The 288358-nt window shown below is 44.3% G+C and overlaps 4 protein-coding genes across 10 annotated transcripts; 2 read left to right on the forward strand and 2 right to left on the reverse strand.

Moving 5' to 3' along the window:
- Window positions 1–69392: 69392 nt before the first annotated feature.
- On the reverse strand, window positions 69393–70044 carry RHOB (ras homolog family member B; the record flags this gene model as incomplete). The annotated part of the gene is made up of 1 exon (XM_080342483.1): window positions 69393–70044. The coding sequence occupies one exon, from the start codon at window positions 70042–70044 to the stop codon at window positions 69454–69456; it is 591 nt and encodes a 196-aa protein (XP_080198609.1). The 3' UTR covers window positions 69393–69453.
- Window positions 70045–97734: 27690 nt separating this feature from the next.
- Window positions 97735–108661, reverse strand: LOC308038925 (b(0,+)-type amino acid transporter 1-like; the record flags this gene model as incomplete). Its single annotated transcript, XM_080341872.1, has 6 exons — window positions 97735–97968; window positions 100127–100214; window positions 100640–100764; window positions 102978–103107; window positions 106202–106335; window positions 107918–108661. 6 exons carry the CDS (start codon window positions 108659–108661, stop codon window positions 97735–97737), a joined length of 1455 nt encoding a protein of 484 aa, XP_080197998.1.
- Window positions 108662–116763: 8102 nt separating this feature from the next.
- Window positions 116764–190749, forward strand: PUM2 (pumilio RNA binding family member 2). Of its 7 annotated transcripts, none has more exons than XM_080341958.1 (21): window positions 116764–116960; window positions 146025–146093; window positions 150266–150371; window positions 150677–150864; window positions 151504–151673; window positions 154923–155193; window positions 155471–155564; window positions 157419–157544; window positions 158717–158856; window positions 160622–160760; window positions 168041–168184; window positions 169208–169489; window positions 174262–174498; window positions 180884–181151; window positions 181707–181836; window positions 183536–183670; window positions 183926–184063; window positions 185483–185608; window positions 186552–186673; window positions 187900–188092; window positions 188787–190749. In XM_080341958.1, exons 2-21 carry the CDS (start codon window positions 146043–146045, stop codon window positions 188916–188918), a joined length of 3192 nt encoding a protein of 1063 aa, XP_080198084.1. In that variant the 5' UTR covers window positions 116764–116960; window positions 146025–146042; the 3' UTR covers window positions 188919–190749. The 7 variants fall into 7 exon arrangements, with proteins under 7 accessions (XP_080198084.1, XP_080198083.1, XP_080198085.1 ...); XM_080341957.1 differs by lacking the exon at window positions 116764–116960 and adding an exon at window positions 124386–124452; XM_080341959.1 differs by lacking the exon at window positions 116764–116960 and adding an exon at window positions 124386–124452 and having other exon boundaries at window positions 183536–183664.
- Window positions 190750–204150: 13401 nt separating this feature from the next.
- SDC1 (syndecan 1) lies at window positions 204151–228342 on the forward strand. Its single transcript, XM_080342768.1, has 5 exons — window positions 204151–204354; window positions 225302–225383; window positions 226436–226926; window positions 227147–227276; window positions 227825–228342. Exons 1-5 carry the CDS (start codon window positions 204298–204300, stop codon window positions 227989–227991), a joined length of 927 nt encoding a protein of 308 aa, XP_080198894.1. The 5' UTR covers window positions 204151–204297; the 3' UTR covers window positions 227992–228342.
- Window positions 228343–288358: the final 60016 nt, after the last annotated feature.

The following is a 288358-nucleotide window of genomic DNA, read 5'->3' on the forward strand; positions in this document are numbered from 1 at the left end:
CAAGTAAGGGTGTGTTTGCCTGCACAGATTTTTCAGATCCTCCCTTGACTCCATAGTGGCCCTGGCTGCTTATTGTTAAACCATTTCCAGTGTTTTATTTATCATATTCTCTTTTAAACTCATTATTTCCCAGTTAAATTTGATAATCTGTTTAAAGCAAAATGAATTTATACTTCAGAGAGCTCAGAGAAGACAGATAGAAGGAAGATGCCCTGGATGTAGAAGGAAAGGATGAGACTTTCTCCTCCTGGAGCCAACAGGACCTTTTCATGAGCACAAGTTCTGGGTAGGTCTGAGCTGGCCAGCTGCATCTTTGACCTTCAACCCTTGCATCTCACATCTGAGTAGTCTGTAAGTGCATTTATTTAAAGGCCCAAATTTGTTTTTTGAGCTTTCAGAAGTAGTTTACGTCAGTGGCTAGCATGCTTAGGTGAGTAGACCCAAAATGAGATGGAAGAACCACAATTTAGCCCACTGATGAGAACCCCAAGAAACTCCATGTTAATGGGAAATGCTGAGAACACTACTTTAGTTGGGTTTATTTCTAATATCTTCAAACACAGGTTGATCTTGGACTTCCATCCTTTTCAGAAAGTCTTGGCCAATACATTTTGTGGAGATGTATAAGGTGCAATGGGAAGACAACACCCAAAATACCAAAAACACCCATTGAACTCCCCCTTGTGCATCCCCACCATTTTAGCTCAACTACCCAAAGGCAATAGGGCTCCTGCAAAGGGGATCAAGTAGTGCCACACTAGTCACTGCAGAGTGAAATTCAAGTGCGGAAAAAATGATATCTGTAGAAGATGAAGTGATCCTCATGCTTTAATTCCATTAACTGCCCTGTTTCTCCCAGCTATCCATCAGGCAGCAAGAGAATAAAAAGGATCCTTTCCAAATGGTGAAAAGGAACATCCCTGAAGAGAAACTCCTGAAAAAGTTTGACTTAAAGTACAGCAGTTGCAGCAGCTATAAAGTGCTTCTTACTATTTAGGTTTGAATATTAATATTTTGTAGCATATCTTGATACAGAGTTTTCCCAAACATTTTCAGAGAAGACCTTGTAGTTGGAGTATAAGCAGCAAAAGGAAGAATGGTCTTTTGTTTCTGGTTTACACTTTTTTTTAAATCTTGCTATTAGTCCCATCGTCAGCTTTTGCATCATCACTAGATGGAAGACAGACTGTGCATGCACACAAATATACACACACAGAAAACAAGCAGTTGTTTTCATAACATCCCTCACCTATTCAAATCCACTCTACATCTTGTTCAAATAGACAATGTTATTATCTTTACCGTGTACCTTTCAATTACTGAGCACGTCATGAATTATGAAGCCAGTTGTGCAGCACTCTCTCCACTGATACATGGAGCTCAAACTAACAAACAACATAAATAAACAAATAAACAAATAATATTTACTTCTCTGAATTTCTATGCATGCTGATGCTATAGAGCAGAGAGGAAACTGTAAAGAGGAGAGCATGACCCTTTGGTGTGAATTTTAGTTCCCTTGACCCTCATTTTTGGCTCTTGCATGATTTCAAGATTTATTTTGTAACGTAAAGTTGGTGAATTCTGATGATGTGATTCCCTTGTAATCCTGTTCAGCAAGTCCCACATCACACTTCTCAGCTCCGTTAGAGCTTTACTAAGGTGGATATCACTGGTCAACCTGATAGGAAAAGAAACCAGTAGTTTATTTAAATATTTTTTCCATAGTCACACAAGAGATCACTGACAGCTAGGAATAACTATCCTGATTCCACACCGAACACTTCACTTACAGCCATCATGCAATGCATGACATTAACCAGCAGCCCAACATGCCCTACATGAAAGTTTCTGAGACCTTCTCTTTTGGATATCAATAGTGAGATACTACAGTCATTTTATTAATCTCCATGGGCCAAAGGTTCCTATTATGACGGTGTCAAAATCTGCAATTGCTGTCGAGGATCATTAGCTAGATGTCAAGTTTTACATGGGCATGGAATTGCTTTGGAAATGAGTAAGCTATTGTAAAGTAAAATCCATTTTCTTAAAAAACTATTTGTACAAGAAGTTGTACATCTGTGCTGGTTTGACTGAAAATGAGTTAATTTTCTGCATGCAATTAGAAACCTTTCTTTTCCACAGCTGGTATGGTCATTATTTGGACTTAGTTTGAGAACAAGAGTTAACACCCCAGGACAGAGATAATGTTTTTAATTGCTCTGGTCTGAGAGCCAAGGACGTTCTGAGCGCTCTGCCCATGGGTATGAGGCATCAAGGAAGGGGGGCATGGATGGGGCAGAGCTTGACTGACAAGCTGCTTGGTGTGGATGGAGTTTGTGAGGAATTCCCTTGAGTATCTTTTATTTTATACTATATTTTATATCTCGATTTACTAGTAGTGTATTAGTATTTTGCTATTTTATGAAACTGTGTTTATCTCAATCCAAGTTTCCCCCTTCCCTTTCAATTCGCTCCCCTATTTTAGGGGTGGGGAGGGGGTGAGTGAGAGGCTATCATGATTGTATTGCTAGTTCAGGTTAAACCACAACAACATCTCAAAATGATTGCTGATCCTTGATCAATGTCCTTTGCTGGACATTCTTGTTGTTCTTAAAGAAAGGTATTGAGAATAGCTTGCACACAGAGGACAGTGACCACTATATCTTCAGAATATAATTTATGATTACGAAGCTATGATACAGTCTTATAGCACGCCTGAGGCCAATGCAGCTACTGCACTTTCAGTTGATCTGCAAGACCAAGGACTGATCTTTCTCCCACAGCACCTAAAGGAGAGAGGGAACTTGCCATCCACTGAAGTACCAGCAGGGAGCCAACAATTTCCTGCAATTTAAGGAAGTGTCCACCATCATGGGGGCATTGCCTTTCTACTTGTTTTGCTCTGCAGGAAAAGAACAAAGATAATGTGAACTGTCCTAGAAACACGACATATTTGAGACCTACTACCAAAGTCACCTACACAGACAATGTTCAGGCGTAGCTTCATCTCCACTGTCTTATGGTGTTGCTTTTGTATTTTAAGTCTTTGTCTCTCTGAGCTCCTTCCAAACACAGTGTGAGCAGAATCCACGCAGTGGCAGATGCTCTGCTAAGACCCTGGAGTATTTGTTTGGAAAGATGTAAACACCCTTATTCACATCACCATGCTCACCTGAAGATTAGTCAGGTAGTTTAAATGCCATCCCAGTAAACTGTTGGTCAAAGAAAATGAAGCATGTGCTATTCAGAGTTAAATTAACATTGCCCAAAAGGCACCAACACCTAATGGCAGTTCAGAAATCTGTAGGAGATGTGTAATAATACAATAATAATAACAATAAAATCAGAAAATTGTAATAATTAAAAGGGCATGTAATAATTGGGCCAGGGAGGGAAGAGAAAGGAGGGAAGGAATCGACAGAGATCTGAAAATTTTTGGTGATTCCTCTGGGCTGCGTTCTCCAGTACTTTGTTAAATCACCCAAAAGAAAAACGCTTCCCTGACTAAGGACGTTTCATCACCAAGACCACATTCCCACATTCAGCAACAGCTTTTTCTCAACTTCCACTGACTTCACTTGCATCAGAAATGTCCCTGGGCTCTTACGTCAGCCTGGCTGTGGACACAGCTGTAAAATCACTCCCTTCTCTAGTCAATGTAAGGCAAAATATTTTTTTAAATAGTGCTGGCTAGGCCAATTTCATTCATAATTGAATCAGCAGTTCACTTCTAGGTTTTTTCACTGACCACCCATTCATAATTTCCAGCCACAGAGTTCAAAGAGCTGCTGGAAGGCATACTTCAAAAAATCTGCTCAAAAACCAGCACAAGGAGAATGGCCAAGCCTGAGGACCAGATTGTGACCCCCGGGGCAGACTCTGCTGTCACAGCCCATCAGCCTCCACTGGGACCCTGCAGAAGATACGGTAGGACACTCCAGCAGAGATTTCAACAGTAACTGGCACCATAGGGCATACATTTGGTGGCAATGGAAAATGCACTGGCTGAGTCAAAAAAGGCACAACCCACACTCAACCCACTGTCCTGGTGTGTCCCCTTAGAGCTGCTGATGGTCCCAGGGGAGCAGAACTATTCAGGTCCTGTGACCTACACCAGGCTGTGGCTACACACAATCCATCACGGATACAAGCTAAACCCATGTCCTCATTTTTGTTTGATTATTTGATGCAGGTGATGGAGGAAGCTGTATTTGCTTTTTTGTAGTTGTTACCATTCCACAGCTCCTGTTCTCCAGACAAGAATTGTCTGCGTGCACCAAAGCTCCCCCTTGCTCCACCGCGCAGAGCCACAGAAACAGCAGCGCACAGAGGGATTTTCCTGCTCTGCCATTCTATACTTCGCTTCACACACACTGTAGGAGTAAAGGTCTGAAAAAGATTTAAAGCTAAGAGGTTTAGAGTAATATTTTAGAACAATTATGTATCTGAAGGGTATCCTGCAGCAAAAAGTTCCCATGCACAGCAGTACAAAGAGAAGCCAGCTCCCTTCTTCAAATCACTGCAGAGTACTGGTGACAGAAGTAGAAGTGACAGCAAAAAGAGGCTGTGATTTGGAGCAAAGAACAAAGGCATCAGACATCAGTTTTAGCCCCAGCTCCCAGCAGACAGACAGTTTGACACATATCCAAGGCAGCTAGCTAAAATTTTCAGGTGAATTCCTAACTTTTCCCCCTCCATATTCTATAACTTTTTAGACTTCCCCTTCCAAGCCGACCGGTTTACTCTACTGCATGTCCCACCCCAGTTCTTCCCAATCTGAGCCAGAGCTGCATTCATATAAAGAAAAACACTTTATTCAGCGAGTTCTGTACCGCTCCTCCTTGTAACCACAGGTCTCCAAAGTCCTTAGCCATTTGCAAAGTAGTTAAGATGATCAATATCCAACTTGAAACCTCAATGAAGGACACTGAGCTTATCTCCAGTTTTACTGCAAATTGATTCCCCTGTTAACTGAACAAAGAGCTGAGAATTCGGATTACCATCACAGTTCAAATTATGACAAAAAGAGAAATACAGGGTTTTTTTGCAACAACAAAAAGTTCACAGTGAACAGGCCCTAGTCTCCTTTTTCAGTTCCAAATATTTTGATCAACTTTCCAGTCTCTCCTCCAGCCTCTATTCCAGTTCAGCTAAACATTCCATGAAGCAAAACCTTTTTTTGATGCACTAGAAATTTGTCCAGCACCCATCACTAAAGCTAGTTGGAACACAATTTGGAAAAGGAGAACATAAATCAAACCATAAATTTGTGATTTCCAAGAAAACCACACAGGAACCAGTGACAGCTACTGGTTTAGCTCCTGACCAGCAAAGTCTGAGGCCTTTTTCTCTTGAGAACTATACTGGAAAATCTGCTGATACTCTTGCCCTCAGAAGTGGATTCTGAGCTAGATAATATTTATTTTAGTTGGAAAAGTAATTGTTTTATAGCAGCTTCTCAGATGGAAAAAAAATCTCTCAAAACTGAGCAGAACCACTTAGGTAACATACTGATCAAGATAAGAAATAATTAATTATACAACTCTTCTGAAATATTATACAAACAGAGAAAAACTGTCTATCTGAAAATCCAGAAGTATGTGTCTTGGAACAAATCCAGATGTACCAAATGTCTATTTTCAAACCCGGTGACTCATGAAAAGAGAACTGCAGTGATTAGTTGCAGCAGCTTAAAGTGTTAAATAAACATAAACTAGGGCTGGATCTGTGCAAACTGACCTCCAGAGCTGAGAAGTGACCCTCAGGCTTCAGAAGGACTTCATACATGGAAGGAGGAGATCTGCTTTGGAAGAGCAGAGCCCCAGGAGTGCTCCATGATGCCATTTCCAGAGAACTCTAAGGTGGCTTTGCCTAAGTTCTCAAAAAGTGCCTTGGTGTCTTGCTGTGTGAAACCTGCTAATGTCAAAATTTTTGGCCAGTAACATGTGGAGGGGATCAGTCCCACAGAAGATAACGACCTGTGGCTGTGTGGGAACAAGCAGGATTGATGATGAAGAAGAGGCACACAAGCCCTACACACAGTGCCCTGGCTCCCATTTTGTGTGGGTGGGTTTGCTTGTAAGAGACATGAAATGCTCACTTTTTTTAATAAGCCATTTCGCCAGGGTTGTGTGGTCTGTGGTCAGGTCACACCTCATTTACGGAGCTTCACTGCCACTGCTGCACTTGGCTGGACATCTGAAGTGCCCATTGCCCCATTCCCACTCTGCCCTCAGATTTCTTCCCTTTGATGCTCTGCTCCCTTCTAGATATCTGGGCACATCTACACCCATGGGTATTACTGCCAAGCATGGACCCAAATTGCGAGACTGATATACTAAACCTTCTGTTTTCTCTTGGGTAAAGGTAAGTGTAAATTCAAGCCCCAAACCAAATGGCAACAAGTCTTCAGGGATTTGAAGTGTAGACCAGACATAAGATTCAAGGATCAGGACACGTCTATTGCTAAATGTTTTGCAGAAGACATGGATTTTATCGAATCAGAATCACATACATGCAGATGAATTCAGTGAAACAAATGGCATCGCAATTACTGCCTGCGCATTACACAGTAATTGCCAGACAAAGGATGGCAACAAAGCAGAGCCTCACATAAAATTAGATTAAAAACTTTAGCTCCTAGTGCATCATACGCACTGTTTCCATGGATCTGTAATGACCCAAGGAAAGAATTTGCGGTGGAAAGCAAAGAGGATTTCTCTGAATTTGCAGCAAGCAGTTCATTGCTGTTAAGGCTGCAAACACTCGCTGTAGACAGCTGACATCTTCTGAGTGCACATCATCCCTGAACTCTGATTTATGTTTAAAGGCTTAAGAAGGATTTATCTACAGAGCCAGCTCAATGTGCATTATGTGAAAGGGTGAAGAATAAAGCAAGAAAGCCATAAATTTCCCTTTCAGTACAAAAAGCTGGACACTGAGTAGCCACGCAGCAACCCAGAATTGCATAGAGCACATCACGCATCAGGATGAGTATTGTAATCCATGTTAAAAAGGTTTTCTAAATTCCTCATTAGCATTCCTTGATAATGGTTGGGGGTGTGGAGGAGGGCAGGTGTTTATGTATCATAAAAGAATATCCATTTTTAAGTCATCAAGTGTTTTAAATCCCTTCCTCACTCAAGCACCTAACAAGCAGAGAAAGAAGTTAGGACATGGGGAGAGAGATGCTGATGCTCCTGCTCTCCCCTCAAGCAGACTCACTGCACACACTACCTGGAGCTAATTCTCCTTTCTCCTGGCATAAAAGGGATCAGACTTCACATATAGGTTTAAATGTCCAGTGTGGCTACTGGCAACAGGAAGGTGCTGAAAGAAGTCAAGTGTTTTTTGGTTTTACTTTGGTTTTGTTTCAGGGTTTCTGTGGGTTTGGGGGTTCTTTGTTTGTTTATTTGTTTGTTTTAACTCTGAAGAATATAAACAAACCGGCAGAAATGACTGGATAAAAATCTAGGCTATATAATGCTGCCGCAATTATATTTCCTATTTAGGTTTCATCTCCTAATGATAAGTTCGTATTAAGTCAGTCTTGCCCCAGACTGTTTCCCCTGTGTTTCAGTAGTATATTAAAAAGGCATTCTGAAAACAAACCTTTGTGAATTTTACTGTAAAAAAATAAGAGTTGTCACTGATAATGGCCACATATATATAGAAGATTCAACCACTCACTTTAAGGGATGTTGTCTACTAGTAGAAAGAAAGCACACAGAAAAGCAACAAGGATATTGTACCTACAGAAACTTTAAAATTTCATTCATCCCCTGCAGGACAGAGAAGATAATGAATAAGGAAAACACAGCTGAGAGGGCAAAGCACTCTTGAAGTCCGTGCATGTGTGATGTGGGAACTCCAAACTTCAATAAAAAAGGCATTAATGCTAAAAAAATGGTACATTTCCTGGATGTGCCCTATTGTTATTCTCCCATTACTCAGGTTAAACAAGAGCACACAGGTCTATTTAAATGGAATAACAGTTCTTGTAGAACAAGGAAGAAGAAAAGTGAATTCACCTGGGAGAGAACAGAAGTAGAAGAACCAAGAAGGTACTTGTGCTAGAGCCAGGCCTAAGCCCTAAACCTGTTCTGCCTCCAACCCAGAATGAAGCACACCGAAACTCAGCTGACCTCTGAAAAATCCTCTCCAGGTACTTTTCAAACCCCTGTGCTATTGAAGACAACAATTTACAAGCCTCCTGGAAGCAAAATGTGGAAGGTCAGCAATACAGAGAAAGCCAACAGCAAAGTATTCCAACACACACCCTCAGGACAAGTTGAACATAATTACTCAGTCTCTTCAGCTCTTTTTTACACCTATTTAAAAATATATCTTTTTTTATTTGTTAGTACTGATAAACCAGAGCTCAGCAATCCACAACGTATTAGCATTGTGCTGGACCAAGCCAACTGGAAACAACAGACTGACAACTTCAAGTTAATAAAACCATAAAATCACAAATAGATAGCCTTCTCTATTGCCCATGGCCTCATTCAGCAGCAACATTAGTGTGTCTTCAGAAAATAAATAGGGCCATATAATGGCAATTATTGTCATGGGCTCATTGCAGACATGACCTCACCCTCAAGACTTGGAATCTGCCTCTGGCTGGGCTGGAGTTCCCAAGGAATTTTAATGACGGGGTGTAAGGGTCAGGCCAGGCTTGCTGCCTCTTTTGCAAAATAGAAACCCATTTTGGTGGGGCAGACTGAGGCTGGCTGCCACTTGAGGTCCACTTAGTGTCTCCAAGGAATGGTTTGGGTGTGACAGGTAGTCAGACACTCACACCCAGTGCTTAGTTACTTTAAGTGCCCTTACAGAAAACTTTAAAGGGAAAAAAATGCCTATACGCCAGCCACTAGATCTGAACAGTTGTTAATATTGTTATGGAGAAACATCTGGTTAGGGTTGACACTTGTCTTCCACATGGATCTGGAAGATCTTTTGCCAAACAACAGGACAAGGCTGTTTCGTGCTCTCAGTTTTTACCCACCTGTAGTTATGTGACTGTGTTATCTGTTGGGGATCCCCATCTTACTCAGAGTTCCTGCAAGGCTCAGCAGCACCCAGTGAACAGGAGGAAAGGGGCACAGACCTGGCAGTGACCTGGCAGCCTACACACTGTTCACACCTGCATCTCCTGTGAGACACCAAGTGTGGTGGGAAGGCTGGTCTGCTGCAATGCACAGCCATTCTCAACTCAGCGAAGAGATGTCTTTCAGCTACCCTACGGAAAGGTAACTAACTCCAGCTCTCACGTGGCACAAAATATAAGTACCCCTGGGACCCAGTTTAACTGGTGAAGTCTTCATTTTGTCAGCCTCTGGCATAACAGTCCATTAACCTCAGTGAATTACCTTGTCATTCCCGTCCATCAAAGTGTCTGGATAACTGATGAAATGAAGAGTTATTTCTCAGGTCTGTCACTATGTGTCAGCTCAACAGCTAAATCATTTATTCAATATGATTAATCCGCTATATCCCAACTGTATCGTCTGGCCTGTCAACCTGAAGAGGTGGTCCGGAAAGTTTGCAGCAACACCAGAGACAACAGCAATGGGACTGACAGGTCTCACTTGTGCATGGCAAGCCAGGGGCAGCCAGGAAGGCAAAAATGCCCTGTCCTCCCACACTGACATTGGAGCACAGTTTAAATTGAAGTCAATGAACTTCCAGAGGATGCAGAAATGGCAGGACTCACTGAAGAAGCATTTTCTACCGCCTAAGTGAACTGAGAAGATGTGTGGTGAGAAAGAGCTCTCAGGGTGAAGATAAGAGTGTTCAGATACCACAGTGAGCATTGATACCCAGAAGTTCCATTCCTCTTACCCGGTGAAATGTCTGTGATCCCCCAGATCCTCACCATCACTGTGGTTTTAGGCTTGCCACACCAGAATTATGCCTCACAACCTGCAGGGCTGCATGATCCCCAGTTACAGACAGCGCTGGTCGAATAAAGTGGGTCAGTTGTATCTGGCCTCCTGTCTGCTACCCGGCATTGTACCTCATCTCCATCCAGCACTGCAGAGCAAGGCTGGCTGGTGCCTTTCTTCCGTCACTGTCATCTAATCCTTGAACCTGGTTCATCTGCCATGAAAGAATGTGAAATGCTGCGGCATCCATCTGTCCCACACGTGCTAGTGAGGAACAGGCTGTGGACCAAGACAGACAGCACTGGTGACAGGAGAAAGCATCCAGCACAAGCTATATGTACAGGGTGATTTACACAGAAAGATAGGCAGGTTCTTGCTATTCATTCTTGAATATTTACTGGTCTTGTTTCAATTACAAGGCTCAGTGGCATGAACTTCAGATGCACAATGTTAAGGATTTTGCAAAGGTCACGGGCAGGAATTGAAAGTCAAGTTTGATACTCACGTTAAAAAATACTGCTAATAGGGAACTGCTCTGAAATCAGACCGGCATAATGTCTTTCAGACTCACTAATAATGAATATACGAGTGACTCGTAACAGTCTGCTCTGTGGAAACAAAACATAATTTGGCTGGTCATTTGCTTTTGTTCATCTTTTCTTGGGCGAACGGGAGGGGAGACAAGTCCTGTGGCAATAGCCTTGAACAGACCATCTCCGTTTTGAATCTGCGGAGATGAAATATCTCCTTTCAACAACAAAGGCTGAGCTCTGATCAAAGCCCGAGCAGCAGCACGCCCTGCAGTGGCACACACCAGATCCTCATTCCTGCAAGTGCCCCGGGGCGTGTGAGACTCCCATCAGTCAAGTAACACAAGGACGGGAGAAAGCACTGTAATTTTCCGTTCAGCCCAAAAAACCCTGCAGCCTCTTGGCTTACATTAACCTGGAATGCATCCTGCAAACAATTAGCAAGATGGCTTTCCAAGCTGATCAACACCACACGGCTCTTCTTTGATATAATTTTATTCTTCCTCCCCTCCCTCCCAAGAGTTTTTTCAGGAACTCCACACACACTCTGCTGGGAGTACAATTATAGGACATTGTGTACAGTAGAAATTCATTCAGCATGTTTCTGGAGTCCCTTGTTTATATGCAGGGGCCTCTGCGCCTGCTCTGCCTGGATGCAGTGTGCGTGCAGTTATACGAGATGCTTGGGCAAGCAATTGCCCATCATGTGTGAATAAAGGTTTGTTTTGTCAGCAAATATATATGTTGAAAATATACTAGTCCTGTATTGTAATTGTCTAAAACATCATCATGGCACGTCAGTGAGTTACAACATGCCAGAGCACAGCGATAGCCTGTTTCTAAGTAATTATTTGTTTTCTGCATTGACCCTCCCAGAAGCTCCTCTCCATCTGTACAGCAGCCATTTATGTAGGACAGGCACTGCTGCCAATGGACTGAATGGAAGAAGTATTTTCTGTACTTAAAATTCAGATAGCACAACTTATAACTACTTTTGAAAACACCAGCTCAATTATACTTTTTTGCAGGATGAGAAGGGGGTGTGAATGAGCCATTTTCAGGGTTTAGCAGTGCGCAAATGTGTCATCCTCACTCTCACTTTGCTCGCTTTCCCTTTGTTCCTCCTCTTGCACCCAAGAAGAGCAAGTCTCTTGCTGCCCTGCCCATAGGACCACGCAATGGTCAGCAGCCTACTGAGCGCTGCTGCTGAGAAATTACCTCCCAAAGGCAAGTCCCTCACAGATAATGTCTCTGAAAATGGCAGGTTTGTCTGTTCTTATCAACCAGGAGAGGGGGCTTCTGCTGCCAGGCCATTCTGGTTACGGTCACAGCATGGAAATATGGGTGTCAACTAGGGGTAGCCCCCAGACTCATAAAGCATCTCAGCAGCTCCTACTTTCCTGGTGCTGGGGGTGGTGGTGTAAGGGACAACAGTGCAATACAAGGACTCTGGGCTGGTGAGGTGGATTGGCCATTTACTGTCCCAGAAAGAAATATGTCTTCAAACCCAGGCTGAGCTATGGATGGCCTATGTGATGTTGGTCAAAGTATCTGCTTCTCTCTGCCTCTGTTCCAAGGTGGAATCAGAGTTCTAGGAGTCTGTGTAAGTCACCATAAGTGTGCAGTTTTTGGAAACTGGTACCTGTTAATGTAAATGTTTGCAAGTAAAAATTCTCTCTCGTACCTTTAAATACTTTAGGAGGATAGAGGCACCTACACTAAGTCTGTAGTTTTATTCTGTATCTTTGATCTAGAAATATATTAAGAATTTCCTTTTCTATTTTTAGCAGTTCAATTATTTTAAGAATGTAGCTTAAATCCATGCATATCTCACAATCACTTCTGAAAGTGTTAAAACAAAAAGACTATTTCATATTGGTCCCCTACCACTGAAAGCTGACCTACCAAGCAATTAATAGTACAGATTCAATCATCTAAATAGTCCTTATTCAGCAACTGGACTTAACTGCTCTGTTAAATTCCACTGAAATCCATCATATATAAATATTAAGGTGCTTTATCAACCAAGGATGTATTTACCTGCAGAGCCATGCTTCAGTGCAGAGAAGGGTGTGCACAGGCGTGGATATGTTCTTTTATTTTCTGTGATCCTGGGTTTATCTGTACGTCTGTGAATTCGCTTTGTGCGCACTGACAGCTGCCTGATAAATGCACAGTCACTGCAGAAAGAGATAAACCCTGCTGCAACAGTTTACTGATACCATCAGTGTTCAATCTCAGGCAAACGCTAAATCATGAAAATCAACAGTTCATGCAGAGATCTGAGATTATTTGGTTTCAGAAGCCAAGAAGCACTGTGACTTTGCATTGCAATACAGAAAATCATAGTCCAGCTTTCTATACGAGTATAATAGTGAGCAAGATATGTATTTGGTAAAGTATTTCTGGGAATTTGGGGGCAGAAGGAAAACTGCTTGTGGCTTTTAAAAAAATATTTCTTTATTATTATCATTATTTTATATATTTTCTCCACAAATAGATCTTTCCTGTAGCTCTTTTAGAGATGTTTGGGGGTTTTTTTGTATTCAATAAAAAAAAAACCTCATACTGGGGACACACATCAAACAGTGTATTTGCCATCTCTGACTGGAAAATAGTAATTCTCAGGTTCATATTTCCTGTGCCAGATTGATGACTATGAGCTCGAAAAAAACACTTTATGTGCATGATTTGTAATCATTGCTTAAAAGTCAGTAAACAATTCTACATTTAACTCATTCTGCCAAATATCCTTACAAAGGAAATAAGTGGCTGTAATTCAGTCACAGCAAATCCAAAGCTTATTTACAGAATCCTTGCTGTATTTCTTCTAAATTAACAGCCCCATCTGGCTATATTTTGATGTTTTTCAATGCAGAAAGTGCCAATAATAGCACAAAGTGATGAGATCAGATGCCTGTTATCTAGGAAAAGCCTGTCAATGTCAGGAATGAATATCACACAGAGAGAAGGACACATCTCACCTCAGCTACAGGGTGTGTTTAACCAGTCCAACTCCAAAGCACCTAAGCCTGCTGTTTCCTATGGCCTATATACCTTTGATGGCCTGGAGCTAGGCAATAAGAACCTCTAGGCATGGACCTGAAGGCCATCTCAACCTTGCCTAAACCAGCCAGCCAGTGGCTGCAGTAGAAAAGGGCGTTCACCACCCCAAAGTCTGCCTGATCATTAACTAATAATTAATTTTACTCCAGTCCTGAATAATTTCTGTACCCCAATGTGTGTTCATCAAGAAAAGAGGCAGCTCAGGAGGGTCTGCTCTTTTCCCATCCATTCTGCACCCTAACCCTGTGCTCTCACAGCTTTAGGGTGAATCCTTTTCTCTGCCTGGCTATCGGAGGGACAACGGGAGAAGCAAAGGAACAGTTTACCCAGATGAAGAAGGAGTGGAGCCATCAAATGCTGTTGAGCATTTCCTTCTCCTTTAAATTCTGTGGAAACAAGATCCTGATTGAGAAAAGCTGTGGCTCCTACCTAGGAACTGAGTGAATACTTCGGACAGTCTGCTTTCAGGTGGCAGTACAATTTGTAATCCTCAGGAACATAATTTTTCCTATGAGCTATATTTCTTCAGTTAGTGATGCATTATCACCTGGTGCTCTCCAAGCACCAGTTAGCACTGCATGTACACATGTGAGTGTGCTTCAAATCTATAGAGACTGTTCCAGAATATATAGTACAATTAATCAACCATCTTTTCAACAGGGGTCACGATGTTGCGCAAAGCTCATAGTTTGCTAAGTGAAACCAGAGAGCTGTTCTTTTTCCCCAGCAAGCATTCCCCTTGCAAAATCCAGAGCTATTCTATTTAAGTGTTCACAGTTTGTCAAGGCAAAAAACTCTTCTTTTTTTTTTTCTTAGTATGTGGCAACTAAAAACTAATAAACTTTTTCCTGAGAGCTGGAGAATGTACAACATTTATCCAAAGTAATAAATAGCTTCTTGGTCTCTGACTAAAAACAGCTCAGAAAAAATGCATTCAGTTTTCTAAAGCAGTCACACACATATCCACAAACCCAGCCCTGGAGGCTGCAGACAGACCTTGGCTTAGGCAGTGACTTAGGTCTTCAGATGGAAATGCTGCTTGAGACATGGAGCTGAAAGAAAAAAAAGAGGGGCAAATCCTTAAGAATGGATGGAGGGATGGACGGATGGATCAGTAGGATCTATGTATGTCAGATTCCATGTCAGTTTTTAACAGTGCATTTCACTCCATGGATGTGGAGTTTTGATGCTGCTGTGGTTTTCATTTTTCTAAGTTTGTGCTAGAAAGTGAGAAACTAGATTGTCACCATCAAGGTCTCTGGAATCCAGTACCAGGTTTTAGACCTGGAATGGAATAACTCTCATAGCTTTCTGATCTTTCATAGCATAAAAGACAAAACCAACTTTTTTATGTGAGCAGTGACCTGAGCGGCCTGACAAACCAGTACCCTGCCAAAAGGATTTGCAAGGCTTCCTTATCTCTGCCTGTAGAACGGACTCAAGTCCAAAAGGACAGCTGCAGTAGGTTTCTTTCTGCGGGCCCAGATGTGTTTCTCAGTTCAAGGAACTATCATGACACCTACCTGTCTTTACGTTAAATTTACTGGACAGTTTGCTTGTCAAGTTAATAGCCTTTGTATGACTAGGAGGACATGGAGACAGCAAAACTTTTCTTGCTTTAATCACACAATAGACTCTTTCAAGATCATTGTCAATAGCAGTCGGTTATGCCATATACATTATGCCATGTATAATTCCCTTCCTCCAAGAAGAAAACAACCATGTGGTTAGACACTAGCCCTATGTCTGGGCATGCCTAGTGGGCAGCTTAGCCTCTGCTTAAAGCTTGTGATAGGCAGGGGATAAGGTCCTTCTGATTATATCCTTGACGTCTGTCCTGGCTCTGAAGATAAGATTTGTTGTGGACTTGTTGAGTAATTCAGGTGAGCTTTGGAGTTAGTAATGTGCTAGTAAATGGTTTCTGCCTTGCAGACTTTTTCGTCCGGTCACAGAGCAAGTGAAAGGTGGAACCTATAATAAAAGACCAAACACTTTTGTTCCAAAGAACTATTCCCTACTCTTCTTTCATGTCTACATATCAGTGCTTCAGCTCTTCACTCTTACTGCACCCTTCCCACAGTGACTAAGGTAAACATTGGAGCCTCTAAAACAGCACACTCAGGTCCTATCCCAGCTGTACAACAGCGTCACACCAGATCAAATCTGACCCACTATTCTGCCTATCCCAGAAAGCCTGTTGTTTATTTCTCTTCCTTCCTAGAAGCAGAGGCTGAAAAACAACTGATTAAATTTCTGCTATTTACATAACCAGGACCTGTATGAAAATTTATTCCACTGTTTGTACCATTCAGTGCCAGCCTGAAAACTTTATGAGAAGCCCCAAGTTCAGCAGCTGTCAGCAACTGCAATCTGGGCGTGAACATGAACACAGAGAATCATGGCATGAAGTGAGTGAATTGCACGAACTCTCTATTTAATCCCTTCTGCAGCCCAGAATGCCAATTGCAGACCTGAAGGCAAATTGTGTCCTGGGCTGCATCACATGCAGCGTGTCCAGCAGGTGGAGGGAGGTGATTCTGCCTCTCTGCTCTAATCTGGTGAGACCCCACCTGCAGTTCTGTGTCCAGCTCTGGAGCCCTCAGCACAGGACACACATGGACCTGTTGGAGAGGATTCAGAGGAGGCCACAAAAATCATCAGAGGGATGGAACAGCTCTGCTGTGAGGACAGGCTGAGAGAGTTGGAGTTGTTCAGCCTGGAGAGGAGAAGGCTCTGAGGAGACCTTATTGAGGCCTTTCAGTGCTTAAAAGTGGCTTATAAGAAAGATGGGGACAGACATTTTAGCAGGGCCTGTTGTGATAGGATAAGGGGTGATGGTTTTAAACTAAAGGAGGGGAGATTCAGGCCAGACATGAGGAAGAAATTTTTTACACTGAGGGTGGTGAAGCACTGTCCCAGGTTGCCCAGAGAGGTGGTGGATGCCCCATCCCTGGAGACATTCAAGACCAGGCTGGATGGGGCTCTGAGCAACCTGATCTGGGTGAAGATGTCCCTGCTCATGGCAGGGTTTGGACTGGATGAGCTTTGAAGGTCCTTTCCAACCCAAACTATCCTATGATTGTATGATTTTATGTTACTCCCATCTCTTCAAAATCTTTTTCTAGTACATACCCAAGGCAATTTTCCAAGAGGCTTTTAAGGGCTTTGCTGTTTCACCGTTATTGCCATGAAGGTGTCACCTATCAAAGCTGTGGCTGCTCCAGCCTTTGTCAGAAATGCTGCAATTATGGCTCAGCTTGCAGCAAGCAACAAAGCCCTTGCTTGAACGACCCCTTAATGGCCTCCTCACAGGAGGAGGGATATTCAGTGCAGTTTCTCCACTGAGCTGAGGAGAATCAGCAAGAAGAGGAAGCTCTGAGTTATAAATTGTAAAGACAAGACTAAAGGTACATGACCCCAGGTCAAAGCCCAGCGTGCCCAAACACAGCAGGTCTCTCATGCGGCGCTGGGTGCAATTGCCAGCGGGTTGAAGGACCCAGCAGCAAGAGAGAGGATGATGGTGGTGACTAACATCGACTAAGTACTTGCATGGTTTTACTCTGTGCTCCCTGCACCCCTGTGCTGTCCTCTGGAGCACAGAAATGGTGTCAGTGAAACCGGCAGAGTCACCGCCCTGGGAGATGCCTGCGGGATGGAGGAAGAGAAGGGTGGCTGCAGGTCTCGTCATGTTCTTCACTCATCATAAACAAAGCGATGTACCCTGCGTGCAGCTTAACATCCTTATTGCTTCACTTCGTGCTGTGTCCTGTTAAGTATGGGTAACTCAGCGTTCCTGGGAGGACAGGGAAATAACGCTGTTGCACAGGGTCATATGGTTTTTCATGATTGAGGTGCTTCCAGACTTGTTTTGGTTTTCCTGTCTTCTTTACAAAATGAAGATTGCAAAACTCTGGTAATGTGAAATTCACTAGAGAAAGTGCCGCTAACACACAATTTACTCAGAGCTCTGCTGCTTCAGAATGTGGGAATTAACTCTAGTCAACCAGCACACAAGTCAGTCCTCCAATACTGTGTCCTCATTAATATGACAATCGTTATCTAAATAAAACATTTTAAATCATGTTGTTTTAAGATGACTTTTGGTTATTTGTGTTTTGCCATTTGTTTTTTCAGGCTTCTGAGTTTGCTCATGCCATTCATCTTAATGATGTATAAAGATTTCAAAAGTTAGGACAAAAATATTAAGCTGAGAAAGAGAGAAAGTGTTTTAAAAGAGAAGTTAGTGGTAATTAAGCTCTGTGTTCAGCTTTAAGTCATCTTTGTGTAATAATTGGAAAAGCACAACCCTTAAGAAGCAAAACAAAGTAAAACAAAGCAAAACAAAACAAAAACACTTAACTAAGACTGCCAACTCATTGCTTGTTTACAGAAATTTGGACTTTAAGCAAAACACTAAACACATGGGACTGATAATAGAAATGTGTGATAAAGCTGGAACCTGAACTACTGCATTATCCCACAGTATAGAACTGTTTGGATTGTCCTCGTCTTCAAAATCAACCTGCCTGTAAACCTCTGGACCTCACAGACAGATTCAGCTGGGGCAAGCGACAGAGCTTGCGACGTTACTACGTTCTGCCTTTTCTAAATGCGTGACAGCACGTAAATGAAAAATGGGGACATTTCCTTATCAGCTTTAAAATACTCTGAGTGTTGACTGGTTGCCATGGCAAGCAGGCATCTTTAAATAGCAAACATAAAACAGACCAGCATCACAAGAGGGAAGGTCCTGTGTGTGCAGCATATGGTGGTTTTGCCACTTCGAACCTCAGAGGTGGTCAAGCCAGTTGGGACTTTGAGTCCAGCTGCTTCCCTTTTAGTAGCTTCATTTTAGACACAAGTATCAAGGGTAAGAAAATAATTGTTTCCAAACCAGAAGACCAGAACAGAGGGTTGAATACCATGGGACAGGGGTATTGGTGGTAAAACAGCATGTCTTGCTTCCCTGATTCCTTCACACCCACCCCATACATCACAGCACTGTATCCAAACCACTGGAATAATCTAGGTTAAACATCTTTTTTGGAAGGTTGTTTGAATATGGGAGGGATGGCCAGAATGGCATCTAAAAATCTGAAAATCAGCTGCACAATCTGCACCTATTATGCCTTTCCTTGAACATACAGGGAGCTCAGGGCAAATTAGACATGTTTAGATGAGTTGCACTGTAAGCAGGTTTGAGAGCACGTCCTTCAAAAACAGGCAAAAAGTGAGACAATCACGGCCTGGATTGCAGGAAACAGAAGGGTATGAACTCATGAAAGAGAAAAGAATAAATGTTGGGAAGAAACAGCAACAACCTAGAGTCTATCAAGGACCAGCCTTATCCCAAAAATATAACTGTATAGCATGATTCAGAAAATAACACAGGTTGGAAGGGATGTTTGCAGGCCATCTCATCCAACTGCCTGCTCCAAGCTAAGCAAACCTAGAACACATCACTTGGTGTTTTGTCCAGTTGAGGTTTGAGTGTCATCAACCTCTCTGGGCAACCTGTGCCAGTGCTTGACCACCCTCAGAGTCAAAAAAAAGTTCCCTTGAAGCTAATTGGAATTTCTCATCTTCCAGCTTTTGTCTTATGCCTCTCATCATTTCACTGGGCAACTCTAAGAGGAGTCTGGTGATGCCTTCTCTATGTTCTTCCATGCGCAGTTGAGGAAAGTCACAAGATCCCGCATTATCTGAAGTCTGAACAAAGCCACCTCTTTCAGCTTCTCTGAGCCATTGAATGCACGTTCCAGCTCTGTGGTCCAGCCCCATGGTCCAGCTCCCTGACTATCTTGATGGCATTTGCTGGATTTAATCTTGTTCATCAAAGCCTTTGTGGAATGGAAAGCCCAAAACAGGACACAATACTCCCAACGCAGTCTCACAAGTGCTGAATAGATGAGAACAGGTTCACAGGATAATTCAGGTTGGAAAGTACTTGGGGAGGTTATCTTGTCCAACCTCCTGCTCAAACATGGGTCAAAACCCACCTCCTTGGTCCTGCTGCTGAGCTCTTTCTAAGGACACACTGTTGACTCATGCCCATCTCATCCACCCCTAGATATCTATAATGTAGATTTCTCTTTCTGAGCTAGGCACCAAAGGAAGCCTTTGAAAATAATGACCGAAGTAGGGGTCTGACACATTTCAGACGTCTACTCTAGCGGGAGATGAATCACACCCAGCAATGCCTGCTTCCCTCCACTGACCGTAAAGGGAGACTAGGGTGACTAGTTCTGATATAAACATCCACATCAACAGTATTTACTTTTAGCCAGAGTAATCCTGCCTCATAAATTTTACCACATCCTCAGATTTTGCTGGAAGATGTTACACATTCGCGTGCATGTGTGTGTGTAATAGTAAGTGCCTGTAGGTTTCCTTTGAATGTGAAGAGTATACAGTTAATAAGGATATAGCTACAGAAAAATGCACTGAACTGGAGGTACCTGAAAGAGCTGATTCGCACTTCAATGGCAGATATTCTAGCAAATATCAACCCTAGTGGTTTCTGAAAGTTTGCTTTAAATATGTGCATGAGATTTTATTTTTAACACTCTAAGTAGCGTGAAGATCCTTTCGTCTCTTTTTCTTCTTTTATTTTGGTAATACCAACTCCATTTTCTAAGGGGAAATATAAAATTCTGTGTTGAAACAATTAAGAGTACCAAATTCCACATGCTACCCACACTGAGATAATTCTTATTTCTGCTTTTTCTCAATGTAAGCTGCAAAAAGTAATCCGCAAATCTGATTGATTTTAGCTCCTGGTGAAAATGTCAGATAAAGTTCAACTCCTTTATAACAGAGCGACAATTCGGGAGGTCTTTAATTGTTTGTCCTGTAGACTAGGACGAGCACCATCTTTCAGTGAACATAATGGTTAAAAACTACATTAAACCTCCAATTTCTGAACAACAGCTCTCCTTTTGACCTCTCTGTAACCCTATTATTATTATTATTATGGTCTGTTATCCAACTTGAATCACAGATGAGCGTTGCACTTTTTAGATGCATGTTAAATAAGCTGCCACTTTCTTCTGACTGAAGACAGACACACCATCTATGCAGGAAAATCCAGACACATAAGGGAAAAAGCATCGCACCCCATTCCCAGAAACCAGCCAAGACAAAGCAATGAGCACATCCTTTTAATAAGTATGTTTTGAAATGTTGAGAAACCATTGATCTTATCTCAAGAGCTGACCTTAGCCTCTTTTCATGTACTTTGCAGCAGCATCCTCAGAAGTCCACCACAAGTCTTCCTATTCAAGATGATGATATCACAGCTGAGCAGCAGCCTGCATGCAGAATGGACCAAGATAAGGATCGCTGAGCAACTGACTGTGTAAATACAAAAGAGAGAAGGGGTTTATTTACATTGGTCAGTGCAAGTAGGAAAAAACAGTCTGGGAGAGAGAAAACAGGAGTCTTCTAAAGTCATTTTGAATTATGAGATTTATTAATCTTTGAAAATTGTGGCTATCCAGCTGCTTGACTCATGGGGCACAGCATACAGTATTGCGTGTAGGCGGTAGCAGAGGATGGTCTAAAGGTCTGATTCAATAAGAGGAAGTTTTCAAATCACCTGGTTGGGTCTTAGCATAGTATTGCAAAGCCTTCCTTCAGTGATGAGGTTTTCTGCAGAATTATCTCTCAGACAGGTCTCTAGAGAAGTTCCAGGAGATCCCTGGAGCAACAGCCTTCACAATGGAGATGGAAGCACAACCGGAGTCTGGCCCATCACCCTGGGAGGTTTCAGATGTGGGAACTCATGTTCTCCAGTTGCTTCTGTCTCTTCATACCTTTCTGCATTCTTGTGCTCCTCAAGTTCCAAGGCTGGCAGTCAGTTCCTCTCTTAGCTTCCTTTTTGTCTGCTAATTTAACTTTTGGCATTGCATGTAACTCTGACCACACTGGAATTTATACCAAGCCTGGGAGGATGAAGCTCCATGTTGCTGGAGAGAGAAGTCTGGGGCTCAGAAACACAGTGACATTTGTCCCAACAGCAGTACAATCCCAGCACCCCAGAGACAGGGAACAAACATTACAGACAAACAATGGAAGAACGTGAAGCAGTGTTACACTCTGACTTGAAAAAGTTAATGTCTCCAGATGTCCAGAGAGTCTTTCAAAGGATACATAGACATCAAATATACATTATGTCTAAGCTGTACATGGACCATATCTTCCAGAAACCTGACCAGTACTTTGGATTGTGCTTATCTTGCTATCTGACTGCTGAGGAGTCACTAATATTATAGAAAGAAAACTATACTGAAGCAAAAAATGCTGTCATTAAGAGCAGCAACACAGCCCAGTCTTAGCTATGTTAAATAAGTGCCTTGTATTTCGGGCAGTATCAGTAGTATGCAGCAGAGGTTCAGCACAGGAGGACCATTTTCTACTAGAGATGTGAGTGATTTAATAATAAATGCAGCCTGAGGATTCAAATTTATAGCCTGGTCTTATGGGAGCTTCTGAGCACTCAGTACCTATGAAACAAGCCAGCAGTGTCTGTGAGAGGTATTAAATGATACCTCTGGGTTGACCAGGTGCTCAGGCTGTGAGTGAAATGCTTCAGCCCAGACAGACGTCCCTCACCGAAAGCTGCAAGCTTGTCCTGAGGATTCCTCCTCCAGCAACCCACCTTCCATCCGCCGCTGAACCTGCTCACACCGCTCCTGCTCTGGGGCTTGTTGTTGCTTCCCTGCAGCCTCCCCCTCACAGTTTGGTTGGACAGCCACTAAACCTGGCCTAAATCCATTTTCAAGGTCACCACAACCACTCCATACGCTACAATGCTGCCTCTCAAAAGATGTCCCTATGCATTACTTATTTTGTTGTCTCCTTTTATACCTTTGCATGGAAGTTGTAGGAAGCATCATATGTTTGCACAACAGGGGGAGGGAAGAAGGACACTTAGCAGTAATGCAAAGATCAAGTAAGCATTTTATCACAACAAAACCCCCAGCAGTTTCTTGCCACTCTTTCACAAGTTCCCTGGCAGGAGCAAACAAACCATTAAACATCAGAGACTTCATTGCAGAAACTCAGCTCTTAAAAAAAAAGTGTTGTAAATATACCATTTGTTCTCCAGATTTCACCAACCATTTCAGTCAGAAAGCCAAGCCAAGAAAAAGAATAAGCAAAAAGCAGCAGCAGGAAACAGTTCCACACACAACCCCGAACCTTTTATGCCACCAGAGAAACTGGGACAGGCTAAATGTAACTTGAGGTGAAAGTCAGAGAAGTTGACACTAGGAAGAGGGGATGATAGGTGTTTGATTTTAAAGAGAGTCTGGGAAGCAGGACAAAAAGGTGTTTGCTTGTGTCCTTTTATTTTTTGTCAATACCTTAATCGGTCATCAGAAATTTCTGCTGTTTGGAAATGAGTAAAATTTACCTGAGTAAAGTCTGGTTTGCCCACAACTTCCCTCTCTATAAGAAATGGTCTGCTTGAGGCTTTTATCAAGAAGCTTCCCTAGCAAATCAGCTGCTTCTCCTCAAAAAAGCAGCCGCAGAGCATTGCCAGGCATGTCTGATGGCTGAGACCACACAAAGACGCTGTTTATGCCTGCAGACTTGTTTGGGAGGTGGGGTGTTTTGCTAAGGTTTGTCTGAAGGCAATAGGGAATCTTAGCACAATTTGCCTTTGCTTTACACAGGTGCTTGTGCCACGTGTGCTACAAGGAGACCAGGCACAGAAACAGAATTAGCCCATTTCCAGTTTTTCCTCCATGTAGCAGCCACGTTTGCTGTCCATGTGTCCCTCAAAGCATCCCAGGCCAGGCTTGAGCCAGCAAGGCTGCTGAGTGAGCCAAGGGGACACTTCCCCATGCGCAGAGTGATCAGAGCTGAGTAACAGGCTTCTCCACTACAGTTCTTCTTTTAGTGAAGCTTGTCTGGTGCATGCCCGATTTCCAAGCTTTCTTAAGTTGTATAGACTTGCAATTAAATTTAATTCCATAAACATATGGAAATTGCTCAGCGAACTGGCATGCACGCACACCTATCTGTATTCCAGTTTGCATAGGAATAATCAGCAGCTCTCTACTTCTCTTCCTGCTTAGAATGAACAGGTTATAATCTTCACAAATTCATTTCTTATTTAAGTTGTTGCCTGTGACCAACCACACTCTCTCCACTGGTGGCCCAGCACCTCACTCTCTTCCCAAGCACCTTACACAATGTCTTGCTTCTTTTCCTACTGATCAGATGCTATCAATGCCACTAACTTAATTAACAGAACTGAGTTTTCTGCTATGCCTGACTGTAAATGCAGTTTCCCTGACTGTTCTGCAGCACAGAGCTAGAGATTTCTCTTTCAGCAAACATTCCTGCTAGTAAATTGTTTGCCAAGATGTTTGTGTGTGAAAAGCACAAAGATGACTGTAAGTCAGGGCAAATGTGTTTAAAATTTCAAACATGTTTGTTTATTTTTCCCAATGTTTGTCTAGCTGTCTGATTTCCCTAAGAACTACATAAATTAGGTTAACTCTTACCTGCTGAAAAATTCCATGCCAAATTTTCCTAAGCAGAGCTAGAGGTGGGATTTCTGGGTCATGTCACCCCCACCCCTCCATACACACCAGAAAAATGGTCCAACAAAATAATGCCTCTAATTTTCACCTTAAACAATATGTTATGGTAATATCTATATGTATTCAATAATCTAAAATAACTTGTCAAAGAAAGTGTTCTTTCTCCAGTTCTAACCTTGAGTCATGATGTCACTCAGAGCATGAGATTTATCCAATATTTCAGTTATTAGAGTCTTCAGCACAAGTAATTTTACTTTTGGTATGCTGCTCCCATCTCTACCTTTTCAAAACCAAAATTTTCAGTGTGTGCCAGTGTAGAAGCCCCAAACAAAACAAAAACCCTCTAATTCCCTGCACACAAAAATCAAAATTAAGATAACCACCTAGCACTGGTATCTCAGAAATACACCCCCCCATTTTCCCTTGCTCTTGTCCCACACTGTGCTACCTTACCAGACTCTGTAACTTGATTCCCAGTCACAGACTATGCAGAAATACAAACGGAAACAGAACTGCGAAGAACATCCACTCCAAACCTCACGCCATGCCAATAAATGCTGGTTGGTCAGTCACGAGCTGCACGCTTGGTGAGCAGCTTTGCTGTGTCATCCCAGTAAGGTATTAAGAAGCCCATGTGCTAGGCCAGTATGATACAGTCACTGGACACAGAGCCAAGAATGGGCCATAGGGGTCTTTAAGGGTCGCAGCCAGTGGAACAAAATCATGACAGGTTTGACAAAGAGAAGGCAGGAGTTGTTTCTTGTCTCACCCTGCCTCTCTTCCTTCTCAAAGTCCACACAACAGATCAACTTTCACCATGTCCACAGGAGGCAAAGCTCCAAGATAGGATTCCCAAACACTCCATGTGCAGAACTGTAGAGCAGGAGACCTAAGCATATGCACAGAGAAGTCACATCTGCGCCCAGTACTACATTTACTGCATGAACTGTGTCTTGTACATCTAGCAATGGTGTGTGTTACATTCAACAAGACCATCCCACCTGGTGGCTTAGTAGATGCTACCAACCACAAGCCTAGTCATGCTTGCACTCCCTATTGTGTCTGTGGGTCCTCCTCAGTGATTGTGCTGGGATGCTGAGAGGGACCCAGTTCCTCCAATCAACATACACATAAGCAGATGCAATTTTTGTTCAATAACATGGACAGAACAGTGAGAACATCAAGTCCAGCACAATTTAATGCTGGAAGGTTGTAACCTCTCCAGTAACACTGTAAAGAACAAGGTGCATGCTGATTTCCACTGGTGAAAAAAGCAAGAATAAGTTAACTCAAAAATCCCCATGATTAAGTCAGGAAAGGAACTTGGAGTATACAGAGGTTCAGGATGGTAATAACCAGAAGTTGCACCTTAGCAAGATCAGGTTGGGCCCTAGGAAACTTCTTAAGCAGGACAATAATACAGTCCTGGAACAATACAGCTCTGTCATGCAGAGGGATGGTGGAGTCTTCATCCCTAGAGATGAAGTGTAAATCAGACTACCCATGGCTTTGTCTGATGCTGCCAACAGTCCAGAATTCAGCTTGAGGATGGACTAGAGACCTTCAGGGGTCCCTTACAACCACCATTCCAATGATTCTGTGAAAACACAAACTAGAATTGAGAGCTGTATACAACCACTTGACTACCTGCAGAGTCTCATCTGCTCTTATTTGACTGGAAGTTCATCCCTTGCCTACATGTTGCAGCATCATATTTAAATATTTCTCAGCCTCTCTTTCTAAAATTACTGACTGTGGTACCCACAAGCAGTCTGTTCTTTGAAGGCTCCCTTCTGTTAGGCTGAAGCACCTTCTGGTTCCCTGTGTCGATATAAGTACAACAGGGAGATAGGAAAAAGGGATGACCCCTTAGATAAGGTGAAAACGTAAAGCTGACACACTGAATGAAGTTTGTCATCAGGCGCTGCAAATGGATCTGACCTTCCCAAGTATAAGCTCTGCATTGCTACACACTGTAGCACATTTATGTCATTAACCCAGAGCTCATAAATAATGTTAGATTCATCTCTGACTACACACTAAATTTAATGCCAGAAAGGACTATCTGAACATTCTTTTCAGCTTCTGGAGTATCCCAGACTTTTACACTTAACTCAGCCACTCTCACAGAAGGACTACAAGCTTTTGCTTAAGCAACTACATCTTACAGAAAGACTTTATTCTTGAAGAAATAAAGAACCACCTACTGTGCTCCTTGACAGCCAGCACCAATGTTTTTTCACTATCTCTTAGAAAATGTGCTATGTGACTAGAACTTCTTTGACATCACCAATGCAGCTCTGGGTTCTTGTTCTATCTTCTTCTGCTAGATCATTTGGCTTCTAGATATGCAGTGTTTTTTCCTTAAGTAGGTTTACAGTACTGACCTCAATTTTTTTTTTTCTTTGTAAAACAGATACTTAACTCTTTAAAATCTTCTACCCTCTGAGCTTTTGTATACAGTTCTTGAATAATTTTTGTACTTCGATTGACTTCTCTGCACCCTCTCCAGGTACTCACATCATTTTTTAAATATGGAGAGAAGATCTGCTCCCAAATTCACTGTACCAGTCTCACCTTGTCATTGCTAGGTATAAAAGGTATAAAAATAGGATTGTCGTCTCACCAACCCACTTAAATATTCCAGTGCTTCTTATCTGAAGGCTTCAGCAACAGTGATTCTACAACTGATTCATACTAGATGCTGAAGTGAAGCAGCATCACGCCTTGTGCCAGTCACTAGGAGGTGAATAGAACTGTCACTTTCTGTGGAAAACAGAGGAGGATACACTTGTGTTGCACAAGTAACAGAAGGAGATGGGCTAATAATGCACAAGTAGTAAGTTTCTGTATTACTTTGACCTTGCTGGAACTTCCCCGAAAGATCTGATGGGGAGCAGCTGAGGGACCTGGGGCTGTTTAGCCTGGAGAAAAGGCGGCTGAGGCGAGACCTTACCACTGTCTATAACTACCTGAAAGGAGGTTGTAGCATGGAGGGGGTTGGTCTCTTCTCCCAAGTAACAAGATGGAAAGAAAAATCACAAAATGTTGGGGATTGGAAGGGACCTCCAAAGATCATCTAGTCCAATCCCCCTGCCGGAGCAGGAACACCTAGATGAGGGTACACAGGAATGCGTCCAGGTGGGTTTTGAATGTCTCCAGAGTAGGAGACTCCACAACCCCCCTGGGCAGCCTGTTCCAGTGTTCTGTCACGATCACTGAGAAGAAGTTTCTTCTCAATTTTTAGTGGAACCTCTTGTGTTCCAGTTTGAACCCATTACCCCTTGTCCTATCATTGTTTGTTACCGAGAAGAGCCTGGTTCCGTCCTCGTGACACTCACCCTTTATATATCTGTGAACATTAATGAGGTCACCTCTCAGTCTCCTTTTCTCCAAGCTAAAGAGACCCAGTTTCCTCAGCCTTTCCTCATAAGGGAGATGCTCCACTCCCCCAGCCATCTTCGTTGCCCTGCACTGGACTCTCTCCAGCAGTTCCTTGTCCTTTTGAACTGAGGGGCCCAGAACTGGACACAATATTCCAGGTGTGGTCTCACCAGGGCAGAGTAGAGGGGAAAGAGAACCTCTCTGGACCTACTAACCATCCCCCTTCTAATACACCCCAGGATGCCATTGGCCTTCCTGGCCACAAGGGCCCAGTGCTGGCTCATGGTCATCCTGCTGTCCACCAGGAACCCCAGGTCCCTTTCCCCTACTCTGCTCTCTAATAGGTCATTCCTCAACTTACACTGGAACCTGGGGTTGTTCCTGCCCAGATGCAATACTCTACACTTTCCTTTGTGTCGAGGGTTTAGATTGCGGGGTGACAATAAAACCCTGGCAGATATATTGTTAACCTCCTCTCTTCCCCCTACTTCCCCTCTTTGCCCCTCCCTCTCCTCCCTTCCCACTAAGGACAGGCGATCGGGAGGATAAGAAGGACAGAGAGAGAGAAGAGTTGGAAAAATTAAAAATGTTTTACTAATGCTACTAATAAGAATAGAGAAAATAATACAAAATATACAAAACCAACCTTGAAAGTCTCAGCAACTGCAGAGCCGGCAACCAAAGTCCTGGACTGGACTCTACAGCCAACCGGAGCTGGATTCAGTCTCTCACTAGGCCTCAGTTCGCAGGGACAACTAGCAAGGTCCTCTCCTAATATCAGCCATGAGGAAAAAGGGAAGGAAATCCTCGTGATCTCCCACTTTTATATGAAGTATTCACGTGAATGGAATGTTATACACAGTTGGTCAGTTTCTTGGTCACCGGTTTCTCATTGCCCCTCTCATGAGATGTCCATCCGTGCTTATCAATAAGTTTGCATTCCATTGCTACGTTTACCAAAACATGTATCTGGTTCTCCAGGAAAATGCAGCTAATATGAAGGCTTTAGCTGACAGGCAAAATTCACTAAAAAAAAACCCCTTGTTTTTTAACAAAACCAGGACACCTTGTTATATTTCATTAAATTTTTCCCCACCCAACTCTCCAGCCTGTCCAGGTCTCTGCATGGCAGCACAGCCTTCTGGCGTGTCAGCCACTCCTCCCAGCTTGGTGTCATCAGCAAACTTGCTGATAGTCACTCTATTCCCTCATCCAAGTCACTGATGAATATACTGAATAATACCAGCCCCAGTACCGACCTCTGAGGCACTCCACTAGATACAGGCCTCCAACTGGACTCCACCCCATTGACCACGACTCTCTGGCTTCTTCCCTTCAGCCAGTTCACAGTCTACCTCACTACCTCACGTCCAGACCGCACTCCCTCAGTTTAGCTGTAAGGATGCTGTGGGAGACTGTGCCAAATGCTTTACTGAAGTCAAGGTAGACCACATCCACCACTCTGCCATCATCTATCCACCTCATTACGTCCTCATAGAAGTCAATGAGGTTGGTCAAGCACAACTTCCCCTTGGTGAAGCCATGTTGACTGCCCCTAATGACCCTCTATCCTTGAGATGCCTTGAGATGGTACCAAGGATAACTTGTTCCATCACTTTCCCAGGGATGGAGGTGAGGCTGACCGGTCTATAATTACCTGGGTCCTCCTTCTTGCCCTTTTTGAAGACTGGAGTGACATTTGCTTTTCTCCAGTCCTCAGGCACCTCTCCCGTCTCCCAAGACTTGGCAAAGATGATGGAGAGTGGTCCAGCAATGACCTCAGCCAGCTCCCTCAGCACCTGTGGGTGCATCCCATCCGGACCCATGGATTTATGGATGTCCACATTGCCTAATTGCCCCCTAACCCAGTCCTCATCAACCAAAGAAAACTCCTCCATTGTCTTGACTTCCTCTGGGGCCTCAGTGGTACGGGGCTCCTCAGGACAGCTTCTGGTGGAGTAGAGAGAGACAAAGAAGGCATTCAGTAGCTCTGCCTTCTCTGTATCTTCTGCCACCAGGGCACTCGCCTCATTCATCAGTGGGCCTACATTACCTCTGGTGTTAGTTTTATCTGTCATGTATTTGAAAAAGCTCTTTCTGTTGTCTTTGACCCCTCTCAACAGGTTTAATTCTAAGGAGGCCTTAGCTTTCCCAGTTGCCTCCCTACACCCTCTGACAACAGCCTTATATTCTTCCCAAGTGGCCAGCCCCTCCTTCCATGATCTATAAACTCTCCTCTTCCACTTGAGCTTACCCAGCAGTTCCCTGTTTAACCACGCAAGTCTCCTGGCTCCCTTCCTTGACTTCCTACATGTCCGGATGCTCTGAGCTTGAGCCTGGTAGAAGTAGTCCCCGAACACTAACCAACTATCTTGGGCCCCTTTACCTTCAAGCAGCCTTGCCCATGGGATTTCCCCTAGCAATTGTTTGAAAAGGCCAAAGTTTGCCCTGCTGAAGTCCAGGGTTGCAATTCTGCTTGGTATTCTGTTCCTGCCACACAAGATCCTGAACTCCACCATTTCATGGTTGCTGCAACCCAGGCAACCCTCAACCTTTACTGCTTCTACCAGACCCTCCTTGTTAGTGAGGATGAGGTCCAGCAGTGCACCTCTTCTAATTGGCTCCTCCACCATTTGCATCAGAAAGTTATCATCAAGGCACTGGAGGAACCTGCTAGACTGTGGCTGGCTGAACGGTCCTTCCAGCAAACATCATGGAAGTTAAAATCCCCCACCACAACCAGGGCCTGTGACTGTGAGGCTGCTCTCAGCTGTCTGTAGAAGGCCTCATCAGCTTCCTCACCCTGATCTGGTGGCCTGTAACAGACACCCACAACAGTATTAGCCCTGCCAGCCTGCCCCTTAATTCTCACCCACAGACTCTCAACTCACTCCTCATCCGTGCCTGAACAATAGTCAATACATTGTAGTTGCTCTCTCACGTAAAGAGCAACTCCACCACCTCGCCTGGCTGGCCTGTCTTTCCTGAGAAGGACATAGCCATCCATGACCACATTTCAGTCATGTGAGCTGTCCCACCATGTCTCCACAATTGCCACCAGGTCACAATCTCCTGCACAAACACAGGTTTCTAACTCCTCCTGCTTATTCCCTATGCTGCACACATTGGTGTACAGGCATTTCAGGGAGCGAGCTGAGCACACTGATTTCACTCCAGGGGTATAGGAGGCCTCCCAGTCTTCATCAACTCTAGAGTGCTGCCCTACTGATGCAAGCCCAGCCACAACCCCATCTCCCTTCGAGTCTAGTTTACAGCTCTCCAAATGAGCCCTGCTAATTCCTGTCCCAGCATCCTTTTGCCCCTGCGAGATAAACCTTTCCCACATATCACTGTTTAGACTGGTGTCTTGTAAAACCAGCCGTTATCAAACAACCCAAAGCCCTGTCTGTAGCACCAGTCTTGCAGCCAATTGTTTATGGACTGAATTTTTCTATTCCATCCCATGTCATCACCCAAAAACAGAAGGAGGGCAGGGAAAAATCACTTGAGCCCCAGGCTCTTTTACCATTTGTCCCAAGGTCTTGAAGTCTTTCTTCATTCCCCTCAGACTGCAGGATGCAGCTTCCTTCCCATCTGTCTGGAAGATTGGCAGTGGGCAGTAGTCTGTTGGGTGCACCAGGTTGGGGAGCACCCTGGTGATGTCCCTGATCTGGGCTCCAGGAAGACTACAAACTTCCCTACAATGAGGGTCAGCTCTGCATATTGGGCCCTCTGTCCCTCTCAGAAGGGAATGACCCTTCTTTCTTTCTTATCTGAGGTGGTATTGAGGCATGAGGTCAACTGCCTGTTTCTATGTGACCTTGTAGGCAGGCCTTGCACCACATCCTCACCTACCTCTTCTTTAAGATCCAGGGCCTCGAACTTATTACGGAGGGTCACCTGGGGAAGAAAGCAGGTAGGAAAGAGGTTTGCCTGTGACGCTGAACTAGAACTCGCTTCCAACCCTCGTCATCTTTTTGGTCCCCTGCCTCTGCCAAACCGTGCCAGTGCAGGGGTTGCCTCAGGTCTTTCCTCTCTGGCCGACAGGGCAGGGGGTCCATTACCTTTTGGGGGGTATCCCCCTGGAGCCTGAGTGACACACCAGGGAGTTACTCCACCAATCCCCTTTTCACACCCCTGATGGACCCCAGCATCCCAACCTCCTCAAGTTTCACAACCATGCTGAGCAGACCTCACACCTGCTCACACCTCACACGGGTGGGATGCTGGCGTCCTCCCCCAGCAGCAGCAGCAGGCTCTGGCACTCCCTGCAGCCAGAGACCTCAACAGCCACGGTTTGGGGCAGACAGTCGGTCTGAGTTGCTGTAGTCTTTTTGAGACAAGCTCTTTTTCTGGAGGAGACAATGGTCAGCGGCCACTAGGGCACTGGTAATAGGGTCTAACAAGCAAAAAGTGACAACCTCTGCGCCCTACTACACCAGTTATCACACCCGCCGCTGAGCAGAGTGTAGCTGATTAGCCGATTAGGATATTAGGAAAAAATTCTTCATGGAAAGGGCTGTGAGGCATTGGAACAGGCTGCCCAGGGCAGTGGTGGAGTCACCATCCCTGGAGGGGTTGAAACAACACATAAATGAGGTTGTTAGGGACATGGTTTAGAAGTGGACTTGACAGTGCTAGGTTAACAGTTAGACTCAATTATCTTAAGGGTCTTCTCTATACAAAATGATTCAAATATTCAATGTTGTTTCCCAGGTCTTCTCCCTTTAGTCTGATTTGTCATCTCTCAAACCCTGGAGGTACAGAATTCACGTTAAGTGTAGTAGGAAGAGTGACACCACCACATCAGATTTGTTCCCTTGTTACTCAGCGGTTTTCAGTATGCCCTGTTATGGTTCTTCACTCCTCATGCAAAGGGGCTGAAAAGTTCAGTCACTTCTGAGAAGTGTTGACAGGATCGAATTAGAGCAAGGTATGCTCACTAAATTTGCACAGATATTCTTAATATTAAATGTGGTTTAAGACAGATGTCAAGCCCTTCAAACTGATGCCGTTTCAGGGTAATCACACTAGCACAATCCAGGCACCTTCTCCATGGTATGAGAGGGAAGATGTCCTTCCTACATTTACAAGGATCGTGCAACATCTATAATGGAAGGCTAATTTAAAGTCAAGTCTCTACTCTCCTGTGATTCTGAAATATGTTTGTGAAGTTATTCCTTGATCTCTGCAAAACTGAGCCAGAGCTGAGCAGATTTATTCATTCATCTGTTAGAGGAACTGAAGCCTTCATGCACATTTGTTTATAGATCCAACTTTGCCAAGAAGAAAGAAAAATGTATATATTTATCCATTTTCTCCTTCCTGATTTTATTTTTGCTCTAAAATTCATAAATCCTGACTGAGTTCTCTCTCACAGCCAGTACATCACTTGGACATATAATTAATAACTCTTTGGATTAACTGCTTGCGTTAATGCCACAGCTTACATGCTTATTATTTAGTGGTCCCTTGAGGATCTCTATGTTCCTCCTCAGCTATCTCATAAATTACTTGTTCATGGAGTGGAGTTGGGTGGCTTAGGGAACTGCTAATGCAACACAAAGACTTCAGATTAGGTTACTGCTTCAAAAGAGATTAAATTAGGAGTCTTTCTGGTCATTCAGGTTACCTGAAAAATACTACCATTTGGCAGGGATCAGGAAATTGTTTTGACCTGTACAGTTTTCTGCCTGAAGCCTTCTCTTTTCTCAGCTTCAGTTCTTCAGCTCTTCACTGTAAAATTATTTATTTATTTATTTATTTATTTATTTATTATGAATTTAATTCATTATTTAGTCATTTACTTCATTTAGTCATTTAGTTCATCATTTAGTTCATTTAGTTTTCCCTTCTGTCTGCCTGAGGCTGTGCTATCACCTGAAAGGCCCAAGCTGGGCACAGGCAAACTGCTACACTACATTGAGCAGTGTACAGGTTATTCTGCCTGGAGGGGGCAGGTAAGAGTCCCCTCAGGAGCTGGGCTGCCTGGCTGCTGTTGGTCTGCTCTTGTTTCCAGAAGGAGCTGGTGGGCTCTACACCGTGTTGGACAGGGACACTCTGTTAGTCCTACACTCCAAAAAACAACGTGGCAGTGACAGCAGCTGAAATTGCACAACAGCACATCCATCCCTGTCTGCATCATCCCCCCCTGGCTAACCCAGGTCACCAGTGTCTGAGTTGGTCCTGCTGTGAGCTCCTGGTTTGCATCCTTTGTCCCAGGAGTTTGTTTCCAACAGAAGCAGTTGATGCCACTAAGTTTAACACAGGCAGCGTCTCCTGGCTTCCCTGAGCTGCCAAACAGCCTCGCTGCTCTATCCAGTCAGACATCAATGGGAAGGAGAAGGACCCTGGGACACAAGGGGATGTGCACAGTCATTCCCCTTCCAACCAGGCACATCAGGCACTGCCACAGAGCGAGGGAGATACCCAGGAGCACTCAGGCCAGCTGTCTGAGAGCCCCAGCATCTCTGATGGGGACATGGGGACATGAGAATTACTCTTGATGAAGAGTTTCCCCATGGGACAAGCAGACCCCTCCCTGGAAGAGCACAGCAGCTCCAATGAGGATGTGGGGACACCTGGGCTGCCATTAGACTTGGAAGCTCCTCCAAGCAGAAGTTCCCCAAAGACACAATGCTCCTCCTATGAGGAGAAATACCTGAAGGCAGCGAGAAAGCCACTGAAGACATGCAGAACCAGCTGCTGGCTTTCCGCTGGCACAGCCCCCAGGCAACATGGGGAGCCAAATGACAGATCCAGCAGCGGAGCTCCCTGGTGACTTGAAGAGCTGTGGCCATAGGGGAGCAGAGAAGGACAAAGGAAGTGCCCAGGACACAGCTGGCTCCAGCAGTCTCTCCTCCAAGCCCAGCAAAGCCCCACGCCACAGCCTGTCTGGCAGGGAAGGCTCCCACACTTGGGCTCCGTCTGATGCTCCTGCCCTGCAGGCAGGAAGGGAAGGGACAGCAGAAGACAGCCTTCCACCCGCGGACAGGGCCAAGAGGCAGGAGGGCCAGAAGAGGGCTGCTGCCGCCCAGCAACCACAGCGGGCGCATGCATGTAGGTACGCCACAGGGGAGGTGACTGTGCTGGAGAATGGGAGACTTCTGCTGCACTGGGCTCCCACCACAGCTGCGCTGCCATGACAGCAGCCAGACACAGGAGTCCTGGGGCACAGACACCTCCTCTGCCAGGCAGCAGCTGCTGGGTGCTCAGCCTCATCCTGGTTTGCTGCCATGGTGCCTGCACCAAGCTCCCAGGGCCAGGCGAGGCCCAGTTTGCCAGCAGCAGAAAGGACAGGAGAGCTGAGGAGCCCCAAGCGAAGAGGACAACGGGGATGGCAAGCAGAGCCTCAGTGGGGGCACCAGCCTCTTTGGGTGCCCGACCGTGCTCTTCCCCAGTCAGGTGTCCAGAGGCAGAGCGCCCAGCGGGGCACGGACCCAGAGAGCAGCACATCTCTGCCAGGCCTTACGAGACAGCTGAAATTCTCTCAATAAACTTGTTTCTCTTGAAGTGAACTCACGGGAGTCTCTTCTTTTCTGATGTATTCAGTTTATGAATTACAGAGTTGTGAGACAGAAACTTCATGGAGTGTTGAATCAATGATTTCACTTTAGATTAGCCTGTGTAAAGGGGATTGAGCTTTTGATTGCCATTTTTACTTGTTTTCTTTCCTAATGAGCTCATAAAGTAAATTTTTATTCAAGTATTACATTGCCCTGTAAAATTGAGAGATTCCAACAGACTGTGACAGGACATTGGAACACCAGAGATGACACTGGACAACATGTGCTGTAGGAATGACCCGTGACAGTCAAAATGCATCTTTTTCTTTATTGCCTTTCAATTAATACCTTGCAGTCCTCTTGAAAATGCCTTTGGTCCTGTGCCATGAGCCACAGAGCAGCTCCAAAAATGCCCTTCCATGCAATGTGGAGCAGAGCCCGTCGGGGATGCCGGCAGCCAATGCCCAAGGGAGATGCCCTCATAGCCGCGGTGCCACTGCTTCTCTTCCCTCCCTGCACGGGCAAGTCAGGCAGCAGCTCTATTGGCAGCTTTTATAGAGAGGACCACGATGGCCCTTCAGGTTCCTAAGGAGAGGGACCTGGGACTGGTCTTTTGCTTCAGGCTTCCAGAGACAGCATGGGCTTCCATCTGCCTGGATGACCCCTGCACACCATGGCTGTGTTTTTGGGCTGGGGGCAGTGCAGGTCTGCAGAAGAGGAAGAGGAGGGGAGCAGGGACTCCAAGCTGACAGGAGACAGCGGTGAGAGCTGGCAGAGACAGGGAGGCAGGAGAGGCAGGGCCTGGCACCCAGGGCCTGTCCCAAAGCCACAGCAAGGGAGCAGGGCAAGCATGGGGCTGGTGGGGGCAACCCCAGCCACAGAAACTCAACACCAGCCTGGGGACAGGGACAAGCTGAGGCCGGGTGGGACTCAAGAGGACCAGCAGGCAGTTCATGGGGTGTCAGAGGGGCAGTGCAGTTCAGGACCTGGAATTTGGCCCTTTCCAGTGAGAGGCCAGAGGCTTCGTATGGCCCTGCACAGGGACAGCACTCAGGACGGGGTGGGCTGGCCATGGTCCAGATGAGCTGAGCTTGCTCCAGCTGTGCTGCTGTTGTCTAATACTCAGGTGACTGTCACCTCTCTCGGTTCAGCTCAGCTTGGAGAGGGTCACTTGCTGCCGGTGTCCCTGCATCACAAACGTTACCAGGGCTGAGTGCTGGTGACACGGCAGCTGGTGAAAGGGTGACAGCCCCGTGTCACGCCTGCATCACAAACGCCAGCCCCATACATAGGTGGGGCTGAGTGAGGCTGGGCGGCACTTTGCCTGCGACCTGCCAGGTGAAGAGAGAGACTCTTGAGCTGGGAAGGAAGAGCAAGTGGACTGCGAGTTGGGTCCGGCTGCTCCTCCTCAAGCTCTCCTTGGTTCTCTCTGGCACTCTACAGGCATGTCTGTCCAGCTCTGGGTAATGAGCTGGTTCCTCAGCCAAGAGGCCTTTGTCGCCTTCTTGGCTTTGCTGTGGTTGCTGCTGGTGCTGCTTCTCTTTGGCCTCATGCTGATCCTGGCCAAGCCCCAGGTAGGAGTCAGTGCTGGGGCTGAGTGGAGCCCTGGCCAGCATGGTGGGGGGTCAGCAGGGGCCTGAGAGCATCCCCAGGGGTGGGCTGGAGGAGCCCAGCCTGGCAGGAGAAGGCGTTTCCCAGCCGGGCCCTGGCCAGCCTGGGCCAGCAGCCTTGGGCTGGGCACAGGTCTCCCCTGGTGGGCTCTGGTTTTATGCTGGTGCCGCTGAGGTGGCGAGGAATGTTCATCTCACCCACTGCTTTCTGTGCCTGTGTAGGAAGGGAGACCGAAGAAGCACCAGCACAGAGACAACAGGGGGGATGTCAGAGGTGAGCAGACCCTGGGCAAGGGCAGGTGCCCTGCAAAGACACCCCCTGGCCCCACGAGCCCACCGCCCCATCAGGGGATGCCCCATCTGCTCACTCTGTCTCCTCTGCCTGCAGCATTTGTCCTCCTGGAGACTTCACGGCCCTCGAGGACACAGTAAGTGGAGCTGTCCCCAGAGGAGTGTGACAGCCCTCTCTGGTGTCCCCCCACCATGATAGGTCCCACTGACACTGTCCTCTGCTTGTCTGCAGCTGCTGTGTACATCCAGACATGGATCCCATATATGAAATAGCCGATCAGTTCAACAGGACAGTCGAGTACCTGACAAGATACCTGGACAAGTGAGGCCACTAAGGAGAAGATGGGGATGAGGATGGGGATGGGGATGGGGCCAGGGACATGGCTGGGGGAACTACTTGGGGAAGGTGTAGAAAAATTCATGGGCCTAAAACATAAGTGATGATGACCTTATGGAAAGATTCACCTCCATGGCGTGGAGCTGACAATCTCCCCACATTGTCCTTGGTCAGAGGGAGATTTTGTGTCCAGCAGGCAGGAACGAGGCTTCGGACACACACTGGGTGGGACCCCATATCTGTGCTGCAGCCTGCTGCCTCCTTCAGAGCAGGAGGGAGAGCCCCAGGGTGCTGGGGAGTGCTGGGCTCAGGCTTTCCCTACTGCTCCTCCTCACACAGGCTCAGCTGTGAGACACCTGACGGCAGTGAGAGCTCCTGGATTACCATCACAGACAGTGAAGTCGGTTCCTCTTCAAGGGCCTCTTCAAAGGCCTCTCTGTCCCTTTCAAGAGAAGACGCCCAAAGTTCCATCCTGACCAGCACTGCCAGTTCCTCTGCAGAGGTGCCTCTGTCCTCTTCGAGAGAAGACCCTCAGTCTTGCATCATGACGAATGAAGCCAACTCCTCTACAGAGCTCTGTCTGTCACCTTTGAGTGAAGAATCCTGGACTTCCACCGCAGCGAGCAATCTTGACTCCTTCTCACTGGCTTCTGCCCTCACTCCTGTGGATGACGCAGACATGGCTCGTGCCTCCAGTGTCCATCCTGGCCCGGGGCATCCCAGAACAAACCTTGAGGAGCAGTCTGGCCCAGAAACTTTCCCATTCTGTGAGGAAGACCTGGCCATCTGCCTTGAGGCCAGTAGTGTGCAGCAGCAACAGCAAGATCTCCAGATCCTGACGGCTGCTCCCACTTCGCCTCCAGAGGTTCCTGAGGTCTGCTCCAAGGAAATGGAGATGCCTCTCACATGCCACAAAGACCTGGACACCTTGGAGAGCCTCATCCCAGAATCCAAACTCGCGCAGGAACTGGGCCTGCCAGCCAATGTGGATGACACTCCACAGACTGTTCCAGCCTCTGCTGCTCCAAAACGTCAGCGACCAGCAAAGCAAGAGGTGATGGTGGTTCCCATTGTACAGGACCTGTTCTTCCTGAAGAAAAATATGAAGAGCAGACTAGAGTATCATATTTACAAAATGAACGTACAAAGGTACTACGGGCTGCAAAAGAGGATCCTGGAATGCGAGGAGAGCTTTGAAAAGTTCATTTTGAAATAAACGCCTCTCAGCCTTTCCCTCTCCAGCCACACTCGGGGCCCCGCCACTCCCTCTTGCATCAATGGGACACGCACGCTCAGACGTGGCAGCGATGGGAAGAAGCAGGGCCCTGGGACGCACAACCCTTCGTCTTCTGACCAGGCACAGCGGGCACTGCCGACAAGCGATGGACATTTCCTGTTCAAGAACAGCCTGTGTGTTTTGATTTCCTGAGCTCATATAGCTGATCTAAATAAAAATTTAAAAATACAAGTAAGATGTGGGGCCCCAGCAGTCTTTCTATGACCTGAGTCATTCTTACTTCATGCTATGGAGGGTTTGGAGGTGGCTGAAACAAATGATACTTGGATCTGCCAAGGAGAAGGGAAACACGAGGAAGCTTTCCAAGAGAAGTAACATATCAAGACAGAAAAGAAAGTTTACAATCCCTTTTCCCTCAAGGAGAAACCAAAGGCTGTGCACTGAAAGTCTGAACCGGTTGTAGAGGTTTCTGTCCCTCAGATCTGTCAGGACCACTGCGCACACAGGGCCTTCCTCAGTTCTGTCAGAAGGATGCAGGTTTAAAAAAATGCAGATTGAGAACTTTTAGGCTGACAGGAATCATTTGACAGGACTAGGCTAAGGTGCATGTCCACATGAAATAACATCTGCAGATCTGAGGAGGTAGGAAGCCAAAAATTCTCACCCAAGCCCTGCCAAGAGGAAGCAGAAATGGACTGGGGCAGTAACTTCAAAACACAGTTCAGTCACATCATTACAAGGGCCAACCCTGTCTGCCTGAGGCTGTGCTATCACCTGAAAGGCCCAAGCTGGGCACAGGCAAACTGCTACACTACATTGAGCAGTGTACAGGTTATTCTGCCTGGAGGGGGCAGGTAAGAGTCCCCTCAGGAGCTGGGCTGCCTGGCTGCTGTTGCAGCGTGGTGAAGCAGCTGGTCTGCTCTTGGTTCCAGAAGGAGCTTGTGGGCTCTACACCGTGTTGGACAGGGACACTCTGTTAGTCCTACACTCCAAAAAACAACGTGGCAGTGACAGCAGCTGAAATTGCACAACAGCACATCCATCCCTGTCTGCATCATCCCCCCCTGGCTAACCCAGGTCACCAGTGTCTGAGTTGGTCCTGCTGTGAGCTCCTGGTTTGCATCCTTTGTCCCAGGAGTTTGTTTCCAACAGAAGCAGTTGATGCCACTAAGTTTAACACAGGCAGCGTCTCCTGGCTTCCCTGAGCTGCCAAACAGCCTCACTGCTCTGTCTGACCCTGGCACTTCCTGGCAGGCCAGCAGAGGACAGTTGGTGACATTAGCACAATGGTCCCATTCCCGAGGGAAAACTCTGTAGGTGCTGCTCATACAGAATGATCCTACTCTCCAGAAGCCGCAGGTGCATTTCTACCTCAGCCAGACAAATCCTTCTGGGACCCTGCCCGAAGCCTTACAAATCAGCCGCTTGCTCATTTTGCCTTGAGAGCAGTTCTCAGAAGAGCGGAGCAAGGCCTGGCAAGATCTTTTGCTCAAGGGTCAGTTTCATTGCAGGGGAAGCATTTGTTCCAGTGGGGCCTGGAGGCCAGCCATGGGAGAAATATCCCACTGCAAGGGCTGGGCTGAGGGAACAGGCAGCTGCGCTGCTACTGGGCAGAGCACTTGCACAGACAAGGGCTATATTGGTAGCATTTCAGCTGTCACTACCTCTGGGTCTCTGGCAATAGAACCAGCTCTAGCAAGGAGGGCAAACAAGTCATGTCAGTCACCGGTACCTGTGGTTACATGTTCAAAGGAAGGATCTGTCATCATGTGAGGGAAAGGCAGAACAGAGTACATCTGAGGTTGCTTACAAGCAGATGATCACAAGCTAATCATATCCTGATCATTTCTTGAAGCCAGATCTCCCCATGTGCTTAGAATTGCATGGCATTCAGTGTGTGGCAAGAATTAGTTCTTACATGTGATCAAACAGCAGCACCCAATAAAATAGCCAGACCACCTGAAATGGGACATAGAAGCAGGATTAAGGATCTGACAGTCCCATAAGAGAGAACAAACTCAGTCTTCTGCTAGAGGGACTCAACTGGGAAGCTAGAGCATGCAGCCATGGTGTGGGTGTTACATCTCTCTCCAGCTCATTGAGCAAAGTAAGTCTGCTTTGCAGCTCTCCTCAAAAAAGGAGAGAAGTCTACCCTGCCCCCAGCCCTGTCCTCTCAGAGCCATCTACTTAAGCCTATAAGATACTGTGGAGAAGCTCTCTTGCATTGCATTTATACACCGCACTAGTAGCTGGGGTGGGCTCCATCTGATCAAATGTACCCAATTCAGTCATCCAGGAATCCCTCCATGGCTTGTTTAGGATTGTTCTCCTCATCCTAAAGGAGACACGTAAACTGTTTTGTTCCCTGAATTGTTCCCTGAAACACCTGTTTCTCTCCATTGACAAGAAAGGAAACCCAGGGTGGTATCTCAGATCAGGTGAAAGGAATCAGATTCATTTTCAAGCTTTTCTAGTTCCCAGAATGTGAAAGTAGCAGAGGCTCACATTTCACAGAGACCAGAATGGTCATGAGAAGTTGCAACCCAAGAAATAAATGCCTAATGAGACAGAACTTTGCCACCAATTATGATTTAGCAAAACAGTCCACCCTCTTGGCAGGGAGACACAAATGGTGCATCTCATCTCTAGAGAAAGGAGAGAGAAAAAAGCAAAGAAGGAGGAGTCATCTGCTGCGGGGCCCAAAGAGTCCATGCTAAATGAGACAGATGACTTTCAGCCTTCAGCCACCCCATGGCATGGATGAAAGAAGTCCTGATCAAGCTCTGTCATGCTGATATGAGATACTTCATGTCACCGTGTGGAAAATATAGGGGGTTCTCCTACAGCTCTTAAAACTTGGCTGTGATTGCTTGCAAAAGATGGAAGTGACTTTTCTCACAAAATCCTCCCCAGCCCCCCAGAAATGTCACTGCACCAGAAAAACACAGTTTGCTTCTACAAGAATGACATGACTGAAAAACAAACACTTCACACTAAGGCAAACCAGAAATATCCTTGGGCTGGCACACAAGGAACATGATGCCAAATGGGGACAGGATGGTGATGGATGTCATCGTGATCTGGCACCACTCTCACACATTTGTGGTTTGCTACAGAAGGATGGAACAAAAGCACAACACTTTCCCGGTGATTTAATCCCACTGTTTAGTGAACAAGGACATCGTTCGTATTCTCAGGCTTTTAAGTATTTGCAAGAAATGTCAGAAGAGCAGGCTGATAATTGTGAGAAGAGGGCTGGTTTCAAAGGATGTTAGGAACAAGCAGGGAGTCTCTCCGGAATGCAAAAAGGGGACTTGCAGAGTCTGAAACACCACACACCAACATGGGCCAAACCTCATGAACAAAGAGGCAAAAGGGAAAGAAAAGGTGTGGAGCAACATCTAAGGATAATGTAGGCAACGCCTCAGAGTGAAAAGAATATACTTTGTCATGTTTGAACCAGCATGTTTTGGTTTGTTGTGTGGAAAAGGCAAGGTGGCTACATGGGAATGAGCACAGGACTTGGGGGGGAAAGTACCTGTGGGGCAAAGCATCTATGGGGAAAAGAAAGAAGTCAAGGAGTGATGCACTTGAACCACGGATGAAATTACCTCTATCCCAAATATTGCAGGTATGCATATTGTACAGGAAACTAGGTCTGCCGGCAAGTTTATCTGAACAAGAATGGCTTTCTGTGTGGCATCCAGAGCTTTGCTTTCTGAGCCTAGGAAACCAGAGGCTAAAAAGGTTAGTTACTGCTTTCTATAAATACAGCAGGGAGGAAGGAAGGGGGAAGCAAACAGAGGAAAGGATCCATTTAACCTAAAGCACAGCATTGGCAGGAGAACAAATAGGTACAGACTGTCCACAAATATACTTAGGCTGAAAATTAGAAGGCTTCTTGCCTCTGAATTGATCAGAATCTCTTCCAAAGGCAAAAAATAACATTTCTTTGAAAACAGCATTTCAAGCTGAACTCTTTCGAAAGCTTATAAAAGAGATTTCTGTGATAGCAGGGGAGTTCACTAGCAAGCTGAAAGGTCTCTTGTTTCTAAAACAGCTCCCTAGATCCAGAATAGTTATAAGAAGGTGGTTTAAAAATATTTGTTTTGCATGCTTAACTAGAAATCATTCAGCAGGCAATTATGCAAAACTGCATTAGTCCCTTCATTGACTTCAGTTAAATCAAGCCCTGTTTGTGAATCTCCAACTCACCTATCGCTACTTCAGCTCCCTGAGGGCAAAGCAATGGGGAGCAGAGCCCCGCAGAGCTGACACAGAAATCCAACAAATGCATTTCTTCCCCAAGACCATATGTGTCAAGACAGAAACAAAAAAGATCTGGCCTCCATATGCTCTACTGTGGAGCAGCAGAGCAGTTTTGGGAGTGCCATTGGTACCTTGGTGCCTGTGCAGAGTTACTCCAGTGCAGCTGGGATGCTTCAGGCTTACACTGCACCTTATTCTGCAGTAACCTTACTGGGTGCAGAGTTCTGCTGAAGGTGCCCCCAACCTGCTAGTCAGGTGCCCCCGACTTGTGCCTGAATATCGATGCTACATCAAGGTACACACAACAAAAGCAGAGAGGGACACATAACATATGCAAATCTTGGAAGCTGCAAATGACTTTCAACAAAACCGCTACTGATCAGCTTGCAAAGTGGCAGCAGTCAGAAGGTAAAATGCCACATTTTTCTTGTGTTTGCCATGGAGTCCAAACTCTTTCCCAAGGCAGCAGCTTTGGAGGGGGATATAGCTGAGTATTTGGCACATGCACTAGTTTGGGCAGTAAGAGTTGTTAATAGCTTTTGGGGAAAAAAAAAAGTCCACTAAGTTTGCTCCTTGTTCCTTTCCAGACATTTTCACTGCCTCATCTGGGGCTTTTCATTATGATATAACATTTTGTGTGGCTCATTCTGTGTTGAGGTATTTCAGCACATTGTTCAAGACGCAGCACTTTGCCTTTAAAATAAATGCTGCGGTCTACTTCTCTGGAATTTTTCTTATAATGGTGACAGATGACTGACCAGGGCTAAGCTGATCTTCACTTTCTCAGAGCATTCACATTTCTTAGATCTGTGTAGTTTGAGACATGGTGGCATGTGGTTTGTACCTCCAGTCATGGAGAGATATCCTGTTCTTTAGTAGAAATTAGAAATACTTTTTCTTTACTTAGGGATTTCCCTCAGTTCTAAACACCACTGAAGCAATGCCAGCATCAGGGCTTACTGTATGCTGGAGCAGTTTCTCCTGCCACACAAGGTGCCACTGTCCTGATCTACACCAGCAGCCCGTCCCCAGAGAGCTGCACCTTGTGCTGAGCGCGACGCTGGAGCTTGGATGAATCTGCAGCGTGAAAATCTGCAGCAAGAGACCCACCACAAACAGAGCTGCTTTGGGGATCTTGCCAAGGGGAAGCAGTGGGCAGAGCAGTCAGAACACCACTTCTTCAAGGAAAAACAAAATCAGATTGGAACTTATTCCAGATCAGTGTTCTGAGTGTAGCCCTTACCTGGGTCCAGACTCATTTCCCTGTCTAAAGAAGCCAGACTGAGCTCTCTGAACCCACACACTGATGAAGCCTCAGTAACAAGAGACCTGGATTTACTGTAATCTCAGGCAATTCACCCGCTGTCTGCCCTAGGCCAGAGCAGTTTTGCTGAAATAAATGCAGCAGCTAGAGCAGGTTGATCCTGCAGGGCTGTGAAGGGGCCGTCAAGGGAAGGTGAGGGCCCCCAACAGCTTTTAGTCCTGGTCCTAGTAGTTTAGAAATTCATCTTGCTGGCCCTTAGGTATCCTAGAGTGCACTTCAACAGACCCTTTCTTATTTGAATCCATCTAACCTGCCTGGATTTAAAGCCTTAAATATGATGTCCTATATCCCTTTCAAAAGCAGAAAACTTTCAGTTCTACTGACTTTAGGCTAGTTACCCACAAATCTGTATTTCTTTTTACCATCAAATCAAGACAGAGAACTACTTCAGAGCAATATTAGCATTTGATAGAGCCTGAAGAATCTGAGCAGAAAGGATAAATTATCACCCTGAGTAAGAATATTCACTTTTGTAACTTTTAACAGACTTTACTGAATCAGATGCTCCAAATCTCTCTTATGTTTTACTGGAAGTTACTATTTCTTTTCCTGTAATTTCCTGATTTATTGTTATTGTCTATTTGCCTTTAGCACACCTGTCCAAAGGCTGTTTAATGTTGGAAGCACGCACAAGACTACTCCCCACTCAAATTAAGTACTTTGTGTTTTGTTTAGAAATTCTGCGCAGCAGATTTCTGCTGTTTCAGGTAGGATCATAAATGTCTCTGTGCTTATGTCTGGTGATAATTTGTTGTAACACTTAATTCACTGCTAGAAAGTGCTCAAAATAGAGCAGATGAGCTTGGTATAAAAGTCAACATACAGCAGAATCAGCAGTATAATTGTGCTGTAAGAAATAACAACTTGTTTCTATTCTAAGTTACTACATTGAGGCAAATGGATGAGCTTTCAGCTTTGGAACAGAAAGGTGTTTCTCCAGACCATGGGGATCAGTGACCCTGAGCATCGCAGGACCTAAACATATCTTGCTAATTTGTTTTTCAACAAGCACTGACTTGCAGATTATCAGAACTGCAAGGCCTGCTTGGAGCACATGAGCAGTGGCAAGCGCTTGAGTCACAAATGTACATGTGAAAATATTTAACAAAATGGCAGTTTCCTGCCATGAAATGGTGGCCAGAACGAAACCAAAGTGTGGCTCTTGCACAGGTGCTTCTTCACTGAGCCATGATAACCAGTTCACTGCACCCACAAAGGGAAAAACAGTCACAGAAACCTCTTTGGAGGCTCCAGCAAGAGTCATGCACCACCTGCCACTAGAGGAATAGGCAATATGACCCTTGACATCTGTAAATGATGCTTCAGGCTTAGTCCTTAGCTCTGCTCTCCCCACCCCAATCAAACATGCTCGGTGTGGAGAACTTCCTGCTCATTTCAGGCTCAATTTGCCTTTATCGCCGATAATCTTCACATGATCCAAAGCGCAGAAGTTAGAGCCAGTTTTCCTCTCCGCTGCCCAACCTCTACGCATTAACACAACAGCAGAGCTAATATACAGTGATTTTTTTCTGTTGTCCACCAGTCTGATTCATGAAGGGTTTCCAAAAGCTTTCATGCGAAGGCAACAAATACCCTGTCTGAGTATTTGCAACGTAACACATTGGCTTGTGAGTTCAGGTCATTAAAAAATAAAAAAAACCAAAAACACTTCTGTTTTGGGCAAGTCTCATTCTTTTCCCTGGTCCTTTCCTGCACCTGCTAAGTTTGGGCATTTGAAAATCGGCTTGGCTTAGGACAAAGAAATGCCCGCCAGGCTTTTCCAGAGGGTGCCATATACACTGTGAGAGACATTTCAGACGCACAAGAAAATCTCTGCATGGCAAACCCTGTCCAATCAGCTAGTGTTACTGTTTTCTGTGATTGCCACTAATGCTGACAGCTGAACAGAGAAATCTGGGAGCCCTCATCTGTGCCATAGATAAAGTATAGTTCTACAAAAATGTTTATTTTTCATGTATAGAAGAGGGTATGTCATGTAACTGTCCTCAAAGTTCTTTTATGATCAGCTGGTATACCAAACCTAGAAGACATTTAAAATGTGTACTGTGGCACTCTGCTTTACACCCGGTATTACTCTGTATTTCTACGAACAGCTTGGATGATGAACAAGATGGTATATTTCAAAAATTTGCTGGCAACAAGGACAACCCAGTAGATAAGTTCAGAGATCAAAAAGCTTGAAAAAAAAAGCTAGAAATGGACCAAACTCAATTAGTACATACACACCTGAAACACTTAACTTGGGAAGGATGAACCAGAGGCACAGAGACAAATGAGGAACACGCAGGTTGGCAGCAGTACAGCAAAGATGGGCTGGAGTTACAATGATCAGAAAATAAAGATGTATCAACAATATGAGGCTTTCTGTGAGACAAGAGATAATTACTCTGTTCTGGTCCATGCTGGAAAAGCCTCAATTAGATCACCGTGGCTCAATTAGAAAGAACACAGATAAACTGGGGAGACTAAAGCACAGCAGCCAGAATAATGAAAGGATTCAAAACTATGACCTACAGGCAAAGGCTGAAGGACTGGGGTTTGTTTTGTCTGATAAAGGGGAAGATTAAGGGGTTAAAAATTTGAGCTTTCCATTATGTAAAAAAGACAATACTGAGTTATTCCCCAGGTAAATGGGGAGAAAGATAAAACAAAATTTTTTTGCAGCAAGAGAAATGTAAGTAGGTTATTGTATACCTGTACAGACGCAGATCCCTTGACATAAATGGGAGATTTCAGACAGACTAGATATGCTTAATCCTATGTCAGTATTAATTATGCTTAATCCTGTTTGCAGGGAGCTGCAGTGCTGGGGCTATGCCTGTCTGGATTCATATCTGAGCCCATGCTGAGCACAGCATCCCGAGCAGACAGAATTAGTGCTGGACAACCGAGAGGGACTGGGAGCGAAAAGCTGCCACAATCTGCTCTGGACGTGTGTGTGATTCTCTGCTCAAAGCAAAGCTCAAGTGTGGCCTTACCCAAATCCTGCATCTGACGATGTGGGAAAGCGAGAACACGCCGTGCAGGAGCTGTCTTGGTGACTCACAGGAAGGTTTTTGCCTGCGCTTCTAGGGTGGGAGAGTATTTTGTTGTGGGATAGATGAGTGAAAAAAACAAGGGGAAGTCCTTTAAACCAAGGGTATTGCTGCAGCATGTAGGCAAATCTTGGTTTCGTAATACAAGTAACGATTTGAAACAAGGCCTCAAGTGTTCTTAGTAACACTGGTTTTTTTCTACAGCAAATAGTTGTTTCCAACAGTATTCTACTGTCCTGGCATAGCCAAAGCATGACACTGCTTTGAATTTCTGTCCTAATAACACCCAAGAACTTGGAGTCTGACAGGGTAAGAGCTTACTCATACCTGCAGCATCCTCCTACTGCTGCTGAAGGGAGTTAAAAGGCTTGAATCAGATCCACGTTAACAGGCAGCAGATAGAACTTCCATTTCCTCCCTGAAGTTGCATCCGAGTGTGCTGCACCCTGCTGTGGGAGTTGTCTCTGTCCTGCCTTGCCCTGTCCCATGCAACAGTGAAAGACTCAGACCAAAACCTTCCAACCAACCCCAGTGATCAGCAGCTATTTCTAGTGCAAGTAGCCTTGATCTCCAGGAGCTGTTGGCATAAGAAGGGTTTGGATGTGTGAAAAGGGATAAAGAAACAGGCCCTTAAACACTTTGTCTGAAACAACCTGGGAATTTTCCTCCATGCTGTGAGCAACCCGGCACTCAGTCATCTGAAGTAGCTGCTCTGACAGGATTTTAAGTCTCGATAATTAGGTCTTTCACACAAAAATCCAAAGCATAGCCTTTCAGTTTTAAATAGTTCTCGCCTGTATTCACCCTGCTGCCTGGGTTTTGTGCTGCTCTGCCTTGTGCCTGCGGAGGCTCTGTCATTATCCACCCACGGCAGCTGCGGAACATTAGCTGGGGCCTGAACCTCACTTTTGTTCTAGTGCAGTTTCTGACACCTCGCTCCCACTCCTGCCCTTGGGAACAACTCCCAGAGAGGGTGAATGACTTCACAGGGTTGTGAAGATGGAAATGAGAAGCTCATTCTGGCTCCAACACCTTCCTAAAAGAGTTTGCATATGCAGGTGCAGCCCCTGGAGCACCACACCCAGCAGAGACATCTCCCTATCTCTGCCTGGGGAGCCCAAAGGAAAGAGGCTTTGCAGAAGGTCTTGAGCTTTTTCCCCTATTTCCCAGCACGCACACACAAGCTGAGACCTCATTCACTCTTCCGTGTCCTCTCCCAGCCAGGGTGTGACTGCAAACAGGACAGCATAAACCTGTGGGGATGGGCAGTAGGCAAAGCAGCAGCTGGTGGCTGCAGGAGCCATTGGTGCCTTCTGCTCTGGCTTTCAGAGCTCCTTCCCTCTCCCTTACCCAAGCTTGCTCAGGTGGTCTCATCCCCGGTCCCAGCACTCTCCTCACTGCCATGGTCCACATAGCTTTCCTGGCAGCATCTCAGTCACAGAGAAGTCCCAAGACACAAATACCTGGGAAGGTGGCGATGGTGCTGCTGACCACCTCTAACCTCTTGGCATGGTGAGAGGATAGAATGGAATAGAATCATTTTGGTTGGAAGAGACCCTCAAGATCACTGAGTCCAACTGTTAACCTAACACTGGCACTAAAACACATCCCTAAGAACTTCATCTACACGTCTTTCAAACACCTCCAGGGATGGTGACTCCACCACTGCCCTGGGCAGCCTGTTCCAATACATGACAACCCTTTCTGGGAATAATTTTTTCCTAATATCCAATCTGAACCTTTCCTGATGCAACTTGAGGCCATTTCCTCTCATCCTCTCGCTTATTACTGGGAGAAGAGACCAACACCCTCAGCGACAAGGTCTCCCCTGTGGGAAACTACGGTGGGTCTGTGGATTCCCTGACGGAGGGCATGGGAACAGAAATTAGACCTGAAGATATGAAGGCCTACCCGTGAGAAAGATGGGAGTAAAGGAGTATCCGAAGATGTTAAGGATGTACCCGTGAGAGAGAAGGGAGTAGAAGAGTAACATTGATGATAGCAAAATTAACCAATGAGATGTTAGTGCTGTAACTTGTAACCAATAGTGAAAAGACACATGAACTGGTAGAATTGTATAAAAATGCACTTGTAGCAATAAATGGCATCTACTACTTTCATCTTGAAAGAACTTGGTCTATGTCGTTTGTCCGTCTCAACCGCGACACTCCCCTCAGCCTCCTTTTCTCCAGGTTAAACAGCCCCAGGTCCCTCAGCTGCTCCTCACAAGACTTGTGCTCTAAACCCTTCACCAGCGTCATTGCCGTTCTTTGAACTCTCTCTAGCACCTCAATGTCTTCCCTGTAGTGAGGGGCCCAAAACTGCACCCAGGATTCGAGATGCAGCCTCACCAGTGCCCAGTGCAGGGGAAAGATCACTGCCCTGATCCTGCTGGGCACACTATTCTCGATGCACACCAAGCAGGAGGTCTCTGGGTGGCAGCTGCCAGCCAGGAACTTGCTGTGGACAGAGGAGGCAGAGAGCTGGCAGCTGATACATAGCTCTGCATACAGAAGTAAGCTGATTTTAGAGACCTTTTAAAGACTGGAGAGAGCTAGTGATAAGGTCTAAACACAATCTGTGATTCAAAGGAGAGCTCATGTTCAAAGCAGGAGACTTGGACAACTTGAATGGCAGATAATCACGACTCTCATCCTTGACACACAAGTTGTTGATGTGTCTGTATGAGCTTCAAAGAGGGATGAGAATTTAAATGTCCTAAATACACATGAAAATGAGGATTATTCACAGAAAAGCAACATAAGGCTAACCTAATTGGCTTACTGTGCCTGCAAGTTTATTTGTCTAGTGATGGATAATTGTCAGAATATTTAGAATTATAGTTTGGAAAAGCATGAGAGATGTGAACATCAGTCTGAACTCTTTGAACCCCCTCTTTGCAAATCGAGGCTGGCAGCCTCACACAAACTGAGCTTTCCTGTTGAGTCCCCTGGCACTACAGTGTGTGCTCCCAGCTGGACGTGCCATGGGTGAAACTTCTCCCGTGTGAACGTGGTGGCCGTGCTGGCGGTCTTAGCCAGGAAGGCAAACAGAACTGCAATGTAAATGTCATCTGACCACTTCTAAACTTCAAAAGCATTTAACATTAAGCTGTGATGTTGATACGCATTAAAAAACAGCAGCAGTTGGAAGGGCAGAGCAAAGAAGTTTCCTGTGGTTGGGGTTTTTATTTCCCCAGACTGGATTTCCTGTCCAAGTACACCCAGCATCAGGAGAAAGGCACAATTATGTGGACCAGGCAGAGGAAAGTCAAATGTGATCCTTGATGAGGACTAAACAGGTAGGTGCTGTGGGTATGACTGAGCTTCAGGGCCCCTTTGTCAACCTCAGCCTGGCACTGACTGTGCTCCAAGCGGTCCCTGGCACACATGGTGCCTCTCATTGATCCCTCTGACACATAGATACTTCCTCAGACACTTCCCTGAGCATCTCCAGTGCAGTATGGACCTGCCCATAACTTACTGCTATACATAACCAAGTAGAAGAGATTGAAAAAAGCACAGTGAAGTTAGGCATATGTGTTCAAACTGTCATGTCAAAATGTAACATGACATAGATATTGGAGTTAATTATAGAAGTTTCCTTTTTTTAACTTGCCTACTTATTTTTCTGCACAAACTCACAATTCAGGTATTCTTTGCCCAAAGAAGCCTTATGTAACTTGTTAATTAACGCAGGCAGAGAAGTTATAATCCTAAATTCTGCCTGGGAGGCTGTCGTATGGCACAGGGCTCCCCTGGGATCCTAAGGGCAAGTGACTGGCTTTGGCCATGTCAGGAGCAAATGCTGCCCATCTTCCAGAGCAAAGCTCTCTTTTACAGCATCCCCATGGCAACAAGGCCACTAATCTAATATACTTGCAGCCATCTGACCCATAGAAGCAGGAAAGTCAGTTTTGTTTGAACTCAAACTTTTCTATACGAGTGCAAAATCGCTAAGGGATGCATTTTGCTGATGCACGAGACTGGCAATTTCTGTTTGAAGAGAGATTGTGCAGTTTTCTGAGTCTGTGCTGAGCGAAAGGCAACTGAGCACAAGAGCACATGCGACTCTTCAGGGCTGGTTCTTCCTTGGAACATCCACTCAGAGTCTCCTGAGAGCTCACCTGGCGTGCTGGTGGCACTAATTTGGTGGCAACAGCCAAATCTTCAAACCAGGCATCACACAATGATCTGTGGCTGATTGTAACTTGTGTTGGGAAGGGAGGTGGCTTCCCTTCCTGCAGCCTCCACCCTCATGACAAGTGCTTGGCAAAGCTCCCATCATGTGTTACCTGCCCTCACAGACAGGGCCCACATAAGCACAAATAAATCAGTGTGAATTCAGCAGCTCGGAGCTGTGTAAGGCATCTGCTGGTTCACTTGAGTGGGATATTGAATGTGTGCATTAGCAGAAAAGTGCTTTGGCTGGGAGGAGACTGCTTCAGCAGATCCAGATGGCAGAGGGTCAGCGGGTGAGGACAGCCAGCACTTCTCTAAAGTCTGCAGGGAACCTAGAGATGGGCCCAATCCCATGTAAGTGTGACCATGTGCCAATGCTGCTTTTTCTTGGAAAGACAGATCTATCCACCGTGGCAGCAGGCAAATTCATCCCTTACAGCTGTACATACAGCTAGTATTGAATTTAATGACTGTGTGGCCACCCAAAGATGGAGATTCAGCCCCAAATGTGTAAATCATAGAATAATTTGGTTGGAAGAGATCCTTAAGATCACCAAGTCCAACCATAACCTAATTCTAGCACTAAATAATGTTCTCAAGAGCCTCATCTATGCTTTTGAACATGTCCAGAGATGGTGACTCCACCACTTCCCTTGGCAGCCTGGTTCACTGCTTCAAAACCCTTTCTGTGAATAATGTTTCCTAGTAAATCTAGATGTTGCCTTGAAAACAAAGCCATAATTTCACCACCTCTTAGGGCAGGTGTGAGCTTTGCCATGGCTTGACAACACTGTCTTGTCAAGAGGGCACCTTCCTTTCACTTTTAAGGTTGACTCAGCTCTGTCTTTTTGCCTCAAGCAGCTGCTCCTCCTTGAAAGTTCATGGAGGGGAAAGCCTGGAGACCTGGATGGTCTCACCTCCAGCCTGGAAATGATGATGGTGGGAGTGCAGTGGAGCTGACAGCCCAGCAGGCAACAAAAACACTGAAAATGAGCTCCGTGGGTTTTCAGGAGCAGGCATGAAGGAAAGAACATGTTTTAGGGTGGCTGTCAGAGGGGAAAAGGCTGCTTTCATGTCACATTACTGCTGGAGAAGCCTGACTGGGTTTCACCATTGCAGCACGAAGTCAGCCACCCTGCCCAGGTGGGAGATTCATTCACCAAACTTCAAACGCTAGAGGAAGGTCATTTAGCACCTGAGCACACACATGTAAATCATCAGCCATGTCAAAGAGTCTGAAGAGTTTTAAGAGGCACCCTGGCTCCTCACACAGCCTCCTTAGTGCACCAGCAAACCCACCAGCAGTTTTTGGTAAGGGAAGTAAAGAAAGCAATGACTGGCACAGGCAAAGGGTGAATTTTTGGCTCCCAGCTTCAGCCCTGGGCCCCCACCTGGCATCGCAGCTTCCTCCTTCAGCCTGTGGAAGTGGAGAGAAAACTAAAGTGTTATCCCTGTTTTAATGATTCATTTCTTCAAGCCATACTTTGGAGGTAAGCAGACCAAAGGTAGAGTATGAAAAATGCAAGGGGTACCTTTGCAACAAGGTCCCCAGCACAAGTGTCTTTATGACTACCCACACTTGGCTTATCTGGCATTTAATTGCTAAGGTTACTCCTGTTGTGACTTCTGTGTAGCAGAAAATAAGAATGGTCTGGTGAAATAAAGGTCACAACTGGGTGGCAGATATCTCTGCCACTTAAAGGCTTGTTAGATCATAGAATAGTTTTGGTTGGAAGGGACTTACAAAGCTCATCTAGTCCAACTCCCTGCCATGAGCAGGGATATTTTCAACCAGGTTGGGTTGCTCAGAACCCCATCCAGCCTGGCCTGGGATGTCTCCAGGGATGGGGGCATCTACCACCTCTCTGGGCAACCTTGGCCGGTGTTTCACCACTCTCATTGTAAAAAATTTCTTCCTCATGTCCGGCCTGAATCTCCCCTCCTTTAGTTTTAAACCATCACCCCTTGTCCTATCACAACAGACCCTGCTTAAATGTCTGTCCCCATCTTTCTTATAAGCCCCTTTTAAGCACTGAAAGGCCTCAGTAAGGTCTCCTCAGAGCCTTCTCCTCTCCAGGCTGAACAACCCCAACTCTCTCAGCCTGTCCTCACAGCAGAGCTGTTCCATCCCTCTGATCATTTCTGTGGCTCCTCTGGCCCCTCTCCAACAGGTCCATGTCTGTCCTGTGCTGAGGGCTCCAGAGCTGGACACAGAACTCCAGGTACAGCAGGGCAGCAAAGTCCACCCCTTCTGAGGATAGATAAGGCTTTCTACACTTTCCTTTTGTCCTCTGTTATGATCAATCTACCCTAACAGGGCATCTGTATTTGTGGTATATTGTTCCTAGAAGCCCACCAAGCAACTGAATGTTGAAGCAGCATCGCACCATCACAGAGTGTGTCTAACAGGGGCATGGCAAGATGTCAGAGCAATGGCAATCCTGGGAGTCCTCACTGAGACAGCAAGGGAGTCACTTTAGTAGGCAAAGATGACACCCTGTGTGTGGAATCAGGCTGCAAGGTTGGGGCTGGTACAGCATTCAGTGGGCACTGCAGAGGCTGAGCTGTGTCGGATGGTCGTGGAGCAGAGACATCGCTGCTGCACCAGCCCCTGCAGCCCATGGTTGCCTGGTCGAGGGCAGGAGCCAACTTGACTGGGGGGCACCATCCTCTTCTGCACTCAGGCTGCGATTTTTGGGTGGTCTGGGCTCATCATCAGGCTCTGCGGCTGTTTGAGCCTCACCACAATATTCACAGCCAGACACCGCAGTCGTGTTTCCATGGCTTTCATGTTTGACATTAAGTATATATCTAAATATCTCACCTGAAGAGAGGTTTTTCTTCCTGTCTGTCTGGCTGTGTACATTAGCAAAGGAAAGCTTAACTAGGCCTTTGCTGGTCTTCATTTTTCTGTTACAATTGCCATATCACAAGTTTCATCACTAAACTGAAAACCAAGGCATTTCTTGTGGCATCGAAGCTGCAAATTGGAATGTCAAGTAAAATGAAGACTTATAGGGTTGTAATTCCCCAGGAGAAAAGAGGGGCCGCTTCTATAAAACACTTCTGTCAGCTCCTTGGAAATCTTTCCAGCAGGTTCAGCCTCTGAAGGAGGAATTTAAAAGCTAGTGATGATTAAAAGCCAGAATTGTGAAAATAGCTAGCAACCCTTGCTTAAAGGGCTGCTCTGGTCCAAGTCAATAACAGCACAGCTAATGGAAAGGCAGTAAATATTCAATATATAATTTCATCCACTGTCACAAACTCCGGGTGAAACTCCACCACAATCCCAGATATTCACTCTGATCACAGATCTGCTACTTTGCATTAGCACCTAAAGCCTCTCAGATTCACTTCCAAGGAATGTTCAGGGCCTAGTACAGTTCTAGCCAAACGCACAAAAATGGAGTTAAATCCAAAATGAAGGGCCAGATTCTGTCTTCCTTGTATCAGGTCGGGTTTCAGCACTGAATTAAGGGGTCCGAATCTGGCCCTGAGGTCCCACAGATACTGCGAGCCAAGGCAGAAGAGGCTGTGCTGGCTGTACCCACTGCTAGTTTCCTTCTCATGCGTCTCCAGTCATGCAGTGTTCCCCAAATAGAAGTTCATACCTTTTCACCTTCAGAGCTGGCCTATTTCTGCTCTCTGGTACTCAGAAATAAATCTCCTTCCTTCCTAGGAAGGAGCCACTCTATAAATACCTCCATGCAAGTTTCCTGAGTCCTAATGTTTCTTGCAGAAGAGTGGGGCTCCCTGTCCAGCAGTGACAAGCATGGCTGGGTTCTGTAATGCCTTTAATAATGTCAGTGTACTGCTACAGGACAAGGGGTAATAGTTTTAAATTAAAAGATCATAGAGACAGGCTAGACAAAAAGAAGAATTTTTTTTATAATGAGGGTGGTGGAACACTGGCCCAGGTTGCCCAGAGAGGTGGTGGATGCCCCATCCCTGGAGACATTCAAGGCCAGGCTGGATGGGGCTCTGAGCAACCTGATCTGTTTGAAGATGTCTCTGCTCATGGCAGGGCAGTTGGACAAGATGAGCTTTGTAAGTCCCTTCCAACCAAAACTATTCTATGATTTTGTGAACAGCAAGCCCAGGAGCAGAGCAGAGGGCTCCTGACACCATACAGCAATGCACTAGTAGGCCACACTTTTCCTGCCTGAAAGGAGCTTTTTAAAAACATTAGGCAATAGCAAACTGCAGGGTTTTGGCTGCCTTACAGTGCCTGCTTAGCGAGTGTAGCTGTTGCTTAAGCACAACTTCAGGCTGGCAGTTTGCAGTGCAGCATCCTGGCAGATGTTGGCAAAGCCGAATTTTGCTTTCAGGAAAAGAAAAAGACAAGGCTTGGTCTGTCACTGCCAGGGAAAGGGGAGGAGATAGAGAGACACCTGTGGGGAAGCCCTGCAGTGTCACAGAGCATCGAAGTGAGGATGATCCTGGGGTGCTGCTGGTGCTGGCTCTGACCATCTTCTGCTCCCCAGCTAAAACCTCTTGGGTTTCTTGGGCTGGAGCTTGTGGAAGGGAGGCAGCTTGTGGTGGTGGCTCTTCTTTGCCCCACAGCCACTGCCCCAGGTGCCTCTGCCTGCAGGCAGCCCTTGCTGGCAACCTCTGGTCCCCATTCAGAGCCAGGAGCTGAGCAGCAGCTGCCATGGCACCTGTTAAACTCTTGGGACACAGAACCAAGAGGTGCAGAGGGGATGGGGAGGAGGAAATGCTTTCTATATCATGTGTAATTAACTCATTCCTACAAGCATCTTGGAGTCAGGCCCTCTGCCTTGTCTCCATGCAAAAATTGGCTCTCCAAAATATAAACCCCGTGCCGTAGAAGCAGTGACACAGGCATAAGTGTGTTGTAGCTAGTCTCATATGGGAGGAAGACGAGCTGATGGGTGTATAGCAGCTCTGAACTCTGCGCTGCACTGATAGTGCTATTTCAGGGGGTTTCTAAATCACATCCTTGTCCTGAGCAGGTTTCACATGAAGCTAATCCCAGAAGTGGGTGCCAGCCAGGGCTGCCGAGGGGGATGAGGAAAAAAGTAGATGTTCAGGGTGCCTGAGGGTGTTGGGCACTTGGTTGTAATTGAGAAACATTTATAAGGAACATCAGCCCTCCAGCCTCATGGTGTGAAATACTGAGGGGGCATCCTCTGCCCAGCTTCTTTCTCCTAAGAAAAAGGTTTCTCCAAAAAAAACCCTTCTGAAGTGTCAAACCCTCCCACTGACAGCCCAATGTGAGCCGCCATGGCAGAGGCTGTGACTCACTGTCAGCATCAGAGACCCCAAAACTGGCTGCTGGATTAAATGGACTGTGTAGAAACCCCAAGTTTGGGTAATCCCAAGAAATATAAGCTTTATGACTAAAAAAGATGCTGTCAGACTGTCAAATATTTAGCTGCCAGCTGGGGTTACTAAGGAGAGAGATGGCTCTGTATGTGTGGTGTATGGCAAGGAACACCGAGGGCATGATTTAAAGAGCCTGAAAGGAAGAAAAGCAGTCAGGATGACAATACATGTAAGTATCAGGTGGACAGACACAAGTCCAACACCTTTCAGGCTGTTCACTTGATGCCACGGTGGTATCTCCTTTGCCTCACATTTTCTAGGTCTTCTAAACAGCAGGCACTTGGCCATCAAAAGGAGGGGAAGAAATACTGAGAGGGAAAAAAAATTCCTTTGTGAGTCAGCTATAAATGAACATGAGGAGAGGCAGGCGCCCCTGGAACCTCCTCGACCTCATTTACTTCTTATCTACAAGGGAGAAGATATGAAGAGGCAGAGCTGAGAGTTTCCTCAGCCGTGAGAAAATGATGCTAGTGAGGGACAAACATAGTGCAGTTATTGTCTGAGGCCAGATAAGAGCTGTGCAGAGATGCAGATGGAGGTGGCATTTCTTACCCAGTTATCAGGTGGTTTGGGATTTTGTCAGGCATGCCACGTGCTTGATGTGAAGGGAGGGCACTCTCCATATCCCCTCCATACCGGCTGCTCGCTGCAGGCCCAGCAGTGCTCGATAATCCTCCCCAGCCTGGGAAGAGTACTGCCTGCTTGGGAGGGGATGAATATTTCCCTCTGCTGAAAAAGAAAATATATAAAAATAATAATAATAAAGCTCATACAAACTGTCTCCAGGCTGATTGAACCATTGAGCAAGCTTGAAAAGCAAGCAGTGCTCTACACACACGTAATCCATGAACTCATCTAGGAAGCATCTCTTCATTACACCAGTGACTACAGCCTGAGCGGGGAGAGGACACACACCTTGGGCTTGACGGCACAGTTTTGTAAGAATAATTTGTTGATCTCGCAGTATGAAGCTGAGCTACTGAGGGTGTAGGAGGAATAAATGTTCTGCAGGCAGTCTAACTCCATCAGCGCTAATCACTAATAGGCGGTTGGAGGCTTTCACCGCTGTTTTCCCTTGTTTAAAGCAGAAAAACAAAGCTGCTTTCCATTGACTGACAGCTATGGGAAATAAAATCAGTTGTTTTGGCCACAAAAATGGGCAAAGCATGAGCATTGGCAGTGACTCAGCTCCCCCTCAGCTTCCCTACTTCTGGTTTGGGCTTGCTGTGCTGCAGACCCCTCAGTTGTCCCCCAAAACTGTGGCTGAGCCTGGTTGCCTTTCCTTGTGGTGAGGCACTGTGCTATATTTGTGTCTGTACTGTTTCCTGTGACAAAAGCTGTGTTAAATGCAGGTAAGATGGTTCTGTGCAAAGCCAAAAGAAAGGCTGGGGGCAACAATCAAAATTCATAGTCCTTTCCTGCTCGTACTTACACTGGGAATTGTGGTACATGTGCTGCTGCATCACAGGGATGATGAATTTCCCCTAGAGATGCTCAGGAGAAAAACAGAGATTGAAATATCTCCATAGGAGAGGTCCAGCTGAAAACTTTCCATCTCTCAAGGAGGGACCATCCATCAAGCCCCAGTTCTTCTAAGAACATTTACAAACAGATCAAAACAAGGTGCTTGCCAGGGCAAAGGACATTTACCTTCTCTCTGAAAAAATCAGACTCCTTTATGAAGAGTGGGCTGAGGGACAACAGTCAGGATCAGGCAGGAATGACTGGGAAGTGCACAAGCAAGACACGAATCCCAGTGACCAGCACAACCTTCTCAGCATGGAGTCTTAAATGCTTCCCAATTAAGGACTGATTTGATCCAACAGCTCCTCTCGGTTTGTACAGACAGGAAATATATGTATGCAGTAATTTAGCAATATGGCTTTCCTATTCCAGGGAAAAGCTTCATTAATTTTGGCATATTAATAAATGGGCACCACTTAGCAAGAAACAAGCTGGAGATCAGGCAAAAATGCAAGGAGGTGATGCTTTCCGATGCGAGAAGGAGAGATCAGGGAAGAAAAATATTAAAATCGGACTGACTTCCAGAGAGATTTTGATAATATGGGAAATCACAGGGGATTTGTCAATAGGGGAAAAAATCACAGGTGGAGAGAGCACACAGATACCCCGGTCAGGATCCAGCCAGGGTCTGCAGCCAGGACTGGGGCTCTCGGGTGCAGCACTGCTTGTGAATGCCCCTGCAAAGGGGCAGCACCTGGGATACCGGGGTCAGCCGTGGCAGGATGGGAAGGGGCTGCCGGGCTGAGGGGAGTCCCGGCCTCCATGTCTGCTGAATGGCCATTAGCCCGCCTGGTCTCATCCTGCCCAGGGAATGGGAGATGCAGCTTGAACACGTGGATCTCCATCCATATACTTGTGATGCTGTCAGCACTGTGTGTTGTGCAGGGAAAACGTGAGGAAAACAATATTACCTGGCAAAGCAGCAATCAAGTGAGATTTTGCTGGGTGTTTGTCTTCCATCCAGAAGACAAAAGCATCGTGCAGCGCATCTCAGTTTGTCAGCAATCTAAGCTGTATTTACACATTGGTAATGGGAAGCCACCTGGGCTCTGCTTACACCAGAAATCATAGAATTATACAATAATTTTTGTTGGAAAAGGCCCTCAAGATCATCGAGTCCAACCATAAACCTAACACTGGCACTAAACCATGTCCCTAAGAACCTCATCTACTTGTCTTTTAAACATCTCCAGGGATGGTGACTCCACCACTTCCCTGGGCAGCCTGTTCCAATGCTTGACAACCTTTTATGTGATTAAATTGTTCCCAAGATCCAATCTGAACCTTCGCTGGTACAACTTGAGGCCATTTCCTCTCATCCTATCACTTATTATTGCGAGAAGAGACCAACCCCCTCCATGCTACAACCTCCTTTCAGGCAGTTGCAGACAGTGATAAGGTCTCCCCTCAGCCTCCTTTTCTCCAGGCTGAACAGCCCCAGGTCCCTCAGCCGCTCCTCATCACACTTGTGCTCCAGACCCCTCGCCAGCTCACGTCCTTTCTCTGAGATGGACACGCTGCTCCCTGCTGTGAGGGCTCTGAGCAGCTCGGTGTGTCCCTGACCACTGACAGGGCGCTGTCAGCTGCACGGGCTGTGGAAGAGGCTCCAGCCATAGACATGAGCCTTCCTGCTTCACCCCTTCTGCAAATGCCGCCTGTTGTGACACGGAAGCACATGAGGTCCCTGGAAGAGCCGTATAGAAATAGGTGCAAGAGCATATGCTGTAGAACCACCTCAGTTTCAAATCCCAACAGTCAGTAAGGAAATGTCCTCCCAGTGCAGGACACAGCTGCAGGTCTGGAGAAACCCTGATCAGTGGACTGACCAAGCTGGGTGAAGGTCCTCTGCTCTGCACTGACACCTCAGGTCACTCATCTCCTGTCCCACGTGCGTGAGGACTGGATACTCTGGTCCTCGTTTCACCTATGAAACTCACTCATCATCCCTCAATTTAAATAATGCCCTCAGAGTTTAGCAGGATGGAAAGAGGTCACTTTTGATCATGTGGGCTTGGTGACTAGCTGCATAAGCTGTAGCGTGGTGGGTAGGACAGTCACCATGACATCAAAGCTGTCCCTCAAAGAGGAATGATACATGAACACAGGCCTACCCAGGGAATAACAGGTGAAAGACAAGCCTGACCCCCTCCCAACTTTGTGAGTGACAGCTAACCCTCGATGTACAGAACCAGTGTAATTTAGGTTGGGAGGACCTCAGGAGGGCAACTGGTCCAAGAGTGGGCTAACATTGACCTTAGTTCAGGTGAAATACTGGTGTGAGTTTCTTCTGAATTCACAGGCAGCTTCTGGTTGATCCAGCCTCTGCTGGGTGGCAAATAACACACCCAGCAAAGAAAAAAGAACAACAACATCCCTGGCTCTAACCACGGGCTGGGCTTTGCTGTTCAGTGCGATGCTCCCAAGAGACACAGCCCACCATCTCAGTATAGGAGCTTCGGGTCACAAGGAATGGAAGGGGTTAACAAACCCCTCAGCAAATGAAGCATCATTAGAAAAAGCAGGACTGCTACTTTCTAGGATCTGCAACCCTTAGCCAAAGGATTCAGCTTGCTGGGAATTGGTCCCAGAGCACCACGGTAGCCAGTACTCGGTGATGATGTGACGCCTGTCACACCGGGAGATTTTTGCTGAAAACATCTAATGATTTATTAAGAACTGCTGGTTTTTGTGGGTTGTTTGGATTTTTTTTTTAATTATTTTTATAGGATCATTTTAAAGCATAACAGGAGTTGTCTAATCCGAGTTGTTTAAAATATAAAAAAGGCTAATGAGAGATGTCGGGAAATTCTGCAGAACGGTCATGAAAGTCACAAATCCTGGAAAATTTAAATCCTGCTGATATTATGGATGAAATGCCATTAACATAGCTATTTGCATAGGATTTTGTGGACCTGCCTTTTGTCCAGAAAAATATCACCCATTTATGTTACCTCCAGTGTTGCTGAGACGCCTCGATCACCCTATTTGCAACAGCTCTCTTGCCCAGAAATACACATTACAGACGGTCTCAAATGCACCCAGGCTTTACTCTGGGTGGACAAAGACTTAAAATATTATTAGGTTGTATCTGTCCAACAACAAAAGCAGACACTGGCTGTAAGGGCAATATTATTACAATTCCATAAATACTCAAATTAATACATCATCCAACAAGTGTTCCTGGAGAGGAAAGCGATCTTTTCGCCACCTTTGCTTCAATTTGCCTCAGTTTGTTGGTAGTATGTTTGAGAAGCTGGTGTTGTTAATTTTTAAAGCGTGGCCACTGGATTGCCTTGCAAAATTAACATGTAAGAATGCATATTTTTCTTGGGTTTATTAAAACCATTCATGTACAAAATTAGCATGTTCTGACAGTGAAAGAGCTGCAAGTTCTGAGACCGGTGTGTGACTACTTTATGAAATAGCCATCTGGGAATGACTGAGAAACAATCACTTTTAATTTTAAACATTTGCTTCTAACAATAAGAGCAGCTGATGTGGCCCTCAGTCCTGAGCTCAAGCTTTGGTTGAGTAAGGACCGGCTGCAGCCTGAAACCTATCTTGTCTCGCCCTGCTTCTTTGCGTGCCAGTAATTCTAGCCCTCTGTGGCTTGTTCTGGCTGATTTTGCCCTGAAACTTGATCCTTTTTGCTATGGATCAAAGGAGCAAAATGAGAAACGAGAAACTTTTGCAGTGAAATTTCAGCCACTGCAGCTTGAGCTGCGTCTCCAGTTTAATCATCGCTGCTGCGTGCAGAGGAGCGTCCTGGTGTTTCCACTGTCTTGTCCTCATCCTGCTGGCACAGATCACTCCATGGACACTCCTGCTGGGACGGGACTGCAAAAGGGCAGTATTGCTCCTGATCGCACAGGGAATCTCACCAGTGCAACAACAGCCATACAATTACAGAATCATGGAATAGTTTGGGTTGGAAGGGACCTTCAAAGCTCATCCAGTCCAACCCCTTGCCATGAGCAGGGACATCTTCAACCAGGTCAGAGCCTTGTCCAGCTTGGCTTTGAATGTCTCTAGGGATGGGGCATTTAGCACTTCTCTGGGCAACCTGGGCCAGTGTTTTACCACCCTCATTGCAAAAAATTCCTTCCTCATGTCTGGCCTGAATCTCCCCTCTTTTAGTTTAAAACCATCACCCCTTGTCTTGTTACAACAGGCCCTCCTAAAAAGTCTGTCCCCATCTGTCTTGTCTTGTCTTGTCTTGTCTTGTCTTGTCTTGTCTTGTCTTGTCTTGTCTTGTCTTGTCTTATATTATATTATATTATATTATATTATATTATATTATATTATAATCATCTTTTAAGTACTGAAATACTGTCTCAAAATACGTAGTACCACTGCCATATGCATGTCAGTCTAAGCATCCAGGTGAAGCATCCTGTCATCCTTAGCTGCTTCCCTAGCATGAGGAAGAATCAGGAACATTCTTGGATTAAGAATGTGCAGATGTGCAGAGAAGGAACAGCTTTCTATTAAACAGCTAGGTTATGGTACAGCTAGAAAATACAGAGAAGCCTTCAGGCACCAAAGACCTTCTTCCAGTCTGAAATCTTCCCTGCTAAATGCAGGCTGAGAACTGCTGCTCTGAATTTCACACGACAGTGTTAAATCAGTGAGGCCACCCAAGAGAAGAGGCCACCGGTGTGTGGGAGCGCAGGCGAGCTGTTAGCAAGCAGCCCAAGCATTAGGCACACCTTTACTAAATTCCTAGCTGCAAGGTAATTACTACTATTTGCTTCCCTTGTTACCATTTTACCTAGTGTGTCTTTGTCATGCCAGCATCTGTTCTTGTAAATCCTTAAGAGTGTTTTGAGTGAAATGCAGAAATCACCATCAATGCAAAGTGTCCTATTTCCATCAGGAAGAACTGAGCTCCTTTCTGTCCCTAGCTGAAGGGCACCCTGTTTGGGAATGCTTTGATAAGAGAAAACGTGGGACTGACATGCATCCTCCTCCCCATCATCTCACCATGCAGACACAGGTTGGTACAAGGCTGGTTTGGCACAAGCTCCCTCCCGTCCATTCTCCTTGGTCCTCTAAATGTTGTCAGCCTTATTGTTCATCCCACCTGACTGTCAGAGAAAAATCAAAAGAAATTATGAGTACTTTTAGAGTAGTGTGAAACTTGGAGTTTCTTCCAGATGCTCATGAAGGCATTGTTGGTTTAAGTCCAAAACATACAGATTATTTTTCCCCCAGGATTAAATATATATATGTGTGTGTGTGTGTGTATGTATATATATATATGTATGTATATATTCATCTTTCAAGGTGGCTGTATAATTTCTACCACTGCCATTCAGCTACGCTTGCACGGCAGGCAGTGGTGTTCCTTGGTATCTTCAGGGATGATGAAGCTAAAAGTACAAAGCACCCATTTACTGCTGTAAGAATCTCGAATGCAGAAGGCTGGATTTTCATCTTTTTTGATTTTTACACAGATAGTGTGACTACATCTAACTATGCACATACATTGTGAAAAGCCCTGGTCTAAAACTCACCCTGCTCTCATGGGCAGAGAAAAATCAGCTGTCACCAGGAAGGGCCAGACTGCTGCCATCAAACCCCAGAGAATCCTGCAAAGCAGGACCCGATTCTGCTTGTTCTGCTGAGGTCAGAGGGAAGAGCCCCACTGAGCAAGGACTTTAGTGTCATATATATTTTTTATAAAAAAACCCACACCTACTGCACAAAAGCTCAGGAGCAGGAGAAAAGGCTTTTCCAGGGCTGTCCCCTGCCAGCCCCTCGGTCCCCACCTCCCTGGAGCCCTCGGTGGCTCCCGAGCTGCCACCACCCTTCTCTTCCTGGAGGGAAGGGGACATTATCATGCAAATGAGCCCACCAGGAAATGCACTGTGTTTCCAAATTCCTGTCTCCAGCCCTTTGAATGCAGAAGAGGATGAATGGCCTAAAAGCAATGGAATTAAGCATTTAGAGCAAAATCCCACCCACTGGTCCCCTTTACTTGGCAGCAACATTAGCATACACACAAAAACCGCACAGACTAGCAGACAAGGCAGAAATGTACTCACACATTTAATACATGTTGTAGGCACCCGTCCTGCTATGCCGTTCCAGTTCAGTATACATATCACACCAATGCCTCCAGTTTTAACCCCCTACTCCCAGATCCCACCTTTTGGTGTGTTTGGTGTTTCAATCATGTAAGAAAAGCAGCTATGCCCATAGTTGTTATTCTGCTTGCTGCTGAATTATGGATGGATAATACGCTGCTGACACATATAGGCACCTCTTAGAGGTAACCGCAAAGCCTCTCGCTTCATGGACCCTCTGGAGAACTGGAGTGAGGTTTGTCCTTCTGCATAGGGCATGAGGGTCTGGCCACAAAACTTAACCTACCTGCTGTTGCTTATCACAGACTGTAGCTTCCCGTTGTCACTGGGAGTAAACTTGAAGACAACTCTTTGCTCTCAGCATGAACTTGGAAAAATTCAGTGGGGTGGGGGAGAAGAAGGAAGAGCAACTCATTCCCTTCCTCTGGGGCACTGAAAAAATTGTTCATTCATTACATCAGGCTACTCAAATCTTAAAGACACAGAATCACATAATGATTTGGATTGAAAGGGAATTCCAAAGACCATCTAGTGCGAGCCCCTTACCACAGGCAGGGGCATCTTTCATTAGATCAAGTTGCTCAAAGCCCCATCCAACCAGTCCTTGAACACTTCCAGGGATGGGGCATCCACAGCTTCTCTGGGCAGCTGTTCCAGTGTCTCTCACGTAGTTCACACAGGTACATACACATGGTCTCCAGATCCTAGGTGTGATGATGTTGAAGCTAAAACCTTTCTCATGAACTATCTCACCCTAATCTGTCCTCTCTGGAGTTGCTTACCCAGCTGTAGCAAGTTGCTCAGATTCCCTCTCTGCCCTAAATGCTTAATTCCATTGCTTTTAGGCCATTCATCCTCTTCTGCATTCAAAGGGCTGGAGACAGGAATTTGGAAACACCTCCCTGCCCCAGCCTGATGCCAGCACCGGTGCTGGATGAGCCCCCACTGATCCAGCCCAGCCCACCAGCCCAGCAGAGAAACCTCTGCATCCCTGCAGGAGCACCTGGATGTACCCAGCCAAACATGGGACCCAACACTGCTCTTCCTGCCAACTGACCAGGACATGGAAACAGCGTGTGTAGCCTGGACACCTCCTTTGTAGCCAGGTAAAATGGCATGAAAGCTCCCAGTGGGAATAGACCTGCAGGGCTGTGAGCCAGGCTAGGGGAAGGTGAGCGGGTGGTGTTGGCAAAGCCTGTATCACACAGCTCCACCTGCAAGCCCTTCCAGAGGGAGAGGATGTCCCTTCTCTGGCAGTGGAGAGAGGTCCTCTGGAGCTGCCTGTTTCTGCCTGCTGATGGTAAAGGGACCTTGGACAATTATCTTACATGAGATACATAACTTTGAGACTGCTGAGGTGAGCTGAAATCCTTCCTTCCCTTGGACTTAGCATCTAAAGATGTCCAGAAGGAGTTCCACAAGGTTTCAGAGAGACTTCTCCAGCAATTGATCTAAAGCCTCTCTTCAAAAGCTTCCTTGAAGTAGGTGCTTATCAGCTCCCTCCATGCCACCATTTCTGCTGGCTGCCTATCTGTGAAGAAGGCTTTGAGCTGCTGACCTGGAGCATCTGTACCTTCACACACAGACCAGGTTAGCCAGACCTGCAGACGGTTCTTTAGACCTGCAGGGGCGAATGGGGCAGGCACATTAAACTGGGGCAGATGCAGTGGTGGGGTGGAGTTGGTCAGTGTGACATCCTCACACCACAGCTGGCGTGGCCTCGGCACAGCTGAGTCAAGGAGGGTGGGACAAGCCACTAAGTCGTGTCCCCCTCCACCAAAGTGGTGACGCTGACATGCAATGAGGCTCAGAGCAAAATGGCTCTGATCCCACCGTTTGACCCCGACGAGTGGACTCCCACACGGTGATCTCACTCTATCGGCTTACTCACAGCTTCACAAGTAGCAGAGAAAGGTCACGCTCAGTTAAAACTGAAATGTGTTTCCTTACAGTTTTTTCCCCCTTCGGCCAGATGCTGTAGCCCTGACTTGGGCAAAGGTCCAACTGGAAATAATGAATGTAATTACCTTCCAAGCACCTTAGTGGAAAATATTGGTATAGTTAATTATGCAGGGGTGCAATGCTAACACATTTCCCAATGTTCAAAATACAAATATTAATGCTTTCTCCTTTGGGGCTTTAGGAAGATTAGTATTGCTGCAGTGTAACAGAATTTGTAAGTTTTGCAGCTATTGCAATCAGTTTAAGGAAAAGTTTCCAATGTTGATTTTAACATCACCGGCTGGCACTGCACAGAACAGCACTGCACAGAACCGGGCTGCTGAGTGTCTGCGCAAGAATGACATCTTTAGCCGTGGCCCTTTAAACACTGGATTTTTTTCAAAAGATATTTTAGCACCAAAAAAGTGATTCTAGTATTCTCAAATTGAAGATAAACTCATCTTTTGAGTGTCAGGAAAACTGAAATCCTTGGAGACCAAGGAATCCAAAACATGGGGCCTGGGGTACCTTTTAGGAAATCCTGGCTAAACTGTCTAACTGAAAACACCACTATCTTCCATTAAGGATCATGGGCAACAACACAACAAACTCACCGCAAGGACTGAGCACATACTCTAGTATTTGAAGTCTTCAAAATGCAAACCCAGGTTTTTCCACACTATTTGTAATGGGCTTTCCAGTTGTCAGATAAGAAGCCTGCTATTTCTACGTTAATCTGTTGAAAAAGCCCCGTTGCTCTCAGTTGGAGGCTGGCAGAGCCCTCTGCGAACAAACAAGCTGCTAAATGTGTTTTGCTTGCCTTGATGTTTGTTAACATCTCTGAACAATCCAGCACACCCCAGCAGATAGGCCAGAAAAAACAAAAGCCTCGACTCCTTTCTGGCATCTCTGCAAAAGGAGTGGAGAGGATTTACAAAAATATAAAACTGTCCTGAGATTTCCCCTTATAGGTATTATGGGGAGTTTTTCAGGGGGGAAAAAAAGGGAGACTTCAGCACTTTGGGCATAGACCGTATCGTTCAGCAAAATAACATGCAATGTATTTTGCAGCAGGCTGCCTGCACCTGCCCAGGTGCTTGGTCAGTGGCCGGGAGCATCCTCAGAGCACAGCGATGGCATCTGCTGGGGACCCCGGGGAATGGTGGACAGGCCAAGACTTCTCACATTGCTATGGGAATTAACCAGGCCAGCAATCAGAAAACCCAGCCGTGTACCTTAAGAGACATTTGCAGTGCAAGGGTAGCCTCCTGCTTCTGATTCGGCAGCCTGTCCCTACCTTGAGTATTCACTTCAGACAAAGGTCATAATAAAAATAATAAATAGTAAAAACTGATTCAATCTAAATATTTTGTTTGGAAAAAAAAAAAAAGCAGCACCCTATTGCCTGTGCTGCTTTTCAGTGTTCTGCCTGTTTTGTTGCTACACAAGCCCAAACCTCACTCCAGCCACCAACAAGCAGCAGGTGAAGGAGCAGCAGGAGCCTGAGCCCAAACTCACCCTGCACGAGGCATGGAGGCTTCCTGTGCTTAGCAGCAACAAGGGTGGATTAGTCACCACCTCGAATTTTGAGTGTGCTTCCACATGCCATCTGTACAGACAAATAAAGCAAGCAGCTCCCCCAAAGGAAAATACAGCCACCCTTCCTCTGAAAGCTGCCAGACAGGTAATTCAGCCAGCGGAGCAAACACAAACAGGACCAGGCAGTGGGCAAACTGCTGGAGTTAAACACCGTCCTGGGGTATTATCGCAAGCTGAGGACAGCCTCTGTAAATCACAACACCGCTCTCACAAATGTCAGCATAGAATCTTTTAATACTTTACATAAAAAACTGCATACACAGTTCATAATTTTTTTGTAAACATCATGTACATCTCAGTTTTTTCCATGTCAGTTTATTAAAAACAAAATCAGAAACAGTCTCAGTACCACTGTTGAGGGAAGGAGAAAAGTAAACAAACATAAATGGATACATTTGTTCTCTGAACCAGAGAAACACAAGATTATTTTCACCCGGGTTTGCTACCCTGTGAAAATAAAGTTTTAAATAAATCTAGATTCTTTAAATTGCCCCTTAGTATTAATGTCTGATGTACTCACTGCATAAGGAACAGCGCTTTCACACTTTTTTTTTCCAAGGCAGAGACAGTGGTTTTATTTCATCTTGTATTGAAGTCACATTTTAAAACAAGACCCAGATGAGGTTACCAAGTAAGAATGCTTCCAATGCTAAAGCGTTGTATGCAGATGACAAGTGCATTGAGTGTTTAATTCAAAAAACCAAAAAAAATCCACCAAGTTGTGCAAAGAAATTTCTTTTTAAAATAAAACTTTTAAATAAACCCAAATCAACATACTTGCAGAAGACAACATTAAAGGAAGGAGCAGGCACCAAGATCATAATATGGCAATATCACCCCCTTCCCCCTTGCTCATCCTGCCTCATCCATGAGGAGATGTTCAGCAAGGAGGACAGAGCAGGTCAGCTTTACTTCCCAGTCTGGTGGCTTCTGCAGCTGGAGTCAGTTCAAGGCTCATGTTACCAGCAGGCATTAGTCACACAGGGAAAGTTCCTTTGCACAACACAAGTCCCAGCTGGGCACCCCCTCCCCACCTCACTTTAAATAAGCACCCCCTGCACTACTCCCCGTTTGCACAAGACAGAAAAGGTAAGATATATACAGACTTCACTTGGGATGACCCTCCTCTCCCAGTCTCAGTCTTCAGGGCACTAACTTCCACAGCAGGTCAGGCTCAGGCCGAAACATCTGCAGGAGAGGCCAGGGTGCTGCGGGCAGCCCGGGGGGTGCAGCCCCTTCCCCAGCCTGCCCGGGGGGAGGCACATGCAGGCAGGAGGCAGAAGTCCCTTCCAGCATCTCGGCTCCACCGCTCTCCTCTTGCAAAAGAGAGGAGGCTGGCTGGGACCTGGAAGCAGCAGGTGGTGGGCAAAGGGGAAGAACCAGCTGCAATGTTTGCTCAGTCCAGTCCTCAGCAGCTTTTTTGTCGTTGAGAGTTCGCAATTAACTCACAGGGGCCGGTGACAGGAGAAGGCTTCTCCTCACTTTAATCCCAAGACTCAGGGCATGCAATCCCACCCTCCCTCTGTCCCCACGGCTGAGCCAGCACAACCCCTTTTGGCCAGGGCTAAGGGAGCGCACTCCCGCCCTTAGCCCCCACCCCGATTCATCGCCAGCCCCAGCGGGGGGACAGGCAGATGCCGTGTGCGTGCATAACCCAGCTCCTCTCCGCCTGCCAAGGGGTGACCCAGGCGCTGTGCCCAGCGCCGCGCTCCAGCCGCACCCTATAGGACTTTGCAGCAGTTGATGCAGCCGTTCTGGGTGCCGTAGCGCTTCTGCAAAGCTGCCCGGGTGGCGGTCTCGAAGACCTCCCGGACACCCTCCTTGGTCTTGGCGGAGCACTCCAGGTAGTCGTAGGCCTGGATGCGGATGGCCATGGCGCGGCCGTCCTCGGTGCGCACCGGCTCCTGCTTCATGCGGGCCAGCTCGTTGCGCACATGCTCGTCGTTGCGCAGGTCTTTCTTGTTGGCCACCAGGATGATGGGGACGTTGGGGCAGAAGTGCTTAACTTCAGGCACCCACTTCTCCGGGATGTTCTCCAGCGAGTCCGGGCTGTCCACAGAGAAGCACATGAGGATCACGTCAGTGTCCGGGTAGGAGAGGGGTCGCAGTCGGTCATAGTCCTCCTGGCCGGCCGTGTCCCACAGGGCCAGCTCCACCTGTTTGCCGTCCACCTCGATGTCAGCCACGTAGTTCTCGAAGACAGTGGGCACGTAGACCTCGGGGAACTCATCCTTGCTGAAGACGATGAGGAGGCAAGTCTTACCACAGGCACCGTCCCCCACCACCACCAGCTTCTTGCGGATGGCGGCCATGGCCAGGCTCGCCAAGCTGGCCTTGCCGTGCAGCAGGACGATGGCAGCGCCCTCCTCCCCGCGGCCGCCGCCTCCCCCTTCCTCTCGCTTCTCACAGGGCACCGTGGCGAGCCGGGCCCGCGCAGGCAGGCGGGCGCGCTGTCCGCTGTCCTCTCACTGGCACCGCGCACTCCGTCCCCCGCCTCAGGGGAGCTCTACGGCCGCAGCAAGCGCCGTGGGTCCCGCCCGGCTCAGCCCTTCGCAGGGGAAGCACAAGCTCCACTCCTCCCGCCCCGCGCCGCCACTGCCGCAAGCTGCGGGCCGGCGCCGCTATTTAAAGGCGCTCGCGACTTTCTTAATATAGCCGGCCAATGGGAAAGCAAAGAGTGAGGTCATCCCCGGCGGAGAGAGCCGCGATTGGCGGAGTACTGCGGGAGGGAGGCGGGGCGCGGGGAGGCGGGGGAGCGGGGAGTGAGCGGCGCCCGCGGCGGCGGGGACAGGAGCGGGGGCTGGGGACCGGGGCTGGGGACCGGCGCTGGGGACCGGGGTTGAACAGGGCCGGGCGGGGTCATCGGGGCCGCTGGTTGTGGGGCGGCTGGAGCCGGGCTGGGCGGCGGCGGGACAGGGCCGTGAGGCGGCAGGCGGGGCTGGGAGGTGAGCGGGGCCGGTCTCCGCACCCCCAGAGGGACCCGGGGCAGGGCTCCGGGCTGCGCCGTGCAGCTGGCGAGGAGCTTTCCCCCGCAGCGCGGCTCCAGCCGCCCTCCCGGGCCCGGGGTGGCGGCTTTGCGGCCGGTCCGGTCCCGGCCGATCCGGTCCCGGCCGATCCCCGCCGTGGTCCCCGGCGCTCGGGGTGACCAGTCGTAAGACCCTGGGCCGAGACACAGGGAAAATCTCCGTGTCCCGGGCGCCGTCTGTAAATCCCAGGCAAAGCGGAACTGAGGTTATTGCAGGCGGTTAAATAAAACAAAAGCTTTCGGTGGATATTACTGGAAAAAAAAAGCAGGACTTGACCCCTTCCTTAAGCGAAAAAATTCATCGTGTTTGAGCCTCTCTCCTGCCAGGTTTTGGCCAAAAGGGAACAGAGGAATTATAAAGTGAGAGAAGTAGCAGACTTGAACTGAAATGCCCTTTTGGTCTCAATTCACAGAGATATCGGAAGTCACAGCCGTGAAAAAATAAACGCGGAAAATAAATTAGTGCAAAATACCGGAGTTTCAGACTGCTTTAAGTACCTTAAAATAAAAGCAATGCTCACGGTGGGTGCGTTGATAAACCTGTGCCTTGCGAAGCCTCTCCCTGCGAAATTACCGGGAGTGATTCGCTGTGTCGCTGTTGCAGCGATCGCTGTTTAACTGGGTGTTGTCTCAAGCTTTTTCCCTGCAAACATTTTCACCTCAGCCATGTCCTGTGGCTACTGCCTCCCAGCAGCACTGGCATTGGTGAACAGAGAAAAAACGAGTGATTTGAACAACGTTATTGTTATTAAAAACTGTATTTAAAAATATCCACTTGAAGACCACTGAGTGTATCAAATTGCCTGGCAAGTTATTATTACTTGCAGCAGACTGTTATACAACCGTGTGTCAATAGGGCAAATGGTTCACTTAAACCTAGACACTGAAATGTAATTTTCGGTTGGATTTTTGTAATTCCCACTTCTCCCTGTCAAAACAGCATGTCCCTGGATGGTGATGGATGGGTTCGTATCTTCATCTTGCATAGTTTGTAATGCAAATTTTATGTGAACTGAACGTGATAAATTCAAACTAATGTTCAAAAAAAACCCACAAAGAACCAAAACAAAACAAAAACAGGAAGAAAAAACAAAACAAAACAAAACAAAAACAAAACAAAAAAAACCCACAAACAACAACAATAAAACCCAAACAAACAAAAACCAACAAACCAAACAAACAAACAAAATAAAACGAAACAGAAGTAAAATGTAGTCATAGGCACGGTGTTCTTCAGTAGCTTTGGCCTTTTAACAGGCTAATTTTCTGACTTTCATTGCCCCTTCACATCCTGATGTCATTGCTCACAGTTTCAAATTCTTCATGAAACAACAACAAAAAAGTTATCTATGTGGAAGCCTTCTCCAAGCTATTCTGTGGAGCATGTAGACCTATTCTGATGGGCGGATAGAGTTAACTTGCTATATAAAGAAAGTCCTCTGAACAAATTCTCTGAGCTGGGTCTCTCAGCGGTGTTGGACCGGTGGTGGGTTTTTCCCTGGAGTTCAGAGCCACCTCGCGGTGGCCCCGCCGGTTTGGGCACCACCATCCCCACGGCTCCAGGAAGAGCTGCCGGTGCTTCAGAGAGGGTGGGAGGTGCTGCTCCAACACGCTTTGGAATCCCTTTTTTATTTGGCTTTTTGGTGGCGCGAAGAATCATGCCTGGATATTTGCTTTTGCTTTTTCATGAGCAAAACACTTCGTTAAATGGAAAGAAAGAATCATCTGAATGAGCGGTTGTGTTCACCATCTCATCTGTGCTGTGCCATGGATGCCGGGGAAATCTGCAGCTTATTCATTTCAAAGCGCATGGCTCTATTTTTCACCTAGGGTGCTGCTGGCAATTACCTGTGTGCCTTGGCACAGAGAAAGCAAAGTACATGGCCCACATTCACACTTGTTAAGAGTTTATAGCAGGATGGCCTCATCCAAACGCTCTACTGGTCCCAACTTCCAAATTGTGCTAAGGAAATACTCTGCACTCCAACTAACCCAAGTCAAACCCATAGCAGGGGCTCTTCTTGTGATTGAACAGATATAGTTTCATCTCCCACTTACCATCTGAGCCAGAACTGCTTAATTTTCTAGCAAAGTCTTGCACCTGTAGTCTTCCACATAGTTACGCTGAAGGCAAAGAGTCTGATGTTTCATGTCTCACCTACCCTGCACTCCAACTAACCCAAGTCAAACCCATAGCAAGGGCTCTTCTTGTGATTGAACAGATATATTTCCATCTCCCACTTACCATCTGAGCCAGAACTGCTTAATTTTCTAGCAAAGTCTTGCACCTGTAGTCTTCCACATAGTTACGCTGAAGGCAAAGAGTCTGATGTTTCATGTCTCACCTTGCAAGAAAGACTGCAGCAAAGTCTATGTAATTCCTTGACCCAGGATTCCAAATGCTTTATATTTATTTTGAAGGCTTTATATTAGAAGACTGTCCTAGGGTACACTCCACCAATGGACTCTATAGGGAACATCTAAGTCACTGTGCTTATCACAAATTATACCTAAATGTGTAATTGGCCTGGGTTTCATACTTAATGTAAATCTGTTACATGCTACCTTTCTCCTGCAGTGGATTTAATCCATAAATATCAGTGCACTGTGTGGTACTTGCCCTAAGATATCTAAGTGGAGGTGAAGAAGCCCTTAATGTATGTTATATTTTACCTCTCTTCTCTGGAGCATTATTTCTTCAGCCCATACATGAAAGCACGAAGTAAGCCAGTTTCAAGAGCAGTGGAAACCAGGAGTAGAGTTGTTCACAGGATCCTTTTCCTGCTTGAATCAATGCATCAGGGGAAATGGGAACCTGACCAGCAGTGCTGTAAATGAGCACGGTGGATAATCAGCTATGGAAGTGCTGAGGCTTCCTTCTCAGGATGGAAAACCTGGAGAGAAAATAGTGAAAATAGTCTCTGGGATGAGGTGGCTTTTTCCTCTCCTTAGGGGCTTTTGTACAGTATTCAAGCACAGTTTTGGTCTGGAAGGCACCAAGGAATGCAGCCAGCTCACATATTTGAGGATTGAATTTGAAATTTATGTTGTAATTTTTATATTTTCTGATCAAATTTGCATGCTACACTAAACTATACTTCTTCAAACAAGATGAAACTTCACTTCCAGTAACCCCTACATGTGCACTCTTGAAGCAGAGCATTAGTCCTGCTGCACCACATACATCTGTATGATTGATGAAGAAAGTATGAAGCAGGAGAAAGAAGATACCACTTCTGTGCTTGATTGCTTCTGCTGGTGGTTTTGAGATCAAAACTCAGCCTTTTGTTTTTCACTTGATTTAATCCAATTGGCATTTTTTGTTGCTGAGAAGACAATTCCAGTCACTTACTGGAGATTGTTTCCAGATTATATTCCCCCCCGCCCCCGCTCTTTTTTGTTAAACAGATTTTCTAAAGGGCACGTCTGTAACTCAGATAATTTGTGTTCAAGAACAAATCTGTGCTAGAAGTGTTAAAGCTCAGTGGGGAAGGTAATCTTTCTCCGTTTTGTCAATAAGTAGGCAAGTAAGTACATTGCCTGCTGTGGCATAATGTGCTGAGGGAGCCATATGTGCCAGTGCTGTACCCTGAGTCCTGCACGCTGACTTGTCCTGTAACACCAGCAGTAGCATCCTGCAGTCCTCACACAGGCAAAGCTCAGTGAAGGAAAGTAAGAGCTAACTAAATATGAACAGTTCACAGGTTAGTGCTAGAAAGCTCTGAGTAGACAGAATCAGAGAATCACAAAATAGTTTGGGTTGGAAGGCACCTTCAAAGATCATCCAGTCCAAGTCTCTGCCATGAGCAGGGACATCTTCAACTAGATCAGGTTGCTCAGAGCCCCATCCAGCCCGGCCTGGGATGTCTCCTGAGATGGGGCATCCACCACCTCTTTGGGCAACCTGGGACAGTGTTTCACCATCCTCATTGTAAAAAATTTCTTCCTCATCTGTAGCCTGGATCTCCCCTCCTTTAGTTTAAAACCATCACCCCTTGTCTTGTCATAATAGGCCCTGCTAAAAAGTCTGTCCCCATCTTTCTTATAGGCCCCTTCTAAGTCCTGAAAGGCCACAATAAGGTCTCCCTGGAGCCTTCTCTTCTCCAGGCTGAACAACCCCAACTCTCTCAGCCTGTCCTCACAGCAGAGCTGTTCCAGCCTCGGATCATCTTGGTGGCCTCCTCTGGCCCCTCTCCAACAGGTCCATGTCTTTCCTGTACTGAGGGCATGGGAGGAGAGGCAGAAATGCTGAGTGTTTCTCTAAGTTGCTAAGAGTTTCTGGCACATACAGGAACCAGACCACTTGTTGGATGTCACAGCAGGCCCATTGCTTTCCAATGTCCCCAAAGAAAAACAGAATTTGACTCTCGCATCCCCTTGCGATCAGTGTTCTCAGCAGAGAAGCCAGGCTGATCTACCTAGAAATTGGAATGCCAAGGCACATAAAGAGAAGGTCAAAAAGACCTGGGTATTTTCATACAGAGGTTGATGCTAAGCACAGCACATATAAAAGCACACCATCAAAAACAATAAATGCCTTCATGATCCTAAAGGGCTGTATGGGACCCACTGGCATTGCTCTTCCAAGGACTAAGTGAGGCAAGTCAGAAGCTGATGACTTTCCTTTTATCAAGCTCCTATGACAAGACTGTCAGACTCATATTGAACAGGACTCAGGAAATATGGTCTGGCAGAGTAAAATCAGACCACCACAGAAAAATAAAGTGGCCTTAGGTTTCCAGATGACTTCAAATTAAACAAGTTCCTCACCCTTAGTCTAAAATTTTTAGACCTAAAAATCCTTGTGTCTGCTGAAGAACTTTTCTGTAGTTGTATGAAATAGATGGGCTGACTACATAACTATACTAATCAGCAGTTACATATCTGCATCACTGATAATGCTTTTGGAAACAGTTCTCTCTACAGAGACCAAATTAATCCACCTTTGTTTCCCTCTCTTCTCAGGTTTTAGTGATTGCAGACACCTTGCAGTCTCTGTCTACCAGGAAAACTGAGGCAGAGAGAGGAGAAATGACTTGTCCAATGACAAGAAGATACCAGGGAATTCAGTCTTCACCTCTGGAGTTCAAGATACTATCCGTAACACTGGACAGTTCTTTGTCCTTATACTCTCCGGTTGATAGACTACATCTCACTACTTTGTGGATGATCAAACGCTGGAAAAGATTGGTCAGAGAGGCTGTTGAGACTCCATCCTTGGAGGTACTCAAAACCCAGCTGGACACTGTCCTGAGCAGCCTGCTGTAGTTGATCATGATCTCAGCAGGGCAGGATGGACGAGGTGATCCCTTCCCACCGCATCCACTCTTTGGTACTGCAATTCATTTCTCTATGATGCTTCAGAAGATCTGGGAAGGGGTGTCTTGGGGTCTGTCTGTCTGTCTGTCTGGCAGGTCTACTGCTGTTTTTCACTCTAGTACTGTCAGCACCCCACACAAAAGTAGTTTGGCACACTCAATACTGAAATGCTCACTCAAGAAGAGACTTTTGCAATAGGAAAAAGGAAATTTCTAAAGTAAACATGCTGTGATTTGTTAATGAATTGTGTAACTTCCACTTTATTACCAGTAAAGTAAGTTTCTTAAAAAAAACATTAAGTCATCAGGTTCTCTTTGTAGATTGGTTGGCTATATTAAGAAACATCAATCTATTCCTTTAAATACTGTAGTCATCATCATAGTCTTTGAAGAGTGGTGGTAAGTTCTCCTTGCAGGGGCACCAGTGACCTAAGGAAGCTGAGCTGGCAACAATATTAGAATAAACCAATCTAATACTGAACATCAAGGAAGAGAAGAAAGTAGACGCTGGAAACTACTATCCTGTAAGTCTAGCAAACTTTAATCTCATATAAGTTAACTGTGACTATATATGAAGACTGAGAACACTTTCTTAACACCTGGGTGACAGCAGAACTATGAATGAAAGCAGCATGGACTTACACAGGATAGCTATCACCATTGGTAGAATTCTACCAGAAGACCATGGCAGGAAAATGTTGTCAATAAAACTGATTTGGATAGTTGATCAGTACAGTGTTTAATACTCCATCTCACTCACGAAATTAAGTCATTCAATCTAGAAAATGAAATTTGTTATGGACTGAACACTGACCATAAACAACATCTGAGATGATAAAACAGAAATATAGAGCACTGCAGGAATATTGGTTATATCCAGACTTGGTTTATGCCTTCATTTTTTGATCTATAATAACAGTTAAGAGCAAGGTACTCACAATTTCAGAAGATTCTGATACCAGAGAAATTCAAAGGGGAAAAACATACGGAATTAAGGTAAGATAAGCATATGGAGAGAAAAAAAATATGAGTGGAAGAATTCCAAACTAACAGGATTTCCCTCCTCTTCTCCTTCTACCCTCCACAAGAAAAGAAAATAATAATCCCAGTGTGGGAATAACCCATTTTGTGCTTCATGTTGTTTTTCAAGGGATGGCTGCTCTTAGGAGAAAGGTAACCATAGTTGGAAACAACCACTGGGGTAAGATGTGCCTCCTCTTTGCGTTGGGAACAGCTTCCCAAGTCTTGCAAGCCAAGTCTGTTTGACACTTATACCACTGACACAGAAGTAGATGGGATGGAGATGGAACTAATTCTCTTTGATGTGGCAGGAAAGAATGAATTCAGTAACTGAAATCTCCGCTCAGTGTTCTACAAGGACACTGATGTTATTTTAATGTGCTTCTCTGTGGACAGGCCTGACTCACAGCAGAACATCCTTGATTTTGAGGTTCCAGAAATCAAACTGTTCTGCCCTGCTGTTCCTATTATTCTGGTGGCTACCAAGACAGAACTATAGGGTGATGAAGTTATTAAGAAGAAACTAACTTCTTCAAAAAATGAGCCAATTAACACAACAGAAGGAAAAGCTCTACCTGCCAGCATTAGGGCATATGAGGCACACCTGGAGTGTTCTTCCAAGACAAAAGGTGTTGATACAGCCCCGGAGATTATTAGTCACTGTGCATTAAATGGGAAAAGGAGGAAAAAGGGACATGACAGACACTACCAAATTTTGTAAGAGAAGTGAACATTATTTTGTTGTTGGATTCCATGATGTAGAAAGGTAAGTAGATATCAATATGTGGGTGCTACAGGAGCTGCTTTTGTGTTATAGGAGGATAGAAATTCCTTATTTCTGCAAAGTGTCACACTAGAAAAGTTGGATTGGCTTCCTTCTCCATCTCCAGCACAGGCTGAAGAGCACAATTCCAGATTCAAGCTGAGTACTGGTCTTGAGAAACAGAAATGACCAAGCTATTAATACATACAGTTCTTCCACATAATTGTTTTGGTCGAGAAGCGCACAAACTAGGACGGGAACCTAAAACAGAACTATTGGCACAAACACATGAATATGTTTTTCAGTTAATCTAATCCCAGCCTTCCCAGTTGCATGGCTCAGTGGCTGGCAGCTCTGCTGACGAGGTTTCCCAGTATGCGCTCCCTTCCACAGGCTTCCTTGCAGGATGTCCTTGGGGAAGCGAGTCAACACACACCTATCCAGCAGCGGGTTTCTGACCGGCAGAACAGGTCTGGCTTTCTCTAGGATTCATTTGGCATAAATGCATCAGGAAAGCAATGTATAGCATAGGGCACAATGAAGGCAGTGCCATCTCCACTTCTTCAGGCACAGGTAAATAAACTCAGGTAAAACAGCCTGGCTTTGGGGTAGGATAATCCAGTTCTTGATAGAATTCCTGCCTTAAAAGGAGAGAAGCGAAAAGACCAGACATCCGTTTCTAAATCTCTTTGTCCTTATGGTCTGAATGTATCTTAAACCTTCCTGTCTTTCCTTAGCACCTGCAGGCAGAAGACATGAAGTAAAGGGAATGCCAAGAACCAGGCTCTCAGCTTTGCGAGTCGTTAGCAATCTGGAAGGAGACTGAGACATGCTGTCAACCTAAGCAGAAAATCTGAGAGAGGCACAGAGATGGACCAAAACTGAAAGACTTGGAGTGCATCTCCATACTCCTCCCTTCTCTGAAGCACTGATTGCTGGCAGCCCAAGGAACTGGGTTATGGACTGACATTAAAGATGCATGTCTGGGAGCAGGCAAATAATGTGACTGCAGGACTGGGAGGCACATGTTGTAACACAGTAAGTGGACAGCAAAACATTTTAAGGTAAACTCCTTTTGATCCTGAAGTAAAGGTACAGGGCTAATTGAGCGTAACTCTGATGAACTAGAACATGGGAGTCTATCACTTTCTTTTGCAAACTTCCTCGGTGGTGGTTTCATTACACTGGCAGCTTGGTTACAGCTTCCCAGGGGAAACAAAATGAGAGTAAACACAATTTTCTGAACTGATTATGCTACCTGGAGCTGCACACGTAGCAAACTAGGTTTTCCAGGTGAGAGACCTAGTAAAATACACATGTAAGATTTTTGCTTACCCATTTTTCCCAGCAATATTTGTCTATTGATATTACTATGAGTAGAAATACTGAGGTGGGCCAAGTATTTATTATTGGAGGAGTTTCTGCTCCCCTTTTACTTCACTTTTTAGCAGCAGTGTTGAAGTCCACAATCACACTGCAGCACAATAACAAACCCTTCAAGGATGACACTTTAGGTTTCCAAAAGTACCTTTCTTCCAAGAATCTCTGAGCACTTTTCAACACGAATTACCAACTCATCTCTTGGTGACAAGTAGGTGTTATTTCCATTTTAAAAACTGAGAAACTGAAACTGCTGCATAAAGTAACTGTGAAACATCTACTTCTTGGAGCTTTCTTGACTTGTTTTCCATGCCCTTTTCTCTTTTCCCTCTTGGACCATTCTTAAACTCAGTTTCCTCTCCATTCAGTCTATAATAATCCCCTCGATACAACCTAATATTGTACCCAAAAGTGAAAACCCTTCTCTCCTGCATCTTGGACGTGTGTAAGTGTTCTCCTGATTCAGGTAATAACACACATTAATGCATTTCAAAGAGCTGTATTTATGTAGATAGTTTTAAATTGTTATTTCCATTTTATATGTGTATGTGTGGGTGGGGAGGATTAGACTGCAGATAAGTTAAAGAACAGAGGTGTCTCAGGTACCTCTGATGTGGGGTATTGAATGGGAGGAAGGCAGTTTTGCAAAGATGCTAAACACTGACTGTTCCCACTGCTTGGAAAGTTCAGACCACTTTGGCGATTCTGGGCTTACACCGCCTGGTGCTTAGTAGGACACTGGTCAGCGTGTTGACTGGTGTCTGTTTTCAATCCAAATAAACAAGTATTTTCCTCCAGAAGGGTGTTTTGTTCAAGATAAGGGTAACTGGTTTCACTGTACATATGTCTGAATTAAACTGCTGCTACACTAATCTTAGTTTCTGTTTCTTAACATTAACCTTGTTATTGTATTTATGTGAAATAAAAAGTTGGCAGTCTGTTTCCACTGTATACTCCTCTGCAACTGGAAAAGAGAAATCCGTGGGAGGTTTTTCATCCTCTTTTTGTTAAAACTGTATAAATTATCTTTTTGCCACTTTTGCCAAAAAAATCCAAATATTCTTTCTCTTTATTTGCCTCAGAGCACTTTCGCAAGAGCAGGTTGCTATGTGGCTGTTGAAGAAATCCGTTGGACAGCTGTCCCCGTTTTAGGGCATCTGGGTCCCATGAGAAAACCACAGACTGGATAACTTCCTTTTTTGTTTGTATTTTAGCATCAGCCTGTGGTTCAGAAAGCAGGGGATACAGCCCAGCAGTCAGGGTATTAGCCTAAGACATACGTGTCTGTGATTTGCTTCCCTATTCCACCACAAGCTACAGTTTGTATGACCATACAGGAGAGACTCTGCACATCTGCACTGTGGAGCAACTGGAAGGACACAGTCCCCCCCAAAACAGCATGGAGCTCAATGTCTGCTGCTTCATCCTTCCCATTGAAGATTATGTATGCCAGCTATAGAAAAATGTCAGTCATTTATATGAAAATGCTATCAGTACATACATGCCCTCAGGGCAGTCCTGTAGGGCTGATTAGTTACAATATTTGCATACAAGTTATATAATACTATTCTTACTAATGCTCAGTGACTAGGGGTCTTCTCCTGGAGCTGGGTGGCCTTCGACGAGGAGGTGTGTTTTTGTATTAAAATGATATTACAAAGAACAAACTATACTTTAGGTTGAGCGTGCCCACAAAATTTAGAATCATAGAATGGTTTGGGTTGGAAGGGACCTTCAAAGCTCATCTGGTCCAACCCCCTGCAATGAGCAGGAACATCTTCAACTAGATCAGGTTGCTCAGAGCCCCGTCCAGCCTGGCCTTGAATGTCTCCAGGGATGGGGCATCCACCACCTCTCTGGGCAACCTGGGACAGTGTTCCACCACCCTCATTTAAAAAAAATTCTTCCTCATGTCTGGCCTGAATCTCCTCTCCTTTAATTCAAAACCACCACCCCTTGTCCTGTTGTAACACGTCTTTCTAAAAAGTCTGTCCCCATTATGTGGCAATAGTCACTAGATGATCAACTGTCTGTGGTTGACTTCTCAGTTCCAGGATAGGTTTAGTTCTACAAATGGAAGTCAATTACTCCTAGACATCTCATCTGTCATTAGTATAATCCTAGCTTTCTAGTAGGCCTCATGGTCAAGTCTTTTGGCCTATCTAGCCACAGGCCTGCAGGGTTGTTGTACTCAAGCATGTGAAGAGCTTCAGATATTGGCCATGGCAGAGCGAGAAAGAATGAATGAGACTGGCATGCAGAAAGCGATGGATGGCCCTATCTTAAACCAGGAACAAAAATCAATAGCGATGAATCCATATAGAAGAAAGCTGCCAGAAGTCAATATCCAGGCTAGACTTGAGCCAGAAGAGCTCTCCTCCAATGCAAGTCTTTCTACCAGAGCAGAGAGGAGGGGAGAAAAAGAGGGATAGGGAGAGGCATGTCTCCAGGGATGGGGCATCCACCACCTCTCTGGGCAACCTGGGCCACTGTTTCACCACCCTCATTTTTAAAAAGAAGAGGGAGACAAAAGGAGAATCACAAATGATTTTATTAACCTTTTTTTTTTTTTTTTTTGCTTTTGTGACTTTAAATATTAAATAGGACTTTTTATTAAGGAAAATAAGAAGCAAAGAAAAGGAGTACTGTGAGAGAGAAGATGGAAATTAACTGAACATTCATGGGACCATATCTAAGATTAAAGACACTGTTCAGTAAAAACATGCCCGGACAGCACACAACACAGGGCTTTGGAAAGAAGGGAAGTTTGAAACTAAAAAAATCCCCATGGGTTATTTCCTTTTCATTGCCTGTTTCACAAACGGAGTGGAGAGAGGATAATTCTTCATTTTGTATTAGTTTTCTATGTAAATATATCTTTCTAGTGGACAATCTATCAGTCTACTTACTAATTCATCTGTTCACTCAAAATTATCATCAGACAGGAAGCATTCTATATTTTATGAAAATAGATTCTCTTAGGCTTTTGTCTCAGTTTTCTTCATAATATCTTGCCACTTAATCAAATTCGTTTTGTGAAATGTACTGAATCGGTTTTAAATAATTCATCATCTTAGAGTGTATCTCTGCCATCACTCAGAGAATGACAAAGCGATACAAGAGCTTGCAGTTCGTTGTTATGTTTGGATGGAAATAAGGAGCTGGATCATGGTATTCCTTCACAGCAGCTCAGAGCAGCATATGAAAAGGCAGAAGGACTGCAACTTTATTTACCAAAACTAAATTTTAGGTGTCCCTCAGGCCTTGAAAGCCTTTTTGTTCAGCTCCATCTCTGCTAGTGGACACGTCTATCATTAAAACTACCTCCACACTGCTGATGTGTTCACATCTCAATCTGCTTGGTTCCCAAACACACGCTTTATGCCAGCTACCTCCTGTGTCAGGATGAGACAGCTTTTGGGGACAACTTCCCTCAGCACGTCCCTTGGGCTGTGCCTGTTGAGCAGACAGACGGGTAGAGGAACATTCGATTCATGAATCACACCAATGACTGGTTTCTGAGCAGTTCCATGCTGTTGGGAGCAACTTTGTCACCTCAGGTATGTTTGACCCAAGCAATTTCGCAAGGTGGATGTGTCCAGGCGCTGGGAGTAGGGGTTTTATTAAATAGCTGCCTGTTCTCATCCAGCTTTGGTTGAGAGGGAATTTGCAAGCTCAAAGGGACTAAAAAGATGCATCTTCTCCCTTTCAATCCTTTTGCTCAGGCAATAGGATAGTCTTTGCAGAGGCTATCCTTGGCTTAAACCCAACTGCTAGCCCAAGGACACAGGTCATTGTCACCAAGCTGTCAAATCCAATGGCCCAGTAGAGGCAAGGCTGTTTACCCACAGGTTCATCTGGCAGCAGGGCTGAGCATGTATTCCCAGTAGGTACATGAGCACAAACACACATATTCAACACATATCTACATATATACATGGCCAGCAACACAGAAACGCTCAACACACAGAAACACAACAGCACCAAGGGCCTCATCCTGCTCTGGTCTCTGGCTGATTAAGATGAAAGCCATTTAATGGAATATATACATATACATATATATTTATATATATATTTATATTTGTACCGACACGTATACAACATGGATCCCTCTAGCCACTGTCCCAAGACATTCAACCTACCCAGTATCTGGCCCCTGGATCTCCGGTTGCCTCTTGCACAAACACACAGAACCAGGTCTCTCAGTTGACTTCCAGACCCATGATCTCCCCAGTAGGTGGCCAAGTCCTTCCAATAGCCAATGCATAGACCTCTGGTGGCCCCAGCACGGAGCCCAGGCTTATGGTTGCTTCAATACCTGCTTCCCAAAGCTTCTTATCCTATTCACCAGCTAGTCCAGCTTGACATTCACCAGTGATTCACCCAGACCCCAAACACGTGTGTACACAGAGTAGAGAGTCCCTCAGCCCCAAAAAACATCTGAAATGGAATTCGGTGAGAAGACAGGCACAGGCCATGGCCAGACAGACATCCAGATCAGCCAGCTCTTCACAAACCACTGGCCCCTTTTATCCCCTTGTCACTCAGTTTTCCCACACTTGTCCCTTCCCAAACCACACAGATCCCTCCATTTCCCCAGCCTTGGTCCCTCTTCTAAACATCCCATAGTAAGTCCTCTGCAATCTCAGGATGCTCCTCCATAACGTTTCCCACACCTCCAAGGCATTAACTTACGCCCCTCAGTCTGTAAGAGCCTTTCCCCTTAGCTCAGGGTGCTGAGTGTCCCCCTGGACCTTGCTCTGAGGCTCCTTTGGGACAACCCTGGGAGGGGCTACATCAGGGGCTCATGTCTCCCACTGGATTATTTGTGTTCCTCATCCTGCCTCTGAGCTGCTTTGTGTTGGTGGGATGAGGCTTCAGTCACACCCCCCAGCCACCATGGGAAGACACCTTTGGGTTTGCCTGCTGCTGCCCGGCCCGTCATTGACCGCTGTTTACCACCACTTACCCCTGGAAGGAGATGAAATGTGACTGTGATGAAGGCCTTTGGCAGGGTAAGTCTAAATAAATATTTATCAACAGCCAAATGTAGAAAAGAGAGCTAATAAAAATGCATCTTTTGGAAGGCTCCCTGTCCAGCAGTTTTCTGCAGGAAGGTAAATTTAAATTAATGTTGCGCTAAAGCACTGCTTTGCTATTAAAAACAATGAATGGGTCCAGGTACATTTCCAGTGACCTGCTATAAATATAGTGTGTGCTGCATTAGTAGTAAACTGCCAATAGATGATGGCGCTCTGAAACAGGATGTAGGCAGCTCAGACCTTTGCTTCTCTTCATCCCAGTCTCGTTGAAAAGGGTACACGGGTTTGCCCAACAACTGGAGCTCAAGGCCCACCATACTCGGTCCTGCCATGGCTGTCAGAGCATCACCGTGCTCCCCTTCGCTGAGCCGATGCTTCAGCCTCCAGCAGGGCCATGGAGGGAAAGCTGAGGGCTTGGGAACGAACAGCATCCAATGTCTCAAAACCAAACTTGTTATCTTCCTCTGCTTCTACCCAGAGAGCTGGGTTCCCATCACAAGACAGACTCGGCTTTATAATTAGACGGGTACAGGGAAGTCTTATGGTAATATGCATCAGACTTTTCTGACACATTTGTGTGATAATAGCCACCCCAATCAAGAGGTAGGATTGCAAACTCAGCACCATCTTGTTGTTATGTGTTTTACGGTGCCTAACATGAGGGGCTGAACCACCCCAGAGAAGATGGAGGAGCTCCCACGGCGGCAGGGTCTCATGAGGTCCCTTGCTGCTGCCTGGCCACAACCCAAATGCTTCAAAACAAGTGCAAACCATCATGTCTGGTAAACTCTGCTTAACCGGAGATCTTCCCAGATTCTCCATCTGTTGGGAAAAGAGGTTAATCCAGTGCCAGCACCACAGTCGCTTCTCTACACAGTCATACACCCCATCTCAGAGACCCCTGGGGAGAGGAGGAGCCCAGGGACAGTCCTTACTCACTGTGACTCATTGGGAAGCTGGTCCTGGTACTCAGCCTGCTGCCCTAATTCAGCTACAAATTGGTGTTAGACATAAATGTTATTTATCTCTAATTAATTATTAAGGCAGTGTGTAACAGTACTCAAGAAATATCATATTGTTATGTGTCTGGATGCAACGCAGCTCTCCCTAAATCATGCTGAAAGCTCTATTTCCCTCCTGCTATAGAGCAGATTACTTCAGCCTCAGTGCTGGTACATAAGGAGAAAATTTGTTACCCGTCTGGAAAATCAATAGGCTCCTGGCAAACTAGCTTCGGTGCTGTTAATCATCTTGATGGCACCATCTGCCTATGTACCAAAGCACAGCAGGAGAACCACCCCACCGCCTGTTAGAAGGCCCTGCCACAGGCAGCAGCACTAGGACCTGCCCTGTGGCTGCAAAGCCCCAGCACAGCCGGACTTGCCCCACTCCTGCAGCTGAAACGCCTCCAAACCCAGCTGAAGTGGCAGGATGATCAGTGGACTGCAAGTACAGAGCTTGCTGGCAAATCCGCCATGTCTCCCCCAGGACTTCTGCTCCATGGCCTCTGCCCGATGTCCAAAAAGCAGCTGAATTCCCAGAAGAAAAGCAGAGGAGTCAAAAATGCTTAAAAAGAATCCAGCCACCTGTGTCATTGCTGCGAGTGTGTGTAATTCCTCAGAGCCTCACCGGCACGTGAAGGACGTGACAAATCCCATGGCAGAGCTCACCAGCTATAGACCATCAGAGGCTGTTGCAACAGAACAAGGGGTGATGGTTTTAGACTAAAGGAGGGGACATTCAGGCCAGACATGAGGAAGAAATTTTTTACACTGCGGGTGGTGAAACACTGTCCCAGGTTGCCTAGAGAGGTGGTGGATGCCCCATCCCTGGAGACATTCAAGGCCAGGCTGGACGGGGCTCTGAGCAACCCGATCTAGTTGAAGATGTCCCTGCTCATTGCAGGGGGTTGGACTACGTGAGCTTTGAAGGTCCCTTCCAACGCAAAATATTCACTGATTCTATGATCACTTATTGCCCCCTGAGGCTCCAGTATGGGGCATCCCCAGCAAGGCAGGGTGTCCTCCCTCTTAATGGAGCTCAGTGCTTCTCCGGTAAATAAAAGCAAAAAGCCACAGGAGGACGTTCCCTGCAGGGCCAGGATGGTCTGATGAGGCTGGAGCCAAACCCAAGAGAAGGATGAAGCTGGTGACACGCTGCAGCACGAGCAAAGGAGCACTGGCCAGGCTTACAGTGGACAGAGCCGTGGCAGAAGTCCTGGCTGCTGCCTCTGGAGATGTGTTCCCCACCAGCTGCTGCATGGATGGGGAAGGGACCCTCACACCATTGCGTGCAGCTTCCCCATCCCATCTGCCAGGTCTCTGCCTTCCCCCAGCACCGCATGGGATCTGCAGAGAGCCAGGCTGGCTCCAGCAAGCTGGGGGGACACAGGCAGGAGCAAACGGCCGTGCCTGGCTTACCCCCTCTCGGTATTCACCAGTGCTTTTCTGAATCACAGACGTGGCTTTGTCTGTGGGATATCAACTATGAGATTCGAAATTAATTCAGCTTGGGAGCTTTGGATGACTCAGGCTGCTGTGAAAACACCCCAGGGCAGAAATGAGATGTAGGGCAAATTCACCCTAGGGGTACCTCTCAATGGACTTTAACTGAGGATAAATTTAATTTGCAGAACTGAAGCATACTTTATTTACCCATTCTAAGTAGTATTTTAAATTGAAATATTCAACTAGACAATCAAGAGGCTCTTAATGGGTTGCATTTATTGAGAGTTTGATTTAATTTCCTCAACCGTGGAGTCCCAGGCATATTTTTTTCCCCCCAAGTAAATTATCTGCCGAATTTCTCTGTTGTACTAATGTATGAAAATCTGAAATCATCAAATAAACAGACAAGATGGCACAGCGCTGATATTAGGTTTTCCGCAAACCACCCAGTGACCCTGTTGAAAGAAAAGCAGGATACAGTCATCATACGTGCTTTTCGGACTTTGCAAAGACAGAGCTCTTTCTCATGCACCACTGAGCTCCCAAAGATGGGTCTAAGGTATAACAGCCCTCAGGGTTCATTCAAGTCTGCTACCAAATGTCTACCTGGGAGAAAAAAAAATACATTTCGGTGGTTGGAAAAATATTGAGGCAAAGGATTTGCAACACTGAGCCACATGGGCTCCTGTCGTGGTTGAGACGGACAAGCGACATGGACCAAATTCTTTCAAGATGAAAGTAATAGATGCCATTTATTGCTACAAGTGCATTTTTATACAATTCTGCCAGTTCACGTGTCTTTTCACTATTGGTTACAAGTTACAGCACTAACATCTCATTGGTTAAACTTGCTATCATCCATGTTATTCTTCTATCCCCTTCTCTCTCACGGGTACATCTCTCCTCTCTCCGGAAACTCCTTTACTCCCATCCTTCTCAAGGGTAAATCTTAATATCTCAAGGCTGATCTCTACTCCCATATTTTCTGTCAAGGATTCCACAGACCTGCTGCAGTTTCCCACAGGCTCCTGCCTTAGCGCTCTCAGTGCAGCAATACTTCCCTGCAATCAATAAGCATTTCATCATCATTTCTGACACAGAGCAGGAAGGCTGTAAGGAGCCCAGGCTCAGTTCTTGGCTCCACTCTCTGTGTGTGCTTTGAAGCATCATTTCAGGTCAATACAGAAGGACCTCAGTGCCGTGTCTTCTTCACAACAGGCAGGCTGTGGGCTGGGGACTCCCAAGGAGGAATCACAGGATCATAAAACAGTTTGGGTTGGAAGGGACCTTCAAAGCTCATCCAGTCCAACCCCTGCCATGAGCAGGGACATCTTCACCCAGATCAGGTTGCTCAGAGCCCCGTCCAGCCTGGCCTTGATGACTGCAGGGATGGGGCATCTACCAACTCTCTGGGCAACCTGGGACAGTGTTTCACCACCCTCAGTGTAAAAAAATTTCTTCCTCGTGTCTGGCCTGAATCTCCCCTCCTTTAGTCTAAAACCATCATCCCTTTTCCTGTCATAACGTGCCCTTCTAGAAAGTCTGTCACCACCCTTCTTACAGGGTCCTTTTAAGTACTGAAAGGCTGCAATAAGGTCTCCCTGGAGCTTTCTCTTCTCCAGTCTGGACAACCCCAACTCTCTCAGCTGTTCCATCCCTCTGATCATTTTTGTGGCCTCCTCTGAATCCTCTCCAACAGATCCATGTGTGTCCTGTGCTGAGGGCTCCAGAGCTGGACACAGAACTCCAGGTAAGGTCTCCCCAGATTGGAGCAGAGGGGCAGAATCACCTCCCTGACCTGCTGGCCACGCTCCTTGTGGTGCAGCCCAGGATACAGGTGGCTTTATCAAGTCAGGTGTGGGGCCGGTGGGGGGGTCCGGAGCAGCTCAGAGTGTCTGAGAGGACCAGCCCTCCTCTCCCTGAGCATGGGGGACTGACAGGCAGCAGTCTGTGGCAGTGGAGGAGAGCAGACAGTATTTTGGCTGTACCTTCTCCCCCTGGGAAGTCTATGCTGACGGCCAGGAGCTGGCTGGAAACCAGGCAGCCAGCCGTCACGAGAGAAACCCCGACAGCAAAATCTGTGGAAAGGTCTGGGAAAATCCCTTCTGAAAGAAAAGCCTCATGTTGGAGGACACATCTGGATACCATTTGCTCTCCGCCGTCTCTGGCGATGCATCAGACTGTTTGAAAGCTTCCCCTGGCCCACTCAGCCCATGAGAGACAGGGAGCTGCTCTGGCTGCATCTTCATAGACTGAAGTCTAGGACAGGACCAGGGTCTGAAATGCACTTGGGGGAAGAAGTTCAGAGAGACCTGTGAGTCCCTCTGAGGGAGCTGCACTGGCCTTCAGGAGAAGCTCAGCAGTAAATGAAGGGCAATTTGGCCACGTCTGCCCCCAAAATGGCACTGCTGAAGCAGAGGAGTGGTTTTAAGGCTTGATGATTAAAATTATGCAGGTTTTATATCAGGTTCTATTTTCGTGCACTACTGATGGTTGTGCCTGTTCCTCCCCTGTAGTCCCCAGCCAGGGACAATGCAGCACGTGGCTGCACTGAGGGAACCAGACCAGGTGGCAGAGAGGACAACACAAACCCACAGGTCACAATCCTGCAGGGAAACAAGGGACGTGCAACATTCGCGATGCTCAGCGGAGATGCACGAACTGAGCCTGTGCAGGGTCCACTGCAGCACCAAGCACAGGGCTCTGGGGGGCCAGCAGGTGCACAGGGAGCACTCGAGGGACTGTGACATCCTCCCGCTGAGAAGTGACAGTGGCTCAGGTCACCTAAGTACATCCCCACACGCAGCACCCATCCCTAGCAGCATCCACCCTCTACCTGGGGACCTCAATAACGAACAACACGGCTATGAGGAGGAGGAAGAGAAGGGTCCAGAATGTCCACTTGGACTTCCCCAAGGGACCTCTTCAGTGTCATGGTAGAGAGCAGAAGTGAGATTTCCACCCCTGAAGCAGCAGATCACCGGGCCAGGACTGTTTGCTCCCTGTCTCATCGCTTTGGGGACCGCAGGCACTTTGGGGCACAAGTCCCATCACTGTGCCTGACTTCACACAGCAGCTCCAGCCTCAAGTGCCATATCTGGATGCTGCTTGCCAAGCATATAAGAAATCATGCTAAATACAAAAGGGCTGGGTGGGAAAATGTCTGTATTCTTTGGTTCGTCTTACGTAGAGGCAAAAGACTGCATCTCATTTGTACACCGAGTTAATCTTTCCCCTTTATTCCACTACTTCACCCTTTTTTTCCCCAAAAAATCCTTTTTCTGCTTCTATCTGGTAGCTCCAAAACCGAGCTCTCCCCAGCTAGCAGCATTGTAGGCTGTGGAGTTGTCCCTGGTTCAACAAACTTCTGGCTCTTCCATCTCTTGGTCTTTCACAGTGACCCCAAAAAGCCATCCAGGTTCACTCTCCTCCTGTGTTTCCATTTCTCCCTTCTTCTCCTGACGATTTCTTTGGGATATGCATTCACCGCCAGCAAAAATCCCTTTGTTTTTTTCACCAAACCTCAAGACAGAACCCAAGTCTAAGCCAAAGCCACCCCCACAAAATGCTGGGATAATGTGCTGCACGGTGTGGATCCTCCCATGGAAGAGATGCTCAGTGTCCTGGGGCAACAGGGGTCCTAGGGCAGTGGCTTGAGACAAGCCAGATAATGCATCATAACCCTGGGGAATTTGCTGCTCAGAGTAGCAACAAAGAAACATCATCATTACCATGTTGAAGTAACCTGCTAATATTCAAAGTGCTTTTAGCAAATTTATTAGCTATAGCCAATACCTTTCATGGCTGGCCACTACATCTGCTGGGGACATTTTCAGAGCAGACAGTCAGAGTTTTTGCCTTTTCTGCACTTTATTTCTAGGTACTCTTACAAAAGAAAGCAAGCATATTGTTTTTACACGTATTTGCTTTGCAAACTGTATGATGTGGGTTACGTATCTCCATTTCTGCATGAATCAGACATCTCTGTGGCTGCTGACATCTCATGAGTATGGACCCAGGGATTTCCTACAGGAGAGGTAGGGGAGGGAGATACGTCTTTGCAGATAAGCGGAGCTGGTGGGCTGATAACCCTGTTTTTCTTCTGCCCCAGGAGAAGTGTTCTCCCTCACTGTTCTACCTGAGGGAACGCTGGCAAAGGAAAACTGAGCTTGTTTGCCAGTCCTACCTCTTCTAAGAAAATGCTCCTGGAGGAAATTTCCATGGGTTATGCTTTGCACATGTGATGCAAAGTGCATTGAATTGCACAGTAATTGGGGATCCAGGATATAAACTGCATCCATTGAAAACACAAGAGTGTTTCTTCTGCATAGCTCAGGCACTGTCTGGTACAGGAATGCTGAGATGGTCTCTGGCAAAAGGCTTCATTTTTGAGAAGTCTTTGCATATGTACAGCACCTAGCAAAATGCAGGTCCTAATTCACAGCTACACCTTCTCTGTTATGGACCAACACATCACAAATCAATGCTTTCTTCCACCAAAGCACCGAGCTACAGAAAATTTATGTCTAATTGACCATTTGCCATTGTCCCATGTGTTTATCTGTTTGCACCCACCTTGGACAGTGAAATGAAAAAATCAGATTCACTTTGTGCTCAGATACACAACTTGAGTCTTAAGTTTTACCCTGTGGGTTTACAGCAAGCCCTGAGTTCAGTTGGGCAGGGTCTTGCATGCTCTGGGAGGCAGCTCCTGCTTTCCAACAGCTTTGATCTCAGGGCAAGACAGAGATGGGTTTTTTTAAGTGCACTATAAAAGTATCTCTGGGGTTATCCAGCTCCAGCATGAAAGCATTTCATCTGGATTTCCAACATGGCAGGGGAATGGTTATGTTTCAAATACATTCAGTTGTCATGAATCTGCCTGACTTCATGAGTACTCATGCTGATTTAAGTCTGATAAACTGTGTTCCTTTCTAATCACTACTACTTTAAGCAAAAAAGCAACAGCCCTCAGGAGAATCCCCTGTCCTGGGGCAGGGAGAGGTTGCTGCAGGGCAATAGTTTCAGCCCAAGAGAAGTCTTCTTGATGCTGTTCGGTGGGTGGCTCTGGTGGCAGCTCGATCGTGGGTGCCCAGAGTGTCACCAAAGGGACAGATGGGTGCAGGGACCAGGAGGCCACTGCTGAGGAGGGCAGGACTTGTCCCCTCTCCCCATCTCACCTCCAGCCACAGGATACCACTCTGTCTCGCACCAGAGCTGACCATGAGCAAAGCTGACTGATCTCATCCGCCTGGCCCCAAAATGAGCTTTTCTGCTCTTTCAGTGAATCGAACCGCTCTGTGGTACCTCAGAGCGGGCTCAGGGTAAGCAGGGGGCTGCAGGCTGTCTGGCTGTGGCTGCACCATGCAACAATTTCCTTGGCGTGACAGCTGATCCCTTCCTTGGCCTCTTCTGCACACCCCAGCACAGCTTTGCTGTTTGTCCTGCTTTGCTGTTTGTCCTGCTTCACCTCTGTCTGCCACAGGCGCAGGGGAGAGGCTGATGTTACTGAGCTCTTCATCAGGCGGCTGCCACTGCCATCTGCCGACACCTATCGCCTGTGCAAAGCCATCTCCATGGCCCGGAGCTGCCAGACTGGTGCCCTGAGCTCCAGCAGCTGCCTGTGGGCAGTGGACTCCTTGCCCACACCTTGGGGACAACAGCACACCGGCTTGTCTGAGATAACTAAGCTGAAGTTTCAGCCCAAGGCTGAGCAATGCCCACCCTGCCCACCTCCCTCCCCATCAGCCTCAGCTGTGTTATGGGTATCACCAGCCACCAGACCCCTGTCCTTAGCCCAAGTTCAGCTCTCCTGAAAAAAGTGCTTTGGTGTTGCCTGGGGGATCTTTTGCACTGAAAATGTGAGGAATGGAGAGACCTTATTGTGGCTTTTCAGTACTTAAAATGGACCCATAAGAAAGATAGGGATAGACTTTTTAGAAGGGCCTGTTACGACAGGACAAGGGGTGATGGTTTTAAACTAAAAGAGAGGAGATTCAGGGTACAGATGAGGAAGAAATTTTTTATAATGAGGATTGTGAAACACTGACCCAGGTTTCCAAGAGAGGTGGTGGATGCCCCATCTCTGGAGACATCCCAGGCCAGGCTGGACGGGACTCTGAGCAACCTAATCTGCTGAAGATGTCCCTGCTCATGGCAGGGGTGGCACTGGATGAGCTTTGAAGGTCCCTTCCAACCCAAACTGTTCTATGTTTTTATGATTTTTGCATGAAGTAAGCTAAGTGAGAGTGGCAAAACAGGCAGGGTGTTGCTGGGCAGGGTGGCGGCACAGCCCTTGGGGCAGGGGCCTCGGTGCTGGGGGAGGATGGGGTGAGACAACCCACTGCGGAGCTGATGAAGGCTGCAGGGGATGTTTTTTAAGCACCATTTCTTATCTCACAGTGGCTCTCTGTCCAGGGATCACCAAGGGGATGAAAAGCCACCTTACACTCCCTCACCCACAATCACTCTTGTGCCTGCTACATAGTGAGACTGATGCAAACACCCAGCAGGATCCGGCCCAAACTCTTCATCTCCCTCCAAGGAGTACAGGTCCCTGCAGGCATTGGGGATCCCAGGGATCTCAATCCGTGGGACATTTTGCAGCATCACCTGGGCACGTTCATGTGCATTCTCCACAGCCACCCTTGCTGCACTGTCTTGCTGTGCATGAGGCATGGCTCCTGTCTGCAAAGTGCCTCTGCTGCCCACATGGCCCTGATGGACTGGTGTCCATCCACAGACACAGCCCAGCTGGGGATGAATTACAGGAGCGGCCCTTCAGCCAGAATGAAACAGTGCGTATTTTCTACAGGCTCTTTGCGCTTAATACAGATTATAGGTTAAAGAGGTTGCTTAGCCTAGGGAGAAAGACTATGGGCATTATTTGAACCTCCTGCTTCCTCTTGAATAAAGCGCTTTCCTTTTATTTACAAACATGAGTGAATTAAGCTTCACAACAGCCCAGCAAGGCTTAAGTCTCATTAGCCTCCTTTTAAACAGGGTGGGTTGCAATTGGAAAGGTGAGCACAAAGAGCCCTGGAGTGAGGCCACAAGCAAGGGAGGAGGACAGTAGGACCAAATACTCCAAGAGATGCCCAGGGCAGTTCTGAATCCTTAATTCAGCAACCGGGAGCAATGGAGCTGTGTGATGTGCCAGGGCTCGTACCTTTGCTGAAAATCTGTATTCATTCTGGAGCTGTCTCTTCAGTGACAGTGACCTAATCTAGCGTGGGGAATAATGCTGCTCCAAGCAGGGAGTTAGACTAGAGCCTCCAGAGGTCAGTTCTAACCCACACTTCAACGGTCTGTGATTCCCTGAGTTGGTTGTATTCATTCCACCTCTGAAAACAGAAGTTCTACTATCCCCTCAGCGTGATGACCTGGAGAGCATGTTAGCGCTGCTGACAGGGTCCAGTGAGGTCTTGGCTGCTCCCTGTGTCCCAGGAAAGAGCAGGAGAGACTGAACACCAAACCCTCTGCTCTGGACAGGCAGTGGACTGATAAGATAAACCCAGCCAGTGCAAGCAACTGAGCTGTGTTTCTGCAATAGAGGAAAATTAAAGGTGTTATAGATTCTGCTCTGTCTCACCCAAGGGGAAATTTCTCTTCAACCACAGATGATGGCAGTAACTTGAACTTGGGCATGCGAGCAAGGCTTATCAGAAAATCACCAAAGGAGGATTTTCTGCACCCTCTCACATACTGGACCATCTTCGACTGTCCCCAGGTGTAGCCCATCTCTGATGCTTCTGAGAAAGTCAGGAAAAGACCCAGAATACCCTCAGCTTTGTTGCCCATGGTAGAACTCCCAACTGGTGGTTGCAGGCTGCCAGCTGGAGCATGGGATCCAGTTATATCCAGGGTCTTCCAGTGAAGGACAGATCTTATGATTACCTTGAGGGCAATGCTGATAGTCCAGTTTTCCACAGTGCCCATGAAGGAAGGGACTAAGCACAGGTCACAGAGATCTGGACCTTTGGAGACAGACAGGACCAACAGTGAGGGCTGTACACACAATAGCAGTCGTGGAGCTCTGCCTGCCATCACATTTGTTACCACGCTGTAGTAATGAACACGCTGCCTCTTCCTGACGCTTCTATTGCAGAGGTCTGACAAAGAGAGATTCTGATTTGCGTATGCTGGGGTTGAAATAGATAAGCAATCATTTTGAAAAATTAGTGTACACGCATATAAGCACCCACACATGCAGTTAAAACCTTCCATCCATGGAGAGACGAGCCTGACGCTGATTGTTTATGTTCATGCAGTAAAATTTCTATGGAATCGTTTTTCTTGGATGAAAAACAGAAACAAGCACATCAAGTCACTTCATTTTAATGTCCATTTTATTATCATTATCTTGCCGTTCTCTGAGCTTTCAGTATGTTATTTTGGCATTATAAATACTTGTGCACACAAACCCTATGCAACATAAATAAAAAGAATATCTTGTTACAACAATATCTATAGAAAATGAGATTGGTGCAAAATATAATACTTGCAGACTTTCAGCTCCCCTATTTCCGTACACAAACCAATAACATATAAAGGCTACTTATCCAAAGTGTTAAGACTTTTTGTGTTCATTATTATTGTTCGTATGTCACAGGTGCACAGAGAGAAAGGATGCGCTACATGATAGGATGCTTGACTGGACCTTGGGAGAAAGAGTCACATTTTCCACACATTTCCTGTGTGACTTTAAATAAGCCACTTAATCCTTTAATCTTCTCATTGTCTATAATACACTAGACCCATAATACAAAACAGTGACAATAACTCCTGTTCCACAAGAATTATGTGCAGACAATATCAACCCTGATTGTATTTAGGTACACAAGAATCGGTGACTAAAGCTGCAAATATTGTGCAAGTTTAACCTTTAAATAGCTTTTACATTCCCACTTTTTGGATATGGACTGTAGATCTTCAAAAGAGTGGAGTCCTATGTGGTAGGCTCCATAAACATGTGTAGAAAACAGAGATTGTTTTCAAAAAATATAATCAGAGAAATATTATCCTTATTTTTAGATAAGTAGCTGAGAGGCAGCTCCTTTAAGAAGCTTGCCTGACATCAGATGAAGAGCCTACAGCAGTGGTGGGAAGTTAACCCAGAGCTCCTGAGCTCGTCAGTCCTTTAAGTACACACTCTCCACTGGTTTACGGGGAGGGAAGACAAGGTGGCATCCCAAGAATTTTCCATTGTCATGGGATTCAGGAGGGCAAACTGTTCCTTGATTGGCCTTTGTTGACAACTCCAGTAAAGAGCAGCGGAAAAAAATCCTCCTAGACACAGTTTAAGCTAAGGATTTAGAAGATGAGCAACAACTAGCTGATCCCATTATCATACCTAACACTTGGAAAAGAAGACTGTTGTTGTATCTTGTAGTGGCTGGTATCACCACTCAGAGGAACAGAAGGGGTGACATTGCAGAATGGGATTGTAATCATTTCTGAGATCGATGGGAATTGGCCCGGAGGATCAAGTGACCCTATTCCAGGAAAGCAGTGTTAGGTACAGATCTGCAGAAAAAATGCTGAGAGAAAGTTAACCTGGGTAATATTTAGTACTTTGAGACACAACAAGACACTTTAGGGACTAACATCTAGACCTTTTCAGCCTATGACAGGGTACATCCCATCCAGGAACAATCTGGACAAATGGAAGGAAAGCAGCATATAATGTCTCTACTCTAGAACAAAGAAAAAAGGTTGAATCTTAGGGTAATGGGAAACAACAGCGACTACAGTGTGTTAGCTGTGGATGAAAGCACAGCCCGTTACTTTTTTGTGCTGTGCCTTTAGAGTCATGGAAATTGGTGGAAATGGCTGTGGTGGAAAGTGTACAAGAACTGAGATCTCAGCACCTTGCTGCATGCTGCTCCAAGGTTGCACAGCCCTCACAGTGAACAAATTTTCCAGAATTCCAGCCTGCACATCTGAAGCCACAGCTTGTGACTGCTGCCCTTTGTTGCCACTACCAAGAAGAACCTGGTTCTGTTGTCTTCACAGCCCCCTCTTGAACAGAAGGGACCAATACTGGACACAGTATTTCAGGCGTGTCCTCACTGGTGTTGAGTCCAAAGGGACTCAATCTACTCAGTCCTCAATCTGCTGGCCACACTTCTCCTAGCATAACCCAGTACGTGGTTTCTTTAATTTACAAGGAGAGTATCTCACAGGCACATACGCTGTAGATGATGGGGTTTTTTTTCTCACTTTGTCACAGGATGAATTATCTTTGAGGGAATTACAGGAGGGGTATTGGGTGACTGTTGGTACTTAAGTGATGTTGCCTGTGTCCTCACCACAAATGGGTGGATCCCATATGACAAGTGCATTCTCAACTGAATAAACTGGCAGAGCTTTAAAGTACTTCTCGTCTCATGTCAGAGGTTTTTCTATTGGGGCTGAAATGTGTTGGAACCATGTACTGAGACAGAGGAAGGACTGTTGTGACTGTGCACCTGGGGCTGGAAGGAGCAAGGGGAAAACAGGCTCCTAGAGCAAATTCCTGAGTGGAAAAGGGTTTTTTTTTTGTTGTGAACATGGTATGCCCATGCTTTTATTTATTTGAGAAGCTCTGCGGTCACAGTGGGCAGAACTAGGTGGAAATAATTAAAAGCATTGCTAGGAATGGCTTAGAGTCACAGCCTGACATAGGAATAATATTTCATTGTCAGCCTTTTGTTGCCTGTTGCCTTGAAATAGAAGAGCTAAGATTTTGATCAACAGCTCTTCTTGGGATGGAAAATGCAAAAGCAGCCGTTCCTTTTGAATCTGCATGTAATCTGCCAAGTCAGAGCTGAAAATGGGAAAAACATGTCCCCAAAGTTTTAAGTAAATGTGAGGAGTCATGGCTCTAGTCCCTCTCAGCTACACATTTTAGTGACACTTTCATTCTACTCATTCTCCTTTACAGCAAAATAGTTTCTAGGCCTTGAAAACCATGGTACTGGGATAAACCATGAGGGGCAGGCAGCCATACATCAAGAGGGTGTTATCTCAGTTTGCATCCCTGGTGGTCGGAGCAACTTCCAGGAACAACTGGAGATGTAAAGTGACTCTCTGTAAAAAGCGAGGGTGGTACTTGAAGTGAACCAGTGGGAAATAAAGAATGATGCCACTGAAAATGAACAGGACGATGTAGAGGATCTCAATTTGGGGCTGGTCGATGATGGGAGCTACCACCAGGTACACAGCCGCCACCAGCACGATTATAGGGATGACAATTGGGACCTGCAAATGCAAAATATCAATGTAAAGTTTAACGCAATCCTCGGTTACTGTGGGCCTGAACAACCCTGACATTTGTGAAGAAGGCTTTGTAGGTTAAACCCTGTTACCTCCTGAGGTTTTACCCAGAAATCTGAATTAATCCAGACATCCTGCTTCCCAGCCCACCTCCACTCCAAGGCTTGAACATCACTGCAAGAGCTACATCATAGAATCATTTTGGTTGGAAGAGACCCTCAGGATCATCAAGTCCAACCATAACCTAACTCTAGCACTAAACTCTGTCCTAAGAAACTCATCTATACACCTTTTAAACATCTCCCGGGGTGGTGACTCCACCGTCTTCTGCCATATCACTGCCACACATCCTTACCCCTTGGTCTTCCCCGCCATCCTAGACCTGAAGATGAAAACTGCTGGTTTTAGTGCCAGGTCTTTTCTCGCTCTCTCTACTACCTTACATCTGAAAGCTGAGCTGTAGACAAAACACACAGCAATGTGCACAAATCACAGAACTCAACCTGAACACCTTTGGGCAAAAAGGTTTATTCCTGTCTTGACAGATATGTGGACAGGCACCTCAGAGGCTGTTTCTATGAGTCTGGTCATAAAGCATTTATATTTGAAGCCAAACTCCCTCGAAGGCTAGCAAATGCACAACACAAAACGATTTCAAAACAAAACTGAACATTCTAGCTGGGATTTTTCAAATGCTACTTTTGTGCCTTTTGTCCAGCACAAGGCCACTGACATAGATCAAGGGAAATGTTGTTCATGGTTAATAGGAGAAGACGTTGGCTTCACGTGCCTTATTGGGATGCTCCATTCTGCTCCCTCCCTCCAGTTTCTAACAGTTTTGGCACAAAGATAATAAAGATATTTTCAAACCAAGGGAAATCTTACCCATAAATATAAACCTGAAACATGCATACAGATTCTGCAGAACATCAGCCATACATAGTTCGTTGACCTGGAACCTTCAGCTGCTTCTAGTTAAGAGAGAAGCCATGAAGCCAAAGGCTGCAGCAGGCTGACATCCTCAGGCAACTGGCAGGGGGAGTTTTATACAGTGTATAACACACTATTTCAGAAACACAACTTCTAGATATTAGGAAAAAATTCTGCACGGAGAGGGTTGCGAAGCAGTGGAATAGGCTGCCCAGGGCAGTGGTGGAGTCACCATGCCTGGAGGGGTTTAAAAGGTATTTATATGAGATTCTCAGTGACATGGTTTAGGTGCTAGAGTTAGGTTATGGTTGGACACGATGATCTTAAGGGTCTCTTCCAATCAAACTGATTTTGTGCTTCTTTAAAGCTCATTTAGCCAATAAGTTGGGTGAATGTCCTTATCCATCATCCTAATTTCAGGACAGAGCCATAGAAGCCAGTGACTGGAAGAGCGAACAGAGCAGTGTTCTTCTCCTCTATGCTAAGCCCCATATGACACTTGATATTGCTTCTCACAGCCTGGCAGTGTCGGCCCGTCATCTGTCTCCTGGAGAAACCCCATGAAAACCAGGATGTTCAGCTTGTCTCAGAGAAAAGTCACTGTTGTATATTCATGACCTCATGATCCTCTTGTTCTTAGGATTTCTTTCTGTAAAAACATTTCCCTCAGTCTCTGAGGAAGCACTGCAGTTCAACTCACTCCTGGCTCCAGAGGGACGAACAGGTAACTCCTGATTTCCTTCTACTCAGCTGTTTTGTGGGGAACAAACATGTCCCCTGGCCATCTCAAAGGACATGGGCCATTCTGGGTGAGTTTTCTGTCCTCTGCAAGGCTCTTACGCCTGGGCTGCCCTCGGAGGAGTGTGACTGAGCTCTGAGAGCATCAACAGGCAGATGTGTTGTTGATCAGAATCACCCTTCATTTTCCTCTTACTTCTCTAAGAGGATATGGTAGATATATTTTCCACAGTGAGGGGGCAGTGCATCATTAGCTTACCAAGACAGAGAATTCAACATTGACTTGCCTGTCTATTCACACTATCTTGCCCCTTGTTGACTTTGCTGAGTCAAAACATGAAATTAAAAAAAAGAAAGAGAACCACACTAAACCTGTAAGTACCCAACCCCACTGCTCTCTTTTTTCTCATAATGCTCTTTTTCTCATTTAGGCAATAAAGGAGAAGACATTGAGGTTTTTACGTTATTACTTCACCTTGTAAGATCTTGGCAATTCGGGTTTCTTGATTTTTAAATACAGGAGACCAGAAATGGTCATGCCATAGCAAAGCCATGCTATAAAGCTGGAAAGAAAAAAAAAAAGACAGCATGAAATTTGGGGTGAGATCATCCAGGAATGCCAGTCCTGCCTTCCAGATCCCATATCTCCATATCTCCAATTAAAAAATAAAATATTGATATGAATGTAGTAGTTCTTCCACTCATTTCCTTTCCAGCACAAATGATGAGAACTTTAGAATGATCTGAGTATCACAGATTCATTTCAACATGAGGACGAATGGCATCCAGTTAAGCATACAGTGACAGAAGCACTCCTGCACTGCAGTGATGCTGGTTCTGAAGCTCTTTCTTTCCTTTCTCTCCACTCCTCCTCTCCACAATATTGGTTAGAAAGCAATAGCCCAGGCTCAAAAAAAAGCACCCAAAAATTAAATACTTCTAAAGCAATGTCAAAAACCAGGAGCATAGAAACGCTACACATACATACCTGAAAAAGTTCACGATACTGGTGAAGCTTCCGGGTATTATCATTATTAAAGCCATAGCAGATGTGAACAGCAGGGCAGGGGAGGGCGTGAGGCATCGCACATGAGCCATGGACAGAATGTCTGGCTGAAAGCCAAAGCACAACAACAAACCATCATCTCACGTATGGGGAGATCCTCACTCATCCTCTCAGCTGCTGGTGGGAACTCTGCCTGCAGCCAGAGCCACTCTTAATTCAAAAAATAAGCATCATAATACAAAAGCAGTTCAACTCTGAAGAGTGCAAACATGGAAACCACCCCCACCCCCCCCGCCCCGCAAGGATATTTTTATTGTGTCTAACTGATTTCATATCATACGTGCACAGTTTAGGCAGACGAGATGAGGTTTTCAAACTATCAGTGTGATAGACTAAGGCTGTGTGAAATCAGAGCTTTCCTGATCATCAGCGGGACCTTGTGAATGGTCCCGCTCTGCCCTCTGTCACGTCTCTCTGGGACTCGACTTCCCTTGGGCTGTCTGGAAAATGAGACGAGGGCTACTCCTGAAACATTTATGCAACTAACCACAAAGTAAACCAGGATTTGTTCCAGAACACAGAGAGAGTTATTAGCCTCTTCATTGCTTGGTTCATTGGGAAAGTTTAATGAGAAAGGCTTTTTTTGTTTCTTTACAACCAAAATAGCATGCAAGCACTTCTGCTAGAGCTGAGGGTCTGAGAAATGGTACAAACATTCAGCCCTTATTCTGGTATGGTAAAATTCAGACCATCTGTGAACTGCTCAGCACAGAGTTTGCCACAATACAGCAGATGTTGTCATCAGTAAGAGAAGCTGTGGAACTACCCCGCTTCCCCAAAAATAATACCTACCCCAAAAATAAGCCCCAGCATGATTTTTCAGGATTTTTGAGGATGCTCAAAATATAAGCCCCACTCCACAAACAAACCCTAGTTACAGCTCATTTAAAAAGTCAATTTAAATAGTGTCCAGACATCTATACGTGTAAAAAAGTAATTAGTCTTGGAGCAAAAATTAGTATAAGACCTTGTCTTATTTTCAGGAAACAGAGTAGGAACCACCAAAACCAGTGGCCACCAGCCCAGTAACCTCCACAAACCTGGTCATTCAGATACATAAAAGATTCTCTCCCATGTAGAGGAGTGGAACTGGTGTGGACTGGTGTCCTTCACACTGAGAGCAGAAATGCCAGATGGTGTGGGCAGGAAAGACCAGAGCAGCAGAGAGGTCCAGGAGGAGCACAACATGCCCCCTCAAAACAGAGGAGGGCAAATGCAGCTCAGTTGAAGCACTGAGAGGGGGGAGAAATGTGGGTTGGTGTGGCAGTCTGTGTCTGGGCAGCTGGGGTGTCTGTACCAGCATTTGGAGTGGAGATGCAGCTTCACAGGCTTGTATGCACAGGGACCAGCAACTGGTGAGACTGGGGTCGAGGCACAGCTGTCTGCCCCCAGCTGCTGGAAGGACCCACACTGTACATATGTTTATACATATATTTCCCACTAGCAGACCGCTGATCAGCCATAGACGGGAACAACATAAGGCTCTTGATGCTGTTTGTGTTTGTGTGAGCATTCACTGTGTCTGTATGTGTAGGTCTGTGTGGCCTGCTGTCTGTATATGTATATATACATGTGTATGTGTGTATATTTATTTATGTGTGTTTGCCTACTGGGAACACTTGCTGAACTTACCAGTTGGACCAGGGAGCACAGAGCTGACCTGTGCTGACCTCCGCTGGCCTACCAGATTTGGCCCCACCTAACAAAACCAATTAAAAACCCCAGCTAGGGCAGATGTAAGGCTCGGTGTCACCTTGTATTTGTTATGAATCTTGAAGAGCAGAGATATCCTACTCTGTATCTGAACTGGGCTGCCCCATGGGAAGGCTGGAACACCCCTGAGAGCAGCCTGAGCAGTCAGCATTGCCTGCAAAGACAGCTCACCAGTGCTGGGCTACCTTCCCAGTGCTGGGCTACCTTCCCAGTGCTGGGCGACCTTCCTAGTGGGAGCAAGGGTGCCTGACAAGATGCAAGCACGGTCAGGTTTATTGGCTAATACTTCAGTATTTCAGCTGTTCCTTTCAACACTGTTCTTAACATTCAGGCTAGGTGTATCTTTCTGAAATTACCTGGTTGAAGAAGAAAATCTGGAGACAACACATACATTGCATTTGAAAAGAAACTCTTCGAGCAAGAAACAAACCACCGAAGAGCTACCACCCTGTCAGTTGAATAGACACAGTGTTTTCCTCTCTGCTTTAATGTCACAAGAAGGTAAAGTAGCTCACAAGAAGCCAGACCCGTTGTCTTCTGTCCTTACCATATGGCCTTCCCTTGCAGCAATGTAGCACACGCGGCCTCCGCTAAAGAAGGTGCCGTTCGATGAACCAAACGTAGACAGCGCCACCGCCAAGGACATGAGCCATGCCCAGCTGCCCAGGACTTTGTCCCTGAGGTGGAAAAGAGTTCACAGCAAAACATCCAGCTCACATATGTACCAAATACTCATCGTGAGACCAGACAGGTTTCTTCCCTCCATTATTCCCACTGATTTTTTTTCCAGAGGCTTTCTAATGATTTAAAGCCACCTTCCAGTTGCTTTTATTTAGTCACTGGTAACTTTGCCTTTGTCCTGCCTGATGTATATATATCTACATCCGTCTACACTGCAATGGTGGACAAAGCTCTAACAACAGGCAAAATCCCCTTTTTCATGTACAGATGCTGTGGTGCGAATCATGAAGATATTGCTATTACAGCCAATGATATTAGCTTGGAAATTGAAGAAGAGCTGTTCCCATCAGACCTGAAAAAATATCCTATGTTATAACCTCTTTTCCAATATGCATTAGAATGTAACTCTTTTGCCCCATATGCACATACTTCTGCTGCTCTGTAAATCAGGCTTAAGCCAAAGCAACTGTTTGAAATCCAGAAATTGGTGGTACAAGATGTTCAGATATTTATGGTTTGCTTTCTCCATAATAGAAGAAATAGCAAGGTTACAAACAGATTTTGAGGTAAATATCTGGAAAATAAGATAATCTTCTTACCTAAAAGTGGAGCTTGTCTTCTGGAATGAAGCAGCATGAAGAATATTAATCGACTAATAAATACCGATGTTTGTGATAATTATCACATACATGGACACACACAGACGGAAACAAATACACTGTTCATCTAATTGGCAAAATCCAAAATTCAAAAGCTTTTTGAAACACTTTCTATTTCCATTTGAATTATACAGCTTTAAGCCATATGTACTCTTTATTTTTTATGGACTATCACCTCTCCCAAATGTTCAAAAATCAAGAGTTGAGCTTTCCAACATCATGGCAGGAGCTTATCTATCACAATACTATGATAAATGTAGTTTACAAGCTTAATATCTGGGTTACTGTCTTACAAGCTTCCAGTTACTAAGCTACTTGCAATAACCAGAACTAATTTTTTTCCATTTTTCAAAATGATGGAATCTGAGCATCTCCTCTGATCGTGTGACTCCATAACCACGAGATCTCAAGGGAAAACAAAATATATCACAAAATCAATAATAAAATCTTTAGCACTTGTGTATTTTTGATTTATGAGATTGGTGCTTTGCTGTTTGGACTTTGAAAATGAGCTACAGGGGTTATCGCGAATAACTTCTTACAGCAAACTGAGACCCGCAGTTGCTGTTAAATCACTGGTATCAAAAGAACACTGGGGATTGTTTCAAGAGCTCCTTTTGTGGCTGCATCTCTCACCACTGAACCACGTGTCTCTCTGGCACTTTTCTTCTTATATGGGAAATAAATGCATTTAAATGTGATGTGTCCTCCTCTGGCTTCTTTATACACCTCCTGTCCTTCCTTAATGGCCTAAATAGCTGCATCTCTTGCTCATGAACCACAGCCCTTGCACCCTCCTGGGCCTGCGGCTATCAACCCGTCCGCCAGGCTTTGCAGTGTCCATCTTTTGGGTTGCTAGTTCATTGCTTCTTCCTGAATTGCATACTCCGGGTGAAAAGGTTAATCAGGCAGGAAAAGGAGATGTGTTAAAAGGGAGAAAGCTCAGAAATAACTTGTTAATCAGGAATGATGGAAAAGGAATGCAGGGAAAGTTCATGATGCTGCAGCTTAGTGAAGCTTTGTAACCTGTTCAAAGAAAGCATGAGACCTCTAAAATCTCCTGCTTTTAATGACATGAAAGGCTATTAGAGAACGCATCTAGCAAGAGGTCAGTCAGGACTTCACACTGGAGATCCAGTGAAATGCACCCAGAGGCAAAGCTGCTCCTGACTTTTGAGGAAGAGGATGAGCAGCACCAAAATCTCTGGACATGCTGTGTCATTATTTCTGTCAGGTGACTCATTTAGGACTGTCATGATTTCTGTGTCTTAGGAAATATTTAGATTGAGGTTGGATGACCTGGTGGAAGATCATCTGGTTAGAAGTCACTGTTCCCTACATCTATCATGACAGTCCCTTACTTCTCTTCCTAAAATCCTTGTCCTGAACAGGGGCTGTTTGATATCATCAAACACTTCAAGATGATGGAAGGTACAAATAGTTTCTGTGCAACTCTGGAAAAGCACAAGCCAACTTAGAGATACAACTACCAAAGTCTACCCAACTCGTGTATAACACTTCTCCTCAAACCATGTGCTAGAGATCAGTTTCATTTCCCGTTTTCCACTATTCTGGAAATACCTAAAGCATGGGACACCTCCCAGTCCTCATGTCTGGATAGGAACCCTCACTGCATCCTCACTGGCTGTGGGGGGATGCTCCCAGTGGGCACTTCAGTCCCTCTTTAGGACACTTTCCATGGGGAAAAACATGGACTGGTGGGGAGCCACAGGTTCCCAGTGGGAATGAATCATAGAACAGTTTGGATTGGAAGTGACCTTCAAAGGTCATCTAGTCCAAACCCTGCCATGAGCAGGGACATCTTAACCCAGATCAGGTTGCTCAGAGCCCCATCCAGCCTGGCCTTGAGTGTCTCCAGGGATGGGGTATCTACCACCTCTCTGGGCAACCTGGGACAGTGTTTCACCACCCCCATTGTAAAAAATTTCTTCCTCATGTCTGACCTGAATCTCCCTTCCTTTAGTTTAAAACCATCACCCCTTTTCCTATTGCAACAGGTCTTGCTAAAAATCTGTCTCCATCTTTCTTATAGGCTCCTTTTAAGTACCAAAAGGCTGCAATAAGGTCTCCCTCTCTTCTCCAGGCTGAACAACCCCAAGTCTCTCAGCCTTTCAATAGGAACAGGGAGTAAGGGGTGTGCTGCAGAGCACCCTGTCTTGGCAGCCTAGGTGCACCTTGGAGACTATGGGCCAGACGGGGCTGGTCAGCCTTGGGCTTTGGTGGGGGAAGGCTACACATTGCTCTGAAGATAAGAGAGTGGGGACCAGCAGCGGTTTTCTGTAACATGGCCTGACAGGTCTTCCTGGCCTGACCAATGCTGTCACTCCCACTGGGGACAGCACCTACATCTCCTGGAAGTCAGGAGGGAACTTGTGTTTCACTGCACTGTGGTGCCACCAGCAGAGCTCACCCCCAAGTGACGGCCACAGCTCCTGAAGACAGCAGTTCAGCTGGAGTCATGGCTGCCAAGTAGCTCACGTTTACCAGCAAATACAGGCAGGTAACCAAGGGAATGGCAATCATCACCGCTCTGGGAAGGGTCACCTGGAAAAGGGATGACAAGAGTGTTATGTGCAGCATATTTGTGCCTGCACTGGGCTCTTTCTGTTTGTTTTTCCTTTGCCACCACCCACATCTCTCAATCAAACTCCTCCACTTCCTAAGCTTTTCCACAGAACAAGACTTAGATCCAGATTCACATGGCAGTTTTTACACCAATCCTCCAAAGATGTCAGGCAAACAGTAAGGCTGTACATTTCAAAAGCTAGTCTTAAAAAACAAAACAAAACAAAAAAACTACAACCAAATCTTATTGAAAATATTTTGGTTCAGAGCTGCCCAAGATGTCTGCTGCGTTCTTCTTGATTACTTTAGTACTGATTTGTTACTATTGTGTTATGTCTTGTGGTGTGCTGCATCATCCCATGAACATCTCACCATCACTCAAGGAGTACCAGTGTGTGTTGCATCACATTTAATCCTCTACAGGCTAAATCAAACAGAGCAGCACAGAGAAGATTTTCTCTGGGTAGGAACTACTTTTCTTTTCCTAGTGGCAGGGTGCTATCTTGGAACACCACACATCATTTTAAGGCTCAGTAAAATCAAAAAACACTACTATATGCAACTGAAAGCTCTGGAAAAAAAGCAGCTAGTAGGGTGATCACAGAGCAACTGTGTACATCTAAAAACCTGGAATATCCATTTTTGCATTCCCCATTCCCACTGTATGACAAGATACAGCAAGTCCTTACATTGTTGCCTCCAGTCTGCAAGGGTGTGAACATCAGTGCTCATGGTCTTGTGGGAGACAGCACCATATGACCCTAAGATCTTCGCTGCCTGCCATTTAGGTTAATATTTAACTGTGTATTTTCATTTAATCTGTAAAATATTGTGTGCTGCACACTCTGCACATTCTGCACACCCTATACACTCTGTACCCACAGAGCTCTTTCTAAAAAAGGGCTGCCTGCTGCTGTAGTATCTGATCTGTGAAAAGAGGTAACATGGCACAGAGAAGGCTGGTGTGAGATGCAAGTGAGCTACCTCAGTGCCTATAGTATGGGCAGAACGATGCCTGAAAAGCAGATGTTTAAAGACAGCTGGGTCATTCCAAGTTAGATTCCCTCCCCAGTGGGCCTTGGCTTGCTCTGAAGCTCCCCCTCCAGCACTAGGAAGAGAAAAACTGGTTTTGTGATGCATACGTTATGGATCAAGTCTTTTAGGGAATACATGGTGTTAAGAAACCTTTATGGATTATAGCAGAGAGTGCTTTTCTCAATAAATCTAAGAGTCTACAGTGAGATCCTCTAAACACTAAGGCAAAACTTCATCCCCAAAGCATCTAAGTGCTGCCTAATAGCTTTTATTTTTTTCCCAGTCTGGGGGGTATTTCAGTGCTTTCTTGTAGGCAGGCTGTTATTTTGTTTAGAGATCTATTTTTATCCTTTCTGGACAAATCTGTAGGTGTCTTGCCTCAGAAGACAGAACAAACCAGGAGGAAAGCTCAGTCGCCTTTTCTCAGTGCTCTAATCTCTTGATTACCACTCTTAACACAATCATAGATAGAATCAAATGTATTAGCAGCAGGATTCAGGAAGTAAAACCCAGCTCAGTCACTCACCTCAGGCTTCTTCAGTTCCTCGGTTACATAGTTCAGGTTGTTCCAGCCATCATAGGACCAGAGTCCCTGGTAAAACGCCACTCCAACTGCCCCGATACTTGCAGTCGTGTTTTGGAATGCATTTTGAAAACTCTGAGTTTGTCCCTTGGCAAGCAGCACCAATCCACCCACCACGATCACCAGCAAAGCCAAGAGTTTGGCAGCTGTGAAAATGTTCATGATAGATGTTGCCAGCCTCACGTTGAGACAGTTGATGATCGTTAAAAGCAGGATGCAGGCAGCAGCTGCACATTTGACGACAACCTGTGGGGATGAGCATCCTGGGTAGAAGGGCGCAACGGCGTATTCAGCAAAGCTCAGACAGACAGCTGCCAAACTAGCCGGTCTCACCAGGATAACAGAGGTGTAGGCGAAAAGGAAGGCAGGAAAAGAACCAAAAACCCTCAAGATGTAAATATATTCTCCTCCAGACTCCTTAATTATGGTTCCAAGCTCAGCGTATGACAAGGCTCCAAACGTGGCCAGGAGACCACAGGCTGCCCAGATGAGCAGGCTGCTGGCGGGACTCCCCATATGATGTAGCACCCACTCAGGGGACATAAAGATCCCTGAGCCTATCATGGTGCCTGCAATTAATGACACTCCGCTAATCAGGCCCACCTCTTGCTTCAGTCTTAATTTCTCCTTCCCTTCACCCAGATCTGAGGACGTATGAGGTGAATCCACTGTCTTCCTTTTCCTCATTGTGGAAATGTCAGGAGATGTTGTTGTCAGGAGAAAATATGGAATGACACTGCGGCATTTGAATAAGGGCTATCTCAGGCTTTTAGGGTTAAGTTAATAATTATAGAAGTCGTTCTGAACACTTTCAAGAAACACAAACCTACCTTCAGTGTTTTGCGTTCTTTCACTACCCATGTTATCTCGTTAATTTATTATGGTTCAGATTCTGCCAAGACTGATTATCTTGGACTCTCATCGCAAGCAATGGAAATGGCATTCAGCTCCACCTCAGAATCACTCAATACCTTACTAGACTGTGTCCCTGATTACCCTTCCTTTAAATTATGCTTCAAAGGGCATCTGAAATAAGGATCAGGTAAGCAAAATCCCTATGCAAACCTGTACTTTATTCTTTGATTAAATGTGAATGCTCGAGCACCTGCTTTAGAGCTCAGTCATATTTTCTTTCCCCGCTATAAAGGATCAAACAAGCTTGTCGCCCAACATGCTATGGCTTTGCTCAACAAGGAACATTTCCAGTGTCTTAATCAAAGACAGAAAAATGTTCTGCTAAAAACAGTCCAGAAACTGTTTTTCTGCTCCACAGTAGGGGGCAATTCTGGCTTTTTCAAATTTTAGGAAGTGCAGGAGAGGAATAAAAAGGCTTTAATTACAGTTCAATGGCCCCTTTTTGCCAACGTACCTGAGATATGCACATTCTTACCAGACTATGATCTTCAAGAGCACTTTGTCACTGCTCATCATAGACATGTTTCAGTGCACACCCAGGAGAAATAGACGCACAAGCTTTTGGAAATGCCACTGACCCCTTCTTAGATACCTAATACACAAAATTTCAGACCTTGGGGCAGATTCTGCCATAAATCTGAATATTGTTACAGTGCACAAGGGTGTATTTTGTGTTCTGTAATACATACGAAGTATTAAGCAGAAGGGAATGTCCGTATGGATTCCTTTGAACTTAAACTTGACTGATTGCAACTGCAAAGAAGGAGAGTTTCTGTCCCTGGTGGTCTCTTGCAGACTCCTGCTGTGATAAGTACCAGACAACAGGAGTGAGACCTTCCTCAGCCCTTCATGCAAACAGCAGACCTCGAATTTTTAAAACTATCTGTCTTCCTTGACCATCTGAGCTAAAAAAAGGCATGAATATAAACAGAAAAGTATTTTTACTGTTTGTTTAAAATTTCCTTATCTTCTAAATAATTTAGCTTTCTCTTTCCTTGCCTTTTTTTTTTTTCTTAATAATCTCACTAAGCTTTGCAGTTTTCTGCAAGAAGGGTCCATGATAATGCTTGGACTCTTACCAAAACTCATGGGCCCATAAGAAAAACGACATATACAACTCATGTAATTTCTCACACTAAGACAAATAATGTTGCACAAATTTTAGCACTGGGCTGAAAGCCTTAAATTTCTTTAAAGAAGCAAAAAAGGACTGAAATCTCATTAAATAGCTGGGTTTTTTTAACAGTATAAATCTTAGTAGATGAGGAAATAAAGAGAAAAGCTGGGGGGGGTTGTAGAGAATACTAGAATACGAGCTATTCCTAATGCCAACTCACTTGTATTCAGTAGGAAATGGACGGCAGCTGGAATTCTCCTAATTTTAAAGTCACCAAGAAAAAAATCACAGCTGACCAAGCCACAGCTTTAACAAGAGCAAAATGTTACTTTACCTGTATCAAGTAGGTTTTTTAAGTCTTACTTGCAAAGATGTGAGTTTTGAGAATAAACATCTGCACCTTCTACTGCAAGGATGCAAGTTAACGCGTTCCAAGTTAATGGTTTGCGAAGTGCTTGAGAACTTCGAGGGAGGCATCTCAGTAATGCAGAGTGTTTTGTTTTGCTTCTACCAAGGGACAGTGCTCTTCTTGTCAGCTGGTTTAGCTATTTGTAGTGTATTCTTTTTTACATTGCTAATCACAGTGTTAGGCAACGCTGGAATCCTTCGGAGGTCTGAAGGTCTGGATTTTTTCTGCACTATAGATACCCCTGTGTGCATCCATACACATGTTATATGCACCAATCCTAACTGAGAATGTTTTCACAAAATACAGTTAAATCAATGCTAAAGGAAAAACTAATATCACTACAGGTAATTAAGTGTCCTTCTAGTAAGGTTATAGATATTTCCATAACTATTATCCTATTTTAATGAAGGAGCTTCTTTTCTAAAGCGTAAATGGAGGGCATGAGAGGATCTTTTCAAAGCTTTACAGTTCCTGCTCCAAGAAATTAAGAACTTTTAATCTAATGTTGTAGAAAGAATCAGAATTTCTTCAAAGTTGATCATGTAAAAAGAAATTCTGTAAGACCACTCAGATAACAAGGATTAATTAACTGTACCTCAATAGCTCCAGTCAGTTCCTAAAGGATGATCTATTTCCAATCCCAGGATCATTGTTACTCAGGTCTAACTGCTTCTACCTAAAGTAATAACGAATCAGATTAATCATGATAAGAACTTCAGGCTATTCCTGTGTAAGCTAAGACAGACTGATTACTTTAGAATTCTTTTTTCCATTGACTTGTTCTTCTTTTGACTGGTATCATAAGATATTTTAATCAAATGAGTTATCACAGTTATAATTTGTCAATACTGGCTTGGCAAAAGGGCATCTCACTGCTCTCCTTCAAAAGATATGTATGAGCAGAAGTAAAAATAAGGTGCTGCTTTCTTCTTATATCAAAGCAAAACGTTGTTGCTCAGGCTGTCATATAATAAATCCCTTGCCTGAACAACTCTCCCTTTTCATTTACCTTTGACATTGCAATGAGTGGTTGCCATCTACTGGTCTCAAAACAATAAGGCAGCTTTGTCCAGTGAAACATGGCGCACCCTGCATTTGGTTTTGATGTTTTGCATTACTGATTAAAAAGAAACCCTACAATAAGTATTAGTTCTTCAGTATTAAGGTAACACAGATAGAGAGTATATTTGAGTCGTGAATGAAAATTCTCTTTAATGTGTTTAGTGCTATTTTTATCCCAGCAATAGCTACAAGGGCTAGAGAAAGCTAATTTAAGGTAAAGGCCAATGTCAGTGGTAAGAGCTAGTCAAAACATGTGGGCAGATATTTTGCAATATTTAATTTCAGGTCCCAGGAGTGATATTTGGAACACAGTTATAGGCTTGGCTTCCCTGTTCCATGCTTGGGAGAGGGTTACAAATCTCAGAATGGGCTTTAAAAATAATCCACAGTCTGAGGGTGGACAGGTCAAAGCCATCGCCAGTAACTTTCTTCAGAGGTAGACACCAATGTTATACTTGGAAAACTGTGAAGGGATTGAGACACCTTCTCACATCTGAGCCCCCAAACAGCTTTGGGTCCCCATCCCGTGGGAGATGACCTGGACCCACCACATCCTCTCGTGGTACTGGCAGCCCCCATGCACCATGGGGACATCAGAGCTCCCTTGTCCCCAAGGGACCAGGGCCCCCGATACACCTGGGAACAAAGACCTCTGGCGGGGACTATAAAAATGTCAAGGTAAGACCCACCACCACCACCAACATGAAACCCCACACCAAAACACAGAACAACCTAACGAAACAAAAACAAAACAAACAAACAAACAGGTTGGGCTGCTGGGAACAGGATGGGGAGGAAAATAAATGCATTTCTTAGGATGCAGGACAGCCATAGTCTTCACAAGAATAATCACTAAAATGGAGCTTGTTTAAGTTTGGACAGTAACTGCGTTTCCCTGGCATGTTACAATAGCAGATCTGAGCCCAGGGGATCAAGAGGGAATCTAAAAAAACAGAATTTACCGTAAGCTGAGTTAGTGTTTCCTGTCTGGGTCTGCGGGCAGCCAGGGCTCAGCATAGTCTGGTTCTGCAACTGTTATACTCTGAAAGATTTGCTTTTGTTTTACAGATATTGTGCAGGAAAAATGTATTTGGTATGCCACATGTTGCTAATCAGATACTGAATATTTTGTTTGGTTATCTTACCGTATCCAGGAGGAAGCCACCAGTGTCACATTGCATGTTCTCTGGGCTGCTCTGTGGAGCTGGGCACGGGGCAGTAACCGTCCTGCTGCTGTACGTTGTTTGGGTGTGCTCTTAAATAGAAGAACCGTTACAGAACATAGTGGTGGAATAACGCAAAACAAGAACCATGGCAGAAAATAGAGTAATTACAGCTTTCATGAGTACTGATCCCACCGCTGCTTGCAAAGGTCAGGAGTTGTGACTGAAAGTTCAGTTTGCCAACGTTTTATTTTTATTAGAAAGGTTTATAATAAAACTAGAAAAGATAATGCTGCTTCTGATACTGCTAGAATAGCTTTCTGAAGCTAAACAGGCAAATAAGGATTGCATTTTTGCCACTGGACACTGAAAACATTCAAAACCAATACAAAAGAAGATCCTAAGCAAAGAATAAATATTTAAGTCCCAAGACTAAGAGAAATAAGAGTATCCGTGCTAAGTGTTTATTCCCCAAGCTGGTGGAACAGTGACATTGCTTAAAAAAACCCCAAACAAACCAACAACAAAACACACACCAAAAAACTCCCACAAAGCCAAACCCAAACTAAAGCAAATAAAAAAGCAAACAAACAAAAATAAAAATAAAACTACAAAAAAATCAACAGTCTTAGACTGATGCTGGCTCCAGGATTCCACATGTTGGCACTGCAGACAGTTACTGTACCAAGCAGGATTGCTACATTTCCTTTCACCCACTGAGGGAATATTATACAAATTTCCTCCTTCATTCCTGTTTACATCCATATTTCCTGATTTGATGGCTATACACGGTGTATAAATACAGGTGTGTATACATACAACATTCCAAACCTGTCCTATTTTTTCTTTTCTGAGCAGTGCTTTAAATAAGCTTCAAAAAATTCTTTTGCATTTGTTTATACTCTTAAGAACTTCTAAATTTCAGAATTAACTTTTAATTTATTTCTTAGGTTTAATTCAAGATTAGATTATCTTGTCCTATATGAAGTCTGTTTTCCAGAATCTTTATCAAATGAATTCTATAATTTTATATACCAAAATGCAAATAAACATTTCCATTAAAACTTTCAACCAAGCATCATGAAAAATAGAATTAAAGCATGGCTATATTTTCAACTCTGAAATTCTGAATAGTCAGTGAAATGCATTCCAGCATCTATGAGTAGATGTATAAAAATACATTCACTAAGTAGTTTTATTATTTTAAAAATAAAAGTTTACAACACATGTTTAGAGCTTAACCTATAACTTCACATTCACTGTGTTAGGTATCATTCTATAATAAAATAGTGTCCTCTGTATGTTTCTTGTCAAAAATATAATAATACCAGCCCAAATAATTCCAGTTTTTCTCAGGTGAAAAGGGATATTGTAACTGAAGGTACTTAGTGATTTCAAGATTTCATCAAAACTGATACCTATTTTTTAATGAAACCCTGGACGAGAAGTGGCACTTGGGGCCCACAGAAGGCAGCTCCTTTCCCCAGCCCACCCTACTGCAGCTGCAACAGCATCGTCCTCCCAACAACCAAACAACAGAAGGTTGGTTGTTCTCCTGCCTCTCTTCTTAATCGCTGGGCCAAAAGGGTAGTGAAGCAGAGCAGAGGAACCGTGTGGTGAACTAGGAATCATAGAATCAGAGAACAGTTTGGGTTGGGAGGGACCTTCAAAGCTCATCCAGTCCAACCTCCCTGCCATGAGCAGGGACATCTTCACCCAGATCAGGTTGCTCAGAGCCCCGTCCAGCCTGGCCTGGGATGTCTCCAGGGATGGGGCATCCACCACCTCTCTGGGCAACCTGGGCCAGGGTTTCACCACCCTCATTATAAAAAATTTCTTCCTCATGTCTGGCCTGAACCTGTCTTCCTTTAGTTTAAAACCATTACCCCTTGTCCTATTGCAACAGGGCTCTCTAAAAAGTCTGTCCTCATCTTTCTTATAGGTCCTTTTTAAGTACTGAAAGACCACAATAAGGTCTCTCCAGAACTTTCTCTTCCTCAGCTGAACAACCCCAACTCTCTCAGCCTGTCCTCACAGCAGAGCTGTTCCAGTCCTTTGATCATTTTTGTGACCTCATCTGGCCCCTCTCCAACAGGTCCATGTCTATCCTGTGCTGAGGGCTCCACAGCTGGACACAGGACACAGGTGGGGTGTCACCAGAGCAGAGCAGAGGTGCAGAATCACCTCCCTGACCTGCTGGACATGCTGCTTGTGATGCAACCCAAGATGCAACCGGCCTTCTGGGCAATAAGTGCATATTGCTGCCTCATGTCCAATCTCTCATCCACCACTCTCTAAGATGCTTAGAGAACTGCAGCCAGGAAGAAAAACAGGGTAACACAGCTTGCAGCAGCTCCTGCAAGTTTCCTGGGCTGGCGCTGCAGGTTTGCTTTTTCTCAGACACAGTGTGAAGGGCAGAGAGGGACTGGTTGGGCTCATCCCTGCACGCACCGACTGCTGCCAGTACATGTGGGGCAGGTCATGGCCACTGCTCTTCCTCATGGGGTGGGGTGGGATATGCCTGGCATCAGGCTTTGCTCCTATATGCCCAAAACACCTCTTTTGTGGAGACGGTATAGGCTGTATAATGGGCTGTGGGCCATACTTAGAGCACTGTGATCTCCTGGGATGAGCTTAGTCAGGGACAAGGGGGCTCAGCTAGTTTCCCTGCCAGTTACTGCCTAGCTCCACAAAAAGCTAGGACAAGGGATTAATTTTAACACTCTGTTTAACTATAACCTCCCTTTGACTCTGTCAAATATCAAGGAAAAAAGATTTGCCTGGAAAAGTCACTGAGGTTATGACACTCTCTTATATCTCTGGTTGGTGATTCATGAAGTTGTAACAAACATGTATTTTGAAGCTAATGCTTCATCTTGTACTATTTTACCAATAGAAAAACTAATGATCTCGGGAAGACAGTAATGTGTTGAGACTGTAATTACTCCCATCTGTATGCTTTGCTTAAAGTTATAAATAGATACAAATAAAAGGAAGGATGAAATGGATTACACATACTCTCTTGGTCTCCCGGGGAAAGTACGTGAGGGAGATGGGGATCAGGTTTTAATTCCATTTGGTAAATTTTTGTTTGCGATTGCATGACGAAAAGAACTGCGCTCAAAGGCTTGGAGGATTCTTTCTGGTCCTAGATCATAGCTTCCTAATTGCCCCCACCAGCAATGCAGTCAGATGATAAATTCATGATGTAATGATGATGTCCAAGAATCGCTCTGAAGTAGTATTGTTCTCTTGAATGCAAACTGGATGAATCTACAGGTGCTGTCTTCTAAGTCTTAGCCTTTAGCCAAAATTAGTGGAAAAGCACTCTTATTTACCCATATGAGCTTCCTGTTTGCAGTCCACTAACAGGATGTATTACGAGCGAAGAAGTTGTTTTCCAGCTGAAAGAGGAAAACAACTTAAGGGGAGGAGGGGCAAGTGCTGAGCTCTTCTCTCTGGTGACCAGTGACAGAACCTGGGGGAATGGCAGGAAGATGTGCCAGGGGAGGTTTAGGTTGGGCATGAGGAAAAGGTTCTTCACCCAGAGGGTGCTGGACACTGGAACAGGCTCCCCAGGGAGGTGTCACGGCCCCAACCTGACAGTGTTCAAGAAGAGACTGGACAACATCCTCAGACACACGGTGTGAACTGTGGGGTTGTCCTGTGCAGGGACAGGAGTTGGACTCAATGACCCTTTTGGGTCCTTCCAGCTCAGGACATTCTATGATTCTATGAATGAATTCTATGATAAATTTCCATCTGAAGCCAGCCCAGGCCAGCAGGCAAAGCAAGCCGCAGGTTGCAGAGTGTCATCTGGTGCTTCCCTTTCCTGTGCCAGGGAAATGGGAATTGATTATTCCCATTTGAACAGCTAATCTCTGCTTCCCACTTGCAAAGCTCTTTGCTCCCAGGGTTACAGGAACAGCAAAGGAATAGCCGGGTAGGTCACAAGTTCCTCCCCCAGCAGCTCCTGCAGAAAAACAACGTGCTGCTCTTCCTTCTCGCCTTGTCTTTTCTGTTTTCTGCTGCAGACGCAGGCTCACCCTTGGGTCCCCACCCCAGCACTGGGGGTGTAGAAAACCCAACGGCTGCTGGGTCCTGATAGGAGATCAGCTGAAGACAAGGGTCCTGTACGGCAAGAGAGGGAGAGCTGACTCAGAAACAGAACTTGAATTTTGTAATATTAAAAAATCCATTAGTTCAGCTTGATGATTTTTTTGTTTTGTTCCGTGTTTCACTATGTGCCTAGGAAGAGGGATGCATTGAAAACAGAAGAGGTACTTTAGAAGTCTGTAAAACCTGCAGATATAATTAAAGGTAAGCCCACATATGTATGAATACACTGTCGCTATTTATGTAATACTTTATGCAATAGATGGATAACATTGACACCTACTTTTCAGTATTACAGTGCTCAACCATTCTGTTTATGCTCAGGAAGCAAGCTAGGATTTCCTTTCCTGAATGTATCTCCGGCATTGTATATTCACTGTGCTATACCTTGTTGCTCTGAATGCATGTTTGGCATAGAATAAGCTTTGGGTTCTCTGTGTGGAAATGGGGGCCAGTGGATACGTCTTCATGCTAAGATGGTGACTCAGAACAGGGCTCTTAACTAGCTCTGAGCTATTGTACTATGGCTGTGCTGTGTTTTGGTATTTAAATGATGTATCCCATCATGTAGATGTATCTTGTTGCTTGTGCTCAGCCCCCTCGACACTATGTAAGAACAGGAAATTCTAGGGAGCTTCTGGTATGGTTATGACAGACGAAAAACATATAGTCTAGTGATGAGGAGTCTAGAGCAGAGATGACCACAGATGCCTGATGTTACCCTAAGCAAAATCCACTTGGTGTTGGGTTGCTTCTTAGAGTCCTACCAGAAGTACCTGCTGCAGTAGGAGGACCAGTATTTCATATAGCAATAGTTAGAAGAGCGTTGATGAACCTAGGATGAGAAAAATGATATAAGCATAAATTACTGTTGCCAATCTTTCTTCTAGTTTATCCTCTATTACAGCTCCTCATTTCTGAAGATACAGAGAATTTCTAGTTTGTGCAAGCTAAGTTGGTGAGACTTTATGAAAACAACATTAAAACTTCTGGATATGTTTTTAGGATTCTTAGAATATTTTTCCTCAGGAGAGAAAAAAAAAGCCTTCTTCCCACTCTCCCTTGTTCTGCTATTGCTGAACTATCTTCTTAGCGCACAAAAAAAATATCACCTTTTGGAGCTCTTGTGATCGCTTCCACTGCTTGGGATATTTCCTTGAACTTTTTTCCCTTTTTAGTTATTAAAGTGTTTACTCATTACTGCTTAAAGTATGAAATGAGTGAGAGTCAATGTGATGCTCACCTTTGAGGTTTTGCTCTTTGTAGTGAGTATAGTATTCAATCTTCAGTTCTAAGAGCCACAGTCTGCCTTCAGCGTGAAATGTTCCTGGAACTTTATTCTGCACTGGAAGGGAAAGCATACTTCTGTTGAGACACATGGGCTTTTTTCTTAAGATAACCATCAACATCCACTCTGTTGTGAACAAGTGAATGTGAATCTAAAAACCAGCTGGCATTATCTTTGCCTTTGCCACTCCAAAGCTATTTACATTCATGCACATGAAGTGATGCCATTAGTTACCCTTGTTCTGTTACAAGGACTGTTTCTGGTGGTTGTGACTCTCAGGTATGTTTATGAAGCTTGTTTGTACCTCAGACACCTAAGAGGGGGTGAATGACTCAGGGACAAAAGCCGTCTCACTGGTGAAACAAGTCTTTGGCCGACATCTTCTCTGCCATTCTAGCACAGGCTTGCTTGGACACTTGTTTCTTGGGACAAGTTCATGAAGACGAGTGCTGCAGGGCACTCTGTCCACTGATGTCTCTTCTCATGCATTTTCTTTAAACCTCTTGCAGAACAGCTTACTTGGAAAAGCCAATCATGTCTACAGGAGCAATGACCATGTAACTGGATGGCAAACCAGTATCCCTGTGTTTTAAAGCAGCAATGTAGTAATGAGTAAGTCAAAATATGGGATTAGTGACAAAAATTACTATAATCCACCTGTGAATTTTCTGTTGGTCCTAAACTGAACAGTTCTTGCTTGCATTAGCTCAGTATGTTATGCCAGTTGCTAGCTAGTAAAAAAAACAAAACCAAAAACAAACCCAAACCGAAACTAAAATCAAGCAAAAACAAAAAACAAACCCAAAACAACAAAACAAACAAACAAACCAACAAACCACACACCAACCAACCTACCAAAAAAGCAGAATAGATGGTCTTGCTTGAAGAAACTTACAGTTGCACAGACAAGTAGGGGAAACAAATGGAAACAGTACCACAGTTTTGAGCAATAGAGCAGACTGGGCTTTCAGTGCACTGTTGTCAAACGGTTTTACTGGAATCATACCAAAGAAAGATAATTTTGTACTAGTTTTTGTGTTGTTAAAAGGAAATTTAAAGGGTGATAAGGTAACTCAGGAAAGTTCTTCCCACATACAGAAAAAAAAAAGCTTAAAGATGTGTGTTTAAAACATTAAAGTTGGGGTTTGGATGCAGTTGCATATAGTGGGTCAAATGTTTCTGTATCGGAACAGAGAGGGTTGGGACAGGAGTAACTGTAAGGCTTGTAGGAATTAAGGCAATAGCATCAGTACAATGAGATGTGGGAGGAGCTGTGTTAATGAACAGGTTACATGGTCCAAGTAATAAAACAGAAGAGTGAATGCTGAGTTAGCACAGCGACTGGTTAGGGCAGGGAGAGGCTGTGTTTGTGAATCAATGGTGGGGCAAAAGGATGAGTGGATGGGAAAGTCACTCTGTACAGAGAGTTTGTGGCTTGTAAGCACATTTCTCTGAGGCCCTGGGGAGAAGCTAGCCAAAGGGGACGCTTAGGCCACCGGGCCAGAGTTCTCATCTCAGTAAACACTCCTATGTATTACAGCCACTACTGGCCTAAAACATGAAACACCAACCGATTCCTACAGAAACACATTTAACAGCAAGTCTTGTGAATCTATTATTTCAGGGTCATTGATTTTTTAACTAATTAATTGTATATCTGTTGACAAAGTAGAATCCAGAATTGTGCACTAGGTGTCTGGATCTGCTACACAGTATATGGGAAAATTAATAACTTCAGAACAGGAGCTGCTCCAGTAAATGCATGAAACATACGTCTGGGTAAGCATATCTTACAGAGATGTAGGTAACAAGCGGCATGCTAAGGATATAAACCACCATTCCATAGCCCTTCTCCAGAACATGGAACCTGTGAAAGTGGTAGGTAGTTAACTGCGGCTGTGATTTCAGAGAACTGAGCAAGGCTCACCAATTTAGGACTGCTCCTCTTAAGCAGTAAAATGGTTGTTAGACTGGGGATTAGATTGGGGGCAGTCAGATGTGGGGGTTGGACTAGGGGATTATTAAAGGTCCCTTTCAACCTAAAACATTCTATGGTTCTATGACTGTAAGGCCAGCAAGGCCATTCAGTAGAAGCTTTAATTCTTCCCTGCAGAACAGCCCAGCTGCAGCAGAGGGCAGCCAAAGTCATCTGCTGATTTTCAGAAATCTCTCTAAGCAAGCCAGACCTGTGAATCATAGAATCATTTTGGTTGGAAAAGGACTTTAAGATCATCGAGTCCAACCATTAACCTAACACTGACAAATCTGCCCCTAAACTATGTCCCTGAGAACCTCATCTATGCGTCTTTTAAACTCCTCCAGGGATGGTGACTCCACCACTTCCCTGGGCAGCCTGTTCCAATGCCTGAGAACCCTTTATGCAAAGAAATTTCTCATAATATCCAACCTAAACCTCCCCTGGTGCTACTTGAGGCCATTTCCTCTTGTCCTATCGCTTGCTACTGGGGAGAAGAGACCAACCCCTTCCATGCTACAACCTCCTTTCAGGTAGTTGTAGACAGTGAGAAGGTCTCCCCTCAGCCTCCTTTTCTCCAGGCCAAACAGCCCCAGGTCCCTCAGCCGCTCCTCATCACACTTGTGCTCCAGACCCCTCACCAGCTTCGTTGCCTTTCTCTGAACTCTCTCCAGCACCTCAAGGTCTTTTCTGTAGTGAAGGGCCCAGACTGAACACAGGATTTGAGGTGGAGCCTCACCAGTGCCAAGTATAGGGGACAATGACTTCTCTAGTTCTGCTGGCCACACTATTCCTGATACAAGGCAGGATGCTGTTGGCCTTTTTGGCCACCTGGGCTCACTGCTGGCTCATGTTCAGCTGCTGTCAATCAACACCCCCAGGTCCTTTTCCTCCAGGCAGCTTTCCAGCCACTTTTCCCCAAGCCTGTAGTGCTGCCTGTGGTTGTTGTGACCCAAGTGCAAGACGTGGCACTTGGCCTTGTTAAATCTCACACAACTGGCCTCAGCCCACTGATCCAGCCGGTCCAAATCCCTCTGTATGGCCTTCCTACCTTCCAGCAGATCAACACTCACACCCAACTTGGTGTTGTCTGAAAACTTACTAAAGGTTCACTCGATCTCCTCATCCAGATCATTGATAAAGAGATTAAACAGAACAGAATCTTGAGCAAAGGGATCGATCAAATCTGGCTGCTCCCCAGTCCTGGGAGTAAAGGGAATTGCACACTTTGTTTTCAAAGAATGCAACCTTTTGTAGGTACCTGCATCTTTCCTGAAGATGTTTTGAGAAGGTCTACCGCATCTAGGTTTTTTTTACTCCCATGGAGGAATACCTTGGTTTTAATTAATACAGGTTAATTATTTGCTACCCTTCTAGATCTAATAGCACTGTCCAAACTGCTGGGGGACATGGGTATGATGGCACAGCAGGACAATGTTTTTCATATAGAGAGTCTTAGGTCCTGAAGTTTGTGGCTTTAGAAAAAGCAGACATCTTCAGGATTAGACAGCAGCTGAGGGAGGTAGTTAGGACTGCAGCTTTCAATTTCTGTGAGTGCTCTTCAGTTAAGTACCTTGCCCAAGGTCTCATAGGAAGGCTGTGGACGAGGTCAAAAGCATCCAGGTTTCCCATATCCTTGGCTGCTTTTCTAAACTGTAGACTCTGTATTTGTTCAGTATTTTTTGTTGAGGAGGCTTATTCACACACACACACACACAAACTCAAACCAAACCAAACCAAAACTGTGTTAATTTATTTTATCTGAAAAGTTTGGACTGTAAGCAGAGCCTAGACAGCTGTTAATGCCTCTTTAAAAATAGGAATAGCTAGGAAAAGCATTTTGTAATGGAATTTTACCAAGTTAAACTATCTTAAGTATTAAGTACTTTCAAAGATTCTACCCAGGACAAAGGTAAGAGAGGAAGACTTTTCTTGAACTATTTTAGCATGTGCCACAGCTTTAGTGCCATTATGAAATTGTGAGGTGTATGGTGGTGGAATTTTTGGGGGCTTTTTCCTTTTTTTTTTTTTTTTAGAATAATACTTTAGAAAATAACCGATTAATTGTATTTCTCGGATCAAATCTCAAACCAATTGCACTTAAACATTTTTATGTTTCGTGAGCAGGTTGTTTTTTTTCAGTACTGAGAAGCAAACTGATGTAGAATTCGTTCAAGCTTATACTTATCAAATGCACATTGAGTTCTTCCAGAACATTTAACGCTTTATACAAACACTGACCAGAATTATTCGGGAGAAGCAGGGTCCCCCAAAGGGTCTGAGCTGGAGAGCTGGTGTCAGTGTTCGGGGTGCCACGGGTGTAACAGCATTTTCTTCAGCCCTAGCCCGTCTGTGTGACGGGAAGGGCTGACTTGGAGGCTGTGACTTGGAGGCCTTCTCTCCTCAAGGAAGCAAAATAATTGGCTTTTCAGCCCAGTAACTGGCTTTTCAGCCCTGCAGCCTCCCTGGAGACAGCCCAAAGGTGGCAGTGGGACAGGACACAGGGGATCACCAGGATTAGCCACGCGAGCAGCAGCAGACTGCAGGCGTCTGGGCACTTAGCTGACTAGTATTAAGCCAAATATATCATTTTCATTTCTCGGGAGAACATTTCTATCTTTATCAGGAGCTGGGAACTTTCATGTTTTTAACCATGTCTATAAATACTGGAAACAGTGAGGGTTTTTTCCTTCGAGACATCTCTGTTTTTTTAAGAACGTGGCTGGTAATCACACACATCTCATCCCTTCAGCTGCTGCTGCCCACAGTAGCATCAGTACAGACCAGTAGAGACCAGTACAATGGTATTCCTGCATCCAAACCCACCTGCTCTTCCCTGCCGTACCTTGAATGAGTTGCTGGGACTGGCAGAGCCCATGTCCTTTCTGCTGACAGAAAACACGGCTGCTCACAGTGTTTTGAACAGTCACTGCAGTTTCGGGCCCTTCACTACAGGAAAGACATTGAGGTGCTGGAAGAGAGTTCAGAGAAGGGCAATGAAGCTGGTGAGGGGTCTGGAGCACAAGTGTGATGAGGAACAGCTGAGGGAACTGGGGCTGTTCAGCCTGGAGAAAAGGAGGTTGAGGGGAGACCTTCTCGCTGTCTACAACTACCTGAAAGGAGGTTGTAGCATGGAGAGGGTTGGTCTCTACTCCCAAGTAACAAACGATAGGATGAGAGGAAATGGCCTCAAGTAGCACCAGGGGAGGTTTAGATTGGATATTAGGAAAAATATTATTGAATGAAAAAGTTGTCAGGCATTGGAACAGGCTGCCCAGGCAAGTGGTGGAGTCACCATCCCTGGAGGTGTTTAAAAGATGCACAGATGAGGCTATTAGTGACCTGGTTTAGCGTCAGCTAGGTTATGGTTTTCCAACCAAAACGATTCTATGATCTATGACTGATCACCCGGTTGTGTCTGAAGGTTTGAGCTGTGGATGGCGTCTGTGCACTGTTCCCTCAGAGTATTTGCTAACCAGGCTCCTTTAAAAACTGGTAAAAAGGCAAAAAATAGCGGATTTCTTTGTGAAATCCGTATTTTTTGAAACGCAGAGCTCCCTTTCTTTTCCAGAGGCTGCTAAATCAGCAGGTTTGCTCGTATTGAGTGACGCTGTTAAGAACTATCAGTGTTTACTGTGTTCACCAACAGCAAACACCCAGAGCTGATCATATATCCCGCATTTAACTCTCTCGAGGGAAGAAGATAATTGGGGACTCCTTCCCCCAAAATCATCACACAGCAACGATCTGCTTAACAATAGTTAACTAATAACTACGGTGACGCGCTTGTGTTTATTGTAAAAACAAGGTAACCGAAGCCCTCAGGAGCCACCGGGTATCATCCCCAAATACGGGCCTCGCCTTCCCCTTTGTCTCCTCGGCCCAGAGCCTTCGGCCGGGCACCGCCTCCCGCCGCCACCCCGCCCCGGCGGCGAAAAACGAAAGTGAGGGACAAAAAACCGCCCAGAAGAGCCGTGTTTTGCCCGGAGTGTGCGGCGGGCGGGAGGGGAACGCACGGCCCGGCCCCACCGCCCGCCCGCGCTGCCGGGCGGGGGAAGGCGGGCGCTCTCGGGGCGGCGGCGCATGCGCGGTGCGGGCGGAAGGGGCCGGGGCCACCGCCTCCTTGTCCCTGCCGGGCTGGGGCGCGCATGCGCTGTGGCGGCGGCAGGGGCGAGCGGCGGCGGGGGGAGGTTTGCCGCGCTCTCGCTGTCCCTCTCCCTCTCCCTCCGTGCGCGCCGGGCTCGCCCTCCCGCCATGTTGTTGTGAGCCCCTCGCGGCCGAAGGGGGGGCGGGGAGGCAGGAAGGAGAGCCGCCGAGAGGGAGGAGGAGGCGGAGGCGGGGGGGGGGGCGGTGGCGGTGGGCCGGCGGGCGGGCAGGGGTGTCCCAGGGCCCGCTCCGGCTCCATCGCAGCGAGCAGCGCCGCCAGCCAGCCCGTGAGTATCCTCGGGGGCCGGGACCGCGCTGGCTGGGCCGCGGGCGGAGCGGGCGGGCGGGCCGCCCCCCCCGCGCTGCTTCCAGCCACCCCCCCTTCTCCCAGCCCCCTTTTGTCTCCGGCCTTGGCTGCGCGCCGAGGGAGGGGAGGGGAGAGGCAGGGTAGGAGGAGGGCGGGAGGGGGCCATGTTGTGGCAGGTCACCGGGCGGCGCAGGGCCTGCTCGGCGGCCGCCCGCGCCTCGCCGCCTTTGTGTCCTCCCGGCTCGCCGGGGAGCGGCGCCGAGGTGGGGAGGGAGCGCCGGGAGGGGAGGCGGCGGCGGCGGCGGCGGCGTGAGGGAGGCGGAGGCCGGGGGGGCGGCGGCTTTGTGCTCTCGGCGAGCCGAGCGGAGCGGGGACTCGGGGAGCAGTTCCTTCCCAGCGGGTTTTGCGGTGGGGGGCCCGGGGCCAGGGCCTTGGGAGGCGGTCGGGGGTGCGGGGGGAGCGGAGCCGGGCGCGCACACGCCTGAGGGTGAGCGGAGTCCGGGGCAGGCCTGGGGGCGGGGACACGGCGGGGTTACAATGGGCTGGGGGGCCTGGGGGCCTCGTTCCGGCAGCCCCGCGGACAGTTCAGTGCGGAATTTGGGTGAAACGGGCTTTGTTTAAACGGACCAAAAGCGTGAAAAACTTGTATTATTCTTTTCTTAGTGCTCTTAAGGATAATGACTGCTTTCTGAGGGTGGAGCGAGAACGCCAAATGCTTTTTTGGTAGTTGGTGCCACACAATGAAGTGTTAGGTTTTAATTTTTCTTCAAACGTGTCTGCACAGACAACAATAACAAAAAGTTGAGAAAAATGCCAGCTGCCCTGAGTGGATCTTGCTTACAACTAACAGTTTGGTTTTTAATCTCCTTGGCAGTCATTGTGCAAAGATTTTTTTTTTTTTTTTTGGCATTGTTCTCTTTCATGTATTTCATAACCTCAGACTCTAATTCCTTGAGAGAAAATTAATATACTCAGGACTCTTGATATTATTCTGGCCTAGTGTTTGAAGCAAGATGGCTTAACACCAAAACGTGTAGCATGTTTTATATGTGATGTGGTAAAGAGGTTAAATCAGCTGATTTTGGGATGCTTTTTTCTGAGTCATGTGGCTGTTCATGAGCTATATAGGTCATTGCAAATGAGAATTGGTAAAACTTCTTATATCGTGTAATTGTTGGTCACTTCTGTGCTACCTGTTACAAAAATACTTAGGAATTTATTTTAGCTTCTCTTTTACTGAACTCTTTGTTACGTCTCAACTGAGAGATCAGGCTTTTTTTAATTACCATGAGTTGATAGTATAACTCTTCAGGTATGTGGCATATGAATACATTTGAAATATAATTACTACCCTATATTGCCATTTTTACATATAAAACAGTATTTTGTTATATTTAGCCATGTCTAGGTTTAAAACCAAGTCTTAACAACAGTTGCAGTTTTTTTGAGAAGCTGAGAGAATTACTGTCTACCTCCCTCTGGTCTACAAGTCATTTGGTGTCAATACGAATATAAATATGTTAGGTAGGTGGCAGAAGGAAACTTGAATAAAGAGGGAAATGATAATTTAGTTGTGGTGTAGTTTGGGTTTTTTGTGCAGAAATAACACTAAATCACCTCATAGTTTTCTGAAGAGTTCAGAGAGTTGAAAATTTGGAATTTGTCCCAGCAGATTGGTTAGTAGGTAAATACATGTGAGAAACTGCTTGATAGTGCAGTTTATTATGTGGATATTGCACGTAGGAAAGTCCATGTTATTTGAATAGTATTTTTTCTGCATTAATAAGCAATGATCCTTTTTTTTTTTTCCAATATCACTCTGTAGTACCTAATATTTCTTTTCTATGTTAGGGATATTAGCACAGTGCTGAGGCCATTATAATAATTTCTGGTGTCCTGACTGAGCTCGTGGTACAAGAAGCTGTTGGCTGAAAAAGTTGGACTTGTCTGTCTTTTGATGAGAAGATACCTCTTATTACCACAGTATATATTTAATCTTATGTGGGATTGTAGTGCACATTGAAAACTTTATGTGCACGTTTTTCTCAAGATTTGTTCTCTCAGATGTTTCTTTGCAGTGTTGTTATTGGGCTAGATATTGCAAATGTTTGGGGCAAGTGTGTTAACAGGACATCAGCTTGTTGAATACTGTGAACTAGATCTGATTTTCAACAGTGCCTTCTAGTTCATTTTTAGATATTTTTCCCTCTTGATTTAGTGATAGGTGAGTGTGCGTTGAATAATCAGTATATGTAGAATTTTCTAAAAGCATTCTCCTTGAAAACTTTATTTTTTTCCTCTATGCAGTGGTTTTTAAAATTATTAAACCAAGTTCTTATACACAGAAGCAAGTAATCTAGTGGATGGTTTGAATTACTGCTTGTATATCTTCATGCGTATTTTTGAATGTGGAACTATGTAAAATTTCACTGTCCATTGCAGTAGAAAGAAACCTGGATTCTCTTGAATGTTAAATTCTCTCTGGTTTGGGAATCTTCTGTGAAACAAGCATTAATACATCATATTTTCTTACAAAAAGTTTCTAATAGAAAATCTGTAAAGGAGGCAAAATAAAACTGCGGAGTAGACATGTTTTATAAATAACTCTCATCATTTGTATTATAAATATGGGTATGAGAGTTATCAATCTCTCCTTTTCTATAAATTTAGTTGAAAATGCTTTTAATGTGAATTTAATTTAATGTGAATTTTCCTCACCCATAACATAGCTGTTATCTTGATTATTCTGCACAATGCAACCATTCCAGTGTTGTTACAAAGCCACTGCCCAGGCTCTTCTCTCAGAAATGGGACAAGAAGTCTTTAGTTTAAAAGCTCATTTTTCTCCTACTGTAGCAACAAATACCAGTTTTATAGTGCTTTTAATAGGGAAGTTGGAGGCACTTCACAGTTATGTTGTGGAAAAGAGTTTTAAATGACATCAAAACATGTGAACGTATTTAGTTCTAGCTGCTTGGGTGTAATTTCAAACAAGTTATGTAAAATTTATTTTATACTAATGGCTTACATATGGAAACTTTATAGCAAGATTTAGTTTGAATCCCACTCAAAATACCTGCTGTGACTTTCAGAGTAGTAGGCAAGAGGTTTTCAGGCTGGTATGTGAAATGTTTAGCTTACAAATAAAGACCAGATGTCGTCTCTAGCAATATCTTTAAAGATTATATTTCATTATTGGTTAACAGATTTTTTTTCCTGAAACATAGCTATTTAAGAACAGTTGTAAACATGTTGAAGAAAGATGTCTGAAGAGGTTATGACAACCATCTTGGGAGCTGAGAAGGAAATGTTAAACCCTCAAATGTAGCAAAAGAAATCTCTGTAATAATCTGTATTTCTGTTTTTTGCTAGCTGTTCTAAAAATTGGTCTATTTTTATTGAACTTCAGAGTGGTGATGTGATCCTCTGTCCTGTACTGACTGTGCTCATATCACATCTTCAGCCTTTCTAGCAGTCAGATTTTTACAACATATACTTGTGTACACTGGACTAAGTAATCTGGTGTACCTTTTGTTATTTTGATTATTTTCAACTTTAATTTTTCATACAATTCTGAAATAGGTTACCTCTTGCTTCATTTTTGCTATTGCTGCAAAATTGCAGTTACAGGTCTGGTCATCTTTGCATTATAAAGCTCTAGACATGTAGATCCTAATGGAAATAAGGATTGTGTCAGACCTGTGTTCATAACTTTGCTCTTAGATTTCATCCATGTTATTTTGAGGAAGAATTTTGAGTGATGTATCGAACTAGTAATGTACATTTTTTTCTTTGGCTGGTCTGAAGTTTCATGTAGAAGTTTTTCACAAATCTTTTCAAAGGGGAAGTGAATTTTTAAATGCTGGGTTGGTGTGTTTAGTTCCATAAGTCTTTACATGTGTGTATTGATTAAATACAAAACTAGACTTACTGGAGATGATTTTGTGTAGTTGAGCTAAAAATAACGAGTCTGTCTGGTTTTGACTCATTTTTCAAGTTTCTTGCTGTTTATTTCCATTACAATTTATATTGCTTAAACTTTAGTTCAGGGTGTACTACAACGATAAGTTAATCATGCAGTCTGATTGTTGCAGAACTGATGTTAGTTGGGTATTTTGGCAATAAGCAAATATCTACTGTAAGTATTAATAAGACAAAGTATCTTTAAGGCTTATGTATTGCACTTGAACCCAAGATTGTTCAAGATTATAAAAAAATTCTGCTACCATGTATCTATCTCTATAGTATATATCTTCCTAAAGATTAGACATTCAGTAGTTGATAAGGCTAGATTAAAAATGTAGAATTTTGTAGAAGGATTAGAGGATTGTGGTTTCTTTTGTTTACATCTTCAGACCTAAGTGTTTTATTCTGATTGAATAGCTCTCCATACATGTGAGTTTTTGTTGTTTGGACTTAACACTCTTGGTTAGTGTGAAAAGTGAGACATTTCCTGGACTTGAAAGTTATTTGCCACCCCCCAAAAAAGTACTTATTTAGGATAGTAGGGGATATGTTGGGTTTTATATATGTAGTCCTCTTGCCTTAAAAAGTTCATTTATATAGTAAAAGGTTGTTAATACATCAGTTATAGTAGTTGAAGAATATGTGTGGAGATCATTTAGTGTATGTGTTCAGAGACAGGTATTTTTTTCCTGCGAAGCAGTTTCTCAGTATCAGAGAGAGATTTTTGCTGTTTTCATTTATGCTTGTTTCAAGCCAAGACTTAAATGCTTAAAAAATTAGTTGACAAACTTCATTTTAATCTGAGTCTGGAATCTTTGTTTCATGAAAGCCCAAAATCTGTGGATTAGAGAAGTTTAGTGTCAATGACTGCGTTAGAATCTCACGTAGTTTAATGAATTTGAAAGAAAAGCTGAGGTTGGCATGTAAGAATGAGCTGTAGTTCAGATAGGTAAGTTAGTTTTCTGTGCCACTTCATTCCATAGCCTACAAATGTATAAATCAGCCATAGCAGCATGGTGGAATTAGTGTTTTCACACATCATACCGAGTAGTAATGTTAAAGAAACTGCTACCATTATGATTTAAAATCATATTTTTATTGTTTTAGTGGGTAAATGTGGAGAAGCGTTTATGATAGGTGAGAAAGCCTTTTATGTTATCGAGACTTTTTTGGTTTCTACATGGCATTCTGTGTGCTCTCCTACGTATGAATGAAGTGGCCTGGCAGGAGACCAGAGAAACGATGCATGTGAACGATGCATGTGAATGTGGATCAGGAAGCCCGGGGGAAGCTGGAGTGGGGGTTGTCCCAGCTGAAACAGTAGCTGGAGCAACACCAGGGCCCAGCTGAGGTGGGAGCACTCCTCACACTGTCCCTGCAACTGCAGTGTTGGGTGCTTCCAGTGTCCAGGTACCACTGAGTCTGTGTTCTCAGGGTGATGCTGCCGTTGGATGTTTCTTCCAGAGGCTGGTGAGCAGTTGAGTGGTTACTCCAGCAAACGCTGCAGGCCCACAGGAGATAGCATTCATATAGATTGTTCAGTAGGTAGTTTATGTGGTTTTCATTGAAATAGTTCCTGTGTTTTGTGTTGCATCTACATCTTTAAGAAAGATACATGTGAGTGAAGCTATGTTTTCAAAGCCTGTAGTAACCCAAACTCTGCAACTAGTTTTGTTAAAGCAGTTATAATTGAAACTGCATAAAATAATTTGAAATGTTTGGTTTCAACCATTTGTTTAACTTGCATAAGCATTTTGTATTTCTGTGAGTACCTATTTTTTATCAGAGTATCATCAAATCATTAGGTTTGAATTTATGCAAAGTAGCTGGTGTAGTTTCAAGAGGGACTATCCTCTGGTAGTCTTTATGACAAGTAATATGGGTTTAGCACACAGTCTTTCTTGTTATACTTACAGGTAAAAAAAATACGTTCACTTAAAATAGAAGTAGTAGAATTAAGTGTAGATCAAAACTTAGTTTTCTCCTTTTGCAGACAGTAACCTAGAAGAAAAAAAATCCAGTTTTAAACTTTTAGTCTCAAACATTTAATTGATACAACTTCTTAACTTTTCTTGAAAAACTTCATTGTGAATTTCAGATAGGAATGGCTTTTTTTCCTCAGGACTGTTGCACTGTGCCACTTTTAAGGCCACAGGGAACTCTTTTCACCTTCCCAAGTCCACGGCCTTATGGAACGTGTTCAAAAATGTAGTAGATACAGGAGCAAATGTGAATAAACAAAATTTTATGACTTTAAAAGCAGGAATATTTGTTGTCTGTTTTTTTTTTCCTTCTGCTGGTTTTTTCCCATTCTTTAATTTCTTTAGGCATTTTTTTCTAGTTTTGCTTTTTTATTTTCTTCCTATTACATTGATCTACATAGCAAAATAAAAATTCTTTTCCCATGACATCCTGCTTCATGCTGTATCACATTCTGTATTATACAGAGACTGTAAAGCAGGTCTGTAAATATGAAATTCTACAATATTCTGCTTGCCCACTTGGACACAAATCCCGAGTATGAAAATGTTGGGCTTTTCCTTACGAGCATTCAGACTGTTATACAGGCAATGGTGCCAGTTTTCACTAGCGCTTCCCGTGGTTGATCTGTTGTGTAGATAAAATTATTTACAGATAAGTAAGTGCTGAGTAACAGTTGCATCTCTCTTCTGCCACCTGCTTTCCATCCCCAGTGGGAATCAGAGCCATGTCTTAATCAGCAGCTTTAATAATCAGTTAGGTGCCTCAAAAGATTTCTGCAGTCCTCCAGCAACTAAATGTCATGAACCTTGTCTGTTTCCTGGTAACTTGAATGGGGGATGCATGCACAAGTTCTCTTGTGTTTTAAAGGGCTTCACTGGCCTTACAGGTCATGAAGATTTAGTGAAGGGAAAAGTACTCTTTGCTGTGCATTCTTACCCCAGTGAAAATAGTGTTTTTTCAGCTTGCTCTAATCAGTTCTGCCCTTTTTCACTGCTCTCATTCTTCCTTAGTGATATGAACTAACAAAAATCAAGTACAAATCAGGAGACTTTTCCATTCCAGTTATTTGATTTGAGTGTTCTCTGTGTACCAATGTTTTTTGGGATTTTGTTAAGATAGAAGTTAATATTTTGCTTTTTTTTTTTGCTCCCCCCCCCCCCCCAAATAGACAACTCTTGAGTTATAAGTACTAAAGAAATGAATTTTCTGAAATCCAAGTTAATGCAAACTGCAGAGTTGAGATTGTATTCTGTGAGTATTGGGTAGACAGAATCTCTGTGTTATATGAATATATATATATTTTTTAATACATTTAGAGAAATAATCCAAAGAAAATTATTAAATTAAAATATAGTAGATAAATATCATAGAATGGCTGAGTTTGGAAAGGTCTTCTGGAGGTCATCTGGTCTAATCCCCCTGCTTAGGTAGTACCACCTAGAGCCAGTTGCTCAGATAGTTATATACATACATATATAAGAAGTGAAGATACCAAAATCTTTGATTCAACATACATTATCTAAGCTTATCTTAAAAATGTGGATATTACATAAATTTTAGTATGTCATAGTACAGTTGAAGAACGTAAGACAGTGCCCAAGTAATAAAAAAGCATTTTAGATAAATACAGCAAGACTGAATGATTTTTTTTTTTTGTGAAGACAGTGAAGCCGTAGACCCGCTGATTCAGTTGGAGCTTAAGACGTATAGAAAGTGGCATGCGCAAATGGAAAATGGTAAATTCAGCAGGGCTTTTTTAGCAAAAATGATCACAGAAAGACATTTTCATTTATTGTCTTGTGGGAAGAAACTTGTATAAACCTGAGGCATTAACAGATAAATTCAAGTAAATACAGAATGTGCAAAAAACATCTATTTTCTTCTGTACCAGAAGATGCCTGATGCTGTTGACTGGCTCTTTGAGTGGTGTGTAGAAGTGGGTTGAAAAAAGATTTGTTGGGAGCAATTTAAGAGGAACAAATCAACTTGGCTGGAACCACTGATGGGTTTTGAAGAATCTTCAAATTAGGTGAAGTGCTGAAGAAGTTGAGTAACAGAATAAGGTAGTAAGTATACCTGATTAATTCCAAGGAACGAATTCCTGGGAAGACTAGGGAAACATCTTGGTCTTCTGAAAACCATCTGGCATGTCTTCAGAAGAACTGAACATCTTATTAAGCATAAGCCAAGACTGTCTTTAGTATAGATAAAAATATGTCTAGTGAGATATTTAATTTTTACCCTGGTTAAAAGGTGGAAGAATTGCTTGTCTGTGTCTATCATCAGGGATTATTGAGAAATGGACTATGGGAATTATCAGCAAAGTCTCAATAGTCGGAAGGCAGTTTATGTCCTTAATAACATGCTTTAACTTTTAGCCAGCCCTGAAGTGGTCAGGCAGTTTGACTTGGAGGTCCCTTCCAGCGGAAATATTCTATATTAATACACAGTAGCATTAGAGGCCATTAATAGCACAGGGAAAGATCGAGTGGGTTATCCTGGAGTTCCATTATAGTACTGATGCTTAATGTATTTTGATTTGGAAATTATCAAGATTGTGATGGAAAAATTGCAGGTGCCACACACATTTGAGAGAAGAGCAAGAAAGGTCAAACACAGCAATTTGAATGGAATTCAGCCCTTAGCAGCGATGGAAAAATCTTATGAATACGTATGTGGTTGAGTCGTTGGTGTCTTAAATTAACTACCCGTTCTGACTCAAAACTGTAATCATTGGCTCATAGAACATTTTAGAATAACAGGCACAGAAATGTGTGATACTGTTAACACTCACATTCTGTCTGTGTTCTAAGGTTGCTTCAGCTGTGGGAACAGAAAATTAAAGTGAAGGACAGTGGTTACTCAAATGGCAAAAACTTGGGAAAGTTGAAGTATTTGGCTGGCAGAGTGGGAGGTTATACAGAATAGTTGGTAGCGTAAGGGAGAGCAGAGGCTAGAGGAGCACTCATTTGCATGAGAGATGATATCCAAAAGTGTTTGAATGCTCAACTGAAAGGTCATGCATACACAGCTCCTCGATACTAGATGTCAGATCCAAGAGTGTTAAATGGAGTCAGGAGACGGCCATTGTCACACTTCATATTAAAACAGCAGCAAATATCTAGTCACTGGCTGGTGGGATTAAGTATAAACTTCTTAATCCAGAAATAGCTGTCCCTGGGTCTCATTCATCTTCCTTTAAAATACTTAAAGGAACTTTTTCCAATAGAACTTTAAATTCTTTCCAGTAATGATGAACTAAGTAAAAAAACTATCTCGCTTGGGTTTTTGACATTTTTTTCTTTCCCTCAAGACCGAAAAAGCACATCAGGCTCTTTGGTAGCAGTGTCTGAAGACCACAATGTCCACTGCAGCATCATCCTTTTGTTATCCCATGGGACTACAGATAGGTTAGTGATCTGTCATTGATTCCCATCACTTCTGTAACGAAGAACTGTGTAGGATACAAAGCCTTAGTGATCAGTGGTCAGTCCATAGTATTTGGAGTTACGGAGATGAGGTTTTGCTGAAGTTCAGGCTGTATTTTCTTGGATGTCAGAGAATTAGCAAATGTTCTTCCCATGTGCTGAAGATCTACAGCAGTGTGACATTGCCAAAGCTATTTGTGCCGTCTTTTCCCCTGAATGCCTAATCTACTTCCCTCCCTTCTGGCAAAGGTACTTAAGCACTTCAGCAGTTTAAGCTAAATACTACATCAGGTTATTCATTTTAGTGTGATGTTTGCTGCTTCTCCTCTTTCTGCCTCCGGCAGAGGGAAAAGGGTAGGAACTGATGGTGAAAACATACAGAGTCCTGCAGCCAGGTCTGCCAGAGCCTTTGTATCAGGTCTGAAGAAGCAAAAGTCGATAAGCAAAAGAATTCCAGAGAAGTGCTCTGGTTCTAGCAGCCTTTTCTAAGCATCTGAAGGATAGTGGTGTTATAAACAGGAAAACATAAATTGTGGTTTTGCACAAAGCTTCACTTGAGCTGCAGTTGTTATAAGTCATTTGTGTTAGAATTTACAAACTTGTGGGGAAGTTCTCTGAATAGCTGCTGAAACTAAGAAAAGTCTTTTTTTGGTGGTTGGAGAAAACAAAGGAAAGAGTTACTGAGTTTGAGAGTTTTTTAGCACTTCTGAAGTATGGAGGAGAAGCTCTATATATTAGTTTTTGCAAGTATTCAGCACTACTTCCATGGGGATCCATTAGAATTATATAGCTATGAGAAAATGTGTGGATGTTGTTAAACTAATAAAATGTGCAAATGTTTAAAACTGTTGTCTCCAGGATGAAATTAACAGTTTCTAGTGAAAAATTTGCCTTGATTTTAAACAATAAGATTGTTTTCTTTGTTGTTCAAATAAGATATTCTAATATGTTTGTATAGTGGAAATTGGGAAATAATTTTCCCGTAAGAGATCTCACAGTTGTGTAGCCATCCCTTGGAACAATGAACATAATCTTATCATTCAGGTTGGGAACAACATAATCTGTTTTCTGACTTTAGAGTGGGAGTCGCATTTCCTGAATCATTAGTTTTTCCTTTTATAGATTCTACTTAAAACTGTCCCTAGAAATTTAAGTGAGCTTGCAGTCCATATTTTTGATTCCTGACTTTGTTTCCAACTTTTACTTGAGGTTAAAAATAAAGTATAACTGCGAAATATAGGTATTTTAAAGTGCTTTCAAAATACCTTTCATAAACAGATACTTTAAGACTTTTTCAAGTGCTAAGCAACTATGCAACACATAAATTCTCGGCTTTTATTTTTAGTCTGTCGTAGTAAAAGCTCAAGTTTTACCTTAGCTGATGGATGGCTCGTAAGTGTTCTTTCTGTGTTTGAGTTTGCAGTGGTTTCAGTTTTTGATTTTGCCTTTTTCTTTAATGAATTACAGTAGCATTTAGCTCCACTTAACTAGGAACCCAGATTCTGAATATCAAATACATGATTTAAGCAGCATCTCAAACTTGCAAATCAGTCAAAGTTTTCAAACCTCACAAACTAGGAAAAGAAATCTTTAGACTGGAATGATTTTTCCATTGTGTTTAGGGGAGAGCTGGGTGGAGGGTGTTTGATTTGTGTCTTGGAAGATGTTGTATGCCCTGTTAAAACAACCTCGTTTAATATGTTCTTGGTGGGATTTTTTCCATCGTACTAGTGCTGTATAGTTTGGAGCCAGTGTCGTAAGTTTTTCAGGTGAATTTTAAGGTGGTAGCTTTTTGTGTGTTTAAAAAAGTCTAAATGTCTTTCAACCTGCATACGTGAGACATCACCTTGTTACTTGCTTGTGACTCTCACAGTTCTGGCAGCAGATGTAGCTGGAAAGAGGTAACATGTCTTTCCCTTTTATTTGACTTGACAAAGCTAAAAAGGAGTATTTGTTACATACTGCAAAATGTTTACATGTAATTCAATTGAAAGAAAAGCATTGAGAACTTGTCTATGATATACTTCAAATCACTTCCCTAGCTAGAGAGAAGAAAATCACAGCACTGAATTTTGCAGATTTGTATTTTTAGTAGTTTCGAGCACATGGAATAGACATGTCAATGTTAACTGTCATCAGGATAAGGAGAGTAATTGCAGTCACCTGACTGGTGCAAACAAACCATTCCATGTCACATCTGATCTTCAGAGACTTGTTTTCTTAATCACTGTGCCATTTTGATGCATCTCTGTAGTTTCTGACCTTTTTACCAACATTTCAGTGTGTAGCTGATAGTTTCAGTTCTTGAGATACTTGACCAATTCCCACCCACTGCTTATTGTCTCTTATGCCATCAAGCTGTGAACTGCTCCCCCACTTTGTGGATTGTAATATTAGTTGTGTCTTTGTTAAGTATATTCACAAGCACACTTGTGCTTTCTTCAGCTTTTTTGTGCTGACATAGTTCTTGAGTTAGTCTTTAAATTTTCACCCTTGCTGACAAACTTCCTGGGTATGTCCTTGCATTTTCATCTGCCTCGATGTCTCCAAATACCTGACACTCATGCATTGTTAAGTGTCTTACTGTGAACAACTACTTAAATCTTAACTTTACCAATTCAGTTTCTCCTTGTATAGGTATTTGTAATCGGTCTGATGCTTAGATTGAGAGCTCTTTGAAGCAGAGTCCTCCTTACTTTAGTACTTATTCGGTAATTAGCATAGGGAGACTCTGATTTGACACTACTGTAGAACAAATGGCATGTGGTCAGCTGTGCATTATCTTCGATTTAAATACAGACAAATTATCCTGCATACCTGTGCAGCAATAGCTCTGTGTGAGGAGTTACTGACAGTAGCAGGAATCTGATTAGCAGCACTTCTTCTGGAGGTGATGGGGGCTGGAAGCTGCTGTTGTGGATTCGTGTGCCCTGGAGCCCAGCAGAAAGGGAAGCAGAGACCCGAGCTGGCTGCTGAGAGAGCCAGTTGGAGTTTCTTTGCATTTTATTCCCATGTGCTCCATGTTCTAGGTGGGATTGAGTGAGGCCTCAGTCCACACACAGTTATGATGTGGTTGTGGGATTTTGTCCCAAAGCTAAAACTGCCCTTGTGGCCAGGAAGGCCAATGGCATCCTGGGGTGTATTAGAAGGGGGATGGTTAGTAGGTTGAGAGACGTTCTCCTTCCCCTCTACTCTGCCCTGGTGAGACCACACCTGGAATATTGTGTCCAGTTCTGGGCCCCTCAGTTCCAGAAGGACAAGGAACTGCTGGAGAGAGTCCAGCGCAGGGCAACAAAGATGATGAAGGGAGTGAAGCATCTCCCTTATGAGGAAAGGCTGAGGGAGCTGGGGCTCTTCAGCTTGGAGGAGACTGAGGGGTGACCGTATTAATGTTTATGAATATATAACGGGTGAGTGTCATGAGGATAGAGCCAGGCTCTTCTTGGTGACTACCAATGGTAGGACAAGGGGTAATGGGTTCAAACTGGGTTCAAAATGGGTTCCACTTAAATTTGAGAAGAAACTTCTTCTCAGTGAAGAACACTGGAACAGGCTGCTCAGGGAGGTTGTGGAGTCTCCTACTCTGGAGACATTCAAAACCCACCTGGACACCTTCCTGTGTAACCTCATCTAGGTGTTCCCGCTCCAGCAGGGGAATTGGACTAGATGATCTTTGAGGTCCCTTCCAATCCCTGACATTCTGTGATTCTGTAAAACTTGTTTTAGGCATTCTAGGAGAGTTTTGCATAGACATCCAGGATAAGGTGGTGGGAGCCATAAGGTTGCGCGAAAATGGTTGCACATGGTCATTCAGACATTTTGCATTTGCAGTATATTTCTTTGTATTTTCTTATTCGCTTCTATTATTCATGGTGCCAGGAAAATCAAAATATTTTAAGTTTGGGTCAGTGTTTTTTATTTTGCCTAATCGAAGTTCTTATCTGCAGGTTTATAATGTAGTTTGCCTTCTTTTTTCATGTGATTAAAATTGGGGCTTACGAAAGTGTATGATGCTGCTTTATTACATGGAGGAGCTACATTTATTTTCCTGAGCTACTTTGGTTTGATACAGTTCGCATGAAAGTCAGGGTGGTAAAGGCCCTTGTATCTTTGTGAAGGTAATGGAAGAATTGTGTGAAAGCTTTTAGTGAAGACAATGGACGTTGGAATTCACAGGGAGCAAAGCGGTGGTTAAATGTGTGAAAGGAAAGAGGGGGGCAGCACATATTTGGATAAGTGGTTTGAGGGAATACGTTATTTTGGATGAGAACAAATAACCTGGAATTTAAACACCTAGTCAGAAATTTTGCTTGTAATATCACCTCTTTATATTTTATTAGATGGTAATTCAAACGTGGTGGAGTTTTTTTGTCCACAGTTACTGCCTCTACCTACCTTAAGTTCAGCTCTTTACGTGCTGATAGCGGCTTTCACATGTAAGTGCTCTTATATTTTTGTCGTCTTAAGTGGAAAAGTGGAAAAATTTGGCTTTAAATATGTTATAACACAGATTTATTAATGCCAGTCTTTGAAATAATTTTTGCTACAAGCATGTATTACTTTGTTTTGAATTGTAAATAGGCTGCTTTATTTCCAGTAGCTTAATTGTCATCAATATAAAGTCTTAGTTGTTATTTTAGACTTCTTTTACTTCTTTTGAAGGGCAGCTATGTTGGCCAACATTTAATGAGATATTAATGTCCAAGCTAAGCTTCTGCTCTTACTGAAGTAGAAGTGAGGCTTATTGAATTAGAAGTAGTCTCTCTAGGTTTTTTTTTTTTTTTACACTTAGCTGTTTTTTTCAGTTTTTGGGCAACTGTAGAAATCTATGGTTAGTTTAAATACACATCTTGTCCAAAGACAACATCCTTAGAAAACAGCTGAAAAAACTGATAACAGCAATTTCATTAAGTGTCCTTTCCCCTGCTTTAGACAGATAAAGTAGAAAACACATATGCCTCCTATAGTAATTCTTTTAAAATGTGTTAGAAGGTGCCTTCCTTAGTGTTCTCTGGCTGTCTTGGTGGTTACTCAGAGTTTAAAGGCTCAAAGAATCAAGGTAGATTTTCAAGCAGACTGGCATATATTTGAAACTTCTGGGTTTTTCACTGGCATTTTATGCTGGTGATACAAAGAAGTTGTGTATTTTATCAGCAGCTTTCTTTAGAACAACTGGTTATTCTTAGGGGAGCGAGCAGTCTAAAAATGCTGAATTTCTTCTTTGTACTACCCACAATTCAATTCATTGCTAAAGACTAGGTAGCTCCATTTCTTCATCTCTGGTTTTAACACCCACGTTAAGAACATCAGACTGTGTTGGTGTTCCCTGGTTTCCTCTTGCCTGTTGGAGTAGAAAAAAGGAATAAACCCAAAAAACCCCATGACCAACCTAAGCAACAACAGAGCTTATTCAAAGGATGCTGGACTGTGAGGGAGGGTAAGTCATGATTGTAGAAACTTCTAAGCAGGAGAATTACTGATGGAACTTCAGTTTTTGCATCTAGTGTTCTTGAAAACTATATCCTTGAAAAAATAATAATGTTATGGGAAACATTGTGGCCATATTCAGGAGGAAAGAAAGTGAAAATAAATGCTCTGAAGAAGGGGATTGCTATATATCCAGAATTGCTGGGAGTGGGAGTAACTTTTCTGGTATCAGTGCTACAATAGCACAAAATAAAACTGCTTCCTGGAAATCATCAGAGTGACTTTTGTCATTTCCCCAGCCTGACTTTTAATGGGGGGAAGGCGTGTGTGTGGGTGTGCATATACGTATGTACAAAATCTTTTTCTTGCTATAAATTATATTGCTTATGATTCAGTTATGTTCCATGGGATTCCTTAAAATCACATTATTTTTAAGGTGATATTAAAAAAAGACACAATTTTTGAAACAAATGTGAAGCTTTTCTTAAACTTTTTGGGCTGAAGGGTGAGAGATGCTCAGTTTTGGATTCTCTGGTAGCAAATAGAAAAGCAATAAAATAGAAAATAATTTAAGTACCTAAAGAAAACCCATCAGCAAAAAGAGGCCTTGATTGCAATGTAGAAAGTAAATTCATGGAAATATTCACTTGATTCTGGGCCTGTACATTCTAATTCTTCTGGTTCTTGTTAACACATTTAAGACAAGCTTGTTGACCCTCAATTAGAATGAAAGTTGTATGTTTCATTAATCTTTATAATACATATTGAGATAAATTGTCCCTAGTTCCTGCTGGTGTGTAGATAAAATTTGGGTTTATACAGAGTTTTCGTCTTCAGAAAAGGCAAAGTTTTAAGCCTTTGGGTTTTTTTAATAACATATTGCCTAGAGATCTCTCAATTTTTAAGTTTTTTAACTTACTAAATACAATTTTTTAGTAAGAGCTAATGAAGGAGTGAGGGCTGATGTCTCAAAATACCAATGCGGCAAATTAATATCATGTTTTCTTATAGAAGCAGCTGTATAGTGTTATTGCTTTCAGTGTAGAATGGAACAGTAATGGTTAGAAATTGGTCTTGTGAATTCCTCTAAACTTCTGTGATGTTACTGGTAGCACTTATTGCTCTGTTATAGGAAGGCGATGCAAGCTGGTGAGCTTAACAAGAAAAGTGTAGATTTTTAAAAGAAGGGATTTGTTATGTACATATATTAAAGTAACAAGCACCAATTAAATAATGAGCATGTTAAGACAAGATCTGCTATTCAAGTTTCGTTTCACAACTTTGTTTTCGAACTTCTGAATATACTTCGTGTCTTGCTTTTTTGTTTGTGGTATATTTCTGCAGGAGCATTGCAGTGAGAAATGCAGGATAGTATATGCATGTCTTAGAGTGCAGTAGGGAAAAGGTTAGGAGTCTCACCAAATTAGATGGGATTACACCTAAACTATTTGACGTTGAAGATTAAACTTGTACATTTTCTTGTGTGAAAGATAGTTCTTCAGTCAGGGCCCATTCAGCCCTTTTTTGGAAGAGTTACCTTTTCTCATAGCTTATTTAAATAATAATCTAAAAAATGCATGATAAAATTTAATAAATGGTTTTAATTATTTTTTAAAATAATTTCCTGTTAACAAGAACTCGTTTTTATGGGATTTTTCTTCGATGTTGTAAAACCATATATAAACATTTTATCAATTGCCTCTTCTCAGACTTTTATTTTACAAATTTCTGCAACATCTATCACCCTGACTTCCTCTTCTGTACATTTCTCAGAAATTCTTCTGAGTAGATAATTTCTTAGAAGATTAAGAGACTTTGAGAAACCTGCTAAGTTATTTAGTATAAACTATATGCCCTACTTATGTTGGAATATATCACTTGAGCTCTTCTAATGGAGCAAGTGATGTAACTGTTATAAATAGCTATAAAATCTGGTTGCAGTACAGACACATTATTACTAATTTATGTGGGGCTGGTGATTCTGCCAGTATTTGACTATAGAGATCAAAATCCAGAGCTTGAGGACACCTGAGAGTGGTTTAGAAAAACCAGTACTGGCAGTTCTGCCAGTCTAGGGGCAGAGCTGGTTGGGTGGGCAGACGGACACAGCCTGTGTGAGGGAGAGATAAGCTTCTTATGTGATGGTAGAGTTTGTGTTGAGGGAGAACAAGTGCGATTACCTGTTTCTTGGAGCACGTTTCATTGCATAGCTAGGAGGAGAACCCAGGGTTCCTGAATCTTCTTAGGCTGATGAGCCATCATGGATCTCTGAAAGAGGTGGCACGATTTGCTTCTTTTTCCTCTGTTTTTCTTCGTGGGAGGTGCTGTCCTGTTATTCTTGCTCTGTACGGTCTGTTGACAGAAGGCTATGCAAGTAGATATGTAGTTTACAAACTTGGCAGTGACTTGTGAGATGCTATCAAACATAATTTTATGTATATTTTAATATATATATATGCTGTTGATAAAAACCTAGGAAATTCTTTTTTCCTGTTTGTATGCTTCCAGATTACTGAAACTCCTATTGAAAAGAAAGCAAGCAAAAGATTTGGTCAGTGTTGTATATAAAAGTGTCAGCTCTTGTGATCATCTTGTCCCTTTGTGATTCAGCTTTTTCAGCAAATGGGACAGTACTTTTGCTGAGTATTTATTTTCCCCCCTTGCTAAATGCTGCAGAAGCCCTACCTTGAAATCTGTCAGGCCAACTAAGTTAACAAACCAAATTTGTTTTGTATTAAGGGTCATATAGTGCAAAAGTATAACTCAATCTGAGAATATGAGTTAAGTAGCCTAAAATACAGGGACTGAAGAATTATTCACTTGCCTGTAAAAAGTTTGAGTTGGTTTTAGAACACTATTTTAATGCAATGAAAATTGTTAAATACTTACTGGGGGAAGATGTTATGCTTTTGAAACTATAACCATAGAAATGGGTTGCAACTTAAAATTGGTTGTGTGTTTTGTCAGAAATGCCTAACTTGTTTATTTGGACTGCTTAAGGAGCTTGGACATATTTGAGTATTTATTTAAGTCTGCATTACTGTTCTGTATGGTCCTCAGAAAATGTTAATTCTTTCCAAAATGCACATGCCTGTAGATTTTGAATTACTCGGGAGCAATAACTTTTATTAACCAGTTTGGTGGTAAGTGAACCTTTGATTCCTTGGTGCTTCAAAGAGGTATGAGAAGGTGCATCTAGCCAAAGGCAGCTTTAATCAAACAAATGCCTTGTTTTCTCAAAATGTTCCACAAAATATTTAGTATTTTGTAACTAACTTGTGTACAGAACAGTTTGGTTGTGGTACTAGTAGTTGCCTATTCAGCTGCTTAACAACCTCTGTTGCCTGGCTGCACTATTCTAAACCAAAATAAGGACATGTTCAGCAAAATACATCTAGTCAAGTGTTTGATGGGACTTTACAAGACAGTGTTTAGCTTGATGGAGGGCTGGCAGAATTGCTATGTATTGTGTTTTAAAATAAAGCTGGTTTTGTGTTCTTAAATTACTTTAACTTGTTAATAATGCTACATCTCTGCTATAAGCATATATCATATATCAGGTAAATGCTGCAGACAAGACACCTTGCAGAAAAATGACTAGAAAGGCGTTTTGCCTTAAAGTCATTCAGCAAAAGAAAAAAAAGTTGAAACATTTGCAATGTAAACATCATCTTCCCTTTCCAGTCACAATACTGTAATTACAGGTGTTCTGTGTTCAATTTCTGTCCTGGTACCACAGCTTGAACTGCAAAATGTGTCCTCCTTTTCTTCATCAGGTGGTTAAGGAATTCACCTTGGAGGGGAGGGATGAGATTCAGAATTTCTTAATGCAGAAAAAGTGGTTTTCTTTCTGATCAGCTGCTTTAACCACTTTTTGTTTTATAAAATGAAGTCCTGTATTTCTCTTTCATATTATATTTTTTGTTATTATTTTTCTTCAACTCTTTTCTTCAAAGAAAGGGCTGATCTTTGCTTTTTGCAAGAAAATGCTAAGAAGCTTGTTTCAAGCAGGCTTCAGGGTTGTTGGGAAGAGTGCTTGTCCCTGGATCTGGGTGCCTGGATTCCAGAAATTGATATTATTTTAAGCAGTGTTTCTTATGGTAATTCTCTATGCAGTCAACAGTCTGCCTTGTGAATTTTGTCCTGAGTTATGTCAGGACACTGTTTCGTGATACCGGTTTATCATCTCATGCCACTGAGCAGGTGCTCCTGCCCCACCTTGCTCCTGATCAGCTGCTTCTTGTTGCTTTCCCTGTGTTGTCTCCTTTTCTAGTGGTCTTGTGGCTGTGGTGGTTGAGCCAGTTCAGCTGGCTGGTCTGCTGAAAACCTCATGCATGGAAAAAAAGAAGGGAAAAAACTTCTACTTGATGATGAAGACCAAGCCCATTGCAAAGGGAGTGGTAAAAGTTATTGGGAGGATGGAAGGAGTGTCCTGTTTGTCAGTAGCTGGCTGGATGATCTGGGGGTTCAGGTCGATGGCAAGTTGAACATGAGCCAACAGTGTCCCTGGCAGCCAAGAGGGCAACCGTGTCCTGGGTGCATCCAGCACAGCATCGCCAGCTGGGCAGGGAGGGGATTGTCCCGCTCTGCTCCGCACTGGTGCGGCCTCACCTGGAGCATTGTGTGCAGGGCTGGGTGCCACAGGATAAAAAAGATAAAAAGCTACTGGAGACTGTCCAGAAGAGGGACACGAAGTTGGCAAAGGGTTTGGAGGGGAAGCCGTCTGAGGAGTGGCTAAAGTCACTTGATTTGCTCAGCCTGGAGAAGAGGAGACAAAGAGGAAACCTTATAACAGTCTGCAGCCTTCTCACAAGGGGAGGAGGAAGGGCAGGAGCCAAAGTCTTTGTTTTAGTGACCAATGATAGAACCTGAGGGAATGGCAGGAAGATGTGCCAGTGGAGGTTTAGGTTGGAAATGAGGAAAAGGTTTTTCACCAAGAGCGTGCTGGAGCACTGGAACAGGCTCCCCAGGGAGGTGTCACAGCCCCAAACCTGACAGTGTTCAAGAAGAGACTGGACAGTGCTCTCAGACACATGGTGTGAACTGTGGGGTTGTCCTATGCAGCGACAGGAGTTGGACCTGATGATCCTTGTGGGTCCTTCCAACTCAGGACATTCTATGATTCTGTGCTCAGCTCTCTGAGGAACTCAGTTTATTGCTTGAACATTGCAGCATTGCTGATTGAAGATTGCCTTGTGTATATAGTGTGAAGTAATAGTGAAATGGTAGAAATGAGGTAACTGGTCTTAGGAGATTTGACAGACTAAAGGTTGTGTAGGCCTCTAGATTAAATTATTTTGTAAATTTCAGATGGAGAGAGAGTGTAAATTTTAGGAAGAGAGAGACTGCCAAAAATATAACTTAACATTTGCTCCATGTTAAAATCTCTTTCCTAATGCTGTGGTGAAAAATGGACTAATACTAGCTGGAATGTTGTACCCAGCTTCTGTGGAAGGGTATTGCTATGTCAAAGGAGATGTTGTGGATATGCGTAAGCCGTTCTATCTATTTAACAGCAGTGTGTGAGGAATTGTTATACCTTAAGACTCATTTGGTGTGTAGTATCCCTTTGTGTGTAATTTGGGGGCCCTGTGGAATGATCTGATGTGTATCAGAAGTCTGGAACTGTTGCCAGCTTCTCTCAGTTGGAAAGGCTTATTAGCATTCAGTTCTTGAAAACGGAAGATTAGATAGCAACTAATTCCAAAAGCAGGTAGGTGGTAAATGGATAAAGAGGAGTCTCCAGAGTTATTTAGAGTAAGGTGGAAAAAAGAAAAAAGTAATCAACCAAAACCAGGAAAAGATTGTAAATGTTGAGCAGTATGTTTCCTACGTCTCTTTTATTTATACATTATTCCAGATGACATGGAATGAATAAAAATAGAGAAAAATATTTTTGAGCATTTTGAATTTGAGGTAAAAAAGTACATCTTAAAAATGTTCATTTCTGGAACATATGAATTACATGAATGTTGGCATTGAATTAGAGAAAACTAAACTTCCTGGTAGTACAGATGATCCCAACCAATGTTTCTCCTTCGGGTAGGGAGCTTGGCTGTATATGTAGTAGATCTTGCTGGGTTTTCACTATTCTGGATGGCTTTTAGTGATAGAGCTAACACTGAAGAAAGCAGATCTTCGAAAGGGATTAATGCTGCCTGTATTTTCCCCATTCTGTAAACTGATCTGTTAAACGTGTTCATGCTATAGGACAGGGTTTTGTGGGCTGCTCTTTTTGAGGGGGAACCACAAGGAGACCCACTTTGCCACAGTAAAAGGGCTGTATTATTCTTTCTATTGCTGCTGATAGCAATAGATAACATTAACTTAAATTTCACGTTTGTTAGAGGGGGTACAGTGAGCACAATCCATGTTCAATGTACTGCAGTTTATTTAGAGTTTCAGCAAACCCCAAAACAAACAAGCAAAATTATATATCTTTCAAGTTTAGTTGTTTTTTAACTAACAGTGATTTGGATAGCGTTCCTGGTAAATACAGTTTAGCAACCGTTAGTTACAAATTTCGTTTAGAGATACTGTTAGAGCAAAACCACCTTTTGAGACAGAAGTACGTAATTTACCATTTGATTGTAATTGAAACTAAAGTACCTGACTTCAGCATGGGCAGTGGCTTATGGTAAAATAGTCAATTCTCTCAGATTGTTAGAAATCTTGTGGAGTTGTACAAACTCAACTTCTGAAAATACATTTGACTAATGGATCACTCTTCTGTTTTTTCCCCCTTCAGGTTCGATCTGTGGATGAGATGAATCATGAGTTTCAAGCTCTTGCCCTAGAATCTCGGGGAATGGGAGAGGTAATTATCGAGAGCTGAAAATCCAGTTGGTGGTTTGGAAATGTTGGTAAAATTTAAGAAGTCTTAAACAATATTACATGAAGCAAAGAACTTCTGTTAAGACCAAATTGATTTTTCAGGCAACTGAAGAGTTCTGTTCTAAGGCGAAGTTAAACTAAGTGCTTTCCAAGAACACTGGGATGGTTGTTGACTGGATCTACCCTGTTACTATGTCTTAGTAGGTGATTGATACACTTGGGGAAGTGACAGGAAAATGTATTTGAAAGTTCATGCAGTTCTGTGAAATGAGGCCTGTTTGCAGTGTCCCTGTATCTAAGCTGGGGAAGCAATCGTTCACTACCTCTGAGAAGCCAAGGAGACGAGGATCTGAAAAAGGTTTGGCTCCAGAAAAAGTGAAAATGGCATACTCTACCTACTCTACCTAGCAGAAATGTGTAGTGATGTACTATTTTTTTTTTAACTGGTAATTACTACTTAAAAGAAGATTTTAACCAGACTTAAGAGTGCTATTATGTATTTTAGCTAGAGAAAAGGACTTCTTTGATTGGTGTGGTTTGTTTGGGGTTTTTAAGTCAGTGTACTTTGGGGGTGGAGGGTAATTTGAGATCTTGGAGGATGGCGTAGCTCTTTCAAAGCAATTCCCTGAACTGTTTAGAAAGAGATCAGCGTGCGTTGGACTTACTTGTCCTGTCAGGACATAGTAATGAAATAAAATCATATTGAACTATGATTTCTAATACCGATCCTTTTGTCTTGCTGGATATTTACTTAATTCAGTTCATAATTAAACAAGTGACAATATTTCAGCTTAACTTTCTTAAAATGATGATAGGACTGTGATCTCTACAGAAACCATAACTTATTGATGAAAAACAAATTCCATATTCTAGTTGCTGAACACTTCTGGGCTGGCACATGGCTCTTCTTTCTTGCTTTTTTTACTTTAATGAAGCATTTAACCAATCAGTTTGCTTTTCAGCAATTTTTGCTTCATCCAGGGTTCCATGTTGGCTTTCTGGAACCATCTCACATTTGAAAAAGCAGAAATAGATGAAGCTCTGTTCTTTAGAAAGCTGAATAGCCACATTGGATATTCTTGCTTCCCCCTTCCCTCCTGGCTTTTAAAACTCTTCTTGAAAGGTAAAGCTGTTAGTAGGATATATGTGATAGAGCAGGTGGGTAAAGTTCATACTGATGTTTGCTCTTTTGTCACCCACAAAGTGCTCTGAGAGACTGAAAGCAGTGAAAGTAAAGGATGACATGAATCCTGGCAATTAAATTGAGGTATATATGACTGCTCATACAGATCGTCGCTTTATGTTATCTCAGATTGAGGGAGATCATAATTATGGAGAGTATTTTGTTTGCTTTCATGGTATTCTGTGCATCTGTGAAAGCCAGTGTTCTCGTACAGTAAATAACATCAGAAGTTGATACTATATTGTGACCCTGCACTTATTAGGTTATGTGTTTCATTTCAACAGTGTCTTCCAGGTATCTTGAGGGTAATACACGTTCACATAGCTAGGTAGACTTACTCAGTAATTTTCTTAATGTATTGTACGACAATTAAGTAGTTCTGGGATAGATTCCGTGGCTGTTTTAAACTTCTTTGTGATTATAACATTCCAAAATATTAAAGAAAATGTCCTTATAAATACCCTTGTAAGCTAGAATTGGTAATTGTACGTTCTTAACTTGCTGTCCTCTGTCTACTTTGAAAGGTGTGAAGGGGAGTTCATGTCAGGTGATCTAGCTATTGGGAAGTTGTTCTCTTCCTCCTTTTCTCTGTCTGGATAGATTTTTCTCTGAAACTTTTCTTATTCATAATTCTAATCCTTCTTTGTCTTTTTTTTGTGTGTGTGACTGGGAATCAGTAGTTGACATTAGGAGTCTGTTCATTGCTAAAATCAAGGCTGTCTGTGCATCCTGAGCAAGTTGCTCTTCCATGCACTAATGTAAAGGAGTAGAGTGTGAAGTGTGTTTTCATTGTACCATCGTGCACTGGAAATAGTAGAAATGGGAAATGCCTCTGAGCTGAGCTCCATTCAGGTGGGACCTGGAATCAGTCACTATTGGGAACAGGACAGTGTAATGTGAGCCAGATGTACGAGTTCCTTGAGCTGTTTCTGTCTTGCAGTTCTTCGTTAATTTACTCTGTAAAGAAAAAGACTGAAGTTTTATTAGCAAGAGATCTGCCATATTGCAGGCATCTTTTTCTAAATGTCATCTTTTAGCTGCTAGATTGTTTAAACACAAGTTGTGCTTCTGGCTCCAGCTCCCAAAAGCTATCATGACCCTTGAGGCTGTGATAATATTCTGAAGAAATACTGACACAAGATGCTGTTTCTTTCCTCTAGGCATAGTGGGCCTCAGGATCGTTATTGTGACCTAATATACATAAAATTAATTAGCAAACAGAAAACTAGATATTTTTTTATAATGTTTATTCTTAAAGAAACTTACAGGATCAGAGCACACACAGATTTCATTTATGGGGACAAGCTATCTGTTTCTGGTGTCAAAATCTCATTCAGAGAGATTGTAGAAGGCTCTGGTCTTAAAAATAAATTTTAAAATATTAAAAAATCCTTCATTCAAGAGCCAGTAATTGAGACTGTAGAGTTACTTACCAGAGCTGGTGAAGAGGCAGCTTTAGCATAATTGGTTATTATCTATGTGTAGAAAAGGGCTTTGTTCATCTGGCAGAGACATAACAGGGATCAGTGCTGATACTGAAAAAGACACTTTAGAGTACTGTTGGAAGAGATTACTAAGAAAAATTGCAGTCTTTTCCATTATTTTGAATGAGGTTTGGATGTGTCTTTGTAAAATCTCTCATTTATTGGATTAGATGTAGGAAATATTGAGTAAAATACACGTTATCAAAGGGTAAAGCATGGTGATTTTAGCTACTTGTATTAATTTGTGATGACTTCTCAATTAAGTCTTTTTCCAGGAGTCCTAATTAAGTGGGTTCTTCTTCTTGTCTGTTATAGAGGAACAAACTTGTTTTGTTTTTCTGAAAAGTTCTCTTTTTTGAGTTCCATAATGAAATAGTTGACAGCTGCTTGGGCTGCTCATTTACATGGTAGTCAGATAGCTAAAACATCCCTTTAAAAAGAACATAGTCTATGTCGTAGCCATCATCTGTCCAAAAAAAGTAAATAATAAATAGAAATCACTGGCCCTCTGGGAGGCACAAAATTGTAAACTTAAAACTTTTACAGAAAGTCTCTCAAATATTTAAATAAATGGGTTGAGTTTTTTTAACTTTTTTTTTTTTTCTATAAATCTGTTTGATCTTCAGTAGGATACAGTTTAAATTTATCCTCTTAGAGGTATAGATGATGCGTTATGTTTTGTGTTAGATATTCTATATTCTTTGTGTACTAGTGTATGTGAAGACTGCAAGCAGTTGAATATATCTGTTGGGAATTTGAGAGTAGTAAAATAAATGCTGACTTTGAGGTATTTATGTTAGTGTGCTGCTTCTGTCACATCACACAAAGTTTTTTGTCCTTGAACACAGTATGAGAAGAGATCCTGATCTGACTTGAAACTTTCTGCTTTAGAAGTAGTAATGAGCAAAAATCATACAGCTAATTGTGATGGTTGACATGTGGAACTTCAGATTTGAATGTCACAGATTTCTAAGCAGTAGATTCCTGTGGTCTAAAGGAGGTGACTTGCCACTCTGTGTGTTAGTTGCTTTCTGATATTTGGAACATGATACATTTCTAAGTGAACAGAACTTTACAGTGAACTTCTGCTGTTCATGGTTATCATGATAGTATTAACTAAAGGCCAAGCTTTTGAGCCAACATGCAAAGAAGGCCATGATAAGGTTTCTGAGAGGAATGACTTGGTTTAACACAGGGATTAATTTGATCAGCCATTTTCAGAGCTGCTTTTATATTCTGTATCTCTCCTTCATAACTTCAGAATCTCAGTGTTCTTGGGGTCATCTGAGCAATTTATACAGCATCAGCTTCAGTAACAGAACATAACTTTTAAGTGTTTATAATTATTTCTTGGCAATGTGTGCTTCCTTATGTAAAGCTGACTTTGATATCTAAAATGAAGTACTTGTATATTTTCTTAATAGTCTTACTGTTTCTTGCCCATCTCTAAGAATACTTTAAATAAAACGGTTTTCTATTTTGGAACAGCTTTTACCTGCCAAAAAGTTTTGGGAACCTGATGATTCAGCAAAAGATGGACAAAAAGGGATATTCCTTGGTGATGAGTGGAGAGAGACTGCATGGGGAACTCCTCGTAAGTCATTGGTGTACATGTATTGAAAAATGAGTCATGCTTACTAAATGTTATTTCGAAGTGAATTAATATGATAAAATATAATTGTCTATTAAATTTGATTTTTCATTGAATTTTAATTGTGAAAATGTATACTGCACTGGTGGTTGTGTGCCAATAACACTTTTTGAAACTGGGGTTTGGAATTTTTTGTTTAGTTTAGTTTTGCTCGTGTTTAATATAGTCACTGTAATGAAATGCAAAAAAACATTACAAGTGGTATTTAAAATGTACAATAATTTTTTTTATTTATTTGTTTTTAACAGACCATTCTATGTCCCAACCTATTATGGTACAGAGAAAGCCTGGACAGGGTTTTCATGGAAACAGTGAAGTAAATGCTGTATTGTCTCCACGATCAGAAAGTGGTGGCCTTGGAGTGAGCATGGTAGAATATGTGTTAAGTTCCTCTCCAGCTGATAAATTGGATTCCCGGTTTAGGAAAGGAGCTTTTGTAAGTAATGCAGTGTGTTAAGCTTGCATAGTTACCTACTATGGTCTTACTGTCTTGTATGGTTATATTTTCTACTTTGTCCATTTTCCTTTTTTTAACTCTTTTCTTTAGAAGGAAGTGTGTAGTTTCCATCTGTCTGTCTGCCTTGGTTGGAGGGGGCAGAAGAGGGAAGTGGTTTGGGAATCTTGGCTAAATAGCTGTCTTTAAAAAAGTACTTTCCTAACACCTTTAAATAAAGGTAGGAAAAAGATTGCAAATAGCTTAATTTAAAATGTGTGATGGGCTGTATTCTAGATCTTCCTGTTCTATGTTTCCATATGGGTTTGTTTTGTACTAGCTGTTGTAACTGTATGAAATAAACTTTATCTAATTCGAAGTGTTACTGCTTTAACAGCACCGCTATAGTTAAGGTTGAGTTAGCTCTTCCATTATAAATCTTGGCGTTCCTTTTCACTTTTTGGCAGTTATTAATTGGATGTGGTTTAAACTTGATGACCAAGTTACCCACCAAATGCAATTTCATTGAAAACAAACTGTTTGTATTGTTTACGTACGCTGTAGTGTAGAATTAGGTCACCTTGTGGTGCTCCTATTGTGTTCTGTTCAATATTCAGAATCAAACAGATTCTTTTTCCTCAGGGCACTAGAGATGCTGAAACAGATGGACCTGAGAAAGGAGATCAGAAAGGCAAGGCTTCTCCATTTGAGGAGGACAAAAACAGAGATCTTAAACAAGATGATGAGGATGTTACTAAAATAAATGGCAGAGGTTTGCCAAATGGAATGGATGCCGATTGCAAAGATTTTAAGTAAGCCTTTAACTGTTTCTCAAGAAGACAAGCATGTCTCTTAAGGACATTATTACAGTTCTGGTTTGTGTGTCAGCTTTAAACATTACCCAGCCGTAGGCTGATTCCTCCTACCTAACGTCCTCCCTTTCCTGCTGTGCCACATGTTTCTTAGGATGTCATTAATGTGTGTGTCAATTCTCATGAGACAAATTCATCTTAATATAGTAATTACTCAAAGTAAATGGGTACTTTCAAAATGTGGTGAATTAAAGAGGGATGACAACTTTAACCCTTTGAATTTCAAACTAAATTCCTTTCTTTCTGTGCTTCTTTTTAATACTCTGTAACTTTTGCATCTGATTGTTGTTGTAGAGAGTAAGTCCTACAGAATTTTAACTTTCCTTCTCATTTTGCTAGTGAATACCACAGCCTAACACAATTATTTCCCCACAAAAGTCTTCATAGAAACCATTTATTTGACTAAGTCGAAACAATGTATTTCCCTATTCACGTAGTTAAATGTCACCTATTCACAGGATAGAATGGTGTTATGGCTTGATTGTTTTCTTAGGTTAAAAACAACAAAAAAAAATGGAACCAAGCTTGAGCTATTGAGTGGTGAATTCCTATATGATAGTACAGCCAGTCTGGTTTTTTATAATACTGATCTGCATTTTTAATTGGGTATTTTTAAAGGACTAACCTTTGTTTTTAAATGACTGTGATGCGTTTGTAACTGTCATACAGAAAGAATTAACAAGATCAGGAAACTTGAGCGCTGCTCATAAATTTGTATTATTGTGATGAATGTGACCAAATAGTTGTGGTTTCATTAGTTCATAAGTGAACAAGTATATTAAAATGGATGTTTGAATCCCATACGTAAGTATTTCCTACCCTTTAAAAAATGTATTTTCCTAAGGCTAAGGAGGGATTTTTCAAGTGAATTATTTCAAGAAGTATTATTGAAAAGAATGTAATATCAGGTGTAGTAGAGAGCTCAGATTAGCTTCTTTCGGATGCATGCTGCAATACGCACAATGAACAAATTTGCCTTCAATATTATGTGTAGAAAACGCAGAATAAATTTTGTCCTGCTTTTCTTTACCAGTATCTATTTGAGTTTAGAAATAGTTGCTTGCAAATTACCTTTTGTGTTATTTGAAGAGAGGAATTACCAAAAAAATTCAAGTGCAAAAAAGCATCCAAAGCCAGTAAACCTCTCAAAAAAATAAAGCCATTTAATGTAAATGGACTGTATAAAGTAGTGGCATAAAGCCCTCCGAACAGAGGTTTATAATTGAAGCATTGACACAACTTTAACTATAGCAACAGAACAGCACTAATATATGGAGCAACCTCTATTAGATAAAATATTAACAAAGAAACTTTGTCCTGTCCTCCTCTTTGTATTTTTATTGTACTTACAGCTTTTTTTAAACTAAAATATGTACTGAAATAACTGCCTTTTTTCCTTTTATTCTTCACTTTATTGGTACTGTACGTCACTTGGGAAGAATAAGGAATATTAAATGGCTCAAACTCAGGTTTCGTGTGTTGAACAAGGCATGGTTGATAGCTAGGATCCTTAGATGGTAGCCAACATATTATAGACGATTGTCATGAAGTTGGTTATTACACTTAAAAAAAACCCTAGAGTAACTGCTTTATCTTTGACATGTTTTGTCCATAGTAGTAGTTCATACAGTATTGTTGAATAATCTCACTGAAAGACTGTTTAGTGGTACAGTCTTTAGAGTTAGTATCAGTAAATATATAAGTGTTGGCAGATTTCTTTGCATTAATCTGGTGCTTCAGGGAGGAACAGATAAGATACTTCAACTTTGGAGCCCCGAAAAAGGAGGAGAACAGGTAGTACTAAGGCTGCAAAGTGGTATTTTGTATTTAAGCCCAGTTTTCACAAATAAAGCAAACTTAACCAGAAGTTGTATGTTTCCTGAGAAACAATATATAATTATGGAGTTCTGCCAGCACAATAATAGTGTTAAAGGATCATAGATTCTCTCACACAACTCCTTCCTAGTAGTTGACTTAGTAGTCTTGGTAGTCTTTAGACTTGGTGGTCTAAATAATATGGCCTGACACACAAGGTGGGCTACCGCTCCCAATTAAGGTACCGTAGATTGAACCAAGTATAGGGTTGGGAATATGCTTAGGATGTGAATCCCTTGGCATCATCTCACTTCAGGTGTTTCCCTGTAGGTGTTTGTAAGTGCACAGAAATTCCCCTGTAGTCAGTGGGGCTGTACTCAGTTCAGCTGGTGAAGATGAGAGAACAATTTGGCTTTTACCCCTGAAGTAAACACCTGCTGACTGGTTAGTTGAGTTGCCGTCTGTGCGCTGTCAATGGCTTTGACTAAATTTTCATCCCCTCTGATGGGAATTTAACCACTAGTGCACCTGGAGATGTGTCACGATACTTTTCTACGTCTCAATTGCCACCAGCCCTTCATGTTTGGAAACAACTACCAGGGGTTCGGTGCAGTAAACGATTTCCAGCTCCATATTTCTGTCTTACTGTCCACACATACCACAGACATATGTTTTGCTTCATCCTAAAGATTTTTCTTCTGGAACAGCAGGCTGTATTTATTTTTAGGGAAACTGAGATGAGTTTATATTAGGAATGCTTTTTTCTCCTGTACCAATTATCTGGTGTAGTGCAGTCTATTACATGAGTTGTATAGGAAATGAAATGTTTTAGTCAAATGCTAAATAAGGTGGTTATTAGTGCATTTTACTTAAGGTAAAAAATGTATTGTTTGCTTTTGAAATATGAAAGATACTTGCTATATTGTATGTTTGTCTTTTCCAGTTGAAGTTTTATTGTCTCTTTCTCTCCTTTGACATGAGATGCACTTAGCCATTTCCTTTTTACTTTCTTTTTTTTAAAAATTTCTAATCAATACACTTTCTAATAATTCCTGAAGCTCCCAAAATGTAACAGACATCCCAAAAGTTACAGCGCACCACAGTACACTCCATTTCACTCAAAACAGCATCAAAGATTAGTTTGTTTTTCTCACAGTGATTTGAAGAAGTTTAAAAAATAAATAAAATTGTGCTTTGAAATGAAAGATGTCCTTTATCTTGAGCCATCAATACATGCTGGTTAAAATTGATCTGTCACTTCCTTTTGTAAAGTGTCTTGAGTTCAGAGATCCTTTTAAAATAGAAATGCTGTGCTCTGTCCATGGGCAGCTTTATTTAAGACTGAAGAGTCTATCTTGAATTATTTCTAAACAGTCGTACCCCTGGAAGTCGACAAGCCTCCCCAACAGAAGTAGCTGAACGCTTGGGCCCCAATCCCAGCACCACAGAAGGATTAGGTCCGCTGCCCAATCCTGCCACCCACAAGCCTCTGGTAGAAGAATTTTCAAATCCAGAAAATCAGAATCTAGATGCCATGGAACAAGTTGGTCTTGATTCTCTGCAGTTTGACTATCCTGGCAATCAGGTACAAATGGACTCTTCAGGAGCTACTGTAGGACTTTTTGACTACAATTCTCAGCAGCAGGTCAGTACTGGACTTGAAAACATGGCAGATTGGTCCTTTAAGTTGTGCATTATCCTCTTCAATAATCAGTCATTTAAGCATATAATGTATTTAATTTTGTCTGTGACTTGCTCAAAGGCAAATAAGCATGTATTTAATCTAGAAGAATACTGATGCACAATCTTCTAATTTAGTAACTTATTAGGATAGAAGCTTGCTTTAAAAGCTTTTGTAAGTACATCCCAGTGTATCATAGCCCTGACTGCTGAAATGCATCTTCTTTTTTCTTTTCCAATAGCTTTTCCAGAGGACTAATGCTCTGACTGTCCAACAGTTAACAGCAGCCCAGCAGCAGCAATACGCGCTGGCTGCAGCTCAGCAGCCACACATAGGTGAGGTTTTTGTGAACTAGAGCAGGCATCCCTGGCAGCAGTGGGTGTGTTGCTTTGTTGGAATCCTTTCTAGTTTTACCCACAGTATTTTAATTCAAATGGATACTGATCAGTTGGCCCATTTTAGTGGTTCTTCTGAAAACTACCCAGAATGACTGCGTAAGATTGTCCTGTCCCTAGAGAAAGTTTTCTGTTGTGCAAATTTTGCGTATTTTGAACTGTTGTGTACAAAGAAATAAAAACTATTTTTGATTTTGTAGCACAGTAGTTGGATTTTATGGGGGAAAACGTTAAAAACTTTACTGCTACAAGTACTGACGCGCCAGCTTTATTTACTATAATAACAAAAATATGCAATTCTGTTATTCTGTTGCAGTTTAGTATTTTTGATAATCCAGTTAAAAGCCATTATATAGTAGGATTTTGAAAACAAAACTTTATGTTGATTAATTTATTCTTGTTAATGGCACCTTTTGAACAGATAGTCCTTTATTCTTGTGGATACCTTTCTTTGTGACAGAATTATTCTTTAGGGAGCATTTTTTTCTGTCCCTTTATAGTAATTCAGTGAATGAATTAAATGCAGTTCTCGGTGTGCTGGCAACTCAACAAGGAAGCTGTGTTTCGGTGGCAAGAGTTTCATGTTTGGAATGAGGGAGGTTGGAATGCATATGGAAACCATTATTTAAGGAAGGGAGCTCCTCAGGTACTGACACTGTAGGACAGGTTTAAAGATTCCTGCCCTTGCCACTCTCCACCATGGGGCTATTGAGCTGTTTGCATCTGTCTCCTTCCTCTGCGAGGCAAAAAGAGTTGTCAGGATCAGAAGCAGGAAGCAACACCTCCAAAGGAATATGTCCGTGTTCTCCTGCAATATGTTGACAGTTAAGTTTTCCCACCCTTTTGTTAAGCTGAATTGTAAGGTTTATTCAGACAGGAATTGGCAGGCTAAACTGGAGTTTAAAAGTGTCAGCTCTTTTAGTGTTATGTAGCTAAGACACTAGGAGCATGGCAGATTGGGATGTTTGTGAGTCCACAAGTCCTGTCTTCTGCCTGTCTTTGACTTCTGGATTGTAGAGAAGCCCCTACTTTGTACAGAGTGACTAAGCAGTCAGCTGAGTCTTGCCCCTTTGAAATGCAGCACCTTTGGATATGCATGTTAATAGAAACTTAGCACGAAGCCTCCTATTTTGAAAGAGAAACGTAGTTCGATGGGCTATGTCTGCTGGACTAGTTACTGCCTCAGTGTTGGAGTAAGTCCATGAACCTGGCTGATGTGGGAAACCCTGGGTAGCGATGCTTCGATGACTCTGAGTTTCTTCAGTTGTCTCCTTGTGTTACAGTCCTGAAATTTAGATTCTTGAAAGTGAGATAGCATCCCATAACTGGCTGTTTAAAAGTCAGGTATTGTTATTTAAACTATCTGGTGAGATTTTTTTTTTCCTATTGTCAGTGAAAAGAGATTTGTATCTCTAGCAGGTGATTCATTCTATCTGGCTGATTCGCTCAAGATTTGTCTGATACAGATTCAGTTGCAGAGACTAGTGTGACTTAGTTAAAGTTGGGCAAGGTAAATTCCACTTTGAATAATCCCTTGTATGTAAGGGTGGGTGGATACGTATGAGATAATTTCCTTTGGAGTCTGTAGATCCAGCGAAACAAAGCTGTTAGGCCTTGGGATTAGCAAGAAAGGACCAGTGTTGGTTTCTGTAGCAGCGTACCTGCTCCAAGAAACTTCTAAAGTACAAGCAGTTCTGATTTCAACAGAAACACTTTGTGATTTGATTGGTTTGAATGTGATGATGATGCTTGCTAAGTATGTTAGCTATAATTAAACTCTGTTTGTTACTGTAGCGGGCGTATTCTCAGCAGGCTTGGCTCCAGCTGCTTTTGTGCCAAACCCATACATTATCAGTGCTGCTCCTCCAGGTACTGACCCGTACACCGCAGCTGGATTAGCTGCAGCAGCTACCCTGGCAGGTAACCAAACACTTTCTGGTGTGTCTCTCGAATAATTTTACTGAATGAAAGCAGAAAAAAGCTGAAATCCATCCTGCTAATTCTCTGTAAGTGTATTTCTAGGAAGGAATGACTTGTAAGAAAATTAATATTGCTGTTTTGGAAAGTTTTGCAAAAATGTAAAGGGATTCAGTTTCTATTATGTGGATTCTGAGTGTTTCTTTCCACTGGACATTTATATGCAAGAATTAGATCTGTTCTAAAAATGTTTAATAAGGTTTCATCTGACATGAGTAGTCTGTATTATTTTCGAAAGACAAGAAAACTAGCCTTTCCTTCTATGTTTTCACTCAGTTGCATTCATGTTCTAATTCCAGGTTTTCTCATTCCTAGTGAGCATGAGAATAAAGATGGTCTCCAGCGTGCTAAAAGGCCCAGACAACAGATTAACCCCAACCCCAGGAAAATATCTTAATGTTTGTAGATATCGCTGTGAAACGTTACTGAGTATTCAAGTCCCAGCTAATGCTCAGACTTGAGCATAACATTTGGAAAATAGAAAAACCAACTATATCTTCAGTTGGTGGTTTTACAGGAAAGGCAGTAAAAAGAGCCAAAATATACATATGCATAATGCATTATGTGTATAACACAATGATGCAGAGAGCTCATCCTTCTGTGTTTTCTTTATCAATAGACAGGAAGAGGTAAGCGAGCCCACTCTGAAGACTGTGACATAATACACAGGGGAGACAGAGGCAGTAGTTGTGTTTATAAGCAAAGGAAGCATGCAGAAAGGAGGAATAACACATGATCAGGATTTCAGTCTGTCACTGTCAGAAGGATGAATTTGGTTCATTCTGTGATGTTCTAAAACGATCTTTTTATTCTAACCTTGGAAACTGATTTTGAGTGTTCTTTGGTGTGTACGAGCTTTGATTACTCTTTTTCTTTGTCACCTGAGCCTCACAAGGGTATTTTTTTCATAGAGAAGGTATAATTTGATGTGAATCCTTTACATTAACCCATGTGTGTCCATGTATCACTTTGGCTAATATGGGAATTAATTTCTCTTTAATACTGATGTCTCTTTTGACATTTAGAGGTTAGATCAATGAGGGATGCTACAAACAATATAAACAATTACTTTAACTAGCCTCAATAGATGGAATAATCATTGTTTCTGGTTTTAGGTCCTGCTGTGGTTCCGCCTCAGTATTACGGTGTTCCATGGGGGGTGTATCCAGCCAATTTATTTCAGCAGCAAGCTGCAGCAGCAAATACCACAGCAAATCAGCAAGCGGCTTCACAGGCACAACAGGGACAGCAACCGGTATGTTCTTCATAAAAAGATGTGCATTTAAAGCCTTACCTTAACATTTTCAGTATATAAGGATCAGCTTCTGGGAAACTTTGCATAATTCAGATGTTGTGTTGTATCAAATAATAAATGAATAGTAAAAATTCTCAGTTTCCTTACATTACTGATCTAGCTTTAAAAATGCATTTACTGCATGTTAAATATTTGTCTTATTTTGCAGTCCAAAATTTTAAAATAAAAAATATTTAAAATAATTTCTTTAATCCAGGTTACTTTGCTGTTGTGTTTGTGTCTAGGTAATGCTGTCTGTACAGTTACTCAAAAAATAATGTAAAGTTAAAAGCTCATTTAGAAAGCTAGCATAAGGAGATGAAAAGAGATGTTTTAACAATTTTAGGAGGATATTTTTCTCTTAAGCTTGGGAAAAAATAAACCGCGTTTTTATTAATGAACTGGCAAACGAAACGTTAGAATTTTTTTGTCTCTTTAAAAAGTAGAGAAATAAAGGTGTTACCAGTAGTTTTGTTGCTTCATGGGGAAGAAGGATCACCCCGTATATTTTTCTGTGACAGAATAACTATTGCAGCATTACTATGTGCTATATGTTATTTTTGCCTTAGTAAATGACGTGTAAGCCATTGTCACAAGAACTCATTGACACTTCCCTTTTTTTTTTAAGTAACTTTAATTAAAAAGCTAATTTTCTGTTGTTACCCTGAATATGCTTGTAGAACCGTCATATGATATTTCAGTATAAACAAATGGCCTTTTTCCACAAAGGCAAAACCCAGATCTTATCACGATCTTAAGTGTGAATGATTGTGTGCGTGTGTGTTTGTTTGTTTTTCTGGCAGTGTAGTTAATTTCAATGCCATTCATATAAATGTAACATGAGAAGTGACTTTGAGTTACCGTGAAGTTCCAGAGTAGCTTCATCACTGTTTTAATATTCAGTCCTCCTGCTGATTGTTATCAGTGAGCTGCACCTATAACTGAATGTGTATAATTTCTCAAGTGTTTTTATTTTTCTTTCTTTATAAAATTAATACCCAACTTATGCAAAATCACATGGAAGATATTTTGTGGGGATATACTTTAAATTGTATTTCTGTCTTATTTTGAACCTGGAAAAGATTATTTCAACCAAGAGGAATAGAGTGGTTGCAAGTATTTAGATTGCTTTTCAATCAGATTTCCAGAGATATACTGTCATAACATAATAAAATAAGCCTGTGTTACATGGTGATGGAGTTTTATGTGAATTCTTAAAACTTAGTGAGTGCATTTTCTTACAGCACTGTTGGCAGTGTAGTGTAAATTATTTAGAGGAGTTACTACAAGTTCTAAAGTATTCAGACTCGCATCATTCAATTGCCTGAAAATAATGTAAAGAAATGCATTTATCAGGGAAGTACAGGTGTTCAGTTAATAAATAATGCAGATCGTAAATGTAACGCTCTCACAGATTTTCTTCCTTACTTCATACTTATTACCACTGATGGAACATACATGAGTTCTGCTGTCCAGAGCAGGGCAGGTATTTTATTGTCACATTCGTCAGCAAAATAGTTTATGCCTTTTGTTCTATGTGTCTGTGTATATATATATATGTATATATTACACATATACTCTTGAAACCAATAAGGTGGCATATTCTCAAAATGAAATTCAAAGCTAAGTGGCATCAAATATACAAAGCAACTGTTCTTGACCTTTTTTAGCATACAATGGGCTGGCTTGCTTGCTTTTGAAGGAATGTTGTATTGGTCTTTTCCAGGTTCTGCGAGCTGGAGCGACTCAGCGCCCGCTCACTCCCAACCAGGGGCAGCAGGGGCAGCAGGCGGAGTCGCTCGCGGCAGCTGCTGCAGCAAATCCAGCTTTGGCTTTCGGTCAGGGTCTTGCTACAGGCATGCCAGGTATGTATGTTATCAGCGGATTAAGAGAATCACTGGTAGTTAAAATACTGATGTTATTAGAGACCAGATTAACTGCTGTGTTTATGATAAGCTGCTTAGAATTGAGTTTTATGTAGTTTTATATTGTTCAGTTCAAATAAAATACTGGCACAGAATTCTCAGAGTACAAGAAATTCCTCTAGCATTTTTCATGTGGAGCATTTTGTATGGTTTTCTTGTTACAAACATATGCACAAGTAGTATCGTAGATGTTTTGCAGGATAGTTTCATATACAATGAAGCAACTACGTGCTGTCTTAAAGTCATGAGTTGTCTGAATGGGTACTCTGCAATAGGAAGTATTTGTCTTTCTAAAGTATTTTTACTTGTAGTACATAATAATAATACAATCTAAAATTCAGAATCCAAAATTAGGAAATTTAAGAGAAAACTACTGCTTAATCATCCCTGAAGATCACAACATGCTTGAAGTAGAAGCACTTGAAAGTTTTGGACCCTTAGACCCTTCTAGTATGTGTGGCTTCTGACTTATCCAGGGAATGGTTATTCTGAGTCTCAGTACACGTCATAAATGCACAATGGTTAGCTTGGAGTTCAGCATCACTTCTAAGTGTTTAGTACAATGATCTGAGCAAGAATAATTTAAGTGTACTCAGCCATTCTTCAGTACGAAAGTTAAGATTTTACATAGATAATGTTGATGGTAACTACAAAGGCATTTCATAAAATCATAGAATGTCCTGAGTTGGAAGGACCCACAAGGATCATTGAGTCCAGCTCCTGTCCCTGCACAGGACAACCTCACGGTTCACACCATGCGTCTGAGGACATTGTCCAGTCTCTTCTTGAACACTGTCAGGCTTGGGGCCGTGACACCTCCCTGGGGAGCCTATTCCAGTGCTTCAGCACCCTCTGGGTGAAGAACCTTTTCCTTATGCCAAATCTAAACCTCCCCTGGCACATCTTCCTGCCATTCCCTCAGGTTCTGTCACTAGTCACCAGTGAGAAGAGCTCAGCACCTGCCCTTCTTCCTCCCCTTGTGAGGAAGCTGTAACTGCCATGAGGTTTCCTCTCCCCTCCCCTTTGACTTGTCCAGGTTCTCTCCTCTGTCAGCACTACTTTGAAATGCCTCACAACCTACAGAAGTCAGTTTGTTGCTGGATGCTCTGGGACTGCATTGTGCATTTTGCCTCCCGTTATCAGATTTTACACCTCTAGGTACAGAACATACTGGTTCTTGTGTTTTTCTTGTTTGTTTTATAACTGCCATTTTTATTTCTTCTCATGCAGTAGTATCTTCAGCTTTTAGTATCTTTCTCTTTCGCTTAAAACGAGGAATCAGCTAAATGTGCTGTCACAGCACCTGTCAAATCATGTCTCTGCATCTCACCAAAGCACGGGAGAAGGCCTGCAAACAGTGAGGTGTATCTGAGATGCTATAAGCATCTTCACAGAAGCCTCAAAGGCTTAGCTATGCCTTTTTGTGTTTGTTTTGTTATGTGTTGGTTCTTGGTTTGGCCATGGAGCTTTAAGACTGTGGAGTGGTCTGTGCCTTGTAAAAAGCCTGTGATGTTTAACTTGAGTCAGATCAATACCTGAGACCTTAACCTAGCCCAAATTTGTGACTTACGGGAAGGTGTAAAAGGGATGTTATTTTCAAAAATAAAATTATTTAGTTTAAGTAATTCAAAAGTAATTCTTAAAACCCCCAAGAGGCCCCCTCTCCAAATGGATGATTGAAAGTAGTACTAGGTGACTGAATACATAAACTCAGTCATGTAAGAGCCTGTCCTGTGAAGACTGGACTTGAAGCCTTTTTTCATCCTCCACAAGCCCTGAGAGATTTTCTGTGAGGGCAGGAACCTTTTTACTCAGTTTCCCTTGTAAGTTGCTCCTTTGTCCCATCTGCTGCACACCTGAATGGCCAGCCAAAAGCTTTATTATAAACGTGAACATATTTCAGACTGTTCTGTAATAGGGTTCATATACAACTGGCTTTCAGCCTTACTGACCACACTTTACAGGGAATGGGGCTCAAAATGTAAACAAAAAGAACATTTATTTTCTCAGTCATCATATGCTGGTTTTGTAGTGAGTCACAGGGAACACTGGTGATGCCTCTTTTTAAGTGAAGAAGGACATAAGATGATGAAATGAATACAAGCTGTTTTAGATGGGAATCATGATACTGATTTAGATGTCTGTATTTGAGGTACATACTTAAGGCTCCTTTTATAGCTAGTGAAGTAGGAACTTTTAGTCTCGTTTCATCAACTATTTTAGTTACCTGATTTAGGATGAAGTGGATTTTGTTCTGGAGGTGTCTTTATCCGTTCGCTTACTGCAAAATTGAGTCGGCATCACTAAATTACATCTAGATACTAAATGCGATTAAATGAATCCCAGGTAGAAACCACAGAACCACACATGTAATGTAATAAATAAGTGGAAAATGTGTGGAGTTCTTGTTTCAATGAATTTACATGTTTTACGAGGAAGTGTAAGTCCAAATTGAGTTTCATGCTTTTGAATATTCTTTATAGAGAGAATATTTGTAGTTTGCCTCCACTGTGAGCTAATAAATGAGAGTATGTTATTCAGCTTGTCCATACTTCTGTCTTTAGGTTGTTTTAGCTGCTTTCTCCTTGTACAGCCTTCATGTTAGATGAAATTAATGAAATATCCCAATATGGGGCTGTTTTGCTTTTATTATTTAGGGAGATGTATTCTTGTAGCACTTAAGGCACGTATCTCACCCTACCACTGAAGAGAAAGTGTCTGAAATCCAGGTTACTTTTCATGTAATGTTTTTGTTAAGTCTCTTTTCAGAAAAAATCCAGTTCTTTTTTTTAAAAACAGTAAAAGTGAAATATATTTTTCAGTTGCATTTTAAATTCTTCCAGTCACAATTTAGCAAGTATTCCAGTAAAGAAGGCTTCCTAAAAACCAGATAGTTTCCAACTGAATAAATGCACAACACAAAGCCAGAGGGTACTCCCAATTTCATCATAAGATGATCAGTATATGTTATTTTTTACAAATAAAACCAGTCCTTATCACAGACCAACGGCTGGGCTCGGTTCAGTCATTGGAATTCAGGAGACTGTGTGGCCTCAGTTGTGTGAGGAGCCCAGAGACTGCAGAGCTGCCCAGATTGCCAGAAAATAGGTGTCGGGGGTGGCTCAGCCAGATCCCTCCAAGAGGCTTCATTGACTGCCTTGGTGAGATCAAGTGCAATTTAGTTTTATTGAATTTATGCAAATGAAGCTCTTAGCACTGACTTGGTGCATCTAGCATGCAGGTGGGCATGCAAATTGAATTGTCTGACAAATGTGTAGAACATAGAAATCAACAATTTCTGTCTTATTAGCATTGCATTTTTTATTACCTAATAGAGGGATCTGAAGTGTGACATTGCAGTGGGGTTTTCATTCCGTGCCTCCAAGTAGTATGAAATGGAAGTCTAACTGTGGCAGACGTACAGGGAGTTACGGTATTGGCAAACTTAAAATGGTTATGGAAAGTGTAAGTCACTTGCTGGTAGAATGGTGAGTTCTCAGTTTGATTTGTGAGAGGACAAGTGCATATCTGTCACAACAAATGGAAGGTTATAGTGGTTTAGGTTTTGGTGAGCTTGGGAGGCTGAAGACTTAAGGAAAGATGCAAGATTAATGCTGAATACTTTTTCAAGTCCGTATGCAGAGGAAAATAATTCAGTCTTGGGGATGCTGAGAAGGGAGAAGCTGTAGATTTGGACAAATGGACTCTACAGTGAATTTCAGGTTATGTTCCTGCGTGGAGAGGGAGGGAGGTGTCAGGATGGTGGTGTTAAAAGAGGCAGATAATTGAGTTGGCAGTAAGAAGTGTCACATCTGTTGACTTAAATTGAGTAGAGAGAAGTGACAAACTGACATACATTTGGGTGTCATCAGCCAGGGAAGTTGCATAGAGGGAAGGGAGTAGGAGATCTGGGCAGAGTTTTGTGGTATTACATATAAAAATGTGAGAAGAGAGTGTGAAGTATCTAGTGTAAGACACTGAAGAAATTACTGGATAGATAAGCACAACACTAAGAATGGGCTGTGTGAGCCAAGAGAACAGATTTCTTCTCATTCTTTAAGAACATTTAAAGTTTGTGTGAAAAGAATCCATAAAGTTTTCGGAGTCTGTGGTTTTGGAGACATTTACAAATTATCCAGCAAAGCACAGTAGCGTTAAACCAGATTGTTCACTTATATATTCCCTGCTGATCTGGGGACAGAAAGTGTAGATAGAGCAGCTGAATTCTAAAATAAAAGGTGTGATTAGGAACTGATGAGGAAGCAAAGAGCACGTTTTAGTTTTTTGCTTGCAGTGGAAGACCACAATAAACTTGAATGTGAAGAGACACTAAAGTGAGCTTTGATAGTTGTTAATTTGGAGGGGAAATTGCCCAGTCGCAGGGAGGTGATGGTATTACGGAGAGGTAATAAAAACTGAAACAGGAAGAGAGAAGGAATTACAAAGGAGAAGATCTGGCATGTTGCTATAAGAGAGAAGGCTGGGAAATAGTGTTTATCTTCATCTTTTTATCTCTTAACTTTCTGGGGTGGGGTGACTATAAAACACAAGTTTTGCTATGAGAGCTGTTCTTTGGTTATTTACTCTGTTCTGAGATGATCTATCTGAAATTGTATTTTTGATGTCAAAGCAAATAATTTTATACCTTTGAGGCTGCAGATGCACTTAGCGAGGTCTCAGCAATTTCACAAATAGTACTATGTTGCTTTGTTTTAAGTAGATTTCTGTAGAAAGCTGAGAGGTCTCCTATTCCAGGTCAGATGTATTAATTTCAGCGATCAGGAACATAGAAGCACCCATCAATTCTCATTAATAGCTTGAACCTTCTGTGATGGTATCTCAATGCTAATGACCTACCTTATTATTACTAATTTTGGATGACCTGTTTGTGGTGGCATCACAGATAGGATAGTGGCAAGGAAATAACAAGAAAAATTGGGCATTTTGTAATGAAAAGAGCAAGTGCAAGTTGCTTCCATTTTTTAATTTGGCAGTCATACTAGTCAATTATGTTAGAAGAGCTAAAATTAATGTATTAACCTGCATTAGTATTGCCAGTAAGTTTGATTTATACAATACTGGGTAAGATGCAATACTGTGTAAGCTTGTTTGTCTGTTTGTTTGTTTCTCCCAAGTATTTTGCATTGGAAAATAGGCTTGTTTACATTGTGGGCCTGAAGTTGTATAAAATGCTGTATATTAGTTTCAGATCAGCACATGGGTGTAAATATAGGATCAGTCCTTTTTCATACAGCTGTAGCATTATCTGTGGGTTTGAACATTTGAAGAGAATAGGTGGACAGAGTAAATACTAGTAAATATTAGCCAAATGTTCTGAAAAAGTGGTTTTATATGATACAGCAGTAACAAAAGGCAGGACCGACATGATATCAATTGAATGTTGTATGAGTAAAAGTAGAAATTATGTAGGTACTCGTAATTAAATGTCACTAACGTATGCAGGAATGTATGTGGTATTATAAAGAGCTTTCCTACTGTGTCACTGATGTTGTAATATTTTATACTGTGTTGTCTAGAGAGCTACAGTCAAACAGACAGCAGTCATTGTCACCTTGCCCTGCCTTGGGAATGCAGCCTTCATTGTATCTTGGTGCTGTAGGTGGTAGAAGCAGTGGCATCTCTAATGAAGGTTTCCTAGCCAGTTCCTTTGTCAGAACCTGTTTGGGTTGGTTTTAACTAGCCAGACTTTCAGACATTCTGTGGGGTACAACTGTCTTCCTGTGCTGTTGGTGAGAAAGGAAAACATAAATGCACCTGGAATGCAAAACAAGTTGTAAGCAGTGAGAACAGGTTTGGAATGATGGTAATGACAGGTTTTCATAACCACTACAGTGCGTTTATCTCCAGAACCATGAATTGAACCTAAAGATCTGGGTTTTCATCACTTCCCTCCTTTTCAGTGAGTGAGTCTCTTTCATATCTTCAGAGTTTCTTAGTGTGAGAGAACGTGGACCTGTGTCCAGCTTCCCTGCAGAGAACTGTAACTACCAGGCCAGTTGGCAAATGGTGCTTCCAGCTCTGTTTTTGGCACAAGGCATCTAGGCAGTAGAGATTCCACAGATGTATTAGAAATTGAGTAGGAGAAAATATGACTTGGAAGCCTGGTGATTGAGGTGCTCACCTGGAATTAGAGGCCCAGGTATTTATGTTCAGGTCTAAATCTATTTCAGAGACAATTCTGGTTCTGAATGTACGTGGAATATGACTTAAAATAGAATGGAAAATCTTGGTTCTTACATGTACAAAAGCAGATGTGTGATTTTTGCGATCTTGACTCTCTTAATAGCATTAGTATATATTTGAACGTATGAGGAATATTGAAATTCTCTTGAGTTTTAGTGCTTTATAAGAGTAATTGAGCTAAAAATCAGATGGTGTTTTCATTGTCAGTACCCTTTCTTAGATTATCCTAGCTCATCTTACATTTTTTAGGGATTTTTATTCCAGTTCTTAAAGTGTCAGAGCTTTGAAATTAATTATCATGTTCTTGTCCTAAATAAAGGGTTTTTTGTTTTACCCTTTTTACCCTTTTGCTTTCCTTCATTTGTGTCTTGTATCCTGTTTTCCACCCTACTACTTGTTTTTCTCCTTTTTCTCCCCCAGTTCAGACTCTCAACTCAATGAAGTTATACTTGGATTACAGTCTTTTTTCTGTGAAACTGACTGATCCAGGGTATTCCTGCCCACAGAGCGCTCCTTTCCTAATGTATTTTTGTAGAAGGACTTCTAAGTGTGGTTAGGAAATGTGTGGAATTGTCCAACTTACATTTAGTTCAGCCCTTCAATTGTACAAACTTCAGTTGCTTTTACATGTACAAAGGAGAACAAGGGAAATGCAGAATATTTTAAATTGCTAATGAAATTGATTCAATAGTGATCCAAATGTGACCAGTTGTGTTGTTCCTGTACCTTTTCACTATGGTGTTAGAAACTTAATGTGTTAACTTGGAAATAAGATTCAACTATTAAATTTAGCTGTTACAGTTTTGAAAAAATAATGTAGAATGTTCCTAAATAAGATTTTGTCACACGGTGTTATGTTCACTGTTGGGAGTTTTTTTATGTCCAGTTCATGTTCTAAGGCAATATGGCAGGAATGCTGTTTTCCTCCTTGTTTGTTGTCAGAAAATTTCAAAGAGAGAAGAAATGATTTTACAAGACTATCTGTACTACTAACTCTTGTGTTCTGTGTTGTGTAGGCTATCAAGTACTAGCTCCCACTGCCTATTACGATCAGACTGGTGCCTTAGTAGTAGGCCCTGGAGCAAGAACTGGCCTTGGAGCACCAGTCAGATTGGTGGCCTCAACCCCTGTTATCATCAGTTCTGCAGCAGCACAAGCAGGTAAGTGCTTGGTCTTGCGTGGACATTTATTCTGCTTTGTATTGAACCTTAACAGTGATTTTGTTGATCAGTATTTGATATTGTTGCTATGTTTTGTACACATCTGTGAAGTTCTGTAGTTGTGAAGGATATACCATACATGCTCTCTATCTTACTCTGTCACCTCCCTGTCTGAGACACTGTTGTTTCTTGAAGAGATAGCTTTTCTTTTGTAATTCAGATTGACAGTCCTCCCCCCATACATACACAGGCATGTTTCTGCTAATGTTGCTTGTCAGATATGAACATTTTCCCCTTTCCTCTCCCCATGCATATTACATGCACTTCTCATCAGCCCCGTAAATGGTGTCCCCTAGAAAGCATCAGTTCATTGCTTCAGCCTGGCAGGAGATGATGGAGCGCTCTGGGGCCTTGCTGTGCTTTTCTCCTAAAGTATTTTGTCCTGAAAATTGTGTCAAGGAAAAGAACTGTGGAATGGACAGCAGAAAAGGAGAATTAGTTATATCAAAAGCCTCTAGTTTTATTTTTTTATCAGTGATAGGGTCTGGTACTACTTTAATGAACCATTGTATTTATTGCATTTGTTAACTTAAAGTCTAAAGTACTGGGTTAAATGAATGTGTTCAGTAAATTAGATTTTCAGTTAATCTAAGCTTCTTTATGCAGAACTTTCTTCTGACATTAGTAGCTGAAGATGTCTTTGCGTGACTCTTAGCTGCAACTCTGCTCTTGCAACTTCAGATATAAAAGTACAGTTCAGTAAACAGTAATGTCTGATATGTTTACACTAAAAATTCCCTCCATTACAGCAACAGTTCTGCAGCCTTGATTAGCCTACAACCTATACTGTCTTCAGTTTCTTCCTTGGGTAATTAAGACTGTGTAATACTATGAAGTCTCTCAGTTCTTTAATATGGGAATTTCTGCTTGTTTAAGAGAAAATACGATTTAGATCTGAATAGTCCATTTTCAGTCAGAAATGTTTGAGAGAGTTAATTATGATTGAAAACATGTGTTTTACAGCTGCAGCTGCTTCAGCTGGAGGAACAGCAAACAATCTCGCGGGAGCCACGAACGGTCTTTTTCGGCCACTTGGTGCCCAGCCACAACAACAGCAACAGCAAACAAATAGTAGCCTCCAATCCAATTCATTTTATGGCAGTAACTCTTTGACCAGTAACTCCCAGAGCAGTTCCCTATTTTCCCATGGCCCTGGCCAACCAGGAAGCACATCTCTTGGCTTTGGAAGTAGCAGCTCTTTAGGAGCAGCTATCGGCTCTGCACTTGGTGGATTTGGCTCATCAGGTAGGTTGTTCATATAGTGAGGAAATTCTGTGAGATTCTTGTGTTAAGCAAAAAAATGTGTCTTTATCCAGTCGTGTTATATACGCATACGTTTCTAAAAAGAATACAAAAATAGGTTATTTGAGTTAAGAACAAATTATAGGGGAACAAAAAGGGTTATTTAAAATTCGTTTGGGCTCTGTATACAAGATGGATTTTTGAAGAATATCCTGTAGTCATAGGTATCTCCAAAATACTTTTCCATACTGAGCACTGTACCCTGCCCCAGGAGTTTATCATTTTTAGTAAGCTTTTTTAATTTTCTAGGAAGTCTTCATTCTGTGTTTAAAATAACAATTGGTGATGTTCAAGATACGTGTTCTTTTGGTGTAATTTTCATGTCAGGAAAATTCCTAAATTTAAAAAAACAAATAGCATCTAATTTTCTAAATTGGAGCTAGTATTAAAATGTCTGTTTAAAAACATTTTAATAGGATGTATAAAACAGAAAGACTTAATACCCCAAGAATAGTCCTTGTTAACTCTACTAGGTTTACTCTCAGATGCAGTTAAGTCTAAATAGTTCTGTGCAAGCTGGGGCCTTAAACTATTTCAACAGACATTATCAAACTGTTTCCATTCTTTTAAAGAAATAAGGAAAAAAAATCAGTGTTGCCATTATATTTCTGCACTATTGCAGAAATTTCTTATTTGCATAGTTTTTAAACATGCAAGGTAGGTTTTCTTATATTTCCAATTCCCAACTAGTATGACAACTGATAGATCTTTTCTAAAGAATCTCTTAAGTTACAGCACTGAATTGCTGCTAATTATTATTTTAATTAAGTCAGTGGAGCTTGTTTGGAATCTTTACATATCTTGCAGATCATTAGAAATTTGGGAAAACTTCTGTACTCTTAAGTGTTATTTTTGAAATCAAATGCCCCATGCAAAATAATTTAAAAAAAAATGTGTTGAAAGAAATGTGAACAGTGAAGCTATATACTAAGCTACCTTGTAATAGAAAGGAAATCGGAAGGAAAAACACACTCTTCAGTGTTAAAACATGATCCCTGTTATTTGGTAATGAAGTGGAAGTGAATAGTGACATCAAATATACTGCATACCAACACAGAGATTTACTCAGTGTTGGTTTTTTGTAAAATAATCTGAAAAGTTATATAGTTTAACAAAACTAATTCTAGGTAATCCAGAATTGAGTTTTACACCAATCCTCTCCAATATCTGATTTTAAAAGTACACTAGGAGACTCTAAACATATCATCTTAAAAAAAAATGCAGAGGCTACTCAGTTGTGTAGGCTTTCTCAATTTTATATAATACCACAGCAGGTAGCTATTATTTACAAAGTAATTGTGCTATTCAAGCATTGTATTTTGTAATATAATTTGTCCTGAGCTACTTGTAGGATTTCAGTGAATACTTAGCAGCTGTGTCTCACTCTAGATGCAGTTTCATTTCATCAATGGATAACGATCCTAAGTATATCTGCGTATTTCATGCATTGCACCCATTTTAAGTCTCTAGATAGAATAGTTTTAAGTCATAAAAGTCTTTATCCAGCATTATCACAAGGACCTCCATAGAATAAAAATTTCAGTTGTGTAGCTACTTGAAAAGAATCAGCATAGTTCTTTCTGTCACAGGAGATGCAACCTTTTTCTTGTAGGAAAGGTCAGTTCCAAAGCCTTCAGCACAGTGTACACTGAAATCTTGCAGCAGTATCCTGGGTGATTTAATTAGCATGGGAGTTTCCACAGGGAAGGAGGAAGCCTTTGCTTTTGCAGTTTGAGAAGTGCTGATGAAAGGTGCTATCTAAACCTGAAATATTTTTAGTAGTATTATTGGAATAAAAGTAAATTGAAAGTGCCCTTCTGCCAAGTATTAGTTGTACTTGCCTTAACAGCTGCTTTAAAAATGCTTCCTCAATATTTTTAAATAGTTTCTGAGCTATATGTATACATTAATTGAATTACACAGATGAGTACTTATATAAATGGGTGCTCATGCATGTTGAGGCAAATTAAAAACAAGTTTAATTTTTTATCTTAAGTTCTAGCTGCTTTGTAACTCTACTCAGCATGTTGTAAAGGTTGAATTTCAGTTAAAATACAGCCGTGAAGATTGACAGATGTCAATACAGATCTTGCCTTTATGTTTTCAGTTGTTGCAGGGAAAAAAAACAATAGCTCTGCAAAAAATGCAAAGGTGAACATGGTCTAGCTGAACAGGTTAACAACAATGTAAATGCAGGAATAGGCAAGCATACAGTCTGGATGGCTGTATGCACTTTACAGTCTCTGCTCTTTTATAATAAAAGTTATTCATACTCCATTTTAAAGGTTCAGGTACATGACAAGTTACTGCAGCTTAACAGGTAGCTAAAGAACTAGATAAGTACGGCAGCTTTCCAGATGCCCCCTTCTGGCTGGGACCAAGTGTAAAGTCATTGCATTAGCTTACACAGAGGTGAGGAGCACCACACAAATCCAAATTATCTTCTGGTTTTCCTGAGCTTTGCTTGTGTATGTGTGAAAATGCAGCTCGACTGGTTTGTGGTAACTTGTTAAGCTGCAGTAATTTAGCTGGGTAAGAAACCTGCAAAGAAAGCTGAAGTTTGCTTCACTTTTTTTATAGTTTGGAAAATAGCAATGCATCATGTAGCATTATATTGACATTCACATGGCTCACTGCGGAGCCAGAACCTGTAGAACTAGTCTCAAATCTTGAGATTTCTTTCAGCTGTTGCCTTAATTTGCTCTTCTGATTTCTTGTTCTCAATCTCCTCACCTAGTTAGTCCAGTATCTCTTCCTTCTGGCTTCTCCTCTAGTATGTCTTCCTTCCCAGTGTCCAGGCAGCATTTCCCTCCCGCTTCCCCTCATCCTCCCAAACACGTTTCTGTTTCTGCTTGCACTGTGCGATGTTCCCATCACCAGCTCGCTACTCCAGCTGTTTTGCCCCACAGTCACATACACCTTCTGCAGCTTGACTTGCCTTCAGAACTGCGTGCTTTTCATCCTCAGTCCCACTGGTTTCAAAAGTGCTTGCCAGTTTTCTTGCAGTCTCCTTGTTGGCTCCTTTGTCTGACCCTTCTCTCCTCCTGCTTCTGTTTTTTCTATTTTTGTTTTCTTTTTCTTCCTCTGGTCTGTTTCTTGTGTTTGGCTTTTGCCTCCTCTGCATTTGAAGTGGAAAACTTCATTTCCACACTGCCTGATGGGCCTTCCAAACACAAGGTGGGATCTTGGACAGCAGTTTCAGAGGCCATTTTTTGGCATGACACGCAGAAGCCCAGAAGTCAATTTCAGGAGAAACCTTTATCAGCCATCTCAGATGTGCCATAGACGGGCAGGATTTTTAAGTTTTCAGCTGTGAGTCTGTAGCAGATCTGTGCTGAAACTGTATGATGCATGATTTTGCTAAGATTTTTAGCTCAATCCAATAGAGCATGAAAATAAAGGTCTCCTGTTGCTGGCACATCGATCTGAGTACATTAAAGCATTAACTCCTCCAATAATAGGTAGCTGGATTATTTTACTAGGGATAAAGCATCTTTTTTCACCTGTTTTTCTAAAATGGCAGTGTTGTTTGGGCGGGACTTCTTTGAAATATTTGGTCCAAGCAGGTACCTGCCATGAAAAGCATTCGCCAAGTTACTAATGTTAGGAGGAAACCAATTAGTGTCTTAAAATGGCAAGTGTCAGACACTCTTCAGATTAGGCCATGCTGCCAGCTGTAGTAGGGAGGTACTTCCGAAGGTAAAGATCATGGAAGTATCAATAAATTCTGACCTTTTCCTTTTTAAGTTGGAGAACAATTTTCCAAATTCAGCTTAAGAAGCATCTTTGTTACCAAAATATCCTCAATCTTGTTTTTGCTTATAATACCATCCCAGTGTTTAAAATAGACACTCTAGTTTAATATTTCACTAGTATGCAACAGATACTAGAATTTTAACATTGCTAAAAGCTCTTTATTGTTTTATTGTTATCCTAGACTGTCCATGGCCATGCTGAATGATGCTGTGCAGGATAACCAGTCCTTCACTGAAACACTGTTACCCAAAGCTTCCAGTCTAATTTGACTTTCAGAAATACTGGTAGCAGTATAATTTTTCAGTTTCTCACCTTAATTTTCTATTTCTATTGCACTTCTCATCTTCTTAGCCTGTTCCTTCTGTATATCTTTTCAAAATACTTCTTTGAGAACCATAATTCTTGTAGGGAATTTTTAGTGATTTTTTCCTGCAGGTGTGGGGTTCACAGACATGAGGAAGTTCAGAAACAGCTCAACAGCAACATAGATGATTTTCTGAACCCTTAAACAACAACAACCAATTGTCTCCAGCCTTTTTCCTGAAATCATGTAACGCTGTCCGACTAATAATTTAGGATGCAAAAAAATTATCCAAGAGTTCAGTGGAAGTATTTTTAGAATCATTTATTCTATAAAGTGAGAGTGTAATCTAATTCATAAATTCCATGTTTGTCCCAAAGCCTGAAGCCAGACGATTAAAACAGAGTGCTGCAATATTACTGTGAGAAGTCTAGAATGAAATGTTGAAAGACATGGGCATTGGTGAAATTACTTATCAGTGATATGTTTACACCCACTTAGATTTACTTAAGAGCATGTGTGATTATCACAGTAATTGTCTTTGTCATAACGATTGCTGTAATTATTGTGATCGCATCTGTTATTGCCCAGCTGTAGTTGGGGATAGGTTTTATTCAGTTGACACTGTGTAATTAGGGTCTTTTTATTTCTTCTTCAGTTGGCAGTTCTGCAAGTAGTAGTGCCACAAGGAGAGATTCTCTATCTACTAGCTCTGACTTGTACAAAAGATCTAGTAGCAGCCTAGCACCCATAGGGCAGCCTTTTTACAATAGTCTGGGATTTTCCTCCTCTCCAAGTCCAATAGGCATGCCTCTGCCAAGCCAAACGCCAGGACATTCACTTACGCCACCGCCATCACTTTCATCACATGGATCCTCATCCAGTTTGCATTTAGGTAAAAAAAAAAAAAAATCAAAAACAAAAAAACCAAAAAAAAAAAAGCCACTTTTTGTTTGTTTGTGTGTATGTATTTCTATGTGTAAAATATATGTTGCGTAAGAGATGTCACGTTACCTTTGCTGTTAAACATTTTTGTAATGAAGAGGGTCTGTTCCATGCTCGGGTGCTCAGAGGTTTGACAGTGGAGGGCACTCAGCAGCTTTTTGCATATCGGGCCAGCAACTGATTTTTCTTCCCTTGCAGATGCCCGATAGAGAGCCCAGTAAGACTTACTGGTCCTTTTTGCATTATGTTTCCACAGTATGACAAGCAAAGGTGCATTATTTTTGTTTCTACTTCGGTGTATTACCACGTTAAGGATGTTCTAAGATGATATTGTATTTAACAGTGAAGTGACTTTCACTACTGCCCCTTACTAGGATAATGTAGAAAAGTGAGCAAAGATCTCAATGTAAAATGTACTGAAAGGTGGTTTTTGAGTCAGTGAGTCTACTACATCATGGGCCAGGAAGGCAATAGTTCATCACCAGGCTGGTGGAAAAAGAGAAAATGCACTTGTGAAGGAAATAGGAATAGGAATGATGATACTAATTTTTTAGAAAAGTTTTAAGCTAGTTACCTGACAAAAATTTAAAATTTAAAGCAAAATCTAAAGAAACCCCACCATAGCCTACAGTATATTTAAAAGAGAATGCCTCTAACCTGAGGTTACTTGATAAACTTTCTCTTTTGTTGCTGCAAAAATTTGTGGTCATTCAGTTTGGATGCTAAAATTATACAGTGAAACTAGATCTGATTTCAAGATTGAGTTGCCTGTTGCTTCACTAACTATTCCATGCACAGTTTTGTGCATGTAATAGGCAACCTAATCCCCTGTACTTCTGTTAGTGCAAATAAAACTGGAAAAAAGTTTAAAAGTACCTGCTAAAATGCACTTTGAGTGAGAAATGTGTGAGTGGTTTGTATAACAAGGTTAAAAGTAAATTAAATATATTACAATTACAGTTCAGTATCCCCTTCATGGTTAAGTGCTGAATACCCAAAGTAAAACTGGGCGAGGGGATATTTCAGCACATTTTATTTTTTTTTACTTACCTTTTTTCCTTTTTCAGGTCTACAAAGTGCACCTTTGGGCTGAGACCAAGCATGGAAAGTTTCAGCCCAAATGGAGGCTTTTGAGAAAGTTCTGAACATCTGACAATGGGGTTATCATGGAAATCTTTTTCTTTCTTTCTTTTCAAAGTATTCTCACAATAGTTTTCATATTACTGAAAACTATACTTCAACCAAATTTTGGAAGGCATTATCGAAAATTCAGAACATTCAAAGTTTTGTGCTGTTTCACATTTGATAAATGTTAAATAAAAAGACTTTCCAGTTCTGAGAAAGTGAGTTGTGATCAGTATAGAGGATTACCTCCATCAGCAGAAATTGTTAAATACTGATCTTAATCCATTTTGGACTGTTTGGCAGTGTGAACTAAGCATAATAGTTTAAAATCATGTACTAGATCAGTGTGTAAAGACCAGAATGTACAGTTGTACTCTGAAAATTGACACAACCTCGGTGGCTTCCATGTGTCCTGGTGAACCTCGATTACAAGGGAACTTTGCTACTTCACCAGATCAATCTGAAATTTGGAAATTGAGGTCTTCTGGATTTTTGCTTTCACAAAAACGCAGTAAATTTTTTTTTCTTAGCATTTCCTGCATTCAACACTGTGTAATATCTTTGTGCAGTTACCTCTAAGATGCACCATTGCACAAAGTTGAAGACTATTGCTGCAGTTAATTGTTTTTTCTGTTAAATGTATTCTGGTGTGTCCATGAGCCACTCTTGGAAGCATTTTTTGTTCTCACTTATTTAAAAAAAGGCAAAGCTTTCTCACCAAGTGAGAAGTTACATTGGAAATCAATCAGGGAGTATATTTTCAGCAGGGTATGATTATCTTGTCGTCACTTTTCAGAGTAGAACAACGTTTTAAGTTCATGTCTGCATGCAGTTTCCATTGGTGTTCTGATAATGCCTGTCAAATGCAGCCCTCCCTCCACCTTCAAAACTTGTGGTCCTGCCTCCTTACATCGACAGGTTCAGCTAAGTTTAACTCCTGCTTTCAAATGGGCATCAAACTCGGTTGCTCCTGTTTTGGCCACCAGAATACCCGAGCACAATCCTGGGAAAGGGTGCATGGTTTTATAACCCCTTTGTCAGACACCGCTGCCATTTGTAGCTTAAAAGACCAGTTTCCCTTTTACAAGGAATTTGTGATATTTTACTGTGGTTTTTTTTTTCTCTTCTCACCAACTCTTGTCCAACATCCTAAAATAGGAATGTGCTAATTACTTTGTTCTAGTGTCAGTTTTCCTGTGTTTGAAGGGATTTGTCAGTTATCTGTAACTGCTGCTTTACTGTCATCAGCTGGAGCAGTAAGGTCATGAATTTGAACTACCCTTTCACTCCCAGGGACAAAAAGCTGCCAGAGGAAGTATTTTTCCTATGTTTTACAAAATCCTTTTAGATTGGTACTGCTTATTCTGTTTGATGGTAGATTTTAGCATTGGTGTAGAGTAGGATTTTTTCAGTCTGGGCTCTTGGAGGTAATTCTTTCCTGTGCTTTGCAAGCCAAGCTTGTTAGTAGTTTAGACTGATGTTTTATCTTCAGGAACCGTCATTCTGGGTAAGAGTAAAGGCCCCTTGGCAAGAGTGCGTGTGGAGCTGTGCATTGCCTCTGCTGGAGATGTACTCTGTAGGGCTTCAGTAAACCAGGCGTAATGGCCACTTGCATTGATTCATTAAAAAATAAATGCATATGTGTACATACATATGTAATTCTGTTTTCCATAGGAACATGAAGGTTTTAGCTGAGGATGAGATGAAGCTACTTTTTTACAGATGAACAAATACTTTGTAAAAATCAAGCTAGAAGTGCTTATATACCAGCAGGTACTTTACTAGGAAATAATGTTGCTGACTGATTCAAACAGTTACTGTGCAGTAGATCTGTTTTATATCTTGGTTAGAAACTATTGAAGAAATACTTGGGTAATGAGTACTAACAGACTAATGCTATCAAAATAAATGCGCCTAGATCTAGTTTTTAATATTTTTTTTCTTAATGTTCTCCTTTGTCTTAAATATGCTATCCATGCTAAGGAGTTAGTGATTTAACATGATTTGTGTCCTTCAAGCTTAGTAAGGCTATTTGAGGTAGTCCAGTATCCCCTTATACCTCTGTGCCTCTTCTTCCCTGTGGACTAGCCACAGGGATTTTAGGTTCAATTAAACTGTAAAACAGCTTAATATTGTTCATTGCATCAGAGATCTTTGTTTTACCAGATCAGAAGTGGTAGCTAAGTGATTATCTGAAGAATGAACTGCATGCTTTATTCCCCATCGGTTTGTAGCCGTGTGACTCTGCTGATGCCCAATACATCTGAAAATTTCAGTGTTTGCAGAAATGTTTGGTCTAGATACTTTATTCAGTAGGGCGTGTTCCCCAAATAATCTGTAAAACCTAAGCTGTTACCTTTCTCATTTGGAATCAGTATCTGTAAAAGAAGTGTCCTGACTTCTTGAAGAGCACAGGGATGTAGTAGAATAACCAGGAGTATTTGAGTAACTAGAATTCAGATTTCAGTTTACATTTCTAGGCTGTTCACACTCAAAGTTTTTGGGAAAGAGACCAGGTGTCCTTAATGTCCACACTCACACTTTGGTGGTTTTGGACTGAGAAAGTAATGAATACAATATTTAGGAAAATAGCCCATTATATACAAGAGTATATCTGCATATAATAAGTACCAGTGACAATTTGCTTTTATTTGGCGGGGGGTTACTGTTTTTCAAATCTGCCAAGTTGCCACCGAGCTATAACGCTGCTGCCGTAATGAAAGGTTACATAAGAAAAAAGAGCCAATTACCTATTAAATTACTGTTTTTTATAATAGCATCCAGGGTTTTGCAAGGTTAAGCTTTGTGTGCTGTTGAAGTATGACAGGTTCTTCTAGGCACAGTGGATATGTGTTCAGCCTGCCTATGTTATCATCCTGCTCAACATGATCGTCTGAAGTAGTTTCGCAGGCTGGACAGGAATCTCCCAGTTGCAGCACAGTTGTCTTACAAGTCTTAAAAAGGAACAGTTCCCAAATTAGACTGAAGAAAGGCTTGATAATCCCCAGTGTGAAATGTATTGTATACGTGCAGTTCTGCTGCACATATATAGCATGTTTGTTGGAAGCTACCACGGTTTTGCTCGATGAATTATCACATGTAATTTATACTTGTATGAAGGCTCAGTTTAAAAAAAATAAATAAGAAAAGCAGAAACAATTCCTGATTCACATGTGCAGTTCCATGACAGTGAATGCTAATTAGAGCCATGCAGTTTGTGAACATACGATCAAAACTACCCACTGGTTTCTGACACAGAACTGAGCATAAGACCACTGGAGCACTAGAGATGCTACAGAGGAAAGGAGCCTGCAGGAGTTCCTTTTAAACGGGCTTTGCTGCCCTCTCCTGGCATTAAATAGTGGTACTACACAGCTTGACATTCATATATTAAATAAACTAGATGAGAAATTTCAGGTATGTGAGTTTTTGTTCTTTGGGAGGCTCTTCCTGGAGGAGAAATGACTGTAGGGTGTCACTCTGCATGCTGCTCCACCTGCAGAATGTTGAGTTTCTTTTTTCTTCTGGTCTGGTAGTATTGTGTTGCTGTCGGTTCTTTTCGGAAAGTAGTGGTTGTCAGTGGAAACTAGAAATTATAGTTTAAAAAAACCTGATCTTTTCCTGGCTATAAAGAATTAAGAGGCTTTAATTTAAAAGAAAACCTAGTGTTTTCTAAAAGGTATTGTGGGGCATAAAGTATTTAGTGATTCTTTACTGATTCTTAGCACTGAATTTTGAAAACTAATTGTAAAATAAATACTAATTACTTCTATTTTAGGGCATAATTCTCTACAGTGCAATAAAGTTGATGCTTGATATGTCTTGCAGAGCACTAACATGCCAGACTCTGGTATTTTGATTTGGCCTTTCAAAAAAGATACTTGACCATTAATAAATTACCAGCCCACTGTAACACTGTTGTTGCCTGGCCTTATAAATACTTGGAACCAAATGAAGGCTTGGCTGGGGCACTGTCAGCAGATTGCTATTTTTTTGCTTTTATTTTCTTTTTTTAAATTAGTTTTGTACTAGAGCACCATTCAAACAGCACATACTGCAATTTTCTTAAAATTCAACTGTAGATATTTCTTTTGACTCTGAAAGAGCTTTCAGTTACTGTATCACTTCTTAGATAATTTGTAGGGAAATTGAAAATGCTTTCGTTTTCCAATCCATACTCAATCATTTTAGGTTTGGTTTTTGTTTTGTTTTTAGTAGTAGAGTTGAGGTTTCTAGGTGGGAACTGTCTTTGAATATTTCTGCTTGCAGTATAATAGCAGTATTCCTTTTAAAATCATACTGTAGTTGAGAAAGATGCTTTGCATGCTTACGACAGTAATTGCTGCCTGTTTAAAGGGAAGGGGAGAGAGGTTCCAAGTGATATAAGCTGACTGAGAGCAATATATGAGGAGAATTCACAGGACTGAGATGATGATAGCTGTAGCAAAAAGGACCAGGACCTAAACATTGGCACGTCAGGTTTTAGAAGTAAGGAAATAGGAATTGTAGGGAGAGTTATGAATGTTCTCACAGCAAGGGAAGGTCTTCATGTTTCTAAAAGGAACTTCAGTTTGATATATCTCTGGTTGGTTTAGAATTAAGTAGATCATTCTTAGTTCCCTGGTTTGAAATTTGACATATTTAGGGCTTATAAGAGGTATCAGATTGAAAGCCCAGGATGCTGAAGTCACCAGATACCCTGCAGAACAGGTACAGCGTGACAAGAGGCACCACGTGCCTTCTCAAAAATGCCCTTTAGCACTGTCAGTCGGAAAGGTACCTCAGCAGGGACTGAAGGGTAGTTCAGATTTCATGGTCTGTTTTGAAACAATTTGCTAACTTTGAGACTTGTAACGAGAGCACAAGTCAGCATTACTTGTACAGTGGAAATCTGCCCCCTAAGCTAAGGCCCATCTAATTCTAAAGTACGTCTGAGTGGGTGCTCACTTTACCTGCTTTGTTATATTCTCCTAATGACACTTATTTTCTTGGTGCCCTTCACGTAAAATAGAAGTGAGGAGGAGAACAGTTTTATTTATCGTAAGATAAAGCTATCTAACTCCTCCAACCATAACGAGGTAAATGTAGATAACAAGACAACACTGTTGTTTTCTTTGGCTCCAGGGTGTATCCCTAGTTCTAGTACACTGACTGTTTTGCTGTTGCTTGTTTTCCCTAATGCTTTTACTGACAGAACTGCTTCCTTGTAGGAGGACTGACAAATGGTAGTGGTCGCTATATTTCTGCAGCACCTGGAGCCGAAGCAAAGTATCGCAGTGCGGCAAGTACCTCCAGTCTTTTTAGCTCCACCAGTCAGCTCTTCCCTCCTTCGCGCCTCCGTTACAGTAGGTCTGACATTATGCCTTCTGGACGTAGTCGATTGCTGGAAGATTTCAGAAACAATCGTTTCCCTAATCTTCAACTAAGAGATCTTGTTGGACATATTGTTGAATTTTCCCAAGACCAGCATGGTTCCAGGTAATTATCATAGTAAATTAATAGCTTAGTTAATATTTTACTGCTTTCTCATTGCTAACATCAAACATTTGAATGAGCTGCTAGTCATCTTAATACAAAGCATGCCTTTAGTTGTGCTCTTAGGCTGACCTTTTCCATCTCTAGGACGTTTCACTATAAAAGCAATATAAATTTAGCTGCTTGTAGAAGTTCTTGGTGTAGAAATGGCCTCATAACTAGACTTGTAAACTCTAGTATTTAGGTATCAAAAAGGTGTTGATTAAGAAAACAAAATATTTGGCATATGGAATGTAAAACCATTTTTCAGCAATACATCATCAGGTACTTAGTTATTGTTATTCTTTTCATCTTTAATCCTTCTCAAATGAAAGGTTTTAAGTATCACTTCACTAAAATGTATCCTTTTATATGTAGGGGTGCTACTTTCATTTTAATAAGTTTTTTTTATACATGGTGAATACTTGCTTTAGAATTTTGAGGTGTCTCATTGAAATGGTGTTTGAGAGGTTTTCCTGTTGTTTATGCGAAGCATAATGTACCTTTTTTTGCACTTAGATTTATACAGCAAAAGCTGGAGCGAGCTACTCCAGCTGAGCGCCAGATGGTATTTAATGAGATCCTGCAAGCCGCGTATCAATTGATGACTGATGTGTTTGGAAACTATGTAATACAGAAGTTCTTTGAGGTAAGCGTCACACCAACGCTATGAACAGCAACGTGAATGAAATCCTGTAAAATCTGATTAAATTTAACGGAGTTTTTTTTCATAACATCGTAGCGAAATTCTACTGGACTTTCACCACAGAATCCAAGTGTATACGCTGCACATGTGTTTTCTGTTCTTTATCCCCTGCTTTTTTCGTAACAGGCAGAGTTTTTCTTTGCGCTGGTGATACGTGTGTTGGTGAACATTGGTGAACGTATGGGCTGCACATTGAGGCTTCACAAACCTCTTATCATAATTTACAGATACTTTCAGATTATGTGGGACATAAAGATTTGAAGGACACTTTTTAATCCTTGCTGTATATGAAGAAATGTATACAAAATGTATTGAGGCAGAAGAATTTTGAGGAAGAGATGTCACAAGATACATGCAGTATTACTAGATTTAGAACAGCTTTGTGTTTTCTTAAAACTGCAGGGTAAAAATAAAGTTTTATCAAAGAGTTACAAGATTTGACTTACAGAAAAAAAGAAAAAGCAATTCCTGTGGCCTGGAAAAGGTTAAATGTAGGAAAGATACCTAGTGTCGTGTACTTTAGCTCAAGGACTACATCAAAGCATCTGGGTGATTAGAAGGTGAAGCTGGAAAGATGTCCAATAAGAAATAAGATGGTTGATGTAAACAGGAATATAGTTTTTAATGAGTAATCTATGAAACAATGTGTTCACTTATTTTTTTACTTGATATTCTTTTTTACAAATGAAGTATCTCCTGAAGAGCATGACTGACGTGTGCTATGGAAGATCTTGCTCAAGGGTCATCAATTGCCATTTTTTTCCCATAATCTGAAGTTGGATGTCTACATACATCATCATTGTCAATTGAGGGTTTTAATCGTAATTTGCAGAAGAGTTCTCAGGAAAAAAGTGCACTAGGCCATAGATGAATTAAGCTTTTCCAACTCAGGAGCTTGTGTCGGGGGTCTGAGAAGAGGGTTATGTGTATTATTATGAAGCCTGACTGGCTTCTACTCTGCTCACCAGGGAGCAGCACAGGCTGCAGTGGCACCATGGAGGGGATGATATGGACAGGAATCGGCTGCTGCTGAAAAACATCGGTTGAATTATACTCTGATACAGCTAGTGTAAAAACCATTTTGATTTTGCTCTACAAGACCCAAGTATTTCTAGGTTTCCCAAAACACCCATGTTAAGAATGATCCTTCAAGCCACGTGCAGTTACCAAGAAGCTACTTCAGGGGTTGAGATCTCCCTCCTCCTCTTACAACTTGCTTACTGTGTGCAAGATGTAAAATACACTGACCAGTACAAATTTGAGACATCAGAGAAAATCTGATTTGAATTAATATGTTACAGTAATCTGTAATTAATGTGCCTGGTGTAATTTTTCTGAGTAAGTGAGTTGTTGCACTTGCATATTCCTACAGACAAGTATAAAATCTTTTGATTTCTGAGGTTGTGTTTCAAGGTCATGCATTTGATAGCAGGTATGTGAGTGGAATGTGGAATATTACAAAATGTTGCATTTAGAAAATAAAAGTTTCTGGTAAATACACACACCGAAAATACAAAGGGAAAAATAATTCAAGGCATGCAGTAAACCTGTAGAACATTGTGAAAGTGCTTACTCTGACATGTGAATCCCAGCATGCTGCGATACGTCTTCATTTGTTAACAGCACATTTATTTTCTTTCAGTTTGGAAGCCTGGATCAAAAGTTAGCCCTGGCCACACGCATACGTGGTCACGTTCTGCCGTTAGCCCTGCAGATGTATGGTTGTCGTGTTATTCAGAAAGCACTTGAGTCAATCTCACCTGACCAGCAGGTAATTGTAAGTTAGAGCAATACTTTTTAAATATTATTTCTTTTTATTTCATATGTCGTTTTACTTCCTTAAAATGTTGATCTTTCCCTTCATTATGAAATGCCCTAGGGACTAAAATAGTTGTTTAAATTAGAATGCTGAGATACACAAGTAAACCACACACATATGAAGATGGGTCAGTTAGGATGAAATGGAATATTCCTTTGAGGGGAGGAAAAAAAAATCATTGTAAAGACAAGAATAATCGTTTCTTTTTTCCAGAATGAAATGGTGAAAGAGCTGGATGGTCATGTTCTGAAATGTGTGAAAGATCAAAATGGAAACCACGTTGTCCAAAAATGCATTGAGTGTGTTCAGCCCCAGTCTCTCCAGTTCATCATTGACGCATTCAAAGGACAGGTAGTGTCAACAGTTCGCTTCCTTTTCCGTAGGGTTGCTTTGATTTGCAGATCTTTTTCCATCATTTGCGTGTAGAAGATAGTGTTTGATACTTTGCAGACAGCTTTTTTTAGCTAGGATAAAAAAGGGATAATAACATGGAAAAGCTGTTAAAGACTCAGTTAACATGGTGTAAAAAGATGAATCTGTTGGAGATGAGGTTCTACAAAGACCTGTTTGGACATATTATCAATACCAGTAGAGGTATTTGGCTTAAGGCCAGGTTTCCCGATTGGGTTTTGTGATATGCCATTTCAGATTTCCTGCAACATCAGCATTTTTGATGTAATAATAAAGTATTTGCTCTCTAGCACATCTTTTTCATTGACATTTTTGTTTTCTCTTGTTGCTTATGGTGCAAGTCTGTCTTTTGGTGTTTCGCAGTTGATGTCTATCATTAAGGAATTACTTTGAAGAAATATGTTAATCCGGTCCCTACATATGGGGTAGTGTTAAGTGAATGGGGGTGGTGTTCGCTTATTTAAGGTTGGAGTTTTTGTTTTGTTTCCAAAAAAGTTATTAATATAAGATTGATATTGTGCTGCAGGCTAAATAAGATTTTAATACTCTGAGACAAATGTGTACTTTTATAGTCTTGAGAAGCATTGTAAAAATCTTACTAACTTGGCTGTGTGACTACATTTTACTTTAATGGATGGCCAAAAGTATTTCTTAACAAAATGTACAATATCCTTCTCTCACATTTTACACAACAGCAATACCTGAATTATTGTTGTACATTGTAGTAAACGGCATACCAGGGTTTCTAGGATCAGGTCTTTTTATGTCAAAAAGTGTGTATGGAGTAGATGAGATGCGGTTTCTAAACTGTAAACAGAGCCCTTGACTGAAATGTGACTCTGTTTACTAGACATTCATCCTCAGCTCCAAGTAGTTGTGTATATACAGATCTTAGCTAATCTGTAGTGGCAAATGAAAAGTACCTTGCTATAGTTATGTCATGTAACAGGGGGTATCTCTTCCACCTGCCTGCATCGTTTGGATCTGTGTCTAATCACACAGGATTCTGTGTGCAGTTTTGACCAACATCAACTCTTAAATCTTCTGAATTAATCCCTGAAACACAAACCTGGCTGCTGGAGAAACAAGCAAAAGGAATAAGCAAGGTTTTGACTGTGTTTTACATACTTATTTACAAACTTTGTATCAAGGAGCCTGTTGTATATGCTGGAATGTGAAATTAGTGAAAAGAAGTCAGAATAATTGACTTCTACTGGAGATGGAATTCTGATATTGGCAGGCAAAACCTTGTTTTTAATAGAAGTAGCTGGAATATTCACTTCCATTTCGAACTTGGTAATGTTACTTACATATGTAAAGTTTGGTTGGTTTAACTTCAGTTTGCAATCCTGTTTCAAGGTATTTGTACTTTCAACTCATCCATATGGTTGTAGAGTAATTCAGCGTATTCTGGAACATTGTACCGCTGAGCAGACTTTGCCAATCCTGGAAGAACTGCATCAACACACAGAACAGCTAGTGCAGGTTAGTGTGTCTGTTCATTTTTTAATGCATTGTAGAGCTCTTCATTGTTGTTGGCATAATTTGTTCCCATTTCTTAGTTTAAGAAGTATTTTGAATGCCACTTTTTTAGTTTTGTAGATGTTGATTTTTTTTTTCTTTCCTTATGTAGTTTTAATTAAAATCAATTTGGAAGTTGGGAGGCAATGAAGATGTAAAAAGCCTTTTCTTACCCTTCTCACTGTGGCTTTGAATATACATTGTAAGAGCACAGAATTGGTATATTTTTATTGCAAAGATTGCCTTTTTGCAGTTTATTCACTCGAGTGTCCTTCAGATAAATTCTGATAATGTCTAAACACAAATACATTGTCAAAAATACATGTTGCATATTCTTACACAGAAAAGTCATCTGTTTCTAAAGAAGGCACAAAACATTATACAAGGTGATTTCTTGTCTGGGTCTCAGACAAACGAAACAAGTGCTAAAAATGGCTTTGAAACTGAATCAGTGTAAAATACTGGAAGGGACTTGGTGTTCAGTAGGAATTTCCACACAGGAGAAGGCAGGAATTGCCGTTTGCTACATATTCACAGTGGAGTTTGTTTCTCAGTGGTTTCTTGTCCGGTTAAAACGTAACTGTCTTGGTGAACCAGTGTTCATGAAGATACTGTGGCTGTTAAAGATGATGATCTTAATTTTGAGGACGACTTTCTTTAAGAGGATAAAAAATATATTGTAGCAAAATGCTGGTTTTACAGGTTATTTACATTTTGCATGTAAATTTTGTCGTCCATTAAGTAATTCTTGATGCAATATTTTTTGCATCGCTTTGTTTCTATAATGTTGACATTGTATTTTTGTATCTGTGCAAACAGCAATTTGAAAGTTTATACAAATACGCAGAAGCCGTACAGATTGCTTGATAAGAACACAAAAGAAAATTGAAGTAAACATTTTTTTCAGGATCAATATGGAAATTACGTTATTCAGCATGTACTGGAGCACGGGCGTCCTGAAGACAAGAGCAAAATCGTTTCAGAAATAAGAGGAAAAGTTCTAGCTCTGAGTCAGCACAAGTTTGCCAGGTATTGCACAGCCTTCGTATATTAAAGGTTCACTAACCTTTTAAAGTTGTAGTATTGGATTTATTTATTGTGTTATAAAAAGGACATCGTAGGGGTTTTTTTCTGTTGTATAACTTACTTCCTGAAACTCCGTATTTTTATAAACCCTATTGGTATTTTTATACTAGATTTGGAGGAGAGAAAGGGGAAATGCTGTTCTGTAGCAAAACAAAGACGATTCCCCAGGTTTATGGGATGGTTTTTGTTCAGGGAATGGGTTCCAGGTGTGTGTGAGGATCCCTGGGCCAGGTGAGCAGCTCTCCTGGAATGTACTTGCTGACACTGACTTGAGACTGTCTGTCAGTCCAGCCAAGCCATGTACGTGGATAAAAAGGCTTAAGCAGTGGTGGTTCAGCCTAACAAGGATTTCATGCATTAGGAGCTCTCAAAGACTATTATAGGAGTCCTGAGCTACTCTGAAATTAGAGCCTAAAACTCATCCCTCAGTGCTTTTTGCTGAAATATAGATTATGTGCCTTTTGCTAAGGAAAACAGACCTCAGCATTCATCCCGGATGATTTAGTGAGACTAACCTTGTCATCAACATTAAGTAGAAATGCATCGTGACATCACGGGGGCATTTGTTTTAAAAAGCAATTGTATGGAAACTAACAGGTCTATCTGGAATTTATTTTTCTTTGCTGAAATAGAGCTGTTCATAATCCTCTCCTTGGAACTTGCTTGATTTTTGAAGCACAAACTTAAGACCAGAATCACTTTGTTGTCTTATAAGCACTGATGGCCTTTCCAGCTTCTGAGGTATCTGGAAGGTCAGAGACTTCCTCTACGAACAGAAATATTTGACAGAATCTCTGGTCTAGATGTGTTCCTGAAAAAGCAGGCAGCCTTGTGTCTGGCTTTCTCTGTTTTGTCTTAAAAGGGCCCACAGCCAAAATAGATGTACTATAAAACATCTGCAACCCGAGATCCGGTATACCTACTGTAGGTCCAGTGGAAAATCTCTTCTACAAGATAAGAAGTATCAGAAAATTACTTTTTTTTACATAAGGAGTGTAAAATCCTTTAACTTCCTCAGTCATTACAGACTAAAGATTTTGAAATGGGGACTTGATGCATTTACAGTGTGCTCTTTAGTGACATTAAGACACTTGAACTGTTCAGATAAATTTCAGATTGCTATTAATGTTACCCCCAAAGTCACAGAATATATTTGTCTTATTTTTCAGCAACGTGGTAGAAAAATGTGTGACTCACGCTTCTCGTGCCGAAAGAGCTCTGCTGATCGATGAGGTCTGCTGCCAGAACGATGGTCCTCACAGTGCCTTATACACCATGATGAAGGACCAGTACGCCAACTACGTTGTTCAGAAGATGATTGATATGGCTGAACCTGCTCAGCGGAAGATAATAATGCACAAGGTACATTTGTATATTGTTTTATTGGTTCAGAAACTATTATCCATACTAACTTTTTTGCTGGAATAACTTGCTCTCTAGATGTAAAACTCGCTGGTTCTGGAATCTAGAGCTTTCTTGTATAAACATCAAATTCAGTGGAGCTTTATAAAGCAGAATATATTCAGGTCTCAAAGCACGGAGTTAAAAATGTAAATCTACAGAAAAGTTACAGAAGTTGGATTCCATATCCTCTCTTTGTGCCAACTTCTCTGTGAAAATACTCCTACTATAAAAACGTAGTATCTTTATTAATATAACAGAAGAAATACAGGTTTGTCTTTTTAGTTGGTGCTATAAATCCATTCTGCAGGTACCCCAGGAGAGATTCCCACACTCCCTAACGTACGGGCACATTTTCTATTTAAGAATATTCAGACTTGGTCAGAATTGCCCACGAGTGTTAGTGCAGAGCCCAGTATGTTCCTGCTGGAGCTCTGCTTCCCCCAGTCACCGCCAGGGCACTCCTGCAGAAGGGCTGTACCCCCCTTTTCCACTTGTTTGGAGTCAAAATCACCACTTCTACATCTCTCCAGAAACTTTTGAAATACAGTATTCTGACTCTTTTTTTGCATAGTATTTTTAAAGCGTAGTTTCCTCTGCTTAGAATTTTCGAAGGGGGGAGGGGGCAGAAAAAATAACGGGTTTCTTCTTACAGATTCGACCCCACATCACAACTCTGCGTAAATACACCTATGGCAAACACATTCTGGCCAAGCTGGAGAAGTATTACCTGAAGAACAGCGCTGATCTGGGGCCGATTGGCGGACCACCAAATGGGATGCTGTGAGAGGCAAAAAGGAACGGAAGAAGAAATTGAATTGTGAATGATCAAAACATACAACTTAACTATAAATGTTCTGATTTTTTTAAATCTATTTATTGACTTTGTTCATCCATTTGTAAAATTTTTATTCTTGTGTATATTTTTGGGGAGTGAATTATTAAAAAAAGAAAAAAGAAAAAAAATAATCTCCAGCCCTGATCTGGAGACCTATCAGATTGGACGGCTGGCAAAGCACAGAATGCCTGTATATGATGTAATTGTATCAAAATAGCTGTCACATATTTTGTAAATTTTTACCTTGTAAAGTCACTGAAATAGTTTTTAAAGGGAAAAAGTACAGTATTCTTTTAATACACTGGCTTGCAATCTGGTAGGTCTACCCAGCATCACAGCACAACAGGTTTATAGAGTTGTATATAGAATTAATCCTTATTTTTCCCTTTTGTGTGAAGTCTTTTATACCAGATTAAAATCGATCAGCTGCATAAACATTATTTAACATGTCGAAAAGTTAAGTTGTATTTTGGTGGTTCACAACATACTATCCAAATAATAAACAGGGCACAGCAAGTTCAAGTAGGGAATAACGATGGAAACTTTAAAAAGACCAGATTTCGTGACTTGCTGTGGATACAGGTTTGTCGTTTGTTTTAAATGGTGCCCTGAGGTTTTCTCTAGTGATGTATTAAAAATAAAAGTGCTGTATATACTTATATATTTAATTGTTGTACAAGGTAGAGGGATTAAAATTATGATGGCGCTTCTGCTCAGTGAAGCGCGCTGTTGGAAAAGGAGTGAACCCTATATTAACTTTACAGTCAGTTTTACCATGCAGGAGGAGTAGAGATTTGTATTTTTTTATTTTGCATATAGAATTGTAAGGATTTGAAAGTGTTGAGCATTTATTTTGCTTTCTCACTGTAGATGCAAAAATAGGTATTGATGAAGAGAAAAGGGGCCACTGAAAAGTAAACTTGATAGCTCAACATTTAAGCATGATTGATTAAATATTCAGATAGCTTTTTTGCTTCCTATAAATATCTGCATTGTATACGTGTAGTTAATAGGTGTAAGTTTACAGTTTGAAAACAAATCTCTCGTTTCGATGTTTATTACAAGCCTTGCTAATTTAGTAGTGATGCTTACCTTGGTTGTACAGATGTACATTTGTAAACCTTCATGCTGTAAATGTAATTTGTTTTACCCCTTTTTGGGACAAAAATTTGCATTAGTGTATATTCATATCCCCATTCCCTTTTCTCCCCCTGGCATATAGTGTTGTATAATGTAAATTTATTTCAGCAAATCAAGAGTGATTTTTTTTTTAAATTCTATCTTTATATGGTTTCAGAAATATGAACCGGCTTTCTTTTTATCTATTGTGAGAAACATTATGTTTTGTTTATAACATAGCTGTTGATTCTGTCAATATGGACACTTTGGGAAATCAGTCTGTTCAAATTTTAAGTTGGGATGATAAGCATAGTAAGAAATGGACTGAAACCAATGCTTCCTCCATCTTAATAAATGTGGCATGATTTTTTTGTACAGAAGAGTACTGTATTTTTGAATAGCCTTCTCCCAGCGTAAAGCAAATATGTATGATACTGTCAATTTTTTTTCTCTGGACATATGACATTGTAACAGTAACATAAAGATGATGTACATTTACAAGCGGCCTTATGTACATTTCCCAATGATCTTTTTAAGGCAGAATTGTGACCATATGTGTATAATTAAAATCCTTTTTAATCCTTTGCCTATGGAAATATTTTGGAAAAAGCTTACTTTGTATGTATATTCAGTTTCTGAAAGATAAAGAAAGTGCTTTGTATGTTGTTGAAGTAAGTATTTTGTGTAAAACATTTGTTTGGATGGCTTAACCTAAAGTTTTGATTGACGAGAGAGTTTGAAGTCGGTGTCTCGAGCATGGAGCAAAAGAAAGGCTGTTAGGTAGGGGTCTGATCATGAGGAAGGAAAATAGGAGCGGTGTAAACTTGTATAAGGAATTCTGTCGTATTACCGTTTGTATCAGGTTTACATAAATCTTATTCAGGCATCCATCCGAGGCGCTACTTTTGACGGTAGCGTTAACTCATTAATAGGCAAATGGGAAGGTTTGTTGTGGCCTGGTTGCAGTTTCGGAACCAGTGCTGCGTGGGCCTCGCTGTTGTCCACAAGCACGGTTCAAGCTGCCGCGTAGCTTTTTGCGTGGCAGTTAACAAAACCCCCTGGAGAGGTGCCGGCCCTGTCGCGGGAGCCGCTTCCGTGGGTGAGTTAATTCTTGGTGCCCGTGGTTCTGTGTGTTAGAACCCACAGAGCAGACGTTGCCTTCAACGTGTAAAACAGCACGTTTGGCTTTTAGGGATGTCCAGGCAGCAACTGATCATGTCCCGATGTCCTGGTGCTTTGTCCCCGTAGCACTCGTGCCAAGGCTGAGTTCAAACAGTCCTGTCACTGTCACCCTTAGTGCTTTCGGTACCTTGAACATAATCTTCCACTTGCTCTCCTGAAATCATTTTGCACAAGTTGTGTCCAGGAACATGAAAAACATAATGTGTGGCTTTTTTCTTTCAGCTAGACCACCAGACTTCTTTTTGCTCAAGTGTCGCTTTTTGATATAGATTGTTTATGGACCAGTTTGATCAGGTTTGAATCCAGGTGGCTCATATTGAATAATGTAATGTTCACATGTATATACTGTAAAAACAACAACAACAACAAAGAAGTGTGAATAACACTGTGTGAAATACATCTAGTCTTGTGTTTTTCCTGTAGGAAACCAGCCATTCTTCATATTCTCAGTCACATAACTTGTCTGCTTCCCGGAGCTCAGCTTTGGACAGGTGGTCATTCCTGGTGAGCTGATGAGAATGAGTCAATTACTGAAGAACTCCGGTGTAGATCACTGAAGTTGCCAGAGGCCAGTTCTGAGCAGCTAAACCTTCACATTATCTTAAGGAAAAAGCTTCCACCGCTGTGTAGTTATGGCTGCAGCCTCATGACCATTTCCTCATCACCGCTGGGCCCAGGCTGAGTTCTCCAGCATTCGTGAGGGTTGTGGTTGGGTTGGTGGCTCTGTGGCACCATTGGATCCACACTCGTTTCTGTTACTGCGCAGGATCTTTTCAAAGAACCATTTTTAGCTGAGGGGGAGTGGATCTGTCCTTTGGTATTAAAATACCTCAACTGAGTGGCCCCTTATGGACAGAACCACCACAATCCTGTTGCCTCCATCACTGACTGATAGATCTGCTGGTACTTCTCCATCAGAGTGTGGGGAAGATGGAGGTTTCTGCAGACATAATTTCCAGATGTCATAGAGTCCTGATGGAGATTCAGAAACCGATTTAGTGACTCTTCCTCTCTCTGCTCTTGGGAACAGGCATTTGAGGAGATGCTCATGACTCACTGTGTAGCAGCATGGTAATGGGGTTTAAACAGGTGACAGCAACTCCCACTGTGTCATCCAGGGAAGTAAAGCTGAGAGAAAAATTGCAAAGTGTCTTAATATCTAGTGACTGGTCATTAAAATTGCAGATTACACGTAAGTCATGAGTCTGGGGAGAGAACCCCATGCTATTAACTCTGTGGAAGCGATTTGCTGCAGAATGGTTGCAGCCAGGTCATGGATGCTGAATTTTACAGAGAGCGGTGGCTGGTCTTTCGATGTCCCAAGAGTGGCACATCCTTCTGTAGCTTTGCTCAGCAATGATGTGGTTTGTGTTGCTGCTTGAGGAGGGAAAGAGGAAAACCATGTGCTGTGCCTGACCTCAGCTGCCCCAGCCCACCTCAGGGTAGGGGCGTTGTCTGTCAGTTGGGCACAAAGGTTCACATCTCGCCAAGCTATTGGTAGCACTAAAAGTGACCTCAAGGTCTTGTTGGTCTGTGGGCAAAGCTGATGTTTCGATGACCATGTGCTGCAGGCAACACTTTGCTCTGCCTCAAGAGTTTCAATTTGAAGTATTCTCTGTGTGGGGAAAAATGTCAGACGCTCACAGGCACTCACCTGTGCCCAAAGATGGTGATTTGAGCACCTCTTGGTTTGGGATGAGGAAATACGGGTTTTCCGCTTTTTTTTTTCTTGCAGGGGAGGCTTATGTTGGACATGAGGAAAAGGTTCTTCACCCAGAGGTGCTGGACACTGGAACAGGCTCCCCAGGGAGGTGTCACGGCCCCAAGCCTGACAGTGTTCAAGAAGAGACTGGACAATGTCCTCAGACACATGGTGTGAACTGTGGGGTTGTCCCGTGCAGGGACAGGAGCTGGACTCGGTGATCCTTGTGGGTCCTTCCAGCTCAGGACACTGTGATTCTGCCAGGGACAGCGTGTCCCTCTCAGGGCTCTGCCTCCAGGCTGGTGTGCAGAGTCGGGCCAGGGAAGTTTGGCAGAATTTGGTCAATGTAGATCCTGCCACCCAGGAAGAGACTGTTCAGTGCTGCAGAATGAGCCTGGGGTGTCAGCACCCTGTGTTGCAGAGCAGCCCAGGCCTCCCCCATCATCCAAAGGGGTTGGAAACCAGCACTGTTCTTACGGAAAGACCAGTCACATGGTCCCTCCTCCCTCGCAGGAAGGACAGAAGGACGTCCATCAAGCGCTGACAGCATTCTAGAGCCAACACGGCTTTTCCCCGCCAGCTCAGTCCCCCTGCTAACAAAAGGAGGCAACTGCTTCATCCAAGAAAGCGAAGCAAACCCTGATGTTACATATTTAGATCTGGAACACAGAGGCTACCAGGCAGCTTCCCGCCTGCATCGGGGGCAGAGAGCCAGGAGGGAGCACCAAGCTGGCGGGTGGAGCAGAACTGCTAGTGTTCCTCAGCAAGGTGGGGCAGGAGCGCTCCCTCCACCAGCCCTTTGGATGGACCTGCTGCTTTTGCATGCTCTGTGGTTAAGGAACTTGCCCAGCAAATGAGATGCTTGAATTAGTTCATCAGCCTCAGGGTTCTGAACCCACCTCCCTCACTTCACAGGAGTATGTCCCAACCACGAGGAGCTGGGCGGGTTCACTTTCTACTCCTGGATTTGGGCTGGGCTTTTAGCACAGCCTGAGCTGTCGGTTGCATCACAAACAGCACAAGATGGAGCATGATCCTCAAGCACGCAGGTGGGAGTGGGGAGGTTCTGCTCTCCAGATCCTTGTCTCTACCTGGATTCTCCCAGACTCACTGCATGCAAAATACATCTTGGGAGCGGTGTTCCCCCATCGTTAGCAAACTGGAAATGCCCCAGAGGCTTTTTATACAGCAGCTGAAATGTAGGAAGACCTAAAGACCCCCTTTGTTTCATTAGTAAGAGCGAACATAGGAATAATATGTTCACCTTCTCACCAGCATTAGCACTTTGGGCACGAGGCCTTCAGCTTCTTCCTCCTCTGCTTGGACAGCACCTGCCCACCCCTAAAGTGTTTACACCTTTGAGATCACACCTGGAATATTGTGTCCAGTTCTGGCCCCTCAGTTCCAGCAGGACAGGGAACTGCTGGAGAGGGTCCAGCGTAGGGCAACAAAGATGATGAAGGGAGTGGAGCATCTCCCTTATGAGGAAAGGCTGAGGGAGCTGGGGCTCTTCAGCTTGGAGGAGACTGAGGGGTGACCTCATTAATGTTTACAAATATATAAAGGGTGAGTGTCATGAGGATGGAGCCAGGCTCTTCTCAGTGACAACCAATGATAGGACAAGGGGCAACGGGTACAAACTGGAACACAAGAGGTTCCACTTAAATTTGAGAAGAAATTTCTTCTCAGTGAGGGTGACAGACACTGAACAGGCTGCCCAGGGGGGTTGTGGAGTCTCCTACTCTGGAGACATTCAAAACCCACCTGGACACCTTCCTGTGTAACCTCATCTGGGTGTTCCTGCTCCGGCAGGGGGATTGGACTGGATGAGCTTTTGAGGTCCCTTCCAATCCCTGACATTCTGTGATTCTGTGATCAACAAACCAGAGTCAGGGGCACGTTGCAGGCAACACAGCTGATGTTCTAGACCATAGGACAGAGAGAAACCCCTTCCTAAGCTGAGCTGAGCAGCCCTAATGAGCTTCAGTTGAGCTTAAGATCTGCCTGGAGGGCTCAGATTTCCTGGCAGCCGCACAGCACCGCAGCCCAGCCAAGCCTGGCTTAGCTGCTGGATCTTTCCCCAGCCAAGCCTAAGGAGGGGCAGGGAGGGAGACAACAGCCCTTCCTCGGCACAACAGGGCTCGGTGGTGGCGACTGTTTGCGGAACGCAGCCGGCTTGGCGGCTGGTCACAGGGCAGCTCACACGCTGCGTTCTCTCAAACGCTTCAGTTGCCCATTACAGATCGAATCCGCAGCAGCACGGAGCTGCCACGGTGCCCACTGCAGAGGGATGTCACCCGTGGGGACAGGTGAGGAATTGGCTGAGCCTGCTGATGTCCCTCTCCTTCTAGGGCAAGTTTGCTGTGGACCGTCCACTCCTGTTCAAAAGGCTTTGCACAACGTTATGGAAGCAGAGACAGTTCAGATGTCACTTGAAGTAGGTCCCAAAATAAAGTGAGATCCCCAAAGATGTATTATACAACTGCTTACAGAGAGCCAATGGAAGTTGCAAGAAGTGTCATGGCAAGGGCAACGCACAGGAAAGTGGTGGCAGGAAGCACCAGCATGGGAGATGGTGATGAAAAGCACATTCACAGCTATATTCTCCCATGAGTGCAAATACAGGCACATTATTCCTTGTCTCCCTCAGGAGAACCAGAAGTTAAAGGTACTCTGGTGGGAATGAAGAACTCTCTTTCCTCCCCTTTATAGTCCTTATCTCTCTTTCTCTAAGAGCTGAAATTCAGCAGCAGAAAGCATTTGCAATCCTCCCCCAGCCAGGGTCAGCCCGAGAGGAGAGGTTTCATGAGACCATCTGCTCGTACAAGACAGGATCCTGGGGAAGGATTCAGCCCGACTGCTTCTCTGTTAGGCTCAGGTCTGGTAGGTCTGGCTCAGCGCTGTCCCCTGCTCAACACCGTTGTGTATAAAGTGCCTTCCAGAGGCTGGTAGAACAGTCAGAGTGATGGCTTGTGAAGCGGGGATTACAGAGGGCTGAAGCTGGGTTGAAGAGCTGAGGATGGATAAACTCAATGCAAGCCACAGAGTCAATGCCAACCCAGGGCATGAAGGGATGGGATGAAATGGAGCAGAGTTCCCCCTGTCAGAGCTCCAGGCCATACACTTACCAGATTCAGCTGGGCCATTTGGCTCTTAAAAGGCCTTTTTGTTTGAAAACTGACTATCTTAAGTACTCCAAAGTTCACATGATGTCTGGACTTTCCTCAGAATGTCATGTGCCTTGTGAAAACCAAAGGTTTGATTATTCACCCCAGTTTGGGAGTCATAGGAGCTCTCACTTCCTGCTGGGAATGGGGCTTTCATCCAGCCCTACCCCCTGTGCCAGCCCCTCCATAGTGAGGAACCCAGAGCCCAGAGATCTGATCAGGGCATTAAAGGTCACCCACCCCACACCTCCGTGCAGTGCTGCACGGCTCCCGCTGTCCCCTTCCAGCAGGGACAATGTCACACAGACACATTCCAGCAGCAAGGCAATGGGGGAGACACCATCCCAGTTCTGAACCACTTCTGTCTAGGTGTACACACTTCCATGCAGACACACAGACTGGGAACAGACGCTGTTGCCCACCTACATGTCTGGTGCCATTTGAAAGACCCTTGAGCACCCAAGACACCAGGACAGGGTGGGTGAATCACAGAGTCACAGGATGTTAAGGATTGGAAGGAACCTCAAAAGATCATCTGGTCCAATCCCCCCACCGGAGCAGGAACACCTCGATGAGGCTACACAGGAATGTGTCCAGGTGGATCTGAGTGTCTCCAGACATGACACACAAAGCTTAAACCCAAGGTGAAGCCCCAGCGCTCCCTTCCCCATAGACAGCTAGGTCAGGACTGCAGAAACCCACCCCACAGCCCAGCCGGGGCTACAGCCCTCGCTCCCCTCCATTCTTCCAGTTCCTCACCCATTTGTGTCCCCTCCTGTGCCCACTGCTCCCCTCCCTCTGGCCGGGCACTCGGCCTCCCACCCGGACAGTTGTTATTCCCGTGGCGGTGGTTAATCACCCACAACATGTGCTGATGGGCAGACGGCTCAAGCACAGCTTGGTCTCTGCTCCAGCCTTGCACCAGCTCCATCCCTGCGGCACAGGAGAACAAACCTACCCAGGGCAGGGGTTACACCAACCCCACTCAAAGGTGAGGTGACAACAGGAGACCTTCTTATGGCCTTTCAGTACTTAAAAGAGGCCTATAACAAAGATGGGGACAGACTTTTTAGCAGGGCCTGTTGTGACAGGACAAGGGGTGATGGTTTTGAACTAAGAGGGGAGGTTCAGGCTGGACAAAGAAGAAATTTTTTACACTGAGGGTGGTGAAACACTGTCCCAGGTTGCCCAGAGAGGTGGTGGATGCCCCATCCCTGGAGACATCCCAGGCTGGGCTCTGAGCAACCTGATCTGGTTGAAGATGTCCCTGGTCATGGCAAGGGTAGCACTGGATCAGCTTTGAAGGTCCCTTCCAACCCAAACTGTTCTATGACTCTGTGATACCAGGACCTGGACAAAGATGTTCTCATAATGAATGCGTGAGAAGATCCATGATGCAGGATGAGACCGGATGGGTGGGGAATCATGGGGTGAATCAGCGCTATGACAGCAGCAAGGGCTGAGAGACGCGGGTACCGCCTGGGGGGATGCGGCACTGGAGTGACTGCACAGAGCCCTGAGACAGCCAATACCTGCGGGAATAGGGTAAGTGGCATCAAAATGCTAAATGAAGGATGATAATTACACCAAGACGCAACCTTCTGGTTAATCAGGAAGAAAACCTGTATGTTATATCATATCAGATTCATGGCATAGTCACGATTGGTAGCAAGAATAAATGATAAAACCTGAAGTTAGCCTGAGAGCAGCATTTGTCAGAGACCCGCGCAGAGACTGGGGTTCAGATCACATCAGCTTGATTAAAATAATAAAAGCCAAACCGGTATTTTTCAAAGTGTTGCAAATATCTGTTCTAACCAGCAGTTACTGAACTTGAACTAAAACCTCCAACGCAGCCTAACCCTGCGACTGCTCTGCTACAGCATCTGCTTCTTCCAAGACCACAGCTTCTTTTTGCGTACATAGGAGTATCAAACCTGCTTTGGCAGAATTCCTGGAGCTCTACATGCTTACTCAGATTCTCCATGTGGCAGAAAACACCTGACCCATCATTTGGCTGCTTTAAAGTGACAGTGTGGAAGCAGACAGTTAACGTGTTTCACGTGGACTGAATACTTCTATATTTTGGTTAAAGCTCTTCAGTTTGCTCCTTCATTTGGAACTTTTTAACCGGCAGCACAGCACCGGTCTATGCAAAAGCTGACAGCTAACTTCAAGAGTACATTGTATATTTGGTACAGTCAGAGAGAAACAGGCACCACATCCCACAAGGAGAAGTTTTATTAAACTTTTATGTGAGATATCAGAGCACCCAGGAGCCTCCGTCACCAAGAAGGACAGTAAAGGAATACACAGATAAAATACAGGAGTCCTTTGATAAGAGATTACACCTCATTCAACCAGGAGTCCCCACGTCTCCCAGGCAAATAATGGGTCTCTGTGGCCCTGCCAGAGCCAGCTGCAGGATTAAAACTATGCATATTTTTATTGTCATGACAGAGAGAAAGTCAGCAGGTACCAAGCAGGGAGTGCTGTGGAAATGGGGGGCTCTGTTCTCCCTGTGCTTCTTCCCTTTTCTCCAAAGCCCCCAGCAGCAGCAGCTGGGGGAACAGTGACACCCAGGAACAGTGACACCCTTCTCCCCGCGCTCATTTTGGTGCCAAGGCAAACCCCATTCTGTGCTCAGGTTATTTAGAGTCACAGGGGTTGAGGGATCACGCACCGCAAACCAGCGTTAGTCACTGCAAGTGAGTTGTCCCGAGTTAACCACATGGGTAAGTGAATCACAGAAACGCAGGAAAGTCTCTCCCCGGGCAAGGAAAAAAACAAAGTGGTTATTCAGGTGAGTGCTTTGAGAAACACCTGCCTGGTCCACAAGCCCTGAGACCGCTGGGCCAAAACGGTTGAACAGTGAAAGCACCAGCCAGTATTATGGCAAATGGCCTCATTAACAGAGAGCGAGTCAGTGTTTTCTTGTGGGTAACATCCACGTAACTTCAGGCAAACCCCATGGACGCTAATGGGAAACCCCTCTTCAGATTTTGATCCACCAGCCCCCGAAATCCAGTTCTGAGGCTCTAACGAGCGTGCAGGATCCTGCAAGGCCCTCACACGCAGCATCAAAGAAATGCAGCTGTTTTTATTACAGCTGTTTATGAAAACTATCACAGAAGTGGCATGCCACTGCCAGCTGGGCTTTTGCCAAAGGTTGAGAAATATTTGGTTAGTGGCATAGACACATTTATGTCTAGTTTTCAGCATCCACCCAGAAGTTCTCATTAGCAGGGCACCAGGAAAAGGGATGGAGGAGAAGAAAAAAAGCCACCAGATTATTGGGAAAGGCAGCCAAGTTGATTCAGTTGGTATCTATAAAGCCAACACTGCAGCTACACTGACGCTTGGACCATTAAACATGGTATTGTCTAATGAAAAAAACCCTCAGAGTTCTTGCAAGAAGGCTTATTCTTGTCCAAATAAGAAAAGTCATCCCTTCCATCAGAGCACTACATGAGGGAGAAGAAGAGATGAGAGGAGAAAGGAGATGAGAGCAGACATCCCCTCAGGTGAACTTCACAGCCCACACCTCGGGGTGGGCTGGGGAGCCCCCTTTGGCCTCTCGCTTCCTGGGAGTGAAAGCGGGAGGCAGATGGAGTTGCTCAGACGTGTCTGACTCACCGCAAAGGCGGCCGGACAGAACAAGCAAAATCAGATATCACTGTGCAAGCACGCTGGGTGGGTTCAGGTGCTCCTGCTATAAATCACAGCCGGCGGTTGAAAGGGTCAAAATCAATTATTTCTACATCAGTGCATCCCAAACCAACTGCAAGGGGTTTGCCAAGGTGTGGGAGGAGGTGGGAAGAGTGAAGTGTGTTCGGTGCCACCACGCTGAACAAAGAGTGACGGTCTTGGGAACCGGGGACCATGGTGACTGGGGTCCCCAGAGGGGAGCACAAGGACTGGATGCCAAATGTTGCGCACTGGCACACAAGGTTTGGTAACACAAGGTTGAATGTCCGGGCTGCTTCCTCTGCTGACTTACACTCACTGTTGATTTAAGGAATGGGCGGATTGCTCTTTTGTTACTGCGGGGAGCTGGAAAGAGGAGGATGTGGTGTGAGCTGTGGGCCAGGGGGACTTTAAAGGGGAAGAAGTAGAAAGCTCCAGGTTAGCAGGGAATGAAACTTCGCAAACCTTCCTGGTCTCCACAGTCTCCAAACAGACCACCAGCCACATTGTCCAAACCTCCTCTTGGATCCCTCAGGACAAACAATCCTTCCCCTTCCATCCTCGGGTTTTAGGCCACCTCTTGTTGCCAGCTCACCGTTCTGAGGCACCATCCATGGAAAAAACCCGGACAGTGAAGGCAACATCAGTGGTGGTACTTCAGGCCCTTACCAGACACCATCACTTGTTTTGGGTGCATCTCCCACCTCACTCCAACCAGTTTCTGGGACAGACTCAATCTGAGTTCATTTAACTTGATGTATCTAACATCCTGTAACTGCCCCATGCATCTGCAGGCACCTTCTTTCCTCTGTGTCCTGCTGTCGCCACACAGACTCAGGGCTTTCACTCATCTACCTGTTACAGCTGAGAAGTGAAATGCACAAAGGGCTGTCGGTTTCCCATTATTCTAAGCCCCCTTTAGTTAACTGAGCTACTGAATCAGGGGAAAAAAGAAAGTTTTCTCTCTGTCACAAAAGCAACAACTGAAAATGGCCCAACCATCAGCAGGGAAGCCACCTATCTGAAGCCAACAAGAGATAACACTCACTAGCAGTGAACTGTGAACTCCACAACCCCAGTAGGTAGGCAACTGCCTGTACACTTAAAGCAATCTCAATATTTGCATACACTCTAGCCTCTTATTGTGTGTTAGGGAATATACTCCCCTCCTTCATCCCAAGGTGTCGGGCTGTGACAGGTGAAGTCACTGAGAGGTGATGTGTGAACCTATCCAGCTTGATGCCACAGATATGATCCAGTCCTTCTGAAGGAACAGAATCAGCTTTTCCTAAGCCCACCCCATCTGGTCACAGTCCATTAACAAACCATCTAAGGACACATGGCACCAGACTTTGGGAGAAGGGGCAGACATCTGCTGCTGGTGAGTAAATGCAAGGTGAGGACACACGGTGACAGTGGCCACTGTGGGCAGGTCCGACACCCGGAAAGCCAGGCAGGCAGCTCCTGCTGCTTGATGCTCTCATTCGTTAGGGGATAAGGAACTATGGCTTCTGCTACAAGACGCAGTGATGAAGAATGGTGGCGGTTGTCCAAAAGCAACGGTTGCCATCCCTGCTCCCCCCTTGCCTCTGGTGGTGGCAGAAGCAGCAGGCTGGATTCCTCCCCTGGTTGTGTTCGCCCTCTTCCATGGCAGGACACCGTTCAAACTACCCCCTTATCCCCTGGGGAGGCTGAGTTCAATTGGGCGACGCTGCTGGAAGCCCTTGATCCAGTTCTGGGAAATCCCCACAGCTCCACTGTGCTGGGCAGAAGCAACCAACTCCTACCATCCCCTGAGCTCGGCGCTGCCAAGAAACTCCTTTCCATACAAGTCTCATCTGGCTTTTCAGCATGGAGCTCTTTTGACTGAAACCACAATATTTCACATGCTTCAATGATCAAGCAGAGGGCACGGGAATGTCACTGAAAACACTTGGCTTCCAAATGCAACATTGTTCTTCCCTTACCCCATTCACAGATCCTGACCAGAACATCCTGATCGAGCTCTAAATGTTTTCTAGTGAATCCAGTGAGAAGTACAGCAGCAGTACTTGAGTTGCCCCCTCCCCAAACACACATGCACCCTCACTTGCATGAATCCCAAACGCTGTACAACCCCACCGGTGCCACGCCACCCCTCCCAGGACCAGCGCTTGTGGACGTATTTCCTCCCTCCTCCATGGCTGCAAGTGTCCATTAGATGCAGCCTTGGCCAAAACAGCCTTTGCTATACCAAAATCATAGAATCATAGAATAGCTTGGGTTGGAAGGGACCTTCAAAGCTCATATAGTCCAACCCCCTGCAATGAGCAGGGACATCTTCACCCAGATCAGGTTGCTCAGAGCCCCGTCCAGCCTGGCCTTGAATGTCTTCAGGAATGGGGCATCCACCACCTCTCTGCTCAACCTGGGCTGGTGTTTCACCACCCTCAGTGTAAAACATTTGTTCCTCCTGTCAACCCAGATCATGCCCAGTGCACATTTCCCGATTCCCAGTGACACCATCACAGCTGAATGTCACAACCTCTTCATCACATCCACGTAATGTTTTCAGCCTCATACTCTGCAGGCCCCAGCACCAAACACCTTTGTCCCAAGCCCCATCCCAAAAGTCCCATCTTCAATGTTCTGGTTGCATCAGGTTGAAGATATGGATCAGAAAGGCCACTCTCCCCCCATCCCTCAGCAGAAGCCTGCTCTCCCACCCAGGAGCTGCTGCTCCAGCACAGCCACCCACCAGGCACCCATGTGTCCCCATTGCTTTTATTTTGCGTCCGTTCCCCACTCTGCTGTCCCAGCCAGCCACCCCACGTGCCAGCAGTCATCTTGGCTATGGGACCCATGGGTGACATCTTCTCCCCATCAGCCACATCAAGGGGAGAAGAACACAGTGGCCCTGTCTCATTTGAGGGAAAGGCATTATGGCAGGAGTGGTGCCTAGGAAGGCTGAATGAGTAATTTAAGGGAGAGGGAAAAAAAAGAGAGCTAATTAAAGACACGTGATAAAATCACAACAGTTTTAGCCACATTGAATATCCAATTAAGTCTTTTAAGCCTTTAGGCCACAGCTGTGGGAAGGGATCCTGGCTCTGGCAGAGATGGGCCAACACCCACCGAGAGCCTCCTGAGCCACCAGGAAGTGCTCACGGGTTATGGCTCTTTTTTGGATTCCCCCCATGAGCAGTCCTGGGGCAGCACAGCCCCATGCCCACAGTCTTGGCCACATCCCTCATCTGCATGGCCATGTAGCCAACGTGTGCTCCTGCAGCTCCCAGCTGCGTTAATTCTTTAAAACTGCCTTTTTTTTTCTTTTTTTTTTTTTTTTAAATATTGTTTGCACACACATTCAATTGCATTGTTTATAGCCAACACTTCAACATGTGCTGGCACCCACACAAGAGAAAGGAAAAAAAAAGACAACTGAATTGACTGGAAGTGAACAGGAACTCCAGCCCTGACTCCAACAGGGTAAAAAAATTCATCCCGTGGTATATTTTTTGCAGGACTGTTTCATTTTTGCTGTCTAAGGTGAGATGTGTGAAGACCAACCCGCAGCGCTGCTGAGGAGTGGTAAAGTTGCTTTTAACCCAAGAAGGGTAGTTTGCAAGAAGGAGCTTCTTTTAAAGCAGCACTTTTTGCCGCAAACCTCTCGCAACATTTTACACTGCCAAAAAAACCCGTTCCGAGCAGAAAATCGGATGCAACTGAAGGCACAGAGGGTGCGGGGCCAGCTCCGGGGATCCACGGGCAGGAGGAAGGACATCCCCCTACCCAACCTCTATATTTGGGGGGAGAAACCCCCGCTGGGTGTGACATGGAGTCCCGGCGCAGACGGGCCGCCCGGGGAGCGCTCCCTCCCCTCTGTCCGGAGCGGCGCCGGGGGAAGGGGAGACGGCAGCGCACCCCCGCGATTTTCCCACACTGGAAGGGGAAGGGAGGGCTTTTAACGTTGTTATTATTATTAATAATAATAATTATTATTATTTTTAGCGAGAAGGAAGGAAACTCGGTGGGAAGAACGCCGCCGCCGCAGAGGAAATCTGGGAATGCGATGGGAGGGAAGCGGCGGGCGGGGAGGGGAGCGGACCGGCGCAGGTAGCGCGGCGGCAGGAAGCGGGGGCGGGCGGCGGGGCGGGCCGGGGCCGGGGCTGGGGCCGGGGAGCGGAGCCGAGGGGAGGGGAGCGGAGGCGGAGCCGGCCGGGGGGTGGCCGTAAGGTGAAGGTTGTTGCAGTGGGTTCATTAAAAGACAGAGTTCAACTCCCTCCCGTCGCAGAGCGCTGCTGGGAGGCTGGTTCGGGGGCTTGCGAAGGGGCGAAAAGAAAAACAAAAAAGGAGAAAAAAGGAAAATAGAAAAGGGAGAAAACCCGCGGCTACTTAAAAGAACACGAAGAGGAGCGGGGCAAGAGTGGCCGAGGGGACCGCGGGAAGAAGGGACAGACTGTGCGCTCTCGGGGCCCGGCGAGGAGGAAGGATGAGAAACGTGGTGACCGTGTGGCTGGTGGCCCTTTGCTTCCAGGCTGCTGTCCCGGTGAGCCCGCGGCGAGCGGCGGGGGGATGGCGGCGCACGTGGGGCGGCGGGGACCGGGCTGGGCCGGGCCGGTTCGGGGGGGTCGCAGGGGGCCGCCGTGAGCCGCCCGGCTCCCCCCGCCGGACAGGTTATCGCAGCGGAGCGGTGCCCTGCCCGGCCCTGCCAGGAGGGCTGCGGGGGCTCTTTGTGCTGGCGGCGGGCTCCAGCCCGGGCTGCCCCGGCAGCCCTAATTCAAACCAGACCCGCTGCGGCCGCTCCCGACCTGCCGGCGGCTCCGCCCCGCTGTGCTGCGGGGCGGGCGGCGCTGCCCGGGAACCCCCCGCTGGGGCGCGGGAGCCCCTCGGTGCGCCTGGGAATGGGGCAGGGGGCGGGGGGGGGAGATGCTCACGTCCACCCTCCGGCGTGGTGCGGGAAGGGGCGAGCCCTGAGTTTGGGCGAGCTCTCGCATGTGGCTCTTTGTGGTTCAGCTGTGGCCGGGGAGCCCTTCCCCGCGTTCCGTGGTCACGGGTGACTTCTGAAACGGCGGTGCTCCCGCCGTGCCCCTGGCACAACCGGGCTTCGAAGGGAGCTCGGGGTCGGCTGCTCCCCGATCACCTTTGTGCCCAGAGAGCTTGGCCAGCAGAGAGTACGCCCGGATGCCTTGTATTTCTGCTCGCTAAACCAAAAATCCAGGTGGTGGACTCGGCGCACGAATCCTCCGGCTCCCCTGATGCCCGGGCTCGGCAGCAGCCCTGGGAAACCAGCCCCGCTTCCCTCCCGCGCCCCGGCGTGCGGCCATCCCGGCTCCGCGCTGCCTCCAGCCCTCCGGGGCCGCCTGGGCAGCGCTTCGGAGCCATCCGCCTTTTCCCTCCCCACCGCAGTGCTCTGCTCCCCTCCTCCTGAACATAGTTACTAACACTGCGATAGTGAAGCTTGCGTTTTCTCCGAACTCCGGTGTTTCGGAGCAGCTCTCCGGGGAGGCGCAGAGCGGCTGGGTAGGGCTCGGAAAGCTCCACATCCGCGCAGCAGCTGCCGCCAGATGTCATCCATGAACAGAGGATGGCTCTGCCCCTGGAGGGCCTGTCCACGGAGATCCGGCACTGCAGCTTTGTGGAAGTGCTTTGCTTGGTGCTCCGAGTCTGTGCTGGAGGCCTGAGCTCTATCCCCAAGATTCTGGGCATGATTGGAGTCCTTGGGGACACCTCTTGGGAGGCACAAAGCTCAAGTTGCCATCCCTTTCTCCTGTGGTGAGGGACACGAGCTCGTTGCTTCCCGTGTGCCCAACCTGTGTGCGTGGCTCATGGAGTCTTCTCCTTTGGATGAGTTAGAAGGAAAAAGTGAAACATGAGGCTTTGTGTGAGCAGGCAGGATTATGAAAGTCAAAACTGGTGGGTTTTTTTTCTTTCTGAAAGGAAATAATTGATTTGAAAGTTGTCTGGAGATGAATTGCAGCAGCAGTGTGGTAAGGAGTGGCAGAACAAAGTGTGTGGCAGGAGCTAAGCTGCTCAAAGTACCTCCAGTTTCGCTGTGCCGTTCTGTCTGTGAACTCTACCTGTAGATCTGGACATGTACCCTTCTAGCCCATGTGGTAGTGAGTAGTTATGAGATGGCTAAAAATGACAAACGTGAGCGTAATGGGGAGAGGGCTCTGCTCATAGCTTCTGAATAAGCTTTCTACTGAGTAAAGTGGAAAAACTGCAGTTAATTTGCAGCCTCTCTAACGCATTTGGATAAATTTCCCCTATGATAAATATTCCTTACTAGAAACAGTAAGGACATGAAGTAAACGCTTTTCTGGAGTTTTCCTGTGCACAAGAGACACGCAGGCCTGGATGACACTTCAGATCAAGGGGTGTCCTGAGTGAACATATGGAGGAGCAGAAGCCCTTGGGGCTCTTCATGGTGACTCAGTGCTGAGGCTGTTTCCCTTCTGGTTATCACATGGCCTTTTTCCCATGTTGAAATGTCAGTGACATGAACTAAGCTGCCTTTCCCACCCATCTGGAATAATTACGCTTTTGCATCAAGTGGCAGAAAACCTCTGGAATTAGGCACAGAAAGCTGAGTGACCTTACACAGTCCTTTGCACGTACCAGATCGCAGGGCTACAGGCATGGTTGCGTTGGGTTCTTGGTGTCTGAATTATTGGAAAGGGTGCCACTGGCACATCTCTTGACCCTTGGCTATTGCTGCATGACTTGACTCATCCATATTATTGTAGAAGTAATAAGCAGGAACAAGAAAGTGGCCAAATGATAGTTGTTTTCTGAGTACTATTACCTGTAGGAATGGTTGGGGAAGTTCCTGTTCTTCAAGGTGACACTTCATTGCCCAAAACACCTTGTATGAGTGTCATTGCCCTCTGTTGTTATGATGGAGACATTGATTTCCTTGAAATAAGAAGGCTGATGCGTCTTAATGGGTTAAACTAGTTATTTTCTCAAATGGAAACTTTCACAGGGTGTAACCCTGCCAAGAAGCCAAGTGAGCCAAGGTGCATGGCCTGCTGCAGGGGGGCGGTGGGCAATCCAGGCTGTATCGTCTGGTGTCGGAGCACACTGGTGGTTAACACAAGCTTAGCAGAGCAGGCAGAACCTTTTTTCCAAGGGTGATGTCATTCCTATCTGAATGTAAACTAATTAGAAGAAATTAGGTAGTCCAGCTTACTTATTAAACGCGTACGCAGTGGATAAGGAGGAAAGACTTTCTTCTATAGTACCTTCAGAGCAGCGTCACGTTATTTATCAAGCACTATAAACAGCACTTTTCTATCTGAACACTCACTTGCTGGTGGTTACCTCCCAGTAAAATGGTGACTCTGTTGTATCTGGTCAACTCTAATTAGAGCAGAGACAAATAAGCTGTGATTTGTATCAAGTAAGGGGGCTCTGGTGCAAGTTTGTAGTCCTTTGTGCCAGGTTTCTCTCAGTTTCAAGTGGCTAGAAGAGCTAACGTTTCTAATGGCAGCACTCTGAAATTTCTGGAAACCAAACAATCCTCTCTAACAACCTGAGACAAGTTACAGCAAGTGTAAGAAACCTGTAAGCCTTCTAAAATTAAGCTAGTGCACTAACCTGAAATGTAGGCTGCTGTTTTAGCAGCAAAATTGGTCCATTTTAAGTATGAGTTTTGCATTGCTGGTGCTTAGATGTTTCCAGGTGGCCTGTGTAGCAGCACTTTGTCCTAACCTTGTTTGAACTATCTTTTGTGTCCAAGAACCATACTAATGCCTTTGAGAGGGACATTCCACACTTTTTTGTGTCATCTGGCATCCAGGGAGCTGGGATTTTAGTTGTGTCTGCTACGGAGAGGAGGAATGTTCTTGAGAGAGAGAAGATAGGACCCCTTTCCTGAGGAGGTGCTGTCAATGGTAAAATTGTAGTGCTTCAGCATTGCAGCGTTAGTATTTTTGTCTTAAATGTCTCCTACTCTTTCAACTCAGAGCTATTTACACAGCACTCCAGGACAGCTGGAGGTTGATGGACTCGCTGGGATGTAGGGTACTGCAAATGGCACTAGTCCCTCAGGACAACGTTCAGTTGATGTTAAGACACTTAAATGTAGGTGTCTATGTGTGTGCTAGGTGCCTAAGCTCTCATTATAGTCATGGCGATGTAATCAGTGGAGTCAAAGAGAGCAATTATCTGACCAGCCCCTGCACGTCTACTTCAAGGTGAGTTGCTTTGTTGGGGCTGCTTTGACTAGATCTCATTTTGCCTATAAGGGGAGCACAGACACCTTTCCTTTAGTGTCTTTATCTGAGAGCAATTTAACTCAAAGTGATCGTCTTTTTATTTGTGAAACTTTTATGGTAACTCCCTCCATAAACAAACAGACCGGACAGGTGCTGTTTCTGTGCCAAGAGAACTAGCAAAGCAGTGGGAAACACCAGCTTCCAGCTCCAACAACAGCTCTGTCCTATTCTAGCGCAACTGGATCAGCGCCTTCAAATAATGCCATAGTCTTGCTCTGCTAAAAGCTGCAGAAACGAGTAACGAGTATAGTTGGGTCCTGTGTCAGTGTTCTGAAGTGAGGAATATGAGCAGAAACATAAGTGGATGTACTTTTGGAGGGGGAGCTGAGCTGTTGAGGAGGCATCAGAGCATTTTAGTATTTGAAGGCACTGTTTATTTGTAGATTAGAAGTGAGGAACCTTTGTTACTCCCTATACTGTGATACAGGCAGTGAACTTGTGAAGTGGAAGCTGTTTTGACCAACGGTGGCAGGATATCTGGTGTTTCTTACAGGTTCATTTATGTTCTGAGCCAAGACTCTTAAAATGCAGAGAGCATGTGGTGTCTCCTTAGAAGTGCTGAGTATCAGTTTTTTTAACAGGTCTCGTAAGTCAGAGTTGACTAGTGTACTTCATTTGAACTGCTGCTCTGCTAGGCTGCTGGTGTACCGCAGAAATGAGCTTTATCTGGCCTGGCTAGAAACCTGGGACAGTGCACTTTCTACTGTGGAGATGCTAGTGGAAAAGTTACCGCATTGTGAAGTCTTACCTCAAGGTGAGATAACATTTGGACCTCCTACAAGCAACTCTTGTGGAGCAACATCTGCTAATGTGGTGGTTTCCCAACCTCGCAGTTTCTCAAGCAGTGCTTGGCTGCAGTCAACATTCTAGGTCTTGTGGAACCGGCATGGGTCCAACGGAGTCTGTTAGCTTGGGCTTCTTGCCATGTTTGACTGTAATGTTTGTATCTCGCTGCTGAGACCAGTCACACCAGTGAGTCTTGCTTTGCTGGATGGGAACCAGTGTGTTAGTGGGATTTGGATGGAGTTGGTAGCAGAACTTCCCGTTGAGTCACTGGAGCTGAAGTTACAACTGAGTCATGGAGGTGTTGTAAGTCATGGCTTTCCCTGCTAGGCTTCTAGTTTGCAACTCCTTCGGATACTGATCAGTTGAAGAACTCTTGCTGCTTCACTTAGCATCTTGCTGTTGTGTTCTCTGGCAGAACTGTTTTCCCCATTGCCCTTGTTTCTGCAATATAGTTTTCTTCAACGTCCACTCGTTTTGCCTCTTAGTGTTCATGGCTTTTCTAATAGCAGAAAGGTTTTCAGGATTGCTATGGCAGAATGACTCCTTACTAAATGAAAGGCACTGATAAAAGACTGGGAACTGCCTGCCAGCCAGCTTAAAATAATCATGGGTGTCTTGCCTCTCATGGAGGCTCTGTGTTCCGGTCATACCCCATCCTCTAACTTTTCTGCACTGCCGGTGCAGTAGCAATGTCTTGTATGCCAGTCACGGGAACAAGGGCTGGCAGTCTTGATTTTTGGCTGCAGACAGTCCCAGGCACACGCTGCTGTCAACCCACCTCTGCAAAGCACATGCAACAACTCATCTGAGTGCCCTGAGCTCCATTGCCTGAGCGTGCACAAGCCATTGCTAGAGAATGGGGATTGCTCTTTGTCTGCCTGTGACATGTGATGAGGAGCCTATTGCCTCCTAAATGGAAGAAAACTTGAACTCCATTCCATTTGTAAGGGGAGGAAGCTGAATGCTGTCTGGGCTGTACACAGGGAAGCTCTTATCATTAGTTTCTGGTGCTGGTGGCAGTACCCATCCTGGCCAGAGCTAGTCAGCAGCTCCCGTCCAGCCCTTTGCATCTAGGGATTATGAGAGGAGCAGACTGTGTATCGAAGCCAGAGGTGGGCAGGGGGGACTGGAGCCAGTCTACCATCTGGAGAGCAAGCGGTGATTAACCTAACAATTTCCAGATGAGAGCTCTTGTGATGTTCCATGTCGTAGCAGTGGTACTGCTGTGGCTGTGTTGGTAAAGAGCCTTTGCATGATCCCTGGGGATCAGACAGGCAGCTCCAGTGCTGTAGGAAGAGACTACCTGACTCTTTCCTGTCTCAAAACAGGACCCCATTGCTGCCTTTATTGTGTACTTTGAGACCAGTAGAGTGGAGACATATAAATACAGATATATATATATATATATTTATATAGAGAGAGACCTGTCCTTGTCATGTGCTTTTTGTTGACAAGCTCACAGCAGGATTGGCAGGCTGTATGCCCTGACCCCAGGGTGGTGATTTGGGAGATTCAATGCTCATGCTCTGCACAACCACAGGAACTCAGAGCAGCCTGTGCACCTACTGAAACATGAGTCTCAGGTGAGGGCATCTCTGCAGAAGAGAGAACCTGTTATCCCATTGATCAGCTGGTAGGTATCTTCTTTAGGGATAGAGCTCAAGCTTTCTTTGGTCAAGAAGTTGAGGGGTAAAAGGAGTAAAAGCCCAAACTAGAGGAACCACAGAGCTTGCTTGGATTTATATCTTACACAAACACTAATATATCCGTGTTTAAAAGAGGTGTAGATGAGGCTCTTAGTGACGTGGTTTAGTGACAGTGTTAGGTTAATGGTTGGACTCAATGATCCTGAGGGTCTCTTCCAACCAAAATGATTCTTTATGTGATATTTTTCACTCTCCTGCTATGCTCTGTGCTTATGAAACTGTAATATAGACTCTTGCACTGGCAGATTTGATGGTCAAATGAGATTAGTCCACCTCACTGGCTCTAACAGGGTGTAAGTGGCACCTACGTGCAGTGGCAAAGTGGTAGCGAAGCTTGCATCGAAACTTGCCGAACAGCCTGCAGCTAGACGGCTTTGACTGCTAAATCTCTTTCTGTCCTAACGGGAGGAATCTTCTAGATCATGACTACTTTCCCATCAGTGAACAAAGCACCCAACAAAAGAGGCTGACTCTGGCATGTCTGGGCAGTGGCAGAGGAGTGCTCTGCTATCGTGCGCTCACATCGACTGACTCACGGCCTCGAACAGCAAAGCTGCTGCCTCAATCCTCCAGCAGCATCAGCTCCGCTCTGAAGAGAGTTTGGCTGGCTAAAAGTTCCTCAGTCTGCATCTGTAGCAGCACCGAGCTGTGAGATGGTGGTGAGCTTCTTACTGCAGGAGCTGGAAGATGAGATTATGAATAATTAGAAGGTTTTACTGTAGGACCTGAAACGTGCTAAATGCTCAGTAGGTCCCCATCTCTCCAGCATGCAGCCAGAAGGGGTTAAAAGGATCCATTAAACCACCTTACACTGATTCTAATGAGTAAAACAGGCTGGACGCTACTCTTGTAGTCAACTTAAATGCTAGCGTCCCAGTCATATAGCCAGTCTTATTTTCTGACCTGTCCTTTAACACTCCCACACCACTGGATTGCCTGCTGGGGAACATTCCCAGGCGTTATTTGGGGGCAGACCAGTTGGCAAGGTTCGAAACTGTGCCAGAGATCATTCTAATAATTTGATGGTATAGATTGTATTCCAGTGCCCGAGGACATTCCCTGATGTTGTTTAATTTACTAGTATGGATGTAGCCGGTGGGTCTCTGGCAGCAGGCCCAGAATATTACGAAAACTACAGTATCCAGTAAAAGAAAGTGAAAGTTCGTAATGGGAGATCACGACTCTCATTGAAAACTGAACCTTTTCAGATGCTTCAGAAGGATAAGCAACTACTGTTCTGTCAGAAATCCTGTGGAATCAATCAGCTGAGGTTTGCAAGGTGAATACTAGAAACCTGGATCAGCAAAGCATTTTGTGTAGTAGTGGTGGTGCTGGTGTGTGCCAACCATTCAGCCTGTGCTTTTAGAACTGTCCCACAAGGTGGTCCTTCAGCATTTTATTTACTTTAGAGACAAATTGTGCTGACTAGAGTTGGTAGTCAGTGAGTAGACCCAGAAGTTTATTCATATATGAAATATCTTAGTGATGTTTGAGCAGTGTCTTACAAGTTTGATCTGTTGTTATGTCGTATCTAGCTATTCTGATGGTGCTCCTCATTAGAAACCTGTCTGAACTATGGGACATGTTGGCGTAACTTGGTACTAAAGCACCTTACCTTGCCTTGCAGTTTTTGGTATTGTTTTATTGACTTGTCTTAATGCCTGACAGTCCATCAGCAGTGGCATTAGTGGTCTCTTGTCTCTTCACAGTATAGATGTGTAAAATGCAGGGATATCCAAACCACAACTTAAGTCTTCCAGTTGCCCATATGAGGCAGAAGAGCATCTAGACTCCACTCCCCTAAACTATAACCTCCTCAACTGATTTGGTGACTGTTCTGAAACAAGGCCATGGGGAAGACAGGTGAACAAGCTGTGTACTCAAGAATGAAGGCATGAAGTGGCCGAAGGTAGTATTCATCACAGTGAGACTTGGATAACAGCTTGGATTAAAGGGAGGCTCCCTGATTTATCCTACCTTTGTAACAGTCCCTTGGTCAGGGCTCTGCTGCATAGATGTGGTACTAAACAGTGCAACCCAGTGACTTGATTAGCTTAATGTGCTAGGTGTTTGGTCAATAAATGCCTAATGTTCATTTCTGACATGAGCAGAACTATAGGTGAGTAGAGTGCAATAACAGCAGCAGGTTTTTTGGATGATTGTTTCTGATGGGAGGATTTCATTTGATGCTTCAGCTTTGAAATGATGCTTCAACACCCTCATGACTCAGCTTGGAAGTGCACCAGCCAGCTTCCATAATCTCACTGAGGTGTTGCATAATTTAACTGTAAACAGGGCAATAGTAAGCTACTGCTGTCAGAACTTTGTTTTACATGCCGGATTACCAACGCTTTTATGAACCTGAAAACAGAAACCATTAGTGTCCTAGAAAGAAGCACTGAGAGCTTCATCTCTGCACCATTTTATATGGGTAGATCACTTGCTGTATGCTTCAGTGGTTATGAGTGTGTGTATTTCTCAAAGGGTGTTCATGTAGTCTGAACTGTGTTCTGCGTTAGAGTAATTCAGTGAAATGTGGTCCAGCCATCTGGCCTACTGCTGCTTATTCCAAGGAAACTAGCAGTACCTGAAACACTTACATGCTGCTTTTCTTCAGTGGCTGCTAAGACTATGAGGAACGAAGGGGGTGATGCCGAAAGTGCCTCTTTGAGAAGACTCTTGGGATGGGGGAATGGGGTATTCCTGATCTGAGATGTGGCTCCTGCATCTGGCGGAGATGTTTCAGTTGTTTTGTGCATGGCTTAGTCAAGCTGGTGTAACTGCATCTGTTTGGCAGGGATGACTCCTGCATTATGAACAATCTAGACTTAGTCAACGCTAAGATCCTGTGGATAAAACAGACCTCATAATGTAGGGAGAGACTTGATTTCTTCACACGCATGCTGGTTTACTTGAAACTGGAAATGGTAAGGCACAGAAGGAAATGCAAAAAAAGTACACTTAGACATGTGTGTTGGTTCCTGCACCTTGGCAGGTCTTACACTGCCCTGCATTGCGTCAAACCCATAATCTAAAGCTGCTTGCACGGTCTGCATGAGTCCAGCAACTGCTGATTGAGATGTGAAAGTTCCTTCTTAGCAGACCAGCAGCTGGCTGGTGTGAGTCTCCAAACACTGGTTAGAGCTTGGCTATAGGGAGTTTGCCCAAATCAGAAGGGACCTGCTGAATGTCAACTGTTGGCTCACTTTGCTGCCCTAGTCTAACTTGTGTCTGCAGCTCCCTTGCAAATAGTTGAGGCCTTCTGCAGCAGATGGACAAATAACAGCACCAAGTGATCAGGTTGTTGGGTGTGACTGGTCCTGCCATCTGGTGCACATGTGTGAGATGGAGACTGGGGTGGTGTCTGTTCAAGCCAGGCAGCTCTTTCTGGGTGCTTCCAGTTCCCTGATCCATCAGCTCTTCAATGTGGGGTGTGCCTGAAAAGGGTTGTTGGTGATGCCATAACTAAGAAGCTGGGTAAGGGATGTATAATGACATCCAGCATTCAGAGGTATCAGATGTCTGGGATGTGCATATAGAAAATACAGATTGTTAGCAAAACAGCATTTCACAGGCACTGGAGACTTCGTTGTGCCTCTTTCTGGGGGAAATGTAGAGTTTACAAAAGCAATCAAGAAGGCCTGGTCTTGGATTGTTGGGTCTCAGGCTGGTTTTGCTGTAACTTTATGTAACCAGTCAGAATACCTTGTCACCTTTTCGTGTTGTTAAACTGTTTGTAGGTTTAAATAGTCTCAATCGGTTTACCAACTAACCTGCTTTAGCTGAGATGTTCAGTTATCCAGGTTTGAGTTCACCTTTCTGCTGAGGCTTAAATAACTTCCTAGCTGCTAGGAACCAGAATTGCTGCCAGTAAACCGGTAGTTTGGTGATACACTAGGGATTTTTATCTGAAACTTGGATTTCAGTGACCTAGCGCAGCACTGCAAGCAGTTTGCTGAAATTAGAAACACATATATGTATCACAAATAGAGTAAAAATGCTTCTGTGATCCTTCAAGATCTTACAGCTTTGCCTCTTGGCTCCTTGGCATATTTGCACCAGGTAATTGCTAGAATTCAAGGAGGAGAAGAGGGTAAACTTCCAGGATAGGGATAAGAACTTGGGCTTTCTCCTAGCCATGTGCCTGGATACCAAAAGCTGTTGCACTCAGTCTTGCCTGATAATAATTCCTGGAGGCAGGAAAATACTCCTGGCTGCACGTTGGCTTTCCTTCCTTGGGTGAAGCCAAATGGCTTCTTCCCCTCCAGAATACTGTGCATTATGGTGATGAGGTTGCTTCTGACTTCTGGGAGCACATCTGCCCAGGTCGGAGCACTCGTGCAGCTGTAGTGTTGCTTGTGGTAGTCTGCTGATCACACAAAAGCTGCCATGGAGCTCATTTGAAATGGGTAGTAGTTCTACCAGCTACATTGTAGGGCATTTATCTCCAGGAAACAGGCTCACCTAGAACCAGAGGTGCATACAGGTTTTCCTGGTGCTGCTGAGAGACATTGGTGATTCACAGTGTGCCACCAGCCTCAGTTGAAGACTAGAGATGCCATAGACCAAGTCATGCTTTCCTACAGACACGTCTCTGATTTCTGAGCTGAATGGCTGAAGATTAAAAGATCAAGCTGGGCTCCTTCGGATCAAAGCCTTTGAACTGCCTCTTGTGTCCTGACGTGGGTGTGCTGCAGGCTTGTGCTCCGTTCCGCAGCAATGGCCTCAGCAGGAGGAGCCTGCGGGGCTGAGCCTCTCCGCATCCTGGCACATGGCCTACAGCTGCATGCTGACCGGTTTGAGCTGACAGACTGACGGGAAGGGGACTATCTCAAATGGGACAAATGCAGACACTAGCTGCTTTGCAGCTCCTGCCTCGAACCTAGTCTCGGACTACATTCATCAGTCTCAGGGCTGCAGTGCTAACTGGTCTGCTGTACTGGGAGCTCTGTGGTTTCTGCTGCTTGCATCAAGAGTAGTGTGGCCAGGGCAGTGATTGTTCCACTCTACTTGGTGCTGATGAGACCTCACCTTGAACCCTGTGTTCAGGTTTGGGCCTCTCACTACAGAAAAGACATTGAGGTGCTGGAGAGAGTTCGGAGAAGGGTGACGAAGCTGGTGAGGGGTCTGGAGCACAAGTCTGATGGGGAGCGGCTGAGGGAATTGGGGCTGTTTAACCTGGAGAAAAGGAGGCTGAGGGGAGACCTTATCACTGTCTACAACTACCCGAAAGGAGGTTGTAGCATGGAGGGGGTTGGTCTCTTCTCCCAAGTAGCAAGTGATTGGATGAGAGGAAATGGCCCCAAGTTGCACCAGGGAAAGTTCAGATTGGATATTAGGAAAATTTTCTTCACGGAAAAGGTTGTCAGGCATTGGACCAGGTTGCCCAGGGAAGTGGTTGAGTCACCATCCCTGGAGGTGTTTAAATGATTTGTAGATGAGGCCCTTGGGGACATGGTTTAGTGCTAGAGTTAGGTTATGGTTGGACTCAATGATCTTAAGGGTCTCTTTCAACCAAAATGATTCTGATTCTATTCTTAGCTTTATGGGGAGAGGAGACTGTCTTCTCCAACCCGTTCATGCTGTCGAGAAGCAACTGGGCGGACCGAAGCCCGCTATTGCACTTGCCAGGAAGTCTTGGTGGTTCTGCAGTGAGTGTCACTCCGGTGACAGTCCTCAGTGCTGATCCTGTAAGACCGGCTGAGTGGCTTGCAAGAGATGGGGCGAAGAAAGGAATTTGCACACAGCTGCAAGCAAGCCTGTTCATGGCAACAGAGGTCACTGCATGGATTGAGATAACTGGGCAAGAATAGTGACTGCTTTTGCTGAGACCACTGTTGAGGACATAAGGTCAATGTGTTTATATGTGGTGGAGGGCAACACTCCAAGACAAAGTCCAGTCTCCCTCGAAGTGGTTATAACTGTTGATTACTTGTCTGAGGCGAGTTGCTCAGCTTCACCTGCCTGAAATCCCCAGCAGGGGCTGCGTGTGTCCTGTGGCCATCCTACATGGTGTGAACTAACCAGGTCGGGATACGTGGTAGCCAGCAGGCACGTGCTTGTGCTGCTTGGTGGGGAGGAAGAGGCAGCAGGGACCTTGGATCCTGTCACTCTCAGTTTCTTCTTCCATCAGAAGGATCATGTTTATCTGTGTTGCAGTTACTAGTGTACATGGCTAGTGCGTTTTGGGCTACTGGAGTCCTTTGCTAGATGGGTTTCCGTTTCATAAAGATGTTCTGACCTTATTTTGTCAGGGTTCCTGGGACAGGCAGCCCATCACTGGCTTTGTCTGAAACTAAACAATTCACCGTCTGTTCTTTTCTGAACAAGCAGATGAACTGGCTGTTGCTGTAAGACTGAATCTTCTCAGCTGGTTTTGCCATGCTAGAAAGTAAAAAGTACCAGTGACTTTATGTCAGAGGGTTTTAAGACCAATTAGATTTGTCCAGTCTGGGATTATGCAGGTCACTGCTCACCTCTTAAACCAGCTGAAATGGATTGAAATTAGTTCCTACCTACTTTGCACAGCTCTTGGAGGCTATATATTGACCGTGGCTTTCTTGTGCTATCTGAAGAAATGAATACCTGAACTATCAAGCCTGTTAAAGAGCTGCAGGGAAGGCTCTTTAAAGAAAAGCAGTTAACAGCATAAAACTGAACTGGCTGCTTCTCATGAGATTGGCTGCAGGGAAAAGAGCTGGCTCATTAGACCGCATCTTCAAAACACAGGCTGCCTTGAACATGGGAGACAAAAGATATCCCGCTTTTGGCCATGTTGTGACAACTTTCATCTGCCACTGGTTCAGAGTTGAGTGCTTCTTGTGCGCCACATCTGTGGATGTGTTGACTTGTCAGTGAGGTTCAGTCACTGGCCTGGGCTGTATGGGTAGGCTGGAAGGAGCAGGTTGGCATGAGTGAAAACCATGTGTAGTAACTTACTTGTTTGATGTATCCTCCAGGTGAAAAAGCAGGAGCACAGACTCTTAACTTGCCTCTCTGTATTCCTGAAGGACTGGCCAGACTTCTGGTGGAACTGGCTGAGAGAATTAGGAGGCAGCTCAGCTCTTGTGCGTCAGAGCTGACGTGGTGCTCTGTACACTCCCAGCAGTGCACACGGCTCTTGTGTGTTTGCCGCTGATGCTCTTGTGTGTTTGCCGCTGACGCTGTGTATGTTGCGTGGCCATGGGCTTCCCTGGCTGTGGAGTCTGTAGCCCTGTTGGACTCCAGCTCCCTCTGGCTTGGCTCAGCCCTCTCTGCTGAAGGACACGCGATACACTCCTTGTCCAGTGCTTAATGGCAATTGCACTGGGCCTCCTGTAAAGTTCAGGTGGCCCAAGACAGAAGTAGGACTACTGCCTTTTTGATGAAGACATTTATCTAACCTTTGCTGCTGTGTTTAGGAGGTCAGGGAGGACTTAAAACACTGTTGTCAGACTTTGTTCACAATGGATGAGGTTTGTTTCAAATGCTCTGCAGAAGAGAACGCTCCCTACAACCCCTCTCCTTGCTGCTTTTTGTACAAACCTGCGCCACACTTTGAGTCAGCCTCTGGTTTGCACGTTGCCTGCGGTCTGAGGGTGGCGATGCCCCTTTCCAGGATGCGTGGCGGTGACAGGGTTTTGCTGGGCAGATGACTGAACGTCAGCACCCCGGAACCCTGGCTGTGATTCTGTATGAATTACTTTAGCAGCCCTGGCTGCCGCGCTCTGCCCTGTGCCAGTACAAACACTTGTGCATTCATGCACCGAGCAGGATGGAGGAACTGGTCCTACTGGAAAATTCTTTGACTGATATTTTCTCCCTTCCCCTTTTTTTTTTTTTAACCGGACCAGTTTCCTGATCTGGTTCACTGTGTGAGATGAACAACAATGCAGGGGATGGTCCAGGCAGCATGAAGTGACACGTTCTCGTGGGAGGTGGTAGTTTAAAGGGCCCCGCTGCAGAATGTGAAACCCAACCTGCTGGTGACAGGCTGGCTCATTTTCACTCTTGGCATGTTGATTGCTGTGTTTCAACCCTACTTAATTAAACAAGTTGGCCTGTCACAGTAAGGAGAAAATGTAATGCTAATTGTGTAGTGGTGTGGTACTTATCAGGTGAGTCTCTAAGAAGTATTGGGACCATAGCTGCTGTGCTTATGGAGTAGCTGGATGCTCTTCTTCCTTGGACACTGCATCTTTTTCAAAGGATCAGTGAATGCTTCTACATCTGCGGTCACAAAATTTGGCAGAAAAGGAGGATCGCAGAATCACAGTATGGCTGGGGTTGGAAGGGATCTCTGAAGATCATCTTGTCCAACCCACCTGCTAAAGCAGGTTCACCAGAGCAGATCACACAGGAATGTGTCCAGGTGGGTGTGGATGTCTCCAGAGAAGGAGGCTCCACAACCTCTCTGGGCAGCCTGTTCCAGGGCTCTGGCACCTTGAAGAAGTTTCTCATATTCAGATGGAACCTCCTGTGCTTCAGTCTGTGCCCATTGCCCCTCATCCTACCACTGGGCACCACTGAAAGGAGTCCGGTCCCATCCTCTTGACACCCACCCTTGAGATACTGATAAACATAATCAAAGTGTAGAGGACAGCGAGCAGAGTTCACAGTCTATTTTGTTCTTCCCACAGTGGAATAGATCCTAAAAGCTCTCATTCTGTTTTGAGTAGGTGTTGGACGGTGTTTCACTGTCCCCCGAGCTGAGTGCCAAGAGGTACCTACTGTGTGATGATCAGGTGGTTCATGCTTCAAACAAAAGCAACTGCTGTTGCAGTGAGGACCTCTCCCTCAAAGATAGTCCCTTTCTTAAGTCCTCAGCCAAAAACACGAGGCCAGTAAGAACTCAACCAAAATTTTCCAGATTTCTTTACACTAATAATGATTTGATAGAGAAGCAGCCAGATTAACTTGCTGCTACAATGGTGCTTGCCTTGCATTACCCTGTAATTTTCACTTGAGAGCTGCCTGACCATGTCCCTGTGGAAGGAGCATCCTGTGAACCACTAACCAGCCTTAATCCAGATGGCATAAAAGGATGGATGGACAAGTGGGGATGCTGAAGCCTGTTGATACACAGCAAAAGCTCATTGAAGGAGGGGGAAAATGACACCATCTGAAATAGGGAGGGCAAATAGTTGTAATGCTTTGTGCAGCGTTGATTGGAACACTAGCCAGGGACAAAATGTTGCCTTAAATCTACACTACCCCGTTCACGAGCTGTTTGTGGGATGGTTTGAAGGTTTCTTTCTGCTCTTTGGCCTGCACTGTTAGTCTGTGTGTTTGGCTGTTGTAGGAAGATAACTACTCCATTAACCAGCAGGGTCACCAAGCAGCACTGGTGTTTATCCTGAGCAGTGGAATAACTGGAGAAACAACTGGAAGAGCCATTAGCTGAGATGGTGCCACATTGCCACTGACTTCTGCTGTAGCAGACGTGGCACGCAAGCTTCATGTCTGACTTGCCGCATAAAAGCGTCAGTTCTGTTTCGGCTACTCCAGGATTTATGGCTGGCTGTTAAATTGAAGGTGTACATGGTCAACTTAATGTTAGCAGTCCTTGCGCCTGCAGAAGGAGGATGCTGTTTTGTTTTAGGGTTGGATTTTTTTACCTTAAACGTTTAAGTTGTCTGAAAACCATGGACATCTGGGACTGGAGTTAATTATATGTGGGCTATTAACTGCAGAATATCAAGGTTCAACAGAGATAAAATTTCTTTCAGCAGGTGGTTTTGTCTTCCTACACACTAATACCAATATTTTGAGGTCAGAAGCTCTTCAGGCTGTTCTGCCTCAGCTAGCATTTCTGTGAGAGGGTCTAGCTCTGCTTTTCAAGATATAGAAATAGGTGAAAGACAAACCTTTCTGTTGAGTTTATTTTAGAGCTGTTCAAATCCTTGTGAACATCTTTTCTAGATGCTTCAGTGTTCTATTGGTAGCCAACTAGAGAGCAAATGCTTGTCTTGTTCTTATATGTCTCTCTTAAACAAGAACAAACCGTTGGTTTTGCCTCCCATAAAGTTGGAAGAATCTTGCAGGATGCTTAGGAAGGTGCTTTAGGTGGGAGAGCTCATTACAGGTCATTCATTTTCAACTGAATAAGAAGGATTTATTAGGAGAAACAAATGTGGAAATTTAACAGCATTATTGAGATAATGGATGATTTCAAGTGTTTTTGACACTGCTGTAATAGGCTGATCACTAACTGGGATTAATAAGAGCGGGATACAAATTATCCTTAATCTAGTTCAGGGCTTGTAGCAGCTTGTGGCAAAGCCAGTGTTTTTGCTCACATCAAAGAACAATCTGAAAAAAAAGCTGCTTCCTTTTACATATACCATGGCTGCAAATTAAAGAAATGTGGTTCCCAGTTTGGGTGCGGTGAGATCAACTAATAAACTACAAATCTCCCCTTTGTCGTGAGAGAGTATTCCAGATCTGGGCTCTGGCAGGAGGGAGCTCTGGCAGCTGAAGGGATAAACACAGAAAGATTCATGTATTGGGACTGCAACCAACATAAAGACTAAAGAATAGTTAGAAATGATGTTTTAAAAATGAAAAAAAAAAAGACTGGAGTACGTCAGACTTCTGGAGCCTATAATATCGCTAATGATTTGTGAAAGCCTGGCCCATCCTTGATTAATTGAAGGTACTGCTAAGCAGCATTCTGGTCGTCCCAGCTGAACTGAATAACTATTTTTCTGCAACAACAGAGTGCTCAGCCAAAGCAGAGGTTCAAAGTCTCCGTAGCGTTTCCCCTCAACAGGCTGCTTTGATACTTGGGAAGGGAGTCTTCCACTGGTTACTGCATATCAAAAAAATGCTCTTAAAAATGTTACCCCTCACATGCAACTGAATTCAGTGATAGAAATCAAAAGGACTAGGCAAGTATTTCTAATCAGTTGTCTGAGCTACTTAATAAATAAATAAACCCAAAACCACTATTAAAAGAATACTATATTGGTAAGCAGTAAAAGCAACATGTTGTAGGTACAGTATAAGAATTGAAAGTCTTTTGGCTAGAATACATGAGATACCATCAGAGATCCTTCAAAAGATCAACTGTCTGAACTTAAATGTGTTCATCCAGCCTCTCTGGCATCAATTACAATGTGAATGGTCCATAAATACTCTCAGTGGACTGAACAATAAACTGGATGATGATGGAAGTAATTTTAAAAGCATGTCCACGTTAGCTGATTCTATCTGACAGTCCCATAAAAAAACTTTGAGCTGAAGCAGTGCAAAGTTGTTGGTGGAGCAATCTTGCTTTAAGATGGAATTTATTTTCTGCACTTTTCATACGATAGCACAATCTGGTGATTCAATCCGTGTTCTGCGCCCCTAATCCTTTTGACTAATCAAAACCTTTCTCATTGGTGTAACTCTGCTGCAATAAAAGGTCATGGAAAAGCCTTGACCATGAGGTGTTTGCTGTCTGAACAGCACAATCCCTCTTCCTGATGCAAACCCAAATTAGTTCAAGCCCTTCCGATGCTGTCCTGTGTCAGTGTTTTATGTTAACCTTGCTGTGTCTGAAATCCTTCAGCAGCAGATCATTATAGCAGCATGACCTTTCTGCACTACGTGTATTTTGTGGTATTTCTGTGGTGCCATAGGGAAGGTTACTTACTGCCTCTCATGCCTATTGAAGCTGCAGTCCATGCAGCAAGAAGTGTAGTCTGTATATAACTGTGCAGTTACATAAATTGGGCAAACGTTCCTTAATGCTCACGTGTCATGAAATTTGATCATGTCATGAAGTTACATCACTTTGTGGATATTCTGACTGTGCGTAATCCTACACTGTCCCTTGAGTATTTGGGGCAAAGAAAGTCCTTCTCAAATTCCAGGCCTCAAACTACCTGGTAAAATGCTGCAGCTCCCATGGGAGCAGCCTGAAGCAAGATCCTTTGGGGACAGCTAAGTAGAAGGACACATCTAATGCATCTTCACTAAGTTCTTATATAAAGCTGTGGAAAACTTTTTGAGTCCGGAATCATGTCTTCTGTTCTCTTGAAATACAGTAGCCAGCCTCAGGGGACAGGAACCGATCGGAATCTGCCTTCATGTTTGAATGCAGCTGGGCAACTCCACACTGGAACAGCATGGGCTTCCATTGGTTTAGACTGGGCTTCACTGGACTCTCCTCCTCTGAGGAGGACCTAGCTATCCCTGCTCAGATACAGAAATCAAACGAGGATTCAAACAAGTACATGGTGAAGGTTATGGAGAAGCAGAATACGCAGCAGCCTGGGGAAAGGCTAAAAGCTCAGGTGTGAGGAGAAATCTAAGGGTAGGCTGGTTGGACGTGCTTAGATACCAAGAAAGGAAGTGTGGCATGAACAAGCCTCACCTGTGAACACCACAAGGGGAAGGGGTGCTGGTTCCATAGTTAAGATCAAGAGCTGCTGTTTCACTTCCTGACAGGCTGTGATCCTTTCAGGGGTGTTGCGAAGGTCTGCAGACCATCACATCTGTCCAGGTGTTCTTGGAAATCCTGCATGAGCTACCCCTGAAGATTCAGATTTGAAGGAAGTTAGTCTGATCTTAGATATGAGTGTATGGTGACAGGTCTTAAACTGCATTGACAGGCCTTTTCTTCAATAAAAAGTTGGAGAGATTGTTTTCTAAGTGTTGCAAGGTAGAGTCTCTCCACTGGGAGGAGAATGCACCCTCTTTTGCAATGAGTCCCCCTTTTGCACTTAAACTCAAGCTGAATGGGAACAAAGGCTTGTGCTTGCAATTGCCAGTGCAAGAAAGGAGGGAGGAAAATGGTCCCCTAACCCCACATCAACCAAAATGGTACAGTTTCTGCAGTCTGACTTTACTTCTAAACGTACTGGAAAGGAAGCTCAAGGGAGCAGACTGAGGGAAGCCTGGTAGTTATTTCCATATTCTTTCTGCACCAACAGCTCATACTCTTTAATATGTGAAGTGTAGTGATATCAGCTTGTGTGAGTCACTGACCTTCGACTCAAGAAGGAAAATATACAGGAAGTACGTATTTGACCTACTTTCCATGGGTGAGTGCAAAAGCACAGTGCAAACAAGCAGGGACAAATCTAAAAATCCAAATTACCTCATGACATGCAGCTAAAAGAATCGAAAGGCAGTTTCTTCTCAGAAATTACTCTAGAAATATGCTTGCAGAAGCTTGAGGAAAAGTGTTTTGTGTGTGTTTGGTTTTTTTCCTCTCTCTTTTTTCTCTCTAGTAGAGAAAGTGCTAAGAAGCGTAATGTCTATATGAGGGGGGTTGTTGTTGTTGTTGTTGTTCTTCTTCTTCTTACTTCTTTTGTTATTAAAAAAAACCCCAATCATCTAACTGCAATGGTCACCCAGAAGGGGTGAGCCTGATTAGATTGGTAACAGCTTGCATACTTCTTTGTTTTCAGGGAGGTCAAATCTAATGGGCTAGTTAACCACCTTGGAAACCAGTTGTTCTATGGAAATGTGGTGAATGGATAAGGTTTTAAGGATTGAAGAGATGGGATGAACTTAGGTACCTTAAAAGAATCAAAAGGAGACAGGACAAATAAATACAGCTATGTAGGTAATAAAGTGACAATGAGACAGCTCAATTGCTTTGTTTGACAGATTATAGTAGTGCCAGTAATTTCTTCCTAGGATGAAAATTTGTGTTATTTTTAAGTGACACTGTGTTAATGTGAGCTAGAGGAGTACAGTGGGCCTGGGTGCAAAGCTGGCCAGAATATATTTTTTTACATAATAAAATGAGATTTCACACTCTTGGTAAAACCATCATCAGCTTGGATGGTGCAATGCAATATCTCCTATTGCAGATGGGGCAGTGCTGGCAAGGGATGATGAGGCCATCTTGAGGATGGGATAGAAGTCAACATTCTGGAAAATGGAGACTGTCGTTGGATGGGGAAAGATGAAATTCCGAAGAAATTACTTACAGGGCTTTGATTTGCAATGTGAGAAGGGAAAATGACAGGTCAGGTAATGGTAGCCCTGCAGGAATAAACCTGGGGCTGGTTGTGAGCTGAGAGTCAAGCATGTTGTACCGACAGGAACAGCAAGTGTGTACAGCAGAGGTCAACAAGATGCTTGAAGTAATCACTCTGCTTCACTTAGTGTTGTTTTCTTGGGATATCCCAAACAGCTTTGAGCATTGTGTGTCATGACAAACAGGTGCAGCAGACCAGGGGTTTGGTCTCTTGTTTCAGCAGTTGAACTTCTATGTGGGCTAGTGCACTCCTTGAAGCATAAATGGAGAAAGGTCAGGGCTGTGTTCTCCTACACGGAAGGCTGGCTTCTATCTCAGGACTTAGTCTGAGTGCCCGCACTGATAAAAAGAGTATCTCATTCTACTGCCAGTTAGATGCTGTGGTTTTAGGTACATGATCAGTGCTGGAAGGGCTCAAAAAGTCAGAACTTGAAGCAGAATGGTTGTGTTGTGTGAGGACTGAGCAGCAGCTGCTACCAGGATGCAGCTCTGAATGGCTTCCTCGCTTGCTTCTTCCCCAAAGCAAGTGCAGCCTGGAAGCAGCGCAGAGAAGGGAGGCAGCAAGACTGGCCTTTCCAACACCAAACAGACTAACCAAAGCTACTCTTTTGGGGAGGGGGAACAGAATAAAGAAAGATGAGAAAATGTAATCTGAACAAATAAAGTTTGCGTAACCTTCAGGAGCCTTTAGAGGACTCTGCACAAGCAGCATGATAACTTCAAGTAATCTCATCACTAACCAAGCTTTTCCCTTTTTCTTTAAAGCAAACTACAAATTTGAACCTTCCTCCTGAAGATCTCGATTCATCTGGTGATGATGACGATGGGTTCTCAGGTTCAGGTGCAGGTGAGTTATTAGCACTCGTACTGATAGTGCTTGATCCTTCCAGAATGTGGCAAATGAGACGCTGATGAGCATCCAAGCTAAAAGAGGAGGAGGGAGGAATCATACACAGCCCTGCCTCAGAATATGAGAATTAGGAACAGAGAAAGAACCTAATCTATTCATCTCGTATTGCTTCAGATACTAACAATTAGCAGAAAGTGAGTTGTAGGAGACTTGAAAGGGACCAGAAGCAGGTATATTCCATGTCACTGCTAATACGAGACACTGCGTGAAGAATGTTATGAAATTGGAATGATTCTTTTCTCATGGGGAAGAGAGACCATAAGAAGGGCCTTTATCCTTTCTTACGAGCTGGTAGGAGATACCATTTGAGGGTGTGTAAACCCCAACCTGCCGACATGCATCAAGTGCAAATTTTATCTGTCATCAGATGTGCAAGTTCCCATGAGTCATAATTTTTTAGAGTTTGAATAAAGGAGTTTTAGGGTGGTGAAAAAGTCTATCAGAATAATTACTAAACTGCAGAGAGAGACCTTTGGTGTTCAGTGCTAAAGTTAAGGAGATGCTACTGAGGCAAGAACAAGCTATTGAAAGCTAAAGCATGCTGTCCTGCCTCCTTCCAGCCACATGCTTGTATTTTAGATTAAATTCTGCAGGAATAAGACCCTGAAATCACTGCCAAATGTGCCAGTGACTAAAGATACTGAGTAAATGGGTGACTGCTTTGAATGACATAAAAGATCTTCACGAGAAAAGAGTCAGATAACTATCCTGAGCAACAAGTGTACTGGAAGCAGACGTCCCCCTCGTCAACTTGCCAGCAAACAGATGAGCACTTGTGCCTCAGGGAGAAGCAGATGACTGTCAAAGTATTGCTGAGCAGTGCGTTGGTCTGCCCCTTCCTTATTCCACTGAAAAGAATATAAGGAGTTACAAACTGAACTGCTGTTATGACAAAAATTGGCTATGCAGGTTAGGCATCCTGTGTAGGCCAGCACCCTGTTAACAGGTCTCTAAACTGGCCAAGGATAATATTTTGTTTTGTTTTGCAGGTCCCCTGACTGACCAGGCTCTCGCCCGGAGAATCCCAGGAGAACAGACTAATTCCTCATTACTGGCAATGCCAACGGATTTCAATGAAGAGACGCTTCCTGGGATTGAGAGCCGAACTGAAAAGGAAATAACCTCTCCTTCTGCAACTAGCAGTGTAGTGACAGAGGAGCCAGTTGTAGCTGTGAAGGACGAAGGGCCTGTCATGGGCTTACCTGATGAGAAGCCAACAAATGATGCAGTTACAACAGTGAGAAGCCCCACTACTCACTTCCCTTCAGTGGTTCATGTAACTCCTTCAGAAATCTCAGCCACGGTCCATGAGCAAGAACCTCAAATCCCCAGTTCTGATGTGCCAGACACTAAAGACGTGCCTGAGCCCCACTCTACAACTCATCACGAGGGAGATATCGCTGCCAACCCCACGACAACAGCTCCAAAGGATGTTGTTCCTACACAAGAGGAGGTTTCTGAAGATGGTTCTGGAGACCCGGTGAGGACTAACAGCTTTGACATTCTTTCCAGGGAGATGGCTTTAGTAGTGGGTGGTAAGTTGGTTTTGCAGGAAAGGGTGGTAATTTGTCAAAAATAATGTTTGACTTAATATGTTATATCGGTGTGGAGGGTTTTAGATGAAGAAAAAAATAAGCTGTGGAAAGTCTCCAGTAAGAGACATGGGAAACATGAATAACCTGCCTTGTATGTTCCAACAGGGAGACTTCATCTTGACTAAAGATGAGGATTTGGTCCCCACGCAGAACTCAGAAGTACCACATGACTCTGAGAGGAATGCCAAAGCAGCAGGAGCCGCAGGAATTATGGATAGAAAAGAAGTTCTTGGAGGTACCTGATATTCTAGATCTCTAGCTGGTAAAAGCAGACTCTCATAGGAGTCTTGCAGGCAGCAGAAGCTGCAGTTCTGCAAATACATCTCTGAGCATGAAAGCAACCCTTTTATATTACAGCTTTGAAATGAGGGTCCTGATTTATGATTCTGTGCTGTCAAATCCCTAACAGGGGCAAATATTAATCTGCTAAGAGCAAAGCAGCCACTGCTAGTTACCTGGAATTTTATATTGAAACCTATTCAGTTGCTTTTTTCAAAAATTAGAGTGAAACTGCTCTAATGCTGCCTGGGTCAAATTACTAGAGTTGAATAACGATGTCTTGCATGATTTGCAGTGTGACCTGGTGTGGTACATGAGCAAGGTCTTAGTAACGGCAGGATGACTGGTTTGGGGGGGGACAACGACACACAAAAGGACAAATTAATTTCTGGAAGTCATGAAGTCAGGAACTGCACTTTAAGGAACAATCTGGAACTTAGAATCATACCAATATTGTGTGGTGTGGCATCTAGAGTAATTTGTGGCCTTTTTTTCCCCTTCTAGGTGTTATTGCTGGAGGACTAGTAGGCTTGGTGTTTGCTGTGTTTTTAGTTGCATTTATGCTGTACAGAATGAAGAAAAAAGATGAAGGCAGCTATTCACTGGATGAACCAAAACAGTCTAACGGAGGATACCAAAAACCACACAAACAAGAAGAATTCTATGCATAAACACTGATCTTCAGGACACTTCTTATTCCACCTCTCTTGGACTATTCTCTCCCTGCACGTGGACCTCCTAGTGTGCTTTGCGTTAAACTTAAGCCATATGATCATTGGGTTATCTGCCCTTACCACTTTGCCATTGGAAATTTTATAACTACAAAGTAGATCTGGATTCATTGAACATTCCCTGCTTTCTTGCACAACTTTATTTTATTTTATTTTTTGGTTTTTTAAACAGAAGTGGGACTTACTTTGGTTTATCCTGAAGACTGCTGGGGCAGGCGGTGGGGAGAAGATAAGGGAGCACTGTATGTATAAACCTCTTGATATTTAGGGAAAGGGCTAGCAAGAATAAACGATTATCAGTGCTCGAATTCTGTATAGCAGTGATCCTTCCTATTTAACTCATAGATATGTCTCTTAAGTGTAACAAATGTCTGCGCTGGGCAGATGTTTGGTACGCTGCAATCCTCTAGCTCTTTCTAACTGCCGTATTTGGAGCACTTAATGCCTATGAGACATCAAGCTGAATATGATTTCTAGTGAAAAGAGGTGTGAGGGGCAGGGTAAGCAAATGACTGTCACATGATTTAAAGTAACTTACATTTTGGAAGCATTATCCCATACTCAGAACAAGCTCCTAAGCAGTTGGTGCATACACTGATACAAAACACACCCCAAAGACCCCCAAACTAAGCGGAGAGTTCATTTTGCCAGTCGCACTGGATTGTCCCACCACCCTCTTGCTCTTTTGAGGCTTAGGTAAGGAACAGATTTTTCTAAGCAGTCTCATCTCAGACATTCCCTCTTCTTGGGTGCCGCATCTGTCGTGCTGCAAATACTCTTATTCCAGGCTACTGTGTAGTCGCCAGGTGACTGATGGCGCGTTGTAGCACCTACCTCTCTGTGCACTGTTTACAGCGGTGGTCTCGGAACGCGGTCTGCCGTCGATGCCACGGAACACCTTGGCACACAGGGGTGGAAGGTAGAAAGCAGCATATCATGACTTCGCAGCTAAGGGATAGAGAAACATAGCATCTCAAACAAGCCTGAGGAAGGCTAAATGTATATGGCCTTAAATATATACAACAGTTGGTGTGCTTGACTCTCACAACTCTGGAATGGCTCTTCAGAAGCTGTTCCTGCACTATGGAGAGAAGCAACTCCAGGGATGTCAGACTAGTAAGGGCTGAAAAGCACCTCCTGAGGAAAGTCCTGGAGCTTGGTGGTCAATGTGCTGTCAGATGTGAGGCACTGAGGCCTCACTGAGGGTCTGGAGTTCTCCAGAGCATCTCAAACCCAGTGAGAAGATGAGTGTGGTGTTCTGCACAAGCCTTACTTCTGCTCTGCCTTTGGTTAGCTTCTTGCAAGTTCAGTTCCTCATCACTCAATGCAGAAGGTATGGGGTGGGTAGAGGAGTGTTTACAACTGATGTAAATATTTGTACTGTTGAGCCAGAGAAAGTGATTAGAGAATATTGGAGAATATTGCAACAGTTGGTACAAGTGTTGCACATTAACAGTAGAACTTAAAAACCTGTGTAATTTAAATGAAGTATGAAACACTCCTGAGCTGCTACGCAGCTAAAATTGGTGCCTTCTCTGCAAACCCAGGAAAAAAACCACACTTCTAGATTCCAAACTCTTCTTTATGCACACAGAAAACTTGTGCATATGTGTAGCTGGCTGTTTTTAAATAAAGCTGCAAAGTCCATTATGTCTTTTTTTAACTGAATGAGTTTTTATAGGTTAATGCAGTGACCACATGGTGTTAATTTCAGCTGTAATTCTTTGCTTTGTATAGGAATGTAGAAATGTTGTTTGATAGGTTTATCCATGAAAAGGTTCTTGTAAAGCACAGGAAAAGAAAGTGGTAAACTTCAGTTGTACCTCATGACCTTGCTAGGGGGAAAGGAAAAAACTTGTTTATTTTGGTAGCCTAAACTGACAGTTTGTGAAACAAACATGACATTCTGTGTTATTTAAGTGGTACAAATGAAATAAGAGTTTTAACAGAACATGCAACATCCGGTTATCTGTATGCCGTGTAAAGGTATACTGCAATAAATGGCATTTTGGCAAGAATGTGTCTGATCTGATACAATACTTCACGAAGTAGATGTCATTTTTAAGACTGCCCAGGTCTTTAAGGAAGTTGGATTCTAAGTGTGAAATGTGAATTCTGGTGCTAAACATGTGGAGGGATTTGAAGGGTACGAGTGTGACCTGCTTCCCCTCTCACCCTGCCCTGGATGTTGGGGTTGCAGGGAGCACTGTGGGATGTGAACAGGCTGTCATGGAGATGTGAATGAAATCTCTGTTAGAGCTTGGCAGCATTTCACGCCTGTTCTGATTTTGGGAGCTCTCATTGCTCATGTAGTATCTCACCATCCCCAAAACGTGAAAAAGAAGTTGTAAATCTACAGAGCTCCCTCTTGCTACCTGTCTTTTGCCTCTGGGAGTCTGAGAGCAGGAAGGGCTGCAGGAGAGGCAGCTCCACATCTTTCTCTTAATGTACTTCCCAAGACAAATTCGGAGATTGTACCTCAAAGAGGGAGGGTAGAGCAGGCCTGTCCTAAGCATTCTGCTGTACAGCATCAGTTCTCTGGGGTGCTATGGCTTGTGTGGGAGGAGATGGAGCAAAACAGAAGTAGAGGAAGATGTCCTTCACGAAACAGGGATGTCAAAAGCTGCTGCATGTCTAGGTGAGTCTTACTGCAGCTTATAAAATCATTTTCTTTTACAAAGCTTTGAGCTGTAAGAAACTTGAGGTTTTTTGTTCTGTAAACTAGTCACTGTATTTTTAATCTCTTGCTTATGCTTGAATTGTGTGGGCTGTGTGTTTTGCATTGGAAAAACGTTTGGAGGAATCTTGGTAATCAGGTGGTTTTGAGATCAGGTGAAAGGATTGAAGTACTGAGTTTAGAAGACTTTGCTTCCATAGCTAAACAAAGATGGAAAGTGCTTTCTAACTGTATGTCAGCTTTACCAGTCCCTTAAACTGGGTAAAAATGACTTGTGTAAGATCAGAGTAGACTGTTTTACATAGCAGTGTCTTACCTGCTGTGAATTCTCTTCCTTGGAGGTTCCCAAGACTTTATCACTGACTACAAAAGTAGAAGCAAATGTGGGAAGTTGAAGGTGACAGGGAGGGGGGAAAAAAGGAATTGCTGAGGAAAGTGGGAAATTTCTATGATGTGAAGTGAAATACAGTGTCTGATCCCCAGTGTGTACTTCAGAGAAGTTTTGTGGTACTAGGGGAGAATAATCTATAGGAGGGATAGTCTGTCTCTGTCTTCTGGCACAGAGCAGCCTGGGTTTTCCCGAGTCACATTGCTGTTCACTGTGCTTTCTGACTTTCTTCCTCGTCCATGCTGGAACAATTATCACATTTTCTCTTGTTCACAAGTGAGATGCAGAGAATGTGGCTGGCAGAAAATGTGACCCTTTCTTTGTTCTGGAAAAATGAGCTGGAGGGTATAAATGCACTGCATGTCATGGAAGGCAAAGTAGGAGAGGAAGAGGACTTTTCACAATTCTCACTTTGTCAGGTTGCATTAGACCCTATAAAGGAAGCTAAAGCAAATCTAAAAGGCTGTATAATTGAAATAGAGAACAGGAAAAAAACAAAAAGAGGGCCACTCAACAGGGGTACTGAGAAGCAAGCTATTTTAGACATTTCATAAATGCCTTATCTGAGTCTTCATCAGGGCTGGTGTGCATACTGATGAAAATGAGTAGTGAAATAAAAGTACTGGGTAAAATTTGCTCTGTTTGAGGTAGCAGCAAATCTCAAAAAACCCTTGAAATATGCAGGAGATGAGTTAGAGGCTCAAAACCAAATAGTTACTTGGCGTTCTGGAGCGGTGTTTAGCTCATGAAACCAGAAGCTCAATGGACAGCAATTTTACTGAAGAAAATGAAGTGTAGTGCCTGCACTAAGGAACGAGGGGAGAAAGGATATGGCCTCAGCAGTATGCAGGATCTTACAAAAGGATTCAATGGCTAGAAAAATTAAATGACAGGATGCTGATACATGTGATAAAATATAAAACAGATTCACCAAAATGGCATAAAGCAAAGAATAAATAGACAATATCTAAAAATTAGCACTTGGGTAGATAGTGGATCTCAGAACAAAGCTGTTCCAGTTTAACTAAAGCCACTTTGTTGTATAGGAAGGTCCTCAGCATGAACCCCTATTTGTTTGAGCCAACCATCAAAGCATTTCTGACCCTCAAGAACCTGTGTGGGGGAGAGTTATATGCTTAAGACGCACCACCAGTCCAGGGGTCTCCAAATTGGCATATATTCTACTGTAATATGCAATATATTTCCAAATAGTATGCATAAAAATACCAGAAACCAAACTTCCAAAAACACAGCATCAAAACCTGTCCCACCTGCCTTATCTCTAGAAGTGAAAGACAGGAACCAGCGAGATCCTTCCTTCTGCACACATTGCTGGGAGATGCTGCAGGTGACCAAGGGGTGGGGGACACATTGAGGAACGGACTGGGGCAGCATGGACAAAACTTCTAATGCCACTAGCGCATTTCTCTCTCTACAAAAAAAACCCTGGGGCCTCCTGTCTTAGGTGACTAGCTAGTTGTTTTCCTAGGGTGTCAAAACAGGTTACATTTCTGAAAGGAGAGGGGTTGAGTGCTAGCAGAAACTCAGCAGCAGCTGAGAAATGCAGCTTCTGAACAAGCTATGATGCTGATGTTACCTTTCTTCTCTGCAAAGCTGTGGCTCCTGACTCCTATCAGATTTGGAATTAGAGGGTGCTGAGAGCAGGGGGCTGCTCCTCTGGGAGATGCTTGGGGCTGCTGTGGCTCCTTATGTGTGAGCACATGCTGTTCACAAACCTGCTGCTGCCCTGCTGAGGCGGTGTGCTGGATGTCACTCCCCGCTGCGTGACACCAGCCAATGTGTGACCTAAAGGAATCATAAAGGGTTTTTTGTTATTCTAACAGACACACCCAGACTTCCTCATGCAAAGCCTTAGCTGATGAAAGATTTAAAGTGTTAAAACTTAAGATATTCCCTGTGCAGAACAAAATCAAACCAACAGAGATTAAGGGTGAAATAATTTCAAAAGGCTATAAAAGAACATTATTGTATTTAAGAAAAAAACAACCCACAGGCTAGAAGCCATCAGAATAAAGTGGAGAGTGCATAAAAACAGAAAGCTAGCATGTATCACAATCAAGTGAGCAGAGGGCCCATCTAATTGCTTATCCATCAATAGCTGGAGGATATCTGAAAAGCCACCTTTGCTGGCAGTGAGAAATCATCTTAGTAACCTCTCCTCCCTGGTCAGAGGCCCTCACAGCCCAGCTCTGAGTGGTTACCAGGTTCTGGCCAGCCCTTCAGGGACTCACGTGGAGCGAGCAGGACTGTACATGCAGCTACATGCAGCACACAGCCCTGCCAATGGAGGAATCGGTCCTTTCTCATTCAGTACATTCAGGCCTCAAGCTGACTTTATGAATAACTTAAAATAGCAGTTGAGTGTTCAGTCTTGACCCAGAGCAATGGGTCAAGGTCTTCTTGGAGTTTTATTGTTCTCAGGGTGGCACAGGAGAAAATACGGTTGCTTTGGAGCTATGTTACCTGCCTTTTATGCAGGTTAGAAATGTGGCTTTATTATTATTGCTATTAATGAACTACTGGAGGAAAAGACAGTTTGCATATGCTCTTGAAAATGTTGGTTGAGTCTGCTCTTCCTGCTCAAACACTACTGTTAATGTTTGATAGCAGCCGCCTGAAAACAGAAGCCTTTGAACTGTTTATTGTTCTTGAGAGGTGGTTTGTCTTTTTTGTTATACATGTAAACTGGAGCCTAGCTGCAAGTTTCTTGGGCATGGCGTAAATTGTTAGAGCCCCGTTCAAAGGTGGTGTTGGTTTTCACTACGCTTTTCGGATGTTACCATTTCTACTTTCAAACAAAACCTCTGCTGCTGAAGCGCAGCTATGTGTGCCTGCATGGCCGTGAGGAGTGGTTGTGTGGTTACTCCACAGTAAGGATTAGTCACACATTAACCACGGCTGTAAAAACATGTCTATGGGAAAATCACATCCAAGTACCGAGGGCCTTTGAGTCTGCTGCTTATTGCGAGGAGGTGGGTTTCTGTTCCATTTTTCTTCGATATTGTGCAATATACATCTGGCCTGTTTACTTTGCTATCAGGATGCATCATAGCTTTTCCTCTGGCAGTCTTCTTACCTCCCCCACCTCCATGGACCATGGTTTACCAAGGTCTTACAGGTAGAGCTGAGTCAGACAGTGTTTCTAAACCAGTGGTTCTTGGCAGGGGGCGAGGGGGGGGTACTCACGTTATTACAGTGTTTAGCCACACTATTTCATTGCTACCTGAGGCAAAGCAGGTGGTGCCAAATAATGACTTAGGGCTCTGTGATTATAACAACTTTAGGCCCATGAGGAACAAGGGCACCCTTGTTAGTATGGACTCTGCATTCAATTTCCAAGTCTTCCTCTCCAGATCTTCTCAGAGGTAGTGTCACGGAGGCACCCCGATTAGTTTAAGGGACAACAGGGTCCTAAACAACTTTTATTAAACCAGTGAGAAACAGGGTTTTAGCACTCCAAAGTGACTTAAATACAGGTTCGGATATCAGTTGAGAAAAATTATTAAGGAGCAGCAACTAATAATTCAGGAGGTCCACAGTGTGTATGCACGTGGCTTCACCCAAAACAAGACCGGAGCAGTCCCTGAGTCTGGAAAGAGTACACACTTGCCTGAACACAATGTGGGATTATTTTAAAGAGATACACGTACTCGTAGTGAGTACAGAAAGTGTACACTTTCTTTGCAAGGGTAAATTTATAATACACTCACAATCCTTCGAGGAGAAATACACATGCAAATGTGCACGGAATATTACACATACTTATGTGGAAGCACGGGAGGAAAATACACTCACAATTCTGCGAGGGTTAATTTATACACGTGCTCATATTGAGCACGGAAAGTACACATGCAAATGTGCATGGAAAGTTACATGTGCTTATGTGGAAGCACAGGAGGAAAATACACCCGTGATTCTGCGAGGATTAATTTTACACATGCTCATATTGAGCATAGAAAGTTACACATGCATATGTGCACGGAAAGTAAATACACTTGCAATCCTGCGAGGAGAAATTTTACTCACACCCGTGGCAGCAAGGCAAGTGGAGTCTCCATCCTGGGGCGGCTCTCGGCAGCAGCATCTCACTCGTGCTCCACCTGCGACAATGGGCGGAGTCTCGGCGAGAGTCCTGTTTTTTATAGGCTGATCAGATCTGACTGTAGGCATTCTAGAGGCTTCTCTGCACCCCCACACTGGCTGTGGGTGCCCCTGAAGCCTCCAAACATCCCCCACACTGGCTGCAGGCGCCCAGCGGCTCAGTGGCGCCTCAGCACTCCCTTCTCCTAGTGGCTCTGGCGAGGGGGCTCTGGGGCCAAACAAAAGAAGCTGTTAGCCTCAAGTAGCAGAGAGAGAGGGAGATATGTCTACTCCTTCCATGATGAAGGAGGGAGGGGATTTTGCATCCTGCCACAGGTAGTAAAGCTGAAGAGTTTAGAGGGGAAGGAGAAAGAGGACAGTGTCACCCCTTGGAACGTGTGACTTGGTGGGGCCACTCTGCATCAAGCTTTGGCCTGTGACAACTGCAGTTCACTCTTCAGGGCTTCCAGAAGAGGGTCCCGGATCATCATCAAACAACCATGGATTCTGTTGTCCTCCCACTGCTGATGAATTTCCTTGAAAGACTGACAAAGCTTCATAATGTAATTATTACTGGGGGGTGGGAAAGGCAGTGCAAATGAGAGGTACACAAATAGGAAAGCTTTCTCCAAAGCTACTTCGGGTAAAGGAAGAAAAGCAAGCACTCACGAAGAACATGTAATTACTGTGTCCTCTGCCCCACCCTTGCCTTCTCAAGAGAAAATTCTCACTTCATGCATTAGCCTGGCTTCTGAATTTACTGATTTGCTCCAGGCCGGTGTCACATGGCCCATTGCAAGTCAGCAACCAACAAAGTCTCTTTCATATAAATGAAGCTCCTTTAGACTCAAGATGCTTGTTGAGTAAGTACATTAATGAGAACCGAGCACTGGGAAGAGGGCAGTGCAGCTCCCTGGTATTCCTGGGAGTGATGTCCCTGTATTTGGGGACAGAAGGTGGGAATCCTCAGCCAGCTTTTGTGTCCATTCTGCTTTCTAAAGCAATGTCCTCACCCTAGCTTCTGCCTGGAAAGGGTGATTTAAGGTGGGGTAGGAACATACATATTACTGTAATGTGAGAAGCTCAATTGCTGTGAGAAAGTGCATGTTTTCTGTGCATTGAGCTCATTTCCCTTCCTACCCGGCACCGCTGCCTCTAATGCCTGCTCCAGCTTGTTTTCCTGTTACTCCCGTGGCACGTTTCAAACCATCCTCCCCTTCCTTACCTACAGTGAGTAACAGAAGGTTGCCCCAGACTCCTCACGTTTTCTTTGCACGGGGCAACATGAATTCCAACTCTGCCTTCAGCAAAGAGCCATTGCTATTTATCTAGAAAACCTCTTAAAGGAAAAAAAAGAGATCTGGAAACTATCCCATTTGGGGGGGTTCCTACACTGATCCTCAGTTTTTCGAATGGGAAAATACAGCCTGCACAACACAATTCTGCTGTCCAGTTAGGATGCTTTTTGCAAGTTATTTTACAACTGCCTTCTTGAGAAGTCTGCTTGTGTTCCCATCAATCTTCCAGCACCTTTCCCTTGTATTCATTCACGTGAAATGAAGTAAGACTAATGAGAAACACCATGGTACAAACTACACTGCTACCTCTTTCCCTCTTTCAAAGGCCAGTTAAACGGATGTCTGTATTGTGGTCAATGCTCAGCTCTTGCTGCTTCTTCAGGCACAGCTGGGCAGCCAGAAAATACACTGAAGTTTCAGGAACAAGTATTTAAACCTTCCCCCCACCCCCATTAGTGACATTATTGGGGCCAAATATTCCCTTGTTTATTCCAGGAAGCAAACGTACTTTCAGAAGTCCCTGTGCTTTGTGTACGTGGGATCTCTGGCCCAGCTCAAGCAAGGAGTGCCACAGTCCTGACTCTGGCCCTGCCCCAGGACACTGCTCCAGGACAGCTTTGGCTTGCGGCACGGGCAAGCACTTGTCCTGTCCCAGTTTGGGCCCACATTGGAGGGGGAGGTATCCAGCTAGGTGCTGTTTGGGGTGGACAGTGCCCAAGCACCAGCATGGAGGCCATGATGGGTAAAGGCTCAGGGTGTCGAAGCTGGTGAGGGGTCTGGAGCACAAGTGTGATGAGGAGCAGCTGACGGAACTGGGGCTGTTCAGCCTGGAGAAAAGGAGGCTGAGGGGAGACCTTCTCACTATCTGCAACTACGTGAAAGGAGGTTGTAGTATGGAGGGGGTTGGTCTCTTCCCTCAAGTAGCAAGTGATTGGACGAGAGGAAGTGGCCTCAAGTTGCACCAGAGGAAGTTTAGATTGGATATTAGGAAACATTTCTTCACAGAAAGGGTTGTCAGGCATTGGAACAGGCTGCCCAGGGAAGTGCTGGAGTCATCATCCCTGGAGGTGTTCAAAAGGTGCTTAGACAAGGTTCTTAGGGACATGGTTTAGTGCTAGAGCTAGGTTATGGTTGGACTCGATGATCCTGAGCATCTCTTCCAACTGAAATGATTATATTCTATTCTATTCTATTCTATTCTATTCTATTCTATTCTATTCTATTCTATTCTATTCTATTCTATTCATGACACCCCAGGCCACTGCCCTGCAATTAGCATTGCTACCAGGCCCCATTCCAGGCATGGTGGAAGCCCCACGTCACTGTGGAAATCGTTTTCTGCTGCTCTTCTCTGTGTTCTCACCCAGCACGGGCCATCCACAGCCCCAGCCCCTTAGGAACGCGGAAGGCCATGCTGGTCCTCTCCACCGAGATTGCCCACACAGATCACCATCTTTCCCATGCAAGGAGCGCTGACAAGCGGGCAGGGGGTGAAGGCGGAGCTGCAAAATTATTGCAGAAAACTGTTTTGGGTATTGGGAAACAGAAATGACAAAAGCTGAGAGAATATGCCCCCCACTCCATGCACAGCCACCACTTCACTGCAGACACCTCTCGCCCCAGGCGGCCGGGCCAGCTGGACGCCATTGCTGCCCCCACTGCTGCCCCTGCTGCCACTGCCCTCCCAGCCTGACAGCTGTTCTCTGGGGTACACACGGACTCCTCTCATTGGCTCAGAGCCGGCACAATCTCCTCTGATTGGCTGAGCTGTGTGTCTGTTGTGGAGCTTTCTGGAACCATCTGTGAGCAGCACAGGCAGCCCCGGGCTCCCCTCACGGCGGCTCCCCTGCACCCCCTGCCAAATCCTGCTTTGAATGCCCAGCACAGCCACGCCTCACCCCTGCAGAGAACAGATTGAAGCTCTGTCGCTGGAGCGGCTGTGCGTGACAGACTCTGCCCTCAGCACCATCAGCACCTCCACAGACTTGGGGAAACTCTTCATGAAGAGTAACTCTGGTGTCCCCATGTCCCCATCAGAGATGCTGGGGCTCTCAGACACCTGGGCTGATTGCTCCTGGGTATCTCCCTCACTCTGTGGCAGTGCCTGCTGTGCCTGCTTGGAAGGGGAATGGCTTAATTCGTCATGATGCAAGAGTGAGGGTCTTCTCTTGAAGGGGACAGAGGCACCTCTGCAGAGGAACTGGCTGTGCTGGTCAGGATGGGACTGTGGGTGTCTTGAAAGGGACAGAGAGGCCCACTGGCTGTGACAGAAGTCCAGGAGCTCTCACTGCCGTCAGGTGTCTCACAGCTGAGCCTGTGTGAGGAGGAGCAGCAGGGAAAGCCTGAGCCCAGCACTCCCCAGCACTCTGGGGCTCTCCCTCCTGCTCTGAAGGAGGCAGCAGGCTGCATCACGGACATGGGGTCCCACGCAGTGCGTGCCCAAAGCCCCCTCCCTGCCTCCCGGACACAGGATCTCCCTTTGCCTCAGGAAAAGCGGGAACACTGTCAGCACTGCACCACAGAGGTGAATCCCTCCATAGGGGCATCATCCCTCAGGTTTTAGGCTCAGGATATCCCCAAGTCCCTCCCCAAGTGGGAGACCCCATCATGTCTCTGTCCCTTCATCAGTGGCCTCACATATCCACGTATCTTGTTAGGTTCTCGATTGTCCTGTTGAACTGATGAACTATTTCATCCTTGGCATCCATCTCCCAATGTACAGGACAGCTCCAGATGAACAGAGGACTTGGTTAGTGGGAACTATCATGGTGGGGGACAGCAGAGAGGGCTGTCACACTCCTCTGGGGACAGCTCTATTTACTGTGTCTATTTACTGTTGGGGCTCTCAGACACCTGGCCTGATTGCTCCTAAGTATCTCCCTCGCCCTGTGGCAGTGCCCGCTGTGCCTGGTCGGAATGGGAATGACTGTGCACATACCCTTGTGTCCCAGGATCCTTCTCTTTCCCATCGGTCTCCCTGCTGGCCATGTTGCTGGATGTTCTGCTGTGCTCCCTTGTACATGGTGATGTCTTCCCATGCTCCTGAGGCTTATGTTGCACCACCCCCAGGATCATTTCTGGCCCAGAGCAGACACGAGCCTGCCAGCAGGTAGTCCAATGGGCCTCTGCAGATGGGGAGGCTGAGCAGCTTTTTGCCCCAACTCACTGTCTTCAGAGGTCTCTTCTCATATTGCAGGACCTTGGTTGGCAGCCCTTAATGCTGTATTATCTGTGTTTTCAGTCTGTTTGAATCTCTCAGTTTTACAGGGCAACATAACACATGAGTAAAAATTTATTTTATGAGCTCATTAGGAAAGGAAGCAAGCAAAAATGGTGAACAAAAGCTCAGTCCTCTTTACACAGGCTAGTCTAAAGTGAAAACACTGATTCAACATTCTATCCATGAAGTTTCTGGCTCACAACTTTGTAATTCCTAAACTGAATACATCAGGAAAGAAGAGACTCCCGTGAATTCACTTCGAGAGAAATAAGTTTATTGAAAGAGTTTCAGCTGCCTCGTAAGGCCTGGCAGAGATGTGCTGCTCTCTCGGTCCGTGCCCCGCTGGGCGCTCTGCCTCTGGACACCTGACTGGGGAAGAGCACGGTCAGGCACCCAAAGAGGCTGGTGCCATCACTGAGGCTCTGATTGCCATCCCCGTTGTCCTCTTCGCTTGGGGCTCCTCAGCTCTCCTGTCCTTTCTGCTGCTGGCAAACTGGGCCTCGCCTGGCCCTGGGAGCTTGGTGCAGGCACCATGGCAGCAAACCAGGATGAGGCTGAGCTGCCTGGCAGAGGAGGTGTCTGTGCCCCAGGACTCCTGTGTCTGGCTGCTCTCGTGGTGGCGCAAATGTGGTGGGAGCCCAGTGCGGCAGAAGTCTCCCATTCTCCAGCACAGTCACCTCCCCTGTGGCGTACCTACATACATGCGCCCGCTGTGGTTGCTGGGCGGCAGCAGCCCTCTTCTGGCCCTCCTGCCCCTTGGCCCTGTCCGCGGGTGGAAGGCTGTCTTCTGCTGTCCCTTCCCTTCCTGCCTGTAGGGCAGGAGCATCAGACAGAGCCCAAGTGTGGGAGCCTTCTCTGCCAGACAGGCTGCGGTGTGGGGCTTTGCTGTGCTTGGAGCAGAGACTGCTGGAGCAAGCTGTGTCCTGGGCGCTTCCATTGTCCTTCTCTGCTCCTCTATGGCCGCGGCTCTGCAAGTCACTGGGGAGCTCGGCTGCTGGATCTGTCATTTGGCTCCCCACGTTGCCTGGGGGCTGTGCCAGCCGGAAAGCCAGCAGCTGGTTCTGCACGTCTTCAGTAGCTTTTCTCGCCCTGCAGTAATCAATGATGGTTGTGAGGAGCAGTTCCAGATGGGGGATCTGAAGACTGGTCCCTGCCGATTCTGGAGTTGGTGGCAGAGCTGAGAGTCTCTCCTCAGGGGAGGAACACTGTGTCTGTGGGGAACTACTGACTGGAGAAGTTTCCAAGTCTGATTGCAGCCCAGGTGTCCCCACGTCCTCGTTGGAACTGCTGTGGTCTTCCAGGGAGAGGTCTGCTTGTCCCATGGGGAAACTCTTCATCAGGTGTAACTCTGGTGTCCCCACGTCCCAATCGGAGATGCTGGAGCTGTCAGACAGCTGGCCTGAGTGATCCTGGGTATCTCCCTCACTCTGTGCCAGTGCCTGATGTGCCTGGTTGGAAGGGGGATGACTGTGCACATCCCCTTGTGTCCCAGGGTCCTTCTGCTTCCCATCGGTCTCTCTGCTGGCCATGTTGCTGGATGTTCCACTGTGCTTCCTTGTACATGGTGGTGTCTTCCCATGCTCCTGAGGCTTCTCTTGTGTTACCCCCAGGAACATTTCTGGCCCAGAGTAGACATGAGCCTGCCAGCAGGGAAGCACAGTTTGCCTCTGCAGATGGGGAGGCTGAGCAGCTTTTTGCCACTGTGCTCTGTCTTCCGAACTCTTGTCCATTTGCAGGACCTTGGTTGGCCAACCAGAGCGCTTTTGTATCTGCAGTTTTACAATGTGACGCTCCATCCTCCTTTTAACAGCCTCTTTCAGGAAGTCCAGGTCCTGCACCACAGGAAACACCGTTGCATCACGTCGTTCTGACCTCTGAGGTGTTCGAGGAGGTGACGGAGCCTGCATCACTAGCAGGCCTGTCTCCACAGGTTCTGGACACTCTACTTGCAGGAGAGGCAGCTGTCCTGCGGGATTCCTGTTGAGCTTTCTCTTATCCAGTTGGCAAAAGGGAGGTTGGTAGGGCAGTCCAGTGCGCCTCTGCAGATGGGGAGGCCGAGCCGCTTTTTGCCCCAACTCACTGCCTTCAGAGGTCTCCTTCTCATATTGCAGGACCTCGGTTGGCAGCCCATAGCGCTTTTGTATCTGTTTTTGCACAATGTGACGCTCCAGCTGCCTTTTCACAGCATCTGCAAGGAAGCACAGGTCCTGTGTGACGGGATCCACCATCACATCGTGCTCTTCTGGTTGCCGAGGCGATGGAACAGCCAAGGTTGGGACATCAGGCAGAGTCTCATCCACATCAGCTGGCAGGCCCAGTTCCCACTCCAGTTCTGTGGCTGTATTGAGGTCCTCCAAAGGATCCTGGTCGTTGTGGTGTGTGATGGGTGACTCTGTTTCCCTGGATTGGAAGTCGAGCACCTCTGGAGGGGGACTGGGTGTAGCCAGCTGGATCTCCAGTTCTTGTTGGTGCTCCTGCACACCACTGGCCTCAAGGCGGTTGGCGAGGTCTTCCTTGCAAGCTGGGAAAGGTTCTGGGCCAGGCTGTTCCTCCGGGTCAGTCTTGGGATGCTCCAGAGCAGGCTGGACACTGGAGGCATGAGCCACGTCCCGCTGCTCTAAAGGAGAGCGGTAGGGCAGCAGGGTGCGCTTACGGGGAATCGGAGCCTTAGCAGCTTTTTGCTGTAAGTCAGTGTCTTCTGGGCTCTTGTAATTTTCCAGGACCTTGGTTGGCAGCCCACAGAGCGGCTGTACCTGCATATTTGTAAAGTCGTTCTCTGTTTCCCTTTTCACAGTGTCACCCAGGAAGGACACGAGGTGCACAGTAATATCCACCATCACATCATGCTGTTCTGGTTGCCGAGGTGATGGAACAGCCGAGGATGGGACATCCTGCAGAGTCTCATCCACATCAGCTGGCAGGCCCAGTTCCCACTCCAGTTCTGTGGTTGTATTGAGATCCTCCAAAGGATCCTGGTCGTTGTGATGTGTGATGGGTAACTCTGTTTTCCTGGATTGGAAGTCGAGCACCTCTGGAAGGGGACTGGGTGTAGCCAGCTGGATCTCCAGTTCCTGGTTGTCCTGCTGCACACCACTGGCCTCAAGGCAGCTGGCCAGGTCTTCCTCGCAAGCTGGGAAAGCTTCTGGGCCAGGCTGTTCTTCTGGGTCAGTCCTGGGATGCTCCAGAGCAGGCTGGACACTGGAGGCATGAGCCACGTCCCGCTGCTGTAAAGGAGAGCGGTAGGGCAGCAGGGTGCGCTTACGGGGAATCGGAGCCTGAGCGGCTTTTTGCTCTAAGTCAGTGTCTTCTGGGCTCTTGTAATTTTCCAGGACCTTGGTTGGCAGCCCACAGAGCGGCTGTACCTGCATAGTTGTAAAGTCATGCTCTAGTTCCCTTTTCACAGTGTCACCCAGGAAGGACACGAGGTGCACAGTAATATCCACCATCACATCATGCTGTTCTGGTTGCCGAGGTGATGGAACAGCCGAGGATGGGACATCAGGCAGGGTCTCATCCACATCAGCTGGCAGGCCCAGTTCCCACTCCAGTTCTGTGGCTGTATTGTGGTCCTCCAATGGATCCTGGCCATTGTGATGTGTGATGGGTGACTCTGTTTCCCTGGATTGGATGTTGAGCACCTCTGGAGGGGGACTGGGTGTAGCCGGCTGGATCTCCAGTTCCTGTTGGTCCTGCTGCACACCACTGGCCTCAAGGCAGCTGGCCAGGTCTTCCTCGCAAGCTGGGAAAGGTTCTGGGCCAGGCTGTTCCTCCGGGTCAGTCCTGGGATGCTCCAGAGCAGGCTGGACACTGGAGGCATGAGCCACGTCCCGCTGCTCCAAAGGAGAGTGGTAGGGCAGCACAGTGCGCTTACGGGGAATGGGAGCCTGAGCGGCTTTTTGCTCTAAGTCAACGTCTTCCGGGCTCTTGTCATTTTCCAGGACCTTGGCTGGCAGCCCACAGAGCGGCTGTACCTGCGTATTTGTAAAGTCATTCTCTAGTTCCCTTTCCACAGTCTCATCCAGGAAGGGCATGTGTTGCACAATAATATCCACCATCACATCATGCTGTTCTGGTTGCTGAGGTGATGGAACAGCTGAGGCTGGGACGTCCTGCAGAGTCTCCTCCACATCAGCTGGCAGGCCCAGTTCCCGCTCTAGACCAGGCTGGACGCTGGAGGCATGAGCCATATCTGCTTTATCCACAGGAGTGGAGAGAGACTCTCGTGAAGAGGAGCCACCATCGCTTTTCATGAGGGAAGTCCGGGAGCTGTCACTCAAAAAGGAGCGACAGAGCTCTGTAGAAGAGACAGTTTCATTCGCTATGATGGAAGAGTGAGAGTCGTCTTTCGAAGCGGGCAGCAAGACACTTGAAGAGGATTCAACTTCACTGTCTCTGATGGAATTACTGGAGTTCTCGCTGCCATCAGATGTCTCACAGCTGAGCCTGTGTGAGGAGGAGCAGTAGGAAAAGCCTAAGTCCAGCATGCCCCAGCACTCTGGGGCTCTCCCTCCTGCTCTGAAGGAGGCAGCAGGCTGCATCACGGACATGGGGTCCCACCCAGTGCGTGCCCAAAGCCCCCTCCTTGCCTCCCAGACACAGGATCTCCCTTTGCCTCAGGAAAAGCGGGGACACTGTCAGCACTGCGCCACGGAGGTGAATCCCTCCATAGGGGCATCATCCCTCAGGTTTTAGGCTCATGGATTTCCCCAAGACCCCCCCAAGTGGGAGACCCCAGCCATGTCCCTGTCTGTCTTTCTTTGTCAGTAGCCTCACTTGTCCAGGTATCTTGTCAGGTTCTCGACTGTCCTGTTGAACTGATCGGCTATTTCATATATGGGATCCATGTCTGGATGTACACAGCAGCTGCAGACAAGCAGAGGACAGTGTTAGTGGGACCTACCATGGTGGGGGGACACCAGAGAGGGCTGTCACACTCCTCTGGGGACAGCTCCACTTACTGTGTCCTCGAGGGCCGTGAAGTCTCCAGGAGGACAAATGCTGCAGGCAGAGGAGACAGAGTGAGCAGATGGGGCATCCCCTGATGGGGCGGTGGGCTCGTGGGGCCAGGGGGTGTCTTTGCAGGGCACCTGCCCTTGCCCAGGGTCTGCTCACCTCTGACATCCCCCCTGTTGTCTCTGTGCTGGTGCTTCTTCGGTCTCCCTTCCTACACAGGCACAGAAAGCAGTGGGTGAGATGAACATTCCTCGCCACCTCAGCGGCACCAGCATAAAACCAGAGCCCACCAGGGGAGACCTGTGCCCAGCCCAAGGCTGCTGGCCCAGGCTGGCCAGGGCCCGGCTGGGAAACGCCTTCTCCTGCCAGGCTGGGCTCCTCCAGCCCACCCCTGGGGATGCTCCCGGGCCCCTGCTGACCCCCCACCATGCTGGCCAGGGCTCCACTCGGCCCCAGCACTGACTCCTACCTGGGGCTTGGCCAGGATCAGCATGAGGCCAAAGAGAAGCAGCACCAGCAGCAACCACAGCAAAGCCAAGAAGGCGACAAAGGCCTCTTGGCTGAAGAACCAGCTCATTTCCCAGAGCTGGACAGACATGCCTGTAGAGTGCCAGAGAGAACCAAGGAGAGCTTGAGGAGGAGCAGCCGGACCCAACTCGCAGTCCACTTGCTCTTCCTTCCCAGCTCAAGAGCCTCTCTCTTCACCTGGCAGGTTGCAGGCAAAGTGCCGCCCAGCCTCACTCAGCCCCACCTATGTATGGGGCTGGCGTTTGTGATGCAGGCGTGACACGGGGCTGTCACCCTTTCACCAGCTGCGGTGTCACCAGCACTCAGCCCTGGCAACGTTTGTGATGCAGGGATACCAGCAGCAAGTGACCCTCTCCAAGCTGAGCTGAACCGAGAGAGGTGACGGTCACCTGAGTATTAGACAACAGCAGCACAGCTGGAGCAAGCTCAGCTCATCTGGACCATGGCCAGCCCACCCCGTCCTGAGTGCTGTCCCTGTGCAGGGCCATACGAAGCCTCTGGCCTCTCACTGGAAAGGGCCAAATTCCAGGTCCTGACCTGCACTGCCCCTCTGACACCCCATGAACTGCCTGCTGGTCCTCTTGAGTCCCACCCGGCCTCAGCTTGTCCCTGTCCCCAGGCTGGTGTCCAGTTTCTGTGGCTGGGGTTGCCCCCACCAGCCCCATGCTTGCCCTGCTCCCTTGCTGTGGCTTTGGGACAGGCCCTGGGTGCCAGGCCCTGCCTCTCCTGCCTCCCTGTCTCTGCCAGCTCTCACCGCTGTCTCCTGTCAGCTTGGAGTCCCTGCTCCCCTCCTTTTCCTCTTCTGCAGACCTGCACTGTCCCCAGCCCAAAAACGCAGCCGTGGTGTGCAGGGGTCATCCAGGCAGATGGAAGCCCATGCTGTCTCTGGAAGCCTGAAGCAGAAGACCAGTCCCAGGTCCCTCTCCTTAGGAACCTGAAGGGCCATCATGGTCCTCTCTATAAAAGCTGCCAATAGAGCTGCTGCCTGACTTGCCCATGCAGGGAAGGAAGAGAAGCAGTGGCACCGCGGCTATGAGGGCATCTCCCTTGGGCATTGGCTGCCGGCATCCCCGATGGGCTCTGCTCCACATTGCAAGGAAGGGCATTTTTGGAGCTGCTCTGTGGCTCATGGCACAGGACCAAAGGCATTTTCAAGAGGGCTGCAAGGTGTTAACTGAAAGGCGGTAAAAGAAAAAGATGCATTTTGACTGATATGGGCCATCCCTACTTCTCCTGTTGTCCAGTGACACCTCTAGTGTTGCAGCGTCCTGTCACAGTTTGTTTGAATCTCTCAATTTTACAGGGCAACGTAGTACACGAATAAGAATTTTCTTTATGAGCTCATTAGGAAAGGAAACAAGAAAAAATGGTGAACAACAGCTCAATCCCCATTACACAGACTAGTCTAAAGTGAAAACAGTGATTCAACGCTCTATCCATGAAGTTTCTGGCTCACAACTTTGTAATTCATAAACTGAATACATCAAAAAGAAGAGATTCCCGTGAGTTCACTTCAAGAGAAACAAGTTCATTGAGAGAATTTCGGCTGCCTCGTAAGGCCTGGCAGAGATGTGCTGCTCTCTGGGTCCGTGTCCCGCTGGGCGCTCTGCCTCTGGACACCTGACTGGGGAAGAGCACGGTCGGGCACCCTCTGCAGCAGGCTGCAGCACTGATATGGGGTCCCACCCAGTGCGTGCCCAAAGCCCCCTCCCTGCCTCCCGGACACAGGATCTCCCTTTGCCTCAGGAAAAGCGGGGACACTGTCAACTCTGCGCCACGGAGGTGAATCCCTCCATAGGGGCATCATCCCTCATGTTTTAGGCCCACGGATATCTCCATGCCCTCCTGCAGCAGTAAACCCCAGCCATGTCCTTGTCTCTGTCCCTTTGTCGGTGGCCTCCAGTCTCTCTGGAGCCTTCTCCAGAGAGGGCAACCCCAGCTCTCTCAGCCTGTCCTCAGAGCAGAGCTGATCCAGCTGCTCTGGCCTCTCTCCAACAGGTCCTGGCCTGCATTGCCCCTTCAACACCCCATGAACTGCCTGCCAGTCTTCTTGACTCCCACCCAGTGTCAGATCATCCCCGTCCTCAGGCTGGTGTCCCGTATCTCTGGCTGCTCCTGCCATCTCCCTGCCTGCCCTGCTCCCTGGCTAAGGTGATGGGACAGGCTCTCGCAACCAGGCCCTGCCGCTCTGCCCCCGTGTCTGCGCCACCCCCGGCTGCTCTCCCTGCCTGGCACCCGCTCAGCTCCTCCCTCCTCAGCCTCCTGCGCTGGGGCTGTGCTCTCAGGGGTGTGTGGGCTCCTCTCATTGGCTCAGAGCTGCCCTGAACTCCCCTGATTGGCTGAGCTGTGTGTCCGTTGCTGAGCTTTCTGGAAACGGCTGGAAACGGCGCCTGTCCTGCACCCCCTGCCAAGCCCTGCTGTTAGTGCCCAGCACAGCCGCCCATCCCTGCACTGACGCCAAAGCCTCGCTCCCTCACACGGGGCAGCGCTGACCGTGGCAGAAGCCCCCACGTGCCCACAGCAAGGCTCTCTCCAGCCAGCGGTGGCACCCCGGCTGTGAGGGCATCTCCCAGGGCAGTGGCTGCGGGCAGCCCCGACGGGCTCTGCTCCACCTTGCGTGGAACACAAGGGCGCTTTGGGTGCTGCTCTGTGGCTCACGGCACAGGAACAAAGGCAATTTCAAGAGAAGATACTGGAAGGTGTTCATTGAACGGTGTTAATTCAAAGCCAGTAAAAGAAAAGGCTGCATTTTCATTGGCACAGGGCAAGCCCTCTGCCACACAGGACATCTCTGCAGCATCCCCACTCCAAAACATTGTCAAGGAAAACTCCATGCACAGGGAAATGAGGTGCACCTGTGGGGACAGGGGAGAAAATAGGAAGAACAATGGGGAGAGTACTCATGCTGAGATAAGAGTAGAATTGTAAGGAACATTTAATGAAGGAATGTGTTTTTTCTAAACTAAGGAGCTGATGCCTGACTCCACCTGGGGGGAAGGACCGAGAGACCATTTGTGGAAAAAAATGACATTCAGAGGAAGTTGAGTGGTATCTGTTTGCTGAGTTTTGAAAGATCTTTAACTTGGGCAAGCCTGACGACTGTTCTGGCTCCTTTCTAGACTCAGGGACAGTGCACCAGAGTTGTACTTCATTAGTAAATATAGACAGACTGTGGAGTTCCTTGCAGTTAAGATGCATTTAAATGCATTTCTCGTCTACAATAGAGAACTCCCTTTATAACTGTAAAAGTAATAGTCTGATAGACTTCAAGAGAAACAAGTTTATTGAGAGAATTTCAGCTGCCTCGTAAGGCCTGGCAGAGATGTGCAGCTCTCTGGGTCCGTGCCCCACTGGGCGCTCTGTCTCTGGACACCTGACTGGAGAAGAGCACGGTCGGGCACCCAAAGAGGCTGGTGCCCCCACTGAGGCTCTGCTTGCCATCCCCGTTGTCCTCTTCGCTTGGGGCTCCTCAGCTCTGCTGTCCTTTCTGCTGCTGGCAAACTGGGCCTCGCCTGGCCCTGGGAGCTTGGTGCAGGCACCATGGCAGCAAACGACAATGGGGCTGAGCACCCAGCAGCTGCTGCCTGGCAGAGGAGGTGTCTGTGCCCCAGGACTCCTGTGTCTGGCTGCTGTCATGGCAGCGCAGCTGTGGTGGGAGCCCAGTGCGGCAGAAGACTCCCATTCTCCAGCACAGTCACCTCCCCTGTGGCGTACCTACATACATGCACCCACTGTGGTTGCTGGGCGGCAGCAGCCCTCTTCTGGCCCTCCTGCCCCTTGGCCCTGTCCGCAGGTGGAAGCCTGTCTTCTGCTGTCCCTTCCCTTCCTGCCTGTAGGGCAGGAGCATCAGACAGAGCCCAAGTGTGGGAGCCTTCCCTGCCAGACAGGCTGCGGCGTGGGGCTTTGCTGGGCTTGGAGGAGAGACTGCTGGAGCCAGCTGTGTCCTGGGCACTTCCATTGTCCTTCTCTGCTCCTCTATGGCCGCAGCTCTGCAAGTCACTGGGGAGCTCGGCTGCTGGATCTGTCATTTGGCTCCCCACGTTGCCTGGGGACTGTGCCAGCTGGAAAGCCAGCAGCTGGTTCTGCACGTCTTCAGTAGCTTTTCTCACCCTGCAGTAATCAATGATGGTTGTGAGGAGCAGTTCCAGATGGGGGATCTGAAGGCTGGTCCCTGCTGATTCTGGAGTTGGTGGCAGAGCTGAGAGTCTCTCCTCAGGGAAGGAACACTGTGTCTGTGGGGAACTTCTGATTGGAGGAGATTCCAAATCTGATTGCAGCCCAGGTGTCCCCACATCCCCATTAGAGCTGTTGGGGCTCTCAGACACCTGTCCTGATTGCTCCTGGGTATCTCCCTCACTCTGTGGCAGTACCTGCTGTGCCTGTTCGGAAGGGCAATGACTGTGCACATCCCCTTGTGTCCCAGAGTCCTTCTCTTTCCCATCGGGCTCCCTGCTGGCCATGCTGCTGGATGTTCCACTGTACTCCCTTGTACGTGGTTGTGTCTTCCCATGCTCCTGAGGCTTATCTTGCGCCACCTCCAGGATCATTTCTGGCCCAGAGTAGACATGAGCCTGCCAGTAGGGTAGTCCAGTGCACCTCTGCAGATGGGGAGGCTCAGCAGCTTTTTGCCCCAACTCACTGTCTTCAGAGGTCTCTTCTCATATTGCAGAACCTTGGCTGGCAGCCCATAACTTTGTCATATCTGCCTTTTCACAATCTGATGCTGCAGCTGCCTCTTCACAGAATCTAACAGGAAGGACAGGTCCTGTGTCATGCGATCCACCATCACATCGTGCTCTTGTTGTTGCTGAGGTGATGGAACAGACGAGGCTGGAACATCCTGCAGAGTCTCGTCCGTATTGGCTGGCAGGCCCTGCTCCCATTCCAGTTCTATGGCAGTAATGAGGTCGCCCAATGGATTGTGATGTGGGCTTGGTGTCTCTGTTTGCCTGGATTGGAAGTTGAGCACCTCTGGAGATGGACTGGGAGTAGCCAGCTGGATCTCCAGTTCCTGTTGGTCCTGCTGCACACCACTGGCCGCAAGGTAGCTGGCCAAGTTTTCCTCACAAGCTGGGCAAGATTTTGGGCCAGGCTGTTCATCCAGGTTAGGTCTTGCATGCTCCAGAGCAGGCTGGACACTGGAGGAATGAACTATATCTGTTTCATCCGCAAGAGTGGGGAGAGACTTCCACGAAGAGAAGCCAATGTTGCTCTCCATGAGGGAAGTCTGGGAGTTGACACTCCAGAGAGAGTGACTGAGCTCTGTAAAAGAGATAGTTTCATTTGCCATGATGGAAGAGTTGGAGCCTTCCCTTGAAGAGGACAGACACTTGAAGAGGACAGACACTTGAAGAGGATCCTACTTCACTGGCTGTGATGGAACTACAGTTGTTCTCACTGCCATCAGGTGTCTCCCAGTTGAGTGTGCGTGAGGAGAAGCAGTAGGAAAAGCCTGAGCCCAGCACTCCTCAGCACCCTGGGGCTCTCCCTCCTGCTCTGAAGGAGGCAGCAGGCTGCGTCACGGACATGGGGTCCCACCCAGTGCGTGCCCAAAGCCCCCTCCCTGCCTCCCGGACACAGCATCTCCCTTTGCCTCAGGAAAAGCGGGGACACTGTCAGCACTGCACCACGGAGGTGAATCCCTCCATAGGGGCATCATCCCTCAGGGTTTTGGCTCATGGATTTCCCCACGTCCCCCCCAAAGTGGGAGACCCCAGCCATGTCCCTATCTGTCTGCACTATGCCCGTAGACAAGCCACCACAACTTGCATAAATGATATTAACACCTCAGTGATATTAACCCTCTACACATATCATCTTCTTCCTAACTTACTGTACAAAGTAATTGAGTTTGGAGGAAGAACTTTACCCTCGTACTTTCGCCTTGGGCCCTCCTGCTCTCCTAAAACAAGGCTGCTTTTACATTTTTTTGGCAACTGTTTTAAACGTTAGGTCCAAAAGATGCTGTAATATTAACCAACAACTCTGCCTCTTTATTCACAAAGGGTATTTGGATCAGTGATTAACTGTTCACTCTACCCCACTGATGTTTGAACCTTTAGTCTTAAAAACTTCAGGATGGAGCCTGGCCCTGCTCTGGTGAGGACTGTGAAACTTTGATCCTTGATGTGCCATCATCACAGTACTGTCAAAGATTAATTCCATCTCAGCACCTGCCTCTGGTGAGCTCCCAAATAAAAAGAAGAGGCAGAAGAGCTATATGATTCTGTGTGAGATATCACAAAGTAGTGAGTTTACCGTTTGTACACTGGATACTGTGCTTTAAATGGCTAAAAGTGCAGTGCCCAATTCTATCTTGGAGGAACTTTAGTCATGTTATAAATGTTTTTTTCAGGCTTAAAAAGAGGGATTTGCAAAGCAGAGATATTGCTTACAGTTCTGTCTCTTCCTTTGTAAAAAATGTAAATGGTCACACTGGAGTATTTTGTTCCTTAACATGTCTGTCGCTTTGCAATGCAACAAATTTGTGCCGAAATAGGTTTCAATAGCACAAGACGTTTATGTATGGAACCTGGTCAGATGAAACTAGTCATGTCTGAAATCCTGAATTCTAGAGATGTGCATAAACATTGTTATCTAAGGGACAATACACAATAACTCAACAGAGACTCTTTTTCTAAGCGTCAGACTTTAAGTCCCCAGCTACTCAAGAAGCTGTTGGCTACTACTCAATCTAAAAGCATATTTGTTAACCAGTTTCCAGCAGAGCATAATGACAGCAGAGCCTCCCTGCCCAGCACATCCACATGCATCTGTTTAAACTGCAGCAACATTATCCAAAGCCCCACAGCTACCTTCTGTTTTCTCCATACAGTAAAAAGCAGGCTTTTGTAAAACTCAGGTGCTTAAAACTCAAATGTGCCAGAACTTAAAGCACAATTAAAAGGTTGAATATTAGACTATTTATTTGTGGAAACTAGTCAAATGGAGCAAGACACCCCGAAGCTCTGTGGCTGTGGCCTAATCTAATAATCAAGCATCTTAAAAGAGCTTTAGGTACAATCTACCTAGTAATCAATTAAACAAATTGAATAGACTCTGAGATTTGTAAAGGTGTTCATTAGCACCAGTTAGGCAGATATCTTTATTGGGTAGTACACAACTAATCCATTTTGGATTCTCATATGTGGTTATGCTGTTCTCCACCAAGGTCATCACGTGTCTATCTAAGATCTTTGTTCAGGGAAAAAAAATAAGCTGTGCCTCACAGTACTGATTTAAGAGTTAATACAGGCATGGCTAAAATGTTTTTACCAGCACACAGCAAAACTCTGAATATATGCCTATAATCGATAGAAGACATTTGTTTGAAAGAACCTGTGCTCAATCTTAAATATAGTCTCAGCAGTTGGCATCACTGCTAGAGCAAAAAAAGAGGATGAATGCCTGTTCCTACAAGGATTATTATTTAGATATCAGTCCCCATCTATTGTCACTGTGAAACCAACAGCTAGGTTTTGGTGGATTCATCGTCCTGCCGTGCCTTCTGTCCACAGCAGAGCTGAGGTGCTCGGTCATTCCTGGAGATGGTTGGCTTTGCCCAGAATGGGCCATTTCTCAGATGCCCCATCCTGTGTGTCCTCAGAGTGTGGAAGTTTCTAAGGCTTCTTTGAAAGAGGAATTCAGCTATACCCTGCCTGGTGCTTACGTGAGGTACACAGAAAACAAACAACATGCTATAAATACATAGATGGGGGTATCCACACCAGGACAAAAGTTTCATGGAACTTGCTGAACCTGAACCAAATGCAATTTTCTTGAGAAATAAGCAAATAACAATTGTGATGAGCCATAACCAAGAGAAAGGAATGCAAAACCTCAGACCAGTCATGCTCTGCTTGCAGTGTCTTTTTCTTTGGCTTATACATACCATCATGATGTACAACAAGTCTGCCAGTGCTTGCTGACCTTGTTGCTAGAAACTGAAACATTTGCAAAATGAAGAGTATCTGATTAGAAAGAAAGAGAAAAGAAAAAAATAGAATTGAAGTTCAGGATGGAACTCCTCTACTGGAATAAGCTAAGCAGGGCCACCAAGCAGGACAGCGGATGAAGATGAGAGTAGCCGGTGATGATGAATCAGAAAAAGGGCAAGAAAGAATCTGCTGAGGGGGCAGGAGAGCAACCTCAAGCCAGCAGCCACCGCACGTGGTGGCATTTCCCGTCTGTCTGTCTGTCCTGTGGTTGCTGTATAGCAAGTCCAGAGAGCTCAGACTGAAGGAGTCTGTCCTGTGCAGGTTCTCATGTTCGTGTTATTCTTGCATGGTTCTGCTTATGCAAGGGAGGAAGGCCAAAAGGTTGTCCAGAGTCAGTCAGGAGCAAGAATCATAGTGAAATACAACACCAGTGCTGAATGTCTTAATTACTGAAACCTGTGTTCTTTTTCTGCTTGCTTGGGAACAGATCTCCGGAGGCAAAACCTGACTAATGGAGCAATTAATGTGTCTTCCTTCCTTCCTTCCTTCCTTCCTTCCTTCCTTCCTTCCTTCCTTCCTTCCTTCCTTCCTTCCTTCCTTCCTTCCTTCCTTCCTTCCTTCCTTCCTTCCTTCCTTCTTGTCCTGGAACACTTTGGGAGGTTCTCCTCTGTTAAGATTAGAAGTATGGCAAAGTGGATTAAATTAACATAATATACCCTGACTGTCATGGTAACCTACTGTTGATAAGCTGAGTCAAGTAGTACAACACCTGCATAAAACCCTGCATTCATATGGACAGTTAGGAGCCAATAGTACGTGGCAGTTGCAAAAGTCTTTATTTGCCATGGGTTTCATAGCAGTAGGAGAAGAAAGCGTAACTCATCAGTGCCTGTACTGAGGGAAAGGCTACAGTGAATTCAGCCCATGTTGGATAACTGAATAACAAGAAATACAACTTTTAATGTATGCTTCAAACATGAGAAAAGGCCAATTAATCACAGAATCACAGAATGGCTGGCATTGGAAGAGACCTCTGGAGATCATCTAGTCCAACCTACCTGCTAAGGCAGGTTCACCAGAGCAGATCACACAGGGATGTGTCCAGGTGGGTTTGACTCCACAGCCTCTCTGGGCAGCCTGTTCCAGGGCTCTGGCACCTCGAAGTAGTTTCTCCTCATACTCAGAGCCTTCTGTGTTTCGGTCTGTGCCCGTTGCCCCTCATCCTGTCATTGGGCACCACTGAAAGGAGTCTGGTCCATCCTCTTGACACCCACCCTTTAGATATTTATAAACATTGATGAGATTCCCTCCCAGCTTCTCCTCTCCAGGCTGAACAGACCCAGCTCTCTCCATCTTTCCTCCTAAGAAAGATGCTCCAGACATCCCACTGCTCACAGGACGACTTGTTTGTCCCGTCAATGCACAGAGAGACAGGAATGATTTGTAAAGAACAGATTAAAACAGCAGGCAGGTTATACTGCAGTGACAGCCCTGGCTCTGCTGCAGACCTGGTGAGGGGCAGTCTTGAAGCACATGGTCCCAGGTAAGTCCTGCACCATATTTCGCAGAGGCAACCCAGAAGTGACATGGTCTCCAACACCAGTGAGCCAGGTACATGGCTGTGTTTGTGGCAGGTTCTGGCAGCACAGAGAGCTCCTGAAGCCTCCAGCTATTTTCTGACCACCTGCATGGCAGGGAAAGCAGGAGGATAGGGGATGCAACTCCTGGGGAATCCACATGGGAAACTGAGAGGCAGCTTATCTCAGCTCTTCTGACAGATGTAGTAGGTGCCATTTTAGCTAATGCAGAAGACATTTAAAAGTTGACTTTAGGGCTAAAATAGTTCAGAATGACTTGGTTTTGGTTGAGTTTCCCTAGACCTTGTACTCTGAATGTGCTCTGTCCCCTAAACCATCTGCCAGTGTATTTCTTCTGGTTTTTCTCACCTTTGTAGATGCAGTTGTTAATTTTTTTCAGGACAGGTTTGCACAACTTGACACCCTGTTTGACCATAACCATGAAGTATGTAAGTTGAAAATTAATCAGATAAATTTGGCATAAATTAAATAAATTTTCAAATGTTTCCATCTGTGCTACTTAGGAATGTATACTACAAGTACCTAGAAGGTGACAGGATTTAGAGGACTAAAACTGGACAAAGTAATTCTCACTGAGTACATCTACACTGGTAAATAAGGTGAGGTTGGGGTGGGGTTCAGCCATGAGCACACAATTGCAGGCATGATCAGTTGTTAACATGCACCCCGTTATTGTTGGCTTGTAGCAACCTGCACTGTCTCAGCAATACCCCAGCACCACCTGGAGAACACCACAGGCCAGGGGTCGGTTTTCGCTCAGCCACAGTGCACAGGAGCAGAAGGAGAGCTCAGCCATATGGACATGAGCTGTGTTGTGCCACTTTGCCTCAGGGCTAGCAAATGGTCCCTAACCTATTTTATTTTACAGAATCATAGAATGGTTTGGTCTGGAAGGGACCTTAAAGATTGTCTACTTCCAACCCCCCTTCCATGGGCTGGGACACCTTCCACTAGACCAGGTTACTCAAAGCACCATCAATCCTGACCTTGAACATTTCCAGGGATGGGGCATCCACAGCTTCTCTGGGCAGCCTGTTCCAGTGCCTCACCACCCTCATGATGAAGAATCTCTTCCTAAGATCTGATATCTATATACCCTCTTCCAGTTTAAAGCCATTACCCCTTGTCCTATATGCCCTTGTCAAAAGTCCCTCTCCAGCTTTCTTGTAGTTCCCCTTCAGGTAATGGAACGCTGCTATAAGGTCTCCCTGGAGCCTTCTCCAGGCTGCACAACCCTAACTCTCTCAATCTGTCTTCATGGATGAGCTGTTCCATCCCTGTGATCATCTTTGTGGCCTCCTCTGCACTTGTTCCTACAGGTCCATGTTCTTATAAAATCATAGAATTGTTTAAGTTGGAAAAGACCTTTAAGATCATCAAGTCCAACTGTTAACCTAGCACAACCAAGTCCACCACTAAACCATGTCCCTAAGCATGCTTCTGCACGTCTTTTAAACACCTCCAGGGATGGTGACTCAACCACTTCCCTGGGCAGCCTGTTCCAATGCCTGACAACCCTTTCTGCGATTAAATGTTTCCAAATATCTAATCTAAACCTCCTCTGGTGCAACTTGAGACCATTTCCTCTTGTCCTATTGCTTGTAACTTGGGAGAAGAGACCAACACGCACCTCACTACAACCTCCTTTTGGATTTTCACTTGGATATCCAGCCATTGACTGCAAGTCTTTGAGTGCAACCATCCAGCCAATCCCATATCTACCGAGTGGTCCATCTGTCAAATGCATGTCTCTCCATCTAGTGACAATCATGTTGTACAGGACAGTGTCAAATGCTTTGCACAAGTTTATTTATTAATAAACATGGAAGAGATAAGCCAAAACTGGATGCAATCTGTAAAGCGATTTTAAAATTGAGGTGATTTGTAAACATGAAATTGGGCATTTAAAAACTATAAAGTGTAAGTTATTTCTATCCTATAAAAATTATGAAGGAGCAGGGGTGGACACATTTAGGCACATGTTTTGGCAGAGGGCAAGCACAGCTGGGATAAATGTTAAGAACTCAAAGCTCCAGAGTTGTCCTTCCATTTTGTGGCTGGATTCACAAAAGCTTTGTGCCTGGTGGAACAGGTTGTGGTGCACTGAAGTGTCCTGTCCCCTGCTGTGATGATGTGGCAGCAGCTGGATGGTGGCACAGGTCCCCTCTGCCCCTCCTGTGGAAGCCAGGACATTTCCAGGACACATTCAGCTGGGCCCATGAGTTCAGAGAGATCGCTGGCTTCACCAGCCTACCCGAAGCCAGAGTGATCAAGGGAGCATTGTGTGAATTTTTAAAGCAAAGACAGACCTTAGTTTTCAAAAAAGGTTGTCCGCTGGCTTTTGCAGTGCCTGTTGAGGGGCTTTTTCATCATATTTTAATACAGTAGTCAGGCTGCTAAAAACATGCTGGGTCTGCTTATCTGCCCTCATATCTTCTGTAATAAATGCAAGCCTCATCTTTCCAGCAGCGTTGTTGGGAAGAAGATTTTCTTTCACAAAGTCAGTTAAACATCTTTCAATTAAGGATCTTTCAACAAACTGAGTTTTTTTCATCAGTATGAGCAACTACAAAAAGATGTGCCATCAGTCTGCAATGTGCCAGCAGATAGATAGGTATTTGGCAGGTGGGAAGACTAAAAACATCATTAAAGGAGTGACAAAAATCCTGAGGAATGAATCATAGAATCACAGAATGTCCTGAGTTGTAGCCCAGGCACCTTTACTGAGGCAGTGAAGAGGGAAGAAAGTAATTTACTCTTTTTTTGTCCATGCACTTTCATCCCTCCACAATTCCCTCTCTGCAGCACCTGCTTGAAGTGTGCTCTGGTGAAGAACGGTTTCCTGGGACCACTGCTCCCCATTTTTCTTCTGCTGAGACCTCAGCCATGAGGACGGAGTGGTGCCCCAGTGCAGGAGGGGGGAAGCTGCTTCTTCAGGGGTCTGTGGTCCACGCAGTGAGGAGCAGGAAGGCTTGGGGCAGAGAATGGGCTCTATGGGTTGCTGCATGTGAAGTAGGGGGGCTGGGACATCGAGGTATCAATACACAGGAGTGTTTGTGAAAAAGTCCAGGCTGGGGTTCTAAACCAGTACTCAGAAAAAGTGAAGGATGTTTGAGATCACCTTGGGCATCACGTCTTGTGCCATTTCCTGGGCCAAATCGTGGATTTTTGTCTAATCCTGGTGGGGTTCAGGCCCCTGGGGTACTTGTGCCAGGCCAGTTTGCACAAATACAGCCCAAAGGGCTGTCAGAGTGGATGCCAATAACCATCCACAGTATCACAGTATCACAGTATGTTTGGGATTGGAAGGGACCTCAAAAGATCATCTAGTCCAATCCCCCTGCTGGAGCAGGAACACCTGGGTGAGGTCGCACAGGAACATGTCCAGGTGGGTTTTGAATGTCTCCAGAGAAGGAAACTCCACAATCACCCTGGGCAGCCTGTTCCAGTGTCTGTCACCCTTACTGAGAAGAAGTTTTTTCTCAAATTTAAGTGGAACCTCTTGTGTTCCAGCTTGAACCCATTACCCCTTGTCCTATCATTGTTTGCCACCGAGAAGAGGCCTTGGTGGAGGGTTTTTTATTTTCCAGGAAGCTGCAAAACCTGCCTGAGAAGCCAGGTGAGTGCCTGGGCGTCAGGCAGCCCAAGTGCTTCCTTAAAAGGTGTTTGGAGATGATCCATGGGTGGCGCAACACATGGGATTTTGCAAAGTGCTCGTCTCCATCCTCAAGTCTGTTCCCTCCGCAGTCAGTGCTGAGATTTCACTGAGGGTATGGCAGTAACTGAGAGAGAATCACACAAAACCCTCTACCTAAAACTTCACTGTCTCAGGAGCATTGCTCCATCACTGCCAGCCCAGATGTTCCCTCAGCCTGGAGCGGCCTCACAGCTCCCCAGAGGGCTCCTTGCCTTGGTGCTCAAAGGCAGAACACAGGGCGGGTCCTTCTCCTCCTCCTCCTTCCGCCTAACGCGCTGAGCGTGGCACAGGGTGAACGCCTCTCAGAAATGACATCTTGTGTCAAAACAGCAAATAGCAACCTACTATTTATTATGTATTTATTGATAACCTACTGTTCGTCTGGGATAGTGGGATAATGAGCTGCCAACAGACTTGGTCAGTGATTTTCCATCAGCACAGGTTTACACAGTGATTTTTTTAAGACATCAGAGAGGAAAGGGTGCTAATTATATAGTAAATGGCATTCTGTCTAGGTACAAACTGCATCATTTTATATACCATGTAACAGAATATAAAATATACAATATTTTATGGTGTGTGGGGAGGCAGGACTGAGGTAGGACTTCCAAGCTCACCATCTCATTTTCAGATCAAGAAATCTCTGCCTCACTGCTGCCTGGTTTCTAGCTGTGTATATAGATTGACAACAGAAATCATTTCAGCCATTAAGAAACAGCATCTCTTTCTGAAATGCAGCCAAGTCCTGAGATGAAAGAGCAAACACTAGCAGGGTATGACCAGGCTCCCAGCAGTTCAGGAGAGGAAGTAATAAATATCTCATTTACCTGGAACTGCAGGAGGAACAGAGCATGCTGCATGCAGGGACCCATCTCGGCACTAGGAAGAAACCTTAAGCGAGTTTTCCTGTGCAAAAAATAGGCACAGGTACTCCTACAACCACAGCACTCAGCTGTAATTCTCATGTGTCATTCCTAAAACTTTCCCCTTGGCAAAACAGTGCGTTTTCATGGTTTATGAGTTCATTAGTGACAAACTGTTACCAGTCAAATTCCTCCCCTACAGCTATCCCTGACCATCCCGTGAAGCTAGGTTTACTTGGTTAAGTTTTACTGAAATGAAGCAGATATTTTTCCCAATAATTGTTCACCGAGAAGAGCTGTGCTGAGCCCAGATACGGAAGGAGCCACGCGATGCGTGTACCTACTGACCCGTCAGAGTCTAGGAAAAAAGCTGAGATATCTTTAGGAGAACATACGACAACGCATCTCAGACTGTACTGGAGGTCAGGCTCCAAATCCAGAGCGAATCTTCTGTTTGATAGCTTTGATTATCTCAGGAAATCTCACACCCCAGGAATGTGTATCTGAACTACATCTTTTAAAAATACTTTACTGCCTACCTAATGGGGTAGGAACTCAATGATGGGAGTTCGACACTCCCAAACCCACATTCCAACTTCACAGTATATAAATGTGCCTCAGTTTAATTCTCAGTTTAATGTGTTATACCTCTTTGTTGCCTCAACTTTAATAAAATATTTATTGTTTATAATAATAGTGAGGCTGTAACATAAATGAGCACTAAATGACTGGTGTGTTTTGAACTTTAAATAATGGTGAAACATTTTTAATAAAGTATATATTACATTCCTGTATACTATACACACTATAGTCACCTTTAAAATGTGTTTTATTATATTAGTATACATGTTTTATGGTGGAAGTTGTATCATGACCAATTACTGAAGATGCTGCAGATCTATAGTTGCCACTAATTGATAGAATCACTTATGTTCAACGTCTCTTAGGATTTGGTCTTCAGGGATCATGCAGTGCATTAGGGAAATGATAATCAAATATTGTCCTGCTCTTATTCCTTTTAACTTCAATTAAAATATGACTGACGTCAATATAGTAGTGTGTCAATACATTTTGTTGATTAAAAATATTATGTTCAAAATTCCTTCCTTATTTGTGGCTAGGAATTCAGTTTTTGTAATGTTTGCATAGCCAAAAAGCAGCATAGTGTCAAAGTGACTCATGAATGGGAGTTAAATACATTACAGTGGGTGATAATGCAGCCTGAAAAGGTTGGGTAAATATAACCCCCAGAAGGGAAATTTACTATATTTTTTTCCACGAAAGATCAGATGAACTTTGTGTTTATCAGTCAGGAACGTTAACAAGTTCTGGCTAGTTCCAATGATTTAGAAACTTTTCATCCTGCAGTTTTGATGCTTTATTTCCAAGGTCCCTAGGAGAATTTAATTTGAAGTTTGACTTAATCTGGATTCTATTATGCTTTCTTCAGATAGAACCAAAGCAGAACTTTTATTTCAATGTGGTAAGTTTTGGGGTTTTTTTTTCATGAAGAAATCACATGATAACAGTATAACTCCAAAGTGTTATTCTCCAAGCTGCACAGCGCTTCACTTCTGCCCTGACTTGCATAACCTACTCTTTGCATTGAACAACTGTCTTTAACGAGGGAGCTGTTAAAATGTACTGTGTTCTCCTGGTGAGGAGTGTGGCCAAGAAAAGGAAAGATTTTCAGTTCTCATTAAGAGAATTCTGGCTTCCTCTGACTTATTATTGTCTTTCTTTATCTTTTAAATTCCATATAATAAACCCCTTTGGCTGCTTTTAGGAAAACAGATGACATACCCATTCCCCTCTTTTTATTTCCATGTGTCTCAATGACAACCTGCTTACAAATATTCTCTGTAAGGGGAACAAAAGAAACAAGTTGATTCCTGCACCACGGTCACTTTTGGTTTGTGCTCTATCCCAATCAGAATATATATCCACATACATTTATTTTCCTGCCTGTGCTGTGGCACTATGTGTGTTTATTCAGGTAGGGGTATGTTGTCCACAGAAACAATCTTCCTGGGGGAAAGTTTTCGCTCTGCAGAATAAAGGGACACCTGGATTATCAATGTACATCTGTGAAAGATGTTGCATTTATTTTCCCTTTCTGTTGCAGTCAGCCTTGTGTAGTATACTTTGAATCATCTGTGGATGGAGGGGTGAAGAACCTTAACTTGGCAGCATGCAAGAGACTGGGAAATTGGTGCTATTTACAACTTGCTTGACATTATGCAGAAGAAAATGTAAAAAGAAAAAAACCTCCAGCATGTAATGGGCAAATAATTATACTTGTCCCTCCTGTACAGTTAACTGCAAATAATAAAATTAACTATAAATGAGTAGCACACCCAGGAAAGGTAAAATGCTACTGTCTGTCCGTCTTCATGCATTACATTGACCTTTACATCAATACAGGTGTAATAGTTACAATTCAGGTTCCAAAAGGCTTTTTTCCCCTTCTGGGGGAAATAAACCAATTAAAGGTAAAGGGTCTTTGTGGTATAACAGAGCACACTGTATATTGTGGCATGCATATTGTCTTCTGTCATGCATCAGATGTCAGGTTTGCAAACAGATTTTCAGAGAATTATAGAAAAACTCAATTTGGAAGCAAGCTCTGGAAATGTCCAGCCTGCCCCCGCTCAGGGCAGGGCAAGCTTCAGAGCTTGATGATTTTGTTTGGAGGGTTTGTCCAGACAAGTTTTGAAAAGTCTTGGAGGCTCAACAGCTTCACATTATCCAGGTTCTAAGTTCTAGAGGAAAAAAAAATCATGAGATGATCCCAGAGAAATATTCAGAAAATATGTAGTTAATTACCTCTCATGTGTACTAAGTGTGTATTGCTGCTATAGTGTGGTTTATTTTACTTTAAATTATTGTTATTGTACCTTTACAGAAATGTATTGTATTGCACTCGGTTGAGGCTGCATAAAGGTACACGCATGAAAAACATGAAGAGGTGTGATGGGTGACTGAGATAAGCTGGGAGCTCAGGAGGCACCTGAGAACTTCACCCCCACCCAGCAGATGGGTGATGTTTTGCAGGAGAGAGGTCTATTGCTTCTTCCTTTCCTCTCTACTGAGCAAACTGAGATTTAGATCTTATCTGACTGCAGACTCTGTGTTGCTTTAATGATGGGCACAATCCCTGGGCTGTGAACGCAAGTTATAAAAAGAGTTCATTTCTTTGTACATTAAAAGTCAGCAGGAAACAGAATAAACTCTGCTGCTATACCATATTTTAATACTGGGGATAATATAGGCATGCTCATGAAAAATAATACACATGTAAGTGGCATTATGACAGCAGCATGAAAAGAAACTCTGGATGAGAATACAGGTCTGTAATTATTCATTGTACCGAAACAAGTAGAGATCTACATTTAATTATTTCATGGACAATAGAACAGTTTCAGCCAGAAAGATTGAGGGAGGCTCATTCCAACAAGGCTGTTGGTGCGTTTACCTGAGAGGAAGGGGATAGAGGTTCAGCTGAACAAAGACATTTTCCTGTGAAAGTTTCCCTGTTTGTTGAGCAGGGACAACTCCCTCATCGCTACAAGCGGCAGGCACGGCGCTGTGTGGAGAGCCTGGGAAAAGCAGCCAACAGCTGCCACCTCAGCGTTCCCACGAAGCGTGCACCTCCATATATACATACAAATATCAATTTGCGTATATTTACATACATATTTGTATGTATATATATGCTCTGTAACTAGGCTTCGCAGCCTCCCTTTCACAGGAGCCCATCAAGGGTTACTTTGGAAACAATCTTGATGTCTTCCACGATAACAAGAAATTCCATTTGTTCCCAGATCCCAATCCACTGCAAACACTTCTCACAATCCCGGAGTACTCAAAAACCCTTTCAGTGCATAAAGTACATACCAGCCACTGTAAGTTATCCTTAAATATCACATGCAAGTGTTTACATATGGGGAAACTGAGTTTCTGCCTCTTCTTTCTTTCTGTCTTGGTCTCACAGCCGTCACATTTTTCTGCAGTTATTGATAATGCTCATTAGCATCAAGTTCTATTGTGTGCCCATGGCTAGAAAGCCCGTGATAAATACCATGCTGATCCCTACCTGCTTTCTGTACTTCAGCATGGGCAAGAAGTGTCAAGTTAAGCTCAGCCCACCTGCCCAAGCTGGACAGGACAGCTGTGGTTTCGTGGGGTTATTCATAGCGTGGGGTGCAGCCTCAGTGGGCAGCTTTTTTAATAAAGTAATCCAAAAGTGAAAGGGTAATGTTTACCAAACCTGTTTCAAAATGGCTGATTAATCAAATAAATGGCTGTTTATTGAGGTTGTTGCTAGGTACTTACTGTTATTGAGATAATTGTATGACTCAGCTAAGCCAGACAAAGAGCTCTACTGTTGCTCTAAAGTACCGACCGGTGAAGTTTGGAGCATGACACCAGAGTGAAGGGGAGAAACTTTGCTCTTTCTTCTCGGCTTTCTCACAAGGCTACTCAATTCAGTTATCATCACATCATCCACTTTTACAGCTTCAAATGCCTTCCATAAAACCAAGAAACAAACACTGATCCTTCTGCAGAACCCCTTCATCCGCAGTGCCGTGGTGATGGGTTTTAATTACTGACACCAAGGTTTGGGGACAGACCTTGCTGTTATGTCTTTTCTATGTTACTATATTTTATTAATTCATGTTATTATTTTAATATGACATTTTATTATTTTATTACAGTATTTTATTATTTTTTATTTATGCCTTTTTCTACTAAGCATCTGCATAAACCATAAGGTCCTAGCCATTTAAAGGACTTGTTTAGTAAATAATTGGGGCAAGTTTTGTGGGGAGAGGTAATCTTTTATAAGAGCAAGTGATAAACATGGGAACAGCTGACCAGCTTTCCAGCACACAAGCCCTTCTTCAGGTCAGACTTGTTGCTTGAAAGGCTCTTCCAACCAGATGTGTGTTTCTTCCAATAAAAGCTGTTGCCTCTCCCTGAAATTCTCACTGCACATATTCTTAACTCTCACAGCTACTAAGACAAGGCCACTAATAAACAACAAACAGTACTTGATTAGGCAGGCTGTTAATGGAGATTTTATGATAGAAATTACATCATACAACTCGTGCCTCATATTTTTCATCTAAAAAATGGGAAACATTTTAAAAAGTCAGCTACTAATGAGTTTAATTACGGAAAACTCTCCTCGCTTCTCAGAGCAAAGCATGAAGTACATGAGTGGTGTAGAGAAAGAGATTTATATCTGCAAATTGAGGGGAACACTAAGAACGTATGCCTGCCCTCCAATTAAACTCCCTCTTGCTTATATATTGGTTTTATTGGCTTTTTTGTTTCATTTCAGAGTAGCATTCTGTGTTCTGCTGATGGTAGTTTGCATAGCTGAGTGATAAAAGATATTTGGAATCATCGAGATATGTTTACTTCAAATGTTTCCAGTTCATCAGTCTCAAGTTGTACCGGTTCAAATTTTGAGTGACCCTATTGGCACTAGTGTTATAATCAGGTTTACACTGATATATCTGAGAATAGAGTTTAACGCTGACTAGTCAGATTCTGTAGCAGTGGGTTTGTTTTAATCTTCAACAAAAGAAATGATTTATTGTAATGAAGCATGATTTCACTTGCATTTCAAGATTGCATTTTGATTAGAAAATCTGGTGTATGTCAGATCACCGCTTTTTAGCAACAAACACCTTTACTACTTGGAAATGCTCAACATCTATTCAAAACACTCCACCAACACTTTCTTTACTGTAACATCCAGTCATAGCTGATAAAATGAAGTCTACCCTTTTAACAAATTCTGGGGGCTCATAGATCAAGGTCTGAACCAGGCTTTGAACCGGGAAGCGGGCTTTGTTTGAACTGCCTAACCCTCACATTTGATTTCCTGAATTAATGTTTTACCCGTAACTCAGAGTGTTTTCACTGAAGGAAGTGAGCAATCCTGCCGCTGATTTAACACCTCTTACACACCAAAATATGTTATTGAAAAAAAATGTAATGCCTAAGGTGTCTTTTTGTTTTTACTGGTCATGAACATAAATCACATTAAGCGTGTATTGGAGTCTGGAGCCAGGCTCCCAGATATGAGGCTTTATTAATGGGTCTTTGTGGATATCCAGGGGGAGAAAACGGTGAGAATTATCACCTAAATGAGCCACTGTACAGAGGCAGGTTTATGGGTGATTTGTGAGTGTTAAAGGAAAGCAAGTGAAGGATGGAACAGAATCCCCTCCCGAATTCTGCATATGGCCCAGAGAGGAATAAGTAACAACATGACCCCAGCCCTCTCTGTCAGCCCCTTCCAAACTCTGGGATATAACCTCTCATTGTTACACTGGTACATACAAGAGCCGGTATTTTCTCCTCATATCATCCCTTTGTGCGGTTGGGATGGTCCCTCTCTGCCCTGGGGAAGGGGAGGATTGCTTCTGCTGAGATTGCTGATGATGGTGGGGTATGGAGCAGGGTTAGAAAACTAGAAGTGGGTCAAGATCCAAAGTCTGATGTTTATCTGATTTTCTCCAGAGGACAGAAGGACTTTACAAGCCATTAGCTGTCTTGAGTGATTCAAGACACTCTTTTGCAAGTGTATGTACAGTGGCCACCATTGGAAGATGATAATGGTGTAAATTCAAAAAGATTCTTTTAATAGTAGAAGGCAGCAGTTCTTCATCGAGTTCTTCATCGAGTTCTTCATCGTCCCTTGACACGTCAGAATTGGGCCAGGTCAGCTCCCTGCTGAGAGGGCAGCAAGAGCCTTTGCAGGGTCCCCTATTCCATGTCCCTGTGTGGGGAGCAGCAGCCATGAACACCTTTCTCCTCTACAGCTTTGCGCAGGAGAGAAAGCCATCAACCTTTTGGATAGCAAATTATTTTACAGGCCAGATGCTAAATCTATGTAGCCCTCCTCCCCCAGTGTCTGCTAACAACCTTCTTGGACAATGTAATTTACCAGCAAGTTCAGTAGTAACAACTTCCCCTCAGTGCACTTCAGGTAGAAAATTGGAATTTTAACTGATTTTTTTTTTAAATCCCAATTTTGATTACACTGCATTTTCACTGAAAACAGTGGGAAACCTATTTGGTGGAGAGGGTCTAAATACTGAAAATGCTTAGTCTTTCAGCCCCTTGAGGCTTGGAAAAAATCGCATACTTCATTTTATAGTTGATTCTTGTTTTAAATTCCCAAGGTAAGCTTTTTTGCTTTTTTTTTTAATTTTTCTTTTCTGTTTGCAAGCAAACAAATGAAACTTGTAGCTAAAAGTTTCAGTTCTCCCAGTAAACACTTGCATTCACCGCCTAGATGGCCCAGCCAGACCTTCCTTACAGACTGGAAATCCTCAAGGGATTAATTCCACCAGAAGACACCGATTCTTTTAATTCCTTTTCCATTACCAGCTCATCGGACGGTGCTAAACAGAACGGGAATGCGGCTGCACGCCCTTGGTCCTCCTGATCTACCATTTTCCCAAGGGCGAACAGCCTGTTTGCAGGCAGTGTCAATGTTACCGCTTTCAGAATGAGCATGCACGACTGGCTGAACTGGTGAAATACTTTTGGACTCAAACTGTCTTGTAGCAGCCTTATTATGCCACGCCTACATCATCTACAATATGAACTGTCTTGATGAAGGACAATTTGTTTATTTTTGTTTTAAACCTGTAATCCGTTCATGTCTTTGCACAATTTCAAAAAGTGAGTGGGAAGGAGGGGGCGTACGAAGGGAAAGCTGTATCCAAACTTTATCTTTGCTGAATGACTTGTCTACTGGATGTACTTACCAGAAATAACAGGAGTCATAGGGAAACAAAAAACAAAGTATCTGGTATTTGGTGCCATCTGATCCATAACCTGAAGGTGGAAAGGCGATTTTTTCCTAGTTTTCTCTGTGTGTAGTGTGTGCATTCATATTGTTTGCATTATATTTGTACCATTCAGCATCCAGTCTGGGAGCCCAGAATCACAGAATCACATCAGGGATTGGAAGGGACCTCAAAAGATCATCTAGTCCAATCCCCCTGCTGGAGCAGGAACACCCAGATGAGGTTACACAGGAAGGTGTCCAGGCAGGTCTTGAATGCCTCCAGAGTAGGAGACTCCACAACCTCGCTGGGCTCTCCACTGACCCCAACCTTTTTAGACGCCTCTGTGCTGCAGGGAGCACCTACACATGCAATAAATACATTTACTGGGGGCAGGATTGCTGCCTGGGAAAAGCCCAGAGAAGGTCCAGGGTTGTGTGTTCGGTGTCTGTGCCGGTGATGCTCCCGTAGCACCGAGACAGGCTGGTGAGCGGAGACCCCCTGACCCCATGTAAAGAGCCTGTCCAGATCTTCCCCCAGACACAGCAAATAACTCAAGCACGTGGCCCTGATGTTTTCCTTACTTTTGCATGTATCCCTCACTGCAGTGCAAAGGGATGCACTGAGCTAACATATTTTGCAAAATTCCTGTCTTTCGTTGGGACAGTAACTGTGGTTACAGCTCTAAGCTGCTCCGTCTGACCGTATCCTCATATGTCTCACTGCAGTTGCGTCAGTTCGTCTGTTTTAACCCTCACCTACAATTAACAGTCTGAGCTGCCGTGCATGATATATAGCATAGTGAACTGTGGGGTAAAGTCTGCAATATGTCCTCATTTCAACTTTAAAATACTAACCTCTTAAATAAAACCAGATGCACAGAGCAATTAGCAAGCATAAAAAAAAAAATAATAATCCTAAACAATTAGATTCAGGAAGCCTCTGAAGAGTGTGCTCGTCTTCCTGGGAACTATAGCCGTTACAAATTTGGTAAATAAATAACCTCTATTTTTCACATCCAGGCACAAAAGAGATTTTATTTCGTATAGGAAGATTTTAAAATAAACTTTGGAGACTCCTGTATGCATGCACAGAAACACACACATGTGTACACATGTCCTCATTAAGCTGCTACAGATGTAGCTGTAGGAAGCCACATTTAGACAATGGAGAGGCTGTTTTGCTGAAGAGTTATGCTTTGGCACAGTGTTAAACAGCGTATATATTGCATGCTGGCGCAACGTAATGCCAAGGCGCTGCTTCTGTAGCAGAATTAGTGCCACTTTTATTTATAATGGCAGCGCATGCAGCTTGCGTTAAAGAGACTGCGGGGGCTGGGTAAATTGCAGAAGTAATGAAAAGAGAGTCCTCCCCAGGAATTTCACTATATTTCTTTTTCACATCCAGAGGCAAACACTGTCCCTGGGGAGACCTTGTTGTGGCCTTTCAGTACATAAAAGGACCCTGTAAGAAAGATGGGGACAAACATATTAGCAGGGTGTGTTACACAGGACAAGGAGTGATGGCTTCAACTAAAGGAGGGGAGATTCAGGCTAGAGATGAGGAAGAAATTTTTTTACAATGAGGGTGGTGAAACACTGTCCCAGGTTGCCCAGAGAGGTGGTAGATGCTCCATCCCTGGAGACATCTGAGGTCAGGCTGGACGGGGCTCTGAACAACCTGATCTAGTTGAAGATGTCCCTGCTCATGGCAGAAAGGGACACTAAATGAGCTTTGAAGGTCCCTTCCAACCCAAACTAAGATTCTATGCCTCTAGTTAGTGATGAAGGAGCATGCTGAGACATCCTTAGAACCTTTCAATTGACCACAGGCATTTTTCTAGGTGCAGCTATGGTTTGATACCGCTGCCAGGAGCACTACTGCTTTGGTGCTTCCTTTGCTGTCAGTGTGGAGGTGTCACCCCCATCCCCACCACCACCGCCTGGACACGGACACTGGGGCTGAGGCTGCCCCTTGGTTTTCCACCACACCTCACTGTGTGTTCCATGACTTTGGGGTTGGATATGGGGACCCCCTACTGCTGGCCTCCTCCTCCCTCCCTCCTCACTTTTCTGTTTTCCTAAATTAAAAATAAGAATGGTGGTCTTAAGCAGGCACCTAGGGAAAAGCAAATGCTGCTTCTCCATCTAATGCTTCTCCAAGAACTTTCCCAGCCTCCAGCTACTCCAAAATCGGGGATTTTCTAAGCCTGTTCAGCCAAGCTCTCTTTCAAGCCTCTCCATGAAGCCCTGCAACCTCCTGAATCCACAGAACCTTTTTGCAGGAGGTGCCACATATCGCATAATAATGGAGGCAAAAAATCACTGAGACTTCTTTTTACCTGTATTGAACCTGTCTCCTGTTGATTAGGTGTCCCACTTGCACTCAAAGATGCAGCCAGTGACCCATCTCTGCCTGCCCCATAAACCATGCATGGCTTTGCACACCTCCAGTTTGTCCCCTTCTATAACGAATTGTCAGGAGCCCTTTAGAGTCCCTGTCACACTGGGCATCCCGGGGACCACACCATCCCCTGGAGACCCATGTGAGAGCTGCCTGGCCCCCTTCTGGCAAAGCTGGGCACACCAGCTCATGACACCAGCCCATCACTGAGCCCACACATTTGGGGAGCTCAGGGGACAGTGTGTGCCAGCAGCCCAGCAGAAGCCTTGATACCCAGTAACGGGCAACCAGTGCAAACCACTGGGGACAGTACCAGCCTCTCCTGGCAGAGCTGTTTGCAGCAGGAGCATGTGTCTGTGATTTCATTGCTAAATCAGAAAGGGCTGAAATACAGCGGGCAGCACATCGGCACATCAAACTAACTCATAATGATGAAATCCTCCTGGCAGGGGCTGTTTCCCAATCTAGACAGGCCAGGCTCAACCGCCTAGAGGTTCCTTACAGAAATATGCAGACACCTGGGAAATAAAATGACGTGTGCATCTTGGTGGTGGTGATTGGCACTCACCAATACGCGTGTAATGAGCCTGAAGGTTGAAAACAAGCTGAAATTTGTTGGGAAATGTCCAGTCCACTGCCTAGCCTCAGTGGGGGTACCAGGGCTTTACCTCTGTTCCAGTAGAAGCAACCACAGAAGGCTCTCAGGTCCTGCTCCCACAGCTCTGAGTCCTCTGAGCTCTTCAAAGCTGCCATTTACCCTCCGAAACGATCTGCACCATCTCAGTTTACTCTGAGTGGGTTGTGGTGAACATGTGTCATCTCAACCCCTCCTGCCAGTCTCAGCTCTGGACACAACCGCGTGTCAGTCTGCAATGTCCCAGCTCTGCAGAGAGGGATGAGCTAGGTTTTGGCAGAGGCCACACTGCAGCAGACCCTCCCGAGCAGAGCCCTTCCCTCTCTGCATCTTCCCGTGTTTTATTTCTCCCTCGTGCTCCTTTGCCCGATAGCCGCAGGCTACAATTACTAATAGTAACTAATAAAGAGGCAGAACAGCACCAGATGAACCTAGAGAGGTCAACCTAAAAGCAACGGTTTAAGAGCAGACGAAAAGCAATTGTCCTGAAAGCAGCCTGAAAGCAATTATCCTCCAGCTAACATTACCCCTCAGCATCAATAACCCCTCCTGACCTCTCCAAGCCTTTGATTTGCTCCATTTGAGAAGCTCTGCCGCTGCCGTCCATCCGGCGGGTCTCACCTTTGAGCAGCCTCTGGGGCTGGCGCTGGATGTCTGCCAGCACCAGCTCACCTGGACCCGCTGACCTGCATGGCTCCTGCTCTTCCATGAGCTCCTGGAAGCTTTGTGTGGTGGCATCTAGCTGGCTCCTCACACTGCTCTGCAATCTCCCATCAACACTCTTTGGATTGCTTTTGCCTTTTCCGTGGGGCTCATAAATGTACAAATCATGGCTCGAAGCTTTAAAAACTCCCTTTTGGTATCCGCAAAGAGGAGCTTTCCCAATTTTTTCCAAGAATGCTATAGAAGTGGAAGCGGTCCCTCAGCATGTAGTTGAACAAGGTGCATTTAAGCAAAAAACCCCCTCCTTTCCATGGCACTTTATGCACGTTAAGCCTTTACATGATTTCAAAAAAGCAGCTGAACCGATTCATAGAAGAAAAAAGTCCATAGTTGGTATTTAATGCAAAGTCACCATGTCTGTATCAGGAAGCCCCATGCCATGAGCTACAGGGGCTGGGACACCACATTGGAACAAGCTGGCTGCATGTTGTCTGCCTGGCCCAGATGGGGACAGTGACAGCGATGGGACACTGCCCAGTCTGACTAGATCTGGTTGTGTGTGGCCATCCTTACGCTCTTATGTAGTGTACCAGTATGACTGCCGGGGCAAAAACTTGAGCTGATTTTAACACGATAATGGATATATTTGTAAGGGAAATTACATGGTGTGGTGACTACAATGCAGCGTCCTGTATTTTCTTATCTTTTAGACTCCTTCCAGCCCTTTTCTTCTCACTTCAGCTGGAGCCCTTACCTTTTTCCACGTGTCAGATTTGAAGGTATGATCCACGTCATGTCAAATAAAAGCTCAAATCCCTTGTTTTTCCAGGAGTGGGGCCAAAAGTAAAACTTCTGTGTTTTGTCTGGATTTAACCTCAGTCTCTCACTGAGATTAGAGATGATACCCAAAATTTGGCCCATGCTTGTCTACATGGTTTACAAGTCTCAGGAGCCTTGAGGGAAGTGGGGAGGCCATGTCTAATTGTTCATGAAAGCCTATACTAGGGAAAAAAGTTGTGGTGGTAGTTTAAGTCCATGCAGTTATCCCTATTCTGGATGAATCATAACAAATCCCTATCTTAACTGTACTAAGGATTTCGTCAGAGAGGTCTCTGCAGAGATTATGATATAAGAAGAGGAAAAGAAAGTGTGTTTGCAATATACGGGAAACAAAAAAGAGACTTTTACATATGCTGATGCTTTGTAACAATGGACTGTCATTGCCCAAATCCCCAGTAAATGTTCAGTGCAGTGTTTCCCTGCATTTTATAAAACCAAGAAGGTCAGAGAATTAATGAGAACACAATTGCTGGATGTTGCAAAGAATTTGGGCTAATTACATGAGCATCCTCTACCCAAACAAAAGGATAAAATGTCACATAAGGGAAGCAGCAATGAGAATTTTCCAAAGGAATGCCTGAATGTATGGTTTTGGTCTATAGTAAGAACCCAAGTTTGTGGTTTGATCTTCAGAAAAGACGTTGATAAGCAGTGCTGTTATCCAGCATTTTTGAAAATCAAACCACTGTTTAAATACCTCACTGTGGAATTAGGAGCCTATTAAGGTCTTGTTATTGATGCCTCACCTGGTAAATATTTGAGGAATTTGCTATAAAAATATTTTTTTCACGTTTTCTCAATTGTGTATAAGTCAACAAGTCCTGTGAATGTTTAAAGGCAGATGTGTGTTCCTCCCTGCTGTGCAGTATATGAGAACTTCAGGTACTTTGTAGAAATGTTCAGAAACTATAGAGACTTGCATATGAGTTGTTGCTGCTTTTTCCTAAAACATGTTAGTTAGGTGTTAATGTTCTGATCTTGCAAATATTTATGCCAATAAATAACTCGAGTCAAAGGGGAAACATTGCTTATATGTATAACATTAGTTACAGTCACAAAAATGTGCAGGACTGGGGTTTCATCTTGTAAATGTTCACTTACTGAAATTAAAATCATAAGAGGTCATGATCCTGTTAACAGTGTACATTTTGGCAATATCATTTGGGATATTTTATCTCATAGGGCACCATCAGTAATTTAATGGCTTAATATTGAAGCAACTCTGTTGCAGCCAGGTGGCAGGACTATTCGTACCTTCTGTACGAAGGAATAACCTGTCTGACTCAGCCTCCCTTGTGGTTCACTGCAGTTGCCCAGAGTTGATCTGGGACCTCAACAACAAAAGTCTGTTGGCCGGGAAATGTCAAAACACAAAATCCAGTGTTTTTCAGAAATATGTTAATTTTGATCAAACCCACTTTGACAACTGCTTTTGAATTAATAAAAATAAAAAGTCTGGTTAAATTTAGAGAGGCCCATTGCAGACTAGCAGAGCAGACAAGCATTTGCCAGCTTTCAGGAGCCCTATTTCCATTAACTGATTTGGCTTGGACAGAGTAGAAACTTAAACCTTATTCTCACCTATACAGGGAGAACAGCCTGACCATTCCGTTTACCTGGTGCTTCACTTTCCACGTTTTCTGGCTAGTCCCAAGTGTAACGTGTACTCCTGACACATTAGTACATGTTGGGAGTTAAAGCAAAAGCATCCAGCACTGCAAGCTCCTTAGAAGGGCAGCAGCACCGCACAGCGAATACATTCATACACCGGTATTGAATCTAACCTCTTAACAGTAACATTTCTGACTAACAAAATTATGCAAAATGCAAGCAATTAATAAACAGGTTTTCGTGCTAGGAACTCTTTGTGAAATGGTGACTTCTTTTTAAGGCTGCCTACCGGGTTATTACAGCATCAGAGTTTCATCATTCCTAAGCACACTACAAGAGAACACCAATATAAAGGCATTAGAACAATGAAAAATGACCGTGAAAGTTATTATGTGGGATGTTACTCTTGCCATATTAAGCAATCTGTTTCCCACTCCTTTAGGGCAACGTGACTATGCTCTCAGCAATCTTGCTTCATTACCTGGCAAGACAAGGATTACAAGACTTTTAGAAAACAGCCTGAGATGGGAGAACCCTTTTTAAACTATTTAGGGACTATTTCAGTCCCCGGTGAAAATTTGTTTTAGGTAAAGACAACGTAAAACCAGATCAGCAGGAAATTCCTGACAAGGACTTAGAAACAAACAAGTGCTGCATAGAGCATCTTAACTTCAAACACCTCAATGCAATAATTTGTTTTTAATCATCCATGAGATGGAAAATATGAGGAAAATGTAATATAAATGTCCAAGAATAGCAGCGGTTAGTTGTTTGGGTTTAAAATCAAAGGAAGTCTCCATGCTGTTGAAGGTTTCCATACCAATGGACCTGGGGGAACTCAGGGTGCAGTAGGTTTCCATCTGCTGAGAACAGGAATATCATAGAATCAGAGAATCATAGAACAGTTTGGGTTGGAAGGGACCTTCAAAGCTCATCCAGTCCAACCCCCTGCCATGAGCAGGGACATCTTCAACTAGATCAGGTTGCTCAGAGCCCCGTCCAGCCTAGCCTGGAATGTCTCCAGGGATGGGGCACCTATTACCTCTCTGGGCAACCCAGGCCAGTGTTTCACCACCCTCATTGTAAAAAATGTCTTCCTCAATCATCCTAACATCCTCCTGCAGCTCCGTGTGCTGGGACAGCACTCCTGGGAGCCGTGTTCATGGGGCAGCGTGGCTTCGTACAGCACAGCAGATGTTCCTCGGGGTGAGCGAGCCTGGTTGGAATCATTCATCTTGTTGAGATCCTTACCTACTGCTCAAGTTTCGCTCTGTCCACGCCTTGCAGCAGGATTGCCTGTACCCTTGTCAGTGTCCACAGCCACTGGCACCGTGCTGCCCTGGGCTGCAAGCACCGGTACCGCCTGGGCACTCAGAGAGGGAGTAAGCCTAGAGACAAAGTAGTTAGAGGTCCAGCTTGGAAAAATATCCTTTATTTCCATGGTGATAAAAATAAAACGTTTCTCTGTGGTCACTTCGGAGGAGCAGTTTCTCCCCTTTGCAGGGACTCCAAGGCTGGTTTGGGATAAAAAGGAAATAAATTTTTATTGTGGAGAAATGGAACACAGAAAATCTCCTACGCACCTGTCTGCTTCTTTTGGTGCCTAAATACCTTTGAAAGTCCTGCCTTGAGTGCCAAAGCTATGATGGATCACACAGTATTTCCTTTTTATTATTGCACTGCATCCTTTGGGCCTCACATTAACATAATTAGGGCCATATGGTGCCAGAATATCTGTTGGTTCAAACTGATGCAGCTCCTTTGAAGTCAAAGAGCCTGTGCCAGTTTATACCTGCTGAAGATTTGGTTTATGGTCTGGGAAATAAGAGGGAGAGGGATGGGGGAAAAACGGACCCAGCCACTTTTTGTAGCTAATTAAGAATTGCATAGATATATTTGTGCCCTGCTGTCCACCAGGAGCTGTGCCTGAAGTGGCTTCATGACTCTAATATCCTTTCCATTATTACCTCTTGCTGTCAGCTGCTGTGCCTCTCCTTGTGACTCAGGCTGTTTCAGTGGCTGTAGGTAAAACTGCTCACAGTGAGTCAGAGCCAGCCAGCCACCTCTGAGTAGCAATCAAAAACATCCCATTCCCATTCACAGGGCCATAATGAGACAAAAAAGTTGCCCGAGCAACTTTAATCTCTATGCAAAGAAATAAAACTCTCATTTTGTTCCCCCTTGAATTCATTCTAAAAACACTTAATAGTTATAAATAAATAAAATCTTATAAAAATAACTGCTGGGTAACACCAAAAAGATATCAAACCTCTGTTGTCTTAGAAAGTAAGTAATCTAAGTCCAAAGCATAAGGCCTTGGATTGAGAGCCAAGGAGCAAGGAAATATTGTGATGGGATGAAATGCCAGACTCCAGGAGTAAAATTTACACTCCTGAATCCTTATTCTATGCACCCAGATAAAAGAAGCATAACTGTCAGAAATGTTGCAATGAATAAATACAACTAGAGTCACTGAAAGCTCTGAGCTGTCAGTACCCGGAAAACCCTGATAACTGGCACCCTGGAAAGTGGAGTCGTGTCTTTTGGACAAGTTAAACGTGGGTTTGTGTGCCCACATTCTGCTCAGTTCCTGTAATGATCCTGAAATGATGTCTCAATCCCAAACCTTTCCCAACTTCGAGGACATTGATACCAAGGATTAGGGCATTTCCAGTTGAATAAAGAACAGTAAATGTTAGAGGGTGGATCACCAGCCTGCTTCTCGCCTTGCAACAGCAGGGCTGTCCATGATGGTAGTGGGAAAATATCACGACAGGGATTGCTGGATGCTGCTCTGACCCATCCTGTGATGCAGCAGCCCAGGTGACCACTGCACATGTGAAATGCATCCCCGGGAATCCCACCAAAATGACCCAAATAACAAGTTTTTCGCTTTGTAGTGCTATAGAACAGAGGGCAGGTAGGATAATCTGAGAGCTCAGCTGCAGACAGCAATTAGCCAAGCCAAGTCTGCAGCCCAAACATGCCTTGGCCACTTTGCAAATGCCACGCTGTGTGTGTTAGCTGAGCCACTCCATGGTCACTGCCTTCTAAAGAACACTTTATAACAAGGAAGGAGGGCGAACTTTCAGTCTCAGAGGCTCCTTGGGAGGTGAAGCAAAGCCGTTCTGAGGCTGTGCTATCTTCTTCTTCTAGCTCTATCAATTTATCTAAGAACATGTATTACCTATCCATGCAACACATGCTCTTCCTGTATCCTGGGGTGACAACAGCCACAGAAAGGGGCTCCTGCAGTATTGTCACCTCTCTGTGCCCTCAGGCACTCAGTTGATTGAAAACATTTGTATCACAAGCAATCAGATACAAAGGCAGCTCCTGAGAAAAGGGAGAATATCGGCTCTTCCCGTATGCTGGCAGAGAGAGAGCACCAGCGCAAAAGCCAGAGGATGCTGTACGGAGGTTGGTGTTCACTCTAGGTGTAGCTGATTTTGCAGACCTCATCTGTTCTTAATCTTCTGCTACTACACAGGGTTAAATATTTAGCAGTGCTTTTATCAGCCCACCTCTCAGCTGGGACTGGGAGCTGGTTATTCCAAGGAATTTCCTGCTTCTAAATTAGACTATCATGGGGCAGAAACAGCTCATCTCCAACCACAGCTTCAGCACATGAGGGCTCCTTCCATATCTCACTGAATGCAAATTGATTTTATGCGGCCATTGCCCCTTTTTGGCAATGATGAAAATCAGCAGTTTTTTGTGGGAAGATGTTCAGGTAACAAAAACAGCGTTAAGCTTTGATTGGAGGAAGGAATGTGGATTTAGACAACGAGACCAAAATTTGGACTGTTACTTGTGTGAGAAAGTGACTTGCCAAAAACAAATTTTAAAAATCTCCATCATCTCCTATTTCATCAATGCAAATCGGTCTAATCCGAATAGAGAAAAATTGTACCATTGAGATGAATAGATTGGAAAATGGACTTGGCTAGTTGGGAGGACTTCTAATTAGAAGTGTAGGTCATCCTACACTTCGGAGTCACTCATATTATATGGGGTTGTTCAGACTCTCATTCATGGGAAGAGGGGAAGCTCTGGCTCAGGCGGGTTGGTGGAGTGAGGGACAGTACCTTCCTGCTTCCTCTTCCTCCTTTCCGTGATGCAGAAAAAGTGGAGACTCATGGCCCAGGGAGTCTGGTACACCTTGCTGAGATACACACGCAGAGTAACTACCAAACCGTGGCGACTGTTTTACCAGAAAAAACAGCAATTGATCCCTTATCTTCTGCATACGCAGTAATGTGGGTGAGGAGGCTGAATTCTTAGCACTTTTTGACTTTTTTCCAGCTTGGAAAATCCTAGCTTTTGTTCAATGTTTCGGTGTTGCTGCTGCCGCTGTTTTAATGTGGTTACATAACACTCAGCAATTTAAAGCATTTCATTAAACTTGTTTTGCAGGTTATATATCACTTTATACTTCTCAAGTGCCTTCCATCAAATCATCTTTATGCTTTTTGCAAGCATTCAAGCTGCTAACTCATCAAATCATCTTTATACTTTTTGCAAGCATTCATTACATCCCGAGCCGCCCCGGCAAGGTCAGACAGTAGTGTCGCGACTGAATTGCGGAGTGGAGAATCAATCACTGGCAGGTGGTGGACGAGATCAAGAAGATTGTTTTGGGGACTCCAACCTGCATAATTCAGACCTCTTAAGCCCTATCCCAAACCAGGATAGAGCTGGATATTGAGCTTTCACCTTCAAAAGCCTTTGTGCCTTCGAGTTTCAGAGCAAGGCGCTCTCCTGGACATGGATGAGTAGCAGAACAGGGATAACGCTGCTTAAAATGTAGGCGTTGGAGAAACTGGGAGTGAGAGTTGTTTTGCCTGACTGCCACAGGTCAAAAGATTGCAGCCCAACCCTCTCTTCTGCTGCCAGGGGAGTCTATAACAACCCACTGCTGTCAGACAGGAGATGTTCTGCTGGGAGGAGGAAGACATGAGTTAGCAGCAACTGGACACTCTAGGACACACAGCTGCAGGCAAGGAGACCTGGGTTCGCCTTTCTGGTCTAGCTTTCTGTTTTCCCTAATGCTGGGATGATATAAAATGCTCCTGGCAAGGGAAAGACGTGAGTTTCCATCTGCTCACGGTGAGGACAAGGTCAGACTTAGGCTGGTTTCCCCTTGCTGAGGGTGCTGCTGGCTCCTCCACAGGCTGTGGTGTTCCCACACTCGCTCAGGTGTTGAGGAAGCTGCTGGTGCTGTGGTGGGGTTTATCCGGACCGTCTGCTGGCCTTCGTGCCTTGTGTTAGGGCTGCAGACAAATGACCAGGCCATTAAGTAGACTGTGGCTTGAGAGGAGGCTGACTGAGCAGCATGAGGGAAAGCACAGAACATGGCAGAGAAATTGTTGAAGGCAACAAACAACAGTGTAAGGAGCTGACAAAAGGCAGAGACAGCGTCGTGAGGGATGGCTGCGTCTCACGAGTGGTTAAGGGGCAGTTGTGTGAGAGATGTCTGGACTCCACAGAAAGCTGGAGGGGAGCACTGGGGACCTATTGGGGAGCACAGCCTGCAAGGCCAAGAGTGTGTAGGTAACCATATCCATAATCCTATACAAAGCTTGTCCTGGCTGGCAAGGGAACAGCCGTATGGAAAGGTGGAAGATTGTGGTGCATATTGCCGTGTTGGTGCCCATGCCAGGCTGGCAGCATTGGCAACCACACACCAGTTCGTAACACCCAGGTCCTGCCCAAACCCACCACAGACACCAATGCCAACAGAGTGGACCTTGCTCTGTGCTCCTTGATCTTGCTCCCACTCCCCTTTTCGGTCTTACAGCAGTTAGAAGTACCTAAGCATTTCTGAAATGCATCAGGGTCCCACCTGCAGGTGACCAGATACCCCAATATAAACTGTCACTACCTGTTTTTTGCTTAAGTCCAGACACACTGAGCTTGTCATCATTGACTCTTCCATTGTAATTTGGGCACCTCCTGGGCTCAGGTCCCTGTCACCTCACTGTCAGCACCAGGCAGAGGTGCATGATGCAGGAGCACAGACACCTTTGCCCCCTCAGGGAAGCACAATGGGAGGGGAAAACTGTCAAACCCCTTTGGGCCTTCTATCACTGGTGGAATACTATTAACTGACTTGGCAGGAGTAGCAGAAGGCTTAATTAACTGCTGTTTGTAAAGACTATAAAGATAATTTGAAGTGCAAGTTGATCTGTTAACCTGAAGAATGAGTCTAATTAAATGCTTGAAATTGCTATTGGATATGTAACATTATTAGAGCTGAGGCTTTACATCAATATTTTAATGCAAGTATAGTTAAGGTTTGATTACTGTTTTGAAAAATATTAGCATAAAGTCAATTATAGGCTGGTTAGTTACCTTATCCCCATTAATGTAAGAATAGTCAGGTTAAAATAATGTTGGTTTCTCTATGTCTTCCATGCAGACATGACTAACGATGGTCTTTGTTTCTGAGAAAAGAATGCCGCAGCTGAAAACACGGGAACAGATCCATCTCTTTTTTTCAAAGTCATCTTTCAAAAGACTGTATTAAGCAAACTTCACTCCACAGCAAAAAGTGGTAGGGACAGAGGTGTTAATGCTCTCTGCAGACAGGTCTAGAGTTTTCTGGGATGAGGGTTGGTGTTGCAGAGCCAAACTAACAACTATAGCCCAAGTGTACTTCTGTTCGCCTTTCCCATCCACTCCAGCTGTTGCCCTGGAACCAGCAGCAGTACTCTGACCCCATTGTGAACCCACCCATGGGAGCAATAACCCCACAAAACAAGGAGTAATTTCTGGGGGACCGAATCCCTGAACCAGCTTAGAGGAAAACACCGGGGCAGGACAGAGTTGGGGAGAGACTGCACAGCCAATGATGGAGAGAGTAAAGCAAGAGCACTGTTCCAAATACCAGGTGCTTCCAAAACTGGTTTTGTAACACAAAGCCGCGCTGTCAGATGAGAAGGAGTCAGCAACCGCTGTGACACGCTACAGTCAAGCAAAGAGAAAATAATTAATGGCAAAACAAACTGGTTGCGATCAGAAATGCAGTTGGTCTCAGTGATCCGCTGCAATATTGATTTGTCATGGACAGGAGCCAGGCACAACAACAGCTCCACCGAAACCTCCCTCGTGTCTCTATGTTCATGCAGTGCTATAAGGAAATGGGTCAACAGCCCATGTTTGGTGATGTAGCACAGCCAAAGCCAAGTAGGTGTGCACCTACACCACATGGGAATGGAAAATACTTATACCAGCTCCAACTGGAGACCCAGCCAGCCTGTAATTGTGTTTCCAACAGGGACCAAAAATGGACACCTAGGGAAAAATATAGGGAAAATGGCCACACATGCTCATAGCTTAGGGACTCAAATACAGTGTAAAGAAGTATTTAATTCTGTGTGTTCAGAATTTATATCTCTTGTCTTTGTTTTGATCTTGTATTGACAGTAAAAGCAGACAGTTCTTCTCAGCTGACCCTCTTTCTTCATGATTTTACAGACATTTATCTCAAAGCCCTCAGCTGCCTCCCCGCACAGACAAACTGAAGCACACGTAGGTCTTCCACACGCAGTGACCATCTGAGTCTTCGCTCATCCCTGCCAGCCTTCTTTGCTGTTCCCTTTCTGTGGGGAAGAACCTGAATCCTTGATAAATGTGAGAAAGAACAATTTTCTGAAAGGTGTTAAGGTGATAAGCATGACATCAAAAGAGGGGAGCCAGTACTGTAAAAATATTAAGCACTAAACTCCAAGAGCAGATGCAGGTGAGAAGATCAGGGATCCTGCACATGCTCCTTTTCTGTATCAAGGTCTATCAGTGAGAAATTCTTCAGTCTTCAACGGAAAAATTCTGGTGGGCTTTTCCCAGTACAAGACTATTAAAGGAAAATTCTACTGTTGCTTTTATTAGTCAAATATTTAAAGACTTTCCATACAGTCATGGTTAGTCACTACTGACTCATCTCATTTACAGTGGTCTTAGAGCTGCATACCATGCCCACTGTGTGACCTCTAAGGGAGTAATTTAAAAAAGGTTTAAGTGACCTACAAGCTGAATTTCTTTTCTAGAGGTACTCTACATGCTTAAGGTCAGATATTTTAGGGACCTAAAGGTGCAGGTATGGTTTTACCATAATCTGAATTTAAGAGCCACATGTAGATCACATGCCTAAGCACTACAGAAAACTGCACTAGAGCTGAAACACCCATGAAAGTGAGATCAGGCGCCTAAGATACTGTGGAGATTTTGGAAAACACATTCTATGATTTGTTTTATAAGTGTTTGTATTTCTACTTCTCTTGCCATTTTTTTAGTGTCTCCACCCCATAACAAGAAGCAAGAATATGTGTAATAGGGCATTTAAGAGAGAGAAGTGGGATGCATTGAGTGAAGCATTGCCAGCGAAAAAGGAAAATATTTTAGAACTGTTATGCAAAGCCTTGGGAAGACCTCGTTTGGTCATTCTAAGGTCAGGAAAGAAGAATTCAAACTGGAACAAGTTTGGAGAAGAATAGCTTGAATGGTTGGAAGAACAGGGAGTCTATTAGCCATGGAGAAATCAGAATACCTTGGCTCTTTAACCAATCACATCAAAGACTGTGTTGTATAATATGGGTGTTAAACAACACATGAGTACAGACGAGGGATGGAAAAGACTGCTTAAGAAAAAGGAAAATGTTGATGCAGCAAAATAATTATAAATTAGCTATGAATAAGGTTAGGCTGGAAATTGGAAGGAAGTTTCTTCCAGAGGAATGAGGTTCTCTGAGCCTTTCCCGGAGAAACAAACAATCCAGTCACTTTTAAGCTTGAACAGTTTGTGAAAGGGATTATATCATACAACCACAAGATTATATCACAGCAAGTCTCTGCCAGTCCTATTTGCCAACATGCTTATATCCAGATAGGGCTGAGCCAGACAAAAACACCCTACATGAACAGGGAACTTGGCGCAGGGACGAGACTTCGTAACTTCCTTGTAAAACTGCAATCAGAAACCTCTTTTTGGAGCTCCACAGAAGAAAGTGAAAACATCCAATAAATACTTCTGTATTGGCAAGAAAGAGAACAGTGGGTTTCTGTGGCTTCCCAGTCCATTAACAGCACAATGGTGAACATGTTTGGGAGTCAGTAGGTCCAGGTAACTTGAACTCTGGAGCCATAAAGGATTTAGGGGAGGGGAACTTGGCACACTGATGATAAATGTTGGAAAAGCTGGAAAGTTCAAGAGGGCTGGAAATGAGCCCATGTGAAGGCAGTGACACACAGAAATCAAGATTATTTGCATAACTACAGTCCAGCTACCCTGCCACTCTCGGACAAGGTGATGGTACCACTTCCATTAGCAAGATTCAGTTAGGAAAGAAGGAAACAATAAGAACATAATTAATGGTGGACACATGGCTCATCATCTTTTTCGGACTAATTTGATTTCATTACTGGGGGCACTGCAGGGTTGAGTAGTGATGGTAAAAATAGGGCTTCTTAGAGCTTGGTACTCCTGTAGCATTGCAATTAAAAAGAACATCATACGACATCAATAAAGAACACTTTAATTAGATGAACACGCTAATTGATAGGTCTCAAAAATGACTGTCAATGGGGAATCGTGATGCTGAACTGCAGGGATCAGTATATACGCAATGCTATTCAACATTTTCTGTACTGTTCTGGAAGAAAATATAAGAAACATTGCTGAGGCAATTTATTGTAGATGACACAAAGTTTGGCAGAATGATAAATGGTGATGAAGATAAGGCTGTCATCTAGAACCATTTGGAGAGAGAGCTGAGTTGAGCCGATTCAAACAACCTGTGTTTTAAATCAAAGAGATGGAAAATTACATATTTCATACCAAAGAGAGCTGACCATCTGCAGAATGAGGCTGCTTCTGAACAGCAGTAGTGCTGGAAGGATTTAGGGGTCCTATCTGACAAGCAACACATGAGCCCCCAAGGTGACAGCAGAGGATAAAGCATTTTTTGTCTGTACAAGCAAGGAAGTTGTTCAGTAGGAGCAGAGAAGACATTTTTCCTCTCTAATTGCCTGAAGTTAAGCGTGGAAAAATTCTTGCAGTTCTGGTGTCCTTTTTAAAGTGCACTGGCAAACTGGAGAAGTCAAGAAATGTGTCACGGGAATTAATTGAGCACTGGAGAAAAAACCACTTCCAATGAGAAATACGAGCTTAATCTTCTCAAATTATCAAAAACAAGAGTGAAAGGACTCTGATTACAATATGAAAAAATAAAAAGCGTAATAAAAGCCATGGCTGCATACTGCATCTGGGCAAATTTTAAGGAAACAAAAGGCACATTTCTAACAGCAAATGCGCTGCAGCCTTGGAAACAATGACCTGCGGTGTATGCACCTGATGGGCACTGCACACCTCTGCAGCGCTCTGAGGAGGATGAAGTGGTGATGGGGTGGGTGTGTGACATCTCTGGGCATGCGCCCTTCATGCCCTCATGAAACTTGACTAGTTTCGAGCTCCAAATCATTGCGGGATGGAAAGAAACAATTTGTGAGTTAGGTCAAATAGCAGGACGGTGCGTAACAGTGATAATTGAGTCTGACAGCACAGCACACTCCAAATGTTGATGAATTCAAGCTCTTTAAAGTACGGGTCATTATCCTCATTACAGCCACATTGAAAATGATTGAAATCCGGTGTTTTCTGCTCCATAAGTGTTCAGGCCTGTGGGCATCCTTCCCAGCCACCACAGTGGCTGCAGAAAACATTTGTCCCCAGCCCCATTGTGGGGCGCTTGTGTCAGATCTGCCTCTTGTGTGGGCAGTCTCTACCCCCTTTCAGCCCCCCAAAAAAGCCAGACTGAGGGTGTTTAAATAGAAACTGTAACTTCAGGGGAAATAGCAGGGCTGCAGGTATAGGAGAGCCTGCTCTGGCAGCTGTGGGAAGGTTGGTACCAACTACAGGTGACAGGACACTGGAGGAGATGTGGCTGCAGCCTCTCTGGTGGGTCCCCAGCATGGGGACTTTGTTTAATTTAACTGTGAGATGCCACTAAGGTCTTTCAGGAAATCAGGAGCCTCAAAAGCCCAGTGTGAGCACAGGGAAAGGCTCCGATAACATGAGAATTTTTTAGATTCCAGTGAACCAATTTTACTGGGGATCATTTGGAATCTGAATGTGCAAACAGAGCAATGGGTGAGCCCAAGGCTGAGCAGTGGGGAGCCCCAGCCCTGAAGCTGCAGGAGAGGCAGGCGGACAGCCTGAAAAATCACAGCCACTTGCTGCTGGGGAAAGGGAGCAGGACAGAAACCTGGGAAATGCTCATAAAGTTTAGGAATTGCCATTAAAATAAATACACTTGTGCATTAAGAGTAACTTATTGCTTCTGTGTTCAGGGAAGTAGGACTTTATGCTTTCTTGCAGCAAACCAGCTGGTATATTAATACAAATATTTGAGCACATCTTCAGTTTTCTCCCTGTAACTGAAACGTTTTACAAGATCCAGAAAAGGTCAATGCGTGATTGAGGGTTTTAACTTTGTGTCTGTGTGTGAATGCGAGCTCAGGCACCGCAAATTATGTTTCAGCTTCCAATTGAGGGCAGTAACTTTCCCTGCAATGTCAGTGGCCTGACTGGAAAAACATGTTTCTAATGAGAGAAATGCAAAGTATAGCCAGGGAGAATTTAGGAGATACACTAGAAAACGACAACTTCAAAATATTGTTAGAAATTAGCTCATTAGAAATGCTTGTTTTGATCTCTGCATCCCACACAGTACAAAGGGTTCACTGGCTGCATATCAAGGGGGATGGAAAGATCAATTCATATCAAGGACATCAGCAGAAGTATGCAAGGATATAGGTGTCTTGTTTCACTTGTGGTTTTTTTCATCTTCAGCTTATGACTACATTTCATTTTAAACTTTGAACTCAAGAGCAAAGGTGCACTGAGCGACAGATGTTGGAAGACAAAAACACAGTCAGGCGGCAGGGCCTCGGATGTCACACGATGTAAATACGGGCCATGGAATATAAACATGAGAGAGTGGCAGGGTCACAGGCAGTAAACACGGGCTGTGCAAGGAGATCCTGTATAAACAAGACATGTCTAGCAGGAGATGCTGTGAACACAGGAGTTTTGGAGAAAGACTGGAGAAGTTAAGGCACTTCTCTCTGGAGAAGACTCATCACATTATTCCAGTACTTGCAGGGCAGCTACAAAGAGGATGGAGGGTCTCTTTCCACAGGGAGCCACATGGGAAAGAAAGGAGCAAAGCACACAAGTTGCTCCAAGAAACATTTTGCCATGAGAACAATTGCAGTATTTAAAGGGTGGCCACAAAGAAGCTGGAGAGTCCCTTTTTACAAGGAGTCACATGGAAAAGACAAGTGGTCATGGGTACCAGTTAGTGCTGGGGAGATTCCAATAGGACACAAGAGGGAAATTTTTCATTATGCAAACAATCAACCATTGGAATAATCTCCCCAGGGAAGTGGTGAATTCCCCAACATTGGACACTTTTAAGATTCAGCTGGACACATGCTGGGCCAGATTGCCTAGACCACACTGTTGCCAAGAAACGTTGGACCAGATGATCCTTGAGGTCCCTTCAGACCTGGTATTCTATGATTCTATGAATCACTGGAACAACCTCCCCAGGGATGTGGCAGAGCCCCCATCAGTGGAGGTCTTCAAGATGCTTTTGGACAGGGTGCTAGATAACCTCATCTAGGTTTCTTTTCTTACAAAAGGTTGGTCCAGGTGATCTTTTGAGGTCCCTTCCAACCTGGGCACTTCTATGATTCTGTGAACTACACAAGTTGCAAGACAAACCCTGGAGAGTGGCAGGGCCATGAGATTCCCACACAGAGAGGATGGGTGAAGGAGGATGCTCATGCATGTGGGAACAGAGCAGTTCGGGACATGGGATAACAGCAGAACTCCAGAAGGCAGAGATTTGGGAAAGCAGCCACCCCTGGTTATGAGCACAGAGGTCCTGTGTTGCAGCTGTAATGTACATCACAGCTCAGGGAGGAGGCTGCAGACCTCAGATCCAGTCGGGGTAGAGAAGCTGTGAAAAGTGTAACTTCCTGAGGATGTGTGTATTATTGACCATCTAAAGCAGCACAAGACAGGCTGCCTTTTCACAGGGAGAGAGACAGCATGAAAACAACGTCATTATGGACATAAAGCAGATCATCTTCTGGAGGAAACTGTTCTGTGGAGAAAACTGAACATCTTTCACTCAGTAACTGATGCTTTACTGGTAAAACTGAAATGGATCTCTTGTTCTTCCACTCCTGATCTCATTGTTTCCACTGGATTTCATTGGGCTGAGCATGGGAATCTGAATTTTATTACCACATCCTTGAAGATGATCCCTACTGTGACAGTGATCCCATATACTGTGCCTGTGCTCAGGTCACCACATTTACAGCGAAGCTGTTCTTGTGCCAGAGTTGTAGGGAGTGATGTGGGAAAAGTGAACGTGTCCCTCTGACAGCAGGAAGGGAATTACCTTAAACAGTGGTTAAAGAAAGTGACTGGGTAATTAGGGTTATAACTACAGCACCTCAATTAGGTGGCAGGAATTCTCTCCCATCCCCTCCTGCCTCCTCACACATGACACAAACCCACGACCTGTGGATATGTGTCTCACCTGCATCTCGTCCATGGAAAACGCTGCGTAAGAGGCTGTGTGAAGTCAGGTCAGAGATGCTAATGGGCACAAAACCCATCGTGGTAATTTCACTGCTCCACCCACGAAGGACTACAGTATATGTTTCTATTTATATAATAAGAAAAAAAGTTATTAAATGGGTTTCCAGCCGCAAATGTACTTGTTAGAAATTACATCTGTGTCATAACAGAGGTCATTGACATCTGAATCAAGGAAGATGAGCAAGAATTTAGGAAATCTGGGCATGTATTATTTACGGAAAGAGAGGCTCAGCAAGGGGCTGTGTGGCAATTTCTCGGGGCGGAAAGACTCATGGTGTCTGGGTAAGGAACAGTTTGTGTAATCTGTCTAGGAAGGGACAAGTCATCTGATTCAAGGAGAAAAGTATACAGATAACTAAAACAACTGCAGGAGGCTGCTGCACGAAGGCTCTGAGGGAGGTACAGAAGGGACATTAGGATGTGTTTTGGTAAACACAAAAGCTCTGCAAAACACTGAGCACACAGGAGTGGGATTTCTTTTAAAGACAGCGAAGCCCTCTGAGACGTGAGACATCATCAAAAATCCAGTCAAATTCCATAAAAAATGCAGATATTAAGCAGTAGATAGAAGTAGTCTCTGATGTGTTCTATCGGATCCTGAAACGGCAATTGCTTAAAATGCTGGGACAGCTGTTTTGGTACGTTTATATGCGGGCTCCTGACTGGTTTACAAAGAGCTTTCCTCCTGACCAATGAGTTAGTCTTCCTATCAGTGCATTGGGCATGATAACAAATCTGGCATTAGCATTTTTCTATTTCTGAGCTATTAGAATAATGTGGTTTCTTGAAAGTCTTCAAGGCTTTTTTTCCTCACGAGTTTCTGATGACCTGTGCTGTTAGGTCAGTTTGCTCACGTTCTTGGGTAGTTGCTTCTCGACTGGTTTTAATAGCAGCAATCTGAAGAGTTTAAAATATGGGACTACAGTGAGCTGGCTCATTTTGACTGAAACCTCTCAGTGAGGCAGCACATGGCACAGGGAGGCAGCGCAGGTAAGTGCAGACATCGATCGGGGCATCCGAGCCAGCCCCATTCTCAGAAGCAGGGAGAGATCCAGGGGTTCAGCCCTATGACAGCAGAGGAGTTCTGAAACACAAGAACTGGCAAAGCCTCGGAGAGGAAAATGTCTCCTGTGTGTCTTGGGCAGCAGTCCCTGAAAGGGGAGGTTACAGTCCTGTTTTCTTCTGCACCTTCCTGTTGTCAGGGTGGGAACCCTATTTTCATAGAATCATTAAATCATAGAGTAGTTTGGGTTGGAAGGGATCTTCAAAGCTCATCCAGTCCACCCCCCTGCCATGAGCAGGAACATCTTCAATCAGATCATGTTGCTCAGTGCCCCGTCCAGCCTGGCCTTGAATATCTCCAGAGATGTTTGCAGAGCCCTATTTTCTCTCTTGCTCTTTGAGTGTCCC

This window comes from Nesoenas mayeri, assembly GCF_963082525.1.
Source record: "Nesoenas mayeri genome assembly, chromosome: 3".
Taxonomy (NCBI): Eukaryota; Metazoa; Chordata; class Aves; order Columbiformes; family Columbidae; genus Nesoenas; species Nesoenas mayeri.

Bases quoted from the DNA above. Each gene is read 5' to 3' on its own strand.
- PUM2 (XM_080341958.1), top strand. From the start codon at position 146,043: ATGAATCATGAGTTTCAAGCTCTTGCCCTAGAATCTCGGGGAATGGGA. The intron at 151,674-154,922 runs GTAAGCCTTTAA...ATTTCTAAACAG, and splicing joins GCCGATTGCAAAGATTTTAA to TCGTACCCCTGGAAGTCGAC. The intron at 155,565-157,418 runs GTGAGGTTTTTG...TTGTTACTGTAG, and splicing joins AGCTCAGCAGCCACACATAG to CGGGCGTATTCTCAGCAGGC.
- SDC1 (XM_080342768.1), top strand. From the start codon at position 204,298: ATGAGAAACGTGGTGACCGTGTGGCTGGTGGCCCTTTGCTTCCAGGCT. The intron at 225,384-226,435 runs GTGAGTTATTAG...TTTGTTTTGCAG, and splicing joins GTTCTCAGGTTCAGGTGCAG to GTCCCCTGACTGACCAGGCT. The intron at 227,277-227,824 runs GTACCTGATATT...TTCCCCTTCTAG, and splicing joins TAGAAAAGAAGTTCTTGGAG to GTGTTATTGCTGGAGGACTA.